The sequence below is a fragment of the Saccopteryx bilineata genome, chromosome 1 (genome assembly GCF_036850765.1).
Source record: "Saccopteryx bilineata isolate mSacBil1 chromosome 1, mSacBil1_pri_phased_curated, whole genome shotgun sequence".
Lineage (NCBI taxonomy): Eukaryota > Metazoa > Chordata > Mammalia > Chiroptera > Emballonuridae > Saccopteryx > Saccopteryx bilineata.
The window spans coordinates 361,377,514-361,665,871 of NC_089490.1; the positions used below are offsets into that span (position 1 = coordinate 361,377,514).

The following is a 288,358-nucleotide window of genomic DNA, read 5'->3' on the forward strand; positions in this document are numbered from 1 at the left end:
CTTGCCTTGCCTTCTTCCCAACTTGCTCCCTCTCCTAGCGAATCTAACAACATCAACATCTTGTTTTGAGTGGAAAAGAACCTTAGGATTCTCCTGCCTGTTCCTTCCTTCCCCTCCCAAGTAACTGTTCTTACTTGTTGGGCTGAGTTTGAAATTTGAATAACCACTGAAAGTGACAGACTTGCCACATCTGGAGGAAAAAAAACTGCTGTTTCTTTTGGTTTCTCCCAGAATTCCAAGTACATCCCAAAAGCTCAAAGCAAGGGCGTGGTTTTGACTCAAACTTTGCCCTGTTTGCCAACCTCAGGGAGTCTGGGTTGAGTTAGGGGGAATGTAACAGAACCTGACAATAGACAAGTCTAATGTGGTTTGGAGTTTTATTATGAAACGTCTGTGTAGTTCTGCTTTTCACCCAGTTGTGTCATAAGAAAACAACCAAAACATTCATTTCAGATTTTGCTAACCAATTTTTAGAATAACACAAATACAGATTTAGTATTTAAATATTCTGTTTTGTAGCTAACAAGTTACCGTAGGATGTTGAAAATGTATTATGTACAGATTCACAAGTCAGTTTTTCTTAACTCTTTCCTTGTTTTTCTTTAATTATAAGTATGATCATATGTATATTGTAGATCTATATAAAATATATACCTTAAAAACACAAACAAATTTTGGGACTGTTAAATATTTTTTGTATATAAGCAATTTATATTCATTAAAAAATAGATAATACAAAAAGTTAGAAAGAAGGAAAAATTATGTCTGGGACAATTTCTCATTTCATTCTACTAACTGATAACGTGCTAGGTACTGAGAAAAATACGTAAGTGACAAGGACATGGACTGTATGTACCCTTTCGGAGAAAGATACAGATAAAATACAGATAAAATACAGGTATTTGAAATATGCCATAAAAGGTTATGTTTGTCCAGCATCTTCAGTACTCCTGGATCTTCTTGTTACCTTTGACTCAGACATTAGAGGTCATCCCTGTTTACCCAAAGATCATACAATCTGTGGGTGCCTGGGCAGTGTTATGATTTAACTTGAGGTCCAGTTCTCTTTAGACTGACTACATGTAGCTGCAGTTCCTTCTTTAGAAAGTCAGGAAATGGAAATAAATCTTTCCACTTGTTACATGGACTGGGAAGTCATGGTCTAGGAGTGATAAAAGGTGCAGTGTTGGTAGTGCCCATTGAAGACAAAGAAACTGCATTAAAATCGAGGTAGGGAAGGAACATGATATGTAGCATATTAATGACTCATTTCATTTCCCAAGAAGGATGACCACCAAAGCAGAACATTTTTTTCTGAAGTTATTTGAATACAGTTTTGAAAAGAGGATTTTAATAAAATACAGCTTAGTCAACCATCTTACAATTTTTAAATAGGTATATTAAATCACATATTGATCATGTATATATATAGTTAGGAGTCAAAAATCAACTGGTTTTACTTGTGTCACATTATATGCTATTAATAGTAGACCTCCACTGGTTGCAGATAACTAGACTGCTAAGATTTAAAGAAAAAATATGCTGTGAACTATACAAAAGAAGCATGGTTGTGGACCCCGTTCTTATGAGCCTATGATCATTTAACATCTTATGAGCCTATGATCATTTAACATAGCAAGGAAATGGAAGAAACATATTTCAGTTCTTATGTACGATGGTTGAGGCAGTGTGACGCAAAGGAGAAACTGGCCGTTGTCCAATGCTGGCTCTCTTCCACTGATGAAGCCAAACCAGACAGTTTCTAATCCTCCCTTGGTGATGTTTTTTACACACTAATATATGTACATAAAACTCCTAACAAAGTAGACATTGCTTTAATAAAGTCTATTGCTTTCATTTATCCATCTGTCTACCATCCATTCATTCGGTGGATATTTATTATGTACCTACCACGAGGGAAAGTGCTTTGCTGGACACAATATTACCAAAAGCTTCCATTGACAAACAGTTGCGTGTCATTGATTTATGAGTTTATGTAGTAAAATAAAGCTGCTATGGGAAACTTGGGACATATTTACAAAATAAATGAGCTTAAATTTAAGTAGTAAATAGCATTCCATTTTCAAAACTGAAGGTTGTTTGTTTTTTAAAGAACACTCCTAAACTACCATGCAATTCTGAGTGATGAGTTTATATTACTGACAAACAAATGCAAAACACTTCCCAAAGACAAGGAGCATCAGCAGGGGTTATTTGACTTTCACTGTGGCTGTATTTTACGTAGGCTACAAAAAATGTCGTTTCCCAAACTGTATATCTGGCTCCTAAGCATCTCTTCAGAGTCCTGGCCATCCACATCCACTGCCAACTAGACAATTTCCCATTGGTGCTTCACAGTCACAACATGCTCAGTACATGTAAAGCTCACCTCCGTTATCTTCTATAAACCTGAGCTTCTTAAAGTCTTTCTTATAATTAATAGTATCACCATTTACCTACTTTCTCAATCTAGAAATTGGATATTCATCTAGAGCCTGTTTTCGCTGGCACCCCTCATAGTTAATAAGTCATCAAGTACTGCCAATTTTTATCTTCAGAATAGTCCTAGCATCTTTGCTTTTTCATCGTCACTGCCGGAGAGACGCTCGCCTTTATCTCTTCTGGACCATTGCAAAGACCCTCAAAATGATCTTCCTGTTTCTGTTGTCTCAGTACTCTAATCCATCCTCTCTACTGCCGTTAGAATTATCTTTTTTAATTTAAATATGCTTATGTCACTCTCTCTGTGAAAGTCTTTGAATGCATCCTCCTTATTAATTACAAGGTTGAGTGTCCAATCAGCTTAGCGTGGCATAAGAATCTTTTTTTCAGATCTACCTCTCCACAAGTATAATATTATGTGCTTCTGCCAAATGGGATTGCTTGCCTAAATATCCCATGCATACTCTTTATATCTATGATCATTGAATATGTTATTTCTTTGTCTAGAATTCACTTCTCTACTTGGTGAACCCTTAATAACTTTTAGGTCTTAGATCAAATATTACCTTCTCTAAAAGGTCACTTTTGAAGGCCTCTGGAAGAAACTGTACCTCTACATACCATGCTGGGCTGTTCTTTTTTGCTTTCTAGATTCCCCTTACTACCCTATCTTCTACCTGCCCTGGACCCTTGGAGGCTGGTCTCTTTTAATAACCTTAACCAGATTTTCCTACCCGCTGACTTTCTGGTGGATTTACACAAGGGGAGGCCCTGGAAGAAGTTCAGAGGGGAGAAGAGAGTAAGATTCTGGTAATATTTCCCTAGCTCCCTTCCTCCCAGGCCTTGGATTGGCAGGGGCTACATATACTTAAAGAGTTCCTATTGGATTGATCTCCTTTATAGCTAGACCTTTCTTTCTGAATTTTGGTTAATAGTTCCTTTCTCAATGTTGATGCTTAATTATTCCTAACTCTGCCTATACCTTTGTGAATAAATCACTCCTTTTGAGTATACTATCTGTTTCCTGTCCTGACTGGTACACTCCTATAATACCATTTAGATATCTCTTTAACTGTAGTTAACACATTTTATTCCAATGAGGGGTTTTTTTTGTTGTAGTTTGTTTTTTTGTTTTTTTGTCTACCTGTCCATTTCCCGCATTAAACTCCTTAGGGCAGGTCTGAATCCTGGGAAAGAATTCTTGTGGCTGAGTAGAAAAGAGTCTTTCTACAGTAGGCTTTGCAAAGACCAGGGTAGAACATGCAGAGGCCAGAGCAAGGAGGGATCTCTGGATTGTGCAGAGAACTCAAGGGACATGGGAGTAACCTTTCAGAACCAGGGAAGGAACTGTTTGCCTACTTTGATCAGTGGAGTCAATCTAATTGAAAAGAGAGTCTTCTCTTCAAAGGAAAACCAGAAAGCAGAACTGAAAAATCTGGCCCAACCATCTAATTAGCTGTGTTCATCTCAACCTAATTTGAACTCAAGTCTGAGATGCCTGGCCTGGTGTTTGAAATGCACTGATAGAGTCTTCCAAATTTCATCCAGTAAGGGGACTAAGAACTATGAAAACTATAAACTAAATGGTAGTGACTCTAAAAACTGTGTAAGATTTCTTAAATTACTATAACTGTTGAAGGTGAGAGTTGGAGGGTGCCAATAAATGCTACTTCTCATTCCTATTCAAGTTTTCATTTTTTTTAACAATTGAGAAATAAGAGATTAAGACAGATGGAGTAAAAAATAATAATGACAATAGAAACGATAGCTCAAATTTCTAGAGTACTAAACTTTTTAACAGGCAGTATTTTGAGTGCTTTATAGATGTTAACTCAATCTTCACAACAACTCTGAGTCTTAGTCCCATTTCGTAGGTGGAAGAATTGAAGCACAGAAAAGTTAAGGAATTTGCCCAAAGTCACATGGCTATTATTGTATGGCAAATCTGGACAATTAACCAATTTGTCTCGAGTCTATGCACCTAACCACTACACTCATTTATTACAGATAAATTGATGTTAGAGAAAGCGATTTGTATGTATAAACAAGAAGGATTCCTAATAACAAAACCAACTTTAAACTGTGACAACAATAAGAAAGGGGGGGAGAGGATGAAGATTAACAGTAGCAAAGGGCGATGGAGGGCAAAAGTACTCACAAAATAGTGCACTACAATGAACAGGGTAGAAACCCTTTTCATTACTTAATGGTAACCACCATTGAAAAAACCACCACAGAAGCACATGATTTAAAAAAGATAGCAACAGAGGAAAGATGGATGGAACACAACCAAATAAAAACAAAAGATAGAAAAATGAAAGAGAAGAATCAAACAAGGCACAAAACTAACAGAAAGCAATCTATAAAATGGCAATGAGGAACTCACAAGTGTCAATAATTACACTAAATGTAAATGGATTAAACTCACCAATAAAAAGGCACAGAGTAGCCGAATGGATCAAAAAAGAAAATCCAACTGTATGCTGCCTAAAGAAACTCATCTAAGTAACAAGGATAAAAACAAATTCAAAGTGAAAGGCTGTAAAACAATACTCCAAGCAAATAACATCCAAAAAAAAGCAGGTGTAGCAATACTCATATCGGATAATGCTGACCACAAGACAGGAAAAGTACTCAGAGACAAAAATGGCCATTTCATAATGGCTAAGGGGACACTGAATCAAGAAGACATAACAATTCTTAATATATATGCACCAAACCAAGGAGCACCAAAATATATAAGACAGCTACTTATTGACCTTAAAACAAAAACTGACAAAAATACAATCATACTTGGAGACCTCAATACACCGCTGATGGCTCTAGATCGGTCATCCAAACAGAGAATCAACAAAGACATAGTGGCCTTAAACAAAACACTAGAGCACCTGGATATGATAGACATCTACAGGACATTTCATCCCAAAGTGACTGAGTATACATTCTTCTCCAGTGTACATGGATCATTCTCAAGAATTGACATGTTGGGCCACAAAAACAACATCAGCAAATTCAGAAAAATTGAAGTTGTACCAAGCATATTTTCTGATCATAAAGCCTTGAAACTAGAATTCAACTGCAAAAAAGAGGAAAAAAATCCCACAAAAATATGGAAACTAAACAACATACTTTTAAAAAATGAATGGGTCAAAGAAGAAATAAGTGCAGAGATCAAAAGATATATACAGACTAATGAAAATGACAATACGACATATCAGAATCTATGGGATGCAGCAAAAGCAGTGATAAGAGGGAAGTTCATATCACTTCAGGCATATATGAACAAACAAGAGAGAGCCCAAGTGAACCACTTAACTTCCCACCTTAAGGAACTAGAAAAAGAAGAACAAAGACAACCCAAAACCAGCCGAAGAAAGGAGATAATAAAAATCAGAGCAGAAATAAATGAATTAGAGAACAGAAAAACTATAGAAAAAATTAATAGAACAAGGAGCTGGTTCTTTGAAAAGATCAACAAAATTGACAAACCCTTGGCAAGACTTACCAAGGAAAAAAGAGAAAGAACTCATATAAACAAAATCCAAAATGAAAGAGGGGAAATCACCACGGACACCGTAGGTATACAAAGAATTATTGTAGAATACTATGAAAAACTTTATGCCACTAAATTCAACAACCTAGAAGAAATGGATAAATTCCTAGAAAAATACAACCTTCCTAGACTGAGTCAAGAAGAAGCAGAAAGCCTAAACAGACCTATCAGTAGAGAAGAAATAGAAAAAACCATTAAAAACCTCCCCAAAAATAAAAGTCCAGGCCCTGACGGCTATACCAGCGAATTTTATCAAACATTCAAAGAAGACTTGGTTCCTATTCTACAGAAAGTCTTCCAAAAAATTGAAGAAGAAGCAATACTTCCAAACACATTTTATGAGGCAAACATAACCCTTATACCAAAACCAAGCAAGGATGGCACAAAAAAAGAAAACTACAGACCAATATCTCTAATGAATACAGATGCTAAATACTAAACAAAATACTAGCAAATCGAATACAACAACATATTAAAAAAATAATACATCATGATCAAGTGGGATTCATCCCAGAATCTCAAGGATGGTTCAACATACGTAAAACGGTTAACGTAATACACCATATCAACAAAACAAAGAACAAGAACCACATGATATTATCAATAGATGCAGAAAAGGCTTTTGATAAAATACAACACAATTTTATGTTTAAGATTCTCAACAAAATGGGTATAGAAGGAAAATATCTCAACATGATAAAGGCCATATATGATAAACCATCAGCTAACATCATACTAAATGGCACAAAACTGAAGGCTTTCCCCCTTAAATCAGGAACAAGACAGGGTTGTCCACTCTCTCCACTCTTATTTAATGTGGTACTAGAGGTTCTTGCCACAGCAATCAGACAAGACAAAGAAATAAAAGGCATCCATATAGGAAAAGAAGAAGTAAAGGTATCACTTTTTGCAGATGATATGATCCTATACATCGAAAACCCCAAAGAATCCACAAAAAGACTTCTAGAAAAAATAAGCCAATACAGTAAGGTCGCTGGATACAAAATTAACATACAGAAGTCAATAGCCTTTCTATATGCCAACAATGAAACATTTGAGAACGAACTCAAAAGAATAATCCCCTTCACGATTGCAACAAAAAAAATAAAATACCTAGGAATAAACATAACAAAGAATGTAAAGGACTTATACAATGAAAACTATAAACCATTGTTAAGGGAAATCGAAAAAGACATTATGAGATGGAAGAATATACCTTGTTCTTGGTTAGGTAGAATAAATATAATCAAGATGGCCATATTACCCAAAGCTATATACAAATTTAATGCAATTCCCATCAAAATTCCAATGACATTTTTTAAAGAAATAGAGCAAAAAATCATCAGATTTATATGGAACTATAAAAAGCCCCGAATAGCCAAAGCAATCCTAAAGAAAAGGAATGAAGCTGGGGGCATTACAATACCTGACTTCAAACTCTATTATAGGGCCACGACAATCAAAACAACATGGTATTGGCAGAAAAATAGACACTCAGACCAATGGAACAGAATAGAAAGCCCAGAAATAAAACCACATATATATAGTCAAATAATTTTTGATAAAGGGGCCAACAACACTCAATGGAGAAAAGAAAGCCTCTTCAACAAATGGTGCTGGGAAAAGTGGAAAGCCACATGCAAAAGAATGAAGCTGGACTACAGTTTGTCCCCCTGTACTAAAATTAACTCAAAATGGATCAAAGATCTAAACATAAGACCTGAAACAATAAAGTACATAGAAGAAGACATAGGTACCAAACTCATGGACCTGGGCTTTAAAGAGCATTTTATGAATTTGACTCCACAGGCAAGAGAAGTGAAAGCAAAAATTAATGAATGGGACTACATCAGACTAAGAAGTTTTTGTTCAGCAAGAGAAATTGATAACAAGATAAACAGACAGCCAACTAATTGGGAAATGATATTTTTAAACACCTGCTCAGATAAGGGCCTAATATCCAAAATATACAAAGAACTCATAAAACTCAATGACAAACAAACAAACAATCCAATAAAAAAATGGGAAGAGGATATGAACAGACACTTCTCCCAGGAAGAAATACAAATGGCCAACAGATATATGAAAAGATGCTCATCTTCTTTAGTTATTAGAGAAATGCAAATCAAAACTGCAATGAGATACCACTTCACACCTGTTAGACTAGCTATTATTAACAAGACAGGTAATAGCAAATGTTGGAGAGGTTGTGGAGAAAAAGGAACCCTCATCCACTGTTGGTGGGAATGTAAAGTAGTACAACCATTATGGAAGAAAGTATGGTGGTTCCTCAAAAAACTGAAAATAGAACTACCTTATGACCCAGCAATCCCTCTACTGGGTATATACCCCAAAAACTCAGAAACATTGACTTGTAAAGACACATGCAGCCCCATGTTCATTGCAGCATTGTTCACAGTGGCCAGGACATGGAAACAACCAAAAAGCCCATCAATAGATGACTGGATAAAGAAGATGTGGCACATATACACTATGGAATACTACTCAGCCATAAAAAATGATGACATCGGATCATTTATAGCAAAATGGTGGGATCTTGACAACATTATACGGAGTGAAATAAGTAAATCAGAAAAAACCAGGAACTGCATTTTTCCATACGTAGATGGGACATAAAAGTGAGACCAAGAGACATTGATAAGAGTGTGGTGGTTACGGGGGGAGGGGGGAGAGGGAGAGGAAGGGGGAGGGGGAGGGGCACAAAGAGAACTAGATAGAGGGTGACAGGACAATCTGACTTTGGGTGATGGGTATGCAACATAATTGAATTTTAAGATAACCTGGACATATTATCTTTGAATATATGTATCTTGATTTACTGATGTCACCCCATTAAAAATAAATACAATAAAAAAAATAAAAATAACAGATGCAGTACAAGTACATTAAAAAAAAAAAAAAAAAAAGAATGATTCCTAAAAGTGACCCCCTAGTCACAGACAGTGCTGAATTTATGCAGATTTCCTTATCTGACCTGCCTCTGGAAAACTTAGGGCATGGAGGAGGAGGGAGAGAGAGAGAATGAACAATGGCTTGCCTATGCATGTCCACTTTATTTTTTTCACATTCACCAGTCAGATTAAGTAAATTCTCCCCTCCTAGGAGGGAAAGAATTGAGAGCTGGAGGAAGTTTAGGGGTATTACAATAGTGAGGCTCCCTTCCCCTGGAAAGAAACATCAGAAATTGGCATGAGAGATTTCCTCCCAATGTCATGTCCTTATATCTACTGCTTTTTATTATTATTTTTAGGTGTCAATGCTACATTGTACCTTAATTATTTGCTTGTCTGTTTCTATCTCCCTCTTCCTTTCTCACCCATGCACATCTTAACAGCAGAAATCTTTTTCTATTAATCTCTGGATCTGCAGTGATTGGCAGATGGTACACACCGGATAACTGCTTATTACATGAAAGAATGAACCCATAGATATTTTTCTCTCATTTTCAGAAAATACAGAAAAAGTTAACACGCACTAGAATTAGTTGTTAACTCAGAAATAGATTAGCTGCTTCAGAACTTGGTTTGAGTTCATCCTCAACCTCTTTAATTCCCAGCTTTTATTTTAGTGTAAGGGTTTAGCAGATGAGCTGGACAAGCTGAAAGCTTCCTACTTGCTGCTGCTGCTATTCACGGCTTTTCTGAAACCGGAATCAGAAAAGGTGGTAAGGAACAACACAGCTGGTAGCTTGGCATGTATCTTGCTTATGCCTTGTCTAGCAGAAAGAGGTCATGGGCATTGGTGTCATTCAACTTGGTTTTGAAAAACCACTTTGCACTTTACTAGCAGTGTGACCTTGGGCAGATGATGCTTGTAACATAGTAGCTAGGTTATAGTGGTCCGCAAACCGCAACTCGAGAGCCACATGCTCAATCAGATTGAGGACGTTTTTAGCAAAGGCCAGTTTAGGAGTACCCTAATTAAGTTAATAATAATGTACCTACCTATATAGTTTAAGTTTAAAAAATTTGACTCTCAAAAGAAATTTCAATCGTTGTACTGTTGATATTTGGCTCTGTTGACTAATGAGTTTGCCGACCACTGTCTAGTAGTTTGAGGCAAGTCCCTTTTATGTAAATGTCATCTGCTTTTCAGAAAGATTCTCATTTAGCTGCTTTTATAGAATTACTCATGCTTCTTTTTCCATTTTGAAAATCTGTCTGCTTTATCTTCCAGACATCAGATTCTGCTTTCTGATAGCATGTGACTATCGAGAAATGTGATTATTACTCTTACTTCTTTAATTTATCCTGTTTTTCTGGTTTGTGATTGTATCTCAATTAATTATTTCCTTAGTTACTGATTAACTTGATGGAATCCAGCTTCATTGACATAATTGTGAACTTTGGCTACCACTAACATCTATTTGAACCACGGTAGCTTGTCAAATTACCCTGCTATTTTTATTGCATCTTCCAGAACCGGTGAAGCTTACTACCAATGGTCACTTCAAAGTGCGTCACTTATTTTAGCCTCTCAATGGAGTTATCCAAATGTAACACACGTTCCTTGACCAGTCATGCCTGTGTATTTTGTACCTGGTAACACATATTTCTGGGAGTGCTATATAGAATTATGCAAATCCTAAGCATGTAGAGAAATAGTCATTTATAAACCAAGACACAGAAATCAATAATTAAGAAAGACTTGAGCAAGACCCTGTTTTCCAAAACTGGACTCCCCACTGTATTAAAGGACAACTTCTTGTCAACTTGCTTCCGTTTACTCATCCTTCCATGATCCTCCTATTCCAGTAAGCCAGATTCATTCTTGTTTTCACAGATTGTTGATTCACAAATACAGAAACTATTCCCTGAGGGCTGCTAAATAATAAGTAACAGTGACACTTGCTCACATTTGTGTAGGATTTCACAGCGTATGAAGTCTTCTACATTCATTCTCTCACAGGATTTGAGTTCTAGAATGGAGGACCTTAAATGGGTCCATGTTCGAACTCCTAGACTAATCATTCTCTGTCTTGTATTTTTGACATCCTCAGTGAGTTACTGCCTCCAAGGCCACACTGCTCATTCATTCATTCATTCAACTAGCATTTATTGAATCTCCCTCTGTATTGAGCACTTGTGCTAAAAGTTCTGGAAAAAAAATTGAATAGAATATGATCTTTGAATTTAAACCAAGGAGAAAAATTTTAAATTAATCAGCAAAATACAATGTTAACATACTATAATATAGATTTATATAATGAGCTAAAAGAACATAGCAGAAAGAGAGGTTAATTCTAGCCCAAGCTTTAAGGTGGCTCAGGCTTCAGAGAAGAGGAAATTTAAAAAAATCAAAGCAAAACCCTTGAGCAAAGTAGGATTAATTTAAATTTAAGTAGTTTTTAAAAAATTTCATATAATACTTTTTGCTTGGATTTGAAGGACAATATTATAAAAGGAACAACTATGAAATCTGACAAGATAGAAGGTTACAAATTCAAAGAGGTTAGAAAGCATGTCCTCAAACTCTGGCCAGATAGTTCAGTTGGTTAGAGCATTGTCCTTATACACCGAGGTTGTGGGTTTGATCCTTGGTCAGGGCATATACAATAATCAACCAATAAATGCACAAATAAGTGGAAAAATAAATCAATTGTTTCTCTCTCTCCCTCTCTCCCTTCCTCTCTCCATAGAATCAATAAATAAAAATTTTAGGAAGAAAAAAAAAGAAATCATTGTTTTAGTACCCTAGAAGTTTAAACACTGGATTAATCATATCTTGATACATATAATTTCTAGGCAATAAGTACTGGGAGAAATTCGTGTCAAATAAGCAGAACTAAAGGGTTTGTTGTTGTTGTTGTTTTTTAGACTATATATTTTTAAAGATTTTATTTATTCATTTTAGAAAAGGGGAGAGAAAGAGAAAGAGAGAGAGAAGGAGGGAGGAGCAGGAAGCATCAACTCCCATATGTGCCTTGACTGGGCAAGCCCAGGGTTTTGAACCGGCGACCTCAGCGTTCCAGGTCGATGCTTTATCCATTGCACCACCACAGGTCAGGCAGAACTAAAGGGTTTTAAGAGCAATCACTTACTTATCTATATATTAATAATTATGACAAGGTGACTATATAGCATTAGAACATAGATGAGTATTTCTCATTTTATAAATAAGAATATTTAAAGGATTTTTTTTGTTTTTATTCAGTGAGAGGAAGGGAGGCAGAGAGACAGACTCCCACATGCACCCTGACAGGGCTCCAACTGGCAAACCCACTAGGGGGTGATGCTCTGCCCATCTCAGGCATTGCTCCATTGCTCAGCAACCAAGCTCTTCTTAGCACCTGAGATGGAGGTCATGGAGCCATCCTCAGTGCCCAGGGCAAACTTGCTCCAATCGAGCCATGGCTGCAGGAGAAGAACAGGGAGAAAGAGAGAAAAGCGAGAGGGGGAGCGCTGGAGAGGAAGATGGGCTCTTCTCCTGTGTGCCCTGACCAGGAATCAAACCTGGTACATCCACACACTGGGGCAGCGCTCACTGAGTCAATTGGCCAGGGCCCATTTTAAGTTTTATACCTGAAAAATATTGGGAAATATCTTTACTTCTCATGTACCTACTAGAAAAGACAACATGATTTTCTTTTTATTTGGTTACAATTGTGCTTGTGTGTATCTGTTTTTAGCATTTTAACATACGAAAAAGTTCTACTTGAGTTCTTTTTTAAAAGCATCTGTAACAGAAGAAAGAACAAACAGGATTTCCTCTCTAACTAGTATTGACTTAACTTTATAGGGTCCTAAGCCTGAACTACTTTATTTATTCATGAAACAGATACAGGCTATTGGTCCATTCAGATTTTCTTCCAACCTTCACAGTTCAGATTGTACAGCCAGTTTAACTCTAGTCCTCTCAGGTGACACAACTTACGAGGGTTATAGAAATGGCCACAGCAGTGCTGGGAGGTTGTGAAAGAAGCCCATGTGCTGGCCCAGGGCCCAGTAGACAAGAGTCTCTCAGCAAAAGACAGTTTCCACTGGTTACCCTTGGGAGTTACCCCTGGTTTAGCCTTTGTCTCAAACCATCTGGATGTCAAAAGTGCTAATAAGTAACTGACTCACTGGCAGAATAAATTCAGTCTGGTGATTCTGTGCTGGAAGGCTCGGTAATGATAGGGACACTGGCAATAAAACAAAGCCGTTTCTTAAGTTTTGAGGTCATCTAAGCTTGGTTGTGAGCTAGCATATTGATAACTGAGACTGGGTATTAGAAACTTGTCACAGTGGCTCTGCCTTTTTTTTTTTTTTTTTTTTTTTTTTTTGCAGATGAAAGAAGCCCTATCTATACCGTGTCCACCACCCTTTTCCTAGCTTCTCTTAAAAGTAGCAAGTGTGGATCCCTTCTGAGAGACTCAGCAATTATTTCACAGTTCTCACTGTGACAATCGTTGGGGAAGTTTAGTGAGACTTGAGTTCCCTGAGAGTCATCAGGATCAAGGGCTTTGAGTCCTCTCAATCACAGTATTATGCAAGTACATGATATTTGTCCCAACAAAGACTGAAAGTGTGTGAGTGTGTGGGGTTGGGGAAGCTGGTATATTTTTTCATTTTCCTGTGCTGGCACTTACTTTGACCTATTTCAGACATTGATGAAAAATGTGAATGTATGTCTTATTTTTTTTTTAATGTAGAAACAGACATTTAGGTAATGGAAAAGGTCATTTTTGCAAGATATCTAGTGAGCACAAATGCATTTATTCATTTCATTTTAAGATCATGTTTCATTTTATTATTAATGAGAAGCATCTGTCAAGATTTCAACTTCAAGACTTCATGAAATTATCTTAAATATAACAACATTGGTAATGAATTGGCATATAGTAACCCCTATTTTTCTCCTATTAGGTAAAATGCCTATTTCTATAAGCAGTTATTTCTTCCCAGCTTTACAATCATTTTTCTTTTGTGTTTTCCTTGGAAACCTCACACCTCAGGAAAAATATTCCAAGCACTTCCACTTTAAAGGGCAACTCTCATCTCTCAAATTTCATTTAAAACTCTAGTCAAGAAGTTATCCTAATGTCACCTCTCTTTCATATCTGATGGTTCTCTATGACCTGAAAAAATAAAATTAATAAGAGATAATGAGAGTTTTTTAGGGCCCCGGCACTGTTGTAAACACTAAACACTTCACATTTGTAACCCACTCAGTCCTCACAATAACCCAGTGAGTTAGGGTTAGTTCATCTGAATCAACTTAGCAGGCAATATTCTTGAATATACCCAACTTATTAATTCATTTTTAAAAAATATATAGAATATTTGCTAAATGCTGGATTTGTTCTAGGTACTCCAGATACAAAAATGTATACGGAGGAATACCCATCTTTTAGGAGTTCAGGGTCAAGCAATTAGGAGCCCTAAATCCAGCTGATTTGCTGGGCATTGTATCATTGATAGAGCATACTAATAAGGCATCAGGCACATAATATGTGGCAATCTATCTGGCAAATGCATTTCTTTTTATTCCAATTAGAAGAGAGTGTCAGAAGTAGTTCACACTCCTGTGGGACAGACAATGAATGTTCACTTAAGCTTTTGCCTCTGGGCCATATTAACTCTCCTCCTCTCTGTCATAATATGTGCTGAAGGAATCCAGACTGTCTGGATAGCTCATTAAATGGCATCTGGATACTGAGGCATCATAATGATTATTGAGGATGAGTGAGAAGGGGCTAGTATGCTAAAGGTCTTGATAAGATACCTTGATAAGACACCATGTTCCAGAGGGTTGGAGATAAATCCTGTAAAGGTTCAGGGATCTGACACTTCAGTGAACTTTTTAGGGGCCCAGTGATCAGAAGCATAACAAACTATCCCCTTCAAAGTAAATTATTGCATTTTGCATTTGCTGTTGCAAAGGAGGTGACATGGTGCTTGGCAAGCTTCTTTGGGTTTGGGATGCAACACATTCCAAACCTGAAAACCCTACTCCATAGACTGACACAGAAAGCTGCCAGTTTTAACTGGTGAGGTCCACCCTACAGTGCAAATGGCCCCAGCACTAGGGCCATACAATCCAGCAAATCTTATGGCGTTGGAGGTGTCAGTGGTGGGGAAAGATATAGTGTCTTCCGGCAAACCCACTGGGAGAATAACAATACAGGCCCCGGGATTCTGGAGCAAGACCATGCCATTTAAAGCCTAGAATCCTATGCCTTTGGAGAAATAGCTTTGGTGATCTACTGGGCCTGGTAGGGGTAACATGCTTCATGGAGTAAAGTGACCATGGTTGCAGAGCTGCCCGTTATGAGCTGGGTTCTGTCCGATGTATGAAGTCATGGGTTGGATAGGCTCAGCAACAGTCCCTGGTAATATGTAAGTGACACATCTCGGATTGAGCCCAAGCAGTACAGAGGACACAGTAAACTGCATGAGCAGACAGCCCAGGCTGCATTTCATTCACCATAGCATTGGTCCTCAGCTTTCTCCTACGGCCATAATGGAGTCCTGTATGACCAACTGAAGAAGGAAAAAAAAATCCCAAGCCTGATTTATGGATGGGTCTGTTTTGTATGTGGTACACGCTGAACAAATGGATCATGGCTGCATTATAGCCACATTTGAAGATAGCTTGAAAGACAGTAGAAAGGGAAAATCTTCCTCAAGGTAAAGCGGTGAACAGTATACCTCGTCATTTATTTTTTGTGGAATGAGAGGTGGCGTGGAAAGAAAAATTTGGAGAAGTGGAGAGAAAAAGGTAGAGGTATATAGATGAACACGAAGAATTTTGTATCTTATATTACAATCCAATATAAGGCATCCACCATGGTAGAGGTATAATATTACCATGTAGATATAATAATTAGACCAGTGGATATAGCCGGCCTTGTTTGTTGGCCACCCTGCAACTGTCAATGTTGGGCACATGGACAAAGTTGCCATGATGGCAGAGACAGGCTCTGGCATGAGTCCAATAGCATGAACTTTTTATTACCAAAGCTGATCTAGTTTCTGCTGCTTCTGAATAGTCAACCTAGCAGCAACAAAAACCAATGCTGATATATCATTATTTCTTGCTGAGACCAACTGGCTACTTGGTAGTAAGTCAACTACAAGAGCTAGTGGTTTGTCCTTGCAGAGATAGATACATATTCTGAGTGCAGTCTTGTCTTTCAAGATTGCAATGCCACAGCCAACACCAAAATATGGGGCCTTAAAGATGCCTGATCCATGGGTCTGGAATCCTGCACAAGAAACATCTGAATAGGTGACCTTCTTCACTGTGAAGCAGGTGCCAGACTAGACTCATCACCATGGAGATGCACTAACCATAACTGTATACTGCACCAGTTTGAAATATCCAACTTCACAGAACACTGGAATAGCCTTCTAAAGGTGCTGCTGAGAAGCAACACACTGAAAGGGTAGAGTGCCGTCCTTTTCAGAGAAAATCTCAGGGTTTCTCCTCCTCCTCCAGCTGTTATATAGGAACTTCCCACTCCAACTCATTATAGCCATAGGTAGGAGCTAGGGGAGGGAATTGTTGCAACTGTGGTGGATGCCTTGGGGATCCAGGCTGAATCAGAGACTTCTATATGGTGCCATGTCTTTAGCAGGAAGAACACAATGGACACCAAGGGGATGGAATCATTTCCAATAACCCACTGGGAAATTTTTGTGTTTCCTACCTGCAATTCTGGGCTCTGTAGAGCTGATGGCTTTGGTCCCCAGAAGAAATGTACTCTTGTCAGGGGCAGAGCAAGTGCCTCATTGAACTATAAGCTATGGATACTGCCAGGGCACTTTGGGCTCCTTGTGTTCAAGATCAACAAGAGAGAAGAGGAGTCATTATCTTGGCAGGTAATTAACCCTGAACATTAGGAACAGCTAGTACTACTTTTACACAAAGGGAGAGGAATAGGTATGTAACTCAGGTGATTTACTTGAAGGCCTCCTGGTACTCCCTTGGCCCACTGTTACTGTGAATGAACATGGGCAGCAACCCTGACTTTAAAAGGGTCTGATTGCCAAGGACTAAGACCCATCAGGAATGAAGTTTGAGGCACAACATGAAGGAAACTACCAAGACTTACCAAGGAGACAGCTGAAGGTGATGGGATTTAGAAGCAACAATAGAGGATGAGTACCCATGACCGTCTCACTAACCTCCTTCTTCTAAGTTTCCTTTCGGCTCCAGGAGCCATGGCAGATCTATTCCCTAACTTTGCATAAAGAAACAGATTTGTCCACAGCCTCAGGTGGCAGGGACTGTGGCAACCATAAAAATGGGCCACTCAAATCTGCATAATTGACTGTTGGATCCAACCCCTACCCTCTGGTTCCACTAGTTTTTACATGAAGCAAAGAGTTTCCTTGGGCTTCTCCTAGCATGGCAGGGGTACAAATGCCAGCCCATTCCTGTGAGACAGAGATGGCTGTAATATGTGACTTTATCTCAAGGACTCCCCATTGGCCTCGTTGAAACTCCCTTAGAACTGTGCCATAGTGTAAGGCACTTTCTACGGAATTCTCTTTCCTTTCCCCTCTCTTCCACTGATGCCAGACTTGCGTCAGTCTGAAGGCTCTCTGCTTTCTCTGGCTTTCTTCCCTTTATCTTTCACAGGCATTTCCCCAGTAAATCTAATGCATGTCTAATTCTATCTTGGCATATGCTTCTCAAAGGACACAAACTAACATATGGCCGCTGGGGAAGTGAGACCTTAACTACAAAGAAAATGGTAAGGTATGAAGAAGACAGGTTTAGAATCTACCTTCCTGTTTCAGATTCCCATCACTTGCTCAGACAATGTTTCCACTGTTGTCTGCCAATATCAATCCACAGTTTCTTTATTATTTTTGCTACCTTAAAAAGGGGGAAGTGCTAGCAAAAGAAAATGAAAGTAAAGGAATCACTTCCTCCATCTTTAACTGCTCTTTCACTTTTTTTTTTCTTTTTACAGTGTTTATTATTACTTAAGCTGTAGTCCACTGTACAGTCTGGCATTCTGCAAATTTATATCACTTGACATCTTAGCAAAACTTTACCTATTACAAGAAAACTACTCAAAAGTGTGTGCCTTAACCTGAAGCATAATCCTAGTCTATGTAAATGGGAGAGTAATGTTATTACTGCCCAGTCTATTGTTTGATAAGAGAACTGGACATTACGAATCTTGTATAATATTCTGATCTTATCGGTGCTATTAATGTTTGGGTACATCTTTTGAATTCCTGAACCATGTCTTACCTAACTAAAAAATAGAGGTAAAGCCCTGGCCGGCTGGCTCAGCCCTGGCCGGTTGGCTCAGCGGTAGAGCGTCGGCCTAGCGTGTGGAAGACCCGGGTTCGATTCCCGGCCAGGGCACACAGGAGAAGCGCCCGTTTGCTTCTCCACCCCTCCGCCGCGCTTTCCTCTCTGTCTCTCTCTTCCCCTCCCGCAGCCAAGGCTCCATTGGAGCAAACATGGCCCGGGAGCTGGGGATGGCTCTGTGGCTTCTGCCTCAGGCGCTAGAGTGGCTCTGGTCGCAACATAGCGACGCCCAGGATGGGCAGAGCATCGCTCCCTGGATGGCAGAGCGTCGCCCCTGGTGGGCGTGCCGGGTGGATCCCGGTCGGGCACATGCGGGAGTCTGTCTGACTGTCTCTCCCTGTTTCCAGCTTCAAAAAAATGGAAAAAATAATAATAAAAAAATAGAGGTAAAAGTATTTACTTTCTAGAGCTAAAAGAACACATTTTCCCAGATGGGTCTTTTATATCATAACTGTACTTCATGATGCATGTGTTGTAGGAAAAATAAGCCTAATATTTTGGGTCAGAAGAGCTGAATTCTACCTTTCAACCTGTCAGAAACCTGGGCAGGTTCTAATACCTTATTGAGTCTTGCTTAGCTCAGAGGCTATTGCAAGTCCATGTGCAACAGAGCATGTGAAAAGACTTTGTAAATTACAAAATGTCCTGTAAGTGTGAGCTTTTATGATAGTGATGGTAAATTTGGGAACTTCTTTAGCACAGTATTGGAAATATGACAGATGTGCTTAGTTTAAGAGAATCAGGAAGCTAATTTAATTCTACTAGGAATACCACAACAAAATACCACAGACTACGTAGATTAAACTACAGAGTTCTGGGAGCTGGAAGTCGAAGTTCAAGGTGCTGGCAGGGTTGGTTTCTCCTGAGGCCTCCCCCTGTGGCTTGCAGATAGCCATCTTCTTACCATATCCTCTCATAGCCTTTTCTCTGTGCAGGTACATCCCAGCTGTCTCTTCCTCTTATAAAACAGATCAGATTAGGACCCCACCCTTATGACCTCCTTTAACTGTGATTACCTTTTTAAAGGCCCTATCTCCAAATATAGTCACAGTGGGAGTTAGTACTTCGTCATATGAATTTTTTTTTTGTGGAGGGGGGGGGACACAATTCAGTCTCTAACACTAATCATTAAGTACGTTCAAGGTCATTCTAGGTCCTATTCAATATTGTCCTGGTCAGCCTCTGGATAATGTGGCTCCTGGACCTCCTGCATCAGGATCACTTGAGGTGCTGGGTAGAAATAGAAAGGCAGATCCCATAGTCCCATTGGGGTTCACTAAATCAGAATCTTAGGGGTGTGTGTGCAGCAATCTGCATTTTTACTATTGGGTAAAAGTTGTCTAGGTGATTTTTGTACACTGAAGTTTAATAATTGCTGATACAATGAAAAGCACATAGAAGCTTTGGAGTCACTCTACCTGGGTTTGAATCCTGACTCCACAAACTACTGGATGTATAATCTTTATCAAATTACTTAGTCTCCTTGTGCCCCAATTTTCCTATATGTAAAGTTCACTACTTTCATGTTGTTGTGAGGATTATACGTAGAGGATTAGAGAGCCTTACACACTGCAAGTTCTTCATAATTTAAAAATTGTTAGCATTCATTATGCTCTGATAAACAAGTGATTCCATGAATACTTTCTTCACTTTTATTATCTTTTTTTTCTGCCTTGCAATGTCCTCCGCTATCATCTTTACACTTTACACATACTTTAATATGAACTTTAACCCCCTACTTCAAGTCACCTTTCCCGATCCCCATAGCCATCTGGCTCTCTTATTATATTCCATTCCGCATTATAATTATTTGTGTATGTCACTGACCATCGACAACGGACCCATTCCCAAACACATACACATATGCAACATACACATGTGCAATAAACACCCAGCATGAAACACAAATTCCTAGCAGGTACCTAGAACAGAGCTTAAATAAATATTTGCCAAATTGAATCAAAGGGGATCTGTCTTTTCAAATTGAAGACCTGGATTAATTTTTTGCAAAATTTACTCTTTCAATGATCATGATACACTGCAAGACGTAGCTCACGATTTAGGGACTGGTAAGTATATAGGAAAATTGGGAACAGGATTTTGACAAATGTAAATGTCTGCAGAGAATGAGACAAACATTATTCTCAAATCTTATATCCCAGTAATCGAATAGAATTGGACCCTTTAGTTCTTAATATGACTATGTATCCAGAGGAACTGCTTGTGATGTAGCTCTGGAAAAGTAAAGAGCTTGAGAAGGAGGTTGATGAAGGATGAAGGAATTTTGATTGTTGGAGAAAGTTGGAGCCGACAGTTTATTTTGAAATTATTTTTAGTAAAGATTTAGTCAGGTTCATTCCTATGAAGGTTTGGAAATGTCTGGTCTATTTTATAGCACAATAAAACTTCATGGTTTCCTGGTTGGCTGGTATTTGTTTAGAGAGAGTGGGTTGCTGGTCCCAACAACATTTGAGAGGTTATAATGAGAGGAAATCTGATGTAAACCTTTTCACCTGTAAAAAGAAGGGGTCGCTAAGGAAGGAATAAAATCAGCCTTACCTGCCAGGTTTACTGTTTTAAAAAAAACATACATAGTTTTGATTTATTTAAAGTCTTGTCCATATTAGAGTGGATGTTAGTCATCCTTTTAAACATGATTACACAGCCCCAAAAGACAGTATTAAAACTTTGAATTTATATAAGGGTTCTTGTTATTTTTCACAGTTTGCACTTACATTTAATATAGTTACCAAAGTACCAAACCAGGCTAGAGAGTTGTCACTGGGAGCCGTCCAAGCATAATTCTAGTGAAGACTGATGGTAGGTTCCCTGCTGCACTGCAATGAATCCAGGCTATTTAGCAGAAAAAGGACATTAAATACACTTGATTTTGTCTGAAATCTGACCAGTTATTTTTAAAAATTCTCTAAATATACAAATCTATACCTTGCTTTTCATGAGAGCTAGTGGCTGGCTTGTTTACTATTTCCAGAGCTGGTGAAAATATTGTGATATTAAACAATGACTGTTGAACAAGACCATTTAAATGATCTTATCATCTGAGTTTTCTCCAAAACGATTTCTCACTGACTTCAAAGGGATACAAGAAAAGAAAATCAGACTAAGATTGCACTACTTATTGAAGCTGGATAATAACTCTTTAGTTAAAAAAAAAAAATCAGAGCTACATCAAATATTTGTTTATTATACAGAATCTGTAACCTGTCTTATTTTCCACTCCTTCATTTGTAGGACATCACTATGAATACAAAAAAAGTGCTAGTTTATAATTCCTATTTATAAAAATATATGAAAAATTGTTATTATTTTTATCTTTTTTTATACAGAAGAAAAATATGTGTGTGGTCTTTATATTGTATCAGTAAATTAAATTATGATTTTTTGTTAAAACTAAAAAGATAATGACGAGACTAAAGGTAAAGCTTTTTTTCCTGGCTAGACTTTCTAGAATGAATCTTTTCTTAAATGTCAACCTAAATATTAATTCATTTCTCAATCCACTGCAATCTGGTGTCTGCTTCCACCATGGCAAACTGTTCCACGCAAGGTTGACTATGCTGTGGGTACTTTCCTGTCCTTGTCTTTTTAGAATGTAGCATTTTATATTTGGTTGTTTTTTTTTTTTTTTTTTGTCCCTCGTCTTGAGACTTTCCTCATTTTGGTATGCGCCACTACTCTTGCCTGATTGTCCTTCTAACTTGGCCACTTTCTTTTTAGTCATCCTTTTTTTTTTTTTTGTATTTTTCTGAAGCTGGAAACAGGGAGAGACAGTCAGACAGACTCCCGCATGCGCCCGACCGGGATCCACCTGGCACGCCCACCAGGGGCGAGGCTCTGCCCACCAGGGGGCGATGCTCTGCCCCTCCGGGGCGTCGCTCTGCCATGACCAGAGCCACTCTAGCGCCTGGGGCAGAGGCCAAGGAGCCATCCCCAGCGCCCGGGCCATGTTTGCTCCAATGGAGCCTTGGCTGTGGGAGGGGAAGAAAGAGACAGAGAGGAAGGAGGGGGTGGGGGTGGAGAAGCAAATGGGCGCTTCTCCTGTGTGCCCTGGTCCCCCCGCACGCCAGGCCGACGCTCTACCGCTGAGCCAACCGGCCAGGGCCTCAGTCATCCTTTTGAATAATTCTTTGCTCCTTGTCCCTTCAGAGTTCAGATATTAATCCTCTTCTCTTCTCACACTATATACTTTCTAGGGAGATGTCTCATTTTTCTCTCAGGATTTCCCCTCAGGCTTCCAAACTTTATCTCCAGTCCAGACTGCTCTCTTGAATATCACACTCATAGAGCCAACTGCCAAGGAACATCTCAACTTGGATTCAACCTGTTTAAAATGAAACCGATACTCTTAACTTGCAACGACTTCTCTAGTACTTCTTATCCTGGTTAATGGCTACAAGATATTCTTGTCGTTTAAGCTAGACCTAGGGAACTCTCTTTGCATTCCCTTTTTCCCTCTATGGAATTGATCAGAAAGTTCTGTAGTTGTTATCTATTAATTAGATCCTACCTTTTCAGATTTAATGTCCTTGCATTACAGAATTTTGTTTCATCTGTCTTGCTATTATGGTTTCTTAAATGATTTTTCCTGGCTTTGTTTTCACATTCTTCCAAACTATTCCTCATGCAGTACCAGCATTAAGATTTTAAATGTACAATTAAAATTAGGTATGCCAAAAAAAAATTGATTGTGCCTGTTCCCTGATTAAAACCTTTAACGGTTACTTATCACTCACAGAATAAATTCCAGACTCCTCAGGACAGCTTATAGAGCTCTCTGTGATTTGACTTCCACCCATCTATCCAGCCTAATTTCTTCACACCGTTCTTCCCTCCATCCCAAGTCATGCCAACCTGGTTGCAGTTCCAGAAATGCCCGTGCTGTTTCATGTCTTTGTGTTTTTACAAATACTGTTCTCTGTCTGGACATGCTCTACCTTCTTGTCTCCTTGGGACACCCCTATTTATTTTTTAATACCGAGGCTAGCATCCTTCATCTGTGAACTTCTCCTTGTCTTACCACTCTACTTGGTCAGAGCTATATTTGAGCATTTCATACTGTGCTGCACTTGTTTACATATTTTCTCCTCTACCAAACTGAGGGCAGGGACTATATCTTATTCATATTTGTACTCTTAGTATCTAGGGCAATGGTTGGCACATGCTGAATGAATGAATAAATTTTTGCAAGCATAGATGTTTTCTTGTCTTCACTATGTTTAATACTATTATGAACAATATTGGTTGTTAAGGTCTAATGTTATAAAAAAATTATTGTTGAGTTTAGAGGAAGGTAGAGAGAGAGACACAGAGAGAGAGAGAGAGAGAGAGAGAGAGAGATGAGAGAGATAAGATTATCAGTTTGTTTCTGTACTTCTGTATGTGCCCTGACCAGAGATCAAAGCAGCAACCTCCACATATCAGCTCTAACCAATCACGATATCTGGCCAGCATAAGGTCTAATTTTTTTCCTTTTTTTAATTAAAAAAATTTTCTTATTGATTTTAGTGAGAGAGGAAGGGAGAGATACAGAGACAGGAACATCAAGCTGCTCCTGTATGTGCCCCGACTGGGGATCGAACTGTAAACCTCTGTATTTTGGGACAATGATCCAACCAACCAAGCTATCTAGCCAGGGCTGAATTTTTTTTTTCTGTTACTCCATATTACCACATATAAGCCCTAAGTCAACATCTTTTCAGCAGAATGAGATATAAAATACTTAGGCCCACACAATTATACTATATATAATGCAGTCATTCTTTTAAAAATTAATGTATTAAAATTTTTTGCATTTATAGTATGCATTTAAATCTCTGTAGCATTTACCTTGTAATAAAAAAGAGCTGCTAATTTTGCTATTTTATTGCATAGATAAGAAAACAAATACTTAGTTGAACAAAATATCATTGAAAGCAAGCCTTGAAACCAAGTTGAACAGATGATATAACCTGGGGATCTCTTTGGAAAAAATCTCAGAATTGATAGGATCCTGGGAAGTCCTGAAAGGATGGGGAGGGATAAGGAGGAAGCGAGGGTATAAGAAGAATAAGCTAAATTTACATTCACTGAGCATCTAGGCAGTGTTAGTCATTTTACATATTAATTTAATTTAATCCATAACAATGATCTTATGAGGTGGACACTGTTATCCCCATTTTGTAGATGAGGTCAGTAACATGAGACATTAAGTAACCCCCAAGATCATGCAGCTACAAAGGGTAACGAGATCTGGCTGACGCTAAAGTTTCCTTCCTTCACAGCACGCTGCCCTGCCTTTCAAATAAAGTTCCCAGAGCTGCCAATGCTGCTGTGTGCAGCTAAGTCACACACACAAAGACACATTATTTGCTCTGAATTTGCAATGATCGTGTGTAGATGGCTCACTTAGCAGTTAACAGTAATATACTTATATTTTTATTTATTTACAATCCCAATGCTTATTTTTAAAAATTTATTAACAAATACTCTCACATTTATTGATGATGCCAGATGATGAGTTGGATGAATATTTTTGAGTTGCTCATGCAAAACAATGTGAATACATTCTAACTAGGTTCAGTGGAGAAAGCATACAGTACTTCTATTTTGTGTGTGTGTGTGTGTGTGTGTGTGTGTGTGTATGTGTGTGTTCTCTGCTTCTGCTCCATTTGGAATCCAGAAATGAGTGCTGTCTGGGCTAAAAGGCAGTTTGCTCTTGCTGCCTCCTGTATATTGCTTGGCCTGGCAGTTTGTCGTTCTCCTGGGCAAAAATCCAGCTTGTGGTAGTGAGGTGGTTTTGTGGCAGGACTCCACAATTAACCACAAGTTCAGTGTCAACGGTAGGCTGCCACCGTCGTGGCTGTGATCCTTCAGATCTGCTGGGATAGCCAGAGCTGAAGAAACTACTGCTTGTCTAAGGAGGGAACAGGAAAACTTGGAAAGAGTTACATTGCTGTTTATTGTTCAAGGTTTAGGTTTTAGGTTTAATACAAAAAATCCAGGATTTTTCAGATTAGTAATTACAGATTTAATACTTTTACCTGTTATTTAAAGTAGAGTGGATTTGTGGCTTAGATACAACTGTTGCTCTAACAACTAGAAATATTATATTAAAAGAAAAAAATTTAAAGTAGTAGAATATACTCTTTCATAGCAAAAGAAATCCAGGTACCATCACTTGAATTAAAAAACATTCACCCACATATCTCTTTAACATTTATTTTATGAATAATGTTTTCTATAAATCTAAGAGAAAGTGTTCTTTTACTGATTTTGCGCAAATAGATGTTAAGAAAAATGTTTTTTAATAACAATATAGAATTTTTTGTTTGTTTGTTTTTTACAGAGACCGAGAGAGAGTCAGAGAGAGGGATAGATAGGGACAGACAGACAAGAATGAAGAGAGATGAGGAGCACCAATCATCAGTTTTTCGTTGCAACACCTTAGTTGTTCACTGATTGCTTTCTCATATGTGCCTTGACCGTGGGCCTTCAGCAGACCGAGTAACCCCTTCCTTGCTCAAGCCAGCAACCTTGGGTCCAAGCTGGTGAGCTTTGCTCAAGCCAGATGAGCCTGCGCTCAAGCTGGCAACCTCGGGGTCTCGAACCTGGGTCCTTCAGTATCCCAGTCCAACGCTTTATCCACTGCGCCACTGCCTGGTCAGGCAATATGGAATTTTTTGTATTAAATTATATATTAAGAGTTTCAATTAAAATTCATTGATTAAAGCAAAAAATCAAAGAGCATACAACTACAATTTTGATTTATTAATAATTTTTTTGAAAATACAAACATTTTAAACATTTTTGAGCATTAACTGAGTACTGTGCTAAGCATGACATGGAGATTGAGTTAAGACTGAATAAGGCAGAATTTTTGTGCCTGAAGTGTATATTGAAGAGGTAGCCAGGTAAATAAAGAAATCTGAAACAACATACACATTTATCTAACATGTAGTAACAATAAACTCTGGTTTCATATTAGGATCATACCACGTTGCTGGACTCTAGTAGTCTTTTTACTTTTCTAGCTTTCACTATGAACCATGCCTTTCATCACTGTATTCTTTTTTTATCTTTTTTTTTTTTATTTTTCTGAAGCTGGAAACGGGGAGAGATAGTCAGACAGACTCCCGCATGTGCCCGACCGGGATCCAACAGGCACGCCCACCAGGGGCGATGCTCTGCCCACCAGGGGGCGATGCTCTGCCCCTCCGGGGCGTCGCTCTGCTGCAACCAGAGCCACTCTAGCGCCTGGGGCAGAGGCCAAGGAGCCATCCCCAGTGCCTGGGCCATCTTTGCTCCAATGGAGCCTTGGCTGCTGGAGGGGAAGAGAGAGACAGAGAGGAAGGAGGGGAGGGGGGTGGAGAAGCAAATGGGCGCTTCTCCTATGTGCCCTGGCCGGGAATCGAACCCGGGTCCCCCGCACGCCAGGCCGATGCTCTACCGCTGAGCCAACCGGCCAGGGCCATCACTGTATTCTTGTCAGCTATCACTGTGCCCAGCACAGTGCCAGGCACTTAATAAACATTGAATGAATGAACACACTCATTAAGGGAGAGAGATTAAATGTTAGTGGAAGGGAGTGCTCCATAGGACCACTGAGGAAGTAAAAGAAGCGTGGGAGTTAAACATAGAGATGAAAGAGAGAAGGCGGGGAGAGAGACAGCAAGATAGCCATCCAGACAGACATGCGGAAAGAACTGGAATTGGTAGAGAAAGAGAAACAAATTGTGCAAACAAGCTGAGACAAGCACACAGTGGGCAGAACTACTTCTTTTGTAGTTCTGAAGCCCTGTTCCTCACCATTTTTGTTGTTTTTCTTGTTTAAATCAAATACTCTCTTGTGCTCTTCTGTAGACTGTGTGCATCAACCTATATCCTGCCTAAAGCTGCAGCTTGAGAAAGCCAATTCTAAAGAGTTTTACAGCTATTTAAAGTTCTAAGTAGCATCTAGCACAATCTAGCACAGTTCTCTGCAGATGGTGAGCACTCAAAAAAAAAAAACACTGATAAGATGAATTAAACAGTGAGGCAAAGTGACGTTCAGATTCTGAGATGAGTGCCAGCTGGAAGGGAACTCGGTATTGTTAATGCAGTTAGGCGACAGAGTTGCCACTGAAAATGGAAGGATCCTTTCGATCCCAGAGCAAAGCCCATGTGCTTTTATTTTCAAATGAGAGATTGACAATGTTAATTCTTTCATTCTTTCAAAACTTTTTCAGATTTACAGTTATCTTAAGGAAAGGTTCCAGTTTTAGGAATTTGGAGTCTCAACAATACAAAATTTACTGACTATTCCTAACCCTTTGATATTTAAAATTTGTTGGATTACTTTAACTCAGTATCCCTGAGAAATTAAGGTTGCTTTATTAATGAATTCTGAAAAATTACACTTTAGAAAGGGCACTCAGTTCTAAACATTTTCCAAAATCCAATTCAAGTACACTTTTTATGCCTTATTTCAGAAGTTGAAAAAAAAATTTTTTTTTCCTTTCTCTCTTTATTCTTGCCCAAGGGCACCAAAGAGGGGCTTCAGGCCAGGGGAAGAGGCATCAGAGACTTGCCCAGTTGTCCAGCTCTGGGCCTAGACACCTCTACTTCAATAATGAGAGCAGTCTGCTCTTATTTGCATATGTCTTTTGAAAAACGTTTAAAAACTATGGTTGAGAGCTGCAATGTAGAATGGGAACAGTCATAAAAAGCTCTTAAAGAACTGGTGAGCCTTATTCCCTGCTTTTCAACTCCTCTGAGCAAATCTTTAGAGACTGTTCAATAAACCATCCTGAGGAGTCAGTCACCTTATCATGGGACAATGATAATGACTGGGCAGTCTTATCCTTCATTCAACCTTCAGAACCATCCTTCCCTACTTGTATTTCATGGTAATAACTATAATAGGGTCACTAATGGTGTAGTTGCTCTGATCCATTTACAAATATTTAATTTGGGAAGGAATTTCTGGGAAATTTGCAGAATTTTTAGAAATGTTTTAGAAATGAATGTTTTTTATGTCTGGATTTTAGAGTTAGGAAATAATCCTATCTCCTTAAAAAGACAATGCTTGAAAGCACAAGTATAAGGATGGGGAGTTACACTTACCAGAAGACAGGTTAGGTGGGGAGGAGGATCTGAGACCTAATATGAGGCCCATTTGTTATTTTGTCTTCTTTGTGGGTGAAGGTTCAAGAAGAGAACAAGGGATGTTATGGAGAGGGCAATTTCTAACTTAGTAATGATGAGCACCAGAGGTCTCAAAGGAAGAAGTGAGTATTCTAACAGTTGGGTTGAGTCCAATAATGGAACTTCTTAATTGGTGCTTCTAAGGTTAGACACATGGGCAGGCAGTGGCATCTAGAATGTTTGTCAATGGGGTTCTAAGCCACTAGACTAGTGTTTAGGGGTAGAGCTTCTGGCCCTAAGAGTGGAAAGACCTCGGCAGGGTTTTAGTTCTTCCATAATTAATGAAGGCATTGCCAGTGTATTGGTGTGGGTACTTAAAATGGAGAACAAAATTTTCAGGTTACAAACTGGGAGAACATGGGAAAACTGGGTCATTGGAGTTTGAGGGTAAGGACCCCATTATTAGAATATAGGAATACACAGGGCATTGCAGTGCACCCGAATGCCTCAAGAACTAGGTGGAAAGCACTAGGATTCCCAGTCATGAATCATCTAAATGGGAGAATAATTCTAGTGGAGAAATCATGAGCCAAAATGAGAGGGAAGGCAAAGTCAGGTAAAAGGCTGGGGTAGAGAGTGCTGAGAAAAGTCAAAGGCAAGTTGTAACTTTAGATCTTTTCTCTGCAATAGAAAATGGACACACATTCTCAAACCTAAAGACAAGAGCTAAGTAATTCTATTGGTTGTTTAAATCTGGCAAAAGAATAATTAAATAATCTGAACTCTAAGAAATGCAGCCTACTAATAATCTTTGACAAAGATTGTAAACAGAGAAGGGAGTTGCTATAAACATAGCTAGCCCATTCTTTTTGTGCATATTTTTAGTTAAGTAAACCAATGGTCTTTGGTCACGTCCTTACATTTTATTTTAGAATCCTCTCAGGTGCTGGAATTGGTGTCCAGTGGGATGCTCTCCAACTATGGGTTATTAAAAGAGTTGGGCTTTAAAGCCTTATAAAGACCTGGGAAGACAGCAGAAAGAAGGCTCAGGGAGAACTGGGAAATATATATAAAGAGGGCTTTGTATTTTATTTTTCAGATAAGTCTTTTGATATAAATCTTTTTATTTGTCAACATTGAGAATTTGCTTTAGTTTGGTAGTGCAAATAATTCAAAGGTTGCTCCTGGTAATCTGAAACACGGATCTGAAGAATGCCTACATACAAGGGTTGGCAAAATTAGGTTTACAGTTTTAAGTATGTAAAACACTGAGTTTATTCTTGTATTATTATTTATTTATTATTGTATTTATTATTATCATTAACCTATTTTAGCTCACCCCTATATTTTGGATATAGAGAAACCATAGATTTTTATATTCAGTATTATTTTATATTAGTTTCAGGTATACAGCATAGTTGTTAGATAATTATATAATTTCTTTTTTTTAAGATTCTATTAATTGATTTTAGAGAGAGGATAGAGAGAAAGAGAAAGGGGAATAAAAATGGGAAGCATCAACCTGTAGTAGTTGCTTCTTGCATGTGCCTTGACCAGACAAGCTTGGAGTTTTGAACTGGCAACCTCAGCATTCCAGGTCAATGCTCTATCCACTGCGCCACCACAGGTCAGGCCAATTATATAATTTATAAAGTAATTCCCCTCAATAATTGAAGTACCTACCTGGCACCATAGTTATTATAATACTATTGACTATATTTCCTATGCTATACATCCCTATGACTTTTTTTTTTTTTAAGTGAGAGGAAGGGAGATAGAGAGACAGACTCCTGCATGTGCCCGACTGGGATCTACCTGGCAACCCCCATCTGGGGCTGATGCCCAAATCAACCGAGCTATCCTCAGCTCCGGGCTGATGCTCGAACCAATTGAGCCACTGGCTGTGAGAGGAAAAGAGAGAGAGAAGGGGGAGAGGGAAGGGAAAAGAAGCAGATGGTTTCTTCTTATGTGTGTCCTGACCAGGGATTGAACCTGGGATGTCCGCATGCCAGGCTGGACATTCTTATCCACTGAGTCAACTGGCCAGCACTACAATAACTATTTTGTAACTATCAAATTGTATACCCAGCTTCCAAACTGCCCTTCCCTCTGGCAACTGTCAGTTTGTTCTCTGCATCTCTGAGTCTGTTTCTGTTGTGTTTGTTCATTTATTTTGTTTAGATTTCATATGTAAGCAAAATTATATGGTAAAGTATTTGTCTTTCTCTAATAGACTTATTTTACTTAGCTTAATCCTTCCATGCTCGTCCATTTTACCATAAATTGTAAAGTTCCATTCTTTTTTTATGGACAAGTAACATTTCATTGTATATATACATCTATCACAACTGTTTTATCTACTGACCTATTGCTGGGCGCTTGGAGTGCTTCCACATCTCGGCTATTGTAAATAACGCTGCAATTAACATAGAAATGATGTCAAACTAAAAAGTTTTGCACAGAAAAGGAAACCATCAACAAAACAAAAAGGCAACCTACTGAATGGAAAAAGATATTCGCCAATGATACATCCTATAAGGGACTACTATCCAAAATGTATAAAGAACTCAGACAACTCAACTCCAAAAAACCCCCAAATAAACCAATTTAAAAATGGGTAGATGACTTAAATAGACATTTCTCCAAAAAGGATATACTGATGAACAACAGATAGATAAAAAGATGCTCAGTGTCACTCATTATCAGAGAAATGCAAATTGAAACCACAATGAGATATCACCTCACACCTGTAAGAATGACTATCATCAATAAATCAACAAATAACAAGTATCAGTGAGAATGAGGAGAAAAGGAAGCCCTTGTGCATTGTTGGTGGGAATGCAGATTGGTGCAGCTGATATGGAAAAGTTTGGTGTTTGCTAAAAAATAATTATAATCGGAACAGCCCTATGATCCAGCAATTCTACTTCTGGGTATATATCTCTGAAGAAACCAATTTGAAAGGATATATACACCCCTATGTTCAGAAACCATAGCTTTTTAAGACTGGAAGGGACTTGAAAAGTTATCAAAACTAAATTTGTTTCATTTACAACTGAGAAGAGTGAGGCCTGTAAGTTATGTGACTTGTTTAACGCCAAGACATGAATGGCTGGCTGCGCCAGGACTAGAACCTATGAAATGGATTTCCACTCCACTATTATTTCTACCACCATGCCTAGCCTACCTTAGATGACAATCCAAGTTTTCATTTGCTTTTCTTTTGAGAAAGAGAGAGAGAGAGAGAGAGAGAGAGTGTGTGTGTGTGTGTGTGTGTGTGTGTGTGTCAGGGAGACAGAGAGAGATAGGGAGAGAAGCATCAACTCGTAGTTGCTTTCACTTTAGTTGTGCATTGATTGCTTCTTGTAGGTGCCTTGACCTGGGATGGGACCTTGGGCTCAAGCTGAGCCAGCGCCCCCTTGCTTTATCCACTGTGCCACCATTGGCGAGGCAACAATCCAAGGTTTTAAAACAACTTTAATCTGAATTTGCTCTAATTTTCAAATCAATTTATTATTTCCTATGAGAATTTATAAAGAGCAAACTCAGTAAATGCTGATGCTACTTTTGTCATGCCCTTCTGTATAAGCTCATCATGTATCTATTAAGTTTCCTACTTTAATCTTTGACTGGTAGTGATGAGTTCTATGCATATTGTTTTAAAAATATATTTGCTGAATTCTGTTAAAATGAGATTAAAAAAATTTGAATTCTTATGGTGGAAAAAGGACCCCATGGATTTTTAGCTTTTAGGACAAGCACTTGAGTAATCAATTTGAAAACTCTGTTAAATATTTTTCCTTATTCAGGAGACAGAACAAAAAGGGAATTCTGGTCTTTTTTCAGTTTGGTCAAATTCTTGTGTTAACTTCTCAGTGATTTCTGCTATGTATGTGAACTATGACCATATACGAAAATGGTCTGTTTTAGGTCATGGCTGTGGGCAGAGATTAAATTGGTGAAAAATGGGCCTGTTCGTGGGATTTACCACACAGTAAGATTTCTCATCTCTCTGGAAAAATGTGGAATTAGCTCTCTGAGAAATGCAGCTCTGTCATGAGGTTGAAGGGAGAGTTTTGGTGGAGGGAAACACAGTTCAGTCTCCAAGGCAGTTATGATTGGTTAGATTCCAGAACAGTCACTTTGGTTCAGCAAAGTTCTTTCGGCTTTCATGTCAGAGTTTTCTACTGTTGCTAATTTCACAAGTAATTCACAGGTCACATCTTAGTTAGCTTCTTTCTTGGCATCGATCCAAACTGGGCAATGGTCTTGGAGCGGCCTCCTAACCTTCCTATGTCCCCTCTCTAGAACACGCTGTTACAGTGCAAAAGCCTTCGATGTGGAAATAACTCTGTGACAGCATGACTTTTCTATGCTTGCTGAGTGGGATACAGATGTGAACTAGTGGGTACGGATGGCAAGGGCACCAAGCGGAGGATGGGATCTGAGGTCCTCGCGTGTGAAGGTGGTTCTTGAGGAAGACAAACTCGATTATATATTCTTGGATGCTCCCAGAGAACACTCCACTTGCACGCTCCTCCCTAAGAGCCTCTGCAACGATCCTGGGCCCACGTTTCTGTTAAGGACAGACCTAGCCAGTGATTAGGGTTTCCTCGCCATACCGGGTCACAGCTCGGCTCCGGCAGTCCTTGGGCCCACCCTTAACCGGGTTGAGGTTAGGGGTGGACCGCAGCCTCTCCTGTCAACTCAGTTTCCCTACTAGGCACTCCCCTCAGGGACCACAAACGCCCCCTTTTTCTCAAGACTCCAGTGGTGACCTGAGTGAGGTAGGCTGGGTGTCTAAGACTTACACCCAAAGGGGTCCCAGGATGGTGGTCTTGTCCCCTTCCCTCCGAAAAGGACCCCACCCCTCTCGCCCAGCCCTGGCCGCGCCCCTGTTCCCGCATACTAAGTCGGCGGGGTCCCTGGTCCGCGTTCGTGGCGGGCGGCGGGGCCGGCAAGCGGCCGCGGGACAGGGCGCGGGCGCGCGCGAGCGGCGGGCGGGTGCGCGCGCGCCCGGCCGGGGCAGCCGCGGGGGAGGAGCGGCCGCCGGCTCGCCCGCCCGCCCGCCAGCGCGCAGATCGCGCGCCCAACGGACCAGGCTGGGGCCGTGAGGTAACTGTTGCAGCCCACGGGAGCTGGGAGGCGACTCCGAGTCTCCGGTCCCGAGGGGTGCCTGAGGGAAAAGGACAAGCCCCTTCCGCCCCTTGCCACAGCCAGCATGTCGCGGACCCCGCGGCTCCTCCGCCTGCGCGGCGGGGATCCCGGGCCGCGGCGGCGGGCGCAGCCCTGACGCGATACGGAGCCGGGGGCGCCCGGAGCCCGGGGACAGGGGGCGAGAGCGCAGCGGCCGCCGAGGTCCGATCCGGGCGTGCTGAGCCGCCCCGGTCCCGGCCATGAGGAAGGACGAGCGAGACGCCAAAGCCATGCGGTACCCGCAGCCCCCGGACGGGGCCGCCTCGCCCCCCGAGAGCCTGAGGAACGGCTACGTGAAGAGCTGCGTGAGCCCCTTGCGGCAGGACCCTCCGCGCGGCTTCTTGTTCCACCTCTGCCGCTTCTGCAACGTGGAGCTGCTGCTGCCGCCGCCGCCGCCGCCGGCCTCCCCCCAGCCGCCGCGGCGCGGCTCCCCTTTCTCCCGGGCGCGCCTGGCGCTGGGCGCCCTGGCCGCCTTTGTCCTCGCCCTGCTGCTCCGCTCGGGGCCCGGGCGCTGGGCTGCCGCGGCCGCCCGGGTGCGGACCGTGCTGAGCGTCTGCTCGCTCAGCCTCAGCCCGCTCTTCAGCATCGCCTGTGCCTTCTTCTTCCTCACCTGCTTCCTGACCCGGGCCAAGCGGGGCGCCAGCGCCAGCGCGGGCCGGGGCGGCGGCGGCGGCGCCTGGTGGCTGCTGGCGCTGCCCGCCTGCTGTTACCTGGGGGACTTCGTGGCGTGGCAGTGGTGGTCGTGGCCGGCGGGGGACGGAGACGCCGCGGCCCCGGCCCCGCACACGCCCCCGGCGGCGGCGGCGGCGGGCAGGTTGTTCGTGGTGCTGAGCTGTGCCGGCTCGCTGACGCTCGCGCACCGGCTGAGGCTCCAGCACAGCATCCTGGTGCTGCTCTTCTCCAGCTTCGTCTGGTGGGTCTCCTTCAGCGGCCTCGGGCCGCTGCCTGCCGCCCTCCGGCCCCTGCTGGCCTGCCTGGTCGGGGACGCGGGCTGCCTGCTGGCCCTGGGGTTGGATCACTTCTTTCAAATCAGGGTAGCTCCCCATCCTCTGCGGGCGTCCGGTGCCGCGGAAGAAAAAGTGCCTGTGATCAGACCCCGCAGGAGGTCCAGCTGCGTGTCGTTCGGGGAGACTTCGGCCAGTTACTTTGGCAGCTGCAAAATGTTCCGGAGACCTTCGTTGCCTTGCATTTCCAGAGAACAGGTAAGGGAGCCGAAAAGCGAGGTTCGCTTAGGAGTAAGGGCGGTTTTAATCGCTGCTGTTCCTGAGTTGAATTCGCGTGTTTAAAAGCATGATAACTTCCAGGGTGAAAAAAAGAAAAAAAGTTTTATTCTGGAAAGAATTCCTAAAGTACAGGAAGCTTCTTAGAAATAGAGAAGTGCTTTTTGTGAAATAGACTATATTGCACTATTTAAAGATGGTTTATGCAATAGATGAGTTTACAGAAGAATGGATTATTTGCAGCTTAATAGATGGACTACTCCCACTTGAGTACATTCTGATGTACATCTTTTTGGTGCCGTTTATCTGTTGCTGTTATAATGGTGATATCTAACCAGAGGTAGCATACAGCCATTAAAATGAGTGAATGGCAGTGTGGTTTTATGTTTTTGGTATTCGAGAGAAAGAATTTGAGATCTTATGAACATTGATGAGCTTTGGAACTGAGACTTATTAGTTTAGATGAAAAGACTGTCGGAAATAATTTTTAAGAGACCCCCCCAGCCCCCCGCCCACACAAATTTCAGCAGTATAGGCTAATATAATCTTTCAGAGACTAACTCAGGGTGGTGTGTATTTGTTGCATAATGAGGAGAATGTTGTAACAATTTAACCTTTAAACTTATGCCTGGAAAATGCCAAAAGCATTTTCAGTTTTTTTTCCCTGTAGGTTTACATGTTTTTGTTCTTTAAAAGGAATTGAAACCATCATCAGGCAGTCGTGCTTCTCAACAAGTGTAGCTACTATTCACTGAGCATTTACTCAGTGCAAAATAGTTTACATATATTTTCTTAAATCTTCACAATAATCCTGTATGGTGGGGAACATTACCTCAATTTAGAGATGAGTAATAAGAGCTTTTTAGAGATTACCCAACTAGTAAGTGGATAATTTACACACTTAGTAAGCAGTAGTGCTGGGATTTGAACTTAGATTTTTCAGTTTTCTTTGTCATGGTCTAAGCAGCTAGAAGGATCAGAGTAGAGGTTTTATGTGGGAGAGTAGGAGTTTATACCGCAATATGTTTTATACTGGGACACAGTATATTTGAAACAAAACTTTCTTATTAGTGCTACATCTGATGTTCTCCTCTCTTCAAAAAAAATTGACAAACCCGCTACATTGATTTTACAACATGTTTAACACTAACGCTGTAGTGTTCCTATGAGACCACACTTTGCTTCTTGAAAAGTGTTTTCAGAGGCCGTGTTTGTGGTCTGTAGTTAATTGGCCAAATTCTTGAAAAATTGTTCAAAAATGTTATGCCTTTTGTTTTCTCATTTTACTGCCAGTGATAATAGACAGCACCTAGAAAAGTGTGTGTCAGAAGAAAAAATTGTGAGATTAACTGTGGAGCAAAGTATTATAGTATCAGCTGTTTCCTTAGAATGGCATAGCATTTAATGGTTGACTATATGTGAATAAATTGCATTTTTTAACACTGGAAAAGTGTTTTAGTATAGTCTCATCACTAAACTATCACTGTAGATAGTTCTCCTGAACCTAATAGCATTATAGTTGAACATATTTTAATTGTAATCTATTGGTGTAGTCAATTGTAGGTGTTCTCTCATAAATTGAAAATTCTTGGTTTTCTTAATCCTAGTCTGGTACTTTTTCCATCACAGCAACCTTTTCAACAAGTGTAGTGTTGTTCTAGGTAGTTTCATTTATTATTTGTATTAGAAGCAAATATAATTAGTGTTTTTAAAAAAGGCATATTATCTTATTGCAGAAAACTCTTATTCACATTCCACTATGAATAGGAATATTTTGGGGGGTCTTAAAATATGTTAATAGTTTAAGGGTTCATACATTTCTACTTAATGTTCCGTGTCATAAAATAATACTATTTTGGCATTACTAAAAATACTACATATTTTAAATTTAACGGAGATTATAATAAGAATTTTTGTTATGATTATTACTGAAGTTTAAGAGTGGGTATCTGGTTTTGTTTGCATGTATATTATGTTTAGGAAATAAGGAGGAAACCAGTGCTTTTGTGGAAATAGAAGATCAAGAGACTTTCTAGTTTTCAAAGTGCTAAATTTTGTATTTGGCCAGTGTGAAGTCACTTCATGGTTTCAGAAAGTGAAGGGAGACATAAAGATACTGAGTAGACTCCAATATAGGAGGAGATGCCCTGGATTCGTAGGCAGAGGATTGAATGTAAGGTCCAGGCTTTACTGAACAATCTAGGAAAAATCAGTGAATCTTAGAGTCTCAGTATCCTATCAAGTCATGGATTCCAACTGATGAATTCTGTGATACCTTCCAACTCTGAATTTATTTCTTTTAGTTAAGTTATACTTTTTGTAAGGTATAAATAAAATATTACAAAGTAATAAATAGTTCTTTAAGTTTACTTTTAGTGCTGAATGTTGCTATTGCTAAGTATATTTTCCAAGGTGTAATGATTGGAAAAGATGAGCACATATTCTGTATTTTTTTTGAATAGAGAATTTTAAAAATTATATGTGGATTCATTTTTGGAGTGATAATGAAATTATACTTTTAATTTCTTAAGAATTTTATAAACATCTCTGAAAGCCAATTAAAACTCATATTAATCTAAATGTTTTTAATTGTGAGTAGATTTAAAATAATTTTTAACTTTTGGGATGTTATATTAGGTACCATGTTGAAAAATAATGGCATATGTTCATAAAACATTTGATTTTCATGATTAAATTTATAGTAGTTGATGTAAATGCTATACATATGCCAGTTCTTAACTAGTTTTTTGTTGTTGTTGATGTTGTTGTTGCCAAGCATTTAGAAATTTAAAGTGTAAATCTAGTTACTGCTGTGTTCTGCCTTGGTGAGTTAATGGAAAGAAGCACTTAGGATATTTGCCATGAGTCAGCTCTAATAGGAAGTTAAAAAAAAAATCAGTTGTCTGCATAGACACTTTGACCAGAATTTAACAAATTACATTTCTAAGCCATTTTATTTGTATATTCTATAATGAGGTTTTGAGCCAGATAATTTTGTTTGTGATAGACTATGTAAATACAAGGTTTTGAAAGTCGTAAGTTAGTGAGTGAGATATTTTTCTATATCTAAAATGCTAAGTGCTTTCTAAATGGTTAGGTAAATATTTTAAAATTCTGTGGCCTTAAAGCCCATAAATATTATGTAAAGTGTTAATTTTATTTGAAAAAAGTATACACATGTAGTTTGAAGGCGTTTAAAAATGAAATTAAAGTTTAAGCCCTTTAAGGAATTTGCAAGGCATTCCTCACCATGAATTAAACAATACTGTAGTATCTGTGAAATTTACTTTGTGGTGTCAGTGAGTAGTGTATTGTTCTAATTGCATATTAATATTTTGTGGTAAAATATCAGCCTGCGTAATAGTTTTATGCTCTATTTCGTACATATTGTATGTACTTCGCCTTCGGAGTTGCTGTTCAGAAACACAGATTTGATCAGATTACTTGCTCTGATTTAAAAACCTCTTGTGGTTTTTCATTTTCTGCAGGCTAAAGAGGACAATGACCTTGAACCTTGCTTGCAAAGTCCTGTATAACCTGCTCTTAGCTTTTTTGTTTGTTTTGTTTTTTAAAAAGCCATCTAGGACTTAGGAACACTCCCTCTCTACATCTATCCTTGGCTCAAGCTATATGAGGACTGGTTATTGTTATTGACTTGTAGATTTTTTTTCTTTTGCTTTTCCTATTTGTACTGTCTGAAATCTCCTTTAAGGAACTAATTAGATTAAGAAGTCATTAGATGGTACAGTGATACTGAAATTAATGTATAAACTGAGACCAAAACCCTGATACAGTAGATTTGGCCATATTTTAAAATAAAAGTTGACAGATCATGTGATGTGTGATAGAAGATTTTCATTATATCCCATGAAATAGTAACAGCTCCATAGTTTATGTTTTCCTACACTGAGTGAAAAGTAAATAGGGCCAACCATAAATCAAACTGTAAAGTTTATTTTCATTGTTTTTAGATTTTTTATCCTCCTTAGTGGGAGGCCTTTCTCTGATTCTATTTTTCTTTTCCCTTGCAGTTACCAAGTCAGCCTGTTTTCTTACCACATTCTCCTGCCTTCCTTGTACCCCAACCAAAACAGGAAGAATCTGTACTTGCTGAATATGTTTATTTCAACCTAAATATATTTGTATAGCTATAAAGAGATAGAGTCAGAGCTGATCTAATTGAAATCTGCTCATTTTATGGACAGGAAATAAATTCAACTCCAGAGAGATGAAAATATTGTCTCTACATTATGCCATGAGATATTTGGTATACAGGGACTAAAACCAAGTTAGATCCTGACTCCTAGTCCACCTGTACATTCCATAAAGAGCATAAGTAGCTGTGGACATGGTTTTCCAAGGCTGTAATTAATTTTGCCAATTATCTGATAAATGACATCCCCGATTAAAGGAGTTCCTGGGTAAAGATGGGAGAGAGGGGAAAGAGAGAGGTAGGAGGGATTCTTAAAATCACAATTTATAATGACCTTGAATATAAACTTGGTCCCTGATGTAGTTATTTCAGGGTGACTTGTCAGGATGCAGCTGGCGTCAAGCTCAAGTGCCTTCGGAGGCTAGTCACATAATATATTTATGTCATATGCTGAGGGGAGGGTAAGAAGAATGGAAGTCAACTGACTATTGCCTACTTTGCCTAAGAACTTTCAGTTTAAACAAAACAAACTGAACAACTGTCAGCTAAGCAAAACTTTAGGAGACCTGGGTTCTGTCTTTGAATAGTTCCTGACAGTTTATAATATTGGGTTGGTTTTTGCCTCATTATTTAAAAGCTGATCCATATTTATTTAAGTGATTTTAGAAGCCTGTTCTTAGAACTTGGGTCAAGAGGACTGTATTTTCCACTGTCTTTTTCTTTTAAAACCTAGTACTTTTTTTTCTGTATTGATCTACCTTAGCAAGTCTCTCATCTTTGTTGATTTTCCCTCCTGCTTCAGCTAGAGAACATTGTTGGCTACTTCTTCCTTACATTTCATACAACATTCATTCAGCATTTTAAAACTGTGTATAGTTAGCATTTAATTTTTAAATGATAAATTTCACACATAAAAAATTGTACATATTGTAGCCCTGGCCGGATAGCTCAGTTGGTAGAGCATTGTCCCGGAGCGCAGAGGTTGCTGGTTAGATCCTCAGTCAGACCACATGCAGGAACAAATCTGTGTTCCTGTCTCTTTCCCTTCCTTTCTCTCTCTAAAATCAATAAATAAAAAATTTAAATAATAGAAAGAAGATTGCACATATGTATATTTTTTATTGTTTATGGAAGAAAATAAAGGAAAAAAAAGAGTCAGGTACTTACCACTCGTTTCCTTTGAAGCTCCCTGTGTAACCTTTTTTACATCCCTTTCTCTCTGCCCCAGAGGCAGCACATCTATTCTTTTTCGTTATTGTTGTTATTCATTCCTGTACTTTTTATAGTTATAACCCCCACAAGAGTAGTCCTAAAAAATCTAAATAATGTTGTTAGTATTGCTTGCTTTTGAACCTTCAGAGAATCATGGTGTATGAATTCTTTTGTAACCTTTTCTTGATGTATTCTGAGATTTATGCATGTTAATATGGATAATTATAGTTCATTTTTTAATGCTGTATAGTTCTTCATTGCATGATCATAGTAAAAATTTATTTATCTATTCCATTGTTCATGGACCCTTGGTGGTTTGCTTAATGTAAAATGATGTTTTTAAAATTTGTGTAAATGTCTCCTAGTGCATGTGTGTGCATTCAAAAGTAGAATTACTGAGTTGTAAGGTATGTTCATATTTCAACTTTACAATGTGTGTCAGTCAGATTAATGGCACTCCAAAGATGTCCATGTTCTAATCCCAGGAATTTGTGAATGTTACCTAACTTAGTAAAGAAGACATTGCTTATGAGATTTTTAAGGACCTTGAGTTGGGGAAATTATCCAGGATTATCTGAAGCGGACCGAAAGTAATCATAGGGTCCTTAAAACGTGGAAGAGGGAGGCAGACGTCAGAGATGGAGATGTGACAATGGAAATAGGGTTGAAGTAATACAGAGTGAGACTCAATCCACCTTTGGCTTTGACAGTGGAAGTAGAAGGCCAGAAGGCCGGGAACCAAGTAAAGCAGGCAGCCTCTAGACACTGGAAAAGGCAAGGAAACTGATCCACTCCAGAGTCCCCAGAAAATAACAAAGCCCTTTGAGCACCCTGATTTTAACCCAGTGAGACCTATGTCAGACTTCTGACACACAGAACTTTAAGATAATAAATTTGGGTTGTTTTATGCCTCTGAGTTTGTGGTAATTTGTTACAGGAAAGTGTTAGTTTGCATTAACTCCTCTAACAGTTTGCATGGACTGCTGTAACAAAGTACAGTACTGCAAAGTGGGTGGTTTGAACAACAGAAATCCATTGTCTCAAATTTCTGGAGCCTAAACGTCCAATATCAAGGTATCCCTGAGGTGGTTTGTTTTGTTTTGAGGATTGTGAGGGAGAAGCAGTTCCATGCCTGTCTCCTAGCTTCTGTTGGTTTGTTGGCATTTTTTGTCTTGTAGATGTGTCACCCTTATCTCTCTCTTTGCCTTCATCTTCGCATGGCACTCTTAGTATATCTCTTCATAGACTTCCCTCTGTGTTGGTCTTAGTGTCCTAATTTTCCCTTTTGTAAGGACCCTGGTCATATTGGATTAGGGTCAACCTAATGACTTCATTTTAATTTAATTACCTCTGTAAAGACCCTATTTCCAAATAAAGTCACATTTCCAGGTATATATCTTTTTTTGGGGGGAGGGGACACAGTTCAACCCATATCTGTAGCAATACAAACTAAGACACTATGAAAAGTTAAGTTGTTTTTCAAAATCATTGTACCGTTTTTACTTTTGTTAGCAGGGAATAAGAATGCCCTATTTACTGACTTCAATTTTTGTTAGTTGGGTGGGTTTTTCTTTGTGATTTAATTTTAATTTTCTTAATTACTAATAAGTCTGAATATTTTTTATATTTATGGACTACATTTTTTATTCAGGGATCACCTGTTCATGTTTTGACCTTTAAAAAAATGGGTTGTTTTTTCTTAGCAATTCATGAGTTCTTTCTATATTCTGAACATGAATCTCTTATTGGTTGAATTGCAGATACCTTCTCCCAGTTTTTATGGTGTCTTGTGATAACTGAGATTCTTAATTTTAATGTCAAATTTACCAGTCTTTGCCTTTAGTGTTAAGATTCTTTGTGTCTTGTTTACAAAACTCTTCCATATTGGAGGTCATAAAATATACTCTTATTTATTTTATCTTTTTATTTCTTTCTATTTTTTCTTTTTTATTGAATTTATTGGGGTGACACTGGTAACATACAGGTTTTAGGTGCACAGTCCTACAACGTATCACCTGTACATTCTATTGTGTGCTCATGGCCACAAGTCAAGTCTCTGCCTATCACCACCTATCCCCCTATACTGTACTCCATCTCCCTTCCCCTACCCTCTGTAATCACAACACTGTTGTCCGTGTCCATGAGATTTTCTCTCTTTTTTCTTTTTGCTCAATCCCTCCAGCACACCCCCTGCCAACAACTATCAGCCTGCTCTCTATGAGTCTGCCACTATTTTGCTTGTTAGTTCATTTTGTTCAGTAGATTCCACATATGAGTGAAATCATATGGTACTTGCCTTTCTTTGATCGGCTTATTTCACGTAGCATAATGTTCTCCAGATCCATCCATGCTGTCACAAAGAGTGAGATTTCCTTCTTTTTTTGGTGGCCATGTAATATTCTTTTATATAAGTGTGCCACAGCTTTTTTATCCACTCATTTACCAATGGACACTTGGGCTCCTTCCAAATCTTGGCTATTGTGAATAATGCTGCAGTGAATGGAGGGAAAGAAAGAATACATATATCTTCTTTTGAATTAGTGTTTTGGATTTCTTTGGATAAATTTCTGGAAGTGGAATCACTGGGTCATAAGTCAGTTCCATTTTTAACTTTTTGAAGTAACTCCATACTGCTTTCCACCATGGCTTCACCAACCTACATTCCCACCAACAGTGCATAAGGATTCAGTTTTCTCCACATCCTCACCAACACTTGTTGTTTGTTGATTTATTGATGGCAGTCATTCTGACAGGTGTGAGGTGATATCGCATTGTGCTTTTAATTTATACTTCTCTGATTAGTGATGTTGAGCATCTTTTCATATGTCTATTGGTCATCTGTATGTCCTCTTTGGAGCAGTGTCTATAGAGGAGAGGTCCTTTGCCCATTTTTAATTAGATTTCTTTTTTAAGTGTTGAGTTGTCTGAGTTTTTTTTTATAAATTTTGGATATCAGTGCCTTATCAAATGTATCAGCAAATACATTCTCCCATTCAGTGAGGTCTTTGTTTTCATTTTGTTGATGGTTTTCTTTGCTGTACAAAACCTTTTTAGTTTGATGTAGACCCATATGTTTATTTTTTCTTTTGTTTCCCTTGCCCGAAGAGATATATCAGAAAAATATTGATATGAGAAATATCTGATTTTACTCCCTATGTTTTCTTCTATGATCATTATGGTTTCAAGCATGATATTTAAGTCCTTAAACCAATTTGAGTTTATTCTTGTGTATGGTACATGTAGGTGGTCTAGTTTTATTTTTTTGCATGTATTTGTCCAGTGTTCCCAACACCATTTATTTATTTATTTATTTATTTATTTATTTAGTGATAGAGCGAGCGTGTGCGAGAGAGAGACAGGAAGGGAGAAAGATGAGAAGCATGAACTTGTAGTTGTGGCTCTTTAGTTATTCATTGATTGTTTTTTCATAAATGCCTTCACTGGGGAGCTCCAGGCGAGCCAGTGACCCCTTGCTCAATCCAGTGTTTTTGAGATCAAGCTAGCGACCTTGGGCTTCAATCCAGTAACCTTTGGGCTCAAGCCAGCGACCATGGGGTCATGTCTATGATCTCACGCTCAAGCTGGTGACCCTGCACTCAAGGTGACGACCTCAGGGTCTTGAACCTGGGACCTCAGCATCCTAGGTTGATGCTCTATCCACCACACCACCCTCAGTCAGGCCCAACACCATTTTTTGAATAGACTGTCTTTATTTTGTTGTATATTTTTGCTTCTTTTGTCAAATATTAATTGACTGTAAAGGCTTTTGTTTATTTCTTGGCTCTCTATTCTGTCCCATTGATCTATATGTCTGTTTTTATGCTTTACATTGTCTTTTTAAAGTTAAAAAATTGTGCCTTTAAAATGATTTTTATCCACTTAGAATTGATTTATATGTATGATGTGATGTAGAGATATAATCTCATTTTTATTTACATGGATATCTAGTTATGTCAACATAATTTATTGACGAGTTTATTAACTACCAAAAAGATGCTTAAATGCTCTTTTAGAAATGTCAAGATCAGTGGTAAAATAATATAGGCAATAAATACAGGAGCAAAAAGGAGGGGTTATTATAAGATGTAATAATTACCAAGTGCTCACTATATACTAGTCTCAACATTCCTGTGAAGTAAGTATTAGGATTCTATTTTACTGCTGGGAACTAAGGCAGAGGGGTGAATTAACTAGCCCCAAATCATTTAGCTAGTACACAGTACATGCCCATAATATGCTAAGTGCCATTTCCAATATATAAAAGACTCTAAGAACCTAAGGACTCTCCTACTTGAAATAGGTAAACTATAGGTATAAACATTTTAGAATATCTTTTGAAAGGAATTATTGAGTAAGAAAAATCTCTGATAACCCAAAAGAAATGAAAGTGGTATAGGAGAGGAAAATTTTTTTCTTCTTCCCTTCTAGGTTACTTGGCTGGCCTAATAATTAAATGATATAAGACAAATTAAAAGGAGAAAAACAAATTTAATTTGTATATATGGGAGCCATATAAAAATGTGAGACTCGAAGAAGTGACCAAATCAGGAATCTTTTATACCTGTGAGACAAAGAAACAATAAGGAATAATTGACAAGACAAAGGGGTTTGGGCTTGGGTTGATGACTTGGTGAAGAAGTAACAAGGTTTGTTTATATAGCCTTCTTGACTCTAAATTCCCTATCTCTACTGATAAGGATTCCTGTAGCCCTCCTGGTGCGTGGAAAGGTACCTTTCATACAGGAGATTTAGCTTCTACTTTCAGCAGTGGACAAAAGATGGTCAGAGTTTCCTTCCATTGGCTGCTTCTCAAATACCTTTAATTCAAAATAATCAGTATGCCAAAGTGGCATATTTTGGGGAGGCATATTCTGTTCTCCTTCAGTAGGACTACTAAGAGGTAAGCAAGTAAAGTAAAACCAGCTTTCATTGAAGAGTTTCTGACAATGCTTAGAGATCTAGATCATTTACTTCTTTTAGGAATGGCTAGACTCAAGAGATAAAAATCTAAAGTCTGCCCAAAGTCAGGAATCTAATAGGAAACCTCTGCATAAAGCTGAGACCCTAAACTGCTCCTCCCCCAGTGTAAAGGTAAATGATGAATAAATATGACCATGGAGATGGGATGCCTGGCTTGACCTTGGCACAAGGGAGCAGGGGGAGGGATAAAATAAGTCTTCCCTGAATGTATAACCACAAGAGGGCCCTCATATAGTTTTCTTTTTTATTGTGGTAAAATATATACAACATAAAATTTACCATTTCAACCATTTATAAGTATACAGTTTAGTGATGTTAAGTATATTTATGTTGTACAACCATCACTGCCATCCATCTGTAGAAAAATTTTATCTTCCTAAATTGAAACTCCATACCCATTAGACAATAACTCTCTACTCTCCCTTCCCCCAGTCCCTGTTAACCATCATTCTACTTTCTTTTTGTAAGAATTTGATGGTAGCTATCTCATATAAGTGGAATTACAGAGGTTTTTTTTTGTGTTTTTTTTTATTATTATTTTTTACCAGTGACTTATTTTACTTAGCATACTCATTGTTGGAATTTTGACAGGGATTGCATTGAATCCATTGCTTTTAGTAGTATTGATAGCTTTAAAATAGTCTTACAATCCATTATCATGGGATGCCTTTTTATTTGTGTTTTCATTTTTTTCAGCAACATTTTGTATTTTTCAGTGTACAAGTCTTTTATCTCTTTTGTTTTTTATTCCTAAGTATTCTTTTTGATGCTATTATAAATGGACTTATTTTTTATTTTATGTTTGAATTCTTCATTGTTAGTGTATGGATATGTAACAGATTTATGTGTTGATTTTGTATTCTGAGCTTTCCTGAATTTGTTTATTCTAACATTTTTTGTGTGGAATTTTTAGGGCCCTCATTTAGTTAAAAAAGTTTTTTATTAAGACTTTTTAAAGAGCCCTTTGAAGAGCAGTTTAAAGCAAAATTGACAGGAAGGTACAGAGATTTCCTATATATACTTTACCCCCACACTGGCATTGCCTCATCCATTTCAATATCCTCTACCAGAGTGTTACATTTGTTACAGTTGATGAAACTACATTTATATATCATAATCACTTCAGATCCGTAGTTTACATTGTTTCACTATTGGTGTTATATATTGTATGGGTTTAGAGAAAAGTGTGATATGTATCCATTATTATAGAAAATACATACAAGGTATCTTTACTTCCCTAAGAATCCTCCTGTTCGGTGTTTTCATCCCTTCCCCCATACTCATACCTGGAAACCACTAATATTTTTTCTGTTGCCATAGTTTTGGCTTTTCCAGAGTGTCATATAATTGAAGTCATAGAGTAATCATTTAGTTTTGTTTAAATCTAAATTAATGCTACACATGTGATTGAGAAACCTTCAAAATGTAGAGTGGTCCCACTCTACTTTTAGAAGTTACTTGTTAGAAGTAAATTCAAATTTTCTAAGAATTCAAGTAATTTCCACTTGTAAAATTGAGCAGTGCATAGTCAAAATTGCACAAAACATGTAAGCAAACAAGGCACTATATGTAAGATCCTGCAGAAAAAGTATACAGAAAAAAGATAAACACATCCACAAAAGCTTTAGAGATTAGAACAATTATATACCAGATATAAAAAATATGTTAAGCCTGACCAGATGGTGGCACAATGGATAGAGCGTCAGTCTGGGATGCAGAGGACCTAGGTTTGAAACCCTGAGGTCGCCCACTTGAACACGGGCTCATCCAGCTTGAGGACGGCTCACCAGCTTGAGTGCAGGGTCACTGGCTTGAGCATGGGATCATAGACATGACCCCGTGGTCTCTGGCTTGAGCCCAAAGGTCACTGGCTTGAAGCCCAAGGTTGCTGGCTTGAGTCCAGGGTTGCTGGCTTGAGCAAGGGGTCACTCATTCTGCTGTAGCACCCCTCCCATCAAGGCATATATGAGAAAGCAATCAACTAAGGTGCCAAATGAAGAATTTATGCTTCTCATCTCTTTCCCTTTCTGCCTGTCTGTCCTTATCTCTGTCTCTCCCATATATATATATATATATATATATATATATATATATATATATATTTAAATATATATATTTAAATATACATATTTAAATGATAAAATAGAAGCTTGGAAAAATGATTGGAGAATAGATTAAAAGAACAATTATGCAGATTTGAAAAATAGAACTTTTAAAGATGAAAAATATAACCACAGATTAAAAACTGATGCACATATTAAATAGCCATTGAGAGAAAGAATTTGTGAACTAGAAGATACGTCCAAAGACATTGTTCTCAATGTTTTGCAGAGGGAAAAAGAGATGGAAATTCAGAAAGAGAGATAGACCCTAGCTAGATAGTTCAGTTGGTTAGAGCATTGTCCTGACATGCTGGAGGGCTTGTTTGATCTCTGGGTAGGGCACATACAATAATCGACCAATGATGGCATGAATAAGTGGAACGATAAATCATTATTTTCTTTCTCTGCCTCTATCGCTCTCCCTCTCTGTCTCAAAATCAATAAAATATTAAAAAAATTTAAAAATCAGAGAATAAGAAGATAGAACTTGAATTAAATATGGATTTTAATTGACGTTCCAAAGGAGATAATAAAATACAGAACAGGTAATATATGAGGAGATAGTGGCTGTAAAATAGAATTTTATAGAATTGATAAAAAAAATGGATCTCCAGAAAGCCCAATGAATTCCAAGCACAATAAATAAAAAAGAAGTTTACTCCTAGACTCATCATTGCAAAATTTAGAACACACTCACAAAGGTACTAAAAGAAGAGAGAGAAGAGAAATTACCTATCAAAAAATGAATGACCATTATATTGGAAGATGACTTATTAATAGCAACAGTGTTTCCCAGAAAACTGTAGAATATCATCCTTTGTGTGCTGAGGGAAAGTAAATGTCAAACTAGAAAGCAATGCCCTGCAAAACTATCTTTCTAGAAAGAGAAAAAATGAAAACTATTTCAGACTACCAAAAATTGAGTTTTTACTACCAAAAGTATATATATACTTAAGGCAGAAGGAAGAACTGAAATTAAGAAGGAACACTAATAAATACATCTGTAAATTAAGGAACCATGGTGTTATAAAACATTGCTAACAGTGCATGATTTATGAGGGGAGAACAAGCCAGAACTTAAACAGTAGAAAACAGGAGCATCCGTGTTAGAAGGAAAATGAAGTGGAGAGCAAGAGAGGTATGGATGTTTTCATGTGAAGAAAGAGGTAGGAAGTATGCAGATACTGTACGTCAAGTCTGGGTGACTGATAGGTTAATGGTGTCATTAGCCAACAGGGAATATGCGGAAAGGAGCAAGTTTCGGAGAAATGATGAAGAGCTTGGTTTTCTTGGTTCAGGCATGTTGTTTTCTTGTGTGTATACTTGCTATCTCTAAATGGAAGGTACATGCCCTGAGAACAAGTATCAAACATTTCTATTTTGTACTTTTCATAGAACATTTTGAAATTCACAATGTGTATCCATTATTGTATTTCCTCTTGGGTCATTTCTCATAATATATAGTTCCATGTTAACTTTGTGTGAAGAAAAGAATGGTAGTTGGGGATGAGTCTTCATTTTCTGTCTTTGATAGTCTTATTAACAGTAAGCTGTGTTACACAATGATGAAGCCAGACTGCTTGGGTTTAAATGTTACTTCTGCCACTTACAAGGTATGGAGCAAATTAACTTTAACTGCTCTGTACCTCAGTTTTCCCAGATGTAAACTAGGGGCAATAAGAGCTTCTCTCTCACTGATGGGAGATATTGTGAAGATTAAATGAGTTAATAAATTTCTTGTAAATTTCTTTGAACAGAGTCCGGCACTGCTCTCAAGCTCTCAATAGGTTATTGGTATTATTATTAATAGTTAAAATTTTCATCCTCAAATTACTTGGTACTGTATACCAAATCACTCTATAATCAATAGTAAGATTAAACAATCCCTTTTTGCCCTGGCCGGTTGGCTCAGCGGTAGAGCGTCGGCCTGGCGTGCGGGGGACCTGGGTTCGATTCCCGGCCAGGGCACATAGGAGAAGCGCCCATTTGCTTCTCCACCCCTCCGCCGCGCTTTCCTCTCTGTCTCTCTCTTCCCCTCCTGCATCCAAGGCTCCATTGGAGCAGGGATGGCCCGGGCGCTGGAGATGGCTCCTTGGCCTCTGCCCCAGGCGCTAGAGTGGCTCTGGTCGCAGCAGAGAGACGCCCCAGATGGGCAGAGCATCGCCCCCTGGTGGGCAGAGCATCACCCCTGGTGGGCGTGCCAGGTGGATCCCGGTCGGGCGCATGCGGGAGTCTGTCTGACTGTCTCTCCCCGTTTCCAGCTTCAGAAAAATACAAAAACAAACAAACAAAAAAAACCAATCTCTTTTTATTGTGACAGTATTTCTCTCGCAGCCTGTGTTAAGTAAAAAAGCCTTGCATATGGGATTATATATGACGCAAATCCAGCAATTCTCAGTATTAGAACAACAAAGAAAAGCTACAAGTGATGATTTTAAAAGCGTCCACAATTAACTGTCCCTTAAACTTTTTGTTCCATTTTATCACTTTTGGAGTGTATGCTGGATCTTCAAACAAATACTTGAACTTGAAACAGGTTAAGAGACCATAATTCTTGCTTCATAGTTCACAGTCTGCTAAGCATATTGACAGCTGTGCAGTCCCATCCCAGGGATGATAAGAGAGACAAGAGACAAGGGAACAGAAGGCAGAGAAACTGTATGTAAAAAAGTGACTCTTCCAGCCCTCTTTTTCACTCCCGTCAGCATTAGGCACCACACTTTACTGCTCCTTTAATTAAAGCTTTGTGCTACTTTTTATTTTTATTTTATTTTTTAGAGAGGGGGGGAGATGGAGGTATAGACAGGGACAGACACACAAGAAGGGAGAGAGATAAGAAGCATCAACTTGTAGTTGAAGCACCTTAGTTGTTCATTGATGGCTTTCTCATATGTACCTTGACCAGGGGCTGCAGCCAAGCCAGTGACCCCTTGCTCAAGCCAGAAACCTTGGCCTCAAGTCAGTGACCTTGGGCTTCAAGCCAGTGACCATGCGTCATGTCTATGATCCCACACTCAAGCCAGCAGCAACCTTGGGGTTTCCAACCTAGGCCTTCCACATCCTGGTCCGGTGCTCTATCCACTGGCTGTTTGATTTGTTATCTCTTTATTTAACTTTAAACCTTTCTAGTCTTAAAAAATAGCTAACCAGTAGGACAGGGGTCAGGAACCTATGGCTTGTGATCCAGATGTGGCTCTTTTGATGGCTGCAGCTGGTTCGCAGACAAATCTTTAATAAAAAATAATGTTAAAAATATAAAACATTCTGATGTATTACAATCCATTCATTTCCTACCGCTTATGTTCATCGTTGTGGTGGCTGGAGCCAATCACAGCTGTCCTCTGAGACAACACCAAATTTTTATTGGATAATGTGTAAGTACATGGGTCATTGTGAGGTCTGGAAGTAAACTTCCCTCCTTTTAATCAAGTAGTCAGCTAGCTAATTGCAGAAACCCTCTTGACGAAAAAGATGGCTAAAAGAAAAAAAGATGAGGAGTATCGTACTTTTCAGCAGGAATGGGCAGAGGAATTCGCCTCTGTGGAGAGAGCGGTTCTGCAGTGTATCTAATATGCAATGATAAAATTGCATCGATGAAACGGTCAAATATAAAGCGGCACTTCGACACACGCCATACTACATTTGCATCGAAATATCCAGCAGGGGACAGCAGGAAGAAAGCATGTCAAGAGCTACTGTGCAGAGTGCAAGCCAGTCAGCAGCAACTCCGTGTTTGGACCCAACAAGGTGACTGGAATTCGGCTAGCTTTGCTGGTGCTTTAGCAATTGTGAGAAACAGAAAGCCATTCACAGATGGGGAGTATGCCAAAACATTTATGCTTGATGTTGCCAGTGAACTTTTTGATGACTTTTTGGATAAAGACAAGATAATCAAATGAATAAAAGACATGCCTCTGTCGGCAAGAACTGCTCACGACTATACCATCATGATGGCAAATCAAATTGAGGCAACACAACTGAAGGACATAAATGCAGCACCATTCTTTTCTCTTGCTTTGGATGAGTCAACAGACGTAAGCCACTTGTCCCAGTTCAGCGTGATTGCAAGGTATGCTGTCAGTGACACACTATGTGAGGAAAGTCTTGCTGTTTTGCCTATGAAAGAGACAACAAGAGGGGAGGATTTATTCAAGTCTTTCACTGTGTTCGCTAAAGAAAAAAATCTACCGATGGATAAACTTATTTTGGTGTGTACTGATGGTGCTCCATGCATGGTGGGGAAAAACAGAGGATTTGTAGCAATTTTTCATGAACATGGAAAGAGACCCATCCTAAGTTTTCACTGCATCCTATATCAGGAGGAGCTTTGTGCTCAGATGTGTGGCGAGCAGCTTGGTGAGGTGATGCCACTGGTTATTCAGGTGGCCAACTTTATTGTTGCCCAAGCTTTAAATGATTACCAGTTTAAAACCATGCTGGATGAAGTTGGGAATAATTATCCTGGTCTGCTTCTGCACAGCAATGTGCATTGGTTGTCAAGAGGGAAGGTACTCAGCCATTTCGCAGCTTGTCTGAGTGAAATCCGGACTTTTCTTGAAATGAAAAACGTCGAGCATCCTGAGTTAGCTAACACTGAGTGGCTCCTGAAATTCTACTATTTCGTGGACATGACTGAACATCTGAACCAGCTCAATGTGAAAATGCAAGGCGTTGGAAATACAGTCTTATCCCTTCCACAAGCAGTGTTTGCATTTGAGAACAAGTTGGAACTCTTCATCGGGGACATTGAAACAGGTCGTTTACTACGCTTTGAAAAGCTGGGAGAGTTTAAAGATGCATGCACAGCAAGTGACCCTGCTCAACATCTTGATCTCCAGCAGCTAGCGGGCTTCACATCTAATCTCCTGCAGTCATTCAAAGCGTGCTTTGGAGAATTTTGTGAGCGCACTCGTCTTTTTAAGTTCATCACCCATCCACACGAGAGTGCAGTGGACAGCACCGACCTAAATTACTTCCCCGGTGTCTCCGTCAGAGATTTTGAGCTACAACAAGCTGCTGACCTGAAGGCCTCAGACATGTGGGTGAATAAGTTCAAGTCACTGAATGAAGATTTGGAAAGACTTGCACGACAGCAGGCAGAGCTGGCGAGCAAATACAAGTGGGGAGAAATGAAAAACCTTCAACCCGCAGACCAGCTGATTGTCAAAACTTGGAAAGCGCTTCCTGTCACATACCACACACTGCAGCGTGAGTATTGCTGTACTGACAATGTTTGGCTCTGTGTATGCATGTGAGCAGTCTTTCTCACATCTAAAGAACGTTAAGACCAACCTATGATCACGTTTAATGGATGGAAGTCTCAATGCCTGCATGAAGCTTAACCTCACCACGTATCAACCAGACTACAAAGCCATCAGCAAAACCATGCAGCACCAGAAGTCGCATTAATGGTAAGAAGTACTTTATTCATCATTGGTTAGCAACAGCATAACAACGTTATTAAAAAGAATTCAGAGACTTATTGTACTTTAAAAGTGTTGGTCTTACATAAAAAGCACACATTTACTTGTATTTAGTGTTAAACATATCGTATGGCTCTCACAGAATTACATTTTAAAATATGTGGCGTTCATGGCTCTCTCAGCCAAAAAGGTTCCCGACCCCTGCACTAGGAGAACATTTTTTTCCTCTTTTATGAATTGAGGTTTTATATGTAATTCCCAAAAATTTAGGGTCATCATATTAACCATACTGAGGTTGAAATCTCAAGTAGGCTTTTCTTTTGTTTGTTTTTGTTTTGTTTTTTGAGAGAGAGAGAGACAGACAGACAAAAAGGGAGAGACATGAGAATAACTCATAGTTGTGGCACTTTAATTGTTCATTGATTGCTTCTCATATGTGCCTTGATGGGGGGCTCCAGCCGAGCCAATGACCCCTTGCTCAAACGAGCCACCTTGGGTTTCAAGCCAGCGACCTTTGGGCTCAAGCCAGTGACCATGGAGTCATGGCTATGATCCCACGCTCAGGCCAGAAACCCCATGCTCAAGCTGTATGCGCCCGTGTTCAGGCCAGTAACCTCGTGGTTTTGAGCTTGGGACCTCAGTGTCCCAGGTTGACCAACACTCTGTCCACTGTGCCACAACCCAGTAAGGCTCAAGTAGGTTTTGGTTACCATTCTAAATGACATGAAGTTTCTTCAAGGTCATGGAATTTTCACTGTGAAGCAGGATCTAGGGCTGCATGTAGCCAGAGCGATTTTATCTGTGCAAAAGGTGGACGTGGTAAGCCCTTTTCTGAAATAAGTTCATACCCTATATTATTTTCTAGCTATATGATTTAAATGAACAAATATTTTAGTTTGATATAGGTAGGATAAATTCTGTACCCATGCTAAGCTTATACCTAACTTCTTCCACTAATGTTTACATTGCCTCATCGAATTCTCTTTTTGTTTTTTAAAATTCTTCCTATCTGACAGGGATATAAGTCTTCCATTTGAATCTATCGTCCTCTCATGCCTTTGTCTGATTCTGTTTTCTTAACACTTAAGTGCTAATGACAAGTATTTAATTCCATTTTTATTTAAAGAAGAGCCGATCGTGGGCATCTTCAGTATTTTATAACTTTCCTACTACAGAGTATATAACTTAGTTTCACTATAAAGAAAATAATGCCAATAATTAGTATACTCTTAAGTTGTTTAGGTCTGGAATTAATTTGAGATTATTGAAGTAGTCAGTTTTTGAGATTATTGAAGTGGTCAGTTTTTGAGATTATTGAAGTGGTCAGTTTTTAGGATTCAGAAGGAAGGTTTTCATTCTTGGATGTGATTTTACTTATTTTCTTTTATTGAATTTATAGGGGTGACACTAGTTAACTAACTCATACAGGTTTTAGGTGCACAATTCTATAATAAATCATTTATACACTGTATTGTGTGTTCACCACCTCAAGTCAAGTCGTAGGAATAATTTATTTTAAACTAAAACGTTACTTTCACTTGTTATAGAAAACCACTTAGACTTTTCATCAGTGATTAAAACTTAAAGCAGAACATAAAGACTGAATTACTTTTACTACTGTTTTAAATTGTAAAATACCATAACATCTACTTGGCTTAAAAGTAAGCCAATTTTATGAACTGAAAGTACCATTAAAAAAAAAAATTAAAAAAATAAAATTACCCAGAATACAAACTTATTGTTTGAAGTAAAGTTACTTATAATTGTTTCTTTTGATAATGATTTTGTTACATTTGACCAAAATATCTCCCAAATATTTCTGCATTACTTATAAATATGAAAATTGAAAAGCTAGACACTTGTACTAAAATTTAAGATAATGACCATTTAGGATGCTTTTTACTAAAGTGAAATTCTGATTTCTGAAGAATTTTAATTGTCAGTTACTGAAAATAATAAATTTTTGTATACATAGAAAAATGACTAACTTATGACTTCCTAAATGTTTATTTAAATAACAAATTTATAGTAAACTTATAAATTATGTTGAATCAATTTGAAATATTTGAATCTTGAAATATAGTGTGAAAGTTGTACCCTGAAGTACAGTATATAAAAGTTGAAAAATAGTTAAATGGTTGAAAGCCAGTGGAGAATGTAAAATGACATTGTTAAGTTCTATGTTCATCTAGTACTAAATATTGGACTTAGGAAGGTTTCCCTGAAAATTTGATTGGTTTGGCTGCCAGCCAAAGGCATTTGAAGCCCATTTGATGGATCATACCTGGGCTCAACTAAAAGCAGATGGAAGTTCCTGGGGGAACTTTCTCACTGACCAATAAATTTGAGATAGAATGATGGTTTATGGCTCTCTGAAAAATAATTCTGGGGTTGTCGGTATTTCTGTTTTATTTACCTGACAGATTTCTTCTTACTTTTTCTCTCAGATCGTATGGCTGACAACACAGTTCAGTTTATTTCTTAGCATCTTATTGATGAACATAATTTTAAGATTATAATTCTAAAGGCAAAGTGGATGGTAATGGAGCAGCTTTAGAAACCTACTCAGATTATCACCTAATTTCCTGTTTTTGAATAGTGCAAAATATGAACTTTTTAATTATACAGATTCAAAAAATTCCTGAAACAATAGGATATTTTCCTTTAAAGCTACACTCAAAATTTTTATTACTTTGGTAGTAACTGCCTCTTCATTTCATTTTATTGAAACTGAGTTTTGTTGTTTTTGGTAAAGCTATAAAAAATTTCTCCTGACCAGGCAGTGGCATAGTGGATAGAGTATTACCCTGAGATGCAGAGGACCCAGATTTGAAACCCCAAGGTTGCCAATTTGAGCACAGGGTTGCTAGCTTGAGTGTGGTATCATAGACATGACCCCACAGTTGCTGGCTTGACCCCAAAGGTTGCTGGTTTGAAGCACAAGTCGCTGGCTTGAGCAAGGGGTCACTGGCTCGGCTGGACCCCCCCAGTCAAGGCACATATGAGAAAACTATCAGTGAACAACTAAGGTGCTGCAACGAAGAATTGAGGCTTCTCATCTGTCTCCCTTTCTGTCTGCTCCTATATATCCCTCTCTCTGTCTCTGTCTCTCTCGCTAAAAAAATAAAATAAAATAAAATAAATAAAATAAATCATGCCCTGGCTGGATAGCTCTGTTGATTAGAGTGTTGTCACGATCTACAGTGCAGGTTTGATCCCCAGACAGGGCACATACAGGAACAGAGCAGTGTTTCTCTCTCAATCTCTCTCTCTCTCAAATAAATTTTTAAAAATTTCACTTATATATGTTTTTTACCATATGGAAAAACATGAATATTTTTAAGAAATAGAGGTTTGAATTTGAAATATTTTTAGGTATATCCAGTATTTTGTCAATTTTTTTTTGTTTATAGAATTTTCATGCTATTAGAGAGTTGCATGTTTTAAAGCTTAGGGAAAAAGGGACACACTGAATCCTAGCAACTGAATGCAAATAGACAGCTACGTCAGTGCCACACTTATGTCAGCAGTTTGCTCGGGAACTCTTTTGTTTTAGTAGTGTGTTTACAATGAGGTCTCTCAGTGGAGCAAGACTATACGACTGAATATGTACTCTGTATTGTCTGAGTACATTCTGTATATAAACTTTATGACATGTATACAGGCATATTATTTAGTTCTTTATTATTAATATTTAGTCTTATTGTATTTTCTTTCTCAGAAGAATTTTCTTTGTTCATGTTTTACAAATAGCAATAAATAGGCTTTGCATTTCTAATTATGGTGTCTTTGTATATAGGGCACTGGGTATGTTTCCAGATAAGTTATTAAAATTCATCTGTATGGTTGATGAGCCACTTGGCTTGTTTTTAAGAGAGAAGTTTAAGTTATTAGAGGTGGAATAATTTGGTTCTTTCTTGGTCAAGGCCTATAATTTTATTGTGCCTTAAATTCCTTAAAGGGTACTTTGATAATTGTTTTCTAAGAGTTTAAAATTTATCAGTGAATGTTAAAATTAAGTCCAGAGCACTCTGAATGCTATGGGATTTTGTGTGTGTTTTCTTCTGGGTCGAGGAGAGGCAGAAGTTATCTGAGTGGAAAAGTCAGTAGGCTCTTGTAGATTGCAGGTTTGGAGCTTGGAAAGACAGATTGAAGACAGAGATAAACTTTAGAAGTCACTCCGTATAATTCACTGAAGGCCTGCTCTACACCCCTGGAAATTTAGACCCTGGAGTTGATGCAGGCCACAAGCAAGACTGGCTGAGGACTTGATAGTGACTAGTCACTAAATTCTAGAGGGAAGATAATTTGCTTAGGAGGTCTTAGTTGAAGTTTGGGAATAGATGAGATGGGGAAAAAAGGAGTATAGACAGAATTAAACTAAGGACAAAGTGACTTTCGGAAGTACCCATATTGCTCATGTTTTTAAGAGAATGACAAGTACCTATACTTAGTGGTTAGCATGATAAAGAGGAGTCAATGAAGGAAGCAGAGTCAGAGCAGTAGGATGTGGGGGATTACCATCAAAACTAATTAAACTTAAGCTCTAGGGCAGTGGTCCCCAACCTTTTTTGGGCCACGGACCGGTTTAATGTCAGAAAATATTTTCATGGACCGGCCTTTAGGGTGGGACGGATAAATGTATCACGTGACCGAGACAAGTGTCAAGAGTGAGTCTTAGATGGATGTAACAGAGGGAATCGGTCATTTTTTAAAAATAAAACATCATTCAGACTTAAATATAAATAAAACAGAAATAATGTAAGTTATTTATTCTTTCTCTGCGGATCGGTACCAAATGGTCCACAGACCGGTACCGGTCCGCGGCCCAGGGGTTGGGGACCACTGCTCTAGGGTGCAAATTTCATCCAAGACTTTGGGAGGAAGATGTTTGCATGGCCTTGTTGTTTAAGATTTCTAAAAGGCAGGTTTTAAGATTTCTGTCTCTTTCCATTCTTCCATTCTTGGCCTAACCTTATGTCATGTAGCATTGGAGTGGCTGCAGGCATTTTTGGGATCCAGCTAAGGGAAAGTTGAATTAGGGTTACATTTAGTTTGGGTGCCATATATTTATGTGTATGCAAGGGTTTTTTGTTGTTGTTGTTGTTGTTATTTTGGAGTATATTTAAGGTTTTCTCAGGTGTTCTGGCATAGGAATGATGCCTAAGAATACTCTTGTTAACCGTGGTGCTGACTCAGTATTATGATACAAAGATGCCAGACCAAATGTCATAAGTTATATGAACATGTTCTATAGTGCCTGACACTAGAAGTATGTGGTTAGGGTGTAAGAGAAACACAATTTAAAATATACAGAGTCAGAACCTAGTCTGTTGTAAAGGAAAGAAATGAGTATAAGGCCCTGGCCGGTTGGCTCAGTGGTAGAGCATCGGCCTGGCATGCGGAAGTCCCAGGTTCGATTCCTGGCCAGGGCACACAGGAGAGGCACCCATCTGCTTCTCCACCCCTCCCCCTCTCCTTCCTCTCTGTCTCTCTCTTCCCCTCCCGCAGCCAAGGCTCCATTGGAGCAAAAGATGACCTGGGCGCTGGGGATAGCTCCTTGGCCTCTGCCCCAGGCGCTAGAGTGGCTCTGGTCGCGACAGAGGGACGCCCCGGATGGGCAGAGCATCGCCCCTTGGTGGGCGTGCTGGGTGGATCCCGGTCGGGCGCATGCGAGAGTCTGACTGCCTCCCCGTTTCCAGCTTCAGAAAAATACAAAAAAAAAAAAATAAATAAAGAAATGAATATAAGATTTATAAACTTTTACAATTCCAAAATTTTATATGACATGACCAGTTACAGTTTGTTTTGTTTTTTTTGTTTTTTTTTTTATAAATTTTTATTAATGGTAATGGGATGACATTAATAAATCAGGGTACATATATTCAAAGAAAACATGTCTAGGTTATTTTGTCATCAAATTATGTTGCAAACCCAGTTTGTTAACCTAAAAGAATATTTTACTAAAATATAAATAATAATTGAGTATTTAGAAAGTTTTAAAAATTCATCTCTTTATAGAAAATCTTATGTGAGATTATCGTATAAAGAAGTGATCACAAAAGATAATGCAATAAAAGTGTAGAAAAAGTATTCTAGAGATGTGTCATGGAGTTTATGGAGAGAATTGTGATTTCTTTTGTCTGGATTTTTATGGAGCTTGTAATGCAGTGATTTTCCCCTTTCATTCAAGATAAGTATTCACCTTTGCACCTAACTTTGTATTAATAAGTCTACTTTATTTTCCTTAAAGAAGGCTCCCTAAATTCCTTAAAGTTTGGACTCAACAAAACCTGGGAGGCATGGAATTATGGAAATCAAGAGGAGACAATTTAAAGATAGGAGGATGTTTTTTGTATTTAATGATGCAGTGATGCAGCTAAGGAAGCAATTTTGTGTGTGTTTGTGACAGAGAGAGAGACAGAGAGAGGGACAGATATGGACAGACAGATAGGAAGAGGGAGTGATGAGAAGCATCAATTCTTTGTTGTGGCACCCTAGTTGTTCATTGATTGCTCTCTCATATGTGCCTTGACCGGGGGGCTACAGCAGACTGAGTGACCCCTTGCTCAAGCCAGCAACCTTGGGCTCAAGCTGGTCAGCCTTGCTCAAACCAGATGACCCCGCGCTCGAGCTGGTGACCTCAGGGTTTCGAACCTGGGTCCTCTGCATCCCAGTTCGATGCTCCATCCACTGCGCTACCGTCTGGTCAGGCTAAGGAAGCAATTTGATTTGGTGATGGAGATCATTATTAATTATCTCCAGGAATGAATATGAATTTGGGAGTGAGAAGTAGAGATTGTATACTTTTTGAAGAAAGTGGAGCACTGGGGTCAAAGAGTGGTATTTTGAAGAGAAAGCAAGGATCAAGAAAGGTGTGTGTGTGTGTGTATTTCAAAAATAGATATATATCTGAATACCTTAAAGAGAGGAGAAAAGATACATATAAAAACTAAACATAATAGCAAGAGAGGTTAAAGCAGAGCAGAGATAGTAGCTAGAGTGGGAAGGTAAAAGGAAATGGATCAATATAGGAATGCCCTAAACAGTAGAATTCAGTGAAGGGGCAAAATTTGTCCTTACACATTTCAGTAGTTCTTTTTTTTTTTTTTTTTAATTTTTTATTTATTAATTCATTTTAGAGAGGAGAGAGAGTGAGACAGAGAGAAAGAGAGAGAGAGGAAGGGGGGAGGAGCTGGAAGCATCAACTCCCATATGTGCCTTGACCAGGCAAGCCCAGGGTTTTTTGAACTGGCGACCTCAGCATTTCCAGGTCGACGCTTTATCCACTGCGCCACCACAGGTCAGGCCATTTCAGTAGTTCTTTAGCCATCATTATTGACCCTGTATTAATACCTGAGTACAGTAATTGGTTTTCATAGGCCTGGCCCCAAACAATTCTTTCTAAATCTGCGACATAATGTATGCTTAGTTGGCTCAACAAGAATACATTTAGAGGCCCTGGCCGGTTGGCTCAGCGGTAGAGCATCGGCCTAGCGTGCGGAGGACCCGGGTTCGATTCCCGGCCAGGGCACACAGGAGAAGCGCCCATTTGCTTCTCCACCCCTCCGCCGCGCTTTCCTCTCTGTCTCTCTCTTCCCCTCCCGCAGCCGAGGCGCTAGAGTGGCTCTGGTCGCAACATGGCGACACCCAGGATGGGCAGAGCATCGCCCCCTGGTAGGCAGAGCGTCGCCCCTGGTGGGCGTGCCGGGTGGATCCCGGTCGGGCGCATGCGGGAGTCTGTCTGACTGTCTCTCCCTGTTTCCAGCTTCAGAAAAATGAAAAAAAAAAAAAAAAAAAAGAATACATTTAGATTTACATTTGAAGAATCAGAAAATCTGAATAGACCAATTACAACAAATGAAATTAAAGCAGTAGTTTAAAATCTCCCATCAAACAAAAGTGCTGTTCTGGATGGCTTCACAGGTGAATTTTACCAAACCTCCAAGAAAGAACTTCTCTAACTATTCCAAAATTATTCAAAAGGAAGAAAAACTTCCAAGCTTATATTATGAGGCCAGCAATATTCTAATTCCAAAACCAGGTAAAGACACTACAAAGAGGGAAAATTATAGGCCCCAATATCCCTGATGAACATAGATTCTAAAATCCTCGACAAAATATTAGCAAACTGGATCCAGCAATACATTAAAAAGATCATACATTATGGTCAAGTGTGATTTATTCTAGGGATACAAGTTTAGTACAATATTCACAAATCAGTAAGTGTGGTATACCAAATAAATAAGATGAAGGATGAAAAAAAAAATCACATAATTATATAATAGATGCAGAAAAAGCATTTAATAAAATTCAGCCCCCATTTATGATAAAAACTCTCAGCAAAGTGGGAATAGAGGGATCATCCTATGTCATATAGGCCATATATGACAAACCTACAGCCAACATCATACTCATTGGGCAAAAACTATAAGCATTTCCCTTAAGATCAGGAAAAAGACAGGGATTTCTGCTTTCACCACTCTTATTCAACATAGTACTGGATGTCTTAGCCACAGCAGTTGGAAAAGAAGAAGAAATAAAAGGCAAAATTGGAAAGGAGGAAGTAAAACTCTCATTATTTGAAGATGACATGGTATTGTATATAGAAAACCTTAAAGAGTCCACCAAGAAACTAGTAGATCTAATAAATGAACTCAGCAAAGTAGCAGGATACAAAATTAATATTCAGAAATCAGTGGCATTTTTATATATCAATAATGGATTATCAGAAAAATAAGAAAATAATTCCATTTATACTCTGGTTTCTCTTCAGATCGCATAAATCTTTTGCCTTTTAATTCCATTTACTATTGCAACAACAACAAAAATAAAGTACCTAGGAATAAATGTAACCAAAGAGGTAAAAGACCTATACTTAGAAAATTATAAGATACTGAAGAAATTGAGAAAGATAAAATAAGTGGAAGCATATTGGATAGGAAAAATTAACATCATTAAAATGTGCATCCTCCCAAAGCAATCTACAGATTCAACACAATTCCTATTAAAATTCCAATGGCATATCTCACAGATCTAGAACAAATATTCTAAAAATTTAAAAAATAGCTTTAGTAATCTTGAAAAAGAAGAACAGGGTTTGAGGTATCACATTACCTGATATCAAACTAGACTACAAGGCCAATGTCATCAAAACAGCATGGAATTGGCACAAGAACAGGCATAGAGATCAATGGAACAGAACAGAGATCACAGAAATAAACCCATGCCTTTATGGTCAATTAATATTTGACAAAGGAGGCAAGGACATAGAATGGTGTAAAGACAATCTCTACATTAAATGGTGTTGGGAAAATTTGGACAGGTACATGCAAAAAAATAAAATTAAACTATTGAATAGATCACCAACTGACACCTTACACAAAGAATAAACTCAAAATGGATTAAAGAGTTAAATGTAAGTCACAAAACCATCAAAATCCTAGAAGAAAATATATGCAGTGAAATCTCAGATATTTCTTATAGCAACATTTTTGCTGATATGTCTCTTTGGGTAAGGGAAACAAAGGAAAAAATAAACAAATGAGACTACATCAAATTAAAAAGCTTTTTGCACAGCAAAAGAAACCATCAACAGAATATAAAGGGAACCCACTGAATGAGAGAATGTATAATATTTGCCAATGATACAACTGGTAAGGGGTTAATTTTTAAAATATATAAAGAACTTATACAACTCGATGCCAATTAAAAAATGGCAAGGAATCTGAATAGACACTTCTCCAAAGACATACAGATGGCAGACATATGAAAAAATGCTTAATGTCACTAATTATCAGAGAGATACAAATTAAAATCACAATGAGATATCACCTCACACTTTTCAGAATGGCTATCATCAACAAATTAACGAACAACCAGTGTTGGGGAGGATGTGGAGAAAAGGGAACCCTTATGCACTGTTGCTGGGAATGCAGATTGGTGCAGCCACTTTGGAAGCAGTATGAATTTAAAATTTTAAAAAGAGAGCTGCCTTTTTGGAGAAGTTTCTATTCATTTCTTTGGCCCATTTTTTGATTGGATTGTTTATCTTCCTGGTGTTGAGTTTTACAAGTTCTTTATAAATTTTAGTTATTAACCCCTTATCAGATGTATTGTCGAATAAGTTCTTCCATTGTGCGATTTGTCTTTTTATTTTGTTCATATTGTCTTTAGCTGTGCAAATCTTTTTAGTTTGATATAGTCCCATTTGTTCATCCTGTCCTTTATTTCACTTGCCTGTGGAGATAAATCAGCAAATATATTGTTGCAAGAGATGTCGGAGAGCTTACTGTCTATGTTTTCTTCTAAGATAATTATGGTTTCACAACTTACATTTAAGTCTTTTATCTATTTTGAGTTTATTTTTGTGAATGGTATAAGTTGGTTGTCTAGTTTCATTTTTTTGCAGGTAGTTGTCCAATTTTCCCAACACCATTTGTTAATACAGACGGCCAATAGGCAGATGAAAAAATGTTCAACATCACTAATCATTAGAGAAATGCAAATTAAAACCACAATGAGATACCATCTCACATCAGTTAGAATGGCACTCATTAACAAAACAACACATAAGTACTGGTGAGGGTGTGGAGAAAAGGGAACCCTCCTTCACAGCTGGTGGGAATACAGACTGGTGCAGCCACTATGGAAAACAGTATGGAGATTCCTTAAAAAATTAAAAATAGAACTGCCTTTTGACCCAGCCATTTCACTTTTAGGAATATATCCTAAGAGTACCAAATCACTGATTCAAAAGAAGAAATGCACCCCCATATTTATGGCAGCACCCCCATATTTATGGCAGCATTGTTTACAATAGCCAAGATCTGGAAACAGCCCAAGCATCCATCAGTAGATGAGTAGATTAAAAAGCTGTGGTACATATACACAATGGAATACTATGCGGCCATGATGGACCTGGAAACTATCATGTTAAGTGAAATAAACCAGGCAGAGAAAGAAAAATATCATATGACCTCACTCATTTGAGGAATCTAATGAACAATGTGAACTGAGGAGTGGAATAGAGGCAGAGGGAAAGGGGATGAGAGGATGGGACCAGAGAAGGGAAAGAGATGGGCGAAATTATATATACATAACACAGCATTGTAGAGAGCAGGAAAAAGCAAATCCTGGAGGGAAGGGGAGAGAACGTTGGGGGGGAGGGGGAAAAGGAGGATGTTGAGGGGAACATGGGCATGGGGGGATGTATTTGGTGGGACACTTGAATCTATGTAAACACAATAAATTAAAATAAATTAAAAATTTTTTTAAAAGAAAAAAAAGGGAGCTGCCTTTTGACCCGGTGATCCCATTTCTGGGATATATTTGGAGAAACCTGAAACACTAATTCAAGAGAATATATGCACCACAATTCATTGCAGCATTATTTACAATAGCCAATATCTGGAAACAACCCAAGTACCCATCAGCAGATGAGTTGATAAAAGAGCTGTGAGGCTGTGGTACATTTACACAGTGGAATACTACTTGGGCATAAAAAAATGGAAATCTTACCTTTTTGCCATAGCTTGGATGGACCTGTAAAGTGTTATGCTGAATGAAGTAAGCCAGTCAGAGAAAGAAATACCATATACTCTCACATTTGGAATCTAATGAACAAGATAAACTGATGAAAAAAAACCCAGAAGCATGGATACATTAACAGACTGTCAGAAAGGAGGTTCTGGGAGGCCTAGATGAAAGAAGGTGAAGCAATTAAAAAAAACACGTATATAACACATAGACACAAACAACGGTATGGTGATAGAGGGAAGGGGGTTTGAGGGTAGGTAGGAATGGACCAAAAGAAGATAAATGGGGATGAGAAGAGACTCTGCTTGCGTGATGGTGCACCATGTAGTGTGCAGATGTTTTGTTGAGTTATACACTTGAAACCTGTATAGTTTTGTGAACCAATATCACCCCAATAAATTTGATAAAAAAGATTTACATTTGGATAGTTATGTATTTTTTGACATAAATGAAAGATAATTATCTACATTAGTTTAATATGTTAACTGTACTCTTCTAAATTCCTTTTTTACTGTGTGAAGTGGTTGCCTAAAACCAGTCTCAAGGTGTATATCAAGTTCTTTAGCTGGTAATATTATATAGATTGATTATTATAAGGTAGGAAATCAAGTTATCTTCTCTTAGTTTTACAGATGTTATGGAAAAGCATACAAAATTGAGTTTCACTTTGGATATTTATTATTACTTTTTCCATTCCTTCTACCAGTATTTATTAAATGTCCATTATATGCCAGGCATGGGTCTAGATGGTGAGGACAGAGCAGTAAACGACACGGACAGTCTCTGCCTCCACAGATCTGGTGGGAGATAAAAAGTGAGCAAATACACAAATAATGAAACATCACATAGAAATGTGTGTGTCATGGAGAAAAAACAATGGAGACTAAGATATTTAAATAGGATGGTAGAAAATCCAGGCAGGATATTTATATATCACTTTTTGTTAGGATATTTAGAGAATTATTTTATGCAAACCAAATGTACTTCAGATCAAATAATTTAAAATTTAATCAAAGAAACATATCACCATAGTTTTCTCATTAATTATAAATAGGTTTTATATAAGATTATATGTGTGTATGTCTGTGTATGTACAGGTATGTGTAGGTAAAGCCTTGGCACAGTGCTTGTGACAACTCTCTGTAAATGTTGACTTTTCTATTTACATGACTTTATTTTCTATTATTTATTATATAAGCATTACATATGCAAGTAAGTCATAAGAAAATCAACTCCTCTTTTAAGTGCTTTCTTTTTTGTATATATCTCCAAATTCCAGACTGAAACTTTTTTTTAATATAGAGATCGAAAAACTTTAATTGAGGTAAAATGTACATACTATACTGTAAAAGTATACTAGCCTTAAATATTCTGCTCAATGAATATTTTCATAGGAATATGCCTCTACAGCTACTTTTGTTTATTCTTGGAGCCATTGCTCCCTCCATATGTAACCACTATTCTACACTTGATCTTAGCCACAAAGCCGAGAAGCGATTGTAACCACTATTTTAACTTCTGTCTCCATCAGTCTTTTTGGGGGGTTTTTTGGCCTGTTTTTAAATTTCATGTAAGTTGAATTACATGGTGTGTTGTTGTTGTTATTATTATTATTATTATTTTTAGTGTGAGAGGAGAGATACAGAGACAGACTCCTGCATGCACCCCAACGGGGATCCACCCGGCAACCCCTGACTTGGACCTATGCTCAACACAATGGAGCTATTTTTCGTGCCTGAGGTTGATGCGCTGGGACCAACTGAGCTATATCCTCAGGGGGTCCAACAGTCAAACCAATCTAGCCCCTGGCTGCGGGAGGGGAAGAGGGGGAGAAGGGGAAAGGAAAGGGGAAAGAAGCAGATGGTCGCTCCTCATGTGTGCCCTAACCAGGGAGCACCACAGGACGCCCACATGCTGGGCTGATGCTCTATCCACTGTGCCAACTAGCCAGGGCCAGTGTGTTATCTTTTATATCTGATTTCATTTGCCAAAAATAATGCCTACAAGATTAATTTATGTTGTTATATGTGTCACTACTTTGTTCTTTTATAGGTCTGTAGTATTTCATGGTTTATAAGTGTACCAAAATTTATTCATTCTCTAGCTTATGGACATTTGAGTTATTTCCTTTGGGGGTTGGCAGTTATGAATAAAGCTGTTGTGAACATTCTTACACAGCTTTTAATGTATTAATTTTTATTGACCATATACCTAGGAGTGGGTTTACTGAATCATTGGGGTAGGTAAATGTTTAACTTCAGTAAAAAACTGCCAAGCAATTTTCCAAAGTTGTACCAATTTACAAGCATAATTTTGAGAGTTCAAGTTGTTCCATATTCTAATCGACACTTCATAGGAGTGTTTAGCCATTCTGTGAAGGGTGTATTGGTGTGGCATTGTTACTTTAGTTGGCCGTTCTTTGATGTTAATGATGCTTGTGTACTTTATATATGGTGATTGGCCATTTGGATATTTCCTTTTTTGAAATTCCTGTTTAGATGTTTTGCCTATTAAAAAGTTATGTTGAATTTTTAATTATTGATTTATTGTAGTTCTTTATGAACTCTAGATATAAAGTCTGTTCTGGTCTTATGTATTTGGAGTATCTTCTGTTGGTCTGTGGCTTATCTTTTTGCTCTCTTAATGATATCTTTTGGTGAACTAAAATTTTAATTTTAATGTAGTCCAACTTATTTTTTTTCTTTTAGTAGGTTAGTAGCTTTTAGTAGCTTGGTAGCTTTGGTTTTTAGTTATGTAGCCTTTTGAATATTAATTTTAAAAATCTTTGCCTACACAGAGATCATAAATATATTCCCTTATATTTTCTTTTTCTTTTTTTTTTTGTGTATTTTTCTGAAGTTGGAAACGGGGAGGCAGTCACACAGACTGCCGCATGCACCAACTGGGATCCACCTGGCATGACCACCAGGGGGCTATGCTCTGCCCATCTGGGGCGTTGCTTGCAACCAGAGCCATTCTAGCGCCTAAGGCAGAGGCCATCGAGCCATCCTCAGCGCCTGGGCCAACTTTGCTCCAATGGAGCCTTGGCTGCAGGAGGGGAAGAGAGAGACAGAGAGAAAGGAGAGGGGGAGAGGTGGAGAAGCAGATGGGCACTTCTCCTGTGTGCCCTGGCTGGGAATCGAACCTGGGACTTCTGCACGCCAGGCCGACGCTCTACCTCTGAGCCAACCGGCCAGGGCCAATTTTTTTTTTTTTTTTTTTTTTTTTTTTGTATTTTTCCGAAGCTGGAAAAGGGGAGAGACAGTCAGACAGACTCCCGCATGTGCCCGGCCGGGATCCACTCGGCACGCCCACAGGGGCGATGCTCTGCCCACCAGGGGGCGATGCTCTGTCCCTCCGGGGTGTCGCTCTGTTGCGACCAGAGCCACTCTAGCACCTGGGGAAGAGGCCAAGGAGCCATCCCCAGCGCCCGGGCCATCTTTGCTCCAATGGAGCCTCGCTGCAGGAGGGAAAGAGAGAGACAGAGAGGAAGGAGAGGGGGAGGGGTGGAGAAGCAGATGGGCGCCTCTCCTGTGTGCCCTGGCCGGGAATTGAACCTGGGACTTCTGCATGCCAGGCCGACGTTCTACCACTGAGCCAACCGGCTGGGGCCCAGGGCCTATTTTTGAAGCTTTATATTTTTACCTTTCACTTTTAAGTTTGTGATCTATCCTGAATTAATTTTTGTTCTTGGTGTGAAATTAACATCAAAGTTCATTGTCTTTTCTAACTGATCTCCAGAGTGCTAGCACTATTAATTGACGAGACTGTCTCTTGCCCACCTGCAGGTTTGCAGTGGTGTCATTTTCATAAACCAAGTGACTGTATATGTGTAAATCTATATTTGGACTTTGTCTCAGTGGTCTGTTTGTCCATCCTTTGACTATTATGACCACTGTCACAGTATTACTTTACAGTAAATCTAGATGTCTAGTAATATGAATTCTTCAACCTTGTTCTTAAAGATTGAACTTCGCTATTCTAGAATCTTTGCATTTCTATATAAATTTTAGGATAACTTTGTCACAACACAAAAAAGCTTACCAGGATTTTGATTGGGATTGCATTAGATCTACAGATTAATTTGGGAAAAATTTGTGTTATAACAATATTGAGTCCTCCAAACTGAACTGTGGTGTATTTCTCCATTTACTTACATCTTTAAATTTTTTTCTCATTATTGGTTTTTAGTTTTCAGTGTAGATATCTTACTCATCTTATAGAAGATGTATTCATTATTATTTGATTTTTTGTTATGTACTAAATAGTACATAACAAATTTTATTTTCTATTTATTATAAAGAAATAGAAAAGTCTTGAATTTGTATCAAATAACCATACTAAATAACTTATTTATTATAGTTGTTTGTTGATTCTTTTGCATTTTCTGTGTATATAATTGTTATCTGTGAATAAAGACAGTTTTACTTCATATTAATGTTTATATTCTCCTGCCCTTTTAATGCATTGTAATGGCTACAGCCTTCAAAATAAAATTGAATAGAAGTGGTCATAGTAGACAATCTTGTTTGTTTCCCAAATTCAGGGGAAAGTAGTCAATATTTTTCCATTAAGATTGATATTAGCATGACCTGTGGTGGCACAGTGGGCAAAGCGTCAACCTAAAATGCTTAGGTCCTTGGTTCAAAACCCTGGGCTTGCCTGGTCAAGGCACATAGGAGAAGCAACTACTATGAGTTGATGCTTCCCATTCCTCTCTCAGCCTTTCTCTCTCTCTATCCTCTCTCTAAAATCAATAAATAAAATCTTAAAAAAAAAAAAGATAAATATTAGCTGAAGGTGATGTGTATGTGTGTGTGTTTTGTAGTAGATACCTTCTATTATGTTAAGGAATTTCCTTTTTATTCTCAGACTGCTGAGAGGTTTTTAAAATGATGCATGAGTGTTAAAATCTATCAAATACTTTTTCTACATCTATTGAGATGATGCTAGGATTTCTCTTTTTTATTTTGTTAATGTGGTAAGTTACTTGGGTTTATTTCTGAATGTTATACCAACACTGTATGCTTGGAATAAAGCCCACTTGGTTATATATTACTATCCTTATTATATGTTGCAGGATTTACCTTGATAATAAATTATTATTTTTAGAATTTTCATCTATATTCATGTTAGGTGTTGGTCTGTAGTTTTCTTTTCTCATAATGTTTATGTCAGATGTTGGTTTTAGGATTATGCTGGCTTCAGATGATATAGTGTTTTCGTTTTTACTCTTTACTGAAAATATTGTGTGATTGGTTTCTGCTACTTTTAATCTGTATGATCATCTCTTTATCCCTGTCATTAAGCTTATAAAGTATTCATCAAAATAGGCTATGGTTGTCTTCTTTTCAGTTGAGAAAACTGAAGCTTAGACAAGTGAAGCAGAATTAGGCAGCTGATAGTTACTGAAAACCATTTCTGCCTTACTTCACAGCCCCTGCTGCATAATGGACACAGAAGAAAATGATCATCTGGTCTTATATAGGTCTTAAGAAATACTTGTTTTTTTTTGAAAACTTAGAAAATTTCTTTTAAAAGCTTTCCTTCTGCTAGTCTAAGAATCACACTCTGGATACTGCCTCTTAGCTGTTTGTGAGGGTTGTGGCTTAAAAGTAGCTAAGCTTTGTAGTTGGCTCTGTCAAATGAAAAATCCAACCATTGCAAAGTTGAACAAATCAGTTTTATTTTTCTGTGGGAACAAATGGTTAAGTGGAATTTACTGGAATGCCTCTTTTCCCAAATCCACCAAGTCCGGGCAAAAATTTTTGACTTTGTAGAAGTTGAGATATTTCATATCTTGACTTTTTCTAGCATATGATAGGTTAAGAGTCAGCTCAACCTATGCTGACAGGTCCAAAGATACAGGAAAAAGCTTCATATTAGGGAAAGATAAGGTGATTTCAAGACTTATGTAGTACTTTATTCTTTCCCAAATTCAATTATTCGCATCAGAAAGCCCTTCTTATAAAAAGAAAGTTAAACTTTTATTTCATGTGGAAGTGTTGTTTCTCTGTTAAGTGATACAAAATACAAGAAAATATATATCTTGTTGGTTTACTAAAGATTTCAGGTTTTCAAACAATTATTTGCTAATGACTTCTCATTCTATAGCTATTTGTATTTTATTTTTAGGATTGTATTAGGAATATCTGACTCGTTTATGAGTTTTGATCAAGTTATAATCTTGTTTAGTCACTAAAATTCATACTGTGCCAATAATATTATTTTATTTCCTTCATATTAAATATAAATAAGTTTGTCTCATTTCCAGTTAACTTAATTAGAAAGTCTGGCTCCCTTTTTTTAAAAAAAACCACAAAACATTATTTAGTAAAACCCATGAAAGAATATTAGGAAAAGTAACTTCTTTTTAGGAAAAAAATGTTCTATGTTAATAAAATATCAAGATTTTAAAGCGGAAACTTTTTCAACAGATCATTTAATCTTTTAAGAACTTGTGCTATGGCTAACTCAATGGATCGTTTTCTTGACAATTATCATATTTATTGCTTTATAAAATCTCCAATTAACTATTGATGCCTCCAACAATGGAGACACAGATTTAGTTTAAAGGAATAGATATTATTTTTAACTTTGAACACCTTAAAAATTGGCATTAAAGTATTGGCCTGCTGGCTTATTCTCTTCCTATTCTGTAGGTTTAATTGGTTAGTATGTGGACTCTAATATTTAGTAAGGTTAATTACTAGTATGAAAAGTAAGGATTTTATTATGGTTTTTATATAAAGGTAGACATGAATGGACTTGAAAGTTAATTATTTGTGCTGAATAACAATAAAGTTTAAGTTTTGAAGGTTCTTTATATTAGTGTAATTGGAGACATTTGTTATATAAGTTGTATTAAAATTCTGAGATAGAAAAAGAGGAAATTGACCTTTTTATAATGCTGTGAAAGAGGATAAATATAAAATTAAAGTAAATTGTCAAAAAGGTATTTAAAAAGGAATATTGTAATGTTGAATTACCTATGAGTATAATGCTTTAAAAACTGTTCTAGAAAAGGCTTGCCAGTTTTACCCATTTTTAGAATATTATTTCTTAAAATATTTGCTAAATAAAAACAATTACCAAAATTCCAGATGAAATGTTCCCTCCAAATGAAATTTTCCCTTTTTCCTCTCTTAAGTTCTCACTTCTGACGTTTACATGATACTGTTGTTGATAAGACCTACTAAGAGTGAATTTATACTCCTATTGTAGATATTCTAATGTCATTATTTCATTTTCAGTATTTTACCATGGTTGTTATTTTATGGGAACCTGGCACAGTGAAAGGACAAAAGGTTAGCTGGAAGTTAAAAGAGATGAAACTGGAACTAAAAGTGGTTAAATGTACACTAGTAGTTATCAGTTACTCCTTGCATATTATCCATATTAAATTTAAATTTTTACTGGCTATTCCTAGGATTTTTTTTTTTTGGAATCCCTGCTTAGTGTACTTTGGTCATTCAGTTAAAAGATCTGAGTGTCTATTATGTGCATAATATTTCTGTTAGCATGCAGTTCATTGATTGTGCTCAACTGATGGTATCCAATATTAATATTAATTTTATAAAACATAGCTTAATCTTCTCCATAAATGTTATTTTGTGTATTTTAATGACAAAAATACATGGATTTATTCTAGCTCTCTTCCATTTGCATGAATGAGTAGGTTTAACTACACTGCTCACAAAAATTAGGGGATATTTTATCGCTTCATATTCATTTTGAAATATCCCCTAATTTTTGTGAGCAGGCTATATTTCCTATTAGCCTTTTCTCATTTTATTGAATAAGATGACTAAAATAAGTAGGAGATATTGTCTATATTGTGATTATTTTTGGATTCCAATTAGACTGTTTCTTCACAACTGATAATAAAAAATAGTTTCAAAAGCTTAAAAAATTTTAACAAATTTAAAAATTATATTGTTTAATTTTTGTTTTTCTTTCTTTCAAGGTAATACATGCACACAAATAAAAATCAAATAGTATTAAAATATTTTATTTTTTTTAATTTTTTTTTTTTCATTTTTCTGAAGCTGGAAACAGGGAGAGACAGTCAGACAGACTCCCGCGTGCGCCCGACCGGGATCCACCCGGCACGCCCACCAGGGGCGACGCTCTGCCCACCAGTGGGCGATGCTCTGCCCATCCTGGGCATCACCATGTTGCGACCAGAGCCGCTCTAGCGCCTGGGGCAGAGGCCACAGAGCCATCCCCAGTGCCCGGGCCATCTTTGCTCCAATGGAGCCTTGGCTGCGGGAGGGGAAGAGAGAGACAGAGAGGAAAGCGCGGCGGAGGGGTGGAGAAGCAAATGGGCGCTTCTCCTATGTGCCCTGGCCGGGAATCAAACCCGGGTCCTCCGCACGCTAGGCCGACGCTCTACCGCTGAGCCAACCGGCCAGGGCCTAAAATATTTAAAATGAAAAATTGCAATCCCCTTTCTAATTCTTTCCCATTCTTTAGTCCTGCTCCCAGATAGAATCACTCCTAATTATTTTCACTGTTTCTTTTGGTATTTTTTTTTTTTTACATAATTTAAAATAATATGCTTCAGCCAATATTTTGGTTTAAGCAATTTTTGTATGGTAATTGAATTTAGGTCTCTTAGAATACTTCCCTCACACTGTTCTTCCATTCTTTTCTATATGTATGTCACAATTTTAAAATCTATTTTTGGTATGTGCATTCTTGGCTTATGGAAACACTGTTTACTGTTGAACTAAGTAATCCTCCTCATCCCTCTTTGTTTGAAAGCATCCAGTGTTGTTATTTAAAAGTCCAAAGCCATTCTTATTTTTCTTCAGAAGCTTTCAGAATTTTCTTTTCCCTGGTGTTCACAAATTTTGTGATGTCAGCCTCGGTATATATTTTTCCTTCAATCATGTGTTGATATTTGATGGGTCTTTTTATTTAGAAGATTCAGCTTTTAATTTTGGGAAATTTTCCTGTGGGTTTTGGTAATTTCCTCTTTTCCTTTTTTTCTCAGTTCTTTCTTTATAGACATTTTCCTGTTTGAATATTGTAACCCCTAAGTTGATACTGTATCTCTAGCTAGATTGCCTAATTTAAATAAATTTTTTTATCCTAAAGTTTATCTCTTCGGCTTTTTGTGTTATTTTTATACTTGTCCTTCATATCATCTTTCTGTCCTTCTACTGAATTGTAAAACTTTTGTTACTATAGTTTTAATTTCTCAGAGGGCTTTATTGTTCTGTTTCCACTTTAATGTTACATTTTTGTTTCATGGCTGTAATATCTACTCTTATCTCTGAGGTTATTAATAATGGTTTATTGACTTTTTTTCACTGTTTTTTTTCCTCCTGGTTTCTAATTTTATTTTATTTTTTTCTTAGTTCTCTCAAAAGCAGGCTTTAGATAGTCTGTCTTTGGTTAATTTGGGAGATGATTCTAGGACTCATAATGGGAGAATAGGAAAGTGAGACAGGAAGAGAGGAAAGCTAATAAAGGGTGTATTGATTGAGTAGTTTACCACTCCGGGCAGTTGGGGTTCAATACATTGCAGACCCTCTGAGAGACTACAGAACTGTGCTGTTCAGTACTAACCACTAGTCACATATAGTTATTCAAATTTAAGTTTAAATTAATTAAATTAAAAATTGCATTTTTAGTCATACTAGCCACATTTCAAGTGTTCAGTATCCACTTGTGGATTGTGGCTATAGCATTGGGCAGTACAAATATGGGACTTTTCCATACTGGTTTAGATTATACCTTAGAATTATCTGTTCCACTGAGGTGAGGGAAAGGTAAACTCTTCACACCGCTAACATCTTTGCCTCATTGATTAAATGTTGCTCCTGCAAGTTGTTACCTCGTCACTCTGGCCTGCCTCTTACAGGGGCTGGGTCAGTCTGCTATGTCACCTCTTTTCTGTGGGGTACCTGCTGACACCAAATGCAGAGTTTTTCTAGTTCATTTTCTCCAGACACCAAACTTCTGGTCTGTCTGAGGGAAATAGGTACTTAACTGAGAGTGATGGAGGTAGTGTCTTACCAGTGTAAATATGTAGATTTTCAACTAAACCCCTTAGATTTTAATGGGAAATCTTTCCTCAATATTCTATGGTACCTTCAGGTGCTAAGTCTGTGGAGGGTTCTATGGAATAAATGGACTTTTTATCCTATCTTCTATAGTAGGAGTCACTGTCTGGAGATTTCAGTCTTCTCTGATCTGCAAGTTACCACCACTTTGGAGCTTAAGAAAAGTTATAACATGTAGTATTTCAAATATGTGGAACACATAAAGAAGACTATATTTGCAATTCTTGTAATGCTGGGATAAACCCATATAGGCCCTGCCTGATATATTGTCTTTTTTTTTATTATTCCAAGACTCTTATTTGATTGAATTTCAGGAGACTTGCCAAACCTCATTGTTATCAAGGCTGTTGAGATTGTATATTTTTTAATCTTCTATTTTGCTGTTAGTTTGGTAATATTTTATTGAGAATTTTGTGCCTATTTGCATAAAAGATCTAGACATATAATATTCTTTTCTTATGACATCTATTCTCATCTGTTTTAGATGTTAAGGTAATACTAGACTTATGAAAAAAAGTCAGTGAGTGTTATTTCCTTTTCTAATATTTGAAATAGTTTGTAAAAAATTACGATTAGTTCCATAAATGCTTGGCTGAATTACCCACTTTGGGACTAGTTGCATTTATGTGTGTGTTATAATATTTTTTCTGTTATAATATTTTTCTTCCTAAAGTACACTTTAGAAAATAGTTCTTTCAGTTACCAGTTAGTGGTAAGCTATTTTAATATGTAAGAAAATTTATTTTTAAATTCTCATTTTTGAATAATAGTTTAGCTGGGTATTGAATTCTTGACTGACAATTTTTTCTCTTGAGTTTTTTTTTTTTCTTTAAACATCTCTTGAAAAATTTTCCAAATTTCTTCTTTTTAAAGTTTGCATGAAGACTGGGTGGCTTGATATTTATCCTTATTCTCATGTAAATATTAGGTCTATAGATCTAACAGATAGATACTAATTTTATAAATGGACATCCCAGTTTTTAATTAGATACCAGCAATATTTATAATAAAAAGTACTTGATAGTCCCATGTTTTTATTTTTAATGGCAAGGATTATTTTTTTCCAGAAGATTGAACCAGCATTTCTGACTCATGATTTTGTATTAATATCTATTGATTTAATTGATTTGGGATGAGGGTCCAGCCTGGATTACTTTTCTTGAGAGAGAGGGGGGACAGATAGGGACAGACAAAAAGGGAGAGAGATGAGAAGCATCAACTTATAGTTGTGGCACTTTATTTGTTCATTTCTTGCTTTCTTATATGTGTCTTGACCTGGGGGCTGTAGCTGAGCCAGTGACCCCTTATTTAAGCCAGTGACCTTGGGTACAAGCCAGTAACCTTGGGTTTCAAGTCAGTGACCTTTGGGCTCAAGCCAGTGATCATGGGGTCATGTCTATGATCCCACATTCAAGCTGGTGACCCCTTGCTCAAGCTGACGAGCCCTTGATCAAGCTGGATGAGCCCATGCTTAAGCTGGCAACCTCAGGGTTTTGAACCTGGGTCCCTCAGCCTCCCAGGCTGACACTCTATCCACTGCACCACTGCCTGGTCAGGATTATCTTTTATGTGCCCCTAGATAATTCTAATGTCTACACAGGGATTAAGAAATACTGAATCATAAATTATCTGAGTAATATTCTATTTTTTTCATATGCTACCAGTTTTTAATTTATTTTTTTTTGTAGTTTTTTGAAGTTAGAAGCAGGGAGGCAGTCAGACAGACTCCTGCACACATCTGACTGGGATCCACCCGGCATGCCCACCAGGGGGTGATGCTCTGACCATCTGAGTTGTTGCTCTGTTGTGGCCAGAGCCATTCTAGCGCCTGATGGAGGCCATGGAGCCGTCCTCAGTGCCTGGGCCACTTTGCTCCAATGAAGCCTTGGCTGCAGGAGGGCAAGAGAGAGACAGAGAGGAAGGAGAAGGGAAAGGGTAGAGAAGCAGATGGGCACTTCTCCTGTGTGCCCTGACTGGGAATCGAACCCGGGATTTCCACATGCTGGGCTGACGACGCTCTACTGCTGAGCCAACCAGCCAGTGCCTAGTTTAAAATTTTTTTTAATTGGATTTATTGGGGAGCAGCCTTCTTTTTTTTTTTCAAGGAATTGATAATCTAATTCTAAGACTTACATGGAAAGAGAAAGTCAAAGCAATAAAATTAAGAACACAATTGAAATTAAACTAGCTGATTTCAAAGTTTACTTAAACACAGTGTGATACCATAGACATTATGGATCAGTGGAATAGAATTGAATAGCCAGAAATAGGTCTGCACATATAAGGTCAGTCAGTTTTTGACAAAGGTGCCAAAGCAATTCAAAGGAAGAAGTTATAGTCTTCAATAAATGTACTGGAACAACTGGATAATCTATATGAAAAAAATAAACACTGACTCTTACCTCATACCATGTGCAAAAAACAGATTGTAGACCAGCATTTAAAAATAACATATAAAACATCTAGAAGAAAACACTGAACATAAAAAGCACAAAGCATAAAAGAAAAAATTGATAAACTGGATTATATCAAAATTAAAAACATTTGTTCTTTAAAGCTATCATTAAGAAAATCAAGAGATAGCCTGACCAGGTAGTGGCGCAGAGGATAGAGTGTTGGACTGGGACGTGGAGGACCCAAGTTCGAAACCCTGAGGTAGCCAGCGTGAGTGCAGGCTCACCAGCTTGAGCGCGAGGTTGCTGGCTTGAGCATGGGATCATAGACATGACCCCATGGCCACTAGCTTGAGCCCAAAGGTCACTGGCTTGAAGCCCAAGGTTGCTGGCTTGAGCCCAAGGTTGCTAGCTTGAGCAAGGGGTCACTTGCTCTGCTGTAGCCCCCTGGTCAGGGCATATATGAGAAAACAATCAATGAACAACTAAAGGAACTGCAATGAAGAATTGATGCTTCTCATCTCTCTCCATTTCTGCCTGTCTGTCCCTATTTGTGCCTCTCTCTGACTCTCTCTATCTTCGTCACAAAGAAAGAAAATGAAAAGATAATCCCAGCATAAGAAATATATTCGTAATACATATATCTGACAAATGACTTATATCGAGAACATTTAAAGAACTTTTACAACTGAATAAAAAGGACATCAAATGAGCCAATTAAAATTAAACAAATGATTTAAACACTGCTGGTAAGAATGTAAGATTGCATATTCCCTTGGAAAATATTTTTATAGTTTAGCATATGATCTTGGAATTCCCTCTTAGGTATTTACCAAAAAGAAATGATAACACACATCCTCAGAAAAATTTGTTCATGCCTGTTTATAGCACTTTAGTTTATAATTGCCCTATATGAGAAATAACAAAATGTTTATCATATATGAATATGTAAACAAATTGTGGTATAGCTATTCCTCTATGGAATACTTGCCACTAATAAAAGGGAATGAAGTTGAATACACATAGTACACATGGGTGAATCTCAAACATTAACATAAACATTATGCTAACTGGAAGAAGCCATGTACAAAAGAATAAATACTGTATTAATTTATATTAAATTCTAGAAAATGAAAATTATAATGTCAAAATGCAGATTAGTGATTGGGGCTAGTGGTAGGGCAAATTGCAGAAGAGCAAGAGGGAACTTTTGTTGGTGATTGAACTGTTTTATATTTTAATTGTGGTGGTGGTTACCCAGTTGTATATTTGTCAAAAATTATCAAATGACATATTTTAAATGACTATATGTAAATTTGTTTCAATAAATTTGATTTTAGAAAAAAGAACATTGGATTGGACAATCTCATGTTCTTGTCCAATTACTATAGTATGTAACTGTCTTTTTAATGTTTTTAATTATTATTTTAATCTTATGGACATACACTGATAGTTTAGTTTGTATTATAATAAAATACAATTCTAGAATCAAAATTACATTTCAAGGAAAATTGTAACTGCTTTTTTAACTCTGTGTGTGTGTATGTATAGTCTTTTCCATAGGACACTCCCCCCAGAAAACACAGGAATTGTACCTCTATATCAGGGGTCTCAAACTCGCGGGCCGCATGTGGCCCGCCGAACAATTTTGTGTGGCCCGCAGACTAATCCACGGGCTTACTTAATTTTATCCAAAATATTTTGAACCTCGTGGATTAGTCTGCGGGCCGCACAAAATTGTTCGGCGGGCCGCATGCGACCCGCAGGCTGCAAGTTTGAGACCCCTGCTCTATATAGTACAAAAATAAAGCAGGCAAAGACAGTTTCTGTTTTGTGACTTCAAATCCATGTTAGTGGTCAAACTACAGTGTTTATAGTTGAATGTAGAGTATTTACTATGGAAATAGTGTGTATATATATCTTGGCTCATATATAAACAAAATATTTTAACCTTGAATTGAATGTTGATATAGCATGAATGTTAATGTATCATTAAGTATGTTACAATTACATTTCATGTGTATTACAGGGAATATCTTTCATTACTTATATAGTAATAAGGTAAAAAAACTGTATACAATTTTTAAAAATGTAGATAATAGTATTCTCCAAATTTTAATGTGAGCTTATTAAAGACCCCTCTCTTAAAAAAAAGGTTAGACACTGTTTTGTAGATGTCAAATAAACTGCTGAACAAAATAGGATGAAGTGACCATGTTGTTAGACTATTGGAGTGATTATAAATAGATGAGGAACTGCTGAATCAGGCATTCTAGAACTTTGGCTGCTGCCCTGGAAATAGTTTGCTCAAACTTGCTAGTAATAACCAACCTCCCTCCTTTTCTCCCCTCCATGCCTCCTTCTTTTTTTCTGGCCTGAGAAAGTGAGAGAAAGACAGAGATAGAGAGGGAGAAACAGGCAGGAAGGGAGAGATGAGAAGCATCAACTCATATTGAAGCACTTTAGTTGTTCATTGGTTGCTTCTCCTATGTACCTTGTCTGGGGGGTTCCAGCTGACCTAATGATCCCTTGCTCAAGCCAGCAACCTTGGACTTCAGCCAGATACCATGGGGTCATGTCGATGATCCCACTGGAGTCCCAGCGCTTAAGCTAGATGAGCCTGTGCTCAAGCCAGCAACCTGGGGATTTCAAACCTGGGTTGTCAGCGTCCCAGGTCGACTCTCTATCCACTGCAGCACCACTGGTCAAGTCCCTGCCTTATTTTTGATGATGGCAGTGCAAGTTGAATTTGTATACTGAGCTAGGCTCACATAAATAAAATTTTTTTAATTGAGTTGAATGAAGAAAGAAAATTAAAACTACAGTTTTAATTAAACTATGTACACAATGCCTGGAATGAAAAGTTTAAATAAACTGACTTATTTTAATGTATTACATTTTATTAGCATTTATAGTTTAGTTAAAAAGGTAAACTGAGCCTGACCAGGTGGTGCACAGTGGATAAAGCATTGGACTGGGATGCAGAGGACACAGGTTCGAAACCCTGAGGTCGCTGGCTTGAGCGCGGGCTCATCTGGCTTGAGTGTGGACTCACCAACTTGAGTGCAGGGTTGCTGACTTGAGTGTGGGATCATAGACATGACCCCATGGTCTCTGGCTTGAGCCCAAAGGTCGCTGGCTTGAAGCCCAAGGTCACTGGCTTGAGCCCATGGTCACTGGCTTGAGCAAGGGGTCACTCGCTCTGCTGGAGCCCCCAGGTCAAGGCATATATAAGAAAGCAATCAGTGAACAACTAAGGGGCCCCAAGGAAGAATTGATGCTTCTCTCTTCCTTCCTGTCTGTCCCTATCTGTCTCTCTCTCTCTCTCTCTCTCTCTCTCTCTCTCTCACACACACACACACACACACACATACACACACAAAGGTAAACTGTAATTTGCAATTCACTTCTCATTTGTAAAATGGCAATAATAGTACCACAACTGGTGGTATAAGGATTAGATTAGCTAACTTATTTGCAGTGCTGACACATAGCAACTATTCAATAAATATTTGCATATTATCATTATAGCAATATTCAAAGTAAAATTCCACATCAGACTATGACTATTTTAAAATGTGTTCAATGCAATATAATGTATTTTAAGAAAAATACTGGTGATATGATACTTCTAAAAAAACAAAAATATATGTTTAAAATTTTATATATGTGACTGGATTTTTACAAATTATATTTATTGCCAATATATTAGGTTCATGTAGTAATCACTTAGAATGGGACAATAGTCATTCATTTCTATATTTTTTGGCCACTTCCTTAGGTTTTAAAATGGTTGTGGAGACATAAGTGCAGTTTTCATATGTATACATACGTTAGCATTTTGGTGCATGCCATATTTGAATATATCTCAAACATCTGACACAATGGAGTAACAAGATTGATTTTTTCCTATTGAATCACCTAGCAAATATTGAGTACCTACTATATACCAGATGCTGGGGATATTACAGTGAAAAAGACAGTCAGGATCCCTGCTGCCATGGAACTTAGTTGACGTTGCTGGGGAGAAGTGACTGGACAAGACAACACATAAGAGAACAAGATAAACTTCAGACAGTGTTTATTTATTCCTGGGAGGAAAATAAAACTGGAGGATGAGACAGAGTGTGCCTGGAAGGACTACTTTAAATTGCATGACTATAGAAGGCTTTTGTAAGAAGATGACATTTGATCTGAGACTTGACTGATGAGGAGACAGTCTCATGAAGATCTGGGATGGATTTTCCAGTCAGTGGGAACAGGAGTGCCATTGCACCTTAGGCCTGATGAGCTTGGCATATCTGAATACTTTAGAAGATGAGTAGTGTAAGAGTAAAAAGATGACTAAGAGTAATTAAGGAGATGGGGTATAGAGACAGGCAGGGACTATCTTTCACACATAGCCTTAGGAATCCTGTCTTGTGAACTTTCATGCTACTAGCAAAGAGAAGTATGGAAAATATGTGACATTTAGGAAATAAAATAACTAAGAAAGTTTTTATTGAGAATTTGGAAATATAATAAAAGAAATAATCATTAATTTTATAGGCTCTGGAGATGAACCACACCTGACTTGATTCTTATCATATTTTGAGTGAAATATTAAATTGTAAAAATGTGTTTTGAAAGCAAGAAAGAATATCACATCGTCCTTTCCCTCCTATTATATATCTTTTTATTATATAATCACATAAATATATACACATGTGTATAGACACTTATTAATATTAATAATTTCTGATTCATGTTTTGTGAATGCTATTGTAAGATATAAAACTCATTTTTATATAGACTGTGCTGGTTGCTAGTAATTTTCTAGTTTGGATTAATGAGCTTTGAGAAATTACATGAATTTTTTGGTTACTGGGTATATACTTTTTGCTTCACTTAGTTTTTTAAACACTTTTATATATTGATTTTAGAGAGGGGAAGGGAAAGAGAAAAAGAAACACTGATTTGTTGTTTTATTTATCAAGGCATTCATTGATTGATTACTGTATGTGCCCTGACTGCGGATTGAACCCACAACCGTGGTGTATCATGGTGATGCTCTATCCAACTGAAGTACCCAGCCAGGGCAGTTTAATAATTTACTTAAATATTATAGATATTATAATGAGATAGACTTATTTGTTTAGGTTCCTCATCATCAGTTTAACCTTTGTCATGTTGGTAGGTAATTTATCGTTTTCTGTTTCAAAGCCACAGGTCACAATTATGTTTATCCTTGTCAACCATCTGTAAATCTTGTGCCACTGATAATAAATAGATAATATATGGAAAAACTTTAGTTAAGTGCTTATTATGTACATGTGCACAATTGCAAGTTCCTCTTTTCAGATTGGATAATAGAATTAGAATATGAAAAAATATAGTTTTACATTAATATTATTCCCAGCAATGATAATTTTTAAAATTTCACTTGGTTGTGATGACTAGCTCACCTCTGGTATTTTAAAAATTGTCACAAATTATTAAAATTATAAGCAATTCATGCTTGTTGTTAGCAATTCAAGTAGTAGAATATTTGAATGAAAGAAAGCAAAAGTTCCTGACCACTGTAGTTTTATTCCCCAGAGATAAACAATTTTTCATAGGTTCTTGTGTTTCCTTCTAGAAATTTTCTGTTTATGCAGGCATATGTAAGGGCACATATGTGAATGTGTATGAATTTACATATATAGTATATCCTCTCCTTTCTCATTTTACATGATGGCTCTACAGTACTATTCTACAATATTCTTGTTACTTAATACATACATATTATATGTATGAGTTCAGTGTAATATAATGTATTTTAAGAAAAATACTGGTGATATGATGCTTCCAAAAAAATATATATGTGTGTGTGTGTGTGTGTGTGTATGTGTGTGTGTGTGTATATATATAAACATTTCAAAGATCCCCTCTTGTTCTTTATAACAGCTTCATAGTACATAATTTTAATAAAATGTAATTTATTGACCTGATTTTTATTGGTAAACATGTATTTTATTTCTAGTTTCCTTGTATTGTTTATTTGCATTTTATATACATTTATTGATAGGTATATGTCTTCCAGAGTTTTAAAACAATTGCAAATTATCTTTCAAAACAGTAGCAATAGTTTCTATACTCAACAACAGTATTCCAATATTTTTCCTTTCATATTTTAATACACAAAAAATAAAACAGTTGACGATAGGTAAATTTCAGGGTTGAAAAGAAAGTATTTTTGGTTATAGTAAAAATGCCAATTATTTTTATTATTTTATTTTAGGATCTTGTAACATCTATATAAATACTTACATAACAAAAGTTGAATTTTACAATTTATCCCAAAGATGGCAGCATAGTACTCATCATGTTTGTTAGAAAACTAATGCAGGGCATGAATGAGCTAAAGCAATTAAAATTCATAATATTTATTTTAATATTTATTTTTATCCAAGCTAAAGTTTATATAATTCAAATAATAATTTTTGGTCTTATATAGATTTTATCTGTCATTAAATAATTAATATAAATTTAAAATGAATTATTAAAATGGATTTAAATTTTTGCAGCCATCACAGTACAGATTGGATCAGGCAAGAATTGTCCACGAATGCTAAATCCTAGAGAATTGTTAATGAGGAATAAGATATTTGCACGATACTAAAGTGTTTCTTTGCAATGACAATAAAAAAAGTGATTCTACAGAGGAGAAATCAGATAACACTTTGATCAGATGATCAAAATTAATATCTGCTGTAGAGTAAATGGACATTGTATGTCGCCAGATGTGGTTCTTCAAGCAGTATTTGTATTTCAACAAGGAATGAATAACCTGAATCTAATTATAAGAAAACATCAAACAAACCCCAAATGAGGAACATATGTATTATTAAAAATAAGGGACTGTATTCTTTAAAAAGTCAGTGTTGCCTGACCTGTGGTGGCACAGTGGATAAAGTGCCAACCTGGAATGATGAGGTTGCTAGTTCAAAGCCCTGGGCTTCCCTGGTCAAGGCACATATCAGAAGCAACTACTACAAGTTGATGCTTCCTGCACTATCCACCCTCCATCTCTTCTCTCTAAAATCAATCAATCAATAAATAAAAAATGTCAGTTCATAAAAGACAAAGAGAGGCAGGCTTTATAAAGGTTTCAGATTAAAGGAGACATAGCTCAATTGTAGACTGGATCCTATAAAATCTATAGGACATTATTGGATCAATTAGCAAAACTGGAACAGGACAGTAGATTTGCACAAGTATTTAGCAACTGATTTTTCTCTTACGTGATTATGCAAGAGAATATTCCTATTCTTAGGAATTTAAAAATAAATGGCATGATATAAGCCACTTTAAAAAAGGTCAGGGGGAAATATATGTATGTATGTGTGTATATATATACATATATACACACACTCATACATATATATACACACACACAGAAAATGTGAACTCAAGTGTGTATAAATGATAAAGCAAATAGGACAAAATACTAACAATAATAGGACATGCAAGGGTTCTGTGCATTAATTTTGTTTTTACTACTCTTCTGGAAGTTTGAAATTATGTTCTAATAAAATGTTTAGAATAGATTAAAATTTTTTTTGTTTATGAAGATGACTTTTAAGAGCTGTTTATAAAAGCAAAAGTTTTTGATCAGTGGTATTTTATTACATATTAAGTAGGGAGAAATAATAATTCCAAAATCTACTTGTATCTCATGAAGTCAGAAATGCTACTCATTCTCTGTTGAGGAGTTTCTCATGCAGAATAATGCCTATTATAACTAGCAGGTGTTACATATTGAGTTATTAACTACATATATTTAGAATTTTGAGTTGGGAAAGATTCGTGTGGGCTAGATGTTAAGACTGTGAACAAAGTACAGAAATTAGTATGGTAATGGTGGTGAAGTGGGCTAGAGAAATTGGAACAAATAGCTAGAGGAGAATTCAGAATTGGAGAGAGTAAGTTTGGAAGTCATCCATGTAAATAGTTCTATAGTAGAACAGTGGTTTCCAATCATTTTCTTCCAAGGACACTTATCTCACTGATTTTAACATGCACTATTTTTTTTCCTTCAGATTTAAAACCTCTGAAATCTGGATGTGCTTTATATTCAGTGGCATGTAATAGTCATTGTCAATGTGGATTGAAGTCAGTTCTTTTATAAAAGATTGTCTTGGCTTCTGCCAGAACCTGGAGGCCCTAGCAACCTGAAACCACTTTAAATTACAATTTGAGGTTGAGAATTTGAACCACATTAGTTAATGTAGATTCAGATTGCAAATCTGTGTTAGTTCAGATGCTGGTGGTACAGTGTGAAGGTTGACCATACAAGTTTCTGTGCTGTTTCTTTTCATATCATAGGTTTCTTTTTTTCCCCCTCTTATACATTTTCTATCATAGCTTTATTTTGGGGTTTCCTCTAGACTTTCCATATTGGGACGTATATTTTTGTTGTTCTTAGTTATACAGAAAAATAATGATGATGAAATGCCTTTTATTCCTTCTGGCTAACTTTCACATCCTTGCTATTTGGGTATGTGTTCTGAATTACACAGGGGTGGGCAAAAATAGGTTTACATTTGTATTGTATTAATAATATAATAATAAATAATCATACAAGTATAAACTGTTTCACCTCCTCATACCTATAAACCTACTTTTACCCACCCCTATATTATTCCTACTCATGATACCATACTATCTTTAATCTTGCCTGACCCAGAGGTATCCTTCCAGAGGTAAAATAAAAATAAACTAAAAAACAAGATAGAAACAGACTCATAGATACAGGGAACAGACTGACAGTTGTAAGAGGGGAGTGGGGTTGGAGACTGGGTGAAAAAGGTGAAGAGATTAAGCAAAGAATAAAAACCTCATTGGCACAACAATGTATGGTGATTACAAGAGGAACAGGGGTGTGGGGGGAGGCAAAAAAGGGTAAAGGGGGAATAATTGTGATGGAAGGAGACTTGACAGTGCAATATACAGATGATGTACTACAGAATTGTATACCTGAAACCTATATAATTTTACCAACTGGTGTCACCCCAATAAATTTAATTAATAAATAAAAAATAACACTCTACATTAGTACTTCAAGCCCCCTTAAGCCATTTGTCTTGGTGAGAGGCTTCAGTGTAAAGTTGTAATCAGTTTTTGGTTTGGAGGTCATTTCAGGTGACATTAGGTATTCACCTATTTTAAGTTATTCCTGGTTTTGAATCATCTGCAGCTTAATCTTTGCAGGTTTCTTAACCTTTCTAACCTTAGTTTTCTCAGCTAAAGAATGGATATGATAACACAGCTCTGATAATGTTATTGTGGCTTCAATGAGAGAGTACATGTAAAAGTCTAGTGTGGCACCTGGCACAGATGTGGTGATGATTAGATGATTAATTGGTTGACTGTGATAGCTATTGTTTTTGGTTTCCTAGGATATCCCCTTCCACCTAATCCCTCCTCTCGCAGAAATATATTTTTCCCATTCAACCACCAAAGGGGTGTACACATCACTCATCCTGACCAATCTACGTTAATCCCCTAGATATAATGGTAGGTTTAAGTCTGAGTGGGTATGTGACCTAAGTGCATCAGTCTTTTTCTAGCCAGAGAGATTGATATATAGGCTTTGAAGGAAGAAAACCTCTCTTTACACTGTGGGTATGAAAGTGAGGTTTTGACTCTGAAGCTTTTGGCAGCCATCTTCCAATTTCATATGGAGAAGTTCTGCTTAAATAATAAAGCTAAGGAGAAATTATCTGGGATAAAGATGGAGATGGGATAGCTCATACTGAGCTGAGGGAGAGCCACTTCCATTTTTTGAGGCTCTCTTTTTTATAGCTCTTCTTCTAGAACTGTGCCAATTTCCTGCCCAGCTTTCTGAGCAAACAAATTCCTCCCTTCCTCCCTTTCGCCCTCCCCGTGTCCGTCCTCCCTCCCTCCCTCCCTCCTTCCCTCCTACCCACCTTAATGTGATTTGAATTGTTTTTCTACCACTTGGAGTGCAGAGTTCTGACAGATATCATCATGATATTATTTGCCCAAAGAATTTTTTTTTGCCCAAAGAACTGCTTTTAGTGCTTCAATCCTAAATAGTCAAAAAACTAGTGTGTAATAAAATAGGCTATTAAATGGATGATAAATGTCAGGGAAAATAAAATTTGTGATTTCTTGGGGGGGAGATACCCAAGTTTAAAACATTTGTCATGTGATTCTTTCTAGTAATGCTACAGAGAATATTAACAGTAAACTTCCATTTAGATGTGCAAAGACAAATTGCAGCATAATTTTAATTAGAAATTGTTAGCCACATTTAGAAGCTCTAATTAAAGAAAGGGGATAAAATTACATTTGGAGTTATTTGTGGATTGAATCTCTAGTCTCTGTGCTTCTTAAGAATTTCAGATAATGTGAGCAGGGCCTAAGTGGTCTGAAGTTTAAAGGGTGACCCAGAATGCAGGTTACAGGACTAGAAGGGTAATAAGTCTTTGTCAGCATTCACAGCTGGTAAAAACCTATTGTGTTCTCAGTTGGGAAAGTTAGTTTGGATAGGGGTGAAGAATCACAACATGGTCACATTTGCATGAAAGTTTGTAATTCTTTTTTGTATTTTTTTGAAGTGAGAAGCTGGGAGGTAAAGAGACAGACTCCCGCGTGTGCCTGACTGGGATCCACCCGGCATGACCACGAGGAGGCAATGCTCTGCCTTTATCTGGGTTGTTGCTCTGTTGCAACCAGAGCTGTTCTAACACCTGAGGTGGAGGCCATGGAGCCATCCTCAGTGCTGGTTCCAATTTTGCTTCAATGGGGCCTTGGCTGCGGGAAGGGAAGAGAGAGCTAGAGAGAAAGGAGAAGGGGAAGGGTGGAGAAGCAAATGGGTGTTTCTCCTATGTGTCCTGGCCGGGAATCGAACCTGAGACTTTCACATGCTGGGCCTATGCTCTATCACTGAAAGTTTGCAATTTGATTAGGATTTGAAAACATGTTAGGGAAGGAAAAATTTTCCTTTAAATTCCTTTTCCACACTGAATACTTAGTGTGGTAGAAAGGATTTTTGTAAGCTGAGAAGCCAAGAAAAAGTATAGCATTCTTCCGTGTTCATTTACTTATACCTAGAGAATGGAACATGAACTCCTACCATTTGTACTTGTTCTCCGCTTTTAAAAAGATATGCATTAGCCTGACCTGTGGTGGTGCAGTGGATAAAGCGTCGACCTGGAATGCTGAGGTCGCCGGTTCAAAACCCTGGGCTTGCATGGTCAAGGCACACATGGCAGTTGATGCTTCCAGCTCCTCCCTTTCTCTCTCTTTCTCTCTCTCTCTCTTTCTCTTTCTCTCTCTATCTCTCCCTCCTCTCTCTCTAATAAAAATGAATAAATAAAAAAGTCTAAAAAAATGTTCAAAAAAAAAGATATGCATTAGTATTTAAATTTTTCCAAATATTGGAAAAATAATTTATGTGGGTGTGCAAGAGACGTGTTTTTAAAGTAGATAATAACACTATGGCTTGGCTTAATTAATTTTTTTTTGCCAGTGCTTACATAGGAGAATTAAATAAAAGTCCTCTTACTAATGTCAGACTTAATGCCTTAATATAATGTGTTAAATAATGAACTTACATAGTATTATAGATTGTCTCGTGATTTCCTTAATGTCTTATAAAGTTGTACAAAAGAATGAGATTGAGATCCTATACTGATAGGCACATAGACTTATTTCATTTTGCATTTCTTTTTTTAAAATGTGAATACTATATAGTTATATGTAAGACACTATGATACATACAAATGATATAAAAAATAGTCTCAGAATTAAAATATTTATACAAATATCCGTTACTCAAAGCATTGCATATTAAATGGCTTGTGCTGAGTGTAAACTAAATGTTTTAAGGTCTGAATGTTATGGAAGTCCATTTGTGTCATCAGAGTCCATTTGGAGTGTGTGATGGTTAATTTTATGTATTCATTTGACTGGGCCATGAGGTATCTAGATATTTGGTCAAATATTTATTCTTTTTTTAAAATTTATAGATTTGAGAAAGAGAAAGAGAGAGAGAAAGAGAGATATGGGGAAACATGAATTTATTGTTCCACTTATTTATGCATTCATTGGTTTCTTGTCCCTGACTGGGGATTGAACCTGCATCCTTGGCATATTGGGGCAACACTCTAACCAACTGAGCTATCCACGGCTGGTCAAACATTATTCTTGGTGTTTCTATGAAAATGTTTTTTGGATAAGAGTAACTTTGAGCAAAGTACATGACACTCCTTCATGTGGGTGAGCCTTATTCAGTCTGTTGAATACCTGGATAGAACAAAATGATTAGTCTCCCCTGAGTAAGAGACAATTCTTTCCTGCCTGAGTGCCTTCACATTGGAACATCAGCTTTTTTCCTGTGGACCCAAACTAAAACGTCTGCTCTTCCTGGCCCTTGAGCTTGCTGGTGTTCTTGCTAGAACTAAACTGTTGATTCTCTAGGTTCCAGCTTGCTGAGTCTCCCTGCAGATCTTGGGACTTGTCATAGTTGTATGAGCCAATTCCTTGTAATAAGTCTCTTTATATCTGCATATTTTTTATTCATCCTGTTTCTCTGGAGAGCCTGGACTAATACAGGGTGACTCAGAAAGGTATCATGAAGGAGGTGGGATTTAAACAGAGACTGAACTATTGTATAAGCAGGATTTCACTAGGTAAAGATGGTAAAGAAAACTGAGCAGAAGAAATAGCATATATATGAGAGCAACCACAAGTAGGATGATTTGGCTGGAGTTTAGGGTGTTTTATACTGCTCTTCTGCTTTCAGTAGAGTTGTGAGAGAACACTTGTTTTACGACAACCTGGCTAGTACTGATAGGTGATGGTGGTGATATGATGGTAGTGGTGGTATGTATGTGGTCTTTTTTTTTTTTAAGTGGCTATTAGTAGGTTGGTTGGTTGATTATTGGTTAAAGAGGAAGCCTGCTTTCTCAGCATCCTAGTTCATCTAACCTGTCATCGTTTTTCATTACTTTGCCATGCTTTTGTCCAGGGGAGAGGATGGTTAGATTCAGAAAGAGAGACTGTATAAATGTGTCTGTGCATGTGTCTCTTTATTGTTATTTATATTGATCTTGGCAGGCTGCAAAGGGAACATGATGGCATTCTTCCTTTGACCTTTTTAAAAGCTTGTTTTCTATTTGTGGATATAAATTATAGAGGTAAAGGCTTTCAAATTCTTATTTATAATTGAACCCTTGAAATATGGCCAGTGTGGATGAGAAATGGAATTTACTATTTTATTTAATTTTAACTAATTTAAATTGTTACATATGGTTATTGGCTAGCCTATGGGACAATACAGTTCTAGACCTGAAGAAATTTTTATTTCTTTCTAGCTCTGTGGTCTTGAGAAGGTCTGACCAAGCAGTGTTTTCATTCACATATGGTAAAATATATATGTATTTAAAACAGAATTTTATATTGCCTGATCAAGCAGTGATGCAGTGGATAGTGTTGAACTGGCACATGGAGGACACAAGTTTGAAACCCCAAGGTACTGGCTTGAGTGTGAGCTCATCCGGCTTGAGTGCAGGGTCGCCAGCTTGAGCGTGGGATCATAGACATAACCCCATGGTTGCTAGCTTGAGCCCAAAGATCACCTGTCTTGAAGCCCAAAGTCACTGGCTTGAGCAAGGGGTCACTTGCTCTGCTGTAGCCCCTTGGAAAAGGTAATATGAGGAAGCAATCACTGAACAACTAAGGTGCTACAACAAAGAATTGATGCTTATCTCTCTCCCTTCCTGTCTGTCTGTCCCTATCTGTCCCTCTCTCTGACTCTCTCTGCGTTTCTGTCAAAAAATAAAATAAAATAAAACAATATTATTGGCCCTGGCCAGTTGACTCAGTGGATAGGGCAGGGGTTGGGAACCTATAGCTCGCAAGCCAGATGTGGCTCTTTTGATGGCTGCATCTGGCTCACAGACAAATCTTTAATAAAAATAATAATAACGTTAAAAATATAAAACATTCTCATGTATTATAATCCATTCATTTTCTACCACTCATGTTCATGGTTGCGGGTGGCTGGAGCCAATCACAGCTGTCCTCTGGGACAACACCAAATTTTTATTAGATAATGCATAATGTACACGGGTTGTTGTGAGGTCAGGAAGTAAACTTCCCTCCTTTTAATCAAGTAGTCAGCTAGCTAATTGCAGAAACCCTTTTGATGAAGAAGATGGCTAAAAGAAAAAAAGATGAGGAATGTCGTACTTTTCAGCAGGACTGGACAGAGGAATTCGCCTTTGTGGAGGGAGCAGGTTCTGCAGTGTGTCTAATATGCAATGATAAAATTGCATCGATGAAACGGTCAAATATAAAGCAGCACTTCGACACATGCCATACTACATTTGCATCGGAATATCCAGCAGGGGACAGCAGGAAGAAAGCATGTCAAGAGCTACTGTGCAGAGTACAAGCTAGTCAGCAGCAACTCCATGTTTGGACCCAACAAGATGACTAGAATTCTGCTAGCTTTGCTGGTGCTTTAGCAATTGTGAGAAACAGAAAGCCATTCACAGATGGGGAATATGCCAAAACGTTCATGCTTGATGTTGCCAATGAACTTTTTGATGACTTTTTGGATAAAGACAAGATAATCAAGTGAATAAAAGACATGCCTCTGTCAGCAAGAACTGTTCACGATAGTACCATCATGATGGCAAATCAAACCTAGGCAACACAAGTGAAGGACATAAATGCAGCACCATTCTTTTCTCTCGCTTTAGAGAGAAAGTCTTGCTTTGAAAGAGACAACAAGAGGGGAGGATTTATTCAAGTCTCACTGAGTTTGCTAAAGAAAAAAATCTACCGATGGATAAACTTATTTCGATGTGTACTGATGGTGCTCTGTGCACGGTGCGAAAAAACAGAGGATTTGTAGCGCTTCTTCGTGAACATGGAAAGAGACCCATCCTAAGTTTTCCCTGCATGCTACATCAGGAGGAGCTTTGTGCTCAGATGTGTGGCAAGCAGCTAGGTGAGGTGATGTTGTTGGTCATTCGGGTGGTCAACTTTATTGTTGCCTGAGCTTTAAATGATCGCCAGTTTAAAACCCTGCTGGATGAAGTTGGGAATAATTATCCTGGTCTGCTTCTGCGCAGCAATGTGCGTTGGTTGTCAAGAGGGAAGGTGCTCAACCGTTTTGCACTAGAAGTCTCATTAACAGTAAGAAGTACTTTATTCATCATTAGTTAGCAACAGCATAACAACGTTAGTAAAAAGAATTCAGAGACTTATTGTACTTTAAAAGTGTTGGTCTTACATAATAAAATGCCCACATTTACTTGTATTTAGTGTTAAACATATTTTATGGCTCTCACGGAATTACATTTTAACATATGTGGCGTTCATGGCTCTCTCAGCCAAAATGGTTCCTGACCCCTGGGATAGGGTGTTGGCCCAGCATACAGATGTCCCAGTTTCGATCCCTGATCAGGAAACACATGAGAAGCTATAATCTGCTTCTCTTTCCCTTCTCTTTTTCTCTATTCCTGTCTCACAGCCAGTGGTTTGATTGGTTCGAGTGTTGGCTTCAGGTGCTAAGGATAGCATGGTTGATTTGAGTATCGGCCCCCAACTGCGGTTGCTGGGTGTATTCGGGGTGCATGTGAGTCTCTCTCACTATCTCCTCTCCTCTCACTTAAAAAAATAAAATAAAATAAAAATTAAAAACATAGAATAGGCCCTGGCCAGTTGGCTCAATGGTAGAGTGTCAGCCTGGCACGTGGAAATCCTGGGCTTGATTCCCAGTAAAGGCACACAGGAGAAGCAACCATATGCTTCTCCACCCTGCCACCCCTCTCTCTGTCTCTCTCTTCTCCTCCTGCAGCCATGGCTTGGTTGGAGAAAGTTGGCTCCAGGTGCTGTGGATGGCTGCATGGCCTCATTTCAGGTGTAAAATATATAGCTTGGTTGTTGAGCAATGAAGCAATGGCCCCAGATGGGCAGAGCCTCACCCAATAGAGGGCTTGCTGGGGGGGATACCGGTAGGGGTCATGTGGGAGTCTGTCTGTCTGCCTCCCTGCCTCTCACTTAATAAAAAAAAAAGAAAGAATAGAATATTATTTTAAACTTATTTAAATGTTATTGGTAGTTACACAGAAAATGAGTTTTGATATTGCCAATTCTCTAGTAAAATCAGTTATTAATTGATTATTTATACTCTGCCTAATAGCAAATGTTATATATGAATATTAGGAAATGATATATTAATAATGTAAAATAGTGATAAAAGGAAAAGAACCATATAATGAAAGAAGTGAAAATAAGGGCAGGAGGGGGAGAAAAATCTAGGAAAGTTTAGATGGAGATTAGTTTGACAAATAACTATCTGTACCAACTGCCAAAGTGAAAAGAGAAATCCAGTAAAACACCTATTTAGTGTAATAAAAAGACATATGTCATTTTGTCAAGAGAAAAGCTTTCCCCAAGGTAAAATACTAGGAGAAATTTATTGCATTTTGTAAGGGATGTTAATTAACATAATTGTTTCATAGCAGTTTTATAAATGATGAAATCATTTTCATATTCAAATACTTGTTCACTCTACTTCAGCTATACTGGCTAGGACTCTCCTGTTTCTTCAGGCTATCAGGATTATTCCTGAGTTTAGGGCACTGCATATGCTGTTTCTTCTGTTTAGAATGCTTTTCTTCCATATTTTAACATAGCTTGCTCCCTCGCTGCATACCAATTTCTGTTCATGGGTGACCATTTAAGAGAGGTTTTTCCTGACCATCCTATATAAATAGCCCCTCTTCTGCTTGCCTATCATTCAACTTCCCCTAAACCCACTTAATTTTTCTTCATTCCCTTATCATTATATGTTTATTTTTCTCTGTCTCTAGAATGCAGGCTTAATCTTGTTTATCTCTGTATCCCAGTAGCCTAGAATAATGCCTGATGCATATGTGTGTTCAATAAATATTTATTAAATTAATGAAAGAATAAGTCTAGAGCTCAGGGGAAAGTTTAGTGTTGAAATGTGAGTTTAGAAGCCAGTAGCATATAAGATTTTTTTAAATCATAAAATTGGATGAAATTATCAAGAGACGATGTGTAGCCACATCAGAAAAAAGACCCAAATTTAATAAGTCTTGATCTGCTTTACTAATTATAAACTAGACTAGAAGAACCCAGTAAATTAGGAGGAATACCAGAAGAGATATCACTGAAACAAAGAGAGGAAATATTCTAAGGATGCAACTGTGTTGAATGATGCTTAAAAGTTGACCAAGTTGTGGTTTGTGAAGTAACTTTTGAATTTGGCAAGATGAAGGTTATTTTATGACCTCCAGGAGTTATTTCAGTGTAGTGACTGGGATAGAAAGCAGATTTTAAGGAAGAGTGAATGATAGGTCAAGAAATAGAAAAAGCAAAGTAGAAAATTCCTTTGAGAAGTTTTGCTGTAAAGGAGAACCAAAAATTGGGTGATTAATGAAAGAAGGCAATAGAGTCCAGGGAGTGTGTAAGCATTTTCCAGAATTTTCTGAATTTATGATCTATCCATCTTGGTTATCTTCTTTTATATTGAGTCCTTGTCATCAGTTAACTAGAGGATTGGGTGGCATGCCTTTTTGCAAGTCGCAAATTGGCTTCTTCCCTAAACCTTCTATCTACTAAGGTGCTTTTTCTTCTTCCATTTCATTAGAGTCCTTTGTAAATGCTCTGTTTCTTTAAATGATAACCCTTTGGTGAATTAAGCTTTTCAACTGTTTGCTTTTCTTGATGATTTTATTGTGTTGTATAACCATCATAGATAGTTTCAAGTGTCAATAATAATGATAGTAATTGTAAGAAGAGGCTAATGTATATTGACATTAACTGTGTACATGGGACCATTTGAAGAGATTTACATGTATTTATGGAGTTCATATTCAGAATAGCCCTGAGACAATTACTACTATTATTCTCAACAGAGGACCCAGGGATATGTGGTACAGAGAGTTCTAATTTTCTCAAGATTATACTGTTAGTAAGTGGCTGTCAGTGTGGTTGTTTTAGTTACTATTGTTACTCTGTTTCTACATGAACAAAGCAAATGTCTCATCTTGCAGTTATGTTAAGTAAATATGCCTTGCTGAATTGTTTTGGTTGTCAAGAATTCTCCACTTTATTATATGAATGTATGTTTTGAACTGGGTTGTTGGTTAATTCCATTATTTTTATAATAATCATGTTTTAGAGCTAAATGGGACATTTAATTAAATAATGACTGGAATAAAATTTAGGAATCAGACATGTTTCCTAAATTGCATTTATCTCCTAATATATTTTTAGGCTTACTCTCTTGGCTATGAACTTTAGTTTTAAATTTATTTGTGCTTATAAAAATAAGTACTGTTCTGTGAATAAGTTTACTAACCTTCAAGGCTTACCATTTCCAGAATGTCAGAGTAGCCATGATTAAGTGTACACTAAAATATACTCTTTTGAATTCATGGCATTCCATTTTGAGAGTGATAAAAAGTATGTCATAGGCCTTATTGAAAAGGAATGTCGGAACTGTCTCTACAAGTTTCGTTCATTTATCTAATATAGAAAGGTTTATCAACATGCTTACTATAAAGTTTATAATGTATGTTTTAATAAGGTTGGTTATTAGTAATATGCTTAAGTGGCAAATAAAAGTTTTTAGGAATTTAAGTTTTGGAGCTACTTTAGTTTATTTAAATATATTTTTATGCTTTTGTAAAAGGTACTAACACTTAAAACTTTGAAAATATTTTTGCCGCTACAATTGTAAAGAAATTGCAAGAACCTAGATTTAGTCAGTATTTTTCATGCTAAGTTATAGAGAATGCCAAAAGCAATGGGGAGAAGCTGAGAGGATGAGAAAAAAGGAGGAGGAATAATTTTCTGAGTGTCTATTGTATTCTAGGCAACTCAGTGACAGGGCTTCACAGAAAGAAGTCTTCCCAGGTAGGAGTCATCGTTTCCTTTTTACAGATGTGGAAACTGATGTGGCAGAGGTTGTCTTGATAGAAGATCACACAGAACCAAAATTCAAATCTATATCTATCTGATACTCAGGCTGAGTCTACACTTGCTTCATGGAGTTTTTCTTGGACTTTTTTAAGAAGAAAATTATTCTTTGTCATAGCAGAGTTTCTATATTTAAATTTTTATTCACTTAGCTATCATAAACATCAAGATATTATACTTCTTCTATATAAGGTTGCAGGTCTTTTCAAATATAAATATAAATATTCTGACTTGCATAACTGCCTCATATATCAAAATAGTATAAATAATTAAAAATAAGATAGAACTCTCAAATGTACATGCTCACTGATGTTTTTTCAAAGCTCAGACAGCTTTTACAGCAGTGTGCTAGCCCATGCTCACTGCCACGTTGAAGATACCCATGAACAACCCTGTCTTTATCCCCACCCAAGTCCATTTATCTTCTGTGGGGGGTCTCTGAATTAGAGAACCTTTTCTGTTACCTGATATAATTTTAGGAAACAGCAAGGTTAAATATTTCTTGGAGATGTTTTTCCTAGCATTTACCTTAGAGTGGCCAATAGTAAATGCATTATTGATCAGATTCATAGCTCAGTTGTTTTAGGAATTTTAAATAAAACAATAGTAATGTATTAATCTGATGGTTCTTTTTGAAATTAATTTGAATATACTGAATTTTATGTTTATTATTTTTTGTTGCATTTTATAACATTTCACATAGATCACATTGTGCTTATTTTCCCAGTGACCTCAGACCAGAAGTAATAAAATTGTCCTGGGTGGAATTTGGCTAGTTGTAGTTTCTCAAAAAAAAAAATTTTTTTTTTTTCCTGAAGCTGGAAATGGGGAGGCAGTCAGACAGACTCCCGCATGCGCCCGACCGGGATCCAACCGGCATGCCCACCAGGGGGTGATGCTCTGCCCATCCAGGGGGTGATGCTCTGCCCACCAGGGGGTGATGCTCTGCCCATCCGGGGCGTCGCTCTGTCGCGACCAGAGCCACTCTAGCGCCTGGGGCAGAGGCCAAGGAGCCATCCCCAGTGCCCGGGCCATTTTTTGCTCCAATGGAGCCTCGGCTGTGGGAGGGGAAGAGAGAGACAGAGAGACAGGAGAGGGGGAGGGGTGGAGAAGCAGATGGGCGCTTCTCCTATGTGCCCTGGCCGGAAATCGAACCCGGGACTCCTGCACGCCAGGCCGACGCTCTACCACTGAGCCAACCGGCTAGGGCCTCAAATTTTTATAATGAATGATTTTGCTTCAGTGAAAATGTCATATTTTCCACTGCTACCTTTGCTTACTTTATCCCATCTTGGTTTCAGAAATTAACTACTACATAATAAAATACCAAGATTTTATAATTTTTTATATTTTAATGTATAAGCAAAAAGTTTTGCTGAAACATTTGTAAGACCACACAATTATAAGATAAATGATTCATATTTAGAAGTTAATCTATTTCAGAAATATACCCCTTGTATAAAATATAATTCATCTCCATATTTAAGTACATAAATAAATTTTGAGTATAGAATCATAATCTTAAATTTTGTTTTGTACTTAATGGAGTATTCAGATGCTTTCTGATAAAAGCATAATGCATGACTAAAATGTTTGAATAGGTTTTTAAATAGTGGTATATAAATTAGAGTTCTTAGTTGTAAATAATAGAAGTCAACTTTGGCTGTATAAGAACTAAAAAGAATATTGAAAGACTATTGAAAAACTCACAGAATCACTGGGAAGGCCAGAAAGCTAGGCTCAATAAAAGGACAAGAATAAGAGAAGTTAGGCAGCAGACAAAATCACAGTACAACATCAGTCTATTGAATACATGCATAGCTGCCACCAACAATGAATACTTGATTATTGTAGCCCGTGAATGCCACTTCTGTCACCTCTGCCACTGTCACCTCAGAACCTTAATGTTGTTGCCACTAGTTTCCACCTGTACCGAGAAGGAATTCTCTGATGTTTCCCTCTGTTCCCTCTGTTGCACCACTATCCCCCAACTTAAAGCCTTTGGTGGGTGTTTCTGAGTAGTTAATCTAAGACCACATGCTAATGCTGTAACTGCAAGAATGGTTGAGGAGTGGAAAATGGCATTTCAGGTTGTGTAGGTGAAATTGAGCTATGCCAGTCAACAACATTCATCTGTTTGGGAATTCCTCAAATGTAGAAAATGAGTTCAGAGGTTGTGATATACTATCTAGTGAAGTAGATGTCACTCTAGAACTTTTAAAATTTCCTTTGATTTAGTTTTCACAGAATTAATCTACTTTTAATTATTTTTAAAAATCTGTTTAGACATAGTCTGTTACCTTATAATTATGACCCATTTGGCAGTCAAGTTTTCAGGTACCTACAGATAAGATAGGTTAGTGATCCAAAATGAAACCCATGTATTTGTGATTCAATCAGGAATCATTGTAGGCTTACAGGGGACCTCTGTGGAGTATGGAGACTAGAATAAATTCTTAATTTTTTCCAACTCCAACTTAGAGTTTTTGTGGGGTTTTTTTGTTTTGTTTTGTTTGTATTTTTCTGAAGTTGGAAATGGGGAGGCAGTCAGACAGACTCCCACATGCGCCTGACCGGGATCCACCCAGCATGTCCACCAGGGGGCGATGCTCTGCCCATCTGGGGCGTTGCTCTGTTGCAACCAGAGCCATTCTAGTGCCTGAGGCAGAGGCCACGAGCCGTCCCCAGCGCCCGGGCCAACTTTGCTCCAGTGGAGCCTGGGCTGCAGGAGGGGAAGAGAGAGACAGAGAGGAAGGAGAGGGGGAGGGGTGGAGAAGCAGATGGGCGCTTCTCCTGTGTGCCCTGGCTGGGAATCAAACCCGGGATTCCTGCACGCCAGGCTGACGCTCTACCACTGAGCCAATCGGCCAGGGCCAAGTTAGAGTTTAACTGCAAGTTTTTTGGGGGTTTTTTTTTGTTTGTTTTTTTGTATTTTTCTGAAGCTGGAAACCGGGAGAAACAGTCAGACAGACTCCCGCATGCGCCGACCGGGATCCACCCGGCACGCCCACCAGGGGCCACGCTCTGCCCACCAGGGGGCGATGCTCTGCCCCTCCTGGGCGTCGCTCTGCCGCATCCAGAGCCACTCTAGCGCCTGGGGCAGAGGCCAAGGAGCCATCCCCAGCACCCGGGCCATCTTTGCTCCAATGGAGCCTTGGCTGCGGGAGGCGAAGAGAGAGACAGAGAGGAAGGAGGTGGGGGTTGGAGAAGCAAATGGGCGCTTCTCCTATGTGCCCTGGCCGGGAATCAAACCCGGGTGCCCCGCACGCCAGGCTGACGCTCTACCGCTGAGCCAACCGTCCAGGGCCTTAACTGCAAGTTTTAATTAACGTTTTCTCTGGAATTCAAGGCAATGCAGTCTTGTTATTTGTTGTGTAACTGCTACAGCCAAAAAGCCAGACGTATTAAATGCCTGAATTTTACAGTAGAGGTGGTAAATTTAATTCATTTAATTTTTCTATAATATCTGCTGGCCATTTAGGCACTATTAAATCAAATTGACATTTTTTAACGTTCAATTTTTTACTTAGTTTATTTCTGTCATTAGGTCTAGATTGTTCAGCTTTTGGGAGAGGAGGTTATTTAAACCACACTGGCAGAGTAGATCATTAATATTAACTGAGTACTGTGCACTCAAGCACAAGCACTATAATGTGATTGACATTTATCTTCCTTAATTCTCACAGTTGTCCTTTGAAGCAGGTATCCTTATTAGCTCCGCTTTACAGATACAAGGCGAAGTTAAAACTTTAGGTAGCAGAGCATAGATTTGAACTCAGCTGTGAGAAAGATACTCTTTTGTAGGGTTTTAAACCTTTTTTCCACTTTGGGACTGGTGGAAACTTAGCTGCCTGAAATGGAAACACGAAACAAATGAAGTTTTATCTTACCATGCATAACAGTGCAAAACTGTACAAGCTGGCACTTAATTTCCAAACTCCAGATGTATGATGCATCGAATACTACATGAGTTTATTTGAACGCTTTTTGTCTATTGTGCATGATTTGTGGATGCTTTGCTCTGTGCAAAAGATAGTTTGCACAAGCCTACAAATTCCAAATATATCTAAGACAACCTCAATAGTATTTTCATTGATGATTAAAGGCTGATAAATGGCAATCACCCTAAATTTAAGCAGAGTTGACTAAAATCATTGGCTATATAATCTTCATACAACATCAGGGTGTTTACCTCTCTTGCAGACCAACACCAGTCCAGAGACTGGTGGTTGAAAAACACAGTTCTATTGCACTGCCTCTCCTACTGTTGCCTGTTCAACTCTGTTCTACAGATTAGGCAACTAAGTTACAAAGAGGCTAAGTACTTTTCTTTCAAAAAATTTTATTGACTATTTGGCCACATGTTAATTGTTGACATTTTTTCCCTTAATTACATTTATGTGTTAGAAAATTTTAGGGTAGAATACATGTACTGGATTTTTAAAATATGTTTATTTTATGAACAATGTGAACTGAGCAACAGAACAGGGGCAGAGGCAGGATCAAAGGGACTAGAGGGAAAGCAGTCAGAGGGAAAGTAGAAGAGAAGATGGCATCAGAGAAGGGAAAGAGATTAATGAAATTATATATACACAACACAGCATTATAGAGAACAGGACAGCAAATCTTGGAGGGAAGGGGAGAGGGCATTGGGGAAGGGGGCATGGGGGGGCCGAGGGGCAATAGGGGGTGGGGAGAGATATATTCTGTGGGACACTTGAATCTATGTAAACACAAATTAAAATCATAAATAAAAAAATGTTTAGGCAGTCATGAAAAAAAAATGTTTATTTTATTGATTTAGAGAAAGGAAGGGAGACAGAGGGAGAAACAGGAACATCAGTCTGTTCCTATACATACCCGACTAGGGATAGAACCGGCAACCTCCGTGCTTTGGGATGATGCTCTAACCAACCAAGCTCTCCAGCCAGGGCCATACACTGGATTTTAAAGGACCATTATAATTTTTCCTAAAGTTGTAGTTTTGGTCACCTATAAGCAATTTGGATGTTATTAACATTTATACTTCAGACAATCAGAATCAATGTTAGACTCAATGGTATGCCTAGTGCTTATTGCTGGGATTAGAATTTCTATTCTTTTGTTTAGCACCACTGCCCTTAGACTGGATTTTATTTATTTGTTTGTTTATTTATTTATTTATTTAGTGAAAGAGGGACAGAGAGACAGGAACGGAGAAGGGAGAGAGAGACGAGAAGCATCAATTCTTTATCGAGGCACCTTAGTTGTTCATTGATTGCTTTCTCATATGCTCCTTAACCAGGGGGGGGGGGGTGATCTGGCAGAGCAAGTGATCCCTTGCTCAAGCCAGAGACCTTGGACTCAAGCCAGTGAGTGACCTTTGGGCTCAAGCCAGCAACCATGAAGTCATGACTATGATCCCACGCTCAAGCCGGTGACCCCATCCTCAAGCTGGTGAGCCCACACTCAGGTCGGCAACCTCGGAATTTTGAACCTGGGTCTTCTGAATCCCAGGCCAATGCTCTATCCACTGTGCCACCACCTGGTCAGGCTATTGACTGGGTTTGAAAATCCCATATTACTTCTAGCTAACTGAATTTTTACATTTGTAGTCTTTTAAACTTCCAATAGTAAGTTGATATTAATTTTGAAATTAAATAATTACTTTACTGTGTCACATGACTCATAGGTTTTAGTTTATTGAATTTTAGGAACAGAATAATTAAGAATTGCATATTTTCTTAACACTTCTGTTGAAAAAAATTTTTAAGTCTACTATAAACATAGTTTAATGACCACAATATACTGATGACATTTAATTTTTCTTGGTAATAGAGGGCTTTTACAATTAATTTACTAAATACTGTAAATACATGGGATTTCCTAGTGCATTATTCTCAGCTTAGCCCAATAACATCCTTACTGATGGATAAGGTAATGTATATAGAGGTTGTATGAATTGTCCAAGGTCCCATGGTTCATACACAGCAGAGCTAAGTTTTTGGATTCCTGATGAAGTACCTTTGTTCATTATACTATGATTTGTATACATACAGAAGTCATGAGATGGTAGATTAGCTGCTTCTAATCTAGTAATATTGCTAGACTAGCTGTTTTTAGTAAATTCCTGTTACCAACTTATTGTCTGATAGATGGTCTCAATATCATAAAAGCAGAGTCAAGAAGGCCCAAGTATACAAACCATAGAATTTAAAAATACAGGGAAACCTTAGATTTTTTTAGTGCAGTGGTCCCCATACCTGGCTCCATCTCAGAATCAGATGAGTCACAGTTAAATACACTGTTTCTTTGTACTCACTCCCAGAGATTCTAATGCAGTGACTTAGTGTGAAGTCTAGGGATTTGTACTTTTTATTTATTTTTTAGCAAAAGAGAGAGACAGAGAGAGAGATGGGAAGGGAGAGAGATGATAAGTGTCAGCTCATAGTTGCAGCACTTTAGTTGTTCATTGATTGCTTCTCATACATGCCATGAGTGGGGGCTCCAGCTGAGCCAGTTACCCCTTGTTCAAGCCAGAGACCTTGGACTCAAGACAGCAACTTAAGCTGGACTTGTCAGTCACATTATCTCGGACAATGGACAGCAATGACATAGAGAATAGTTCATGGTTTAAAGACATAGGATTAAGTTCTGTAATGGATTGGTATATACTCAGGAATATTCACTCCAGAGGACTATTTAGTCAATGGTTTCAGGACATAGAAAGACAATACAGGCATGCACAAGTGTACGCACAGGTGTCTGTGATCCCATGTTCAAGCCAGATGAGCCTGTGCTCAAGTTGGTGACCTTAGAGTTTTGAACCTGGGTTCTCATTGTTCCAGGTTGATGCTCTATTTACTGCACCACCACCTGATCAGACAGGGATTTGTACTTTTTAAAGTTTTCTAAATGGGCCTGAACAGGCAGTGGCGCAGTGGATAGAGCGTCGGACTGGGATGCGGAGGACCCAGGTTCAAGACCCCGAGGTCGCCAGCTTGAGCGCGGGCTCATCTGGTTTGAGCAAAGCTCACCAGCTTGGACCCAAGTTCGCTGGCTTGAGCAAAGGGTTACTCGGTCTGCTGAAGGCCCACGGTCAAGGCACATATGAGAAAGCAATCAATGAACAACTAAGGTGTCACAATGAAAAACTAATGATTGATGCTTCTTATCTTCTCTCCGTTCCTGTCTGTCTGTCCCTATCTATCCCTCTCTTTGGCTCTCTCTCTGTCTCTGTAAAAAAAAAAAAAGTTTTCTAAATGGTTCTTATGAATCTTGGAAAGCTCTGATAGCCCACTTCTTTGTTTTATAGAGAGGAAGACTAAAAGCTAGAAAGGTGAAGATAGTGCTAATAAGTGGTAAAACTTGGGAATTCTTATTGACTCTTAGCTCCATGCTTTTTCTCTATGTTCACTACTTACCTATAACTTTCTAGATGTTATATTTTGCCTAAGACATCTAGAGACACTCAATAAGCATTACAATACTGAAGAAGAGGTAATAATGACAATAGTAATTTTTTGTTGATGCTTGTTTGTTATGAAGATTATGTTGTATTTCAGTGGTACTTACAACCGTGTAACTGTAGGCTCCTTTTTGTTATCAATCCACTTTTTTTTTTTTACCTCATTCACATTTTGTTGTTTGGCAGTAATTTGTGATAATGTATTTTCCACCCTCCTCAACACTGAGTTCAAACCTTTAAATCACTTTTACAAGAAATAATCCTTAAATTGAATGGATTTTATAACAGACTGTAGAAGGTGGAAAAAGTTAAACAATAAACAGTTAAATAATAGATTTTCTTGTGGTTGGGCAGTTTACAGTCTGGTAACTGTGTCTGGGAAACTGTACTGATTGGTAGTAATTGGTATTAATTTGTTGATAGGAACAAAATCATATCTCTGGCCAGAAAGAAAGAACACAATAGGTACAAGGAGGCTAATAATTGAAGTGGTTATCATTTATTGAACTCTTAAAATGTATCAAGTATTGTGTTAAGTGCTTTGCAGACATTACTTTATCCTTTACAATCATTTTTTTTGGAGATAACTGCCTTTTGGGGGATTTTTTTTTCAAGGTATGGCACACAGAGGAAGTATGCTTGATTTTTTTTTAATAAAAACTATGTACTTTATAGACACAGACATCAGTGTGGTGATTACCATAGGGAAAACGGGGTGAGAGGAGGTAGAAGAGGGTATAGAGAGGATAAGGGGTAACAGGAGGAGTCGACTAGGAGTGGTGAACACACAATACAAAATACAAAAGATGTATTCTAGAATTATACACCTGAAACCTATATACTGTATTTTTTGCTCGTTAAGACACACTTTTTCCCCTCCAAATGTGAAGGGGAAAATGCCTGTGTGTCTCATGGAGTGAAAAATATGATATTTTATTAAATATTTTAACATACCATTTGGTTCAGAATATTTTTTTTTCTTATTTTCCTCCTTAAAATCCTAGGTGGGTCTTATGGTCAGGTGCATCTTATGGAGCAAAAAACAAGGTAATTTTATTAACCAATGTCACTTCAATAAATTCAGTTATCTAGTTTATAGATTAAAAAACAAAGACTCAGAATACTTTAATAACTTGCATGTAGTTATGTATTTAGTAAGTGGCAGGTTTGGGACTTGAACTCAGTTCTGACTCGAAAGTTCATGTTGCTAATCACTGTTATTGTTGCACGTTTTATTCAGTAAACACTTATAGAGTTCCTTTGCTACACTTGGCATAGTACTAAACCTTAAAAAGTCAGAAGTAACTGGGTACTTTGCCCTCAAGATTAGTTTAGATACTAATCCAGTAGACACTAGTTAGTAAGAGTTCTCACTGAAATTCAAATCCTATTCAAGATGTATGGAAGTCTATTGGAGTGTTGTACTCAGGTCCAGAGATAATTTTTTTCCATTAAATTTACTGGGGTAACATTGGTTAATAAAATTATGTAGGTTTCAAGTGTACGTTTCTATGATACATCATCTGTATATTGCATTGTGTTCCTACTACCCAAAGTCAAATCTTCTATGACTATATTTGACCCCCTTTCCCCTTACTACACCTCTTATTCCCGTTCCCTTTGTCAACCAATGTTGTTTGTCTTAGATTTTGTTTTCCTTGTTTATTTGTGGCTTCCAGTTTTATATCCCACATATAAGTGAAATCATATGGTTCTTGACTTTTTCTGTCTAACTTATTTCACTTAGCATGATATTTCCAAGATCCATCCATGTTGTCACAAGTAGCAGTATTTCATCTTTTCCTATGGCTGAGCTTTATTGTGTTGTACATATGTGCCACATCTTCTTTAACCATCTGTCAAAGGACACTTCAGATGCTTCTATGTCTTGGCCACATTAATACTACTGCAATGAACATAGGGGTGGATATATCTTTGTGAATAAATGTTTTCAAATTTTGGGGTAGATGCCCAGAAGAGGGGTTACTGGGTCATATGGTAACTCTACTATTGATTTTTGAAGACCCTCCATACTGTTTTCCATAGTGGCTGAACCAGCTTACATTCCAGCAGTAGTAAATAAGGGTTCCTTTTCTTCCACAACCTCTCAAACACTTATTACTTGTCTTATTGAGAATAGCCATTCTAACAGGTGTGAGGTGGTATCTCGTTATAGTTTTGATTTACTTTTCCCTAAGAGCTAGTAAAGTTGAGTATTTGGTATGTCTTCTTGGGAGAGACTTGAAGATGATGATGATTCTGTAAGCATTTTAGCAGGTCGTATTTTTCTTAGACTTTGATAGCTAACTTTTATTTTTTCATTTATTTATTCAGTATACATTTATCTGAATGCCTTTCATGAAACATGTACTTTGTTAGTCACTCAGGATAAATTAGGCAGGAACCTTGCCATCAGAGTCGAGGAACTGAGATGAAAATATAGGCAAATACTGCAATTTTTATTTTTTGACAGAGACAGAGAAATGGGAAGATAGGGACAGACAGATAGGAAGGGAGAAAGATGAGAAGCATCAGTTCTTTATTGCAGCTCCTTAGTTTATTGATTGCTTTCTCATATGTGCCTTGACTGGGGGCTAACAGCAGAGCGAGTGACCCCTTGCTCAAGCCAGCAACCTTGGGTTTCAAGCCAGAGACCTTTGAGTTCAAGCCAGTGACCATGGGGTCATGTCTATAATCTCAGGCTCAAGCCAGAGACCCTGCACTCAAGCTGATGAGTTCATGCTCAAGCCGCATGAGCCCATGATCAAGCCAGGGACCTCTGCATCCCAGTTCGATGCTCTTATCTACTGTGCCATTGCCTGGTCAGGCAATACTTGCATTTTAATGTCAAAATAAATTTGAATGCTATCAATAATAAATATATTTTTAGGAAATTTCTTCTGTAATAACATTTGATGTTCTGATAATCTCTGGGTTCATAAATTGAATTACTTGGTGTATGAAGTTGACATATTATTACCAGACACCAAGTCTGATTTCCGTAGGCTGAAAATTATGACTTGAGAATCCAGTAGCTTTGATTTCCTTAGGTAAATGTTAAGCTAAACATTCATCACCATATGTTCAGCATTTTCTACCAAACAGAATTTTTTTTTAAATGCCTCTATGTTAAGTGACAGAGGTAAGGCAATTTAACTGAAAAAAGGATGGAAAACTTAAATATCATTTTTAGAGGACCTGAGGGGAGCAGGTACTCCATATCTGATCACAGCTACCATACTATTTTTGAACTTTTAAAAAAATACAATAATAAAAAGTTTATAAATATGGTAATGATATACAAAATTAATTTAAAATTTTCCTCATTCATTTTTGTTTTTCTTTTTTATTAAGTGAGAGGAGGAGAGGCAGAGAGACAGACTTCCACATGTGCTTTGACCAGGATCCACCTGGCTAGCCCCCTATGGGGTGATGCTCTGCCCATCTGGTGCTGTTGCTCCATTGCTTGGCAACTGAGCTATTTTTAGTGCCTGAGGCAGAGGCCACCAGCACTGGGGCCGACTCACTAAAGCCAATGGAGCCATGGCTGTGGGAGGTGAAGAGAGAGATAGAAGGGGGGGAAGCAGATGGTCACTTCTCCTGCATGCCCTGGAATTGAACCGAGGACATCCACATACTGTGCTGACACTCCACTAATGAACCAGCTGGCCAGGGTGTATTTTTCATTTTTTAAAAAATTATTTTATTTATCGATTTTACATAAGGGTGGCGTGAAGTATAGTTACTTCACTTTAGTTCATTGATTACTTGTTGCTTCTTGTATATGCTTTGACTAGGATTTTGAACCAGCAACTTAAAATTTTTGTCATAGGCCATCATTTTTGGTTAATTTTGTATCTCCTCAGAAAGACCTTATTGTGTGATCTTCTGATTTTCTTTCCAGACCTGGAGTCAAGTTTATAGCATGTTCCTGTTAGTGAAGTGAGGAGCCTTTTTTTCTCTTTTGGTCTTGTTCATAAACCATGCTTCAAGTTCTGCAATATTTATTAGGATATGCCTCATGCAATACTAATTATTCAAGTGTTTCTGTAAGGTCTTTTAAATATTAGCTATTATAAATTTAATCTCTTACTTGCTTAAATTATACTGAAATTTATATTGTAACTTAAGAGGAAAACATTTTATTTATTTGAGGTAGGAGGAAATAGCAATTACATTTTTAAAGGTTTACAATTCCAATTTCTTAAGTTATTTTTGGCGCTATCTCCTGAGAATATATATCTCTTGGTAAGAATGTAGAGTCTATGCCACAAATGGAGATAAAATTTTGCTCACCCGTAAGCTAGAGAAATTAGCTAAGTCCTGGGCCAAGATATATACTACTCACAAAAATTAGGGGATATTTAATAGCTTCATATTCATTTTTGAAATACCCCCCCAATTATTGTGAGCAGTATATATCCAGAAAGACGTAGGAGGTCTAGAGGAGAAGTAGGTAGGTAAAAACTTGAAAACTCGAGAGAACAACAGATGAAGTATAACAGTAAAATAGAGGCAATTTCATGTACTTAGAAAATGGCTCTTTGTGCTTGAATTCCTTTAGCACACTAATTAGACCACGGCATATGGAACTATTTTATAACTTTAAAGTGGTTCTGAAAATCTTAACGTTGAAACAACAACAACAAGGTGAGTGTTTTGCTCAATTTCAGAACATAAAACTCATAAGGGCTAATGGTTAGAAATTTTAAATGCTTATCAGTTGGTCAGTAGGATATAGTAGATTTAAGTAATTGGTACTTGTACAGGTTAATATTCTACCTATTCTAAACAATATGATTTTAGTATTTTCATATTTTGCTTACCCCATTTTTATACCATCCCTTTAAATATCTTGTCTCTAGTTTTGAACTTGTGACAGAAAAAGCCCAAACTTAAATGTATATTTTAAGTGCTATTTTATAAAATTTGAATTATCAGTATAACTTAAAAAAACCAAACTAGATGTAATTTATTTCCTTTTGAACTTATTAAGAGAAAGTAAGGGGAAATGAATGTTATTGGACTTGCCTGGCATGTTCAAGGGCCAACAAATAAACCAGTCTAGCTAGATTAGTGTTATCTACTAAACAATTACGCATAGGAGAGGAGTTGGAACATAAGTAAACACCATTCTTTTGAGGAATTTTGCTGTAAGAGAGAGCCGTGAATGAAACTGTGGCTGAGTAAACGTATGATCTTGAGAAGGTGTGTTTGTGAAATTTGGGGAAATTGCAGCATGTTTATAATCTCATGGAAGTGGCTTAGCAGAGAGAGAAAATGGTGAGGTAGGAGAGAAGTGCCAGTGACATACTCAAGAACACAGCAGGGGATTGGATCTAGTGCATTTTTGGAAATTTGACCTTTGACTAGAGCTCAGAAAGTTCATCTGTAGTGCCATAATGAAATTCAGGGAATATAGAATCAGGTATTGAAGTATAATTTGATGATTTGATAAATAAAAACAACATACTTTTCATTTATGGAAGGAGAGGTCTTATAAAATACATACATAATTATCCTTTTAGCATAGTAGAAGGGAATAAAATGGGAGATAAGTCAGCTTTTAAATCCTAGCTTTGCATTTGGACTAGGTGACAGAACTATTACAACATCCCTGTATTATTTAGGGGACCAAGAAGAAAAAACAAAACAGAATTCACCCCCAGGTTGTTTAAATAAAAAGTTTTTCATGAAAAGTCTACTTTGAGAGAATGAGCAGGGTGGAGGATGGATAAGATATGAGATGAGTAGACAACTAGATACTAGCATCTATGGGAAGCTGTTACCTTATCTGGAGCTGAAGGAACAGGGTGGAAATAGTGTTTTCTGAGTACACAATGCTGTTTTCAGACTCACAGCAGAAGCTGTGAAGGGAAGACCCTCTGGTAAGAGATGTAGTCATGGAGAGGCATAGCTACTGACAGAGGCAATGGTGTGTCGGCAGGGAGGCAGCAGAGAACTTGATTTCTCTCTCTTTCTAAAGTTCAATTCCCTTCTGTTGACTCCCAGCCTAAGGAGAAACCAGCCACATGAGCGCTCAGGTGAAGAAATTATGGGGTCAGCCTCCCTAGGGTTGAGTGAAAGTCAAAATATAGATCTGGGAGGTAAATGCAGAATAATTAATTACTAAGCCTCATATATAAAATGGTGTTGCTTGCAAAGTTCTGATTTTTACATAGCACGTTGCTAGCAAATAGTGACTAAGGTGGGGTTGCATAATAGTTAGAAATCTTTAAAGCTTTGGCAGTAGGCAGATCTGAATTTCATTTCTGTCTCTGCCTCTTATAGTTAGGTATTGGGCAGGTTACTTCACTTTTCTTAGTTGCTATTGTGTCATCTGTAAAACGGGGAAATAAGGTTTGCCACCGAGGTTCCTAAGTAAAGACTAAAGGAGAAAATATATAAGAAATGCCTGGGATATAGCATGCAGTCTAACTCATCACAACCATCATTATATTATTTGATGAATAAGAATAGTAAATGGTTACAGTTTTCCCTTCTTACCCACAGGGGATATGTTCTAAGACCCCCAATGGGTGCTGTGAATAGTACCGACCCCTATATATACTGTTTTCCCTATACATATATGCCAGATAAAGTTTAACTTATAAGTTAGGTGTATTGAGGGTAATAACTAATAATAAAATAGAACAATTACAAAAATACAATGTAATAAGTCAGGTGAATGTGACATTAAGTAAAATAAGGGTAACTTGAACACGAGCACTGTGATACTGGGACCACTGATGTGACAGCTGAGATGGCTACTCAGTGACTAATTGGTGGGTAGCGTGCGCAGTGTGGATAAGCAGGACAAAGAGATGATTCATGTACTCTGTGAGCCAGCTTGAGATTTCATCATGCTGCTTGGAATGGTGTGCAATTTAAAATTTTGAATCGTTTATTTCTGGAATTTTCTATTCAATATTTTCAGACCATAATCAACCGCAAGTAACTGAAACTATGGATAGCAAAACCATGGATAAAGGGGGACTACTGTAGCTTCTAAGTAATACTAGTCTCCTGATCTCTTCCTTCCCCCACCTCAACACCTTTTGCTGCTTTTCAGTTTTTGACTGGAGCCCTTCTTTGCTATACAGGGGTCAAGATTACTATTTTTTGCACTTTAGACTATTAGAAAGTACAGTTTTAGTTGAACTTTGTGGCTATCGATTTATTTTGTTTTTGGTTTATATTCAATAAACATGAGCCAAGAGTTAAATAGTTTTTTTCATTAGGCCTGAGTTGGAAGGCAAAGAAATAGAAAAGTTGGAAATACTGAAATTAAATGTTTCATTAGCATAGATTTGTACACAAAACTCAAATAAAATGTCATTAAGAAATATGAGAACAGAGAATGTTTAAACAGTTAGTTCACAGCTGTACCATAATAAATATTCTTTTAAATTTTGCATAAATATAATAGCTATTTAAGTTTGATTTGAAGACACATATATGTTTTTCTTTTTGGCTGCATTGGGAACAATGAAACGAAACCTCATTGACGTAATTGAAGCTGATAACATCGCTGGGTTGTACTGCTGATGTTTCACTGTGGTATTGGTGGTTTTGTAGAGCTCTGTAAAGCATGTTGGACTTATAAACATTCAAACAGAAACTTTTATCAGGATTCAACTTTTTAACCACAAAGAAAAGCTGAATTTATATAGAGGCTCAGTCTTGGGTTCATTTTATCAAATCAATGTAAAAAATTTAATAGTGTATACCTCATGTTACTTAAAGGAAATGCTTTTTAAAAAATTACTTTTGAACAGCTAACCAGTGTGGGAAGATATATAAAAGTTATATTTGATCTTAGAAGGAAACAAATAATGAAGCTCCTAAAACCAGCAAGTTAAAATTTTCTACTTTTGTTAAATGTCTTACAGTGTAACAGAACCATGTTTTGATAATGTAACAGGATCACTAATTTTTCCTGTGATTCAGAATTCAGCTGTATTTAAATTATTTACAGATTATATGTTAATATTGCAATTAAAGTTTAGAGTCTTAAAATTTTGCTGACTTTGGAAGCAATATTATACTTGGAAGCAATATTTTAAAAGAGCTCTCAGATACTATTGTATAAGGGAAATGAATGCTTCTACTAATGTTTTTTAAACTGAGCAAATAGGTTGTGTATGGCAGTTTGGTTCTATATCCAGATTCTTTTCTTTTCTCTTTCTCTTAATTAAATTATAATTTATGATGGAAGGCAGCAAGTGCTTTTAGCTGTTGCTTTCTGAATACTCAGATTCAACATGGACCTGGAATTTTAAAGAGATTTCTCACTGAAGATTATTTTCAGGGCCTGTCAGTAGAAAAGTTAATGGGGATTGTCATACTTAAAGCTTAAGAAAGAGAAGTTTTTTGCATTTTACTGAAGAAAATACTTCAATTATATTTGCTATTCATGTTTATATTTACTTTTTTTTGGTGACAGAGACAGAGACAGAGAGAGGGACAGATAGAGACAGACAGACAAGGGAGAGAGATGAGAAGAAACAATTCTTTGTTGCAACACTTTAGTTGTTTATTGATTGCTTTCTCATATGTGCATTGACTGGGGGGCTACAGCAGACCAAGTGACCCCTTGCTCAAGCCAGTGACCTTGGGTCTAGCTGTGAGCCTTGCTCAAACCAGAGAGTACGTGTTCAAATTGACGACCTTGGGGTTTTGAACCTGGTTCCTTTGCGTCCCAGTCTGACACTCTAACCACTGCACCACTGTCTGGTCAGGCTATATTTGCTTTTTTATATTTACATTTGCTCCATTTTTTTTTCTCAGCACACTAAAAGATGTATACCATAGGCTCTGGCCGGTTGGCTCAGCAGTAGAGTGTCAGCCTGGTGTGTGGAAGTCCCAGGTTCAATTCCTGGTCAGGGCACACAGGAGAAGCGCCCATCTGCTTCTCCACCCTTCCCCTTCTCCTTTCTCTCTATCTCTCTCTTCCCCTCCCACAGCCAAGGCTCCATTGGAGCAAAAATGGCCCAGGTGTTGAGGACGGCTCTATAACCTCTGCCTTAGGCACTAGAATGGTTCTGGCTGGAACAGAGCAATGCCCTAGATGGGCAGAGCATTGCCCCCTGGTGGGTATGCCAGGTAGATCCCAGTCGGGTGCATGCGGGAGTCTGACTGCCTTCCCGCTTCTAACTTTGGAATAATACAAATAAATAAATACATAAATAAACTTTTAAAAAGAAAAGATGTATACTACATGCCAAAAATTGAGTGCATTTACATTTCTGCTTTTTAATACTAATCATGCCCAGTGTTTGTGTTGTAACCACCAGCTTGTTTTTTGTGGATAAAGTGATTTATAGATCTGTGGTTAGGAGATGCTCATTGTTTAGCAAGGCTCTTCTTTGCTGTACAGGTAACTGATTCTCTCAGAACTGATCCCAACACATTTTTTTTCAGTCTTTATCATAGTTCACAGAATAGTCATTAAGTAGGAAAAACAGAACACAAACTTTTTTGAATTTTTTGTTGCTGTTGTTGATTTTGTTGTGTGCCTAAAGTCAAATCCTTTTCTGAAAAACATCTCTTGTTATAGGGGTTTTTTGATGATGAACACATAAAACGTTGACTAGCATTGTTCTTCATGTATACTGCACATACAGCAAGAGTGATTTGGACTCAGCATGTGTGTACGTTAATGCAGCAGTAAAGTAAAATATCTGCTGTGCACAATTGTGACAATACTTTTTTACATCATATGCCTCTATTCTGTGGAATTCCAAGGTTTCATTAGGTGAATACATTTTGGAATTTATTTGATCTGTTCTCTCTTGGCAATAGTTTATCTTTTTTATATGCTTTTGCTGTGACAAGTACAGATGTACCTCTATAGCTTATGTCTCATTTTAGGAACAAAATCCTTCAATTTCACACAAGAATGCACTATGTGCTTATTCTAGAGAAAATCTGTTCATCTACCAAAAAGGTTTTATGTTTTGTTTGAATATGTCGTGAAAATTTACATAGCTTCCCATCAGTATTTGATAAAGTATCAATGTAGATAACATTCAGAAGAGACTATATAGGGTGAATGAATTGCAAGTCTAATAAAAATTCCAGCTTTTAGATAGTCACTGTTGTATCTCCTCATCATATTTTTTGTTTTCATAGGTTTGTGTGGTAATAATGTCATCCACAGATCTGTATTCTGTTTGCACTAGAGTCTTGTTCTTGAGCTAGGCTTAGAATTTATTTATTTATTTATTCATTTATTTTTAAATGTTTATTTTCATTTTAGAGAGAGAGAATGAGAGAAAGAGAAAGAAACAGAGAAACATTGATCTGTACCTGTATTTGCCCTGACTGGGGACCGATTCAGCAATTTCTGTGCTTTGGGACAATGTTTTAACCAATCAACCTATCCAGTCAAGGCTTAGCATTTATTCTGAGTTACTTATGTTACTATATTAATAAATACTTAAAGCTTTAGGGCCCTGGCCGGTTGGCTCAGCGGTAGAGCGTCGGCCTGGCGTGCGGAGGACCCGGGTTCGATTCCCAGCCAGGGCACACAGGAGAAGCGCCCGTTTGCTTCTCCACCCCTCCGCCCGCGCTTTCCCTCTCTGTCTCTCTCTTCCCCTCCCGCAGCCAAGGCTCCATTGGAGCAAAGATGGCCCGGGCGCTGGGGATGGCTCTGTGGCCTCTGCCCCAGACGCTAGAGTGGCTCTGGTCACAACATGGCGACGCCCAGGATGGGCAGAGCATCGCCCCCTGGTGGGCAGAGCTTCGCCCCTGGTGGGCGTGCCGGGTGGATCCCGGTCGGGCGCATGCGGGAGTCTGTCTGTCTCTCCCTGTTTCCAGCTTCAGAAAAATGAAAAAAAAAAAAAGCTTTAGGAAGTTAGTTTTGAGCTATTGATTCTTTGATTGGAAGTATAATACAACACATTGAAAAGAATGTAAACAACAGATATAAACAATAATATTTGAATGACACAAAAATACCTTAGCTATGATTTGTACTCTTATAGAAGAATGCAGGCTTAAGGGCACCAGCTTTGTTGGGGTTTTTGTTTGTTTGTTTTTGAGGAGGAGAAAGGTGTGGGGTGGGAGGAGAAAGAAAATTATCAACTCGTTGTTCCACTTAGTTGTGCAACCATTGATTACTTCTCATAAGGGCCCTGACCTGAGCTTGAACTGGCTACCTTGGGATTGACTTGGCATAAGGCCACCAGCTTTTAAGACTATAACGGTTATTAAGATGATGATATTTATGTGAAAATTAGAATTTCACTATTCACAATTTTGAAGTATATGTAAACAAAATTAATTGCTTTTCCCCTCTCTAATTGTCCAGACCACTGAGGAATCAGTCATAATGTGATAAATAATGGCTAATACTTTATAGTTTTCTAGTTTACATTTTTATCTAGGTGCTTATATTATTGAGACATTAGGCTATATTTTCTTTAAGGATTTTGCTCCTTTAGGTATCTCTCACTCTGTCCTGTGTTGGTTTGCTTACAGTCCTGGATCATTCCAACTAAGTACAGCAAGCTCTGGAAACTATTGTGTTAATAACAAAAATGTATTATCCTACATCGTATTCCAACTATTGACCCATTTATTCTTGTCATTTGCAGCAAAATTTTTCAGAAGTTTTTTTCTAGTGACTATTTCTATTTTCATAAATTCTTAATATTTTTCTTTCTTTGTTTTTTGTTTTTTTCTTAATTCAGTGAGAGGAGGGAAGGCAGAGAGACAGACTCCCACACACACCCAGACCAGGGATCCACCCCAGCAAGCCCACTTGGGGATGATTCTCTGCCCATCTGGGGTATTGCTTTGTTGCTCAGCAACTGAGCTCTCCTTAGTGCCTGAGGCAGAGGCTATGGAGTCATCCTCAGTGCCTGGGGCCAACTTGCTCCAATCATGCCATGGCAGCAGGAGGGGAAGAAAGAAAGAGAGGGGAGGGGGAGTGAGAGGGGGAAGGGTAGAGAAGCAGATGGGCACTTCTCTTGAGTGCCCTGATTGGGAATTGAACCCAGGACATCCACACACCAGGCTGATGCTTCACCACTGAGCCAACTGACCAGGGCCAAATTCTTAATTTTTTATTAAAGCTGAATACTTAAAGTATACAAGTATACTTAAAGTATAGAGACTAAGGATAGCAAACACTATCTATACATCATTACCATTAACTTTGAACATTAACTAGTAACTTGGAAGTTCCCTGTATGCCACTCACAGACCCAGTTTCTTTCCCTTCTCCCTTAGAGATGTTCACCATCCTGCATTTTAGTTCCCCCTATATTTATATTCCTAAAAAAGTATACTTAAATGTATAGTTTTATGTTTCTTGGACTCATTTATATGATATATATCTGTACTTTGCATTCATTTTCACTTTGTATGCCATTTCATGAATATACCAAAATTTCTCCATTTTGTTTTTGGACATTTGGGTTGTATCTAGTTTTCTTGCTCCCCCAAACAGTGCAGCTGTGTGCATTCATGTTCTTGTCTCCTGCTGTCAAACTGTATATAGCAAAGAATCAAGCTTTGGGATTTTCCCTTTATCTGTTGTGGATTGATGCTTTTGTAAAATACACTAAAACTGGCTCAGCAATGTCAAATTGCTATAAAAGTTTCTAAACATTTACTGTTAATTTCTGTATTTATCTTACTGTGGACAACATTTTGAATAACACTATGCTAAGATATATTTAGTTTCAAAGTTCCTGGATCATATACCTTCTACTTATGCAGAAAATTTTGTTTCTTCAAAATTACTAATATCCTATTTGTTCAAATTATATAGGAGGCATCTACGAGCAATTTGGGGCTGTTGCTGTATCTGTTTTCAGTTTTGATATGCAGTGACTTTCAGACAAAGACATGCTGTTTTGTAAATGTACTTTTTTATTCTAGAGAAAGTGACTTCAAATAGGAATGAGCTGCTTAAAAGTTCTTTCATAGCCAGCCTAGCAAGTACACATGAGAGAAAACCATGGTAATGGAATGAAGAACCAAGGAGGAATGACTTTATTAACGGAGATAGTCTTCAATGCAAAATTCTATAGTAGAGAAGTCTAAAAAGTAAGCATAGAGAAAAAAAATTGTACAAAGCAAGGTTTTTCGAAACCTCTAAAAGCACAATTAAAATAGGGTGTATATTACCTCTGTTAGCAGCAGCTTTTGAGCAGGTAGCCTCTTGAACAGTCTCAGTGCATCAGGGAACATTCTCAAAATGTAGGCTAATGTTGCTCTTGTAAGAAACTGGGCTACTTTCTATCATTATCAACCTGCTAATGAGCCTTTTTTAGACATTTTTTCCGCTAATCATCCTTCCGCCTCTATGAAATTTTAATGCCATAGATCAGTGGTAGTCAACCTGGTCCCTACCGCCCACTAGTGGACGTTCCAGCTTTCATGGTGGGCAGTAGCAGAGCAACCAAACTATAAATAAAAAGATAGATTTAACTATAGTAAGTTGTTTTATAAATATTTATTCTGCCAAACTTAGCAAAAACCCTACATAAAGTATTTGGTAAGTAATTATTATTATATGCTTTAACTTGCTGTAACTCTGCTTTATAAATTTTATAAAGTAAAGTTACTTCCCTACTTTATAAATCACATTACTGTGGAACCAGTGGGTGGTTAGAAAATTTTACTACTAACAGAGATACAAAAGTGGGCGGTAGGTATAAAAAGGTTGACTACCGGCCCTGGCCGTTTGGCTCAGCGGTAGAGCGTCGGCCTGGCGTGCGGGGGACCCGGGTTCGATTCCTGGCCAGGGCACATAGGAGAAGCGCGCATTTGCTTCTCCACCCCCACCCCCCTCCTTCCCCTCTGTCTCTCTCTTCCCCTCCCGCAGCCAAGGCTCCACTGGAGCAAAGATGGCCCGGGTGCTGGGGATGGCTCCTTGGCCTCTGCCCCAGGCGCTGGAGTGGCTCTGGTCGCGGCAGAGCGACGCCCCCGAGGGGCAGAGCATCGCCCCCTGGTGGGCAGAGCGTCGCCCCTGGTGGGCGTGCCGGGTGGATCCCGGTCGGGCGCATGCGGGAGTCTGTCTGACTGTCTCTCCCCGTTTCCAGCTTTAGAAAAATACAAAAAAAAAAATAATAATAAAATAAAATAAATAAAATAAAAAGGTTGACTACCCCTGCCATAGATGATCTGTTTATGTACTATGGCTTTTGAAGGGCCACACCATTATAATATTTTTTTTTAAGATTCCCCCCCCCCTCCAAACAACCAATTTTCACCTTCTCAGGAGTGATAAAACTTATCTTAGTACATGATATGCCTGACCAGGCAATGGCACAGTAGATAAGAGTGTCGGACTGGGATGCGGAAGGACCCAGGTTCGAGACCCCGAGGTCACCAGCTTGAACGCAGGTTCATCTGGTTTGAGCAAAAAGCTCACCAGTTTGGACCCAAGGTCGCTGGTTACTCAGTCTGCTAAAGGCCCGCGGTCAAGGCACATATGAGAAAGCAATTAATTAACAACTAAGGTGTCAAAACAAAAAACTGATGATTGATGCTTCTCATCTCTCTTCATTCCTGTCTGTCCCTGTCTGTCCTTCTGACTCTCTCTCTGTCCCTGTAAAAAAAAAAAAAAGAATGCATGATATGATTACAAATATGACTTTGGGCATTAAAATGGAAATATTTGAAAATATATTTATTATATTTTAAGGGCAATGAAGACTCAATGTTAAGAAACTATCCTAATGAAAATATGCTTGAGTTAGCAAAAAATCCAGCTTCTACTGATAGTAATGAATTGGGGAAATGAGGTTATAGGCATTTGTCACTGTCTGATGGTACCCTTATAGGAGTATGGATTGGATGATAGTATAGTTAGGCAAGTTTGTAGATTCAGAATGTAAATTTATGAATTGATATTATCTCATAGATAATGTTTAGTTACTTCAACCATCATGTGGCCCTTTCCTTTTATGAAACTTAAGAAAATATCAAATATATAGATGTCACACTGATGGGCAGAATTTTTGCCAAGCTTAACGAGTTCATCTGCCCATACACACAGACTGAAAGAAATGTTTGTGGTGGCAAAAATAATTATTTTATTAAGATTGGTACCAACTTCCCAGGACAGTTGGCTCAGTGGTAGAGTGTCAGCCCAGCTGGTGGATTTCCCAGATTTGATTCAAAGTCAAGGCACACAGGAGAGGTGCCCATCTACTTCTCCACCCCTCCAGCTCTTGCTTCTCTCTCCCTCTTCCCCTCCTGCAGCCATGGCTCAATTGGAGCAAGTTGGCCCCAAGTGCTGAGGATCGCTCCATGGCCTCCACCTCAGGTGCTAAGAGCTCGGTTGCTGAGCAAGGAAGCAATGCCCCAGATGGGCAGAGCATCATCACCCACTAGTGGGCTGGGTTGAATCCCTGGTCTGGGTGCGTGTGGGAATCTTTCTCTCTGCCTCCCCTCCTCTTACTGAATTTAAAAAAAAAAAGATTGATACCAATCTGAAGAAGAGATGAGGTTGTGTTCCAAAAAACCCAGCTCCCCAATGGCTTATGGACAGGATTTGTAGAGCAAAAATCAAGAGTTATCATAAGTAAGGGATTTGGGGTGTGGGTCTTTTTCATTAGTGAGGAGTGAGGTAAGGGCAATAAATCAATTATTTCAGGTCCTGAGGTCAACTAGGGGTTCTTCAGTCTAGTTTCATGAGGATGTGGTCAGGGGTCATTCTACTTTAGGGCTCTGGAGCTAAAACACAACTTAGGCTATGTTATCTTTAGCTTAATAGAGACTATACATTGTGATCCTTAGTCATTGTATGGTCATTGTTTCTTGCTGCCTCAGAGGGTTGACGATTAGGGAGGGGAAGAGCTAAAGTTTACAGGGCATACTGTGAAGAAACTGAATAGAGTGCTGTGGTCACATATTAAGTCAAAATCATACATTAAATAGGATCCTTGGTTTCCATTCCCTTTATTTTGTGCATTACTCAATCTTGAGGGATTTCACTCATATGTGGAATCTAGTGAACAAAATGAACTAACAAGCAAAATAGAGAGACTCATACATAGAGAGCAGGCTGACAGCAGGGGCGAGGGTGGTGGTGGAGCTGGGTGAGGGAGGTGAAGGGATTGAGCAAAAAAGGAAAAAACAAACTCATGGACATGGACAACAGTGTAGTGATTGCAGAGTGGGTACAAGCAGAGGAGGGTGTAGGGGGTAAATGGTGATAGAGGAAGAATTGACTTGGGGGTGAGGTGAACACACAGTACAGTGTACAGAGATGTGTGGTAGAGTTGGGCATGAAAACCTGTGTAATTATGTTAACCAGTGTCACCCCAATAACTTCAATTTAAAAAAATGTGTGGTTCATCTTTTTCGTTTTTTTTTTCCAGTAGACTGTGATCTCCAGGAAGTGTTAAGTTTTCATTGTATTCCTGAGTCTAGAGATTTCCTAGGTTATTTTGGCAATAAAAGCACTGCCATTGTCACTTTGGATAGAAAAAGATAATCCAAATCTAGGAATAATTTCTTTTAGTAAGGCTTTTATTACTTCTGATGCCCTTTCTGATTTACATAGTAATGCTTTAACCCAGAGGTCGGCTAACTCATTAGTCAACAGAACCAAATATCAACAGTACAATTGAAATTTCTTTTGAGAACCAAATTTTTTAAACTTAAACTATATAGGTAGGTACTTTCCTTATCGAGGTAGCACCCGCACGTGGTATTTTGTGGAAGAGCCACACTCAAGGGGCCAAAGAGCTGCATGTGGCTCGCGAGCAGTTTACTGACCAGGGCTTTAACCCATCCTCTAGGTATGTACTAATACTAGCAGACATTTATAATTTTAATAGTTTAGGGCAGTGGTGGTCAACCTGGACCCTACTGCCCACTAGTGGGCGTTCCAGCTTTCATGGTGGGCAGTAGCGGAGCAACCAAAGTATAAATAAAAAGATAGATTTAACTATAGTTAAGTTGTTTTATAAAGATTTATTCTGCCAAACTTAGCAAAACTCCGACATAAAGTACTTGGTAAGTACTATTATATGCTTTAACTTGCTGTAGCTCTGCTTTATAAATTTTATAAAGTAAAATTACTTCCCTACTTTATAAATCACCATTACTGTGGAACTGGTGGGCGGTTAGAAAATTTTACTATTAACAGATACAAAAATAGGCGGTAGATATATTGAATAAAAAGGTTGACTACCCCTGGTTTAGGGCATCACAGTGAAGTCAGTTTGCCAATCTTATCCTAGGTCTAATCCTCAGCTTTAGAACTCTCTGATTTGTGGCTGATGTCCCGTTTTTGGATTATTTCTAGCACAGCTGTTGCATTTTTAAATTCCCTTTTGAATAGTGTTCTGCATGTCTGGCTCAGTAATATATTTTTGTATCCATTGGAGTTTGGCATCCTGTTCATAATGGGTGCTCTGGTAGATGTAGTTGACTGTTTCTTCCATTAGCTGTTTAGGAATCAGAATGATTCCCTGTTCATTGCTTATGTATCTTTCTGGTGAACAGTGAAGCCGCACCCCTAGCTCATTCTTGGTCTTCAAAGAATATGCAGGCTGGGCCAGTATTAAGTCAATACCAGGAGTAAGGGCTGCCGGGGTTTTTTTGGGGGGGTGGCCAGCTTAGAAGCCTGGTCTGCCATATTGTTCCCTTGGGCAATTAAGCCACCTTTCTTTTTTTTTTTAGTTTTATATTATTTATTTTTAAAAACAATTTCATTTATAGTTTACATTTAATACTATTTTGTATTCATTTCAGGTGTACAGCAGAATGCTTAGACAATTATATGCCTGACAAAGTGGTTCCCCAGTATTTCAAATACCCACCTACACGGAACATAGATATTAGAACATCATTGACTGTATTGCCTGTGTTGTACTTTACATCACCATGACTGTTTTGTAACTACCACCTTGTACTTCTTAATCCCTTCAACATTTTTACCCAGCTCCCCAACCCCCTTTCCTCTGGTCTGATCTGTCTATGAGTCTGTTTTTGTTTTATTTTGCTTTTTACATAACTAAAATTATATAGTATTTGTCTTTCTCTGTCTGATTAATTTCACTTAGTATAATACCCTGTAAGTCCATACATATTGTCACAGTGTAAGATTTCATTCTTTTTTATGGTAATGTTCCACTTTTTATATGTACCACCACTTTTTTATCCACTCGTCTATTGATGGGCACTTGGGTTGCCTCTATAACTTGGCTATTGTAAATAATGATGCAATGAACATAGAGGTGCATATATTCTTTTGAATTAGTGTTTTCGGTTTCTTCAGGTATATATACCCAGAAGTGGAATTACTGGGTCATAAGCCAGTTCCATTTTTAATATTTTGAGAAGCCGCCATACTGTTTTCTGTGGTGGCTACACCAATCTGCATTCCCACCAACAGTGTATGAAGGGTTCCCTTGTCTTCACATCCTCCCCAACACTTGTTTATTGATTTATTGATAATAGCCTTTCTAACATGTGTAAGATATCTCCTGTGGTAATCTCCATGGCCTCTAACTTAAATTTCTTTGATAATTAGGGAAGTTGAGTATCTTTTTTATTTGTTTATTGGCCATCTATATGTCCTTTTTGGAGAAATGTCTATTCAGGTCCTCTGCCCATATTTTAATTGGATAGTTTAGATTTTTTTGGTGTTGAGTTGTTTGAGTTCTTAACAATCTTTGGATATTATCCCCATATTGGCTGTATCACTGGCAAATATCTTTTTTTATTCAGTAGATTGTTTTGTGTTTTATTGATGGTTTCCTTTGCTGTGCAAAATCTTTATAGTTTGATCTAGTCCCATTTGTTCATTTTTTAATTTTGTTTCTCTTGCACAAGGAGATATGTAAGAAAAAACTATTGCTTACATAAATATCAGAGTTTACTGTCTGTTTTCTTTTAGTGGTTTTATGGTTTGGAGTCTCATGTTAAAATCTTAAATTCATCAAGTTTGTCCTTGTATGTGGTGTAAAAAGGTAGTCTAGTCTTACTATTTTTGCATGTTATCTGTCACATTTTCAGGACAACATTTATTTAATAGACTGTTTTTACTCCATTGTATGTTGTTGCCTTATTTATCATATATTAGTTGGCCATATAGGAATGGGTTTATTTCTGGGCTCTATTCTATTCTGTTCATTTATATGTCTGTTTTTATGCATAGCCTTGTAGTACAATTTGATATCAAGTAGCATACCTTCAACTTTATTCTACTTTCTCAAGATTGCTGTGGATATTCGGGGTCTTTTGTGATTCCATATAAATTTTTGCATTATTTGTTCTAGTTCTGTAAAATACGCCATTGGTATCATGATAGGAATTGCATTTACTCGATAGATTGCTTTGGGTAGTATCACCATTTTAATGATATTAATTATTCCTATTTGTGAATGTGGTATATGCTTTCACTTATTTGTGTCTTCTTCAATGTCTTACAACTTTCTGAGTACAAGACTTACCTTCTTGGTTAAATTTATTACACATTTTGATGCAACTGTAAATGGGTTTCTTTTGTTTGTTTCCCTTTCTGATAGTTCATTATTGACATATAAAAATGTGACCACTTTCTGAACATTAATTTTGTATGCTGCTACATTACTGAATTCATCTGTCAGTGCCAGTAGTTTCTGGTGAATCTTTAGGGTTCTTTATATACAGTATCATGTCATCTGCAAATACTAACAAACGTCTAGCTTTCCAATTGGGATGCCTTTTATTTCTTTTTGTCTTGATTGCTGTGTCTAGGACTTCCAGTACTCAGTAGAATAAGAGTGATGAATGGGGCTCTGGCTGGTTGGCTCAGCGGTAGAGCGTCTGCCCAGCTTGTGGAAGTTCCGGGTTCGATTCCCGGCCAAAGCACACAGGAGAAGTGCCCATCTCCTTCTCCACCCTTCCCCTTCTTCTTTCTCTCTCTCTCTCTTCTCCTCCCACAGCCAAGGCTCCACTGGAGCATAGTTGGTCCGGGCACTGAGGATGGCTCCATGGCCTCTGCCTCAGGCACTAGAATGGCTCTGGTTGCAACAGAGCAACGCCCCACTTGGGCAGAGCATTGCCCCCTAGTGAGCATGCGGGAGTCTGTCTCTTTGCCTCCCTGCTTCTTACTTCAGAAAAATACAAAAAAAAAAAAAAAAGGAGTGATGATTGAAAGTGGACACTCCTGTCTTGTTCCTGGTCTTAAAGGAAACTCTTTTAGTTTTTCCCTGTTGAATATATTGGCTGTATTATGTTGAGGTAAGTTCCCTCTATTCCCACTTAGCTGAGAGTTTTTATTATAAATGGATGCTGGATTTTGTCAAAGGCTATCTGTCTACTGATAGCCCAGACAATGAATAACAGCAGTCTCCTGAGGTCCCATTACTGCTTTGGAGATTTAGTATCTTTTAAGTATGTTTAATTTCTTTACTTCCTGATGGTAAGATTAAGAGCCCTTTTTTTTTTTCAAGTAGCCTCATAGATATGTACCACATGTAAATGTATATTTTGAGTCAGTGTAGATGTTGACTCTCTTACGTTTTCCCAGGTACAAGAAAGATACATGTAAGGGTCAGTAGTTCAGCCTTCTGCATTGAAGAACCTGTGGGTGAGGCCTCAGCTTCCAGTAGTTCTTGAATAGTTACCCCAGCACATCCTGCCTTTTGGTTTTCCACATCTTTAATGCCGCTTCCATTGGTGAACATCTTGAGATCGGGATATTTTTTAGTTGGGAGGTCAGTTATGTCTAGTCAGCTGGAATTATTTGATTACAGTCGTATTTTGGTTCCTCTGGTTCAAGGGGAAACAAGTTGGCTGGATTTAGGGTGGAGATAACATTGAGAATGGCATTAAGATTGTCTGAAAGGATGGCCTGGTATTCTCCAGCCATGCAGAAATCAGCGAGTATCCTCCCTTTTATCTACATTGGGGCAGCACACAATGTGGAGTAAGCATTGAGGTGGGCTGGCCCAGAGTGAACTCAGATTCCTGTACAAAGTTGCAGTGGCAGCTTTGGTCCTTAGACAAACTGACCATCCCTGAGACATTGTGTCCAGTAGCTTTGAGAAGTAGGCTGCTGGTCTCTCAACATTTCCCAGAGTTGAGTAGTACTCTCAGTCTCATTCCTTGTTGTTCATGTACAAACAAACTTTCTTAAGTCTGGGAGGCCCATGGCTGTGTCTATTAATGATATTAGTGGTTTGGATGGCATTTTGACATTCCCCATCCAAGTTAGAGGGTCTTGATCTTTCCCTTTTTGTGTCTCATATAATGGTTTTACTACTAAGTCAGAATTTGGAATCCAGATACAAAAATCAGCCATTCCTAAAAATCCTTCTAATTGTCTGTGGATGGTAGGCACTGCCACCCTAGCCAGAGCTTCTCTCCTTTCAGAGTGGAGTTCCTTTGCCCCTGACGTAATTCAAATCCCAATTATTTTAGAGTTTTGATGTCTGCGCTTTCTTCTGGGAGTCTTTGCATCCATGTTCAGCCAGGAAATTTAGGATTAGAGTAGTATTTTTGTTAGAGGCCACTTTGCTGATACTTGCAATGAAGATCTCATCAACACATTGGGAGTAGTGCTTCATTCTTCAGTTGAAATTTTCTTTTTTTTTTTTTTAATTTTTTTTTATTTTTTATTTATAGGTTTAAATTATTTTATTTATTTATTCATTTTAGAGGAGGGAGAGAGAGAGAGAGAGAGAGAGAGAGAGAGAGAGAGAGAGAGAAGGGGGGAGGAGCAGGAAGCATCAACTCCCGTATGCTCCTTGACCAGGCAAGCCCAGGGTTTCGAACCGGCGACCTCAGCATTTCCAGGTCGACGCTTTATCCACTGCGCCACCACAGGTCAGGCCTTCAGTTGAAATTTTCTTAGATCTCTGACCAAAGCCTCTCTAAAAAGTGGGGAAGTTTTTGAACTGGGGAAGTACAGTTTTCAAAGTATTTCAAATGTAAATAGCTCCTGAGATTTAGAGCTCAAGGGTATACAGAAAAATACATCTTTTATGTACGGTACAGTAAACCACCAAAACTTCTCAGACAAACTGGTCAGCAAGGTATAAGGGTTAGGCACCACCAGGTGGATGGCTTCCACGGTGTTACTAATGGCTGTATTCTCCTCCTAGCTTGTTCTTTCAGAGCCGTGATGGCAAACCTTTTCATAAAAACTGCCCACTTTTGCAGTGCTGGTCAACCCGGTCCCTCCTGCCCACTAGTGGGTGTTCCAGCTTTCATGGTGGGCAAGCAGAGCAACCAAACCATGCGCTATTGGCCCACCATGAAAACTGGAACGCCCACTAGTGGGCAGGAGGGACCAGGTTGACCAGCACTGAAAAAATAGGCAGTTTTTATAAAAAGGTTCGTCATCACGGTTTTAGAGGATCCTATTTCAGATGAAGGGACATTTGCTCCTACCCACAATTGTATTTGGATTGGGATGGCTGTTTTTGCCTTCACAGTCTTGCCCTTTGCCCATACTTCCTGACTTATTTCTTGCAGGATTTCTTTGGGGAGAATTTATTTCTTGGCTAAGGACAGCAATGTTGCCTGTAAAGCACAAACTTCTTCCAGAGATACCTCAATGTCAATCTGTCTGGGAGCAAAATTACTTTGGTATTTAGTTTAGTCAATAAGTCTCATTCTGAAAGTGGCATTAGGCATTTCAGCAATGCAAGAAGCACTGCTTAAGGTTTGTTTTTCCCATTTGGCAGTCTGATGCCTGCCATAGTGATGCTCCTGACATTCCAGTTACAAGTCTTGTTTCAGAGGAGAGTTTAGTCAACCTAGTATTTATTACAAAATATGTGACTTTAGTGTCCATCAAAAAGTCCATTTCGGGCCCTGGCCGGTTGGCTCAGCGGTAGAGCGTCGGCCTGGCGTGTGGGGGACCCGGGTTCGATTCCTGGCCAGGGCACATAGGAGAAGCGCCCATTTGCTTCTCCACCCCCCCTCCTTCCTCTCTGTCTCTCTCTTCCCCTCCCGCAGCCAAGGCTCCATTGGAGCAAAGATGGCCCGGGCGCTGGGGATGGCTCCTTGGCCTCTGCCCCAGGTGCTAGAGTGGCTCTGGTCGCAACAGAGCGACGCCCGGAGGGGCAGAGCATCGCCCCCTGGTGGGCAGAGCATCGCCCCCTGGTGGGCGTGCTGGGTGGATCCCAGTCGGGCGCATGCGGGAGTCTGTCTGTCTCTCCCCGTTTCCAGCTTCAGAAAAATACAAAAAAAAAAAAAAAAAGTCCATTTCGGCCCTGGCTGGTTGGCTCAGTGGTAGAGCATCGGCCTAGCGTGCAGGAGTCCCAGGTTCGATTCCTGGCCAGGGCACACAGGAGAAGTGCCCATCTGCTTCTCCATCCCTCCCCCTCTCCTTCCTCTCTGTCTCTCTCTTCCCCTCCCACAGCCAAGGCTCCATTGGAGCAAAGTTGGCCTGGGTGCTGAGGATGGCTCCATGGCCTCTGCCTCAGGCGCTAGAATGGCCCTGGTTGCAATAGAGCAACGCCCCAGATGGGCAGAGCATCGCCCCCTGGTGGGCATGTTGGGTGGATCCAGGTTGGGCGCATGCGGGAGTCTGTCTGACTGCCTCCCTGTTTCTAACTTCAGAAAAATACAAAAAATAAAATAATAATAAAAAAAGAAGTCCATTTCTTTCCTGCGGTTAGAGTGACAAGGGGTTCCATGTGGGTAGTGGTGAGGGAGCCAGTTGTGTTGATCAGAGCCCCTAGGCCCAATCACTCAGGGTTAATTGGGTCATCTGTAATGCTCCTTATTTCTTTATGCCTTGTTTTTTGTTTGAACTTGGACTTTCTTTCTTTTTCTTTCTTTTTTTTAATGACCTTCTTGCTTGAAGTAAGCACAGTGTTTAGGGCCACTTTGGGGGCAGGTCCCATGTATCCAGCAGCCTTTATCTTTTTGTTGTCTTCTTAGGCCCTCTGGTGGTTAGAGAGGCAGCCAGAAAGTCTGCCTGTTGCTTCATCTTTTCCCCCCAGGCCTGGTCTCTACTGTTGAACACCTTTAAAGCAATCTCCACCAACTGTGGCAGAGGCATTCCAAAGGACCTACAAACTTTTGAAGCTTTCTTTGGATATCAGGGGCACTCTGCCCTAAAACAATCATGTCCACAACCTTTAACTTTTGGGGGGTCCCTGGGTCCATATCAGTATTTCAGCAACAAGCCTCAAAGATACATTCTAGGAATTCAGATAGGTTGTCATCTGGATGCTGCTTTGTCTGCTGGAACTTCATAACACTTTTTTGTTTGGGTACTCCCCTCCTTAACCCAGCCAGAATGCAATTCCTGTAATGCTCAAGGTTGGACTGGTCCCCATCATTTATATTCCAGTGTGGTTCAGTAGCAGGGGCAGCAGTTGTGACTTCAGCTCACACAGGGTTTTGAGGTCTCTCATTGTATAGGTAACTGGTTTCTTCCCTTGCTTTTTCTAAGATAATCCAGTTTTTCGGCAGGAAGCAGGGTGTTCAATAGATGTTGACTCTCTGCCTAACTCAGGTTATGAATATCAAAAATGGAAGAAAAGAGACATTTCTACCTTTCTAGGATTGCCCTTACAGGCAGGCACATTGTTTTTCCAGTTAAAGGTCAAAAGTTGTGAAGGGAGCATGCATCCAGACCATTTCTGCTGCTTGTCTGTTAGCAGTGATTCCTGTCTGTAAGCAGGTGGCACCTGCCTTAATGAGAATTGTCCTGCCTGGAGTGGCCCCTTGACAAAATTGGGTACACTGTTGGGGGAGACCATTCCTGAGCCTGGTGGAGTTCTTTCTCCAGCTGGAGATAGTAGGGCAGGGTCTGTAGCTGACATTGCTGTTTGTAGGGCAGTGGAATGGTGTGATTGCTGAAACATTAAGCGGGAGTAATAAGTTACCTTCTTTTTTCTGGGATTCTCCTAAGACTTGTCCGGTTTCCCACCCTGATATATTATAACTTTACATTTTATTTGAATGGGCTTATTTTGATACAAAAGCATAAACACTAGTACATAGGGAACTCCATCTAATTTTTCCTGTCTTTTACAGAATAACTTCAGTTGGAAGGATGGTACTGTAGTTTAAAGACCCAGCCTCTGGCCAGTGTTCTACTGACTATAGGGCATATTATGGCCATGTTATGTTACAAAGGAAAAGCATTTTTTTTTCTTCATTGGTTGATAACCAAACATGGCCCTGTTTTGTAAGATGCATTCCAGGGGGCTTCACTGGGGGAAGGAGTTAGACATACAGTTCCCCATGATAATATAGCATATAGAACTTTTTCACAATATCAGTAACAAAGTCATTTTAAAGAGAAAACCAACTTCGAATTTTGCACTAGTTTAATGTTTTAAATTCACTTACTTGGTTAGATTTCTTTGAGTCAATCTTACTCAATTTAACCACACATAATTTCTTCTCAGGTTTTCACAAACCTTCTAAAACTTTCCTAATCCCTCTTAGTTTGTCTCTTCTTCCTCATTCAGGAACTACTTTCTTCCAGTTCCTTACAAAATATATTTCCACACCTTATCCTTTCTCTGACACAGAAGGCAGTCTATCAGCAATTTGTTGTTTTCAAGGTATGTACTAGTTCCTAACATGCAGAAGACTTCAAAGACCTGCTGCTTTTTGGTAAATGTTTTTTTTTTTATCCCTGAGAAAGTGACTGCAAGTAGGAATGAAATTAGGGATTTTAGGTAATCTTAGTATGAGTGTTTTTAGGAAGCTATCATCTTAAACTGCATTAATTAATGTCTCTAGAATCTAGAATGTATGCTGGTTAAATCATAACCTGAAATAATTTTATCAGAATAACATGGCCATGTAAAATACTGAGTAAATTTAATGAGTCTCCTAATGCAAAGCCATTTTGTGGGTACTGGGCCATGAATTTTGTAAGTGGTTATAGTATGTCTGGATTTCTTTGAGAAAGAATAGGTTTCTCTTCCCTTGCAAGAGATGACTTTCTGCAGGAGTGTTGACAAGGAGATGGTAACAGTGACAACAGATAAATTTTTTGAGAGGTTAAGGTTGGCTATATTATATAAAGTAGAGCTCAGCAAGCTACAGCTCACTGACCAAATCCTTCAAACAGCCTGCTTTTGTATGACCCTAAAAGTAAGAATGTTTTTTTACATTTCAAAGGGTTGTAAACCAAAACAAAGAATATGCCACAGAGACTTTATGTGGTTTGCAAAGCCTTAAACATTTACTATCTGTCCTTCACAGAAAAAAAGTCTTGCCAAGTCCTTATAAAATACTGGGCTAATGATAGAGTAAATAAGAGTAAATAACACTCTAAGGTCTTTTGTAACTCAGGAGACTTAAGACAAAGGATAGGAAACAACACAAATAATTCAGTATATGGAAATTATGTGATTATATCACACATTAACTAGGCTTAAAGTCAAGACTAAGGGTTCAAAGCTATGTAGAAAATTGCAATTATAGTAAATTAATTATGGAAAAGAAGACCTATTTGTTAACTAAATAAAAATAAGAGATATTTAAGGTTAATGATAGGTAACAGTTATAGCTTGCTAAATTAAAGTGTTTTATCTCCCTGAGTATAGAGACTATTAGATGGGGAAGCAACCAGAAAGCCTGCTAACAAAAGTTGGGCAGGAGCCTGATGGGTGGGCAGGAGCACTATGTGCAGTTGATAGTGCTCACCTGGGATGCTGAAGTCCCAGGTTCGAAACCCTGAAGTCACTGGCTTAAGTGCAGGGTTGCTAGCTCTAACGCAGGGTTGCCGGCTTGAGCCCAAAGGTCACTGGCTTGAGCAAGGGGTCTTTGGCTTGGCTGGAGCCTCCCCCACCCTTGGGTCAAGGGAAGTATGAGAAATGAGAAGCAGTCCATGAACAACTAAGGTGCCGCAACTGTAAGTTGATGCTTCTCATCTCTCTCCCTTCCTGTCTGTCCTTTCCCCCTACCCAGAAGAAGAAGAAAAAAAAAAGATGGGCAGGAGGAACAAGTCTGGGACTAAGAATTTACCACTGTATAAAGAGACAAACAGGAAACCCACTAATTATGTGCATGTCAGAAGGGTTGTGTATTGCTTTTTATGCTCCATTTCTTTATACTTAATCTAACCACAGATTAAGTTTTTTAAAAACTGCTTTTGACATAAGTGCCTTATTAGTAAGGAAATACCACCCCCATTGATACTGGTTTAAAATAAGTGATGATCATTTGGAGAGGCTTTGGGGGAGAAACTCTCTGATGATTTATAATTTTTCATGTATGTTTAATGACAAGGTGATTTTTATTTATATATATTTTATGGCAATAGCTATTTCAAAGGTTAATATTGCTTATTTTTGTGACTGACTTTTCTCAATCACAGATTGCATGATTAATAGAATACTCTGACTAGAGATAATTCTCACCTTTTTATTCTCACCTTCCCAGTTCTTCTCTCACACGTTAAGCTATTTGAAGTATTTGTAATTGAGATGCTCCATTTTGTCTTATGTATATTTGTTTGCTTATTTCTAGTTTGTAACTAAATGAACTTTTTTTTTTTCAGATGATTCTTTGGGATTGGGACCTAAAGCAATGGTATAAACCTCATTATCAGGTAAATATGTGATTTCACTAATAATATCTGTAATGAAACTTTTCACATTTAAAGTTACATTCACAAGATTGCTATGATACAAGATTTTCTTCACCTGAACTAAAATAACCAGAACTTTCATTTAGGTAGATTATAACATTTTAATTGTAAGGGAGAAAAGAAATGGTAAGAAACCAACCATATACAGTTATTCTGAAATGTTGCTAATATAACCTGAACTCAGAATAAACTAACAATTCTATATTAAGGATGAGATTTATTTTTCCTGATTGTGGGTAACTGATCCTCACAGGACAAAACTAGATTAAAGGCCATACATGAGAAAGAGTAAGACAATTGGAAAAATATTTTATCAGAGAAGCAAAATCTTTGTGCTTTTTGGTAAACTTTTTATTGAATTATATATACAGAAAAGTGCAGTTTGATAAATTTTCGCAAACTAAATATCTCATGTGACCAGTACCCATATCAAGAAATAACAAAAACATTATAGAAAATTCACTTATGCACATTATATATAGTTATTACTTATATCTCCAAAGATAAACTCTATCCTGACTTCAAGCAGTTGTTTATTTGTGAACTTGATATATAAATGGACTCATTTAATATGTATTTTGTAAAGATTTTTTTGATCACTTCAGTAATATATGTTTATATCAGAAGAACGGAAAATAAAGTATAGGAGAAAAAAGATAAATTACACATAAACATCAAACAATAACTATGTTAACTTTCGATGCATGTATTTATAAATCTTTTCCCATTGTATTTAAATGTGTGTTTGTATACTCTGTTCTACAAAAATTCTATTAGGTTTAGTATGCTTTTTTCAAACCCTGATGGTCTACACACTAATAAACATTAATAAATGTTAAATCTGTCATTTGTGTTTATAGAAATGTTTAACCCCTGTTTATTTAGTTACTAGTTAGTTGTCCCAAAATCAATTTTTAAAAAATGAATATCCCATTGAATGGTTGATTTTTATTATTATTATTATTATTATTTTGTATTTTTCTGAAGCTAGAAACGGGGAGAGACAGTCAGACAGACTCCCGCATGCGCCCGACCGGGATCCACCCGGCATGCCCACCAGGGAGCGATGCTCTGCCCCTATGGGGCGTCGCTCTGTCGTGACCAGAGCCACTCTAGTGCCTGGGGCAGAGGCCAAGGAGCCATCCCCAGCGCCCGGGCCATCTTTGCTCCAATGGAGCCTCAGCCGCGGGAGGGGAAGAGAGAGACAGAGAGGAAGGAGAGGGGGAGAAGCAGATGGGCACTTCCCCTGTGTGCCCTGGCTGGGAATCGAACCCGGGACCTCTGCACACCAGGCCGATGCTCTACCACTGAGCCAACCGGCCAGGGCCTGATTTTTATTTTTAAAGTGTGAGTGGAATAGCCACAACAGCCCATAGAAATAAAATATTCTCTGGTTTTTGGTGAGGAAATAATATAACTATTGCAGTCAGATGAAATGGAGAAGAGCAAATCTAATCTAAAATGGGCTGGTTTATTGAACTACCATATTCCCCCATGTATAAGACACACCTTAATTTTGGGGCCTGAAATTTGGAAAAAAATGTATTACATAAAGTTATTGAACTCAGATTTTATTCATCATAAAATTCATACAACTCCTCATCACTGTCAAAACTCTCATCCATTAGCTCGTCCTCACCTGGGTCTGATGATGAATCACTGTCTTCAACAATGAGTGCAAAAATAAGTGTAAAAAAGTGGGAAATGCAAGTAAAAAAACCTACAACCACTGTATAAGATGCACCCAGTTTTTAGACCCCAAATTTTGGGAGGGGAATGTGCATCTCATACATGGGGAAATACGGTATAAGCGGGCTTTCTCACCAGTCATATGTCATAGTCAACATCTTCAGTTTTAAGAATATCTAAATTATTGGTAAAATCTAAAGATAAATAAGGAATGATGGTTCCAAGGGTGGGCTTGTAAACAGACAAACTGGTTTTGCAATATTGGGCACCTCTGTCCCATTTTTTCTTTTTTTCTACTTCCCCATCCTTCTCTTCCTAATAATCTTTTAGTAAGTCTGAAGTATAACATTCATATATAAAAGTGTACAGGTCATAAGTGTACAACTTTATGAATTTTCTTCAAGTACATATATACATGTGTCCATCTTCCAGATGAAGAATTCAGCACCCCGAAAGCTCCCTTATGCTTCTTCTCCTAGTCATCCACTTCTCCCAATCATCATTGCATTCCTAATTTATCATCACAACTTAAGTTTCTTGTCTTCCAATTTTATTTTATATAAATGGAATCAATCATATGTATTTTCTGTTTTGATTCTTTCAGAATTATCTGTGAGATTCATATTATTACATACATCATATTATGACTGTATACAACATGGTCCCTTGCTTCACTCTCTTTTACTTCTCTGACCTCATCTTCTAGTACGTGCTCTTTCATTACTCTGCTCCAGCTGCACTGCCCTCTTGCTATTTCTCAAATAAGCAGGCAGGCTTCTGCCTCTAGGTCTTCACATGATACCATGGTCACTGGCTTGAACAAGGGGACCCTGGCTCCCCTGGAGGCCCCCCACCTACCCATTCAAGACATATATGAGAAGCAATGAATGAACAACTAAAAAGTGATGAAACTAGGAGTTGATGCTTCTCATCTCTCTCCCTTCCTGTCTCTCTCACAAAAAAAAGTGTAAAAAAAAAGATCTATATGTCTATATAGATATATATACAGTGGTGCCTTGAGATACGAGCAGACCAACATACAAATTTTTTAAGATGAGTTGTGACTTGGTCCATATTTTTGTTCAAGATCCGAGCAAAATTCTGAGATATGAGTCATGATTTGGGAAGCTGCCGCTAGTTGGCACGTTGGTGCATGGGTCCAGTATCGGCAGCACAACACCAGCATCTCATTCTTTCTCATGTGTTACCCGCAGAATCAAGTCGAATCTCATGAGCTTTACTTGTTCTTGCATCATTTTTGCATTTTTTACTAACTTTTTTTTGTGTGCTATCATGGGGCTCAAGAAAGTGAGTGTAAAGGACAGTGGTGAGAAGAGAATGATGTCAATAGAAGTAAAGCAAGAAATAATAGAAAAACATAAGCATGGTGTACAAGTGATTGAACTGGCAAGGCTGTACAACTGCAATACATCTACAATTTGTACCATCCTTAAACAAAAGGATGCCATCAGAAGTGCAAATCCAGCGAAACGAACTACAATTCTGTCCCAATTAAGGACAAATATCCATGAAGAAATGGAGAAGCTTCTGCTGGTGTGGGTGAAAGAAAAAGAACCAGCAGGAGATACAGTGACGGAGACTGTAATATGCGAAAAGGCACGTATTGTTTACTGCGACTTGAAGAAGAAAGAACCATCAACCTCAAAAGAGGCAGCCGAAGACATGTTTAAGGCAAGTCATGGCTGGTTTGAAAATTTCAAGAAGAGATCTGGCATCCACTTGGTGGTGAGGTATGGTGAGGCTGCGAGTGCTGACGTTATTAAGGCAGCTGAGGAGTACATCACATGTTTTGCTGCACTTATCGCAAAGGAAGGCTACATCCCCTAACAAGTGTTCGACTGTGACAAAACAGGATTGTTTTGGAAAAAATGCTCCAGAGGACTTTCATCACCGTAGAGGAGAAGAAGTTGCCAGGTCATAAACCCATGAAGGACCATCTGACCCTTGCATTGTGTGCAAAAGCTAGCGGTGACTGTAAAGTAAAGCCACTGCTAGTGTATCATTCCAAAAATCCTCAAGCCTTTAAGACTCACAAGATTCTTAAAGAAAAGCTGCAGGTTATATGGCGCGCCAATGCTAGGGCAGGAGTTACATGGCAGTTTTTTATTGAATGGGTAAATCTCGTCTTTGGTTGTGCAGTGAAGAAATATGTTCAAGAAAATAAACTCCCGATGAAAACATTACTAATTTTTGATAATGCTACAGCCTACCCACATGGTCTTGAAGATGACATTCTCGATGAGTTCAAATTCGTGAAAGTCCTCTACCTCCCACCCAATGACTTCAATCTTGCAACCGATGGATCAGCAGGTCATTTCCAACTTTAAAGTTTTACACAAAGCACTCGTTCTGCCACTGCTTTGAGGTGACTGAGAATACAATTCTAACCCTTTGAGAGTTTTGGAAAGATCACTACAACGTCGTGAAATGTTTACCCATTATTGTCTAGGCATGGCAAGAGGTTACAAGAAGAACCTTGAACTCAGCATGGAAAGAGTTATGGCCTGATGTTGTTGCAGACAGGGACTTTGAAGGATTTGAACCAGAGACCGAAACCGAGGTAGAAGCGTTGGAGGAGATTGTGTCTCTCGGAAAGTCGATGGTTCTGGAGGTAGATGAGGGTGACGTAAATGAGCTCGTGGAGGAACATGAGGAGGAACTCAACTGAGGAGTTAAGGGAGCTACAGATGATGCAACATACGGAGCTTCTGCAAGAGATTAGTAGTGAGGAGGAGGTAGAGTCGGAGGAAGTGATTTCTACAAGTGAAATTAAAGACATGCTGGCAATGTGGGAGAAGCTTTCAAGTTTCATTGAAAAGAAACACCCAGAAAAAGTTTCAACTGGTTGTGCTTTAGCACTTTTTAGTGACACTTGTTTGTCACATTTCTGTAACATTTTAAAAGGCAGGCAAAAGCAAACCTCTTTGGATAGATTTTTATTCAAAAGTCCTGCAAGTGAAAGTGCTGAAAGTGCAGCCAAAATGGCAAAAACAGGTGATGATTAAATAAAAAAATACATAATGTTAAGCTTAGGTTAAGTTTAAAGTTAAGAAAGTGCACTTTTGGCCCTGGCCGGTTGGCTCAGCGGTAGAGCATCGGCCTGGCGTGCAGGGGACCCGGGTTTGATTCCCTGCCAGAGCACATAGGAGAAGTGCCCATTTGCTTCTCCATCCCTCCCCCCTTCCTCTCTGTCTCTCTCTTCCCCTCCTGCAGCCAAGGCTCCATTGGAGCAAAGATGGCCCGGGCGCTGGGGATGGCTCCTTGGCCTCTGCCCCAAGCGCTGGAGTGGCTCTGGTCGCAGCAGAGCGATGCCCCAGAGGGGCAGAGCATCGCCCCCTGGTGGGCAGAGCATCACCCCTGGTAGGCGTGCTGGGTGGATCCCGGTCGGGCGCATTTCTCTCCCCGTTTCCAGCTTCAGAAAAATACAAAAAAAAAAAAAGAAAGTGCACTTTTTTACAAGTATGTTTTTGTGGTTTCATTTTAAGTAAAGAAAGTGCAGTTTTAGTTTTGTTTCAAGTAAAGAAAATGCAGTTTTAGTTTACATTTAGTGTTAAGAAAGTGCAGTTTTAGTTTACTTGTCTACAGTGCCTGCATCCCTCTTACCCTCCCTCCTCCTCTGCCATTCACCTCTGTTAGCCGCATTCGTCTGTCTCCAATGTAAGAATACAGTACTAAATAACAGATTTTTCTTTTATTTAATATATTTTGTTATGCATTGGTAAAGTATATATGTGTGTTTCTTAATTAAAACATGGTTTTTTCATAATTTAGGATGGTTTGGGGGTGTTTCACAGGGCTGGGACAGATTAAATCTATTTCAGTTATTCTAAATGGGAGAAATATGTTTGATATACGAGTTGACTGACTTACGAGCTTGGTTACAGAACGAACTAAACTTGTATCTCAAGGTACCACTGTAATAGCTTTACTGTTAAAACAAGCTCTTAAGACTATACTTTTCATTTCTATAGTTTGTAAAACAAACTCTTAAAAATGTATATAAAATGTTTGAAATTGTAAGAAATTATTAAACAAAACACATGAGTAAATCTATAACTCATTAAAGAGTAATTACAACTCAAACAAAAACAATGAAAATGCATGGCCTTATTCATTATAATAAATGCAAAATAGAACACTTGTGAAATACATAGCAGTTTTATTCAGAAAAGACAAAATTAGACACAGCTCAGGTGTCATCAACAGGAGAATCAATAAGTACCAGTGGTGCTCTGGCTGGACAGCTCAGATGGTTAGAGCATCGTCCCGAAGTGCAAAGGTTGCCGGATTGGTTCCCCAGTCAGGGTACATACAAGAACAGATCGATTTCCCTGTCTGTCTCTCACTCCCTCCTTTCCTCTCTCACTAAAATCAATAATAATCATAAAAAAATACCAGTGGTACATTTATGCAATGCAGTACAGCTCTGTAATAAAAGGGAGAAGAAAACCTGCTGGAATATGAAACAAGAGGGCTAAATCTCAAAAACAGTATGCTCAGTGAAAGAATCCTGATCCCAAAGAATACGTACGGTATGATTTCACTGACATGAAGTTCTGGAACTGGCTCAAGTAAACTGAGAGTTAAAACACTGAAAACAGCTCTGGCAGGGTAGCTCCGTTGGTTAGAGTGTGCTCTCAATATACCAAGGTTGTGGGTGTGATCTCCAGTCACCATGGAAGAGACAACCAATGAATGCATAAGTAAGTGGAACAACAAATTGATGTTTCTCTCTCTCTCCTCTTCCTTTCGCTCTAAAATTAATCAATAAATTAAAAAGTTAAAAAAAAGTCACTGAAAACAGTAGTTGTCTCTGGGAGAAGGACAGGTATTGGGGCAGGATTTAAAGAAAGGAGGCATGAAGCAGCTTTTTGGAATAATGGTGATGTCTTGTATCTTGATAGAGGTTTGTGTCTCACAGATTTACCTATTTCACTGTATTTAAATTTTACCTAAAAAAGACTAGTCAAAAAATATTGTTTTGATTTTTTAAAATATGTTTTAATTTTTTCTTAGAAAATTTTTTACTAAAAAGACTGAAGTACTATTTTACTTATTAAATAAGCAAAAAATATTAAGTAAATTAAAAAAATTTTTTTTTATTAAGTTAGAGGTGGAGAGGCAGAGAGACAGACTCCTGCATGTTCCCCAACTAGGATCCACCCGGCAAACCCCTACTGGGGTGATGCTGTGCCCATCTGGGGCGCTGCTCTGTTTATCAGCAACGTAGCTACTTTAGTGCCTAAGGTGAGGCCAGGGAGCCATTCTCAGTGCCTGGGACCAACTTTGCTTGAACCATTTGAATTATGGCTGCGGGAATGAGGGGCAGGGTGGAGAGAGAGAGAGAGAGAGAGAGAGAGAGAGAGAGAGAGAGAAGGGGAGGAGTGGAGATACAGATGGTCATTTCTCCTGTGTGCCCTGACTGAGAATTGAACCCAAGACTTCCACACACCAGGCTAACGCTCTACTGCTGAGCCTACTGGCCAGGGCTAAAAATATTTTTAAAAGCTCTGGATTGGTAACTCAGTTGGTTAGAGTGTCATCTCGATATACCAAAGTTGTGTGTTTGATCCCAGTCAAGGCACGTACAAAAGTCAACCAATAAATGCATAAATAACTGGACAAAGTCGATGTGTCTTTCTCTTTCTTCTCTTTCATCTCTTTCTCTCTAAAATCTATCAATAAATATAAAATATTTTTTTAAAATATAAGAAAAATTAAAAGAATAATGTACAATAGTGGTCATGCTCCTATAAAACTGTTAGTCTACTTGTGAATATATAATTGATATAATTTTTTTTGGAAGGCAATTTGGCAATTTGAATTAAAGGCCATAAACTTGGCTTACCTTAACTAATAGTTATACATTTTATTACCTGTGTTTTTGCTGTCATATCCTAGAAATAGTTGCCAAATTCAATGTCATGAAAATTTTGTCCTATGTTTTCTTCTAGGAGTTATATTGTTTTAGGTCTTATATTTAGTTCTTTCATCCATATTGAGTTAATTTTTGTGAGTGGTGTAAAATATTAGTTCAATATTATTTTTCTGTGGTTATCCAGTTTTCCCACCATGATTTATTGAAGAGATGATCCTTTTCCTATTAGATATTCTTGGCTCCCTTGTTAAATATTAGTTGACCATATATACGTGGGGGTTTAATTCTGGACCTTGAATTCTGATGATGTTGAATAAAATGTTCTATAGATATTTGTTAGGTCCATTTGGTCTAATGTTTGGTTCAACTCCATCATTTCCTTGTTGATTTTCTGTCTTGATGATCTATCCATTGTTCAAGGTAGGGTACTGAAGTCCCCTACTACTATTGTTGTGCTTTTCTCCATTCATATCTGTTAGTGCTCCAATGTTGAGAGCGTATCTTTTTATGCTCGTTCTATCTTCTTGATGTCATGAATTGACCCCTTTATCATATAATGACTTCCTCATTACTTGTTACTATTTTTGGCTTAAAGTCTATTTTATCTGGTGTAAGTATAGCTAACTCCACTTTCTTTTGGTTTCCACTGCATATAATCTCTTCTTCCATCCCTTCACTTTGATTCTGTGTGTCCTTAAGGCTCAACTGAGTCTCTTGTAGGCAGCATAGAGCTGGGTCTTGTCTTTTAAAATTTATTCAACAACTCTGTTTCTTGATTGGTGAATTCAATCCCTTTATATTTATACTAACTTTTGATATTAAAGACTTATTATTGCCATCTTATTTATTGCTTTCTGGCTGTTTTGTACTTCCATAGTTTCTTTTCCTCTCTGTTTCTGGTTACCTTTGTACACTGGGTATTCTGTGTGTGGGTATGCACTGTTTCTGTTCCACACAATGCCCCGTTCCCTCTTGGCTCTGCTCTAGGTTTTTCCTTTATAGTTTCCATAGGGCTTACACACACATCTTAGCAATAAACTAGGCCACTTTAGGCTGATAGCGACTTATATTTGGTCACCTATAATGGTTCCAGCCTTTTACTCCTCTTTAAAATCTTTTTAATGTTCATTTTTAATGATTTTAGAAAGAGGAAGGGAGAGAGCAAGAGAGAGACAGGAGTATCCGTTCCTGTCTGTGCCCTGACGGATCCACCCAGCAATCCCCATCTGTGGCTGATGTACTGCCCATCTGGGGCCACTGCTCTGTTGCTCTGCAGCCGAGCTATTTTTTTTAGCTCCTGAGGTGAGGCCATGGAGCCATCTTCTGCACCTGAGGCCAACTGGCTTGAATCATTTGCACCATGATTTGTGAGGGGCGGGGAGAAGGGGTAGGGGTGAGGAAGCAGATGGTTGCTTCTCCCGTGTGCCTTGACCAGGAATCAAACCTGGGACTTCTACACGCTGGGCTGACACTACCGCTGAGCCAACTGTCCAGGGCCAATAAATAAAAAGTCTTGGAAAATATTATTTAATAGAATTAAATTACTTATTTTTAGATAGACCTTGATTTAAAATAGGGTAAGTTTATCTTAAATGTTGAATTTTCTGTGTAACAAATATATATTTCTTTTTTTTTCTTTTCTAGAATTCTGGAGGTGGAAATGGAGTTGATCTTTCAGTGCTAAATGAGGCTCGCAACATGGTGTCAGATCTTCTGATTGATCCAAACCTTCCCCCACAAGTCATTTCTTCCCTGCGGAGTATCAGCAGCTTGATGGGTGCTTTCTCAGGTTCCTGCAGGCCAAAGATTAATCCTCTCACACCATTTCCTGGATTGTACCCCTGCTCTGAATTAGAGGACCTGGCTGAGAAAGGAGATCGAAAACTTCACAAGGTCAAAATACAGTAATCAGCCAGCCTTATTTATCACTTTTTTCCAAATTAAAACTGTTCTTTAAAATCTTAGATAAACTAGAATTTCTTTTTCAGGGATCAGGTTTGTTTGTTTTGTGTGTGTGATTGTTGTTGTTTTTCAGTGTGTTAAGTTTCTTGGGCAACTTTAGAGGTAGTTATAATCTGAAATAAGTATTCAGTTTTTATTCTAAATAACTTTGCTGTAATTAGCAGTTACAACTGCATCAGTAACTGTTTATTTTTGTTGTTTGTAAGTAGTAGAGCAACAAGTAAATTTAATTCCAGGTTTGTGCAACAAACTAGTAGCCAAATGATGTCAGTAATCTATTTTATTTATAATCCAGAAATTGTTCTGTTGAGCCAGGAAGAACTGATAATTATAATGTTCATTTTATGCATTACATGGCATTATGTATTTGAAATTGATTTTTACATTTTTAAGACTTATTTTGCCTGCCTCTTTACCCACTAGAGATTACTATAGCCCAATAGGCATTGATTTTTCCATCATTAGAAATGGGATTAAATTTAAATATCAATGCTTCAAAATAGGATTTTTCCTTTAGAAAATAATACTGTTCTGAATAGGCATTCATTATGCTTTTTTCCAGAATGCTCTTGATTGTTTTATTTGACTATCAATATCTTTACCAGTTGCTAAAATCAAAAAGTAAAAATAGAAATGTTTTGGAGATTATGCTAGTTTAACTATTTTCTTCTATAGGTAAAGAAAATAACCAAGAGAAGATAAAGTTTAAATCACTTTGTTTACTCATAATAGTGTATATAGAGCTTAGAAAAAGTTTTTTTATAGTTTTTGAAAGGATTTTGATCATAAGTTAATTTCATTTTGTTCTTATTATTAGGGTATAGAAATGTTGAAAAACTAAGCAAGCCTGATTAGGGCAAAAATTTGATAATTGTTGATCATAGATGTGGATCATAGGTAGTTATGTGATGCTTTTATTTTTAAAAATTATATACAATATCACCTGCCTTAATCAAATCCTAATTAACACTGGTACTTAGAAGTTTAATCATGGGATAGCAACAAATTCATCAATAAAACAGCTAATATGTTCATTTTTTAGTTAATTTTCACTTCATCTATTGCTCTTTTTATTTTCCATTGACTAGATGTTTATTATAGTAAGTAATGCTTAAAAATCTTAATCATAAAAACCATATTGATAGTATTATTGGTACTCTGTTTACTGTGTAGAAAGGTGTACTGGTACATTTTAGAAGCATTTGAATAATAATATTAAAGAGGGTGCCTACATACCTCATTTCTTGAACACTCTAGTTAATTAGGCTTATTTTGGGTACTAGTACTGGTAAAAGTAAGTCATATAAGAACCAGGAAGTAACCCTCATTTTTTTTCTTAGTGTTCTTTAAACTTCTTATTTGAATTTGAATTTTACATCTAATTTGTCTCTGCTTTTAGAAAAGAGTGTAAGAAACCTAATATTACTTCAGAAAGGAACAACAGCATTTATGAAAAAATAATTAGTAAGGAAAAGGAAATGGGAATAGTTTAATGTAAATCTTTATATACTGTGATAAGAAACAAGAAAGGTTATATGGACCTAAAATTCTAACTAACCACGAACCTTTACTAAATCATCAACATCCTTGGGAAAACTTAAACATGAGATAATTATCTCTTTGAGATGGTTTCAGTGTCTGCTGGTACGGGAAATTCATAAGCAGAAACTGTTTTCTGTGCATCTCAGTAAGACACCTGTTCTCAGTGATAAAAAGTAAAATATTTTCAAAAATAAGGGTGAAATTTTATTAATGCTAAAGGTGTTTTGGATTTTAACCATTAATTCAAAAAGCAGCTTAGAATCCTACAGTTTTTCCAGATTATCCTCTGTGGACATTAATTAGCACTGTGCTGAAGATAAAAATGTTTTAGAGTATAGAGTTGATTGATAGTCCCTGATAGTAATCTTGTCCTCTGAAATTGTTTTTTAGGGTAAATCTTTCATATCTACTTTTAAAATGATCAATTGTTTTTTTCTCGTGATAGTAGGAGTAAAATGTACAAAAGAAAAAATTAAGTTGTAGGGAGTTCAGAAATCAGTTTTTAGTAGGAGAAGGCTAAATAGAACAACAGCATAGAATGTGAAATTTGGAGTAAAATGGACATACTTCCAGAATAAAATGTTCTTTCTCCTGTCCATGTTAAGTACAATATATACTTCGTATTGATTTTTATGCACCATCTTTAATAATACATGTACAGCATATTGTAGGGTAACAGTTTTAACTGCTGTTAAATTATTTAACAGGGCCTAAACAGTAGGAATAGTTTACCAACTCCACAGCTGAGGAGGAGCTCAGGAACTTCAAGTCTGCCACCTATTGAACCTTCTTCACGGTGGGAACGCATTAATGGCAAAAGGCCTCACCAAGAATTTGGCATTTCAAGGTAAAAATCCCCAGAGCCTGTTAAAGAAACCTGTGTCTGATACATTCACTTTGTTTCTGTGAATGAAGTCTGAAACAGTTCTAAAAACAGAAAAGAACAATTGAAATATTTTAGGTACAGGGCAGCATGAATAGTAATATGACATAATAAAGAAAGTGATTCTTAAAAAAGAAGCTAACATGTCTTATTCCAAAATTTAGTAAGCTGGGTACAAAGCATGCTGGGGCCTTACAGTAAGCTAGAATCAATTTAAGACAAGGTACATCCTGGAAAAGTGATTAAAGTTGGTAGAGGTAGCCACTACAGGAGCGGTTGCCGGGTCCAATGCAAAATACTCAAGGTAGGTCAACAGTTACTGACTTGTGAAAGGAGGAACACATTCTTAGGGTTCATCTCAGATGTTAAATATCTTTGAAAGGCAACAATAACTATAACGAAATGAAGTTGGGAAAATGCAGGAGCCTGAATCCAAATGTAAATACATCCATTTACCATGATAACAAAAGATTCAAGGCTTTGTCTTAAAATCCTGGAAAGATAGTGATCTCTTGTGTAAGTTACAAGCTTCAAGTCAATATTACTTGTTGACTATATTGAATATTACTTGAAACTATAGTAATAAAATTGGAATTAATGTAAATTTTCTGTTAAGCTATTGTTATTACTGAGCATGTGCTTTCCTTTTAGCTTGAGCTGTGTAGTTACACACTTACAACAGCAGGTGGCAGAATTGGATCAGAGCTATTTGTTAAAATTTATGTTAATATATTTATTTATATGTGAAATATGATCAGATAATTTTCCAGATTCTTTTATGACTTATTAACTTGAATCTTTATAATACATTCAAGTAGATTGAATCCTTGTTTATTAAAAAAAATAGTGTGAAATAATATATAGAACAGACATGCATTTAAGTATGAAAAAGAGTACAAGAAAATAAGGTTTGGTCCAAACTGCCTACACTTGTTAGTAAATGGAAGCAAGACATGGAAAAGTGAATGATGTTAGAAACTGAAAATATTACAGATATTTCTTAACCAGAGTAAATATCATCTTGAGAATATTGGACTTAAGGAAGAATGATGAAATGATTTTGTTTTTTTAATCCTTTCTATCACACTGATGTAATCGCTATATATTTGCATTGAAGAATGATTGATATTAAAGTAGAAACATAATCCAAAGAAAACTAATTTTTAACTCTGAGAAGTGTTCATATAAAGATATATGTAGGCAGATTTGATATAGTTACCTTGGATAAAGTAATTGGTGGTATTGTGTAACATCTACTTAAAGGAGGTAAGGCTAGAATTTTTCTAGTGTGCAGAAGTTAGAGCTTATCAGTAACAAATTTCTAAGTGTACATTGAACATCGGATAAGAGTACATGAAGCATTTATAACCACTACATTTTCTGAAATCCAAGTCTCCAGATCATTGCTATGCAAGAAAAAATTTTGTGATGATGGGAATATTTTTTATCTGTACTGTTCAATATTATAGTTTATAGCTCAGCTATTGATCACTTGGAATGTGTCTAGTATGACTAAGCAACTGAATTTAAATTTGAACTTTAATTAAAATATAAAGAACCATATGTGACTATATGGACATGTAAATCAACCATATTAGATAGCATAGCTATAAAAGTTTAACATATAGTGATGTGGTTTTTTTTTTTTTAACAAAAAACTAATAGACTTGTGACTCTGGAATCATGAGCCAGCCATGCTGACTTTAGTAGAGAACTCTAGAATTGAGATGACATATCCTAAATTTTTGAGTCTTGATTTGAATGCGGCTTTGGATTTTGAGCATAGTTTCTTTGTGATTTTTAATGACCCTGACTATACTTTGACCATTGCTTCAGTATTAGACCTCTCATTCTCTGAAACTAAATTTCTCCTCTTTCCAGCAGCTTTATTGTTACTATTGTTCTGGCCTAATTTCCTGGCACAATGCTGTCCTCTAGTGGTTGCTTACAAAGTTGATTTATTACTTAGAAAATTTGGTGTTACCTTGGCATCCCGTTTTTTTATTCTACAGGTATCAATTGTCAAGTCTATCTCTGAATTTCTTCTTTTCTCTATTGCTTTTTCTCCTTTACCACTTTGCCTACAGTATTTCATGCCTGGGCTATTGAATTATCCTCCTAATTGGCCTTCCCATTTCTAATATAATTCACTACCCGATCCATCTTCTAACCTTGCACAAGAAATCTTCCTTGAAACTGATTATAGGTTTCCATTCATTAAATTTTTGAACCCTTGCCTGACCAGGCAGTGAATAGAGCATTGGCCTGGGATACTGAGGACCCAGGTTCTGAAATTCTGAGGTCTCTGGCTTGAGCGGAGGTTCATCCGGCTTGAGTGCAGGCTCACCAGCTTGCGCGTGAGATCATAGATGTGACCTTGTGGTCACTGGCTTGAAGCCCAAGGTCACTGGCTTGAGCCCAAGGTCGCTGGCTTGAGCAAGGGGTCACTCGGTCTGCTGTAGCCCCACGGTCAAGGCACATATGAGAAATCAGTCAATGAACAACTAAGGAACCGCAACAAAGAATTGATGTTTCTCATCTCTTTTCCTTCCTGTCTGCCTGTCTGTGTGTCCCTGTCTGTCCCTCTATCACCCTCGCTAAAAATAATAATAATAATAAAAAAAAATCTTTGGACCCTTTTCTAATCTCTGTAGAACTGTACCCAAATTCCTAGCTTGGGGTTCAAATCTTGTTATTCCCTCATGACAAAGCTGGACCTTTACTTGGAAAAGTTAAGTTAAAAGTACCTTGGACTGAAAGCAATAAACATTCTTGAAAAGAATGAGAATAGAAAAATGATTTGGAAAGCTCTCTAGGTAAAAAACAACATGCATACTTTTGTTAGACTTTTCCTTATGGTTTTCTGATAATTTTTAGTTTAACATCATGTTAAAATTAAATTGCATTATAATTTCCAGCCTACCTTATTTGTGTAAAGAATAATCTAGGATTTATCACTGTTCATTTCTGAAAGGACTTGAGAGGTTAATTAAAGGAGCCATTACTTTACAACACAAAAATACCTCTCCAACATCATTTTTCTATCTGAAACTCCAGTCAAGCTTAACTTGCCCCTTCTGTGCCCCTTTTGTTCCCTCTACTCTCATTTCTGTGTATTTTTTTAAAAATGGGCTTGGATGTCCTTTCTGAAGAATAACACCCTGACATCCTTTTCCTTTGGTCTCCAACAAGGAAAAGCAATGTTTCATTTATGAATCTCCTTAATACCTTTCCTTGCCTCTTTAATGGCACTTTTCATGTTCTACCTTGTGTGTATTACTACTTTTCTGAGGTGTGCTTAGTTACAGTAAAGAATTTGAGATTGCACTAAAATGGGTCTTTGAAGATAAACAGCTGTTAATAAGTGTCCTGCAAGAGTATGCAGCCCATATTGGATTATGACCATTGATACTACCTTCTACTTAAGTTTCAGACCTTGGATGAGGTTTCTCTGGTGAGGAAGTTCCAGGAAAGGATGGATAATGCTTTTCTGGGTTAGCTGACAATTAAATTACCCATCCCTGAGTTCTAGTGTTAGTACTATGGTTTAAACTGTTATATCTAAACTGGCCATTAGAACCCAGACCTTCCCTGTGGACAAATAGAGCACATATTCAGAGCTCAAAACTCATTCATCTTGAACACTTTCTCTGGGGGAAAAAATAGGCTGATTGTGTCCTAAAATTATGTGGGCTATCATCTGTAGTTATTTTTATGCTAATGAGACTTACTCTTAACATATTTAGATTCATCATCATGTCCGTAACTGCTCTGTAATTATATCAGATCCCTTGCTGCCTGGCATGAGTATGTCCCTTTAATACTGTACTTGGGAATAAGGTTTTCAGTTCTGTGATGCTAATTTATTAGAGATTTATACCAATGCCCAGACCCTGTTTGAACTATAGAGATCAAGAAGGCTCATGGTGTTACCCACTGTTTCTTATATAAGAGTAGTTCTGTAAATCTAGTCATCCTACAGCCAAGTTTATACAACTGCTTCCAAAAAGAAGAAAAGTGGTGATACAAACCTTGCCAAGGTAATTTGCATTGATTTTCTAGAAATCAATTCATCATATGGCTTAACTCTGTGACCATAACTTTTGGTATCTCTTGTAATGTTTGTGCACTTGGATTTGAAGACTGATTCCCAAGTTTGATATTATCACCCTCCTACTCACTGTTAATAATCATTGAGACTCATAGCCTCTCTTGTCCTCTACTTTCTTCAGTATTGTTTTGTGTAATCCCATTGTGGGTATATAATATAATTATCTGGTTCTAGGCCAGGAATTAATGAGATGATTCTGGAACTGAGCTGAAAACCTAAAATATGACCTATCCCTTTCAATTCTAAACAGCTAACTAAATGTATGATATGTGTTGCTCACAAAAAAATAGGGGATATTTTATTGCTTCATATTCATTTTGAAATTTTTGTGAGCAGTATACTTCAATTATTAGAAGACCCTGGCTCAAGGTAGAAGACTGTGGAGCAGAATGACCCATAGCTCATCTCTGAAAAGGAGAAATCCCTATCTTTGTTTTGGGTATCAACCAGGGAGTATAGTAAAGATATTTCTATTTGAATATTGCTCTGGATGGTAACATTACTCTTCTTTTCAAGTCTCCTGCTCTGCACGTGGGCAAGGAATACTTAAATACAAAGAATCACTGAGCATTTGCAGGGAAAGGAGTTTATTGGGGGATATTATTTGCATGTTGTATGTTTTTGCAAAACTGTCAACAAATTATTATTACTATTGGCTTGAGAAAAAAATATTATAGACTCTTAAGTCCTGAATTCTAAATCTCTAGTTTTACATGTGGAGAAACACACATAGAAATATAATTGTTTTGTGGAAAGAGCATATGTTTTAGAGTCAAAGAAATTGGAAGTTGTATTTTCATTGTAAGAATTTAAGGACATTATTTAGCCTCTTAAAGCCTTAGTTTCTTTATCTATAAAAGAAGAGAGTAACACAGGTAAAGTATGCAAAGTACATAAAACAATGGATAATACGTGATCAGTACTCAAAATAGCACCATTATTATTATAATTTTTGTGAATATTAAGAAAGAATTTTTGCCTGACCCATGGGGGCACAGTGGATAAATAGACTGTCGACCTAGAACACTGAGGTCCTGGGTTCAGAACCCTGAGGTTGCTGGCTCGAGCACAGGCTCACCAGCCTGAGTGTGGGGTTGCCAACTTGAACATGGAACCATCAACATGATCCCATGGTGGCTGGCTTAAGCCCAAATGTTGCTGGCTTGAAGCCCAAGGTTCCTGGCTTGGCTGGAGCGCACCCCTCCCTGCCAGTTAAGGCATGTATGAGAAGCAATCAATGTACAACTAAAATAAATGACACAACTATGAGTTGATACTTTTCATAGTCTTTCTTCTTTCCTGTCTCTTTCTCTCAAAACAAATTTTTTTTTTCAGTGAATTGATTTCCAACTAGTTTTACATGCCTTCTCTTTGTAATACATATTTTTTTCTCCTATCAAGATATAGGACAAATTAGATTTCTAGAAAAAGGCCCAAAGAGAGTCTTTTTTTTTTTTTTTTTTTTTTTTTTACAGAGACAGAGAGAGCTAGAGAGAGGGATAGACAAGGACAGACAGACAGGAACAGAGAGATGAGAAGCATCAATCATTAGTTTTTCATTGCGCATTGCGACACCTTAGTTGTTCATTGATTGCTTTCTCATATGTGCCTTGACCGCGGGCCTTCAGCAGACCGAGTAACCCCTTGCTTGAGCCAGCGACCCTGGATCCAAGCTGGTGAGCTTTGCTCAAACCAGATGGGCCCACGCTCAAGCTGGTGACCTCGGGGTCTCGAACCTGGGTCCTTGGCATCCCAGTCCGATGCTCTATCCACTGCACCACCACCTGGTCAGGCCCAAAGAGAGTCTTGAAGCAGAAAGTAGCAAAAGAAAGAGTCCACTCAAAATTGAGGAGCAGAAAAGATATATTCTCTAGAAAAGTGAGAATAGGAACCTAAAAAGAGAGCATTTGTTTATTCCAAAAACATCTGTTGAACACCTTTTATCAGGCATTGTGCTATATCCACTGTGAATGCAGAGATATGTTATAGCCCCTAAAGGACCTCAAAAATAAGTGAGGGAAAAGAATCTGCAAATAGTAAAATTATAATATGCTATGGGTAAATGTTGCAATAGAGACATGAGCCCGGTTTGTGGTGGCACAGTGGGTCACATGTCGACCTGGAGTGCTGAGGTTGAGGGTTCGAAACCTTGGGCTTGCCTGGTCAAGGAACATATGGGAGTTGATGATTCCTGCTCCTCCCCCTTCTCTCTCTCCTCTCTAAAATGAATGAATGAATAAAGAAATAAATAAAAACATAGCTAATTAAAAAAAAAAAAGCCTGACCTGTGGTGGCACACTGGATAGATCACTGACCTGAAATGCTGAGATTGCTGGTTCAAAACACTTGGTCAAGGCACATATGACAAGAAACCAATAAACAGCTAGAGTGGAGCAATTACTTCTCATCCCTACGCCCTCCTCTCTGTAAAAGCAATAAAGAAAATCTTAAAAAAAAAAAAAAAAAGACATGAACAGAAACCTTTTGGTCACAGAAAAGTCATCTTTCTTGAGTAATGAGGTGTGGAAGTGCAGAAAACATGAAGGGATTGGGGAAGAGCTTGAAAACCTAGTCTACACTAAAAAAAATTGAGTGAAAAATAGAAAATCTAGGTTTGTCCTTGAGCCTCTGGCAAATACTGTACCCACATTGGGAGGTGACTAATGGAAGAAAACAGGTTAGTGAATATCTAAGAAAAGAAGGTAGCATTTATGTATTTATGTTGTACTTATATATGTGGCCCTGGGCCAGAAGCTTCAAATATATAATCTTAACTTCATTTCATGTATTACATTGGTATGAATGCCTACCTATATTTAATATCTTCATAAGAGCCCTAAAACCTGTTTCACTTATAAGAAATGACTGACTTAATAGATAATTAATATCTGTAAAGAGAGGACACAGAAAACTGAAAAATGACATATTTTAGGCTAGTGCTTCTCCGTGAAGTCCTTGGACAGAGCAATATCATCAGGTCCTCTAAGAACTCATTAGAAATGTAGATTATCTGGCCCTCACCCTGGTTTACAGAAGCAGAAATCCTGGGGTTGGGACTAGCAGTCTGTGTTGTACAAAGCCCTCCAGGTAACACTGATGGCCTGCTTTATGCAAGCAGTGTAGCCTGTGGACCTCAACCTGTTTTTGTAAGTAAAATTATATTGAAACATAATCATACATATTTGTTTATTACTGTTTATAGCTGCTTTTATGCTACAATGGCAAAATTGAGTAGTTGCAACAGTGACGTAACAGCCTACAAAGCCAGATGCTCCTTTACGGAAAAAGTTTGCAGGCTCCTGCTTTAGGCCTTAGGCACTCAATAGATGTCTAAACTCTGAATGTATAAGCAGATTGTTACCTAATTGAATGGAAGATCATGAAGAAAAATGAGAAAATTTCCCATAGTTTTAAAATTCTTAACCTGTTATCTTTCCCTTTTAGTCAAGGATGCTATCTAAATGGGCCTTTAAGTTCAAGCCTACTGACAGTCCCGAAGCAAAGGTCATCTTCTGTGTCACTAACCCACCATACAGGTCTAAGAAGAGCTGGTAAGAAATCATTTTTTATGGTTTAAATGGGGGAGGCATCTCAAAGTATATGGCAGTGCAAAGTTTTCTCATTACACATTAATAGCTCATTTTAAATACTACTTTTTGTGTTGTTAAGTTAACATGACTAAGCAATTTAGGTTGGTTATTAGTTCACAATGCTCATTCATTCATTAAACACTTTTGAACATCTACATACCAGGAACTTTGTTAGGTACCAAAGATTCAGGGTAAAAAATATAGAACTATTTAACCTGAATTTTTGCAGATCCAGACTCAAATATCCAGACCAAGGGAAAATTCCCAGAAAAGTATAGACAGTAGCCTGGAAATTATGAAAAAGAAAAAAATCTTGGCCTGACCTGTGGTGTAGCAGTGGATAAAGCGCCGACCTGGAAATGCTGAGGTCGCCGGTTCAAAACCCTGGACTTGCCTGGTCAAGGCACATATGGGAGTTGATGCTTCCAGTTCCTCCCTCCTGTCTCTCTCTCCTCTCTCTCTCTCCCTCTCTCTCTCTCTCCCTTTCTCTCTCCTCTCTAAAATGAATAAAAAAATTTTTTTTAAATCTTAAAAAAAAGAAAAAAGAAAAAAATCTTAATTTGAGCATAGAAAAATCCCAATTATAGCCTAAGTCATTCTAATTGGAGTTTTCTGTTTATTTACTTATTTGAGGTATTAGTGACCCATAGTATTATATTAGTTTAAGGTATATAACACAGTATTTTGTGTATATTGCAAAATGATCACAGTAAGTCTAACATTCATTACCATATATAGTTACAATTTTTTTTCTTGTGATGAAAACTCTTAGGATCTACTCTCTTAGCAACTTTCAGATATGCAATATGATTTTATTAACTGTAGTCACCATGCTGCACATTATACCCCCATGACTCTGTAACTGGAAGTTTGTACCTTTTTACCCCCTTCACCCATTTTGCTTTAAAACTTTTTGGATGAAATATATTTTATACACAACATGGTAGTGAAAGAACAACACTGACAGTCTGCTTTTAAACTATATATACTATGTGTGGTTTGGGGCAGTAACAATCACAAAATTCTTTTATACACAATGTTTGACATACAATAAAAAATTGAAATGTGAAGAGTCGGGAAAATGTTACTTATAAGCAAGAAAAACAGGCTCTCGGAGAAGAGCTACATATACTGCTGTTGGATTTAACAAAGTCTTTAAAATAACAATGATGTTTTAAAAGAAATAGAAGGAAAGATGGACAATGTGGATAGATAATTTTAACAGAACTGGAACACACAGAAAAGAAATAATGGACATTTAGAAATGCAACTAATTAAACTAAAGGCCTACAGGATGGTTTAAGAACAGATTGGATACAACACAAAATAAGCATAGTAAATGTGAAGACAGAGAAATAGGAAATATTTAAACTGAAACACAGAGAGAGAAAATATATATATAAATAAGACATGGTTTCTGGTTTTGCATATAAGGAGTCTGGAAGGCACTACGTTGTCCTAATGAGTAAAAACATGAACAGTGAAAAAATCAACAACTGTGCTATGATCTGTAGGAGAGGTGATGGTGAGGACACAGTGCAGACTGCTGCTCCCAAGATGAAAGACACAAGCCGTGGCCGGATAGCCTGGATGGTTAGAGCATCGTCCCAAAGCGCAGGTGCTACTGGTTTGATCCCAGTCAGGGTACATATAAGAACAGCCTGATGTTCCTGTTTCTCTCTCTCTCACTGAAATCAATTTAAAAAAAAAGATGGAAGACACAAGGCAAATACAGGGGATGATGAGGACCAGTCCTGGGGTAAGATAAACCGAGCTGTAACTGACAAATTGCTGGAGGGAGTAAAGACAACTCAAAATGAAAATTTCTAGGGGGATAGAGTCATAGGGAGGCAGACCCCCACAATCTTGTGAGATCCCCTTCAGGAGCTTTACCAGCTTCATACAGTAAATATCAGAGAAAATGCTGCTGTCTGGGAAAGGGGCAAGGAGCCATTTTGAAATATATATATTAGAGCACTGTGCTTTTAACAAGGCTTGTCCTTAGTAGAAGCTTGTTAACCAGAGCCTAGCCTGCTGGGCTGTTATCAGAGCCTAATTGACCTAGGGGAAGGTAAATACCAAACTACAGTCAGTTCTAGCCATCCTCTCCTACCAAAGGGGGAGGCAACAAATAAAATAAAGCTAAGAAACACTTGTAGCCTGACCAGGTGGTGGTGCAGTGGATAGAGCATCGGACTGGGATGCAGAGGACCCAGGTTCAAGACCCCGAGGTCGCCAGCTTGAGCACGGGCTCATCTGGCTTGAGCAAAGCTCACCAGCTTGGACCCAAGGTCGCTGGCTTGAGCAAGGGGTTACTTGGTCTGCTGAAGGCCCGCGGTCAAGCACATATGAGAAAGCAATCAATGAACAACTAAGGAGTCCCAACCAAAAAACTGATGATTGATGCTTCTTATCTCTCTCCGTTCCTGTCTGTCTGTCCCTATCTATCCCTCTTTCTGACTCTCTGTTCCTGTAAAAAAAATAAAAATTAAAAATAAAAAGAACACTTGTGAAGTTCATAGTCTAGCAGCGCAGGCTCACTAAAAGCCAGAACAAATGATAGGACTATAGAACAGTTACTCTCCCTCCACACCTCACCACCATACTGCTAAAGGCCTATCTGAAGCAGTTCCTTTTACCCAGTACATCATGTTTAGCTATTGAGAAAAAAATCATAAGGCATACCAAAAAGCAAAAAACAAATATTTGAGGTATGGAACAAATAATCAAAACCAGATATAGCAGGGGGTTTGTAATTATCATACTGGAAATTTAAAATAACTATGATTAATATTCTGAGGGCTTTAATGGATAAAGTACACAACATGCAAGAACAGACTGGCAATGTAAGACGAGAGATAGAAATTTTAAAAATAAATGAATGGTGGAGATTGAGAAACCGTAACAGAAATGAAGAATACCTTACTTAGATGGACTTGTGAGCAGGTGAGACACAGCTGATGGAAGACTCTCTGAGCTGGAAGAGATGGCAATAGAAACCTTACAACTGAAAAATAAAGAAAATTTAAGACTGAAAAACAAAAACAAAAAAACCTGAATGGATTATTCAAAGACTGTGAGGCAACTATGAAAAGAAGGAATACCAGTAAAAGAAAGGAACAAAAGAAATACTTGAAAAATAATGATTAAGAATTTTCTCAAAGTAACATCAGACATCAAATCACAGATTCAGGAAACTCAAATAACATCAAACTGGATAAATGCCTCCCACAAAAAACAATACTTAGGAATGCCATTTTCAAGTTACAGAAAATCAAAGATACAGAAAAAAATCCTTAAAGAAGCTGGGGGATGGAGGGAGAGGATCTTACCTCTAGAGGAAAAAAGGTGGAAATTACTCAAACTTCCCCTCAGAAACCATGCAAGAAAGAACAGAGTGGAGTGAAATATTTAAAATATTGAGGGAGAAACAGGCACCAACCTAGAATTATGTCTTCTAGAAAATTATCCTATAAAGGTGAAGGAGAAAAAGTCTTCTTTAGACAAACAAAAACTGAGGGAATTTGTTGCCAATAGGCCTGATTTGTGAGAAATGTTTTAAAGAGAAGGAAAGTAATATAGGGCAGAAACTCAGATCTACAGAGAAAGAAAGAGCATTGATGAAAATGAGAAGGTAAAATAAAAACTTCGTTTTTCTTATTTTTATCTGACCTAACATAACAAAAGCCTGCCCTTACATACTTTGCTTAGAATGTTGAGAGTAACGATGTATTTGAATTTGTGCATATATATATATCTATATATCTATCTATATATAGATATATATATCTGTATCCTTATATATAAATGAAATAAATGACCCAATGATAAAAGGATGGGGAATTAGGCCTGACCTGTGGTGGCGCAGTGGATAAAGCGTCGACCTGGAAATGCTGAGGTCGCCAGTTCAAAACCCTGGGCTTGCCTGGTCAAGGCACATATGGGAGTTGATGCTTCCAGCTCCTCCCTCCTGTCTCTCTCTCTCCTCTCTCTCTCTCTCTCTCCTCTCTAAAATGAATAAATTAAAAAAAAAGGATGGGGAATTAGCATTATTTTGTTGTTATAAGGTACTCCCACTGCCTATGAAGTACTATAGTGTTATTTGAAACTGGATTTGAGTTAGTTGTAAATGTATATTGCAAACTCCAGGATAACCATAAAAACAGTAGAAACATCAGTTTAACTGATATTCTAAGTAGGGAAAGTAGAATTATATACTACTATAAAATGCTCAGTTAAAACTACAAAAGTCAGAAGAGGAGTGAAAGACAAAAATAGGAACAAAGAACAAGGGTAAGAAATAAAAAACAGTAACAGATATGGGGAGGCATTAATCCAGCTCTGTCTATAATTACTTTGAACATCAATGGTCTAGCGGCACCAAGTAAAAGGCAGATTGTTCAAGTGAACCAAAAACCATGACCTAATTATATGTTGTTTACAAGAAACCCACTTTATATATAAAGACACAAAGATTAAAAGGAAATGGATAGAGAAAAATATATCATGCTAACACTAATCAAAAGAAAGTTGCAGTACTTATGTATATTAATCTCAGACAGAGCAGACCTCAAAAAGAAAGTTACCGGGGATAAAGAAGATTATATGCTAAAGGCATGAATTGTCCAAAAAGACATAATCCTTAACATTATGAGCCTAAATAATGGAACAAAGTGTAGAATTATGGGACACAGTTAAAGGTGCTAATGTAGAAGTTCTAGAAGGAAAGGAAAGAGACAATAGAGCAGACCAAGTGTCCAGACTAAGAAAGGAATTAACAAATTCAGGAAGCTCAGTGGACCAAGAAGACAGAGGAAATCATAGCTAGGTATTTCAGTCAAATCCCTGAATTATAAAATAATGAGAAAAATTTCAAAAGCAACCAGAAAAAAAGGTGGTTATTCAAGGAACAACAGTAAAACCTACTGATTTTTTACAGCAGCAGGTAGGGAAATCAAAGATAGTGGGATGTATATTTAAAGTATTAAAAGAACAAAACTTGCCAATGTGAAATTCTTTATCCAGTGAAAATATTTTAAAAATTAGGGTTAAATAACATTTTTTCATACAAACAAAAGCTGACAGAAGTTATTGCCAATATGCCTGTACAACTATAATTCAGCAAAGAAAGTTTCTCAGGTAGGAGGGAAACGGTCCAGATTAAAGCATGGAACAGCAGGAATGAAGGAAAAGCACTGGTAAGCCTAAGAGAATATTGATGATTAAAACAACAATAACAACTTCCTTGTCGCATGCATAATAAAGGAAGTCAAATATCTGGTAACAATGGAGTAAAGGGTGGGAAAGGCTTAAATAAATTTAAATTTGTAATGTACTGGCAATGATTAAAAAGTAATAAAAAGTTCTAATTTAAAAGAAATTAGTACTTAGCAGATGCAATTGCAATATCCAGGGTGACATTTAAAAGAATAAAAGAAAAAGGTATAAGTAAAATGCTAATATAGGAGGTTAATGGCATAATTCAACAAACAAAAGCTTGACTGAGCCGAAGAATCCAAGAAAAGAGAAAACAAGAAACAAAAACAGAGGAATGAAAAAGGAAATAGCAAATGATGGATTAAACACACTGTATTACATTAAATATTAATATATACCTTGGTGGTGGGTGGGGAGGCATTCAGCGACCTGACTAGGGTTCTAGCCAGGGCAGTTAGTAAAAAAAGAATGAGAGGAAGAAGTAAACCTGTATTTGCAGATGACATAATCATGTATTTATGAAATCCTAAGAAATTCATTAAATCCTATTACAACCAGTAAACAAGTTCATCAGGACATAAGATCTGTACATAAAAATAAATTGCATTTCTATATACTTGCAATAAACAATGCAAAACTGAAATTAAGAAAATAACTTCAACCTGACCAGGCGGTGGTGCAGTGGATAGAGCATTGGACTGGAATGTGGAGGACCCAGGTTCGAGACCCTGAGGTTCATCAGCTTGAGAGCAGACTCATCCAGCATGAACACAGGTCACTGTCTTGAGTGCAGGATCATAGATATGACCCCATGGTTGCTAGTTTGAGCCCAAAAGTCACTGGCTACTCAGTCTACTGATTTAAATTTTAATCACATCTAAAAAATCACAGCGACATCTAGACTGCTATTTAGCCAAAACAGCTGGGCACCACAGCCTAGCCAAGTTGACACAAAAAAATTAACCATCGCACACAGTCTCTTACGTGTTTACCACTGTGCCTGAAAATACCACAGGTCCTTAATAACTGTGATTTGCTTTTCTCTGATTATCACTTTACTTGGATCTTTATGTCCAAATAAAGTTTTAAGTCTGCCTCTCTCTTTTCCAGATATACCCATATTGCCTTAGTTCAAGGCACTCAGCAAATGTTTTTTTAAGTTAATGGAATTAGATCATTTCTGAACACTGTTTTTTCCTTATTTAGCATGTAGCACTTGCTTATATTCTCCACTTGATCTTAGGTTTGTTGAATTACAGAGATGGTAACTTTTTGTCCATTGTGAAACCCAGTACATTTCCCAGCTGTAATAGGCTCTCAAATATTTGTTGAATAAATCAATAAGCTGGAAAGATCTGCATACTTTAAAAGGGCATACTGTTGAGTTAAAATATAATTTTTTTTTTTTTTTTTGTATTTTTCCGAAGCTGGAAACGGGGAGACAGTCAGACAGACTCCCGCATGCGCCGACCGGGATCCACCCGGCACGCCCACCAGGGGTGACGTTCTGCCCACCAGGGGGCGATGCTCTGCCCCTACCGGGGCTTCGCTCTGCTGCGACCAGAGCCATCCCCAGCGCCCGGGCCATCTTTGCTCCAATGGAGCCTCGGCTGCGGGAGGGGAAGAGAGAGACAAAGAGGAAGGAGAGGGGGAGGGGTGGAGAAGCAGATGGGTGCTTCTCCTGTGTGCCCTGGCCGGGAATCGAACCCGAAAATATAATTTTTTTAATTTGCTCAACTTGCTTAATGCTATTAAGAAATTGGATTCTTCAAATAAAAATGAATTTGTATTGAAAAGTATTCAATAAAATTTGGTAAAATACTCAGGTTGGTGGGGTCACAAAATGTGAAAGATAAAGAATTAGGAAAATTTGTGCCACACAGTATGTACATTTTTGTTATACTTTTAGTATTCACCTATAATGTGCTATCCTGCTACATGGTGTTTATTTCATCCCACAGTCATTGATAATGACCACTAAGCTCTATATTCTGCTTAAATTACTAGAATGTCTTAAAGATAGCTTCATCTAGAAATCTACTTTATCATTTAAAACTAAATGATACATACATAATGTATTTATCTCTCTCTTTTCTCTCTTTTAACTTTTTAAGGTGTTTTACCCAGCTTGAGTCCTGTGAATTCTCCTGGCCATGGACAAGTGTCTGCTGGCTCTCTGTCTAATCAGTCACCTATAGAATTTCCTGATACTGCTGATTTTCTTACTAAGCCAAGTGTTATCTTACACAGATCTCTGAGCAATGTACCCACTTCAACTGATTTTTATCAGCAACCTAGAAATTCTGATAGCAATTTATGTAACAGGTATGTTTCTAAAATGTTTATTTTTGTTTTAATATACAGGTTAAAGTAATGCTGATATTCTACTTCTATATAATAACTAGATGAGGAATTAAGACTGAATCCTCTTCATTATTTATCTAATAGTATTTATTCTAAATAAATGACTTCTCATTTCAGTGCCATCATTCATTTTCCAATTAAACGACCTCCATCTGAAGGGAGATATAGTGGAATTCCATTCATCGTATCAGTAAATGTATGAGAATTATTTTAGTATACATTATTTTGGCACCTATTTATAATACCCAGTTCATATGGTGTTCATTCTTATTTCTGCTTAGGTACCTAGTGCTTACCTCATACATCACTGTTGACTTTCCAAATGTTCCTTCCTTCGGGATCACACAGATGCTTTCTAGGATAAAGCCTAAAAAATTTAGAGAGATTGGAATATTTAGGATATGTTGCATTTGGGACATCAGTTAAAAATTAAGAAGATTTTCTAATTGTATTTAACTTTTAAATTTTGCCTCACTTATTACATATACATGCTTATGTATATATGTATATATTTATGTTTTATCCTATAAGCTGTGGACATCAAATACTGAAATATGTTTCAACACCTGAATCCGAGTCTGGTACAGACAGCCACAGTGGAAAATCAGGTGAGATGCAAGAGTCGTATGTGTTTAAGAGCAATTTTTTTTTCATTATTTTTTAGGATGAATGAGTTTAACTTCAGTTTATCCATCTTTAAAATGAAGATTATATTGTTTTTTAATTACTTCAGGGTGGAGTTATTATGAACAAGTTTACATAATAGATGGTGAAAGTATTTTGAAGTGTAAAAATGTGGTATACAAATGAATATAGTCTTAGGTTATGGCTTTGGCACATGAATACTGAAATAAGGTATATTAATGTTGAAATTTATACTGTACAATCTAAGGCCAAAAGGTTTGCATAATGTTTTATGGCCACAGAGAGGAGTTGTTTTAAAATTTAATTATATCAATCTGAAACATTTTACATGATCAAACAAGAAATATTGTTGGTGATAAAAAATTATAGTAGTTTTAGAACTTTAAACAGTTGATGACCAAGCTTCTAGTAATAGACAAATTAACTTGCACCAACATTCCCCTGAAGGTAGATAGGAAAGCTGTACAAATTATTAACAACAACAATTAAACAATCTGCTCAAAACCATTGAAGAACTAACAGGCTCCTCTGGAGGAGGACAGACATCCATGAAAGTGAGTCTGAAGTTTGGGGCTTCCAAAGTGTGTTTGCCAGAGGAGCTAGTGACTGACCAAATGAGCGGTCCTTCTGGTAGCTTCATGGGACTAGGGAGACAGAGATTGGAGAGTTGAAGGCTTGCCATGTATGGATAACTTGGTAATTCTGCAGCACTGCATCCTAGGAATATGAAGGTGAGCCTTAAATAGATAGGCCTTTCAGGGATTACAGGCTTCTAGAAATTCCTTTACATACCACAAAATTCACCCTTTTAACGTGCAATTTAATAATTTTTAGTTTTTACATTTTAAAAGGTTGTTTAAAAATTTTTAAAAAGGCCCTGGCCGGTTAGCTTGGTTGGTTGGAGCATTGTACTGAAGCACAGAGGTTGCTGGTTCGATCCCTGGTCAGGGCACATTAAGGAACAAATCAATGTTCCAGTCTCTCTCTCTCCCTCTCTTCCCCTTCCTCCCTCTTTATTTATTTTTTATTTATTTATTTATTTTTATTTTATTTTTTTACAGAGACAGAGAGTGAGTCAGAGAGAGGGATAGACAGGGACAGACAGACAGGAACGAAGAGAGATGAGAAGCATCAATCATTAGTTTTTCATTGCGCATTGCAACACCTTAGTTGTTCATTGATTGCTTTCTCATATGTGCCTTGACCGTGGGCCTTCAGCAGACCGAGTAACCCCTTGCTGGAGCCAGCAACCTTGGGTTCAAGCTGGTGGGCTTTTTGCTCAAACCAGATGAGCCCGCGCTCAAGCTGGTGACCTCGGGGTCTCGAACCTGGGTCCTCTGCATCACAGTCCAACGCTCTATCTACTGCGCCACCGCCTGGTCAGGCCCTTCCTCCCTCTTTAAAAATCAATAAATATTTTTTTAATGAAAAACAATTCTTTTAAAAATATCTTCTAAAAAATAGAAGAAAACTTCCCAGCTCATTCTATAAGACCGATATTACCCTAATACCATAACCAAAGGCATCACAAGACAACTACAGACCAATGTCTACTATGTGTATAGACACAAAAAGCCTTAACAAAATACTAACACTCTGAGTCTGGAAAAATATGAAACAGTTACACTGTGATGAAGATGTAAGAAATGCAAGGGTAGTTTAACATTTGAAAATCAATCAATGTAATATATGATATTAATGGAATAAGGAGAATAAAACACATGATAATCTCAATAGATGCATAAAAAGCAAGACAAGCCCTGGCCTCTTAGCTCAGTGGATAGAGCATTGACCCGGCGTGCGGACATTCTGGGTTTGATTCTGGTCAGGGCACACATGAGAAGGGACCATCTGCTTCTCTGCCCCTTCCTCTCCACCTTTCTGTCTCTTCCCCTCTTGCAGCCAGTGGCTGGACTTGTTTGAGTATTGACCCCAGGCACTGAGGATAGCTCAGTTGGTCTGAGTGTCGGCCTCAGGCACTGAGGATACCTCGGTTGATTTGAGCATCAGTCCCAGATGGGGGTTGCCAGTTAGATTCCTGTTGGGGCATATGCAAGAGTCTGTCTCACTATCTCCCTTCCTCTCACTTGAAAAAAAAAGACAAAAATCAAACCACAATATTTCATGAGTAAAACACCCAAAATAGTATGTAATAACAGTGTTCTTCAACCTAATAAAGGGCATCTTCAAAAAACACATAGCTAATATCTTTTTTAATGAAGAAAGACTGTCTCTATTCACAGATAATATGATCTTTTATGTAGAAAATCCCAAACACACACACTACTAGAACAAATTAACAAGTTCAGCAAGTCACAAGACCAATATACAAAATCAGTTCTATTTCTGTATACTAGCAATGAACCATCATAAATTGAAATTAAGCCCTGGCCAGTTGGCTCAGTGGTAGAGCGTCGGCCTGGCATGCAGGAGTCCCAGCTTCGATTCCCGGCCAGGGCACACAGGAGAAGTGCCCATCTGCTTCTCCACCCCTCCCCCTCTCCTTCCTCTCTGTCTCTCTCTTCCCCTCCCACAGCCAAGGCTGCATTGGAGCAAAGATGGCCCGGGCGCTGACAGTGGCTCCGTGGCCTCTGCCTCAGGCACTAGAATGGCTCTGGTTGCAACAGAGCAATGCCCCAGATGGGTAGAGAATTGCCCCCTGTCGGGTGCATGCGGGAGTCTGATTGCCTCCCCGTTTCCAGCTTCAGAAAAATACAAAAAAAAATTGAAATTAAGAAAACATTTAGACACCTGACTGGTGGTGGCACAGTGGATAGAGCATTGATCTGGGATGCTGAGGACCCAGGTTTGAAACCCTGAGGTCACCAGCTTAAACGTGGGCTCATCCGGCTTGAGAATGGGTTCACTGGCTTAGGTGTGGATCATAGACATGATCTCATGGTTGCTGGCTTTAAGTCCAAGGTCATTGGCTTGAGCCCAAGGTTGCTGGCTCAGTTGGAGCCCCCTGGTCAAGACACGCATGGGAAGCAATCAGTGAACAACTGAAGTGATGCAACTATGAGTTGATGCTTTTCATCTCCTTCCCTGTCTGTATCTCTCTTGCTTAAAAAAAATACACTCACAGTAATATCAAAAAGAATAAAGTAGTTAGAATAAATTTAACAAAAGTGGGAGATTTAGAAACAGAACACTATAAAACACTGTTGAGAAAAGTTAAAGAACATCTAAATAAATCAAGAAGTATTTCATAGTACTAGATTAAACAACTTGATATTGTCAGCAGGGCTGTTCTTCCAAACTGATCTATACATTTAATGCAGTCCTTATCAAGGACTTTAGGGGGGTGGTGTAGAAATTAAATTGGTCTTAAAATTTACTAAAATTGTTGGATTACACTTACAATGTGTGGATTTTATGGTATATAATTATACTCAATAAAGCAATGGCCAAATCACTTTGGAAAAAGAATAAATTTGGAGGACTGACATTACCTGATTTCAAAACTAAGCCACATAACTAAGACAGTGTGATATTGGCACATAGATGAGCCCGTAGATGAGTGGAACAGAGAAATATGAGTCCAAAGTAAATTATTATATTTATGGTAAATTGATTTTTTGACATAGAAAGTAATACAATTCAAAAGAGAAAGGATCTCCCCCCCCCCAACAAATGGGGTCAGGGCAATTGGATAACCACTTGCCAAAAAAAAACACAACAACAAACAAAAAACCTTGAACCTTCACATCACAATATACACAAAAAGTAACTAAAAATACATCATAGACCTAAATGCTAGAGTTAAAACCATGTGACTTGTAAAAGAAATACAGGACAGAGTCTTTGTAACCTTGGGTTGAGCAAAGCATTCCTAGATACAATATCAAAAAGCACAGTCCATGAAAGGAAAAAAATGACAAACTGGGTTTTAGTAAATGCAATATATTTTGTACTTCAAAAGGCATCAGTAGGAAAATGAGATGACAAACCATAATCTGGGAGAAAATATTTGCAAATTATACATTCGATAAACATCTTATATCCATGGTACATAAAGAACTCTTAGAACTGAATATTAAGAAGTCAAACAAACATTGGGCAAAAGATTTTAGATAATTTGGTGAAGGATATAAACAAATGAATATGAAACACATGAAAAGATCATTAGTCATTAGGTAAAGGCAAATTAATACTACTATGAGATACTACTGCTGCTCTCAAACTAGAATAACTGTAATTAAAAAGACAATGTGAAGTGTTGGCAAAGATGCAGAGAAATTGGAACCCCTGTGTATTGCTGATAGTAATGTAAAATAGTATTTCCACTTTCATTTTAAGTTTCTTAAAATGTTACACATAAATTTACCTTATCACCTAGCAATACTATGGCTAAGAATTTACCCAAGAGAAAACACGAGTCCTCAAAGGCAGAATTATGGCCTGACCAGGTGGTAGTACGGTGGATAGAGCTTTGGGCTGGGACATAGAGAACCAGGTTCAAAACCCCGAGGTCGCTGGCTTGAGTGCAGACTCACCAACTTGAGTACAGGGTCACTAGCTTGAGCGGGGGATCATAGACATGACCCCATAGTCTTTGGCTTGTGCCTAAAGGTCTCCAGTGGAAGCCCAAGGTCACTAGCTTGAGCAAAGGGTCACTTGTTCTGCGTAGCCCCCTGGTCAAGGCACATATGAGAAAGCAATCAATGAACAACTAAGGTGCTGCGGTGAAGAAGTCTCATCTTTCTCCCTTTTTGTCTGTCCCTATCTGTCCCTTTCTCTTACTCTGTCTCTGTCAAAAAAAAAAAAAAAGGCAAGATTATGATTGCTTATAATGTCATAATACCTAATAGTGGAAAACTGGAAATTATTCAAATGTCCATCACCTTGTGAATGGATAAATATCATGAGGAATATCCATACAATAGAATTTTATTTAGCAATTAAAGGAACAAGCTTTGGATACATGCAACTACATGAATAAACTTCAAAACATGATTCTAAGTGAAAGTAGCCAGTTTCAAAAAATTATATATTATGAGTCCATTTATATAAAATTCTAGAAAAGGCACATTTAGAGACAGTAATCAATGGTTCTAACAATGATTGCCTAGGGTGAAATAGTGATTGAATGTAAATAGGCATGAAGGTACTTTTTGGAGGTGATCAGAATATATTAAAACTGTATTCTCATAATGGTCTCACAGCTCTAAATTTACTAAAATTGTTGGATTACACTTACAATGTGTGGATTTTATGGTATATAATTATACTCAATAAAGCATTTAAAATAATTTTTTAATTCTCAGAATTCTTTGAATTGAGTGTTCTCAGCTGGGAGCTTCTCACTCAAGGGCTGTCATGTGATTGCAGTCAGATATTGGCAAGAATGACAGTCATCTGAAGGATTGATTGAATTGAATTGTGACTATTACTCATGTGTCTGTTGGCTATTGACCAGTCACTCCATCTAACTCTGACCTTTCTATGGGCTTCTTCCAGTATATTGGCTGATTCTAAGAGAGAATGAAGTGGAGGCTGCCAATTCAGTTAATGGCTCCATCTAGAACAAAGTACCACCTCTGCCATACTTCTGTTAATCAGAGCATCATGCAGCCTGTCCAGATTTCAGGGAGTTGGAAAATAAATTCCCTCTCTTGGAGGTGGAAAGAATACATTTTGAAAGAGTGCATGTAGGACAAAATAGTGTTGTAGACATCTTAGGAAAAGAAATTGCTACTTTTATTACAACTGTTTTTATTATATACATATATATATGTAAGATATACTATATTTTTCACTCCATAAGATGTACTCCCCCCCCCAAAAAAAAGTGGAGGGGAAAATGCAGGGCATCTTATAGAGCAAAAAATAACAGTATTTTATTAAGTATTTTTTTTTTCTTTTTTTTTTTTTTTATTTTATTTTATTTTATAATTTTATTTTTTTAATGGGGTGACATCAATAAATCAGGATACATATATTCAAAGATAACAAGTCCAGGTTATCTTGTCGTTCAATTATGTTGCATACCCACCACCCAAAGTCAGATTGTCCTCTGTCACCTTCTATCTTGTTTCCTTTGTGCCCCTCCCACCCCCTATCCCTCTCCCATTCCCCCCTCCCCCCCGTAACCACCACACTCTTATCAATGTCTCTTAGTTTCACTATTATGTCCCACCTACGTATGGAATAATACAGTTCCTGTTTTTTTCTGATTTACTTATTTCGCTTCGTATCATGTTATCAAGATCCCACCATTTTGCTGTAAATGTTCCGATGTCATCATTTCTTATGGCTGAGTAGTATTCCATAGTGTATATGTGCCACATCTTCTTTATCCAGTCATCTATTGATGGGCTTTTTGGTTGTTTCCATGTCCTGGCCACTGTGAACAATGCTGCAATAAACATGGGGCTGCATGTGTCTTTACGTATCAGTGTTTCTGAGTTTTGGGGATATATACCCAGTAGAGGGATTGCTGGGTCATAAGGTAGTTCTATTTTCAGTTTTTTGAGGAACCACCATACTTTCTTCCATAATGGTTGTACTACTTTACATTCCCACCAACAGTGGATGAGGGTTCCTTTTTCTCCACAGCCTCTCCAACATTTGCTATTACCTGACTTGCTAATAACAGCTAATCGAACAGGTGTGAGGTGGTATCTCATTGCCGTTTTGATTTGCATTTCTCTAATAGCTAAAGAAGATGAGCATCTTTTCATATATCTGTTGGCCATTTGTATTTCTTCCTGGGAGAAGTGTCTATTCATATCCTCTTCCCATTTTTTTATGGGATTGTTTGTTTGTTTGTTGTTGAGTTTTATGAGTTCTTTGTATATTTTGGATATTAGGCCCTTATCTGAGCTGTTGTTTGAAAATATCATTTCCCATTTAGTTGGCTTTCTGTTTATTTTGTTATCAGTTTCTCTTGCTGAGCAAAAACTTCTTAGTCTGATGTAGTTCCATTCATTAATTTTTGCCTTCACTTCTCTTGCCTGTGGAGTCAAATTCATAAAATGCTCTTTAAAACCCAGGTCCATGAGTTGAGTACCTATGTCTTCTTCTATGTACTTAATTGTTTCAGGTCTTATGTTTAGATCTTTGATCCATTTTGAGTTAATTTTTGTACAGGGGGAGAGACTGTAGTCCAATTTCATTCTTTTGCATGTGGCTTTCCAGTTTTCCCAGCACCATTTATTGAAGAGGCTTTCTTTTCTCCATTGTGTGTTGTTGGCCCCTTTATCAAAAATTATTTGACTATATATATGTGGTTTTATTTCTGGACTTTCTATTCTGTTCCATTGGTCTGAGTGTCTATTTTTCTGCCAATACCATGCTGTTTTGATTGTCGTGGCCCTATAATAGAGTTTGAAGTCAGGTATTGTTATGCCCCCAGCTTCATTCTTTTTCTTTAGGATTGCTTTGGCTATTCGGGGTTTTTTATAGTTCCATATAAATCTGATGATTTTTTGCTCTATTTCTTTAAAAAATGTCATTGGAATTTTGATGGGAATTGCATTAAATTTGTATATTGCTTTGGGTAATATAGCCATCTTGATTATATTTATTCTTCCTAGCCAAGAACAAGGTATATTCTTCCATCTCATTATATCTTTTTCGATTTCCCTTAACAATGGTTTATAGTTTTCATTATATAAGTCCTTTACATTCTTTGTTATGTTTATTCCTAAGTATTTTATTTTTTTTGTTGCAATCGTGAAGGGGATTATTCTTTTGAGTTCCTTCTCAGTTGTTTCATTGTTGGCATATAGAAAGGCTATTGACTTCTGTATGTTAATTTTGTATCCTGCGACCTTACTGTATTGGCTTATTGTTTCTAGTAGTCTTTTTGTGGATTCTTTGGGGTTTTCGATGTATAGGATCATATCATCTGCAAAAAGTGATACCTTTACTTCTTCTTTTCCGATATGGATGCCTTTTATTTCTTTGTCTTGTCTGATTGCTCTGGCTAGAACCTCTAGTACCACATTAAATAAGAGTGGAGAGAGTGGACAACCCTGTCTTGTTCCTGTTTTAAGGGGGAAAGCCTTCAGTTTAGTGCCATTTAATATGATGTTAGCTGATGGTTTATCATATATGGCCTTTATCATGTTGAGATATTTTCCTTCTATACCCATTTTGTTGAGAGTCTTAAACATAAAATTGTGTTGTATTTTATCGAAAGCCTTTTCTGCGTCTATTGATAAGATCATGTGGTTTTTGTTCTTTGTTTTGTTGATATGGTGTATTACATTAACCGTTTTACGTATGTTGAACCATCCTTGAGATTCTGGGATGAATCCTACTTGATCATGATGTATTATTTTTTTAATATGTTGTTGTATTCGATTTGCTAGTATTTTGTTTAGTATTTTAGCATCTGTATTCATTAGAGATATTGGTCTGTAGTTTTCTTTTTTTGTGCCATCCTTGCCTGGTTTTGGTATGAGGGTTATGTTGGCCTCATAAAATGTGTTTGGAAGTATTGCTTCTTCTTCAATTTTTTGGAAGACTTTGAGTAGAATAGGAACCAAGTCTTCTTTGAATGTTTGATAAAATTCGCTGGTATAGCCGTCAGGGCCTGGACTTTTATTTTTGGGGAGGTTTTTAATGGTTTTTTCTATTTCTTCTCTACTGATAGGTCTGTTTAGGCTTTCTGCTTCTTCTTGACTCAGTCTAGGAAGGTTGTATTTTTCTAGGAATTTATCCATTTCTTCTAGGTTGTTGAATTTAGTGGCATAAAGTTTTTCATAGTATTCTACAATAATTCTTTGTATATCTACGGTGTCCGTGGTGATTTCTCCTCTTTCATTTTGGATTTTGTTTATATGAGTTCTTTCTCTTTTTTCCTTGGTAAGTCTTGCCAAGGGTTTGTCAATTTTGTTGATCTTTTCAAAGAACCAGCTCCTTGTTCTATTAATTTTTTCTATAGTTTTTCTGTTCTCTAATTCATTTATTTCTGCTCTGATTTTTATTATCTCCTTTCTTCGGCTGGTTTTGGGTTGTCTTTGTTCTTCTTTTTCTAGTTCCTTAAGGTGGGAAGTTAAGTGGTTCACTTGGGCTCTCTCTTGTTTGTTCATATATGCCTGAAGCGATATGAACTTCCCTCTTATCACTGCTTTTGCTGCATCCCATAGATTCTGATATGTCGTATTGTCATTTTCATTAGTCTGTATATATCTTTTGATCTCTGCACTTATTTCTTCTTTGACCCATTCATTTTTTAAAAGTATGTTGTTTAGTTTCCACATTTTTGTGGGATTTTTTTCCTCTTTTTTGCAGTTGAATTCTAGTTTCAAGGCTTTATGATCAGAAAATATGCTTGGTACAACTTCAATTTTTCTGAATTTGCTGATATTGTTTTTGTGGCCCAACATATGGTCAATTCTTGAGAATGATCCATGTACACTGGAGAAAAATGTATACTCAGTCACTTTGGGATGAAATGTCCTGTAGATGTCTATCATATCCAGGTGCTCTAGTGTTTTGTTTAAGGCCACTATGTCTTTGTTGATTCTCTGTTTGGATGACCGATCTAGAGCCGTCAGCGGTGTATTGAGGTCTCCAAGTATGATTGTATTTTTGTCAGTTTTTGTTTTAAGATCAATAAGTAGCTGTCTTATATATTTTGGTGCTCCTTGGTTTGGTGCATATATATTAAGAATTGTTATGTCTTCTTGATTCAGTGTCCCCTTAGCCATTATGAAATGGCCATTTTTGTCTCTAAGTACTTTTCCTGTCTTGTAGTCAGCATTATCCGATATGAGTATTGCTACACCTGCTTTTTTTTGGATGTTATTTGCTTGGAGTATTGTTTTCCAGCCTTTCACTTTGAAAATGTTTTTATCCTTGTTACTTAGATGAGTTTCCTGTAGGCAGCATACAGTTGGATTTTCTTTTTTAATCCATTCTGCTACTCTGTGCCTTTTTATTGGTGAGTTTAATCCATTTACATTTAGTGTAATTATTGATACTTGTGAGTTCCCTATTGCCATTTTATATCTTGCTTTCTGTTAGTTTTGTGTCTTGTTTGATCCTTCTCTTTCGTTTTTCTATCTTTTGTTTTTATTTGGTTGTATTCCATACATCTTTCCTCTGTTGCTATCTTTTTTATCTCATGTGCTTCTGTGGTGGTTTTTTCAATGGTGGTTACCTTTGAGTAATGAAAAGGGTCCCTACCCTGTTCATTGTAGCGAACTATTTTGTGAGTACTTTTGCACTCCATCGTCCTTTGCTACTGTTAATCTCCGTCTTCTCCCCCTCTTTCTTTTTGTTGTTGTCACAGTTTAAATTTGGTTTTATTGTGTTCTTCTTGGAGCTTTTACTTGTGGCTCTGTTTTTTTTTGTTCTTTGTATCTGATTGGAGAACCCCCTTTAGTAATTCCTGGAGTGGGGGTTTTCTGATGATAAATTCCCTCATCTTTTCTGTATCTGTGAATGTTTTTATTTCTCCTTCGTATTTGAAGGATAGCTTTGATGGGTATAGTATTCGTGGCTGAAAGTTCCTCTCTTTCAGGACTTTAAATATTGGGGTCCACTCTCTTCTAGCTTGTAGAGTTTCTGCTGAGAAATCTGATGATAATCTAATGGGCCTTCCTTTATATGTTGTATTCTTCTTTTCCCTGGCTGCCTTGAGAATTTTTTCTTTGCTGTTGGTTTGTGTCAATTTCATTATGATATGCCTTGGAGTAGGTTTGTTGGGGTTAAGAAAACTTGGAGTTCTGTTTGCTTCTTGAACTTGAGGCTTTAGTTCTTTCCACAGGCTTGGGAAGTTCTCATCAATTATTTGTTTAAGTATGTTCTCCATTCCATTTTCTCTCTCTTCTCCCTCTGATATACCTATTATTCTTATGTTATTCTTTTTGATGGAGTCAGATAATTCTTGTAGGGCTATCTCATTTTTTTTAATTTTTGAGTCTCTTTCTTCTTCTCTCTGTTGTGCCTCAAGTTGCTTGTCTTCTATTTCACTAATCCTCTCTTCTATCTGACCTGTTCTATTAGCTAAGCTTGTTACTTCGTTTTTCAGCTCGTGAATTGAGTTTTTCATCTCTGTTTGATTTGTTTTTATAGTTTCAATTTCCTTGGACATATATTCTTTGTGTTCATGGAGTTGTTTTCTGAGCTCCCTATATTGCCTTTCTGTGTTTTCTTGTATATCTCGGAGGATTTTTAGGATTTCTATCTTGAATTCTCTGTCATTTAGCTCCAAGGTTTCCAATATATTAAATTTTTTCTCCATAGATTTTTCCTCATCTAGCTGTGTTACCTCTCTTTCTTTTGTATCCATGATATTCGATTTTCTCTTCCTTAATGGCATCTGAGGGTGGTTTTGTTGATAGTATTAATGAGATTTAATAAAGAATAAAAAGTTAAAAAAAATAAAAAAATAACAAATCGAAAAGAGTTGTTTTTTTTAAACAAAATTAATAATGAAATAAAGAAAAATAAAATAAAATAAAAATTTTTTAAAAAAGGAAATTATTCCCCCCCTTTTTTTTTCCTCTCCTCTCCTCTCCCCTCTTTCTTGAGAAAATCTTGTGGTGGACTGTGAGTTATAACAAACAATGCCTGTGATGGAGGGCCTGAATTGGGGAAAAGTAATAAAGGGGCAAAAAAGAGAGAAAGAAAAAAAAAAAAAGAAAAAAGAAAAAAAAAAGAGCGTATGGACCCACAAAAAGCAAATAAGGAAAAAATTTGGGTCAAGAATAAAATGATTTGCTTTTAGGTGTTGGTTTTCTAAGAGTTATGATGAGAGGAATAAGAGGAAAATGGAAAAATGGGGGGACAAATTAAAAACTTACTATTGTATTTAGTGGAACAAGAACTAGATAATATGGAGAGCCAGGGATGGGAGCACTGCTAGTGAGTTAAAAAGGTGAAGTAAAAACCCCCCAAAATGCCACAAACATAGGTTTGAGTCCCAGATAAGATAATTTGTTTGTTATTGAGGTTTGAATGAGAGGAGATGTAAAGGAGAAAGGAAGAAACTAATATAGAGGGAGAAAAGAAAGAGAGAGAGAGAAAAAAAGAGGGAACCACTAAAAGAAGAAAAAAGAAAGGAGAGAGAGAGAGAGAGTTAAGGGTTTTGGAGTGCAACCCTTATAGAGAGAAAGGAAGAGAAGAGAAAAGATAATGGGAGATGTAACACTTATGGGTAGTGTAGAGGAGAGAGTAAGACCGGTAGAGAGTTAATCGGCCAAATTGGAGGAGGAAAAAAAAGTCTCAAGAATGAAGATAAGAGAAACAAACGAACAAATATAATAAAATGGGATAGGTTATAAAGTCTGCAGATTATTCTTGATTTTGAGAGGTTATCTTCTTGCTTTTTCTTTTCTCTCCCTCTTCCTGGTCGGTGACTCTGTACCCCGGGTTCTGCCCCTTTGGCACGCTCAGGTAGAGGTTTGCAGTTGATAAGTCTCTATGGCAATGTCATGTATTGTGCTTTATTCTCGTTGGGAGTCGAGGCTCATTAGCATTTATAGGCTCCGACAGTGAGAGAGTCCGTGTTCCTGAGCCTTTCTCCTAGTCTTTCCTTCCTCAATTAGTAGCCTGATAGTCCAGGTATGGGGTTGCTGCTGCCTCTGCCTGGATAGTAAGAGGCTCAAATTGCTGGCAACTCCCCACTCTATTTCCACTCAGCACAGGGCTCTGGGTAAGGCTCAGTCAGTCAGAGCTGCTAGCATAATCAGGCGGGCTTTCCGCCCACTCGAAGACCTCTGGCTCTGCCACTCTATCCGGTAACACAAGCGGGCGCCTACTTCCGGGGCGCTTGGAGGAAACTCTCACTCACTGTCTGCAACCAGGATATCCGGCCAGCAGTCTCACGCTCTGAGTGAAACCCCCAACCGCAGGGAAAAGTTGCAGCGTTGGAATTGAGTCTCGCTCCGTTCCCGTGTGCGGCTTTTGCAAGGCGCTGGGGCGGCCCGAGATTCCGCTTTGGCCCACACAAAGGCCCCTGACTCTGCCCCTCTGTGCGGTAACACGGGCGCGCACTGCCGAGGCACTCGGAGGAATCGCTCACTCCTTATCTGCGCGCGCAAACCAGGATATGAGGCCGGCCGCGTTTCGCTCTGAGTGAAACAGCCTCTAGCACGGAAAATCTCCACCGTTGGGATTAGTTCTCACTCCCTCCCGTGCGTGGCTTTCCCAGGGCGCTGGGGCTGCCCAGAGACTCTGCCCTCAGCCCACAGAAAGGCCTCTGACCCTGCCTCTCCGTGGGGCAACACGGGTACCCACTTCCGCGGCTTAGGAAGAAATCTCTCTTCCACTAACTGCGACCCGACCAGGAGACCGGGTAAAATGGCCGCTCCGGTTGTCTTTCTTTGTTTGGGTTTGGCGCGAGTGTTAGCTTGTATTGCCCGGGTTGCCACAGGATCAGATTTTCCTCGGCTTGGATCTCTGAGCCACAGCCTGGTTCGGCCGTTTTTGCTGCGGCGGCCTGGATCTATTCACCCCCTTTGCCCGCCTCAGTTTCTATATTCACAGTTACCAGAAAAAGCCGCCCTGTTTAGGTTAGTGAGGAAGGTGGAGCATTTCTTACTCCCTATTTCCTTCGGGGTTTGGTTATATATTTAGCCAATTTTTCACTCAATCATACCTTTGGGTGTATTGCGAAGAATCTGGAAGCTCCAAGTATAGGTTTTTCTGTTTCTGGTTGAAGATCTTGTTGAGTTTTGGGGGAGATTTATCGGTATCGCTTCCTACTCCGCCATTACTCTGACGTCATCTTATTAAGTATTTTAACACACTATTTGATTCAGAATATTTTTTTTCTTATTTTCCTCCTTAAAACCCTAGGTGTGTCTTATGGTCAGGTGCATCTTATGGAGCGAAAATATGGTAGTTAATAGGAGTTTGGATCACTAAAAAGTAATAGTGTAATGTATATCAAATGTCAACAATTTTTAAATTGATGGCTATTTTAGAATATGATTATAGTTACTGCCTTAACTTACTAAGAATAGTTGAATATTCTATATTTCATTTCTTAAAATAAATGTCTTTCATTTGGAAAAAATACGTTCCAAAAAATACTTCGTGATCATCATCAGTTTATGACTTTTTTGTACATTCAGTGTATTAAGGTTCAGATTTGACTAACATTTATTGATATTGCTGATTTGACTAATGTTAAGTATAACATCTAGTAAGATACATATTATTATCCATATTTTTTTATTTATTTTTTATTTTTCTGAAGCTGGAAACGGGGAGAGACAGACAGACTCCCGCATGCGCCCGACCGGGATCCACCCGGCACGCCCACCAGGGGCGACGCTCTGCCCACCAGGGGGCGATGCTCTGCCCCTCCGGGGTGTCGCTTTGCTGCGACCAGAGCCACTCTAGCGCCTGGGGCAGAGGCCAAGGAGCCATCCCCAGCGCCTGGGCCATCTTTGCTCCAATGGAGCCTTGGCTGCGGGAGGGGAAGAGAGAGACAGAGAGGAAGGAGGGGGTGGGGGGTGGAGAAGCAAATGGGCGCTTCTCCTATGTGCCCTGGCCGGGAATCGAACCTGGGTTCCCCGCACGCCAGGCCGACGCTCTACTGCTGAGCCAACCGGCCAGGGCCTATTATCCATATTTTATAGGGGGAAAAACTTGCCATTGTTAAATACAAAAGTCAAGATCTGAACCTAGTTTTGAAACTCAACTCCATTGAGTACACACTTAACAGACCTGGTCAATCAACACACAGATTAATAAATATTACCAACACCTCAGAATTCCCCTTAAGTCCCTTTCTAAATTTATTCCCCAAAGATAACATTCATCCCATCTTTCATTATTCACCTGTGTCAGTTTTGATATGTTTTTGAACTTTTCATAAAGAGTATCACACAGTATATATACCATGTGTTTGGCTCACCATATTTTTAAGAATCATACATATTGTTGCATGTGATTTTAGTTCTTTCTCTTTGCTCTGTAATGTTCAATTGTATGAGTAACTAGTTTATTTATTCTACTGTTGATAAGTTTTGTGAATGTTTCCTGTTCAGGGTATTACAAGTAGAACGAATAGGGATGTTTCTTGACATGTGAATGAATACTATTTAGCTAACAATGCTATTAACTTTTCCATGTGATTTGGGTAAAAGAATATTATTAATCACATTGATAGAGACACCATTTACATTCATGATACTGTTTTAATTTTTGTATATTTTTACTAAGATGTTATACATTCTTTTACAACTTGCTTCAGATGCACATTTTCTAATATTTCAATTACATTCAATACATGTTTTAGTTTTTAGCTGTGCCGTAATCTTGTTTTCATGTTCAAAACTCAAATAATTTCAGGTGTTGGAAATTGTTTACATTAAATTAGTAAAAAAAGTTCCCATAGATCTAGACTTTTCTGTTCTTTTATAAAGAATATCCAAGCCTGCCCAGGTGGTGGCGCAGTGGATAGATAGTTGGACTGGGACACAGAAGACACAGGTTTGAAACCCCAAAGTCGCCGGTTTGAGTGTGGGCTCATCTCATCTGACTTGAAGCACACGGTCACTGGCTTGAGCAAGGGGTTACTTGCTCTGCTGCAGCACCCCCCCCCCCCCATCAAGGCACATATGAGAAAGCAATCAATGAAAAACTAAGGAGACTAAGGAGATGCAATGAAGAATTGATGCTTCTCATCTCCCTTCCTATCTGTCTGTCCCTACCTGTTCCTCTCTTTGTCTCTTTCTGTCTCTGTCACACACAAAAAAGAATATCCATTCATCTCTTTCACCCATGAGTAGATATATCAAGTCTAATTCATGTCTGTATTGCCCGAGAACAAGGTATGTAAGCCAAATAGTCCAGCCAGAGAGAATTAATGGTGTAGTTAATTTTTGGTGTCATTAATTTAGATAAAAAGCCAGTATGGTTCACTTTATCTGAATATTTTTGCAAATAATTTTTATTATTAGGACTGTTCATATAGGGCAAGTTTTATTCTTATTTGTTTATTAATATTTTTTGAAAGGTATTGAAGACAATACCATTTTCTCAAAAGAATCACTCAACCTTACAGAAGCTCAACAAGAAGTGGAAACAGAGAACAAAGACTGCAGAAAATTTTTGGAAGGTGATAAGCACCTAACAGAAGAGGCATGGAATGAACAGCAACCAAATGTAAAAGATAAACGTATAAATATTATTATGTCAGGGGGAAATGTATAAGCTAGTACTTAGTTTAGTTTCATTATTTTTGCCCAGAACAAGGTTTTTAATATGATATTTTATAATTTTTATTGAAAAGTCACTATACTTACATTGAAGAAAACATTGGGTAAATAATAATAATGATTACTTCTACACTCATTATCCTAGAACAACAAAGTGCATTCATTTTACAGTGAATACATTTTAATTTTACAGTAGATGTATTACTTTCCATGCTGATTATTTTCTTCATAATATCTCTTAAGGTTTGAGGAACATGTGAATAGTTATTAAAAACTGAAAATAATCTACATAAAATAGCAAATATTTTTATTAAGTTTAAAATTTAAGCTTTTTAGGGGAAAACCCATTTATTTCTCTTGGAAGTTAATAATAAATGCCAGTATAAGGATATGAATTTCTATTATTTTTCTTACTTGTAACTTCTGAAATGAACATAGATTTTAGCTTTATAAAGTGTTTTAGAAATATTTTTATTTATAAAAGTAATATAAAGATTAAGAAATCTTCTGATGCCTAGAAAGTATGTTTTATAAAATGATAGCATTCTACAAAGAGAGTAAATAGAAAGTACACATTACATTTGAGAAAAACTGTTGTAGAAAATAGTATTGACCATTTTCTAATGTTCAATCTAAGTGTTTTTATTTAGATTTATAAATACTGTTAAATCCAAAAGAAAACCTTATGTTAGTTTGAATTTTTTTCCCCCTGTACGTACAGATTGAACAGGAAGCCTCACTGGATCTGATTTTAATAGAAGATTATGACTCATTAATAGAAAAGATGAACAACTGGAATTTTCAAATTTTTGAACTTGTAGAAAAGATGGGAGAGAAATCAGGAAGGATCCTTAGTCAGGTTTGTTTTAAATCTCTACTACATTTTATCATAAATAATTTGTTTTGATCTTTATAAAAAGCAAAACCTAAAAATGTATAATACTGGTTTAGGCAGAAATTCAACATTTTTTATTGAATTGTTTTTAAATAGAAAGTATTTTATTTGGGATAATGGGATTTAATTTTACTAAAGTAATCAAGTTTTACTTTTTATTGAATCTTGAGTTTGAAAAGGAAAGAAGATAATCTAGTTCTAACCACTGAAACTTATGCTTCTTTTTTTCACCAGCCCTCCCTATCCTATACTCAAAACCAAATAATTCATTTCTTGCTACAACCATGGAGAAATACTTCCCTTTTACTACCCAGACTCAAGGTTGTCCCTGATGGGTTCACACAATAGCATCAGATTAACATTCCCAAAATATCACTCTCATTAACTCCAAAGTATCTTGTTTATGAAATATAAGAACATAAGGATAATTATGTGGAAGGTATGTAAGTTCATCTCATCGAAGTCTTCAGGGACAAAAACATGTTAAATATATTGTTCTGACTTCTTTTAACATCTGGGACTAGAGTAGAATATAATTCATGTCCTATAAATTATGAATAAAAAGCTAAAGGGAAGAATGGAAAAATTTTTAATCGAGATCATGATATGATCATCTATCTTTGATTTTCATGGGCTTTAGGGTGATGTCTTCCTTTTTCATGTTTCGGAAAGAATTAATGTTGAGAAGTTTTTAATTATTAACTTAAAGACATAAATGTGGTTGATATTCCTAAATATAAGTTATAAAAAGATATATTCAACTACAAGTAGAAATTCTGATTTTTAAAGTGAATTTTATTTTAATTGACATTTAGGTTATGTATATCTTATTTCAAGACACTGGTTTATTGGAAATATTTAAAATTCCCACTCTACAATTCATGAACTATTTTCGTGCATTAGAAAATGGCTATCGAGACATTCCTTGTAAGTATTAACAGATCTTAATATTTAAGTTCAAATAATACTGGTTTTGAACCCCTTTATTATTTTTTTCTTTGTTTCTAAACACTTTTAAATTACATGTTTGGAAAAGTCTTAAATAGAAACTTAAAAAGAAAATATGTATCCTACTACCTAACGTTAACTGACTACTGTTAACGTTTTTATATGTATTCTTCAAGACTTTCTTCTTACCTGTATTTATTTTTATGAAGTAAATCAAATCTATACCTATCTATAATCTGCTTTTGCTTATTATATGATATATATCTATGTTAATATTTATCTGAGTGCCTAATCTTTTAAATGTTTAGTAATACTAAGTCAAGAGTTTTAAAAAATTCTAGACTTTAAAATGTTTAAAATTTATTCATAGATTTTGTTTATAATAATATTCTGATTTAGAGAATAATTTTTAATGGCTATTTGATTTTATGGTAAAATATCATTTTAATTTCATATTAGGAAAAGATAGTTTTCTTAAAGTGTCAAAACATTCTATAGTTTTTTTTCATCTGACATATTTTGGGGAAATAAACTATACAAATAAATGTTATTAAATTAGCATAACTCAATAATGATGGTACTTAATAATTTAATGTGAGTTATATGTACTATAATTTCCACTTATAAAGTATGCATTTAATAAAGTGACTAAATTTTACCTGACTAGTGGTGGCTCAGTGGATAGAGTGTTGACCAGGTTCAAAACCCTGAGGTCACTGGGTTGAGAACAGGCTCATCCAGCTTGAGCACAGGTTTGCCAGGTTGAGCACGGTCTCATCTGCATGATCCCAAGATTCCTGGTCTGAGCCCAAAGATCTCTGGCTTGAAGCCTAAGGTTTCTGGCTTGGCTTGAGTCCCCTACCCTCTCCCTACCCTTGCTGTCAAGGCACATATGAGAAACAATCAATGAACAACTCAAGTGATGCAGCTATGAGTTGATGCTTCTCATCTCTCTCCCTTCCTGTCTCTGTTCCTTCTTTCAAGAAAAAAGAAATTGGCCCTGGCCGGTTGGCTCAGTGGTAGAGCGTCGGCCTGGCGTGCAGAACTCCCGGGTTCGATTCCTGGCCAGGGCACACAGGAGAAGCGCCCATCTGCTTCTCCATCCCTCCCCCTCTCCTTCCTCTCTGTCTCTCTCTTCCCCTCCCGCAGCCAAGGCTCCATTGGAGCAAAGATGGCCCGGGCACTGGGGATGGCTCCTTGGCCTCTGCCCCAAGCGCTAGAGTGGCTCTGGTAGCGACAGAGCATGCCCCGGAGGGGCAGAGCATCGCCCCTGGTGGGCGTGCCGGGTGGATCCCTGTCCTGCGCATGCGGGAGTCTGTCTGTCTCTCCCCATTTCCAGCTTCAGAAAAATACAAAAAAAAAAAAAAAAGAAATTACTAAATTTTATACTATAAATGGAATAAAGTACTACTTTAAGATAGACTTCAAGGGAAGGGTAATGAAGAGAAAGAGGTGATAAAAAGTATTCATTGTCAGCTCCAATTAGGATATATATTGGTTAAGAATTTCTGGATCTGACTTTTCTAAACTTTAGTTTCCAAGTTTGTAAATGGATATAAGGTGATTATATGTATGTTGATTAAGCTCCTAGTGGATTGACTCACATTCTGTAGCCTTAACATTTAGCATTGTATCATCTGCCAATTTTACATGGTAGGTACTCATTAAATATTAAAGTGTTGAATTTTTATTGAATGTCAGCTATGACTATAATCATTAGGTTAATGAAGGTTATCTCATTTCATCTTTGTGGGAAAGGTATATTATCTATCATTCACAGATGAGAAGTAAAAACTGAGAAGGATCTTTCCCAAGATCATAAAATTATAAATAGCAAAGCTGTCTGGGTTTTACTTGTAGGTCTTTCACACAGTGGTATTTCTGTAAACCAGTGTTTTATTGATCACGTACATGTACTATGTGTCAGATACTGTTCTGAAAGTATTCATATACCATTGAACATTTAATCCTTATAGATCTGAGAAATAAGTATTGTCTTTTTTTGTGGAGGTTAAGGGATGTTCAAGCATCCAGAATTTGAACTATTCTAAGTGCCCGTGTGCAAAAAATTTGTGTGCAAACATGGGTCTCTGTAATACAAACTATTTATAAAATATTTTTAAGGCTACACCTTAAATATATTCTCCAATGCCTCTCAATTAACCCTGGTTACTCTCTGCCTTTTCTTTGACCCCTTTAAGTTGTTTTAAATTTTTTGTTAATTTTAGAGAGAGAGAAAGGGGGAAGAGATGAAGAAGGAGGCGGAGAGAGATAATGAGAGAGAGATACACACACACACACACACTGATCTGCTCCTGACTGGGATCAAACTGGCAACCTCTGTATCTGGACGACACTCTAACCAACTGAGTTATCTGGCCAGGGTGACCCCTTTAAGTTTTTAAAAGAACTTTTTAACACATCAAGAGGCTTTTAAAAATAAGAGGAAACAAAAATATATTTGTGGGAAATTATTCTAAGTCATATATTTTATATATGAGGTTAACTGAAAATTATTGTATGTTTAAAAACATCTTATTGTAAATATAACAACAATTAATTTTATAAAACATTTTGGTGACTTTAGATCACAATCGTATACACGCCACAGATGTCCTACATGCTGTTTGGTATCTGACAACACGGCCAATTCCTGGCTTACAGCAGATCCACAGTGATCATGAAACAGAAAATGAAACAGGTAACTTCCTTCTACAAAGCTTCCTTTTAATTAATAGGAACAATAAATTAAGTTGCCTTATTTAATCAGAGAGAGAGAGCGCAGGTGAGCTGAAGGGGAAAAGGAGGAGGAAAGGGGAGAAGGGAGAGAGGTGGTGGTGGGGAGGAGAAAGTGAGAGAGTTGGATTTATTGTTCTACTTATTTATGTATTTATTGGTTGATTTTTTTATGTGCCCTGACCAGGGATCAAACCTTGGTGTATCAGGACAATGCTCTAACCAGCTGAGCTACCTGTCCAGAGCAAGCTATCTCATTTCATTACCTCTCTTCTTTTATAATTTTCATTAAGTAACCTTTGGTACATACAAAGGACTATTATTATGCATAATAATAACATGCAAATATGCAAATTAGGAAACCTACTACCCATCTTAAGACCTAAGTTAAGATCCAGTATCCCTACCCCCATTGCAATGACCACTATTCTGAATATTATGACAATCATTTCTTTTCTTTCTTCTTTTAATTCTTGGTTTTTTGTTTTAGGTGGATCATATAAAGTTTAATTATATAATACCACCACTGAAAGGAGACATTTTTCAAGTGTCACATAAGTATTTAAACGAATTAAAAAATGTTTACATTTTGTTCCTGAAGAAAGTTCTGTTTCTCCTCATAAATATATTTATAATTATTTATGCAAATTATAACATTCATGGTTCTCTTATTCTGACTTATAAAATAGGGAAGAAATACTTCAATATAGAGACAGAAGACACACACATACACACACACAGACAGACACATGCACGGACAGAATTTCTTGGTTACAAATGCCTAAGAAATATTACCGTCCTCATCAGTGTAAATGCCATAGACTCAGGCACCGCTTTACGTTCTTTGGTACTGGAGTCTAGAGTACTCCCAGTTTTTGTTTGATGGAATTGTCTAGATTCATTTTTGTCTGACATTTATTTTTTACTCTTCCTTGTGCTCTTTCTTCCTCCTGGTAGTTCTGTGCTTCCATCAGATCATTTTCTTTAGCTCTTTTGTTTGTTGATTTATTTATTTTGTCTTAGAAGAATATTTTCATAATTCAGTACGTTTGCAGATACTGTCCGTCATCTCCTGACTTGTGTAGTTTCTGTTGACAAATTGACCATAAGTCTTATTTCTCTTTAAAACTGAGGTGTTCCTGGCCTGACCTGTGGTGGCGCAGTAGATAAAGTGTCGACCTGCAACGCTGAGGTTGCCAGTTCGAAACTTTGGGCTTACCTGGTCAAGGCACATATGGGAGTTGATGCTTCCTGCTCCTCTTCTCTTTCTCTCTCTCTCTCTTCTCTAAAATGAATAAAGTCTTAAAAATTTTTTTTAAATAAAGTCTATTAAAACTGAGGTATTCCTTTTCTCTTTGCTATTGGTGTTTAATAATTTGACTATAGTGTACTCAGGTGGGTTTTTTTGTATTCATCCTGCCTGGTTGTCAGTGAACTTATTGAATATGTTGATTAATGTTTCTTATCAGTGTTTATCATGCTCTTTTAAAAGTCCAGCCTCTGCCCATTGCTCAATTCCAATTTTTAGGGATTTGTTATAGCAATATCCCACACTTCTAGTACCAAAATCTGTGTTTGCTTCCTATTGCTGCCCTAGCAAATTACCACAGACTTATTTAGTGCCTTAAAGCAATACAAATTTACATTTTACCTTACAGTTCTGAAAGTAAGGAGTCCAACTGGGCTAAAATATAAGTGTCAGCAGGATTGTTTTCCTCCTAGAGTTGGTCTCTAATGGAGAATTTGTTTTCATGCCGCCTCTACCTTCTAGAAGCTACCTACATCCCACAGTTCATGGCCCCTCTTCAAAGACAGCAGCTTAGTTTTTTCAAGACTTTCTCTGACACTTTCATCCTTCAAAGGGATTAGCAAAAAGTGGACCAGCTACAACCTTAGCTTTCTGTCCAGAGTATGCCTTCCTGACAGTTAATCTACTGTTAGTATCTTTTGCAGTCTGGACAGGTTGAAAATTTCCCAAGTTATCAAGTCCTGGTTCTTTGTGGCTGAAGAGTTCTCCCTCAACCTCTCTTTCCTCTCATATTTTATTACAAACAGTAAGAAACCAGCCTATATTTTTAACACTTTGCTTGGATATGTCCTCAGCTAAATACCTGAGTTCATCGTTTATAAGTTTTGTGTTCCATATTAACTGCAGCGCAAAATTCAGATAAGCTTTCTGCAACAGTACAGCAATGATCTCCTTTCCCCTGGTTTCCAACATGTTCCTCATTTCATTCTGAGCCCTCATGGCACTGTTTCTAACAGCAGTTTTCTACCACCAGCCTGCTCACAATGATTTAAGTATTTTTTTTTTATTTAAGTATTTCTTAATGCATTGAGGATATGTCTTCTGTCATGCTCCTCACTTCTTTCAGAGTTCTTACTGGCAGTGTTTTAAGTGCTGATATATAGGGTTACAGAATCAAGTGTCTGTAAAAGACAAGGCTTTGGGAGACCAGGTAGCTGTTAAATCAAAAATTATTGTGACAACAAAGACTACTAAGACTAAGGGACCTGCTGCCTTATTCTGATTGCATCAGGTAATAGAAATGATTGTGACACCCAAAGCAACAAAAACAAAAATCAATTAAGTGGACTACATCAAACTAAAAAGCTTCTACACATCAAAGGAAACAAAAATAAAGGCAACATACAGAATGGGGAAAACTACTTGCAAATTACATATTGGATAAGGGATTAGTGCCCAAAATACATTAAAAAACTCAGACAACTTAATAACAGACAAACAAAAAAAAATCTGATCAAAAAGTGAGCAGAGGAACTAAATAGCCATTTTTTTTTAAAGAAGATATCTCAATGGCCATCAGGTACACAAGATACTGGACACCACTAATCACAGGGATATGCAAATCAAAACTACAGTATATCACCTAACACTTATTAGGATAGTTAATATATATTTTTAATTGAATTTATTGGGGTGACACTGGTTAACACAATTATAAAGTTTTTAGGTGCCCAATTCTAAAACACATCTCTAATCTGTATGTATTTTGTGTTCACTGCCCCCCCAAGTCAAATCTCTGCCCATCACCATGTATCACCCCTGTATTATTTTAAGTCCATTTTTATAAAAAGTCTATTTCTTAGTAAGTAAATAAATAAAATAAATAATCATATTACCTATGGGGATTCCCCTCCTTAGCCTCATTGTGAAGAGGTTATATGTATAATGCTGGTTTTCTTTTGCTTGTTCCTCAGAGTCTGATGATAGAATTAACCCTAGCCGAATTGCTTACATTTCTTCAAGAAGCTGCTCAATCCCAGATGAAAGCTATGGTTGCCTGTCCTCAAACATTCCTGCATTGGAATTGATGGCTTTATATGTGGCAGCTGCCATGCATGATTATGATCACCCAGGGCGGACAAATGCATTTCTAGTGGCTACGAATGCCCCTCAGGTAGGAAATACTTTTTTAGAAAGTTAAAGAGTGATTTTGAGATTTTACAACCATGCTGTATATTCTTTTGTAAATAATTCTTCAGTTGAATCATATGGCCAACCCATCGACATTGCATTGGCTATTAACACATGATGTGTGCCAAAGGATTAGAGGGAAAAAAAATCTCCTTCAAGCCTGATCAGGAGGTGGCGCAGTGGATAGAACATCAGACTGGGACGCAGAGAACCCAGGTTCAAAACACTGAGGTTGCTGACTTGAGCGTGGGCTCACCACCTTGAGCGTAGGGTCACTGGCTTGAGCATGGGATCATAGACATGACCCCATGGCTGCTGGCTTGAAGTCCAAGGTCAATGGCTTGAGCCCAAGCTCTTTGGCTTGAGCAAGGGGTCACTCGCTCTGCTGTAGCCCCCTGTCCCCATCAAGGCACTTATGAGAAAGCAGTCAATGAACAACTAAAGTGCTGCAACTAGAACAATTGATGCTTCTCATCTCTCTCATTTCCTGTCTGTCTGTTCCTATCTGGTCCTCTCTCTGTCTCTCTCTCACAAAAAAAAAACCAAAAAACAACTCCTTCAATTAGAAAACAAAGTGTTGCCTGACCTGTGGTGGTGCAGTGGATAACACGTTGACCTGGAAATGCTGAGGTCGCTGGTTTGAAACCCTGGGCTTGCCTGGTCAAGGCACATATGGGAGTTGATGCTTCCAGCTCCTCCCCCCTTCTCTCTCTCTCTCCCTCTCTCTCTCCTCTCTAAAAATGAATAAAGAAAAAAAGGAAAAAAAATTTAAAAAGAAAAAGAAAACAAAGTGTTCATGAAAAACTGACTCTTTTTATGAAATTCTGTAATTCTTTTAATATTCTTACCTTTGATCAAATTCATAACACTGACTACATATGAGACTTACTCTTCCTTCTAAGGTTCTTAGTATGGCTCAAAGCTGTAACGATGGACTATTACTTTTATTGTTGTCTTCCTTTTCCTCTAAGACATGCTTTAATACCCAGGTTATAAATCTATTAACTCTGAATATGTTAGTATGTGTAAAAATTCTTCTAGTACCAGCTTATTTCTGTACCCAGTACAGCTGGTAAGGTACAAGATTCCTGTACAATCACAATTTGCATGAGACATAGGAATTCCTAACAAATGGATACTGTAATAGTTTGAAGCATTAGGATTTGGCACCAAGTACTTGATTTTAAGTAGAATTTAGTGTGGGTGTTTGTTTAGGCTGGTGATTTCTTTATATTCTTTGTATTTCTAACTGGAGAGTAGCCAATGACTGCTGAATTAATCTTTTTCACTTTACCATTCTAGATTTACACCTCAATTCTGAATCTTTCATCTTCTGTAGCCATTCTTTGTGTTCCTTTTCTCACCTCTATGTGTTCCTTTCGCACATTCGCACTTGAAAATATAGGGGATGGATTCTTGAACCAGAACAAGAGTAGGATTGGGGAGAAGGCGGGGGCAAATGTTAAAAGTGCTGTGTGATTCATTTTCTCCAATGAGACTTTATTAATAGCTCAAGATTTCTACAAGTAACTTTTTAATAAATTTCAACCTAGATATTAATATTTGTTCTCTTAAGAATTGCTTTGGGAGAAATTACTCATGAAGGAGAATGTATTTCCTCATTCGCAGTACCCTTCTCCTGGAATCCATGTCCGTTCTCTCTAGCCTAATACTTCATAAACTTCGCAAGTCCTTGGAGTCACAGACCTAAGTACTGGTGGCACAATGGAAAAAACACTGGTCTTGGAGAGCCAAGAGTCCTGCGTATGATCTCTGGTTACCCACTTATTTGTTCTGTGGCCTTAGGCAAATCACCCATATTGTTCTGAACCTCAAAAATGTATCTGATATGATGAAGGATAAAAGGAGTTGACATATGGAAAGTTTTCTAGTGTTTTATGTATTTGGGAATCTCCTGAACTAGATCATCACAAAGATAGAAACTACTCACTCTTCTTTTCCACTCTCTGCTTTTATTCTGTCTTTTATTAGCTTTGAGTATAAGTGAGTTGGACTTGTTTATTACTTTTCTTTTAAGGATATTAAAAGTGAGTGAAGTCTAGTGTTATTTCTCTCCTGTGCAGAAAATTTAATAACACTTTTAAATTCTTTTTTTATTTATATAAAAATGTAATTTATAAAGGTATGTACTCAAAATTGTTGCTTAACCAGAACACAGCATGAAATCTGGACATCATGTCAAAATGTTATCTCTAACTTCTCATTGTTAAGAACTATCAATAGATGAAGTTATATAGTACTCCTTTACACGCAAAAGGCATTCAGTAAATATTTGTTGAATGTTGAAGGATGCCTGATTTCTTTGCTCTGCAGGACCGCTAGCTTGTCTGAAATGTACTCAGTTCCTTCTAAAGTAATGAAATTCCTAACATCTTCAGCTAGTGCCTGTGAGATAAGGGTTCTTTTGTGAAAGCCTTGAGGCTCAGTGTGTTTATTAGGTAATAAAGTAGGTTCTCTCATCATGGGAAGGTCAGTGGGTATAACCAGGGCATAATTAGTAAAAGATAGTATTGCTCTTGTGTTATAAAAAATGACGGTAATGTATAATACCACCAACTGGATCAAGTATTTCTCTTCATTCTCATGGTAAAGAAAGTATGCCGGGAAGGCACAGGATTATTGTGAATCCTTGCTATGAAAGAAACTAAAACATTTAGTCACGTTTAAACTGGAGAGATGTCAGTATTAAAATTCTGAAATTCCTGAGCTATTTCTAAATAAAAAGTTGGCTCAAAGATGTAGAATATTGTTTAATGAGATTTAGGGTAAAAGGGAATAAAATTTCAAGTTGGGATTTGCAAATCTGAGACAGTCATAAATATATTTTGTCCCTCAAAATATGGATCAAGATGGTGACTAACGACATGCATTTGTACCCACCCTACTCATGATTAAAATGACAGTAAGGGAAGAAGCTTGTGTAAATAGGGAGGAATAATTGGGAGGGTATTATCACTAGGAGGTTAAAGAACTTGATGTTATTTCTAGAAAATGAAAAACAGATGGCTGAATATTAAGACAAAAGTATGCTAAAAGGGACTACAGAATAAGTGTAAGCCTAGAGGGATTCCAGATGCCTTTGTCCCTGCCTGCACATGCGCATACATGCTTGATTGTGAGTGCATGCAGCCCCATGCATACAGGCACACCCCCTACCACGTATACTACAGACCTGTAAGCAAAGCTACTGCAAACCTGCATTAAGCTCCAGGCAGAAAACTCCTATTTTAGATATTAAAGAAAACTGCCAGAAGAGAATTTACTAGTGTGGGTATTAGTATTCCAGAGTAAATCCTTTTCATTCTGGAAATTAAACAGCTGGCATCCAGTGTGGTAATTCTACAGCAGAACCTGCTAGGTGACTTACTGCATCTTCATTCACAGAGTTCCTACTCATCCTTCCAGTTAGAGAAGAATCTCAGGAATGGCACATACACAAGAGCAAAGTCACACTTGCATCTAGAATTCATTCTTTTTATATCAACTGATATCCAACAATCTCCAGACATATGACATTAATCAGTAGCTTGGAAAGAAAAGGTTAAAATGAACAGAATTAACTAAATACATGGAAAAAGTGATAACCTAGGGAATAGAAAAGCACTGAATGTGTTTTTTTAAGTTCTCAGAATTTGAAAAAACAATGCATCCATAAAAATAGGAAACTACAAAAAGAAACGTCACAGGCATTATTATTGAACAAAATAGGCCCCCCAAAATTCTGCCCCCACGGAGCTTACATTCTATTAAAGCAAGAGAGAACAACAAATTATGTGTGTAAGAGACAGAGGAGATGATTATGATGTAAGTGCAAGGAAAAGTAAAACAGGAAGGGTTAGGGAGTGCTGATGTGGATTTCTGTATCCAGCTAAACTACAGTGGCGCTTTAAGAGCAGATTAAGGAGGCTCTCAGATATACAAAGATTTTTTAAAACCATGTCACATCCATGCTGAACAAGTTACCTAAAATTGTGTTTTAGCAAAACAAAGGTGATAACTAAGCCAAAGGGCCTTAGGAAATACAGGATTACCAGACATTTGAGAACAAACCCAGGGACTACAGGGTAAAGGAATCCCAAGATGACAGTTGTTCATCAAAACTATTTACTTGTTTTCTGTAACACTTGATTTGTTTATTACCACCACTGGACTTAAGTCAGGAATATTATTGCTTTTTAATGAAACTCTTTCTTTTTTTTTTTTTTTTAAATTTTTTATTTATTTTTTACAGAGACAGAGAGTGAGTCAGAGAGAGGGATAGACAGGGACAGACAGACAGGAACAGAGAGAGATGAGAAGCATCGATCATTAGTTTTTCATTGCGCGTTGCAACACCTTAGTTGTTCATTGATTGCTTTCTCATATGTGCCTTGACCACAGGCCTTCAGCAGACCGAGTAACCCCTTGCTGGAGCCAGCGAGCTTGGGCTCAAGCTGGTGGGCTTTTCCTCAAACCAGATGAGCCCGCACTCCAGCTGGAGACCTCGGGGTCTCGAACCCGGGTCCTCTGCATCCCAGTCCAACGCTCTATCCACTGCGCCACTGCCTGGCCAGGCTGAAACTCTTTCTTAATCCAAGTCTTTTCACTTTTCAGAAGTGCCATCTTTAATTTTATGACTCTGCCCTAGAGATTTTTAATTGTTTTCTTCTTTTTCTTGTGTTTCAAAAGTGGACATAGGTTTTTCAGACTCTTTCTTTCTTTGATAAGTCTCTCATCCATATGATTAGTTTTCTCTTTTTACTCATATTTATTGAAAGATTTTATTTATTTATTTACTTATTTATTTATTAATGAGAGAGAGAGAGAGAGAGACAGACAGATAGGAAAGGAGAGAGATGAGAAACATCAACTCGTAGTTGTGACAATTTAGTTGTTATTGATTACTTTCTCATGCGTGCCTTGACCAGAGGGCTCTAGCCAAGCCATTGACCCCTTGCTCAAGCCAGCAACCTTGAGCTCAAGCCAGAAACATGGGGTCATGTATATGATCCCATGCTCAAGCCGAGTAAGCCTGCGCTCAAGCCAGTGACCTCAGTGTTTTGAACCTGGGTCCTCTGCATCTCAGGCCAATGCTTGTGCCACTGCCTGGTCAGGCTGAAAAGTATTTATTATTATACCTTTTTTTTGAGAGGCAGGAAGGCAGAGAGACAGACTCCTGCATGTGCCCCAATCAGGATCTACCTGGCAAGCCCCCTACCAGGCGATTCTCTGCCCATCTGGGGCCATTGCTCCATTGCTTGGCAACTGAGCTATTTTAGAGCCTGAGGCAAGGCCATGTAGACATCCTCAGCTCCCGGGGCCAACTTGCTTGAATCAATCAAGCCATGGCTGTGAGAGGAGAAGAGAAAGGGAGAAAGAAGGGGGGGAGGTGCGGAGAAGCAGATGGACGCTTCTCTTGTGTGCCCCAACTGGGAATCAAACCTAGGACTTCCACACACCATGCTGACACTCTACCACTGAGCATACTGACTAGACCTGAAATTTATTCTTTCTCTTTGGAATTTATGAGGTTTAAAAGTTTTAATAAAGTTAACTTGAAATACCTTTTGTATTGAGGTATAATTGGAATACAACATTGTATCATTTTAAGGTATTCAGTTTGTTGATTTTATACATATATATAATTTTTATTATAATATGATTACTACCATAGCAATAGCTAACTCCTCCCATCATGTTGGATAATTTTTTGGTGTGGTGAGAACATGTTAGACCTGGTCTCTTAGCAACTTTCAAATACATAACACAGTCTTGTTAACTATAAACTAATACTGTGCATTAGATCTCCAGAATTATCTAAATATATCTATCTGTCTATCTATCTCTCTGTACCCTTTAACCAACATCTCCCCAATACCCCCACCTCCTGGCCCCTGGTAACCAACTATTCTACTTTCTGTTTCTATAAGTTCAGCTTATTTAGATTCCACATATAGGGGATATCATACAGTATTTGTTTTTCATGTCTGACTTACCTTACTTGAGATAATACTCTCAAGGTCCATCTATTGTCATCACAAAGGCAGGATTAATTTCTTATGGCAGGATAATTTTTTATTGTCTGATACATACACATCTCCTTTATCCATTCATTTGTTGATGAGAATTTAGATTATTTTCATCCTTTATATGATAATTTAACTCATATTACTTGTGGGGAAGGGTGTCAAGAGGTGCAAATATAAGGTGACAGAAAAGGATTTGACTTTGGGTATAAAACATAACAGTTCAAATGACATAGAAATGTTCACCTGAAACCTGTGTACTCTTACTGATTAATATCACCCTGTTAAATTTAATTTTCTAAGTAAAATTTTTTAAAAATCATATTACTGCTTACATAAAATAAAAAAAATTGAATGTTGTCTCTATGCTTAAATCTATACTATAGCTACTTTTTCACAAATTATATATAAAATTAATTAAGCTCTCAGAATATGTATTTTAACTGAGATCACATTCTATTTTTATCTGTCCTTTTCCTCTATGAAAAGGGATGTTATTTTTTTGTTTGTTTTTAAATCTTTTTTTTTGTTGTTTATTCATTTGGAGAGAGAGAGTGAGAGAGAGAGAAAGAAGAGGGAGGGAGGAACAGGAAGCATCAATTCCCACATGTGCCTTGCCAGGCAAGCCTGGGGTTTTGAACCGGCAACCTCAGCTTTCCAAGTCAATGCTTTATCCACTGCACCACCACAGGCCAGGTGGGATGTTGTTATTTTTATACCCAGCATTTAGCACTACTGTGGAAGTTCTTTTAATAATTACTCTCTTTATGTTCAAAGCACAGATATGCCTATAGTACTTAGATAAATACATTATATCTGTATTAAAATTTCTTGGAAGAATGATTAGGAAAAATTAAGAAGTCTTGTTGAAGGGGGAGCAATAATAAAAAAAAAAGGTTGACTGTTACTATACAAATCCTGTATTAAAATCTGACAAAGATAGCCTGACCAGGTGGTGGCGCAATGGATATTGTCGGATAACACCGGCTCACCAGCTTGAGCATGGGGTTGCTGGCTCCAGTGTGGGATCATAGACATTGACCCCATGATCGCTGGATTGAAGCCCAAGGTCACTGGCTTGAGCCAAAGGTTGCTGCCTTGAGCCAGAGGTCACTCACTCTGCTTTAGCCTCCCTCCCTGGTCAAGGCACATATGAGAAAGCAATCAACAAACAACTAAAGAGACTAAGGAGCCACAGTGAAGAATTGATGCTTATCTCTCTCCCTTCCTGCCTGTCTGTCCCTGTCTGTCCCTCTCTCTCTTTCTCTCTCTCTCTGTTTCTGTCACACACAAAAAACAAATCTGACAAAGATAATACAAAGAAGAAAAATCACAAAGATAGTCTCACTTAAACATAGATGTAAAAACCTTAAACAAAATTTTATCAAACCTAATCAAATAATATTTAGAAAGGGTAATCATGAAAAGTTGAATTTATCCCAGGAATGCAAGATCCGTTTAAAAGAAAAAGTAATCGATAAAATTCTTACCTTAACAGAATAAAGTTCTAAATTATTTTATCTCAATGACTGTAGGAAAAAACATTTCTTAAAACTCAACATTAATTCCTAATAAAAACTCTTAGCAAAGTAGGTATAAACAAGAACTTTCTTAATCTGATGAAGGACATCATAAAGAAAAAAGCCATCAGCAAAACATCATATGCTTAGTAGTGAATTGCTGAACACCTTCTCTTTGGTATGAATAACAAGACAAGTATGTCTGCTATTCAAGGTATTAGAGATTCTAGTCAGTATAGTAAGGCAAGAAAAAGAACTAAAAGTAACAAACACTGAAAAAGAAGAAATACAACTAGTCTCAGATAATGATCGTGCAGGTTGAAAAATTTTTAATATTCAAATAAATTATTAAAATGAGAAATTTTAACAAGATTGCTAGATATAAGATTCAGTATATAAAAATAATTATACTTTTAAATACCAGCTGCTAATTAGAAAGTTAAATTCTTTTTAAAAAGATAGTAAGCATTTATTATTAATAGCATCCAAAAATATGAAGTATCTAGTAATAATGTAACAAAAAATGTGCAAGATTTTGTGGGGATATTATAAAACTTTACCTACATACATTAAAAAATAAATGTCTTATTCAGCATAGTACTGGAAGTCCTAGCAGAATAATCAGACAAGAGAAAGAAATAAAAGGAATCCATATTGGGAATTAAGAAGTAAAAGGATCACTTTTTGCAGATGACATGATTCTGTATATAGAAAACCCCAAAGACTCCACCAAAAAAGTATTAGAAACAGTAAACTAATAAAGTTGCAGGATATAAAATCCATATAAAAAAGTTTATTGCTTTCCAATATGCCAAAAACAAAACTTCAGAAAATGAATTAAAAATAAAAATTCTTTTACAATTGCAACAGAAAAATAAAATACCTAGGAATAAATTTAACAAAGGATGTGAAAGATCTATATACTGAAAACTACGAAGCATTATTAAAAGTAATTGAAAAAGACAATCAAATGGAAAAATATTCCATGTTCATGGATTGGAAGAATCAACATAATTAAAATGGCCACATCACCTAAAGCAATGTACAAATTAAATGCAATCCCCATTAAAATCCCAGTGTCATTTTTTAAAGAAATAGATAAAAAATAAATAGATAGATAGATAGATAGATAGATAGCCCATGGTCACAGATTGCATCTTAAATTGATCTACTTATAAATGCAGTGCAAACAAAAATCTAAATCCCAGAAGACAAGGCTTTCTTAAACAGAGAAGAAAAACATTTATCATAAAAGAAACTACTGATGAATGGCCCACGACATTAGATTTAAGAACTTCCATAAACACATATTGAGAATGTTAAAAAGACTCGCCACAGAGTGGGGGGGGGGGGAGTATATGCAATACACCTAACCAACAAGGCTCAAAACCAGAATATATAGAGAATTCCTAAAAATCCATAGGAAAAATACAACTCAATTTAAAAAGGGACAAAAGACTTGAACAGGTACTAACAATAGGAAATGCAAACAACCAATAACCAGTTTAGCTTTGTTAGTAATCAGGGAAATGCTCGTTAAAACCAACATGAGATAGCATTATGCACCCAAATTTTGCATAAATTTAAAAGCCTGATAATATCAAGTGTTGATGTGGAGCAAAGGCACTCTCATACATGACTTAAGACAGTTTGAGGTTATCTGGTCAAGTTGAAGATCTACATACTCCACAATTCCCTTAATCTACTACGATGTAAATATCTTATGCAAATGCATGTACCAGGATACACATACAAGATTATTCATAGCAGCATAATGTGATAAATTATATGTTCTGAATAGATATAAATTGAAATCAACTCAAATCAACATATATAGCTTGATGGATAGTATTGTGCCAGATAATCACACAATGGAGTAAGACACAGCAATGACAAGGTATAATGCAGGGGTCCCCAAAGTACGGCCCCCTGAGGCCATTTATCCGGCTCCCACTGCACTTCCGAAAGGGGCACCTCTTTCATTGGTGGTCAGTGCGAGGAGCACATTTACCATGTCATTAGCCAAAAGCAGGCCCATAGTTCCCATTGAAATACTGGTCAGTTTGTTGATTTAAATTTAGTTGTTCTTTATTTTAAATATTGTATTTGTTCCCATTTTATTTTTTTACTTTAATATAAGATATATGCAGTGTGCATAGGGATTTGTTCATAGTTTTTTTTTATAGTCCGGCCATCCAACGGTCTGAGGGACAGTGAACTGGCCCCCTGTGTAAAAAGTTTGTGGACCCCTGGTATAATGGGTGAGGGGAGTTAAAAGGTACCTGAAGAAAGTCCTGGGGATATAATGTGCAGCCAGCATTAATAGTTATTAATACTGTGTTGCATATTTGAAAGTTATAAAAGTTTATCTTAAAAGTTCTCATCACAAGAAAAATATTCTTGTATGTACGGTGATGGATGTTAACTAGACTTTTTCTGGTAATCATCTCATAGTATACACAAACATTGAATGTTGCACATCTGAAACTAATATAAACTAATATAAATACAATAACACATCAATAAATAAAATGGAAAAAAAAAGACCAATATTTTACAAAAAAGCAATTCCCAGAGTTGGTTCCTTGTATAGAATGTCTAATAATAGGCAAAACTAAACTACTGAATATATTATTTAGGAGTACATACCTATGTGGGGAAGGAGGTTGTGACCAGGAAGGTATACAAAGCTTCTAAGTAATCAGTAACGTTGTATTTTTGATGGTCCCATTGATTACAAGGGCATCTGCTCTGCATTTGTTAAACAGTACTCCTCAAGTTTTATTATTTCTTTGCATTTTAAATTCCACAATAAAATGTTTTGTTAAAATGTTTTTTTTAATTACTATGCTTAATTATTTTTAAAATTGCTTCATTTTTAGACATGGGTCTGACTCAGCCTACATTGTACTCCTGCTTTTCAATCCCCACCACCCTTGATTTCATGCTAGCGAAAGAGAAACGTGTCCCTAAGCCTGCTCTATATCCCTAAGGACTTTATTAACATAAGCTTTATCTGAGACTCACTGATTTATTTAAAGAAGTGGATCTCAAGTATCAACTTTTCATCTCTTGAGGCAGCACTGACTAGCTCTGCATGCTGGAAAGGTGCACCTTACCGTGCACTTTGCTCTACTCATTTATATAAGAGCATCACAGCCTTTCACAGTATTAAAATACCTGGCATATAGTAGTCACTTGTTGTTCGTATTCTTCCAACATGATCCTGTTTATTATTAAAACTTTACTATCATTGAGATGCCTACCTCATCTCTCTTATTCCTTTTTTAGGCAGTTTTATACAACGACAGATCTGTTCTGGAAAATCATCATGCTGCATCAGCTTGGAATCTGTATCTTTCTAGCCCAGAATACAACTTCCTTCATAACCTTGATCACGTGGAATTCAAGCGCTTTCGTTTTTTAGTCATTGAAGCAATCCTCGCCACAGATCTTAAAAAGCATTTTGACTTCCTTGCCGAATTCAATGCCAAGGTTTGTTGCACAAATTAATGCCTGGAAGATAATATATGTGCCCAATATTTAAAAAAATATTTTTATTATAACTGTTAGGTCACCAAAGGAGGGACATACAAGCCTAATGAGTTTAAGAAATTTATTTATACATCTGTGAACAGATGGGCTGAGTCTAAAATGGCGCCATCCCGAAGGGTCTGGAGATTTCAGCTTTTATAGAGTTAGCAAGCAAGGCTAGCTAGGTTAGTTTTGTTGTATCGGAATAGCGAGAAACAGATGTTTTGCCACACTATTAAGTAGCCAAATTAAGGAGTCTTTATTTTAAAGCCAGAAACCAGACAGAGACCTAAGTCATTCAAATCATGTGGCCTGAACACAGTTAGAACTTAACTTTTAAAGACAGAATTACACATTGATTGGGGAATGGGGAGGAGGGGAAGCATAGCAGTGAAACAAGCTCTCTTACAATGTCTATAGGATTAATTCAGGGAGAAACATTCTGGGAACATCTGCAACCCCGCAGAACTAGCCCAAGGCCACAGCCTGGGAAACCAGCCTCAAGGCCAGGGGTAGGGAGTCTTTTAGGAAAAAAACTGAAATGACTTTCAGTTCTGCTGAAAGTCTCTTTGTTTCAGAGAAAGTAAATTCTGCTTCATTTTAGTTTTGGCAGGGAATTTTGGGGCAGGGTGAGGGGATTTGCTTAAGTAGGAGGTTAGGTGAAGGGAGGTAGGATATCAGTTGAGTTTACTCAGGTGGAGTTATAGGAACTTCCCTAGCACCAGATCACTTAAAATTTAACCTGGCTAGTTGAGGTTTTTTGGTAAGGGGCCCTGGACCCGAACCTAACATTTCAGCCTTTTGTTGTTTAAGGAAAAGGGATGAAAGTCTCTTCTTCTCTAGCTACTTTTCTCCTGGATAGGGTCATTGAAGCATTTAGGGGAAGGGAATGAATGGAGTCAGCTGCTTGCTGATATCAGTCTTGAAACAGGTCTTTTGAGGTTCAGGCTAGGGCCTGGTATGGAGTGGTAGCTTCAAGTAGCTTAATCTTTCCAGTGGATTGGTTTGTAAACACCCTGAGGTGGTCCTGGAGAAAAGAAGGAAGGTGGCGTACAAGATATGGTCCGAAAATTAGAACAAGGATGAGAAGGGTTATAGGACCTATGAGGGAGAGTAGCCAAGCATACCAATGAACCAAGCATCCCTGATGTTGGCTTGACGTTCTCTTACCTTAGTGACTTTCAGTTAGCTTATGAGCTGTGTCTAGAACTAGGCCTGATTGATTAACATAGAAACAGCATTCCTCTTCTAGGATGAAGCAAAGTCCCCCCTTTTTTTTTCATTTTTAAAATATAGCATTTATTGCTTAGATGGTTTGATAAGTCCCCTTTTTTTTTGGCTGTGAGATCTAATCCTCACCGGTCTTGTAAGGGTAATGGCTGCGAGGGAGTTTATTTTGGTCTTGTAAATTGATTAAGCATTTTGCAATATCACCTAGGCTCCCTTGTAGATTTTGACAGGGTTTTGAAGTAGTATTGTAGAGCTGTTGCTAGTCCCCCTGTACCCATCACAAACCCCAGAGTTATGCTGAGTTAATAAGAAAGGGATGAGCTGCACTGCCCTTCTGTGCCAGAGTTTCTGGATCACTGACTAGGTAGGGACCACTGATTGCTGGGAAATATATCAACATCGGGAGTAAGGTTCGCTAGAGGACCTGTTGCTGCCCAGTTAGTAAGAAGGCGAAGGTAAGCATCCTCACCACAGAAGGACATTCCTTGGTGCATTAAGCAGGGAAATGAAAAGAGGTGAGAAAAAGCATAGAGAGGTGTGCTCTTTTCAGGTTCTGCTGCCCAGACTGATAATGTAGATGCCATTGCAGCCACAGTAAGGGGAAGGAGATGGATAGTTGAATGTTGGTTGCAGTTATGAGGGGACTTTGGAGTAGGAGGTGACCCAGGGGAAGAGGGGCAGGAGGGATAAGAGCAATTAAAAGAAGAGGCTTGTAATGTGGGAAAGGAGGAAAACCCTACTGGTTAGAGAAAGCAGCTGTTTGCTTCAGTAGAGACCTAGTAGTATACTAGTTGAGACCAGTGTGTGGTCGGGAGCTGTAGAGCAACATGGATGTTGCAAGCTGTCTTTGGCAGATAGCCAACAGAAGTATTCCTTGACATTCTGGTGAAGCACAGGGGGGCTTGAGTTAGTAAGGCAGTGTGTAGAGCACCGAGGCCTTTTATTGGGGTGGGGGAGAGTCAGGGGTGAGTGTTTTTAAACTGTTGGTATAAGTCTGGAAAAGTAAGGAGTGTGGGTTAGCCTGGGAGTTTGGATAGTTATTAAAAAGAGCTTGCCATTTCTAAAATAAAAATAAAAAATAGTGCCCTTTTGTTTTGTATCAAATAGGGTTGTTTCAGTGGTATCCCAATCAAGTGAGAGGTACTGGGACAGTAGTATAGGCAGAGGACAATAGGGAGAGGCAGAGCCAACAATCCAGGGCTAAAGTAGGATTTCTTTTGTTTAGGAGAGAGTGAGTGAATTTAAGAGTTTGTTCTAAATGTAAAGTAGTTAGAAAGGACTTTGAAGTGGTGTCAGAATTTATACTTTAAGACTAAGGAGGAGACAGGGGTAGGGTGGTTACTCCTGATCGGGGCTTACAAATGGAAAAGTGACTAGTCTGTTGAGATCTAGGAGTTGGGAAATTGTTTCCCAGGGATATTCTAAATCCCCTTTTATGTAGGAGTTCCATAGGAATGGAAGGATATGAACCCTTAATGGGAGAGGTGCAGTAGAAAGAAGAGAGGGTTTGTTGAGGCAATGGGTGAGGAGTTTCGAATAGCTTAGGGGTCAGATAGAGTCTAGAAGGGACAGTCACAAGAGTTTTACTCATCTGATGGTTCTGGAGTACAGGAAAGGTGAATTTTCATAAGTCTGATGAGGTCAATTCAGAACTTGTGAGAAAGTTCCTTTGTGCGACCCAGGCTCCTCTGGGATGAGTTTTAGCCTAGAAAGGTGGATCCAATGGGCAGATCCTTAGTTTTATGGCTGTGTGGTAGTGAGTAGTGCCTGGTATGGGCCCTGCCATTTCAGTTGCATGGGATGTGAAGATTATGCAGGGTTTTTTGTTGGGTTTTTTTTTTTTTTGATAAGAGAGAGGGAGAGACAGACAGGAAGAGAGAGAGATGATAAGCATCAGTTCTTTGCTGAAGCACTTTAGTTGTTCATTGATTGCATTCTCATATGTGCCTTGACGGGGGGCTACAGCATACCGAGTGACCCCTTTCTCAAGCCAGCGACCTTGGGCTTAAGCCAGCAACCTTGGTCTTCAAGCCAGCAACCTTGCAGTTTTGAACCTGGGTCCTCCGTGTCCCAGTTTGATGCTCTATCCACTGCACCACTGCCTGGTCAGGTGGATTGTGTGTCTTTTAATAGGACCCACTCACCTGGTAGTAGGAGAGTGGGGGGGGGTGTAATTTCCCAGTGTGTGGTTGTGGCAAGACCTGTCCTGCATGCTCCCTTAGAAGTTGTCTGACAAGATGTAGAGTGGGGTGATACTCCCCCAAAGGGGTTTCTGTGGTTGGGAAGTTTCCTAGTAGGAAAGGCTGTCCATGCATGAGTCTGAAAGGACTGAGGGGTGTGGGGGCCTTTGGGCTTCCCTGAATCCTCATTAGAGCTATTGGGAGGAGAGAGGTCCAGGGTTCTCAAGTTTCTATACTTACTTTTGTTAAATATGTCTTGATAATACAGTGGACCTTTTCAACCTTTCCTGAAGCTTGAGGTCTATAGGGCATATATGTAGATTTCATTGTATGTTGAGGGTGAATGCTGTCTGTTGTGTTATTTGAGATATGAATCCCAGTCCGTTATTGGACTGTAATAAGGTTATAATTGGGTAATTATGTGTGAAGTGAGGGCCAGGGTGACTTTGTATGACTTTACTGATGTAGCTGGAAAAGCCTCTACCCATCCTGAGAGGGTACCTACTAAAGATAGAAGATACGTGGTTTTCTTTACTAAAGGTATGTGGGTGAAATCTGTGTGCCAGTCTTGCCTTGGTACCTGGCCTCCAGCATGATTGTGGGGGAAGGGTGAGGACCTGATGCTCCCCTGTGGAGAGACCAAGCAGCAAATGGAGCATACTTGGTCATATGTTGGAGGGTAGTGACTAGATTAGGGTGGAAGATGAGAGGCCTCAAAAATTGTAGGAGGTTTCTTTTCAATATGTAAAAAGCATTATGAATAGACTGTAGAATGAAGAGAACTTGATCCTAAGATAGTATGTATTTGCCTTAATTTTTTTTGTGTGTGTGTGACAGAGAGAGAGACAAATAGGGACAGACAGGAAGGAGAGTGGTGAGAAGCATCAGTTTTTCATTGCATCACCTTAGTTGTTCATTGATTGCTTTCTCATATGTGCTTTGACTGGGGGGCTACAGCAGACCAAGTGACCCCTTGTTCAAGCCAGCAACCTTGAGCTCAAGTTGGTGACCTCGGGGTTTCAAACCTGAGTCTTCCACATCCCAGTCCGATGCTCTATCTACTACCCCAACACCTGGTCAGGCTGCCTTAGAGTTAGAACCAGGGGCCTTCCTTCTTAGCTCCCTGAGCATATAAAGATTGCTGCTCTGTAAAGCTATAATAAGGGCTATCGTTGGTTTTGTGGTGGCATCCTTTGAGCCACTGGACTGGATTCTTGGTCCACTATGTTATTGCCTTGACTGATAGAATCATCCTGTCTGGTGGCCTCTACAGTGGATTATAGCTGCTGACTTTGGGAAGTGGGCAGCTTGTAGTAGTTTAAATATTAGTGGGGCATTAGTTATTGGAGAACATTTAGTGGTTAGAAATCCCCTCTCCTCCCATATTAAGGCATGTGAGTGTATGATATAAAAGGTGTACTTGGAGTCAATGTATACCCAGCTACCCATTTTTCTAGGTGTGTGTAGTAGTTGCTATCGGCAAACTAAGTATGGTCTGCGTTAGGCAGGGGTTGGTCTGTGGTGTGGGGAAGAGAGGCGCTCTAAAATCAGAAATGTTGGACCATGAATGGGTGGTGTCTTGGTCATGCAGAGGCAGGAGAGTGGAAGGATTAAGTTTGGTGCATTTGGTCAAGGTGACACATGGAGAGGCTATAAAGGTGGCATGAAAGGCTTGAATTTGGCCGAGAGGGAGAGTTTGTGTAGCTTTGTGAGATAGTAAGTCAGAAAGATTATGGGAGGGAAAAAAGCTGTTGTTGGTTGTCCAAAACTGAGTTCTTTGATCTCTTGTGTGAGGAAGGTGGCTGCTGCTAGGGCCCTTAGGCAGGTTGGCCATCTCTTAACAGTAGTCTCAAATAGGTTAAAACTTGCAGGTCTGGCCCTAGATTTTGTCCTAAAAGGCCAATGGCTATTCCCTCTCTTTCATCAGTCTATAGTTTGAAGAGCTTGGTGATTGGGGAGAGTAAGAGCAGGAGCTGAGACAAGGGCTTGTTGGAGTTTTTAAAGGATAGGGAGATATTTAAGATGGGATCTAGAACTCTGATAAGGGGCCCTTAGTCACCTGATAGAATGGTTTACTAGGAGGCCAAAACTTGGAATTCAGAATTGAAAGTAACCCTACAAGTCCAGGGAAAGATAGACGTTCTTGTTTTGAGGTTTGTGTGGACAAGGGGAAAATGAGTTTTTTCTGGGCAGTCATCATGGCTTGGTGTTGAGGAGTGATAGTGAGTCATGAGTGGCTTGGGGAGTTGAAATTTGGGCCTTTTTAGGGGAGACTCAGTAGCCCTTTTCTGCTGGGGAGTTGAGAAGAGCAGTGGTATGTTGTTGTGATGATTGATAAGAGGGGCTGCAGAGAAGATCATCTAAATATTGGAGAAGAACGCTAGGGTTTAAATTTAAAGTAGATCGGCCAGAAGCTAGGGTTGGCGGAAGAAGTGGGTGCTGTCTCGGAAGCCTTGGGGAAGGACCATCCAAGTACGTTGGCGAGACTGTAGTGAGACAGGATCACTCCAGGTAAAAGCAAATAGGCTTTGAGAGTCTGGGTGTAGGGGGATGGTGAAGAAAGCATCCTGAAGATCAAGAACTATGAGGTGGGAGATATTAGGGGGAATGAGGGATAAGATAGTACAGGGATTAGGAACAACTGGATGGATGGGGAGAACTGCCTGATGAATAATTCTTAGGTCCTGGACTAAGTGATAGGAACCATCTGGTTTTTTGACTGGTAAAATGGAAGTATTATATGGTGAACTGGTAGGCTTCAGGAGGTATTGTAAGAGGTGAGTAATGATGGGCCGTAAGCCCTTACGGCTCTGTAGGGAGGAGGGGGTATTGTGCCTGACAGGGGTATGAAGTATGGTCTTTTCATTGTACTTGTATGGAGGTGTGGTGGCGGGCTACCGAGGGAGTTGGTATGTCCCAAACTAGTGGATTAACCTGGGAAGGAGGCACTGGGAACTCTTCAGATTCAGGGGTAAGTGAGGAGGGGACGGAGAGAGGAATCTGATTTGAAGAGCTGAGGTGTTAGCGTAAGGGAGGCTCTGAATTTAGACAAAATATTTCGTCCTAGAAAGGGGGTTGGGCAGCTGGGAATAAAGAGCAAGGAGTGTAAAAAGGGGTGTTTAGAAGAGAACAATTGAGAGGGGAAGTGGTAAGAGGTTTTGAGAGCGGATCGTCAGCTCCCACAGTAGAGACCTGGGAAGGACCAGTAGATCCTGAAAATTCTGACATGGCAGAGTAAGTCGCCCCTGTATCAATGAGAAAAGAGACAGGCTTAGCTGCTACTGTTAGTTACCCTGGCTTCTCCTGGAGTTCTCCACATGGGGGACACATGGCCCAGGCACCCTCAGTCTTCCGTGGTCAGTCCAAGGAGGCTGGACAAGCCAAGGTCTGATGGATCTTGTCCAAAGGGAAAGGATGGGTCCCTACCTTGAGAGATCTGGTTGCAGTCAACTTTCCAGTGGCCCTTTTTGCCACATTGGGATTGCGACAGGGGCCCGGGGGAGGTCAGGGGTTAGGGCAGGCACTCACCCAGTGTTCCTTCTTGATACATTTAAAGCCGGTTGGTACATTAAAACCAGTTGGCAGTTTATTCTCTCCCCCCGCCCCCCGGCCCCGAGTATATTTCTATTGGAGCCTTGGGTGGCTGTGGAAAGCATTTGGTATTTAGCCTGATCTCTTTTCTGTTTTTGTATTTTGGCTTCTTCATCTCTGTTATTAAAGACCTTAAAGACTATATTTAAGAGGTTCTTTTGTGGCATCTGAGTACTTTTCTCTAATTTTTATAGTTCTTGTCTAATATCTGGGGCCGATTCGGAAATAAAATGCATGTTTAAAAAGAACGGTCCCTTGGTAGACATGGGGTCAAGGATGGAATCTTTTGAAAGAGCCTCCATTAGGTGAGAAAGGAAAAGGGCAGTATTTTCATCAGATTTCTGGCTAATCTCAAAGCTTTTCATGGTAGGGCGAGGGGATTGCTTAATGAGGAAGTTGTTCCAGTGGGAGGTTGGGTGAGGGGAGGTGGAGTATCAGTGGGGTTTACTCAGGGGGCCAGTTACAGAAACTGCCCTGGCACCAGATCACTTAAAGTTCAACCTGGCTGGTTAAGGTTCTTTGGTAATGGGCCCTGGACCCGAACCTAACAACAACATATCCTAAAATACTATTGCTTGCCGTGTTTCCTCTCTGATATAGACTTGTATTGTAAATTTTATAGTCACAAATCAATTATGTCAAAAGCTTTTAAGGGCAGATTCGAGATAGTTGTGAACAGTGCCAAGGAAGGCATTTTATGAAATTAAAGTTGTGCTTCTAAGAAGCCAGCTATGCCTACTTTGCCACACCTACTACATCTTCTTTATGTTGGTGTTTGGCTGGTGTGGGAAAGAAGTCCTCTCCACTCTTCCACTTGAGAATCTGCACTTATTGAACAACTATTTGGGGGGATTTTCCCCTATGTGCAGTCACTGTACTAACAAAGAATAAGGAAAGAACAAGTAGGAGTCCCCATCCTCATGTGACACTGGCAGTGATCAGAGTGTGTTCTATATGCCTCTGACATTTGGGATGAAGAAAATGTTGAAAATCACTGCTTTTGATTCCTGAGGGAAGGCCACCCCCTTTCACTGGCAGGAATCTATTGTTTTGTAGATGAGTTTGTAACACAAAGGAAGGTGTACTTTCCTGGTAGAGGAAATAGTAACAAAGATATACTATATAGATTTAACCCCATGAAAGGAGACCTTATGTTTCTGGTGTGATATTAATAAAATGTTTATAAAATCCACAGAGAAATAACTGTGCCTTTAAAATTACTTCATAATTGTGTATATATTAAATAAAGGTATTAAATAAAAATAAAAGTTAAGTGCATAAGTCAGAGTAATAGAAATTTTTACAGATGAAAGATTATCTAATCTAGTCCTTTTAAATCTGAGACCCTCTGAGACTTCTATCGTGCTGTCCTCAGGACAGTGCTCCCTAGTGCTCTGGCCCACCCACACAGTTCCCACCAGAAGAGCTCTCCTTTTAAGTGTTTTCTGTAGTGGTGGTGGTATGCATAAGTTTTCTTTTGACAAAAGGGTTTGGTGCCAAAAACTATCACAGTAAAAGGTTCAAAATCCACAGGATCCGACCCATTCACTTCATTTTTTACAAAAGAAAATTTGAGTTTTTAAAAAAGCATAGTAATTTACCTAATAATTACCATTTATTTAAATAACAATGTTATCATTTTCTTAGTAGTTACTATGAACTAGGGATTTTTTATTTGTTAATAATTTTCATGGCAATATGGCTAGATTGGTATTACTTTTTCTATCCTCTCAGTGGTAGTCAACCTGGTCCCTACCGCCCACTACTGGGCATTCCAGCTTTCATGGTGGGCGGTAGCGGAGCAACCATAGTATAAATAAAAAGATAGATTTTAACTATAGTAAGTTGTTTTATAAAGATTTATTCTGCCAAACTTAGCGAAAATCCAACATAAAGTACTTGGTAAGTAATTATTTCTATATGCTTTAACTTGCTGTAACTCTGCTTTATAAATTTGATAAAGTTCCTTCCCTACTTTATAAATCACCATTACTGTGGAACTGGTGGGCGGTTAGAAAATTTTACTACTAACAGAGATACAAAAGTGGGCGGTAGGTATAAAAAGGTTGACTACCCCTGCTCTAGATGAAGCAAGTTAGGCTGAAGGAGATGAAGCAGTTTTTCCAGAGTTATACAATGAATTAGTAAATCATTCTGAGACAGGATTTAAAACCACAGAGATCAGCTTCTAAGACTGTGTTCTTTCACCTGTATCCCATTTGCCTTTCATAGCTAGAACCAACTTCTCCTTAGATTTTACAGTATTTTTTTGAGGTAGGTTACAATTATTATGATTTATTGATGTTTTGCATATATATACATATACTTATGTATTATATTTCATGTTAATAACATGTAATATATATGTATATACACACAGGCACAAATTATAATTCTCTCTGGTAATAACAAATATTGAAACCAATGGTTTATTATGTTTTTATAGTAAATGCTTCCATTGAAACAAAATTATAACATTTCCAATTTAAGAAACTTAACCATAGAGGTCCACATTATGGCACAAACCAATTAAAAGAAGCAGGAATGAAATTCATTCCTGTGTCATTTGGATGGGAGAGTTCAAAATAATTTTGTAGAAATAACAAAACTCCCATGCTGCCAGAACCTAAAATATTTTGTTTTCCCAAAACAGGCCAATGATGTAAATAGTAATGGTATAGAATGGAGTAATGAAAACGATCGCCTCTTAGTATGCCAGGTGTGCATCAAACTGGCGGATATAAATGGCCCAGCAAAAGTTCGAAACTTGCATTTGAAATGGACAGAAGGCATTGTCAATGAATTCTATGAGCAGGTAAGCTGAAACATGAGAGTGGTGGGGGTTTTTAAGAGCTGTCATCTGAAGGTACACTAATCTTTGGGACTTGGATAGTTAACTTAAATGCTGGAAATCTGAGTTGCTTTGACCAAAAATGGTTAGAAACAGTTTCATTTACTCTGGTCTTAGTATATTCTCTGCTCTTTTTCCCTTCGCTGCTAAAATTTACAACAAAAAATAGCGTATGGCCTATCTAGAGCAAGTCGAATGTGTTCTTGTGTCTAGAGGTAAGGAGAGCCTATAACCTATGATAATTTATTGTAAATGAAGTTGTTTATAACTGGATCAGGTTATACTTAGGTTATATTTAAAGACTATCAACACATTTTCAACTCTGCTATAAAGACTGCTTTAGAAACATCAACTGGGTTAGTCCTGGCAGAAGGTAAGAAATTAGTGGGCTAGATAGACATGAAAGCAAAGTAAATACTGAATGTTTCCAAGGATTCAAAGATATAAACATGTTCTTTTCCGATGTGTTTTAAAATCTTGTGTTAAAAAATAATCCTACCATTTAGCAGGATCTTTACCGTTTTTTGAGGTCTTTTTTTTTTTTTTTTTTTTGGTGACAGAGACAGAGAGAGGGACAGATAGGGACAGACAGACAGAAAGGGAGAGAGATGAGAAGTATCAGTTCTTTGTTGCAGCTCCTTAGTAGTTCATTGATTGCTTTCTCATATGTGCCTTGACCGGGGGGCTACAGCAAACCAAGTGACCCCTTGCTCAAGCCAGCAACCTTGGGCTCAAGCTGGTGAGCCTTGCTCACACCAGATGAGCCCATGCTCAAGCTGGCAAGCTCAGGGTCTTGAACCTGGGTCCTCGGCATCCCGGTCCGACACTCTATCCACTGTGCCACCACTTGGTCAGGCAATATAATTATTTTTAATAAAGAATTCTTTTTTTTTTTTTTTTAAGCAAGAGAGAGAGAAGAGGAGGGAGGGACAGACAGGGACAGAGATGATAAGCATCAACTCATAGTTGTATTATCTTAGTTGTTCATTGATTGCTTTCTCATATATATATACCTTGAACAGGGAGCTCCAGCTGAGCCAGTGACCTTAGGCTCAAGCAAACAACCTTGGGCTTCAAGCCAGCGACCATGGGGTTATATCTGTGATCCCATGTTCAAGCTGGTAACCCCGTGCTCAAGCTGGCAACCTTGGGGTTTTGAAACTGGATCCTCAGTATCCCAGCCCAGTACTCTATCCACTGTACCACTACGTGGTCAGGTTAGAATTAATTCTTATTGAGCAAACTTGGAAGCCATGTTTGAGGTTGAATCCTGACTCCTCCTTTTCAGCAATGTGATGTTGGGTAGGTTACTTATCCTTTCTGTGCCTCAGTTTTCCCATTGATGAAACAGAGTTATGTTGATGGTACCCACCACATAATTTAATATTCACAGCAACCTTAATATCTAAAGTCTTAGAAAAGTTCCTGACACCTAAGTGCTCCATGAATGTTAGCTGTAAGTCCTAATCTATCACTAAAAATCATATAATATTTCAGACAGTATCAATTAATCTTTCTAGGTTTAATTATTCATATATCAAAGGAGAAAAGTGACATCCTACCATAGGGTTGACATGAAGGTTTTTTGATTTGTTTGTTTGTTTGTTTTTTATTGATTTCAGCCAGAGGAGGGGGAAAGAGAGAAAGAGAGGAACATCAATCTGTTCCTGTATGTGCCCTGACCAGGAATTGAACCAGCAACCTTTGCTCTTTGGACTGATGCTCTAACCAACTGAGCTATCTGGCAAGGGAATCACAAAGTTTTACTATATTAATAATCTATATGAAAATTCCAGTTAACCATCATCAAAACTATTAAATTTCTTCTCAATTTGACTATGCTATTAAACATCCTTCAGATATGGTGGTAAAATTCTAACCTTGCCCACCTTTTTATTATTGTAATGATGCTACTTTATATTCCTATATCCAAGTGCCATGGGCTTAGAAAAGCCATACTCCCCCCTTCCCCCGGCCAAAGCACTAAGCCTGTGAAATTATAGAATCCTGTGGACAAACCAAATTGATTTTTAAAAACATTAATAGTTTTCTTACTCATAGAAGATAAAATCATAGATTTTAAATCCTGGGACAGTTAGTCACCAGGGTAGTTTCTGCTGGTTTCCTCAGGGTCGTGTGGCTCATCTTGCCTGTAGAATTTGTGTATTGTGGACAGTATTCATTACCCACCAGTTCAGACACTAAGAACCAAAATATTAATAGTGCCATTTGGAGAATGTTCAGTACTGTGCTAAACACTTCATATAATATTGCTTCTCATCCTCATAGCAACCCTGTAGATTCTTAAAATTTTACACATAAATTGAGCAAGTGCTTACCCAATACCCTATAGGTAGTAGGTGGCCAAAGCATGTGTTAAAGCCACATCTGTCTGATCTCAGATTGTGCTCTCCAGAACCCTCGAGACCACAGTAAGAGGGTATCTCAGGGCAAGCAGCTGGGGCTCTGGGCCCAGAATCCTCCCCTCAACCACAGTAGCTCTACTTATGTTGTACATATTAGGTTTTTTAAGTTTAGATTCATGAAAGGGTTCTGCTGTTACAAAAGGGGGAGCATTAAAAAGCATTTGCAAAATGTACTCTGTTCATTTGAGGTACCACTACAATAGCAAAAATGTTTCATATATATCCCACATAGGTGGGATATAAAACTGAGACCCATGAACATAGATAAAAGTGAAATGATTGCCTGGGGGAGGGGGGAGGGGGAGGGCAGGAAAGAGAAACGACTATACAGTGACAGAAAATGATTTGACTTTGGATGATGGGCACAGTTCAAATGCTAGAGATGTTTACCTGAAACATATGTACTCTGATTGATCAATGTCACCCCACTAAATTTAATTTTAAAAAGTTTCCAGCCTGACCGCGGTGGTGCAGGAGATAGAGCTTCAGACTGGGATGTAGAGGACCCAGGTTTGAAACCCCAAGGTCGCCAGTTTGAGCACGGGGTCTCTGGCTTAAGCTTGGGATCATAAACATGACCTCATGGTTGCTGGCTTGAGCAAGGGGTCACTGGCTCAGCTGTAGCCCCATGGTCAAGGCACATATGAGAAAGCAATCAATGAACAACTAAGGTGCTGCAACCTGCAACCAAGAATTGATGCTTCTCATCTTTCTCCTTCCTGTCTGTCTGTCCCTATCTGTCCCTCTCTGTATCTCATTCTGTTTCTCACTAAATATATATACACTGCTCACAAAAATTAGGGGATATTTTATAGCTTCCTACTCATTTTGAAATATCACCTAATTTTTGTGAGATATATATATGTTTCCACTATACAATCTCCCTTTTAGGGTAAAGAGAATCTGTGTTTGACATTATGGAATTCTGCGGGTTGTTAGTAAATTTGCTAATACTTAACTTTCTGTATATTTTTTGTTAACTGAGTATCAGCCATACCAGTTGAGTGTGAGAATAAAGTCTTGTTTAGTATCTCTCAAATATTAGAGAAATGCTTACAGATGAACTGATAAACAATTAAATTCATTGATGCTTTTTGGTAAAAATGATTTTGATGTAGACACAGTTAAAAATGTACTTTTCTTTTTAAAATGATCAGGGAGATGAAGAAGCAAACCTTGGTTTGCCCATCAGTCCCTTCATGGATCGCTCTTCTCCTCAACTAGCAAAGCTCCAGGAGTCTTTCATCACCCACATAGTGGGTCCCCTCTGTAACTCTTATGATGCTGCTGGCTTGCTCCCGGGTCAGTGGATAGAAGCAGAAGAGGATGATGACACTGAAAGTTGTTATGATGAGGATGCTGAAGAATTAGATACAGACGATGAAGAAATAGAAGACAATCTAAATCTTAGTAAGAACATAGGGATACCATTTCTTTAATGTTATTAACTGAAAATTAAAGTGTCCACTTAATCTGGATTAGATCTTTGGGGTTTTTTTAGTCTTTTAAAAAATTAATTAATTTTAACTTATTGTGTTTACATAGATTCAAGTGTCCCATCGAGTACATCCCCCCCACCCCTGTGTTCCCCTCAACCTCTCCCTTGCCCCCCTCCCCACCACACCCTTTCTCCTTCCCTCCAGGATTTGCTTTCCTGCTCTCTATAACTCTATGTTATGTATATATGATACAGATTCAGTAGTCTTATCTTAAATAACAGATACTAAATATTCAGATTGAGTCATCTCGTTTTGAGTAGCGACTGTGGGCCGGGTACCCATTGCTAATGCTCTCACACAACAAGCTTGCTTAGTTAAAGCAGCATCTCTTGAGGTGTCCTCCAGCCAGTGCTCCTCAGCAGGCTGTACCTGTGCATCCACGAGAGCACCGTCACCATGCCTGAACATATGTGAGGTGGGCGGGTCCTACCGGCTAGTCCTCCTCCTTCACCTCAGCTGACCCCTCCTCACCTGTTCATCTGCCCTTCACACAGACTTCAGAAATGGGTCAAAACAGTTGGAAAAACTTACTATAAGAAGAGAACCAAGTTGTGTGGCATTATGGATTTTATTTTTGTTCTTTTTTGTTTGTTTGTTTTTAGGTGAGAGGAGGAGAGATAGGCAGACTCCCACATGGGCCCTGACCAGGATCCATCCAGCAAGCCCATCTTGGGCAGTGCTCGAATCAACTGAGCTATTTTTAGTACCTGAGGCCTTGTGCTCAAACAGAGCTATCCTCAGTGCCCTGGGCCGTGCTCAAACCAATTGAGCCACTGTCTGTGGGAGGGGAAGAGGGAGAGAAGGGGGAGAGGCGGGGTGGGGAGAGAAGCAGATGGTTGCTTCTCCTGTGTGCCCTGAGCAGGAATCAAACCTGGGACATCCATAAGCCAGGTCAATGCTCCACTGAACCACTGCCCAGGGCCAGCATTATGACTTTTAATTATGAAACTGTAGGGACACAGTTTTCTATATAGGGCAATGAGTAGAAGTGGAATATTCAAAAGAAATATTTGTCACCTTTGTAACTGTAAATAAAATCAGTTAAATTCTACTTTAAAGAGCAACTATCTACTTACTTTGTTTTCTAAGCATGCTATTCATCAGAACAGATAACTACAAAGAACTCTAGTCTCTCAACCCCCACAAAGTTGTGCCAAGGATAGCATAGTTAACAATAATCTTATGCCGTTACCGTCTGAGTATCATCTTGGGAAAGTTGACTGGCTTCTAACAATTTACACTCACCAAAACTTTGATGTCTTTAATATATAAAAAGAAAAATATGCTAAAAAGGTTGGCATTTGAAATTTCAGTACCATCTCCCCTACCCCGTCTTGACTAATCTCCTTCTTGGCTTTATTTTTATCCATAATACCGAGTGCCATTTAACATACTTATTGCTTAACTAGGTTCCATAGTGCAGTGATTTTTAAAAAATTATTTATTATATATATTTTTGAGAGGTAGGGAGAGAAAGACATTGAGCTACTTCTATATGTGCCATGACTGGGGAATTGAACCAGCAACCTCTGCACTCCAGGACGACACTCCAACCACTGAGATATCTGGCCAGGGCTTAATTTTTATTAATTTCTAGAGAGAGGCAGAGAGAGGAAGGGAGAGAAAGGGGAATGGGGAGAAAAGCATTCATTTGTTGTTCCACTCAGTCGTGCGTTTATTGGTTGCTTCCTGTGTGTGCCCTGACCAGGGATCGAACCTGAAAACGTTGTTTTGGGTCAATGCTCTTAACCAATTGAGCTAACCCACCAAGGCCAGTGCAGCAATTATTTTTATCTTATTATTCATTACTATAACCCCAGTGCTTAGATAAGTGCCTGGAATATGACAGGCACTCAGATATTTATTGAATGAATGACGACTCATATTGCTATGATTAGAATATATATATTTTTAATTTCACAGAACCACAGAGAAGGAAAGGCAGACGGCGAATATTTTGTCAGCTAATGCATCACCTCACTGAAAACCACAAGATATGGAAGGAAATCATAGAGGAAGAAGAGAAATGTAAGGCTGATGGGACTACGCTGCAGGTGGAGAATTCGTCCTTACCTCAAGCAGATGAGATTCAGGTCATTGAAGAAGCAGATGAAGAGGAAGAGAGGCAGTGTGAATAAAACAAAAGACATACTGAAGAAGCCCCGAGGGCTGTGCCCAGCGTCAGGAGTCAGCGCCTGGTGTTCACCGTGCCGACTCTGGACTGATCCTGGGCCCACAGGCCAGGCCGGCTCACTGTGAGAGGATCCCTGCTGTGCGGCAGTTTCCGCTCCTGCGCACTTGCACCACGGAACTAGAAAATTAGTTAGAGCTTGGTGTCACTTGATTCATGTCACAAAGCCTTTACTTACAGCCTTCGCTGGTGTGTGAATTGTCAGGATACTGCTTTGCTGGGTAGAAAGCACTGATTTTTCACAAGGGGTAGATAGAACTAAAAGCTCAAGCAACTTACTTCAGTTTCCAAAGTGGCCAGAACTTTTTGCTTTCATGAAGACAGGATTCATACTGTATTTGCAAATGTGTCCTTTTATGTCTTTGAATTTTGGGGGGAAAAGTCTGTGCCTACGTAAAGAGAAATTCAGTGTTTCCTTTCCGAGGGATCTGTCAATGCAATACATTGTCAAGTGCTTCTCCCAGCTAGATTCATCCGGGAAGAGAGCCTTTGTTATATTTAACAAAATCCAGGCGCATCAATTTCTGATGCTTTTTACTGTTGTGCATTATTAACTATGTGTGTTTTATTTCTACTCCGAGTATTCAGATTTGCAATGGACATCAGGAGTCTGAATTCTAGCCTTTTTGACTTTATATTCCATAATTGAATTATAAAGCTGTTTAGGTTTACCAGTGAAGGAATGTTATTATTTAGTCAAAACTGTTCTTATTTTTACTCTTGCTCAGGATTAGTATTTTTAAACATTCAATTAATATAATCACAGCACAGATTTTCAAAAGAAAAAAACAAACTTTTTCCTACTATTGATATTAACCTTTTATGAAAAGGAGCCTTATTTTCTCTTTTCTTAGTTAAATAAGAACTAATTAAAGCCAAGGAAAAGAAGATGTCTCTTTAGCCTTAATGTAAAAATCAAATGAGACTAATCCTATCAAAGATAAAGAACAAAAGAAATAATGTGAGCTCTAAAGGACACATACATTGAATAAATAATTGGAATATGTACTTATCTTTAGACCTATCTTAGGTGTCACGTGTTTCGTTACTGTAAAACTGATGGTCACCTTTCTATTTATTTCCTTTTGCCTCGAGACTACACAACAGAAAAGACCAATGACTAAAAACTTTCAGAGCCCCATGCAAGTCTAATTTCTGAGAATAAGTAAATGGCAGAAATACTTATTAATTTTTATATAACAAATCTAAATATTTTAGTAAATAATTTCATGCAAAAGGATATTAAGATAATTGCAAAGAAAATGGAACATATTTACAATGTTTCTAAGCTTGTTAGTTTCTGTTAGGGTACAGATATGTACCCTAGTTTTAAAATTTTTTTGAAGATATAAAGAAGAGGCAAAATGATAGCACGATGGTAGACTAATATTTCTTTTTATTCATGGAGACCATATTATATTTTGGACCTGTTCAGATTTTGTAGACACTGATATCATTAATTTTCCAAGGTAATTCCTCTAAAAAATTGTCAGCAGGCTATTTCTTACATACCTAGAATAGAACAGTTGGCTTATTCTCAATTAAGAATCTATGGAACTGTTAGATGTTTTGATCCTGTAGCTTATCGTAATCTTTAATGAATCACTAAGCTTTATTTATTAGACATGGTGAGTGCTGCATTCCTTGCTGCCACTTTTGCTACCATCACCACATCATCTGTAAACTGATCCTACATTACTGAGTAATACAATTTTAACTAATTTATTGAGTTTGCACTTATAATGTATATATCTTGTGCCTCTTTTTCCCAAGAGTGCATTTTGCATCCTGCATATTTCTGCTATTACAAAGTACGTATATGTGTATAAATTCACACATGTGCATGTATGCATAATGAGAATCAAATGTCCTTTCTATTATTTTATTAAAATTTCGTTTTGGGTTCTTTAGGGTATATTTGTACTTTCTTTTAAAAACATGTTTTTTTCTATTAAAATACTATTACTGGGAAGCCATTTTTTAAAAATTTAACTTTTTAAATTATTTAACCTTTGCTAAATAATTGACATTAAAATAGCCCAAAGAAACACTAAAAAAAGTATCCTTGCTGAAACTTATATGCAAAGTATAAGTAATGAATGTAAGAGTTTATTGAGTATATATTGTATAAAATCTTGAGAAACTGCCATAAGCCATACTATAGATCCTATTTTGGTTACTGCTCAATCAAGATTAATTTTTATTATAATAATTTTCATCATGAATTTGCTGTTAAGTCACCACTCTTAGATATATATGTGCTTATTGACATTCTTTCTCCATAAAAACCTGTTTTTAACAGTTCCTGCTATTCTCACTTATTTTGCTGGTACTGTTGGCTTTTTCTACTTATTTTTACTAGAATCCTAGAAATTCTGACACTGCTTAAGTAGCCAGAAATTTCCCCCCTCTCTCTAGATCGAATCATCTAATAGAAACTTTACAGATGAGATGAATGTCTATTATAGTTGCTAGGCTAATCTGAGCAGCTCTAGAGGATGTGTGGGAATGGCAATTAGCATGTGGGACAGGGATAAACAGTTTCCTCAAAGCAAGTGACTTTTATGCTGAGAAATGAAGAAAGATGAGTTAGAATGGAGATAATAGCTTGTGGAAAGAGAATTGTTAGGTTCGGGTCCAGGGCCCCCTAACAAAAGTCTCAACTAGGCAGGTTAAACTTTAGGTCACTCAGCACCAGGACAGTTCCCATAGCTTTCCACCTGAGCAATCCTGATTGATATCTTAGCTCTGCCCGACCCTGGGACATCCTGAGTTATGCACCCCCCTCTTCACTTATCTGAACATTCTGTGTTAGCCACCCCTATTGTTTAATTGCCACAGGTAGCAGAAGTTTTCACCCTGCAGCTAGAAATACCACCAAACTCAGTCCTATATAGGATGAGACTTTTAATTCTCTCACTGCTGAAGCCACTAGGGTCTCAGCCCATCTGTTCACAGAGGCATAAATAAATTTCTTGCCTGACCTGTGGTGGCACAGTGGATAAAGCGTCGACCTGGAAATGCTGAGGTTGCCGGTTCAAAACCCTGGGCTTGCCTGGTCAAGGCACATATGGGAGTTGATGCTTCTAGCTCCTCCCCCCTTCTCTCTCTCTGTCTCCCTCTCCTCTGTCTCTCTCTCTCTCCCTCTCTCTTTCTTCTCTAAAGAAAAATGAATAAATAAAAATTAAAAATAAATAAATAAATAAATAAATAAATTTCTTATAAAACCTATCAGGCTGGTTCAAAACCCTGGGATTACCTGGTCAAGGCACATATGGGAGTTGATGCTTCCTGCTCCTCCCCTCTTCTCTCTTTCTCTCTCTCTCTCTCTCTCTCTCTCTCTCCCCTCCTTCTCTCCTCTCTAAAATGAATAAAGTCTTAAAAACAAAACAAAACAAAAAACCTATCAGGCTGCCTGACCTGTGGTGGCGCAGTGGATAAAGCATTGACCTGGAAATTCTGAGGTCGCCGGTTTGAAACCCTGGGCTTGCCTGGTCAAGGCACATATGGGAGTTGATGCTTCCAGCTTCTCCCCCCTGTCTCTCTTTTCTCTCTCTCCTCTCTCTCTTTCTCTCCTCTCTAAAATGAATAAATAAATAATTTTTAAAAAAGGGCTTCATTGCATTCTTACTAAAAAAAAAAACCTATCAGGCTTTGTGTGCCCCTCCTTTGGTGACCTAACAAGAATAACAGCATGTGTGTGCAGGCCAGAGGAGAGAACATCCTCACACTGGAGGAGCCAAAAGAGATTTGGAGTAGGAACATAGAATACAAGAGAGGGGTGGGGGGGTAGAGAGAGGGTGTTTAATGAGGGGCCTTACAAAAGCATGGCATATCGTTTAACCTTCTAAAGGAAATGGGGAACTACTGAATTTTAATCTGGAAGTCACATATTAGATTCACATTTTATTAGGATTATTCAAATAACATACTATGTTGAAATGGAAGGGAAAGATTAGATATGAGGAGAGTTCAGTGATCTAGACTAGAATAGACTGTAGGACTACAGGGAAGTAAATGCTGATGTTGCTAGTCTGTTAACCACCCTTGTCCTGAAACAAATACTTTAGGAAGAAAAATGACCCCAGAGGGGAGATATGAGATGCATGATGGAAAATAAAAAGCAGAGAAATAACTTGTTTAGGTAAAATTAAGAATCATCATTTATATGAACTAGAAGTATTATATTGTGGGGCTTAAAGAAGACAAAAGAAAAATTCTGATTATCAAAAGCACATAAATCAGAAAAGAGTAAGAGATTAAGATGCTAACTTTGGCCTGACCTGTGGTGGCACAGTGGCTGGAGCATTGACCTGGAACGCTCAGGTCGCTGGTCCAGAACCCTGGGTTTGCCTGGTCAAGGCACATATGGGAGTTGATGCTTCCTGTTCCTCACCCCCCCCCCCCGCCCTGTCTCTCCTCTCTAAAATGAATAAATCTTTAAAAAAAAAGATGCTAACTTTTACTTTGTTAAATTATGTATATATGCTAAAATGCATAGAGGAGCTATTAAAATTATAAAAATAAAATATATGCACCTGACCAGGTTGTGACACAGTGAACAGTGTCAGCCTGGGATGCTGAGGACCCAGGTTTGAAACCCTGAAGTCTCCAGCTTGAGTGTGGGCTCATAGATATGACCCCATAGTCACTGGCTCAGCTGGAGCCCCTCTCCCCATCAATGCATATATGAGAGCAATCAGTGAACAACTAAGGTGCCACAACTATGAGTTGATGCTTCTCATCTCTCTCCCTGTCTGTCCCTCTTTCTCACACACACACAAAAAGAAAGAAAAATTAAACATCCAGATCCAGAAAACAAATTTATAAAAATTGACCATGTACTTGTCTATAGAGCAAGTATAAATACATTTCAAAAAATATTTATCATATAAACTATGTTCTCTGACCACAGGCAATTAGATTAGAAATAAAGAATATAATAACCTTGAAAACAATGCATACTTTATAGCTTTAAGAAATTGCTCCTAGCCCTGGCCAGATATCTTGGCTGGTTAGAACATCATCCAAAAGCACAGAGGTAGCTGGTTCAATCCCTGCTCAGGGCACATACAGGAACAGCTTGATGTTCCTGTCTCTGTCTCCTTTCCTCTCTTGCTGAAATCTATAAACATTTGAAAGAAAAAAAAAATGCTTCTAATTAACACCAGGATCCAAAAGTCATAATAAGAATTTACACATAAGTAGAAGTGATAATTAAACATCTGTATTACCATTCAAAATGTATGAGTTGCAATGAAACTGGCACTTGAAACTTATGGCATTAAATGTTTATTTTAGGAAAATGGCTAACAAATTAATAAGCTAAGTCTCCAACTTCAGAGAAACACCAGAATGTAGATAACATCATGAAGGATAAAATCATGATCATCTCAATCCACACAGAAAAAGCATTTAACAAAATCCAACATCCATTTATGATTAAAATTCTCAACAAAGTGGTTATAAAGGGAACATGTATCCCATAATAAAGGCAAAATGACAAGCTTACAACTAACATGTACTCATCAGGAAAAATGAAAACTTTCTAAGATCAGGAACAAGACACAGATGCCCACTCTCACCACTTTCATCAACATAGTATTGGGAGTCCTAATGAGAGCAACTAGAAAAGAAATACATGGGAACCAAATCAGAAAGGAACTAAAATTATCATTATCTGTAGATGGCATATATATAGAAAACCCAAAAGACCCCACCAAAAACAGAATAAATGAATGCAGTGAAGTTGATGGATATAAAAATCAGTATTCACAAATCTATTATTTTTCTTTACACTAATAATTAACCAGCAGAAAGACAATGAGAAAACAATCCCATTTTAATTTGTATCAAAGAGAATAAAATACCTAGAAATAAATTTAACCAAGTAGACGAATGTTCTGTATACTATAAAGACATTTATAAAAGAAATTAAAGATACAAATAAAGCAAAGATATCTCATACTCATGGATTGGAAAAATTTATACTGTTAAAATCTATATTACTTAAAGCAACCTACAGATTCAATGCAATCCTTATCAAAATTCCATTGGCATCTTTCACAAAAAATAGAAGCAATCCTAAATTCTTTATGGAACCACATAATACCCCACATAACCAAAGCAATCTTTGAGAATGAAGAACAAAGCTGGAAGCATCATGTTCCCCGACTTCAACCTATATTACAAGTTATAGTAATCAAAACAGTATAATATTAGCATAAAACCAGAGACACAGATCAATGGAACAGAATAGAAAACCCAGAAATAACCCAATGCATAGTCAATTAATTTACAATAAAAGAACCAAAAATATTCAATGGAAAGACAGTCTTTAAAAATGGTACTGTGGGCCTGACCTGTGGTGGCACAGTGGATAAAGCGTCAACCTGGAAATGCTGAGGTCGCCGGTTCGAAAGCCTGGGCTTACCCAGTCAAGGCACATATGGGAGTTGATGTTTCCAGCTCCTCCCCCCTTCTCTCTCTCTCTCTCTCTCTTCTCTCTAAAAATGAATAAATAAAATTTAAAAAAATAAAATAATAAAAATAAAAAATAAAAATAAAAATGGTACTGTGAAGCCTGACCAGGTGGTGATGCCCTGGATAAAGCATTGGCCCGGGACCCAGGTTCAAAACCCCGAGGTCACCAGGTTGAGTGCGGGTTCATCTGGCTTGAGCATGAGCTCACCAGCTTGAGCTATGAGCACAGAATCATAGGCATGACCCCGTGGTCACTGGCTCGAGCCCAAAGGTTGCTGGCTTGAGCAAGGGGTCAATAGCTTGGCTGGAGTCCTCTGGTCAAGGCACATATGAGAAAGCAATCAATGAACAACTAAGGTGCCACAATGAAGAATTGATGCTTCTCATCTCTCTCCCTTCCTGTCTGTCTGTCCCTATTTGTTCTTCTCTCTGACTCTCTCTGTCTGCCACATTAAAAAAAATCTATTTTAAAAATGGGCAGAGAATCTGAAGACGTTTTTCCAAGGAAGACATACAGGTAGCCAACAGCTACACTAAATGGTGCTCAACATCACTAACCAGAAAAACGCAAATAAAAATCACAATGAAATATCACTTCATACCTGGTTAGAATGGTTATTATCAAATAACCTAGCCTGTGGTGGTACGATAGATAAACCATCTTGGAATGCTGAGGTCACAGGTTCAAAACTCTGGGCTTGCCCAGTCAAGGCACATATGAGAAGCAACTACTAGTAAGAGCAACTACTCCTCCCCCCCTTCTCCTTCTCTCTCCTCTCTTTTAAAAAATTTGTTTTTAAATCAATCAATAAAAAATCTTTTTTAAAAAAGACAAGAAATAACAAGTAACAAGTGTTAATAAGAAAGTGGAGAAAAGGGAACTCTTGCTTACCCTTGCTCAGAATGTGAATTAGTGCAGCCACTATGGAGAATAGTAAGAAGTTTACTCAAAAAATAAAACCACCATGATACAGCAATTCCACTTCTGAGTAATTATCTCAAGAAAATGAAATCACCAACTTGGAAAGATACATGCACCCCTATGTTCACTGCAGTATTATTTACAACAGCCAACACATGGAAGGAACCTAAGTGCCCGCTGAAGGATGAATGGATAAAGAATATGTAGTATGGGTCCTGGCCGGTTGGCTCAGCGGTAGAGCGTCGGCCTAGCGTGCGGAGAACCCGGGTTCGATTCCCGGCCAGGGCACACAGGAGAAGCGCCCATTTGCTTCACCCCTCCTCCGCGCCTTCCTCTCTGTCTCTCTCTTCCCCTCCCGCAGCCAAGGCTCCATTGGAGCAAAGATGGCCCGGGCGCTGGGGATGGCTCTGTGGCCTCTGCCTCAGGCGCTAGAGTGGCTCTGGTCGCAACATGGCGACGCCCAGGATGGGCAGAGCATCGCCCCCTGGTGGGCAGAGCGTCGCCCCATGGTGGGTGTGCCAGGTGGATCCCGTTCGGGCGCATGTGGGAGTCTGACTGTCTCTCCCTGTTTCCAGCTTCAGAAAAATGCAAAAAAAAAAAATTAATTAATTAATTAAAAAAAAAAAGAATATGTAGTATGTACATCCAATGGAATATTATTCAGCCATAAAAAAATAAATCTTGCCATTTGCAACAACATGAATATACCCTGAGGTCCTTATGTAAGTGAAATAAAAAAGATGAAGACAGGCCTGGTGCAGTGGATAAAGTGTTGACTTGGAAAACTGAGGTCGGCGGTTTGAAACCCCGGGCTTGCCTGGTCAAGGCACCTATGGGAGTTGATGCTAACTGCTCCTCCTCCCTTCTTTCTCTGTCTCTCTCTCTCTGTCTCTCTCTCTCTCTCTCCTCCCTCTCTAAAATGAATAAATTTTAAAAAATCTAAAAAGATAATAAAAGAAAACTGTATGATATTACTTATACATGGAATCTTAAAAAAATACCAACTCATAGAAAATAGATTGGTGGTTGCCAGAGGCAGTGGGTAGAGGGATGCATAAATGAATGAAGGTGGTCAAAAGACACAAGCCAGTTATAAAGGAAGTTCTAAGGCTGTAATGTATAGCATGGTAACAATAGTTAGTGATACTGTATTATATATTTGAAAGTTGCTAAGAGTAAATCTTAAAAGTTCTCATCACAAGAAAATAATTTGGTCCTGGCCAGATAGCTCAGTTGGTTACAGTGTCATCCAGATGTGCAGAGATTGCTCGTTCCATCCCTAGTCAGGGCACATACTGGAACAGATCCATGCACCTGACTCTTTCTAAAATTAATAAATAAGTGTTTTGTTTTGTTTTTTAAATGTGTAGTTACTGTGGTTACTTAGTCTTACTGTGATCATTTGACATTGTATACAAATAGTGTCTATACACCGGAAACTAATATAATGTCAGTTATATCTCAATTTTAAAAAAATGAAAAAGACCTAGCAAGAGGTAGGGAGACAGCATGGTAGACACAAATGTGTTGCTATGGCTGCCAGTCAAATGTCTAGATTCCACCCATTAGTAACAGAAGGCACTCAACACTGTATAGATTAATTCTAGAAATGGGTGGGACTAAGCTTGCCCATGAAGATTTCCCGGGCCTACAGCTGAACTGGACAAGAGAAAGGCAGACAGTGTGTCTTTAACCCTGTAGACGAGAACACTGAAACAAGTTTAGGAATGAATGGGAGCTAGATAATAGGTTTGCTTGCCTATTTTCCCATTCTGGGAAAAGTTCTCAGTCTTTGTGGCTTAGACTGCCATGTTGGAACCACATGACTCCACACCTCTGGCCACTGCTGACTGATCTAAGAATACAACTAACTCAAGTGGGTAACAAATCCATAGACTGAGGTTAGTCTATCACATTCCTCCTCAAGAATTTAAACTAGTAAACTAAGAAGCCATGATTAAGAACTACTAACCAGTCCTGGCCAGGTAGCTCAGTTGGTTGGAGTGTCAACCTCATCCATATGTCAGTGTTGTAGGTTTGATCCTATAAATAAGTTAAACAACAAATCGATATTTCTCTAAAAATTTTTAAAAATCAACCAATGGGTCTGTAGATGGGTGGAGCAGTAGATAGATCCCTCACCAAATCAATAAATAAAAAAACAAACAAAAATATTGCACCCTGGCCAGATATCTTGGTGGTTTATAGAGTAATCCCAATATGCAAAGGTTGTGGGTTCAATCCCCGGTCAGGGCACATACAGGAACAGACTGATATTTTTCTCTCCCTGTCACTCCTCCTCACTCTAAAATCAGTAAATAAAATTTGAAAAAACTGCAAACCACATTATCATATAATAGAGGTATTGGACTTAAACAGTCATTGCAATGAGCTGAATTTTTTGTTCTCTCAAAATTCATGTTGAAACCTAATCCTCAATGTGTTTGTGTTTGGAGGTGGTCTTTGGGGAGGTAATTAGGTCATGGGGGTGGAACCTTCAGAAATGAGGTTAGTACCCTTGAAAAAGGGACCCAAGCCCTAGCTGGGTAGATTAGTTGGTTAGTGTCCTCCTGATAAGGCAAGGTTGTGGGTTCAGTCCCTGGTTAGGGTATATACAAGAATCAATGAATTCATAAATAAGTAGAATAACAAATCCATGCTTCTTTCTCTGTCAAAAAGAAAAAGGGACCCAAGAGAGCTCCCTCACCTCTTTCCACCATGTGAGGATACAACTAAGTGTTGGCAGTATGCACCCTGGAAGAGGGCATCCAACAGAACCTGACCATGCTGGCATCCTAATCTCAAGGTTTCAACCCTCCAGAGCTGTAAGAAATACATTTCTGTTGTTCATACTAAACAAATAAGTAAAACAGAATATAGAAAAGTTACGAAACAACAGAATAAAGAGAAATTAATGCAACAGAAAATACAATAAAGAAGCTTGACAAACCCAAAGCAAAACTAAGACTCTCGTGCAGTTGTCTAAGTAAAAAAGTTCAAATATTAATTTGTAAAAAGTATATCGGCAACTTTATGCCAACATACTTAAAAATTTACAAAAGAAAAAACTCCTAGAAAACATAACGTCAAAATACACCCTGTTAGAAATCCCAAAAAAGCCAATAATCAATAAAAAAATTGCATCAGTAGTTAAAAATCAACCCACAAAGAAAAGAAACTCAACAGGTCAAGATGATTTTATGAGCAAAGTCTACAGTTTGCTATTTAATCAGTAAACACTCAAAGAACTGAATGTTCTATTTTTATGCAAAGTATTCCAGATTATATACAAAGGTGGCACACTATCTGATACATTCTACAGGCTACTATTACTTTGATATCAAACCTAAGAATATAAGGAAGGAAAAAATTACAAGGCCAATCTCATTATGCAGATGCAAAATTCCTTAATAATATATTTGCAAGTTGGGTTTAATCTTAGGAATCCAAGGGGGAATTACCATTAGAAATTGATTAATATAATTAAATATATCAACCAATTAAAGGAGAACAAAGGAGGATCATTCCAATAGACACAAAAAATGATAATCAGGCAAGAAAAATAGAAGACATTCAAATTGGAGAGGAAGAAGTATAACTGCTACTCTTTGCAGATGACATGAACCCTAGAGATTCCATCAAAAACTGCTAGAATAAAAGAATTCATTAATGTAGTAAGATACAAAATTAATATTCAGAAATCAGTTGCATTTTTATACACAAATAACAAACTATCAGAAAGATAAATTAAGAAGCAATACCATTTTATTTATTTATTTATTTATTTATTTATTTATTTATTTTTACAGAGACAGAAAGAGAGTCAGAGAGAAGGATAGACAGGGACAGACAGACAGGAACTGAGAGAGATGAGAAGCATCAATCATCAGTTTTTTGTTGTGACCTTAGTTGTTCATTGATTGCTTTCTCATATATGCCTTGACCGCAGGCCTTCAGCAGACTGAGTAACCCTTTGCTCGAGCCAGCGACCTTGGGTCCAACCTGGTGAGCTTTTGCTCAAACCAGGTGAACCCGTGCTCAAGCTGGCGACCTTGGGGTATCGAACCTGGGTCCTCTGCATCCCAGTCCGACGCTCTATCCACTGTGCCACCGCCTAGTCAGGCAGAAACAATACCATTTTAAATTGCATTAAAAAAAAAGAGCCTGACCCGGCGGTGGTGCAGTGGATAGAGCGTTGGACTGGGAGGCAGAGGACCCAGGTTCAAAACCCCGAGGTCGTCAGCTTGAGCGCGGGCTCATCTGGTTTAAGCAAGGCTCACCAGCTTGAGCCCAAGGTCACTGGCTAGAGCAAGGGGTCACTTAGTCTGCTGTAGCCCCCTGGTCTAGGTGCATATGAGAAAGCAATCAATGAGCAACTAAGGTGCCACAAGGAAGAATTGACGCTTCTCATCTCTCTCCCTTCTGATCTGTCTGTCCCTCTCTCTGTCTCTCTCTGTCTCTGTCACAAAGAAAGAAAGAAAAGAAAACTAGGAATAAATTTAACCAAGTAGCTATAAAAGTCCTGTAGTCAGAAGATAAGACATTGAAGAAGATATAAATAAAGTATATGCTATGTCATGGATAGGAAGAATTAACATTGTTTAATGTTCATACTGCAATGGATCAAGTGTCGACTTGGAACACTGAGGTCACCAGCTCAAAACCCTGGGCTTGCCCGGTCAAGGCACATATGGGAGTTGATGCTTGCTTCCTGCTCCTCCTCCCTTTTTCTCTCTTTCTCTCTCTCTCTGTCTCTCCTCTCTAAAAAATAAATAAATAAAAAATAAAAATAATTTTAAAAAATGTTCATACTACCTAAAGCAATCTATAGGTCCAATGAAATTCCTATTAAAACACCAGTGGCACCTGACCAGGTGGTGGTGCAGTAGATAGAGCATCAGCCTGGGATGCTGAGGACCCAGGTTTGAAACCCTGAGGTTGCCAGCTTGAGCACAGGCTCACCAGCTTGAGCTTGGTCACTGACTCAAGCAAGGAGTCACTGGCTCAGCTATAAGCCCCCATCAAGGTACATATGAGAAAGCAACCAATGAACAACTAAGATGCCACAACTATGAGTTCATGCTTCTCATTTCTCTCCTTTCCTGTCTGTCCCTGTCTATCCCTCTCTCACTTAAAACAAAAACAAACAAAAAAACAAATCCAGTGGCATTATGCACAGAACTAGACCAAATGGTCCTATAATTTATATTGAACTACAAAAGACTGAATAGCCACAGCAATCCTAAGAAAAAATAACAGTTGGAGGAATCACATTATCTGATATTAAACTACACTGCAAGTCTTTAGTAATAAAAACAGTATGGTGCTGACATAAAAAAAAACCCACATAGATCAATGCAACAGAGTAAAGAGCTCAGAAATAAGCCCACTCCTATATGGTCAATTACTCTATGACAAGGAGGCAAGAATATACAATGGGGTAAAGACAGTCAATAAATGATGTTTGGGAAAGTGGATAGATACATGCAAAAAAGAGAAAAAGAAAAAAAGAAACTAGACAACTTTCTTATACCATAATAGTAGAATAAACTCAAATTGAGTCAAAGACTTAAATTAGACCTCAAAAGTAGGGTCCTATTCAGGTATCTCATTTGGTTAAATAAGAACGTTCTCACAATATGCCATGGTTGGGAGTTTTATCGCCAGTCAGGACACATACAAGAGACAACCAATGAGTATATAAATAAGTGGAACAAAAATCAGTGTTTCTTCCTCTCTCTCCCTCTTCTCTTAAAAAAATAAAATAAAATAAAAATAAGATTCAATACCATAAAACCCCTAGAAGAAAACATAGGCAGTAAACTCTGCCATTTATCTTAGCAATATTTTTCTGATATCTCTCCTTGAGCAAGGGAAACAAAAAAAATAAACAAATGGGAATACATGAAACTAAAAGTTTTATACAGCAAAGAAAACCAACAAAACAAAAAGACATCCTTCTGAAAGGAGGGACATATTTGCCACTGATACATCAGATAAGGAGTTAATATCCAACATTTATAAAGAACTCATACATCTTAACACTAAAAAAAACAAACAATCCAATTTAAAAATGGGCAGAGAACCTGAATAGACATTTTTTCAGAGAAGACATACAGATAGTCAATGGACATATAAAAAGATGCTCAATGTCACTAATCAGAAAAATGCAAATTAAAACCACATTGAGATAATCACTTCACACCTGTCAGAATGGCTATCATCAATAAAACAACAAACAAGTGTTGGTGAGGATATGGAGAAGAGAGAACCCTCCTGCACTATTGGTAGGATTGAAAATTAGTGGCCCTGGCCAGTGTCTCAGTGGATAGAGCATTGGCCAAGCATATGGATGTCCAGGGTTTGATTCCCAGTCAGGGCACACAGAAAAGGCGACCATCCACTTCTCCACCCCCTTCTCTCACTTTTCCCCTCCTGAAGCCAGTGGCTTCCTTGGTTAGAGCAGATCACATGGCCCCAGATATTGAGGATGGCCTCAGGTGCTAAAAATAGCTCAGTACTCGAACATCAGCCCCACATGGGGGTTGCCAGGTGGATACCGGTTAGGGTGTATGCAGGAGTCTGCCTCACTATCTCCCCTCCTCTCACCTAAAAAAAAAAAAAGAAGAAAAAAATAAATAAAAGAAAATTAGTGTAGTCATTATAGAAAACAGTATGGAAAAAAAAACCCCCAAAACAGTATGGAGGTTCCTGAAAAAATTAAAAGTAGAACCTCTTAATGACCCATCAATTCCACTTTTGTGTATTTATCCATGAAATCCAAAATATTAATTTGACAAGATATATGCACCCCTAATGTGCACTGCAGCATTATTTACTATAGACAATTTATGGAAGCACCTAAGTGCCCATCAATGGACAACTGGATAAAGATGTGGTACGTATGTGTACAACAGAATATTCGTGGCCATAAAAAAGATGAAATCTTACCATTTGTAACCACATGGACTGACCTAGTCCTAGAAAGCATTATATGCTAAATGAAATAAATCAGACAGCCTGACCTGTAGTGGTATAGTGGCTAAAGTGTCGGCTTGGAATGCTGAGGTCACTAGTTCGAAAACCTGGGCTTGCCAGTCAAGGCACACATGAGAAGCAACTACTACGAATTGATTCTTCCCACTCTTTTTTTTTTTTTTTTAATTTTATTTATTCATTTTTGGAGAGGAGAGAGAGAGGGAGAGAGAGAAACAGAGAGAGAGAAGGGGGGAGGAGCTGGAAGCACCAACTCCCATATGTGCCTTGACCAGGCAAGCCCAGGGTTTTGAACCGGCGACCTCAGCATTTCCAGGTTGATGCTTTATCCACTGCGCCACCACAGGTCAGGCTCTTCCCACTCTTAAGCACCCCTCACCTGTTCTGTCTCCCTCTCTCTAAAAAAAAATTTTTTTAAATAAAATCATTTCTTTTAAAAGGAAAGAAATAAGTCAGGAAGAGAAAAACAAATACTGTATTATTCCACTTGTATGTAAAACAAAAAAATCAATGAACAAACCGAACACACTGATGGCTGCCAGATGGGAGGGAAGCTGGGGGGCTAGATGAAAAAGGTGAAGAAAGTAATAGTACAAATTGGCAGTTACAAAACAGTCATGGGGAGCACGTGACCTGTAGTGGTGTGTGGGTCAAATAAGTTTGTAAATATGATGCATATTTGCTCACTTATGGTTTGCATTGGGTGTGCAGGACAGGCTGTAAGCAGGCAAAGTCATTATAGCCAAAGGCTTAGTTTTAAGAGTAAGCCTTTCCCATCCTTTCAATACTAAAATCTTCTCAACACTAAGCTTTTCCCCACACCCTTGACTGTTGCATGATGTGAGGAATCCCATTTATGCCTCAGATAAGTGGCTTTGTATCAGAGACTTCCTTATTTGTATATTGGCTTAAAGGTTTGGCTTTCTACACTATAAAATGGGGCAGACTGGGGGCTTGCTCTCGCTCAGTTCCTGAAATTAGCATTAGAGAGGAAAAGCAGCCAAGATGGTGGAGTGCTGAAGAAGAAGAATTTGTGCAGACAGAAGGAGATGGAGAACAGAGGTGAATAAGGCTGGTGAGGTAGAAACCTTTGATTCTAGGAAACTTGGATGACTCAGTGGCTTTGGGAGCCCTGAATGGAAAGCGAAGTGTATTCCCACTGTGTGTATTTCTTGCCTGCCAGGTGCAAGCTAGGATTAAAGGTAATGGCCCACCAGTTCTTGGCTCTGTTGTTTCATTACCGTTGGTCCGAATCAAATGTGAACCTACACTGGCCAGGCGTCTGTGATGGTGGCTGTGGCTGCTGGCTATACATGGTGCAGTGGATAAAGCATAGATCTGAGGTCACTGGCTCAAAACCCCCGCTCACCTGGCCAAGGCACATATGAGAGTTGATGCTTCTTGCTCCTTTCCCCTCCTCCCCTGTCTAAAAGGAATAAATAAAATAAAATAGTCATGGGGATATAAAGTTCAGCATCTAGAATATAGTGAGTAATACTGTAATAACTGTGTATGGGGACAGATGGGTGCTAGGTTTATGAAGAGGGTCACTTTGTAAACTATATAAATGTCTAACCACTATGCTGTATACCTGACAGTAATATAAAATAATATTAAATGTGAAGTATAATTTTAAAAACTTTTTAAAATTGTCTAAAGTCATCCTTTCATCATTTAAAAGATAAAGAGGAAGCCCTGGCTGGTTGGCTCAGTGGTAGAGCATCGGCCTGGCATGTAGGAGTCCTGGGTTCGATTCCTGGCCAGGGTACACAGGAGAAGCACCCATCTGCTTCTCCACCCCTCCCCCTTTTCTTCCTCTCTGTCTCTCTCTTGCCCTCCCGCAGCTGAGGCTCCATTGGAGCAAAGTTGGCCCGGGCACTGAGGATGGCTCTGTGGTCTCTGCCTCAGGCACTAGAGTGGCTCTGGTTGCAACAGAGCAACGCCCCAGATGGACAGATCATCGCCCCCTGGTGGGCATGCCGGGTGGATCCCGGTCGGGTGCATGCGGAAGTCTGTCTGACTGCCTCCCGGTTTCCAACTTCAGAAAAACACAAAAAAAGAAAAGATAAAGAGGAATGAAAAAAGGGAGGGAAAAGGGGCGGGAGGGCAGGAGGAAGGAAAAACAAGACAAACCCGGATTTAGAAGGAAACTTAAGTTTTGGGGGTGTGAACAAAAAGAAACTACAGTAAATGTTATATTTAATGATTAAATGTTAGAGTCATTCCTTTAAACAGACAAGAATTTTCACACTCATTACTTTTATCAACACTTTACTGTAAGTTCCAACCATAGTAAAAAATAAAACCCAAAATAATCAAAAAGAAAGAAATAAAACTGTTATTTATAGATGATATGATTGTCTAAAAGAAAAATCTCAAAGAATTTTGAGAAAAAGCATTAAAAATTTTAGAATTAATAATTTAGCAGTGTCACATACTATCAGCATACAAACTCCTACTGCATTTCTTTTTTTTTTTTTTTTTTTTTTCTGAAGCTGGAAACGGGGAGACAGTCAGACAGACTCCCGCATGCGCCCAACCGGGATCCACCTGGCACGCCCGCCAGAGGCGATGCTCTGCCCACCAGGGGGCGATGCTCTGCCCCTCCGGGGCATCGCTCTGCCGCGACCAGAGCCACTCTAGCGCCTGGGGCAGAGGCCAAGGAGCCATCCCCAGTGCCCGGGCCATCTTTGCTCCAGTGGAGCCTTGGCTGTGGGAGGGGAAGAGAGAGACAGAGAGAAAGGAGGGGGGGGAGGGGTGGAGAAGCAGATGGGCGCTTCTCCTGTGTGCCCTGGCCGGGAATCGAACCCGGGTCCCCCGCACGCCAGGCCAACGCTCTACCGCTGAGCCAACCAGCCAGGGCCTAGAACTCACATTTTTAAAAGAAAATAGATTTCTAAAAGAAATTTCAATTTTCTTTTTTTTTTTTTCCTTTTGTATTTTTCTGAAGCTGGAAACCCGGAGGCAGTCAGACAGACTCCCGCACGTGACCGACCGGGATCCACCCAGCACACCCACCAGGGGGCGATGCTCTGTTGCGACCAGAGCCGGTCTAGTGCCTGAGGCAGAGGCCATGGGGCCATCCCCAGCGCCTGGGCCATCTCTGCTCCAATGGAGCCTTGGCTGCGGGAGGGGAAGAGAGAGACAGAGAGGAAGGAGAGGGGGAGGGGTGGAGAAGCAGATGGGCGCTTCTCCTGTGTGCCCTGGCCGGGAATCAAACCCGGGACTTCTGCACGCCAGGCCGACGCTCTACCACTGAGCCAACCGGCCAGGGCCAAGAAATTTCAACTTTAAAATGTTAAGTTTTAGTTTAAAATTAAACCTAAGGGTTCTGGAACCAATTGCAATGTGGGTGTATAGTCTCCTCACACCAGCAACAAGCTATTCACTGACACCAGCTAGGCGCCCTACTTTTCAACTCAGTTCTAACATGATTTACTGAAGATAGCATCAGATCCCACAGGTTAGATATTCAGTCCTACAAGTATGCTCTGTGCTTCAAATGCCAACCACTGACCCACCGGCTACAGAATGGAGGTTCCCATGACCCTCTTCTTGAACTTCAGATGCCAATTGCAAATCCTGGTTGTTCCCTGTACTTCTGAGCGACTAACTATAAATCAGAGCTTTGCATACCCCCCTCCTAGAGTTCAATTAATTTGGTAGAAGGGCTCGAAAAAACCCATTTACTCATTAGGTGACCATTTTCTTTGCACAGAATATTAAAGGATACGAACCAACAGCCAGCTGAAGAGACATAGGGCAACGTCGGTCGTGAACTAAGGAGCCTCTGTCTTCATGGAGTTCGGGGCCTCTCCCTGTGGCACGTAGAAGTGTTCTACTTCGCTCACCTAGAAACTCTCCAAACCCCTTCCCTCCGGAGTGTTTATGGAAGCTTCATTACACAGGCATTCTGATAAACTCATTGGCTATTGGTGATGGATTCAACTGCCAATCCATTTCCCCTCCCCAGAAAATGGGGTTAGAATGAAAGTTCCAGCCCTCAATTCTTGGTTGGTTCCCTTGGCAACCCCATACTTAGGTGCTTTCCAAAAGTCATCTCATTAACATAAACCCAGCTGTGGTGAAAAGTGATTTGTTTTGAATAACAAGACACCCATTTCACCTTTGACTCTGAAGCGTTTTCAAGAATTGAGAACTACAGTCCAAATATTATAACAAAAGATGCTCCTATTAGTCCTATAATTCAGGAAATTCCCAAGGGTTTGGGTGTTGGAAGCCAGGAACTGTGGATGAAGACCAAATATATATTTATTATAAATCACAATATTACAAACCTTTTATTAATCATCACTACATACAATATTTGGAAAGGAGTCACTATTCTTCATTGAGTACAGAAGTTCATCTGCTTTAGAAGATGAGTTCTAACAAGAAGCAGTTCATGGTAGGTAGTCATGTCCTAGGGAGGTATTTTTCTCTTAACAGAGATCAATGTTTACCTTAATGAGCCTGTCTGTTGTCTTTTGCATCTACAATAACGAATGTGATTACATGCCTTTGAAATGTAAGGGTAATTTTTTTTTCCCTGCCCCTTCAGTTAGGCATCCCACCAGAGTAGGAACTATTAAAAATGGAATATTTTTACATTACAAAAATAAGTACAATAGGTAAATTTTTAGCATTTTTGTAAAATATACATAAGAGTACACAAAATATACACAGCAAAATAAAATACTATAAAATAAATACCATTATATAGCTGTTGGGCAAAGCAATGTGTAACATGTATGTTAAGTTTGCTTGTTTCTATTTTGCCTAATTGTTGCATTGGCTTGGGCAGTATCATGTGTGTGCAGTCTGTAGAAGGCTGCTGGTGCTTGCTCTCAGGGCAGCAGATTGCAAATTGTAGGTCGCCTTCCTGCTTGGGAGGGGCCATTGTTTGCTGGAGAAGGGTTTATTTCCCCCAGCCTGTTTTGCTTGGGAGAGGGCAGAGGAGTGCAGAGAAAGAGAGGAGAGAGAGAGAGAAAGAGAAAGAGAACCTTGCTGAAGCTTGTAGGGGCCTAGGAGGCGGGGAGAGTCCGGAGAATGAGTCGGGGCTTTGAGAGCCCTGAATGAGAGCAAAGCGGTCTTCCCTGCCTGTTTGCTACTCTGCCTTTATAAGACTTTAATTAAACAAAATAGCCCTGGCCGGTTTGCTCAGCGGTAGAGCATCGGCCTGGCGTGCGGGGGACCCGGATTCGATTCCCGGCCAGAGCACATAGAAGAAGTGCCCATTTGCCCCCCCCCCCTCCTTCCTCTCTGTCTCTCTCTTCCCCTCCCACAGCCAAGGCTCCATTGGAGCAAAGATGGCCCGGGCGCTGGGGATGGCTCCTTGGCCTCTGCCCCAGGCACTAGAGTGGCTCTGGTCGCGGCAGAGCGTCGCCCCCTGGTGGGCAGAGCATCGCCCCTGGTGGGCGTGCCGGGTGGATCCCGGTCGGGGGCATGCGGGAGTCTGTCTGACTGTCTCTCCCTGTTTCCAGCTTCAGAAAAATACAAAATAAATAAATAAATAAAATGGCCCACCATTTTCTGGCTCCGCTGTTCCTTTACTGTCTGCTTGAGTCCAGTGTGAACCTGCAAGGCCACGACAGCGACAGCCCCTGGCCTTACACAGCAAACACTAAACGCTTTCTCCACAGAAGCCTTCACATGCCTCTTCTCAAACACAATCCCTCTTTTCCCTGATAAAGACAACCACGCTCCTGACTTCTATTTGTCTGAAATGTCTTTCACCTCCTGAACTGAAGGTTATCGAGGCTGCATTTAATATTCTACATTAACTATTTTCTTTCAGTGTTTGAAGATATCATGCTGTCTTCTGGCTTGCCATCCTCTCTACTGTGAAGTTGGCTATTGGTTTTGTTGTTGCTTTGAAGTGATTTTTCTTCCTATTTACTTAGTACGGCTTTCTGAATCCCTGACTTGATGTCTTGCATCAATTTTGGAAAATTCTCAGTGACTAAATTTTCAAATATTACTTTTGTCCAAATCTTTCTCTTCTGCTCTGGGTTTTCAAGTCATGAATGTTAAATATTAACATTATATTGCTCTGGCTGGTTAGCGCAGTGGGTAAGAGCATCGTCCCTAAATTGCCAAGGTTGTGGGTTTGATCACCAGTTGGGGCACATAAATGAAGTGACCAGCGAGTGCAGAGTTAAGTGGGGCAATGAAGGAATGCTTCCCTCTCCTCTCCCTCTCTTTCACTCCTCCTTCCTGTCCCTCAAAAAAAAAAAATCAATAAAAGAGATCAATTTTTCATAAACTTAAAAAATTAACATTGCCTGACCTGTGGTGGCGCAGTGGATAAAGCGTCGACCTGGAAATGCTGAAGTCACTGGTTCAAAACCCTGGGCTTGCCTGGTCAAGGCACACATGGGAGTTGATGCTTCCAGCTCCTCCTCCCCTTCTCTCTCTCTGTCTCTTCTCTCTCTCTGTCTCTGTTTCTCCCTCTCCTCTCTAAAATGACTAAATAAATAAAAAAAAATTTTGGAAAAAAAATTAACATTAAAATTAATTTTTAGAGTGAGAAACATTGATTTGTTGTTCTACTTATTTATGCATTTTTATTTGATTCTTGAATGTGTCCTGACCAGGATTGTGTTGGAATCCATGGGAGTCTGAAAGACCAGAGTAACAGACTTTATTGAAAGGAAGAAAGGAACCCTGCCAGGCACTTCTCCTGGCGAGAAGAACGCTGGTTACAGACTAGGGGTGAGTTATACAGTGTTTGGGAGAGCCTGAGGGGATACTGAGGCAAAAGTCCTAGTATGTCCGGAATGCTTCTCCTTGGGGGGCTTCGAGCATGTGGGTGTTGAATCAAAAGTCCTGGTATGTCCGGAGCCCCTCCTTGGGGCGGCTTGTCAGCTTTTTGGAATTCCTCTGTCTCAGGGGCGATAGGCCAGTAAGGGTGAGGTCTGACAAATAAGCGGAACATCAAGAGGGCAGTTTGGAATACACACATCTATCAGATTGAACCTGCAACCTTGGCATTTCCAGGTGACACTCTAACCAACTGATCAACCCAGGTAGGGCCCATCCACTGAGCTCTTAAATTTATTGTTCACTTTTAGAATTTCCATTTGCTTTTCTTTTATGATTTTCAATTTTCTGATGAATTTCTCAATCTTCTACATGTTAGTTTCCCTAGAAGCAGAGTCTGACCTTGGAATTCTTGTGTAACTGATACTGAAGAAATGCTCTTAGATGTGTGGATGAAAAAAGAAGAATGAGGCCACAAACTAAACCTGACAAGCTCAGGTGAACCCTGCACCATGGCTTGTAAACTCAGAGCCCTAAAGTAACCACACAGGATGGTCTAAAATGAAAACTTTCTAACTAGAAGCAGTTCATGGTGGGTAGTCAAGTCCTAGGGGAGGTATTTTTCTCTAACAGAGGTCAATGTTTACCTTAATGAGCCTTTCTGTTGTCTTTGGCATCTACAATAACGAATGTGATAACATGCCTTTGAAATGTAAGGGTAATTTTCTTTCCCTGCCCCTTCAGTTAGGCATGCCACCAGAGTAGGAACTATTAATTCTCTTATTCCTGCCAATGTAAAAGAAATTTCAGTATATACATTTTTATTTTTTTATTCAATCCCAGAGATTTCCCTGCTTTGCTTTCTCCTGCCTCCCTAATCTATCACCAATCAATTTCTTTTTTTTTTTTTTAACAAAGACAGAGAGAGAGTCAGAGAGAGGGATAGACACGGACAGACAGACAGGAATGGAGAGAGATGAGAAGAATCAATATCAGTTTTTCGTGGCGACACTTTAGTTGTTCATTGATTGCTTTCTCACATGTGCCTTGACTGTGGGCCTTCAGCAGACCGAGTAACCCCTTGCTCGAGCCAGCGACCTTGGGTTCAAGCTGGTGAGCTTTTGCTGAAACCAGATGAGCCCACACTCAAGCTGGTGACCTTGGGGTCTCAATTCTGGGTCCTTCTGCATCCCAGTTGGACACTCTATCCACTGCACCACAACCTGGTCAGGCACCAATCAATTTCATGTAACCCCTATGTCTTTCCCTTTGATTCTAATGTATAAAATAGGTGGTAAACCACCATTTTCAGGAGCACTTTCTCAAGCCATTTAGACTTAGCTTTCTAGCAATTGTTGACAGTTTAGCTCAAATAAACTCATAAAAAATTCTTACAGGTTTGGCAGTTTCTAACATTGACAGACGACTTGCAAGGAAGCAGGATGAAGCATGGGAAGAAGTTCAAGGTGTTTATGTGGCTAAAGTCCTTACCCTGATCTCATGGGATGGAGCTCTGGAGCACAACTGTCCTCCTCGATGCAAGGGATGTGGATGTGTGTGACTTAAATATTCCTGGATCTACTGCCTTCTAGGGGGGGGGGACTGAGGGGGAGGTTCTTGCTAACCTCCTAGGGAGCTGGAGAGCAGATAATTCTCAATGTATATAAGCAGTTAACACTTGGGGGTAGAGTTGGAGTGAGCAAATCCACCTGCTCTATATGATTGTGGTAGAACACTATCAACATTTATGCATGTTTATGATCAAGTTTGCAGTTGATCATTATCTGGATCTGCGGAAGGTCTCTTTCTGTTGTCTATTGTTTCTTTTGGTTTCAATCAGCATCTCACCTCCTTGTATGCTACTTATTACTGAATGCCAATATTGTATATAAAAAAAAATTCAAGAAATATTTGAGGCCTATGCCTCAGGTGTTAGCACAGTGGATAGAGTGTTGGACTGGGATTCAGAGAACCCAGGTTTGAAACCCCAAGATCGCTGGCTTGAGCACAGGCTCATTCGGCTTGAGTGCAGGGTTGCTGGCTTGCGCATTTGATTATAGACATGACCCCATGGTCCCTGTCTTGAGTCCAAGATCACTGGCTTGAACAAGGGGTCGTTGCTCTGCTGTAGCCCCCAGTCAAGACACATATGAGAAGGCAATCAATGAACAACTAACATGCTGCAACGAAAAACTGATATTCTTATCTCTCTCCCTTCCTGTCTGCCTGTCCCTATCTGTCTCTCTCCCTGTCTGTTACACACACGCACACACACACACACACACACACAGAAATATTTGAGGCCTAGGATTGCTGGGGCATTCCTATTTGTAATCCAGTCAGGGACTGAGACGATTCAGAGGTGGGCTTCAATTTCACTGAAGTCAATATTTTACTCTTACTCTGAGAGTATATAGTTTTTCAGAGTCCCTTGGTAGACCATATGCTCCAATTTTTTAGCACTTAGCTCTGTGAATCTATCAAAAACTGTGCTTAATTTTTTCAGGCTTTCAGTTGTCTTTTCCAAGAATTGTTTCACAATCCTGTAAGAAAGTAAGTGTGACATCTCAAACTCACTTCTCCAGGTTTCCTTCTTTGTTTAGACCAGGGGTAGTCAACCTTTTTATACCTACTGCCCACTTTTGTATCTCTGTTAGTAGTAAAATTTTCTAACCATCCACTGGTTTCACAGTAATTGTGATTTATAAAGTAGGGAAGTAACTTTACTTTATAAAATTTATAAAGCAGAGTTACAGCAAGTTAAAGCACATAATAATAATTACTTACCAAGTACTTTATGTCGGATTTTTGCTCAGTTTGGCAGAATAAATCTTTATAAAACAACTTACTATAGTTAAATCTATCTTTTTATTTATACTTTGGTTGCTCTGCTACCGCCCACCATGAAAGCTGAAACGCCCCCTAGTGGGTGGTAGGGACCAGGTTGACTACCACTGGTTTAGATCTTGGCCCTGTTCTTCATTACCTAATTGTTATGAGCTTATCCTCCCAAATTCAGACCATGCTTAGCTTTTGAGATCAGACCAGATTAGGCGCTTTCAGGGTCGTATAGCATTAGACTATCCCCTCAAATTCATATGTTGAATCTTAACCCTCAATACAGTCAGAATGTGACTATATGGAAAGAAAGGGCCCTTAAAGAGGTAATTAAGTTAAAATGAGGCCACTGTGAGGGCCCTAATCAAATCTGACTGGTGACCTTATAAGAAGAGACAATTTGTTTATATGTGTTACATAATTTTTTTACATTTCTGTGCATGAATGAGATTGACAAAAATTTTTCTTTTTTTATATAGATAAGCATTTAATATCAATATTATTCCATCATTAAAAAAATCATTTGGGCCAATGCCATTTCCTATCCTCTAGATGTGTTTGTATAAGATTGTCATTAGAATTTACTGGTGAGATCCTAGTTGGTTTGTTCAGTGGATGGAGCATCGGTGTGGTGTATAAAACGTCCTGGGTTCGATTTCCAGTTAGGGCACACAAGAGAAGCAACCATCTGCTTCTCTCTCCTCCCTCTTCCCTTCTCTTCCTTTTCCCCTCTTGCAACCAGTAAATGAACTGGTTTGAGTGTTGGACCCGGGCACTGAGTATAGCTCGGTTGGTGGGAGCGTTAGCTGCAGGTGCTAAAAACAGCTCATCAGCCCCAGATAAGGGTTGCTGGGTGGATCCTGGTCAGGGTACATGCAGGAGTCTGTCTATCTCCCCTTCTCTCACTTCAAAAAAAAAGAAATAATTTATTGGTGAATTAATTTAGTCTGAGAATGTTCTTTATAGACCTTTTTAAAATTATAAATGCAATTTCTTTATTAGTTATAGAACTGTTTAGATTTTCTATTACTGTATGTGTCAGTTTTGGAGAAGAGCTTCTCCTAAAATAGCATTTTATACAAGTGGCACATCAAAATCATTTGGGATCTTTAAAAGTACCCTTGACTAGGTTCTATCCTCAGAGGTTCCAATTTAATCTGAGTATTTGAACTCTGTAAACAAATTAAAAAAATTTTTTTTAAATATATCTGATTTTTTTTGTCATTTCAATTTTTTCATTTACATATATATTTACTATATGTTTTTATTCTATATTACATATAAGTGAATACGAATACTGGTATATAGTCAAATATTTCTTTTTGTGAGGGAGAGATACACACAGAAAGATAAACAGATAGGAAGAGAGAGAGATGAGAAGCATCAACTTGTAGTTGTGGCCCTTTAACTGTTATTCATTGATTGCTTTCTCATATGTGCATTGACGGGGGGGGGGGGGGGGGGGGGGGGAGCGCTCCAGCTGAGCCAGTAACCTCTGGCTCAAGCCAGTGACCTTGGGCTCAAGCCAGCAACCACCTATGCTCAAGCTGGCGACGTTGGACTTTTGAACCTGGATCCTAAATGTCCCAGGTTGATGATCTATCCAATGAACTGTAGGGACCCTCCTTACCCTGAAGATTGCATGAGAGGTTGCACAAGGAACTTAGAGCTGACCCAGCCCCCAAATCCTGTTTATCTAGATTTGTAACAGTTTTAACAGTTTTAAAACTTTTCCACTGCCTGCCCTATGTTACTATGCCATGTGACTTCTCCCCCTGCCAATAGCTAATAGCCAAGTCTGCTTTTGGAAACTGCTTGCTTGCTCAGCCTATATAAGACCTAGTTTGTAAGTGTTTGGGGGCGGCTCTCATCTGCGACTTTTTAAGAGTATAGTGTCCCTGAGACACCCGAGAGTCCACCCCTGCGCAGGTTAAAAGCTTGGCCAATAAATTTTCCATCTAAATTCCTGAAAGTCTCCGACATCTGTTTTGTACCCTGGTGGATGCTACATGCACCACCACCAGTCAGGCTATCATCAAAATTTTAATGAATAAAAGACAAACACAGTAAGATGTCTCACTTTGTTATAAAATACCACACCCCAGATTCTGAAAGGCACGGTACCTCATTTCATCGAGTTCACATAGAGACACCCAGTCCAGATGAATTTTGAAGAGTTTTATTAGAGGAGGAAAATTTAAATATGCTAGCCGCATATGGCTGACAAGGGCATCTGCAGTCCCAAATCGTGCAGTGCCAAAAATAGTTCAGGGGCTACTTACATACCCTTGATCACACATGGGCAGGGAAGAGCATGATATCATGGTGTAGCAACATTTGTTTAGGGGATACACAGAAACATTAAGACTCTCAAGGTAACACAATCAAAGACATTTACAAATCTTTCAGGGTTCCTCTTCCCTCACTAGCCTAGAACTATTTTGCCCTCAAGATTCCAGGAAGGGGGAGGAACTACAATCAAAGCAAGGTGGTATGTAAATGCTGCTGCCTCCTATTGAAAGAGAAGTTTCTAGGTTAACCTTTATTTTAGATTTAAAACTGAATAACCCATTGTTCTTGCAAGCAAGAAACTTCTACATTCTTCCTCCTCCTCTCCCTAAAGGAGGGACAGAATAGGAAAGTCTGATAGAAAAGCCTGACCTTTCCTCCCAGGATATTAATATCAATTTTCAGCTTTTGGTACCTGTTGGGCAGATAAAATGTATTATGCTCACTTTGTTAGAGTGGCGCTGCCCACGTGGAGGCCGTTGCCCAGGTGATATTAATGTGTGTCTCTGTGGGCAGGCAGAATCCCTGTAGCCTGGGGCTTGGTTTTGGGATTAAGCCTTTCCCACCCGTCTTGATGTGGGGTGATACAATCCAATCATGCCCCAGAGAAGTGACTTTGTATTGGAGACTTCCCTATTTTGTATATTGGATTAAAGGTTTTGAATCTACACTATAAAATGGGGGCAGAGCTAGAGCTTGCCCTCTTGGTTCCTGGGATGATTAGCATGAGAGAGCAGAGGGAGCAGAGCAGAGAGCAGAAAGAGGCCATGTGGCCAGGAGAGGCAGCCAAGATGGCAGAGTATTGAGTGAGAGGCCAGTTTCTGCAGTTTGACGCTGGAAAAGGAAGGAGATGGGGAACTGAGGAGAATAAGGCTGGTGAGCTAGAAACCTTTGTGTAAAGCCAGCAGCCTGGCCCATGCAGGTTCGCATTGGATTCGGACAGTCGGCAAAGAAACAACGGAGCCACAAACTGGTGGGCCATAGTCTTTAATTCTAGCTTGCACCCAGCGGGCAAGTAAAAATACACACTGGGCTCCAAAACCCAGTCACATTCAGTGCTCACAAAGCCACTGACTTATCCGAGTTTCCTAGAATCAAAGGTTTCTAGCTCACCAGATTTATTCACCTCTGTTCCCCATCTCCTTCCTTATCCCAAATACAAACTCTACACAAACTGGCATCTCACTCAGCACTCCACCATCTTGGCTGCTTCTCCTGGCCTCCTCCACGTGGCCTTTCTCTGCTCTCCTCTGCTCTCTCTTCTAATGATAATCTCAGGAACCAAAAGTGTAAACTCCTGTCCGGCCCCCATTTTATAGTGTAGATTCATAACCTTTAATCCAATATACCAAATAGGGAAGTCTCTACTACAAAGTCACTTCTCTGAGGCATGATTGGATTGTACCGCCCCACAGCAAAAAGGATGGGAAAGGCTTAATCCCAAAACCAAGCCTCAGGCTACAACGATTCTCAACACACATTAATATCACCTGGGCGACGGCATCTTTAACAAAGTGAGCATAATACATTTTATCCGCCCAACACTTTGATTCTAGGAAACTCGGATAAGTCAGTGGCTTTGTGAGCACTGAATGTGAGTGGGTTTTGGAGCCCAGTGTGTGTTTTTACTTGCCTGCCGGGTGCAAGCTAGAATTAAAGACTATGGCCCACCAGTTTGTGGCTCCGTTGTTTCTTTACCGACTGTCCGAATCCGATGCGAACCTGCATGGGCCGGGCTGCTGTGATGGTGGCCCTGGCTGTGGCTTCTGGCTTTACAGTACCTTACAACAACTTTAACCCTATCCCATTTACCCTTTTCTCTCAATCTCTTAGAAATCATCATTATAATTAGTTTCACATTAATCTAGCTAGTGCTTTTTATTCAAATATAAGTGCATTCTTATTCACACAAACACATACACACACACATTCTTATTCTCCATGTCACAAAAAGGGAACATATTTTATATAGTTATTTGTATTCATTATCTAATATTAAGAAATCACCCCAGAATATACTGGTAGTAATCATTTCTTGTGTTTTTTGTGAGTCAGTGTAAAGCCAGTAGCCATGGCCACCATCACAGCCACCTGACCCATGCAAGTTCACGTTTGATTCGGATAGATGGTAATGAAACAATGGAGCCAAGAACTGGTGGACCATTAGCTTTAATCCTAGCTTGCACCCAACAGGCAAGAAATACAAACAGTGGGAAAACACTTCCCTTTCCATTCAGGGCTACCAAAGCCACTGACTTATCTGAGTTTCCTAGAATCAAAGTTTCTAGCTCACCAGCCCCATTCACTTCTGTAGAGCCAGTAGCCAGGGCTGCCATCATAGCAGCCTGGCCCATGCAGGTTCGCATTGGATTCAGACAGTCGGTAAAGAAACAACGGAGCCAAAAACTGGTGGGCCATCATATTTAATCCTAGCTTGCACCTGGCGGGCAAGTAAAAACACACACTGGGCTCCAAAACCCACTCACATTCAGTGCTCACAAAGCTACTGACTTATCCGAGTTTCCTAGAATCAAAGGTTTCTAGCTCACCAGATTTATTCTCCTCTGTTCCCCATCTCCTTCCTTCTCCCTGCACAAACTGGCTTCTCACTCAATACTCTGCCATCTTGACTGCTTCTCCTGGCCTCCTCCACATGGCCTTTCTCTGCTCTGCTCTCTCTGCTCTGCTCTCTAATGCTAATCTCAGGAACCAACAGTGCAAGCTCCTGTTCTACCCCATTTTATAGTGTAGATTCATAACCTTTAATCCAATATACAAAATAGGGAAGTCTCTGATACAAAGTCACTTCTCTGAGGCATGATGGGATTGCACCAACCCACATCAAAAAGGGTGGGAAAGGCTTAATTCTAAAACCAAGCCCCAGGCTACAAGGATCCTGCCTGCCCACAGCCCAGAGACAAACATTAATATCACCTGGGCAATGGCCTCCATGTGGGCAGCGCCATCTTTAACAAAGTGAGCATAATACATTTTATCTGCCCAACAGCTTCTGTTCTCCATTTCCTTCTCTCTGTACAAACTCTGCTCAAACTGGCTTCTTATTCAGCACTCTGCCATCTTGGCTGCTTCTCCTGGCCTCCTCCATGTGGCCTTTCTCTGCTCTCTCCTCTAATGCTAATCTCAGGAACTGGGAGATAGCAAGCTCCCAGTCTGCCCCATTTTATAGTGTAGAAATCAAAACCTTTAATCCAATATACAAACAAGGAAGTCTCTGATACAAAGTCACATAGGGTGGGAAAGGCTTAGTTTTTAAGACTAAGCCTTAGAGTATAACAACCCTCCCTGCTTACAGCCTGTCCCCCACGCCCAATGTAAACTATAAGAGAGCAAACCTATATATCATATTTACAAACTTATTTGACCAACAGTCAGGAATTTAGAAATATCTAGGCTGAGCAGTTCTTGGCTCAGGATCTCTCATGGAATCACAATCATATGCAAGCTGGGTCTGCAGCTGTAGTAAGGTGCCAGAGAACTGTAAAACTTAGTATTGGCAATGCCATTTTAAAGAGGAAAATTCAGGCTTTCTGCCCTGTTTTTTCTTTAGAAAACGGAGGGAGAAGGATATGAAAGTCTCCTGACTTACAAGTATAACTGGATCATTTAGTTTTAGTTCTCTGAAAGGATTAAGGTTATCTAAAGAACTTCCTTTCCCTTTCAATAAGAGACAAAATTTACATACCACCCTAGACTGATTTTAACACTTCCTCTCTTCCTTGAATCCTGAGATTAACATGTACCTCTAGGCAAAGGAAGAGAGGTAGATACTAAAAGGTTTATAAATGTATGTTGATATGTAAAATGACATCGCCATTGTGTTATCTTGAAAGTTTTAACATTTTTAAATCCCCTAGATAAATGTTATAAGCTTGTTAATGATTGTGTCATGCTGTCATGTCCCCGCCCCCAGTCTGTATGTGATCAAAGGGTATATAACCAACCTCTGAGATACATTTGGGGCTGCATGATTTGGATCTGCTATGATCCACGTCAGTCATATGCTGCTGGTATATTAATAAATCTCCCCTTTTAATAAAACACTTCAAAATTCATCTGGATTTGGTGCCTCTATGTAAACCCGTGGAAGTGAGGTATGGTACTTTACAACATTTGGGGGCTCCTCCGGGATCCAGTGTTCCACGTCACCGGGTAAGGACACCCGAATCGGCTGGTCTCTCTGGAAGACTGACCAACCCTGCTGGAATCTTGAGGAGAGGCACCACCTGAGATGTTTTCAGGATTCCCCATTTTCCTGTAGGGTTCAGACAGTTCTTCAGTAGACACCTGTTGGGCAGATAAAATATATTATGCTCACTTTGTTAAAGATGGCGCTGCCCATGTGGAGGCCATCACCCAGGTGATATTAATGTGTGTCTCTGTGGGCTGTGGGCAAGCAGGATCCTTGTAGCCTGGGGCTTGGTTTTAGGACTAAGCCTTTCCCACCTTTTTTGATGTGGGGTGGTACAATCCTATCATGCCTCAGATAAGTGACTTTGTATTAGGGACTTTCCTATTTTGTATATTGGATTAAAGGTTTTGATTTCTACACTATAAAGTGGGGGCAGAACGGAAGCTTGCTCTTTTGGTTCCTGGGATTATTAGCATTAGAGGAGACAGCAGAGAGGAGAGCAGAAAGACCACATGGAGAAGCAGCCAAGATGGCAGAGTGTTGAGTGAGAAGCCAGTTTGTGCAGAGTTTGTGCAGGGAGAAGAAAGGAGATGGGGAACAGAGGTGAATAAGTCTGGTGAGCTAGAAACCTTTGATTCTAGGAAACTCAGATAAGTCAGTAGCTTTGTGAGCACTGAATGTGAGTGGGTTTTGGAGCCCAGTGTGTGTTTTACTTGCCCGCTGGGTGCAAGCTAGGATTAAAGATGGTGGCCCACCAGTTTTTGGCTCCGTTGTTTCTTTACTGACTGTCTGAATCCAATGCGAACCTGCATGGGCCAGGCTGCTGTGATAGCAGCCCTGGCTACTGGCTTTACAACACCCCCAGGTTTCCAAATTTGATGATTTGGACAATTCGGCAGAGAAATCAAGGAGGTAGGTAAAGCAACTCTTTTGCTTTACTGAATTTTATCTTTTCGTCTGTTCTGATTTCTTGCTTTGCTTTTGTGACTCCAGAGATATGTAGGGAAGGCAAATCTTTTGCTTTGCTGTTTGTGACTCTGGAGGTGTGTAGGTAAAGCAACTCTTTTTCTTTACTGCATTCTAGCTTTCCTCTGAATTCTTGCTTTCCTGTTTGGGACTAGTCATTTCGGGTGACTGCATGAGGATTGGACACAATTGTACTCATGCAGTAGGCTCTCCAAGACCAAGACTGTCAGTGGGGAGTTTTTCGGTCTCGCTTCAGACTTTGCTGGGAGACGTCTGATTGTACTCTGGAAGGAAAGACATCAGTGGGGACCAGGTCCCACCTCAGACTTCCAGAGGCATCTAGTTGTGCTCTCAAAAAAAGACATTAGTGGGGACTTTGTTCGTGCTCTAGGAAGGCATAGTAGGGACTAAATTAACCAAGATTAATCAGTTTCACATTGCACTGCATCAGTGGGAACTGAGTTAACCAGGTTGATTTATCTCATCTTGGACTTCCAGAGACTTCTTTGTGTTTGTCAGGTGTTTGTTAGATCTCGTTCTTTGCTTTTAATGTTTCTGTCTAACCCCCCTGAATGATTGGTATGTGAGTGGGAATCTCTGGTGCCTGAGCCTAAGCCCTCCTCTGGGACGTGGCTGAGCAGGTACCTGATAGGCCCCTAGGGGGAACCTCTTCCTTTGTATATTGAGCTCTGTGAAGTGATCTGTTTTGTCTCTTTTTCAGGAAAATCTCTGGTATAATTTTAATTGGAATAAGTAAAGCATGCTCATTTAAATTTCTTAATTTGTGTATGTGAAGTCTTTGTTTAATGTTTCATGTCTTATTTTTCTTGCTTTTATTGGTGTGCTAATTCCTGCCTTCTTTCGGATAGTTTCAATTTTGTAAATCAGCGCCCCAGACATTAAATATGGGAAAAGAAGGCTGGTAAGGTAGAAACATTTGATTCTAGGAAATTCGGATGAGTCAGTGGTTTTAGGAGCTGTTGGTCAAATAAGTTTGTAAATATGATATATATGTTTGCTCACTTATAGTTTGTATTGGGTGTGGGGAACAGGCTGTAAGTAGGCCAGGGCGTTATAGCCTAAGGCTTAGTTTTAAGACTAAGCTTTTCCCCACAGCCTTGACTGATTGCATGATGTAGGTGGTGAACTCTCATGAGTAATCCAATTATGCCTCAGATAAGTGACTTTGTATCAGAGACTTCATTATTTGTATATTGGATTAAAGGTTTTTGGTTTCTACACTATAAAGTGGGGCAGACCAGGGGCTTGCTTTCTCGGTTCCTGCTATCACCATTGCAGGGCCTCCCTGATCCCTTGTGCTTCATGGGAAAACTTGGTTTTCTGATTCTCCCTTGTCTTCTCTTGTGGCTTTCCTGTCTTAGTGAGACACCAATAAAAGAATGGCCCACCATCCTCCAACTCCACATTTCTTTACCGTATGCCCGAATCCAATGGGAACCTGCATGTGAATGGCCATGATGGCAGCTCCTGGCCTTACAGGAGCCCTGAATGGAAAGGGAAGAGTTTCTCCAGCCTCTGGGGGTGGAGGGCCAGCAAGTAAGTGGTTTGGGTGAGAGAGGAGTGGAAGGCAAGGCCGGGATGTGCTGTGTGTGGAGTGGCAGGGGAAGGGCGCTGGAGTAAAGATGAGGCGACTGGAGGAAGTATAGAATAGAAACTAATTTCAGATATTCAGATATCCACCTACTGACCAGAAGAGGTTTTGGTCATTTGGAAAATAGAGTAGGAATAGTATTAAAAATGAGAACTTTGCTTTAGAAAAATCTTAAAATAAAACAGGGCCAAGTAAAAAAATTTAGAAATTAACAAACCACGGGTGTGGACCTTGCTGGTAATCAGTTTCTTGAAATAAATTGCAACTCCAGAATGAGTAATAGGATCATGAGTAACAGGATTATAGGGAATGGGATTATCAGGGACAGGCCCTCTGGCTGTCTCTCTCCTACCCCTCCCTAGGATATAGGGGTCACGTGGGCCCTCCATGGTTGGGGGTGGTGGCTTGTTGCCCTCCACTGGTGTGTAAGAAATTATAGAAGGGAAAATAAGTATAAAGTGAACAAGACTAGCACTGGGGGAAGGGTTCCGACTCTCTCCCGCAGGGCCGAGGCGGGTGTTGGGTCCTCTCCAAGTTTCCATTACCCTTCTCCAGTTCCTTCGTGTGGCATGGTTGTTGTTTGACATGGGAGGCATGGGATTCAGAGAGGCAGACCACTGCTTTAGCCATAATAGTAGAAATTGTAAAAAAAATTTTCAGGGAATTGTAGGGAAATTAAAAACCTCACATGGGCTAAAAGCAGCCCACTGTTGGGAAGGTATATTTGTAAAATTTGTATTTGTTTAATTTGCTGCTTTTGTTGTGGGAAAGAACACTGGGCAGCTGCTCAGAGGAAGGCAGTTAGTTGCAGGAAGCAGATTGGATTAAGTTCATGTTTAGGAAAAACCATTGCTTTGCTAATGGCTTGACTGCAGGAAAACAGCAGAAAAGAAAAAAAAACATAAAAGCGGCAGGCTCTGCTCGCAGCTCCCAGAGCCTGCTCCAGGATTCCCAGGCACCCCGACCCTTATATTGACTTTATAGTGTAAAGCACTGTAGGTAATAAAAAAGGGGGGGTTAATGTCTCTTTGTCAGCTGGGTAGTTACGAAATAGTGAGTGCATTTTGACCATTCCTTATTTTTCTCAGTGAATCAATAGTTCATTGGGGGTAGTAGTTTACAATCCTCTTATTGCAAACTGTACTAAAATTGTATTAATAATAAGGCATATAGAATTGTATAGCCTGCCAAATCCAAAGACTTCCGTTTTGTACCATGGATCCCTTGTTATGTAAAAGGTATTTTCCATGTTAGAATTGTATGTGTCACTTTCAAATGCCTTTTGTTAATTCTCCTTTTTATTTGCTGTTTCATAGCCCTGTGATGTTGAAATCTTAGTTTGGGTATTAGAGAATATATAATAATTATTGTCTTTTTATATAATGTTTAGTTTATTATCTTTTTATTTATTTATTTATTTATTTTAGAGACAGAGGGATAGACAATGACAGACAGACAGGAATGGAGACGAGAAGCATCAATCATCAGTTTTTCGTTGCGACACCTTAGTTGTTCATTGATTGCTTTCTCATATGTGCCTTGACCGCGGGCCTTCAGTCGACAGAGCAACTCCTTGCTGAAGCCAGCGACGCTGGATCCAAGCTGGTGAGCTTTTTGCTCAAGCCAGATGAGCCCGTGCTCAAGCTGGCAATGTTGAGGTCTCGAACCTGGGTCCTCAGCCTCCCAATTCGATGCTCTATCCATTGCGCCACCGCCTGATCAGGCTATTATCATTTTTTTTTTTTTTGTATTTTTCCGAAGCTGGAAACGGGGAGAGACAGACAGACTCCCGCATGCGCCCGACCGGGATCCACCCGGCATGCCCACCAGGGGGCAACGCTCTGCCCACCAGGGGGCAATGCTCTGCCCCTCTGGGGCGTCGCTCTGTCACGACCAGAGCCACTCTAGCGCCTGGGGCAGAGGCCAAGGAGCCATCCCCAGTGCCCGGGGCCATCTTTGCTCCAATGGAGGCTTGCTGCGGGAGGGGAAGAGAGAGACAGAGAGGAAGGAGAAGGGGAGGGGTGGAGAAGCAGATGGGCGCTTCTCCTGTGTGCCCTGGCTGGGAATCGAACCCGGGACACCTTGCACACCAGGCCGACGCTCTACCACTGAGCCAACTGGCCAGGGCTATTATCATTTTTGAAGCAGTGTTGTTCAATGTTAGGTTACCAAACCTAGAGTAAAAATATTATTATTGATTGGTTATAAAATATTGGTCATTTCAGTTAGTAATTATAACTAAATCTTTAGAATTTGAGACACAAATGTAATAGGAAATAGTTTAAATCCTTTTCCCCCAAGTGACCTATAGAATTAGAAAGCTCAAAATTCTCATTATGGGGTATTGGGCAGATAAAATATATTATGCTCACTTTGTTAAAGATGGCGCTGCCCACATGGAGGCCGTCACCCAGGTGATATTAATGTGTGTTGGGGGTGGACTGTGGGCAGGCAGGATTCTTGTAGCCTGGAGCTTGGTTTTGGGATTAAGCCTTTTTCACCCTTTTTGATGTGGGGTGGTGCAATCCCATTATGCCCCAGATAAGTGACTGTATTAGAGACTTCCCTATTTTGTATATTGGATTAAAGGTTTTGATTTCTACACTATAAAATGGGGCAGAACAGAAGCTTGCGCTCTTAGTTCCTGAGATTAGCATTAAGAGGAGAGAGCAGAGAAAGGCCACGTGGAGGAGGCCAGGAGAAGCAGCCAAGATGGTGGAGTGTTGAGTAAGAAGCCAGTTTGTGCAGGGAGAAGGAAGGAGATGGGGAACAGAGGTGAGTAAGTCTGGTGAGCTAGAAACCTTTGATTCTAGGAAACTCGGATAAGTCAGTAGCTTTGTGAGCACTGAATGTGAGTGGGTTTTGGAGCCCAGTGTGTGTTTTTACTTGCCCGCCAGGTGCAAGCTAGGATTAAAGATGATGGCCCACCAGTTTTTGGCTCCGTTGTTTCTTTACCGACTGTCTGAATCCAATGCGAACCTGCATGGGCCAGGCTGCTGTGATGGTGGCCGTGCCTACTGGTTTTACATTGGGGAAGCCTCAAGCCCTAGCAGGACTGTTAGAATCTGTAAAACAATTGAGACCACCTCAAGAAAATGTTTCTAATTCTCTAACTTAAGTAAGATTCTAGCTCCCAAGCAAGTAAGGAAAATTTAGACATTTTCCCTCAGTTTCTAGTTAGTCAGGATCAGAAAAGATACAGAGGCAGTCAACTTAGGCTTTACATAGCAATCAGCTCTAAAAATTAGAAAAAAATGTATAGTAAATTTTTTAAAAGGTAGCATCATCAGCTGCTAAAAATAAATGAGTAAAACTAAGCATTTCAGAGGGGACTTTACTCCTCCCTCAATCACATAACTCTGCCTGGCTCCTAAGATGGCTGGTTAGTCAAATGGGTAAGATCCCCAAAAGAAGGGACAACCTAAGACAGGCACAGTTGAAGGGGGGCTATAAAGAAAAAGCTTAAAATCTAGCAAAGGTGAGGCTCAACCCTCACCCCACCAATGCAGGAGCCTGCTCCCCTGAGATGGTGTCTTTCATCCACTGACCAGGACACAAAAAGAAGGGACTCACTAAAACTTAAGAAAAACCGAACAGCTGAAGATGCTACCTAAAACCACTGGGGCTTCTAGAAAATTTTAGTAACTTTACTAAAACCCTTATTGCTAAAGGTTTATTTGCAACCAATTAGAAAAAGATTTTGCCAGCAGGAAAGGAATAATGAAAAAGGCCACTGTTGGGCAGATAAAATGTATTATGCTCACTTTGTTAAAGATAACACGAGGAGGCCGTGGCCCAGGTGATATTAATGTGTGTTGGGGTGGGCTAAAGGCAGGCAGAATCCTTGTAGCCTGGGGCTTGGTTTTGGGATTAAGCCTTTCCTACCCTTTTTGATGTGGGGTGGTACAATCCAATCATGCCTCAGAAAGTGACTTTGTATTAGAGACTTCCCTATTTTGTATATTGGATTAAGGGTTTGGATTTCTACACTATAAAATGGGGACGGAGCGGGAGCTTGCGCTCTTGGTTCCTGAGATTATCATTAGAAGAGAGAGCAGAGGAGAGCAGAGAAAGGCCACGTGGAGGAGGCCAGGAGAAGCAGCCAAGATGGTGGAGTGCTGAGTGAGATGCCAGTTTGTGTAGAGTTTGTATTTGGGATAAGGAAGGAGATGGGGAACAGAGGTGAATAAGTCTGGTGAGCTAGAAACCTTTGATTCTAGGAAACTCGGATAAGCCAGTGGCTTTGTGAGAACTGAATGTGACTGGGTTTTGGAACCCAGTGTGTATTTTTACTTGCCCGCTGGGTGCAAGCTAGAATTAAAGACTATGGCCCACCAGTTGTGGCTCCGTTGTTTCTTTACCGACTGTCCGAATCCAATGCGAACCTGCATGGGCCAGGCGGCTGCTGTGATGGCAGCCCTGGCTGCTGGCTTTACAGCCACACTTAGAATCTATTACAGAAGTCATAATATCTGAGTGTTTAATTTATGTCCAAGTAAATACTAAGCAAAGTAAGGAAATTGTGGGGGGGAAAAAAGAAAGGGAAAAAGGAGCTTTCCCAAGTAAACACTTAAAAATAGACTTTAATAAAATAATTGACAGATGCATAGAAGCTTTTCCTACTGGAAGTGGGGCCACAGTGACAGTTGTTAGAAAGTTGCTGTGTGGAATTCTTTCCAGATTTAGCTTGCCCATTCTAATGTTAGGCCTGCATTTGTGTCCAAAATCTCACAGCTGGTAGGAAGGAAACCCAATATTAGGAACTAATTTGAAGTTATACTGTGCCCACAGGCCCCAAAGGTTCAGGGCAAATAGAACACATAAATCAAATCATAAAGGAAGCTTTAACCAAATTCATTTTTGAAACCGCTGAGAAGTGGCCCTCCTTAGGGCAAAGTGTACCCCTATAGAGAAGAATTTACGCCTTTTCAAATCATGTTTGGAAAACCCCCTCCTTACTACCACAACTCAGAGAAGAGATAAAAGCTGAGTTAAGTAACCACTCCTTTCTTAAGTACTTGCAGGGTTTCCAGATTACTCAGCAGGCTGTTCAAAAGATTATTGGAGAGGCAGGCGCTTCCAGGACTGCCAGGAGATCCAGTACATCCTTTTCAGCCTGGGGATTCAGTCCGAGTAAAGAAGTACATCACCCAAGGACTGACTCCCACATGGACGGGTTCACACATCGTGATCCTGACCACTCCCACTGCTGCCAAGGTAGAAGGCATACCCACCTGGGTCCACCATAGTCGTTTGAAGCCTGCAGTCCCAACAGAGACACCTTTGAGGACAGTGGAGACTGACCCCACCAACCTTTGTAAGTTAACCTTGAGAAGGACGGCATGCCCTGCTCCAACCACAAACCGGAAGCTGGTTGGTCTACTCGTGGCTAATGCATGAAGAAACTCACTGAGGACCTCTTTTAATTAGACTTTGAGGAAGAAGGGAAACTGGGGTAAAAGGAAAGCCAGCTTGGCTGTCACTGAAGGTTAAGTTTTTTTTAAGAATTCTGACTAAAAAGAAATTGTATAATTTTAGTAACTAAAGGTATAACGTATGAAAACACTTTTGAAAGAGAAAGAAAATTTATAAAATTAAGAATTTATATAAATTACAGAAAATTTGTGCAGGTTGTAAGAAATAAATCAATAGCATTTGTTTCTTCAGTAGACTGTATTACTATTAATAAAAACATCAAGTCTACCTGATAAATATGTTGCATGTTATAGGATGATATTCCTACTCAACAGCCTCATGTACCTTGTTAAAAATGAGTCAAAGATTTGACTCAGGATATAAAACCAGTGGGGAATGCGGTAAGGTGCCAGAGAACTGTAAAACTTAGTATTGGCAAGGCTGTTTTAAAGAAGAAAAGCCAAGCTTTCTCTCCTGTCCTTTTTTTTTTTTTGAAAATGGAGGGAAAAAGATACAGAAATACAAGGACATTTATCCTGACTTACAAGGACACCTGGGTCATTTAGTTTTAGTTCTCTGAAAGGATTAAGGTTATCTGAAGAACTTCCTTTCCCTTTCAATAAGAGACAAAATTTACATACCACCCTACACTGATTTTGGCTCTCCCTCCTGGAATCCTGGGATTAACGTGTACCTCTAGGCAAAGAAGGAAAGATAGACACTAAAAGGTTTATGAATGTATTTTAATATGTAAAATGACATCACCATTGTGTTACATTGAAAGTTTTAACGTTTTTTATAAATCCCCTATACAAATGTTATAAGCTTGTTAACGATTGTGTCATGCCCCGCCCCCCAGCCTGTATGTGGTCAAAGGGTATATAACCAGCCTCTGAGATACATTTGGTGCTCCACAATGTGGGTCTGTTATGCCCCGTGTCAGTCATATGTGGCCGGCATATTAAAAAATCTCCTTTTAATAAAACCCTTCAAAATTCATCTGGACTTGGTGTCTCTATGTAAAACCATGGAAATGAGGTACAGTACTTTACAACATTTGGGGGCATGGTACTTTACAACACAGTCATCTGAAGGTTTGAGGTAAATCTACTTCCAGATGGCTCATTACATGGTTGACAAGTTGATCCTAGCAATTTGTGGAAGGTCTCAGTTTCCATGTGGAACTCTCCACAGGACTGCTTGAGTGTCATCATGGTATGGTGACTGACTTCCCCCCAGAATGACCACTCAAAAGGAAGAAGGTGAAAGGGTGCAATGCCCTTAGACAAACCTTAGAAGTCACATGGCATCACTTCCATCACATTCTGTTGGTCACATAGACCAGCCATGACTCACAAAGTTGTGTATATCAGGTGAAGATCATTGGGGGTATTTTAGGAAGCTATCACATTTCATATGTTGGTTTTCCTTTTTGTTTTAATATGATTTATCCTGGAGAATCTCTACATATCATTACATAGCTGTATAATATTCTGTTGCAGTGTTGGGAAAATGAGTTTGTTAAATTTGTATTTTTTTGTTTGCTCACTTTTATTGTTAAAAAATGGTGCTGGGTAGCCACATGTGTGTGCTTGCCCTTAGAGCAGGGCAGTTGATTGCAAAATGCAGATTGCATTCCTGCTTGGGAGGGGCTATTGTTTTGCTAATGTTTGCTGTAAGAGGGTTCTTTATGGTCCTAGGAAGTTTTGCAGAGAGAGAGAGAGAGAGAGAGAGAGAATGCAGAGTGCTGAAGAAGAAGCCATGTTTTGATGTTTTGCAGAGAGAGAGAGAAGGTGTGCAAATGAGGAACCAGAGCTGAGGGCTTTGCGAGCTCTGCTAAGACTGGTGGGACCTTTGATTCTAGGAGAAACCAGAGAAGATTCTCCTGGTTGTGGAACTGGAGAATATGTTAGGGCTTTGGGAGCTCTAAATGAGAAGGAAGTGGTCTTCCCTGTGTTTGCTTGTCCACTGGTGCAAGACTTTAATAAATGGAATGGCTCCACTGTTTCTTTACCGTCTACCTGAATGCAATGAGAACCTGCATGTGAATGGCCACGATGGTGGCAGCCTCTGGCTGTACATGCGGTTTATACCAGCTTATTCTACCATTCTTCTATTAAGATATGTGTTGTTACAGTAGCTTTCTTTATTTTGTTTTGCTATTATAATAAGTGCATCAGTGCATAGCCTGGCACTTATGTCCTTTCATTATGTGTTCAAGTTTATCTGCAGGAGACAGTCCTAAGAATTACAATTTTTAGTCAAAAGATGAATACATCTATTTTTGATAGAGATTGCCTAAATTCTTTCCACAGGAAATGTGTGACTTTGACCTTTCACCAGCCATGTATGAATGTACATGCTTTAACACAGCCTTGACAGTACTGTGCTGTCAAATTCCAAACTCTTTGCTGATATGGTCGATAAGATATGTTATCCCAATAAAGTTTACATTTGCATTTCTTTTATTATGAATAAAGATATCTTTTTAGATGTTCACAATGTGATAGTGAATTATTCATGTCGATTACCAATGTTTTCTGATGCAGTGTGAAACTTTTTCTTCTGTATTCTTATGCTATTAGGAGATCAGCCCTTTGTGATAAGATTTGCATATTTCTTCCCAGCTTGTTTCCACCTATGGTGTTGTTTGCCTTGCAGAAGGTTTATGATGTTTTTTGTTGTGTGTTCTGTTTCCATAGTATATCCTGCAATAGTCTACAGCTATGTAAAAAATAAGGATCTTTTCTATATAGTGATATGAAGAGATATATCCAGGATAAATCATGTTAAACAAAACAAAAACAGGAAAACCAACATACAGAATGTGAAGCTAGCTTCCAAAAATATCAGTTTTATTTTATGGCTTCTGGAGTTTCAGATATGTTTAGAAAGGCTTCCTCATTCCAAAATTAAAAAGAATTCACTCATGTTTTCTAGCACTTATATGGCTTTGTTCACATACACTTCTGAGCAATCTGTTGTATAGTAAGGCATATGCTGTGAGAGATGGATTCAAATTTTTAACTGTTTTCAAAATAACTACAGGTAGTTCCAACACCAATATCATTTATTTAAAAGTCCATTTTTGGCCCTGGCCTGTTGGCTCAGTGGATCGAGCGTTGGTCCAGTGTGCAGACGTCCCAGGTTTGATCCCTGGTCAGGATACACGTGAGAAGTGATCATCTGCTTCTCTCCCGTTCTCTCTCCCCCTTCTCTCTCTCTTCTCTCATAGCCAGTGGCTGGATTAGTTTGAGCGTTGGCCCCAGGCACTAAGGATGGCTCAGTTGGTCCAAGCGAGCGTGGGCCTCAGGCGCTGAGGATTGCTCCATTGATTTGAGCATCAGCCCCAGACAGGGGTTGCTGGGTGGATCCCAGTTGGGGCATATGTGGGAGTCTATCTCTCCTCCTCTAACTTAAAAAGTAAAAGTCCATTTTTGTTCCACTGACTAAACATTCTTCTATATTTTTATTTATTTTCTATTCTATTCTATTCTATTCTATTCTATTCTATTCTATTCTATTCTATTTCTGTGTATTCATGCCATTATCACACTATTTTAATTTTTAAGCTTTAAAATGCATATACTGCTCACAAAAATTAGGGGATATTTCAAAATAAATATGAAGCTATAAAATATCCTCTAGGCCTGAGCTGTGGTGGCGCAGTGGGAGAAAGCGTCGACCTGGAACACTGAGGTCGCCGGTTCAAAACCTTGGGCTTGCCTGGTCAAGACACATATGGGAGTTGATGTTTCCTGCTCCTCCCCCTTCTCTCTCTCTCTGTCTTGCTCTCTCACTCCTCTCTCTCTAAAAACAAAAATCAATAAATAAAATATTTTTTAAAATATCCTCTAATTTTTGTGAGCAGAATATATTTCAATAACTGATGTGGATGTGGCTAACCCCTACATTGCTATTCCTTTTATGGCTATTCATTTACCTCTTCATGTAAATTTTATAGACAGCTAGTCTAGCTCAATGAAAAACATACCCTCATCATATTAAATGTATACATTAGGACCTGTGGGATGCAAAGAACAATCTTTGGGGGAACATCTGAAAAGTTCCCTTGTTCTCACAGAAACAGTCCAAGCTCACCCTCTTTATTAGGAGGTAGTCAAAACACATCAAATTCCTGGAGCCAGCCTTTAAAGCTGGTGCCACCTGGAATGCAAAATTGAGAAAAACAAAGAAACAGAATCTTTGATTCCACCTGGGACATGGCTACGTATCCTAAAGCTGCTATGCTACTTCTATGTTTCTCCTTTATTATTTAAATAAATTTGCACAGGATTTTTTCCCCCTTGCAACTAGAAACATCTTAATATAGCAGAAGAAAACTCCTGATTTATCACAGAGAAACTTGAAAATTTGGAACAGATTAGGTCAAACTAAGGTTAAATTCATAGTTTTAACAGAAGTCCCTGTTATGTGTATTTTACTCAGAGGCTGCAACAAACTCTTCATGAGCCAAGTTACAAGAGCATGAACACTTAATCTACAACTTTAGCAGAAATAATATTCACAAAAAAGAAGCCTATTACTGGAATATACATATCAGTTTGATCAAAAGAGTCACTTGTTTTCCTGGCATAATTATTACTAGAAGTCCCTCACTTTTGGACTTGAATAGTTTTATCTTTAGAAAGATAACAGTAATAGAAGAAATACCTGAAGACCTCTAAAAGTCAAAAGAATTCAATCTTTAAGCCCTGTGCCTGGTTTTGGAAAACAATGGTACTAGGGAAAACGACTGTGCCTACAAAGAATCATTACATGTTGTTTTCATTTTAATGTTATTGTAATATCCTATCTATTGAACTGCTGCTTTGGAGAAGGATACTAAAGGGTTATTTGTAGGAAGAGTAATGCAATTCTTTTTCTTTTCTTTTTTTTTTTTTTTAGGCGGGTGGCTAGACAAGGACAGAAAGGGAGAGAGATGAGAAGCATCATCAACTCATAGCTGCAACATCTTAGTTGTTCATTGACTGCTTTCTCAAATGTGCCTTGACTAGAAGCTCCAGTAGAGCCAGTGACCTCTTGCTCAAGCCAGAGACCCTGGGCTCACATAAGAGACCTTGGGCTTCAAGCCAGTGACCCTGGAGTCATGTCTATGACCCCACACTCAAGCTGGATGAGCCCGTGCTCAAGCCAGCAACTTCGAAACCAGAGTCCTCAGTGTCCTAGGCTGGCGCTCTATCCACTGCACCACTGCCTGGTCAGGCAAGACTAATGCAATTCTTACAAAGAAATAGTAGGGAGCAAGATTTGAAAACACTGGTAGGTTCTACATTAAATACATAGATATTTCTTCTATCATTTGCCACCATGTCTAAAATATCACTGTAGTCCAAACTCATTTGGGTTCTAATTTCTTTAGTTCTTGATTAAATTGGACTAATATTGCACAAACTATTAATGACAATACCTGGTCAGAAGGGAGTTGGCATTGGCATTTGGAAGCAAAGCCCCAAGGTAGGAGCAAGACTGAGTCAAGAAGAGATGAGGGGTACTTGGTGCTCAGCAGAAGCTGAGAAGTCGGGCTCTGCTTAAGGCATCTATGGCAAATCTTAGTATCTTAAGAAATACCTGTCATCTGTACTTTTGTTTTCCAAAGCAGATGATTCTACCTTAAAAGTCATAGCTGATGCCTATTATTGCCTGGTTTTGTTTTCAAAGACACGTGTGTTAATTTGGCTTTATGATGCTGTGATTTTGTCCAAACACACACACTGATAAAATGACGTTCAGGGGTAAGGCGAACATATAACCTTGTTCCATGCAACATCCATGTATTTTCAGCGTCTTTCCACACAGATGAGGTAGGGCTGCGGTTGCAATGTCATTCCTAACCTGGGCTTCAGATCTGGAACCAGTTCATGGGGAAAATGCAAGTGAAACCGCTGAAGCAATGCTGTAAAAAACAGGAACATTTCCATCCGAGCCAGCTGTTCTCCAAGACAATGTCTTCTTCCTAAACAAAAACAAATCAGACATTATCATTTTTTAAAGTCCACATATTTATCAAAATTTATGCCTAATATGTGGATGCTATTCAGGAAATCTGGAAAAAAGTCAGAAGAGGTTATTCTTATTGAAGAATTTTCCTAAACTCCAAAGAATAGAACTTAGCTTTTCATCTCCCAGAATCCATTTCTTTACCTTCTTTGGTCAAATCATAGACTTTTATAAACTTATTAATCTATCCTCCAATTTCTGTGCACATTGCAAGAGAGCCTAAAATATGCCATGAAAGATCTAACTCAGTGTGACATTTTGTTCTAGATTCAAAAGAAGGTAATTTCATTTCAAAGGCTAAATGTGTACCCTTCCCCAATGAAAGGATGCTTCCAGTCCCTCTTCCTTGGGTCTGGTAACCTGGGTACTTTTTCACTGAGGAGCAGTACTTTTGGGGATAAGGTATAATAAACTGACAGCCAAGAGAGCTAGGTTCTATTTTCACTTCAAAGTATGAGTCATTCCCCTCCCTGGATCTCAGTTTCTCAAGCTACTCGTTACTGACCTTCTAGCTCTTGAAAGTTTTGATTATAAGCCAAAAATCAACATGCAAAAAAAGTTTCAGAAGAAGCCAGAGCTCTCAACAGTTTCTAAAGACTAAATGAAAACTTGCTTATATAGAGTAGAAACAAGTGTTAATGATCTCTAATCAAACTGTTCTCTCCTGTAAGATTCAATGCTGTTTTCAGAGTTGGAACATACAGAATGCTTCAGACTAAAATGTTTTACTGATGAACCATCATTATACTTTGTCCTAAAGTTATGCCCCTGTGAAAGTTATCTTACCTAAGGAAAATGGAACAAAAGCTTCCTTCTTGGAAAAATATCCACTGCTGTCCAGAAATCGCTCGGGATAGAATATTTCTGGGTCTCTCCAGTACTTTTCATCAAAGTGTACAGAATAAAGATTTGTAATTACTGTTGTGCCTTTAGGAATGGTATAACCACATACAATTGCATCTTCAGAAGTTGCATGGAAAATCCCTAATGGCACTATGTTACAGAATCTTAAAACTTCATGCAAAACTGCCTCAGTATAAGGCATTTTGCATTTGTCATCCCAAGAAGGCTTCCCAGTGGGTCCCATAATTAAATCGATCTCTTTCTGAACTTGTCCTGTTAGAGAAAAAGTGTTTTTAGTTATTATATCTAATATTATATGTAATACAATTTGCCTTTGCAACAAAACAGGGAATAACATAATAATAAGTCCATTATAATAATGGATATACTCACATTCAGATTTTTCATAATTTGAGAGTTCTATTTAAATACATATACCATATATCTTGTACTACCAGTAACAATGCTCTAACACTGTTGTGAAAAATGCATTAAAAGTAATAAAAACCAAACAAACCTAGAATTGGAATAACATCTCACCTTCAGCAAGGAAAATAGTAAAGAATAAAACTTGAATGAAAACAACCAGGGTCAGTTCCCAGCTCTGCCACTTCCAGTAATGAGGTTGGGGACATCAGCCACTCTACTTTATTCTTCATTTATAGAAGAGACATAATAAAACTTATCTCTGAGATTTTTATATGAGTTGAGATAATATGTTTGAAAACTCTGTATAGCTACTAATATTTTCTCAGTTAACTCAGGAGTTCCTAAGTAAAATGCTTTGTACACGGCTAAAAATCCTAAAACATGTGTGAATCCTAAATTTAAGTTCAGACCTTGAGATCAAGAGAATCCTCACCTTGAATGTTAGGATAAAGGGCCATGAAAAGAATTGCCCACCGTAGCACATTGGTTGTAGTTTCGGTTCCAGCAATGATGAGTTCACCCACGGAGAAAATCAGGTTTTCTTTGGAGAAAGTAGACGATGGGTCATTTTTACCTTGATCCATCTCATCTAAATAAGCATCAACAAAATGTTGAGGTAACTGCGGCTTTCTGTTGACGGAAGCTTTTTCAATAAGCCTGGAGAGAAAATCATAGACCACAGCAGCATTTCTAAACAGCTGTTGATGTTTTCCAAAAGGTAAGAGGCCAATCCACGGAAAGGCGTTGTATAGGAAGGCGGTGGCACTGGCAGCTAGTTCCACATTTTCACTAAATAACTCAATCATGTGCTGAAAATCAGTGTCTTCATAAGTGAATCGTTCTCCAAAAATTATCAGATTGGTTATGTTTGAAACAGCATTTGTTATTAATTGCTTAAAGTCAAAAGGTCTACCTTTGTATGTTTCAATAGCATCAATAAAAAATTTGGTTTCTTCTAAAATTTTAGATTCAAAAGACTTTTGGCCATATCCGAAACAGCGAAAGCTGTTTACAGCTAATCTTCTATGGTCAACCCATCCTCGGCCATATTTGGAATTGAGTAAGCCTGAAAAAACAAAAAAGGTAAAAAATTTTATCATTCCTACATCCCTGTATCTAACAGCTAAAAAGTCTATGGAGAAAAAAAAAAAAGATGAATAGTCATTCTTCTCCAAATTATCTTTCTATAAAACTAAAGCTAGACCCAGTAGATAAGCCCTATTTTCTGCTACTCATTAGCCACAGAGTATTATAAACATATAAAACTTGTCTACTTATCATCTGGGGACAGGCAAAAAGGACCCATAATTTTCCCATCACAAGAACTGGACAGTCTTATGTAATTCAACCTGGATGAACTATACCCAGATGACTTTATTATCCATCTTTCACTATAATTTACAAAAGACAAGTGACTGCATGGTCTATGGACAAAATTTTATTTTGGACTAAACAAACACCTGAAAATCATATTTCTAGATAGAGATATTTTCTGCTTTAAGAGACTAGATTTTAGAATACAAATTTCTTTCTGTTAAATGTATATGTTACCTAAGATAACTCTGGAAGAGATCAGGGTGGCCTGAATGAAGTGTCAAGGTAGTGAAAATATCTATACTTAAGCCAAAAAGAAAGTACTATGGTTGAATGTTTGTGTCCCCACAAAATTCATATGTTGAAGCCTAACCCTCAATATGATATTAGAAGGTGGGACCCTTGGGATGTAATTAGGTCACCAGGGTAGAGCACTACTGAATGCAATAGGTGCCCTTATAAGAAGGGACAAGAAAAGAGATGATAGCTTTGGCCAAATGAGGAGGCGGAGAGAAAGCAGCTGTCTACACGTCAGGAAGCAGGTTCTTTCCGGACACCAGATCTGGTGGTGCCTTGCTTTTGACTTTCCAGCCTGCAGCTCTGTGAGAATAAATCTCTGTTGTTTAAGCCACTCAGTCTACGGTATTTTTGTCATAGCAGCCCAAACTAAGACAGAAGTATATATGAAAATCAAATTCCCAATGTTGATACTTCTTGCCTTAAAATTTCTGAGTCTCCATACTATACTCTGCCATTCTGATATGGCTTCTGTGAAATATTTTTCCTTTAAATTAACTATAAAGAGAAAAAACATCTTTAGTACTTATATTTATGAAACATGTATTTTACTCAAAATTTCATTCATAACTGGTACACAGGCATACCTATGGGGAAAAATGTCATGTTCTCTTAACTACATGAGGTGTTAATGTAATCTATATTCCAATAATGGTTGTGCAACAACTTTTATTTATTTTGGTTTTTGTGTGACAGAGACAGTGAGAGAGACAGAGACAGGGACAGATAGGGACAGACAGACAGGAAGGGAGAGAGATGAGAAGCATCAATTCTTTGTTGCAGCTCCTTAGTCTCCTTAGTTGTTCACTGATAGTTTTCTCATATGTGACTTGACCAGGGGCTCTAGCAGAGCGAGTTACCCCTTGCTCAAACCTGCGACATTGGACTCAAGCTGTGACCTTTGGCTTCAAGCCAGGGACCTTTGGGCTCAAGCCAGGGACCTTTGGGCTCAAGCCAGCAACCATGGGGTCATATCTATGATCCCATGCTCAAGTCAGCGACCCCATGCTCAAGCCAGTGAGCTCGTGTTCAAGCTGGCAACCTTGGAGTTTCGAACCTGGTTCCTCTGTGTCCCAGTCTGACGCTTTATCCACTGTGCCATTGCCTGGTCAGGCTGCAACAATTTTTAAATATGGAGCTTCTGATAAAGTTAAAGATAAGTGGGTCTTTTTTTTTTTTTTTTTTTTACAGAGGCAGAGATAGATAGGGACAGACAGACAGGAACGGAGAGAGATGAGAAGCATCAATCATCAGTTTCTCGTTGCGCGTTGCGACTTCTTAGTTGTTCATTGATTGCCTTCTCACATGTGCCTTGACCGTGGGCCTTCAGCAGACCGAGTAACCCCCTGCTGGAGCCAGCGACCTTGGGTCCAAGCTGGTGAGCTCTTTGCTCAAGCCAGATGAGCCCGCGCTCAAGCTGGCGACCTCGGGGTCTCGAACCTGGGTCCTTCCGCATCCCAGTCCGACGCTCTATCCACTGCGCCACCACCTGGTCAGGCAAGTGGGTCTTTAGTACTGTGCAACAATCTTATATTCCTATATTTTATTCTCTTTCCATACTCCCACATGACTATTCATTTAACAGATACTCATTCAACGTGTCTTTATGAAGCACCTACTATGTTTCAGGTAGTATTCAAAGTGTCACAGATATATCAATGAACAAAAAAGACAAAAGATCCCGTCCTGGCCGGTCGGCCTGGTGTGCGGGGGACCCGGGTTCGATTCCCGGCCAGGGCACATAGGAGAAGCGCCCATTTGCTTCTCCACCCCCCCACCCCCTCCTTCCTCTCTGTCTCTCTCTTCCCCTCCCGCAGCCAAGGCTCCATTGGAGCAAACATGGCCCAGGCGCTGGGGATGGCTCCTTGGCCTCTGCCCCAGGCGCTAGAGTGGCTCTGGTCGCGGCAGAGCGACGCCCCGGAGGGGCAGAGCATCGCCCCCTGGTGGGCAGAGCATCGCCCCTGGTGGGCGTGCCGGGTGGATCCCGGTCTGGCGCATGCGGGAGTCTGTCTGACTGTCTCTCCCCGTTTCCAGCTTCAGAAAAAATACAAAAAAAAAAAAAAAAAAAAGACAAAAGATCCCTACTCCCATTGATCTTACACACAGTTAAGAAAGGCAAATGAACAAATAAACTATATAGCAAGGAAGCAGATACAGTATGGTCAGGGAAAGCCACACTGAGAAGGTGTCATTAAAAAGACAAGGAGATGACAGAGTAAGTCAAGCAGATACCTGGGGAAATATCACTGCTGGCAGAGGGAAGAGCTTATGTAATGTAAAAGCACTGAGAGGAGAGCAAGCCCTAGGGAAAGGGATACATACATATAGGATACGTGTACACGAAGGTACAGAGGTGCCCTGTTATTACCCTACACTAACTAGCCAAGTTGTGTGCTTGAACAACTCCTTCCCAAACAGTGGGCTAATAGTGGCTCTGATTTCTCAGAGTTCAATGCATATGTATCTTAAAATAACAGATAAAGTTTTCTATTTTTATTTTATTATTTTTGAAAACCCTAAGTTGAAGGCTTATTTTATCTTTATTATAAAAATAGTCCAAGCTATAAATGTATAGCTTTGAAAAATATATAATATCTATTTTGCCCCAAATTATTCCTCTGATCACACTTTCATTTTTATAATTTCTTTAAAGATCTTCTATTATAAGTGTGGTATAATTTTCTCTTTTGTATAATTATAATGATTTAGAAAATTATTTCAGAGGTTAAAATTTGATTTTTATTTATATTATTGTTTACAAGTAACATTATATACTGGCCTAAGAATTTGGCCTTAAAAAACTAGTGTTTTCTTTGCATTAGTTGATTTGCTTTGTGATGTGATGTATGGTTAATTTTAATTTTTTTCTTTTCAGTCAATGTCTTTTTTAGCCTAAGCAAGGCATTAATAAGTTTTTCATTAAAATTAAGTGTGAGTACTGGCCAGTTATCTCAGTTGGTTAGAGCATCGTCCTAAAACACCAAGGTTGCAAGTTTGATCATGGGTCAGAGTAGAACAGGAAGTGACCAGTAAGTGCACAATTGGGTGGAACAACAAATAAATGCTTCCCTCTCTTTCCCTCCCTTTAAAATCAATCCATTAAAAAAAATTAAAATTAAGTGTGAAGCTCTCATTAAACTGGAGAATATTGGACACATTATAAAAACTTTTACACTATTGTTGCTTTCTCCTCGATAGTTGTTAACTTTTAGCTTTTCTACCTTGTTGAATATGGAATCATCTAACACTGATCAACATTAAACCATATAAATACCACAATTCTTCCTTTACATGTCATATTGATTAGTAGTTGACAAAATGAGGTGTCCAAGAACTTTCCTTTGTTTTTTATAACTGCATTTAATTTATATTGCAAGTCTTTTGCTACTGGGTGGCACAGACTTGAGTTTATACAAATTCAGTTTTCTTGGCCTCCCCAGGATTGCATTAGAATTTTGGGAGTCATAAGTTCATAGACTCATAGTGTCAAGTTACAGGATGTAGTAGGAGAAAGCATCTGGTTGTCAGTGAATATCTATATACTGTCATCCACTGAGATGTCCTGGTTCCTTTCTAGCCTTCAGTCATTGGTCACTGTGAGACCAGTACTGTACCTTCCCACCCTACCCTGTTGCTGCCATCATTAAAGCCTCTTTAAGACTCTGAAAAGAAGAAAGGAAGAAAGAAAGAGAAAGGAAGGAAGAGAAGGAAGGAAGAGAAGGAAGGAAGGAAGGAAGGAAGGAAGGAAGGAAGGAAGGAAGGGAAGGAAGGAAGAGAAGGAAGGAAGGAAGGAAGGAAGGGAAGGAAGAGAAGGAAGGAAGGAAAGAAGGAAGGAAGGAAGGAAGGAAGGAAGGAAGGAAGGAAGGAAGGAAGGAAGGAAGGAAGGGAAGGAAGAGAAGGAAGGAAGGAAGGAAGGAAGGGAAGGAAGGAAGAGAAGGAAGAGAAGGAAGGAAGAAAGGGAGGGAGGGAGGAAGGGAGGGAGGGAAGGAAGGGAAGGAAGAGAAGGAAGGAAGGAAGGAAAGAAGGAAGGAAGGAAGGAAGGAAGAGAAGGAAGGAAGAAAGGAAGAGAAGGAAGAGAAGGAAGAGAAGGAAAAAAGGAAGGAAGGAAAGAAGGAAGGAAGGGAAGGAAGAGAAGGAAGGAAGGAAGGAAGAGAAGGAAGAGAAGGAAAAAAGGAAGGAAGGAAGGAAGGAAGGAAGGAAGGAAGGAAGGAAGGAAGGAAGGAAGGAAGGAAAGCTGGTTTTTCAGGTTTTATAATATTATAAGCAAAGTGATGATAAAAATGTTACCAAGTACCCAAGACTGGCTTTCAAAGGCATTTTTGATTCATGTGTGCATGCATGCGTGTGTATTCCAAACTTGTTTCACAAAACCTGTATTTATTAGTATTAATTCTTTCAAACATTATTTACAATATAAGAACTGGACTACAACAGAATTAACATATAACTAAAATAGAGAGGATGGGAAAAGTAGATTTATAGTTGCTTGTATAAAAAATAAAACATTAATAAATACTAATACAAGAATAAACTGTTTCACATACTCACAACTGTACACCTACTTTTTTACCCACCCCTGTATGACTGTAATGGAGCCTAAAAGTACTCAACACTAGGGTTTGTAGCCTAAACTGATTAGCTAGTTAATACTTTCCTGTTAGTCAGTACAACAGAATCCTAACTCTATGTGCTAAATTTACATAAAATAGGAAATGTGATTTAAAACAGTTTAATAAATCACTAAGTAGGTAAAAATAACATACCTCCCATTTTTGTCATCTTCATGAATAAAGGAAGGCATGGTCTGTCTGCAAAAATCTCACTTTGATGAACAAGGCATTCCTTTACTACATCATAGCCATTTAGAACCACAGTTGATATACCTCCAAGATCTAAACTGAAGATCTTTCAGAAGAAAAACAACATTTAAAAGGCAAAATGTATGAAGAAATATAACCATAGAAATTAACATGTACTAAGCCAGCTCTCCCAGATTTGTTACTTCCCTGAAAATGTAAGTAATTATTCAACTGACAATACCAGTATTTAGGTATTTAGAGTGCCTTCTCTCTACAAGGCCTATCAAACACTATGATTTCATTATGTATTCAATGCCTGAAGACATGATTTTTAAAATGATATAATGGAAGGAGTACCAGACTCTGAATGCCTGGGTTCTAGTTTAAGCTTTGCAATTAAACAGATATAGGACCCTCTGCAGAACCCTTCACCTTTTGGGGCATCAGGGCTGCCACAGAAAATACTGTACTTGATTTAGGTCAGGGGTAGTTAACTTTTTTATACCTACCGCCCACTTTTGTATCTCTGTTAGTAGTAAAATTTTCTAACTGCCCATCAGTTCCATAGTACTGGTGATTTACAAAGTAGGGAAGTAACTTTACTTTATAAAATTTATAAAGCAGAGTTACAGCAAGTTAAAGCATATAATAATAATTACTTACCAAGTACTTTATGTTAAATTTTCGCTAAGTTTGGCGAAATAAATCTTTATAAAACAACTTACTATAGTTAGGCCCTGGCCAGTTGGCTCAGTGGTAGAGTGTTGGCCTGGCGTGCAGGAGTCCCAGTTCAATTTCCGGCCAGGGCACACAGGAGAGGGGCCCATCTGCTTCTCCACTCCTCCCCCTCTCCCCCTCTCCTTCCTCTCTGTCTCTCTCTTCCCCTCCCACAGCCAAGGCTCCATTGGAGCAAAGTTGGCCCGGGCACTGAGGATGGCTCTATGGCCTCTGCCTCAGGTGCTGGAGTGGCTCTGGTTGCAACAGAGCATCGCCCCTTGGTGGGCATGTCGGGTGGATCCCGGTCGGGTGCATGCGGGAGTCTGTCTGACTGTCTCCCCATTTCCAACTTCAGAAAAAAAATACACCCCCCCCCCAAAAAAAAAACACCAATTACTAGAGTTAAATCTATCTTTTTATTTATACTTTGGTTGCTCCGCTACCACCCACCATGAAAGCTGGAACGCCCACTAGTGGGTGGTAGGGACCAGGTTGACTACCACTGATAGATGTTCTTTTAAGATGCATTCCAACTGAAAACATTCAATGATATCTAGGAATTTCCTTTTATATCCAAGATGAATGGGAAAGCAGTACCATCTCCATATCATTTATTATTCCAGATTTAGGTAGGGAAGGAGATTGTCAAATGCATCAGAGATTAACTTTGAGGTATAAACATATTACAGCTAGGCCCATTTGTATACAGGGCCCTGAACTCCAAGAAGTTAGCAAAGAAGGCCCTAAGGCAGTGGTTCTCAACCTTTCTAATGCCATGACCCCGCAATACAGTTCCTCATGTTGCGGTGACCCCAAACCAAAAAATAATTTTGGTGGCTACTTCATAACTGTAATTTTGCTAGTTATGATTTGGAATGTAAATACCTGATACTCATTATGTATTTTTTGATGGCTTTAGGCGACCCCACTGGGGTCGCAACGCACAGGTTGAGAACCGCTGCCCTAAGGGAATATGACCTTGGAAGAAAGTTTTATTATGAGTATTTTATAAATGAAGGATAAAGTAGGGTGGCTGTCGTCCCCAACCTCATTACTAGCAGTGGCAGAGCTGGGACCTGACCCTGGTTGTTTTCATTCAAGTTTTATTCTTTACTATTTTCCTTGCTTATCTTTGCATTCCACAGAGAAGGTAGCACTGTACTCCCACTGGACTAGTCCCTTATGGGCCTGGCTATGAGGTGCGACATTGTAATTGAACCTGTGGTAAGGCACATGAGAAGCTCCAGCAAGGCACAGCATGGAATTCTGTCTCCCCTTCCCCTTAGCTGAGGGATCTCCGTCTGTGCCTATGTGATGACTACTGTTAAAAGGAGACAACAGGCTCAGAATGGAATCATTTGTGTTAAGCCCCATGTCAGCAAAACAGGACTTAGTATCTAAGTTAACTGAAGTTTCAGCCTCCCCTAGGAGGTAACCTTTAACCAGTGAACCTGCAATTACCTGTTCAGCACTAGATAGCTAATGTACTGGGGAAACGTCTTTGTTCCCCTTAGACGGGTGATTTTGCCTGAAACAATGCATTCCTTGCTAATAATTTCCTTTTCTCACCTCTTCTCTGCCTTATCCCCATCCTCTCAGGCATTGGCTGAGAGCTTTTTAGAGCCAAAATACTAATTCAAACCTCTCCTCTGCAAACAGGTAGAGCAGATTTAGCTATGGTTCACACTACTTTGGAAAAACAACAAAAATCAGGGGGCTTGACAGAATAGAAGTTCAGCAGCAACAGTGACGAAAACCTCCAAGTGGTAACAGAATTAACCAGCTGAACAATGGAGTCTTTAGCACAGGGACAGGCCCTGCCAAATGAGCAGCAGGCACATCCGTAACTTGGAGAAGGAGAATGAACCTCCTGCCACAAGCAGCGATATTAGTCAAAAGTGGGAGTGTACGAGTTTCAGCTGAGCAAAGGTGGGACTTTTTCAGTTCCCAAGGCGGTAATGAAAGGTCTGAAAAGGAGTATTTTACCCAAAAGTGTAATTTTAGCTGCTGTAGAGGAAAAACTCCTCCTCCTAGGTGTCTCCTCTACTCCCAATATTCTACTTCTACTACACTTCCAAGACGGGTTGTGTGGGTTTTTCACACATCAAGCAATTCCGGGACAACTGCTGGGTGCCCTACAATTTAACTGAATTCTGACACTATCGACCTGGAGACAGTGTCAGATTTCACATGTTATATATAGTTCAGTCCCACAAGAGTTCTCCTCCGCTTCAGATGCCTATCGTAAGTCCAGGTTGTCTACCTGTGTTTCTCACCAAAAAGCTATACATCAGAGGTTTGCATGACCTCCTCCTCAGGTTCAATTGATTTGCTAGAGTGGTTCACAGAAATCAAGAAAGTATTTTACTTACTAGATTATTGCTTTATTATAAAAGGATATAGCTCAGGAATGGCCACGTGGAGATACATGGGGCAAGTTATGGGGCAACAGGTGGGAAGCTTCCATGCACTCTCCAGGCATACAACCCTCTACTCACTCCATGTCTTCACCGACATGGAAGCTCTGAAAACCCTGTAACTCAGGGATTTTTATGGAGGCTTTATTACCTAGGAGTAATCAATTAAATCATTGGCCACTGATGACTGATTCAACTTCCAGCCCCTATCTCCTCCTCAGAAATTAGGGGAAGGGATAAGATTTAGAAGTTCCAACCCTCTTAATATTCTCCTAAAAACAAGCTCCTTCTTTGAGTTTTCCAAAAATTACCTCATAAACATAAACTTAGGTGTGGTTGAAAGGAACTTGTTATGAATAACAAAAGAGGCTTTATCACTCTTAATACTTGGGAAATTTCAAGGGTTTTAGGAGCAATGTGCCAAAAATGGACAAAGACCAAAATGTACATTTCTTATTATAAATTACAATATCACAGCAAAGATAATAACAGGGTGGCATAGCCCTGGCCAGTTGGCTCAGTGCTAGAGCATGGGCCTGGCATGTGGATGTCCTGGGTTGGATTCCTGACCAGGACACACAGGAGAAGCGCCCATCTGCTTCTCTACCCCTTCCACTCTAGCTTCTCTCTCTCTCTTCTCCTCTCCTCCTGCAGCCATGGCTCGATTGGCCCCAGGCACTGAGGATGGCTCCATGGCCTCCAACTCAGGAGCTAAAAAATGGCTCTGGTTGCAATGGAGCAAGGGCCCCAGATGAGCAGATCATTGCCCCTAGTGGGCTTGCTGGGTGGATTCCATTCAGGACGCATGTGGGAGTCTGTCTCTACCTCCCCTCCTCTCACTAAAATAAAAATAAATTAATTAAAAAAAATAAAAAGGTGGTGTTAATGAATAGGCAATGGGCCCTCATGGAGGCAAAAAATGGACTGATGATTTCCAAAGGATGGTAAAAGACCCTGGGATTGAAAACTGTGTTAATATGAAGGCAGAACAAACAGGGGAGTCATTTCATAATAAAGCTGTCCGTCTGTGGACACTAAGGATTACAAAAGCCAAGGAGAAGCCATGCTTGAGAAAATTGTTATACAATCCATATTTACTAAAAAAATTGAGATGTCCCTCTATTTGAGGGTAAATCTGAGTAAAGTATTACTAGAACTAGTATCTATTCTACACTAAGCTGTTCTCAAGGACTTTGGTAAACGTTTGTGTATAAAATTGGGAAAACTTACCCTTAAGCTGTTTTGATCTATGAAATGATGCAAGATTAAGTTTATATGTTCTCTTCTTTAGTCAGTAACTTTTAGTAGTACTGTATTATGAGCTAGTTCTGATGCTGGCAGACATAGAAAATAGGAACACATGAAATACTTAACTTACCTTCTAGAAGTAAGTCTATAATCTTTAAATCTCTTACCCTCCCTCAAACCAGCTCTACTCACAATTTTTCACTATCTCAGTTAATGACCACTCCATTTATCCCTCAAGCTACTCAGGCCCAAACTACCCATGTGTGGGGCAGCTGTGTTAGGCTTGCTCGCGGGATTACCAGCTGCAAGCACTCTGCCTGACTGTTGTGTGAGCACATGGCTGAGCCACATGTGTACGGTCCATAGCAGTGGTAGTCAACCTGGTCCCTACCGCCCACTAGTGGGCATTCCAGCTTTCGTGGTGGGTGGTAGCAGAGCAATCAAAGTATAAATAAAAAGATAGATTTCACTATAGTAAGTTGTTTTATAAAGATTCATTCTGCCAAACTTAGCAAAAATCTGACATAAAGTACTTGGTAAGTAATTATTATTATATGCTTTAACTTGCTGTAACTCTACTTTATAAATTTTATAAAGTAAAGTTACTTCCCTACTTTATAAATCACCATTACTGTGGAACCGGTGAGTGGTTAGAAAATTTTACTACTAACAGAGATACAAGAGTGGGCGGTAGGTATAAAAAGGTTGACTACCCCTGGTCTATAGGCTATGGGTGTTTGCGCTCAGAGGAACTGTGGATGGCGGACTGCCTGCCTGCCACTGTGAGGGGCCATTTTTGCTGTTTGTTTGCCTGAGAAGGTTTTCCCCTGCCTGTGTGCTTGTCTGCTGTTGTGAGACTTTGTTGAATGGCCCAACGCTTTCTGGCTCTGCAGTTTCTCTACCGTCTGCCCAATCCACTGTGAACCTGCAGAGCCTCGGCCACCGGCATTACACCATGAGCTGCCCATGTTGACTCCATTTTTTCTTTGCCAAACCCACATCACTGCTCAGTAGTCATGTTGTTTCGACTTTCAGAATATAAACAGAATATGACAATTTCTTACCACTTCTATCACTGATACTCTAATTCAAGCCACCTTCATTTCTCTCCTATGCTATCAAAATAGCTTCTTAATTTGTCTCTTTATAGGTGATTCTCAACAAGGCATACTCCAGCTTCAATGACCTTTGTACTTGTTATCTTCACCTGGAATGTTCTTCCCCTAGATATTCCTATAGTTTGCTTATTTATATCATTTAAGTCAGGGGTCCCCAAACTGCGGCCCCCTGAGTCCATTTATCCGGCCCCTGCAGCACTTCCGGAAGGGGCACCTCTTTCATTGGTGGTCAGTGAGAGGAGCATAGTTCCCATTGAAATACTGGTCAGTTTGTTGATTTAAATTTACTTGTTCTTTATTTTAAATATTGTATTTGTTCCCTTTTTTTTACTTTAAAATAAGATATGTGCAGTGTGCATAGGGATTTGTTCATAGTTTTTTTTATAGTCCAGCCCTCCAATGGTCTGAGGGACAGATAACTGGCCCCCTGTGTAAAAAGTTTGGGGACCCCTGATTTAAGTCTTGACTCAGATGCCTTCTTTGCAGTGAGGCCTGCTTTGACTGGCCCATTTAAAATTTCACACCTTAGCATTCTCCATCTCCCTTATCCAATGTAGTTTATAGGCAGTCCCTGGGTTATGAAAGAGATAGGTTCGAAAGGTTTGTTCTTAAGTTAACTTTGTATAAATGCAACTTAGAGAGATGTTTGTCTTAACATAGAATTTATTTTTACCTTTCTGTGCATATAAACAAACATTTTCAAACCTACAGAACTTATCTCATTCATAACCCGGGGACTTCTTGTATTTCATACTCTGAACTAGAACATATTATATAACTCACTTATGTTTATATTGTCCATCTTACTACGTTCCTCCTATCCCACCTGGCAAGAATGTAAGCTACACATGGGTAGGAAGTTTTCAATCTCTGTTTTGTTCACTGCTTTATCTTCACACCTAGGACAATATATAGCACTTCATGAAAACTGACAAATATAGGTTGAATTAGTGAATAGTGGTGGAGGCATACAATTAAGCAGATTATTACAACACCGTGGATTAAGTGTAAATACAGGGGAATGTGAAAAGTGCTGTTGAGGAAAACTGATAATTGCCACATACTTTTTAACACTTGCTTGAGCTGTTTTCTCATTTGGAATGCTTCTTTGACTACTGTACTATCCAAACCATACCAAGTCTTTAGGGACCATCCTCAATGAAGCTTTTCTTGGTTCATTCCGTCTCTCCTTTGAGCCACCACAACACGTGCTTAGAAGCTCCCATGGCACTTATTTAATACTACCTTAAACCAGAAACATTCATTTTCTTGTTTTCTGTTTGTCTGCAAAATTAAACTCCTTAGAATCAATGATTTTAAGTCTTTCATTTTTGAATCTTCCATAGAATCTTATTTTTGTTTTTTTTTTTTTTGGTATTTTTTCTGAAGCGAGAAGCGGGGAGTCAGAGACACAGACTCCTGCATGTGCTGAACTGGGATCATCCACTTGGCAAGCCCACTAGGGGGCGATGCTCTGCCCATCTGGGGCGTTGCTCCTTAGCAACTGGAACCATTCTAGTGCCTGAGGCAGAGGCCATGCGCCTGGGCCAACTTTGCTCCAATGGAGCCCTGGCTATGGGAGGGGAAGAGAGATAGAGAAAGGAGAGAGGGAGGGGTGGAGAAGCAGATGGGCACTTCTCCTGTGTATCCTGGCTGGGAATCAAACCTGGGACATCCACACGCCAGGCTGACGCTCTACTGCTGAGCCAACCAGCCAGGGCACATAGAATCTTGTTCAGTGCTTTGAATAAAGGTCTCAATAAATGGTTACTACACAAATAAATTAATAAGTTGTCAACTCCACTTGCCTTAATTATTTTATTGTCCTATATGTATGCCCTGCAAATGATCTCTAAAAACCACTTGTTTACCACTTTCCTAACTAGAGAATGCTTCTCAAAATCTGGATTAAGATTAAAGTCACTGCAGAATCTTATACATTCAGAGTGAATCTCCAAGGAAATGGCAATTCTTGATGTGGTACATATCTATTTAAGATTGCCTTTAAAATGAAGGACTGGCTGTCTTCCTTTCAAGAATTACAAAGGAGAATTGAATTCACAGACTTCATAATAGTAGATGTCCCTTGAAGTGATTGTCATTTCTCATAAGCAATTTTCAAGTCCAGGTTTTTCTCAGTGAGCACACATCTCCAAATTATAAAGTAAGATAGTGTAAAAATAAGATTCCATTTACAAAAATGCCCTATAAACAACTTTCTACAATTTTCCAGAACTATAGGAGATAATAGTCTATTCCTACTTTCAAAAAGGTATAGTATACCTGTATAGTGTATTGACAACTAACATTAACTTTGAGACTTTGTTAGAATTGAGAACACCTTTAAGATAATGGGAAACCTTTGGCGGTATTTTACAACTAGATAAAGGTCAAATGCTGCTGTAGTTTAAAGAATTAACAGGTGGTAGTCAGGTAAACACTCTTCAGTGCATACATCTTTTTCATTTTTGTTCCTTTTTTTTCTACTGCTCTTGGCTATTAAAAGAGTTTGATTTTACCACCTCCAGTAAAGAGCCCTCTTTGTAAAGTACCATGGTGGCCTCAAATAGCTGCACCAACAATAAAAATGTTTACTCATGCTAAATTCTTTAATATAAATACATTGAACCAAATGTACCTATCCTAAGATAAAATTTCCAGCATGTTTCTAATTTAATTTGTAATCTATTATGATAGGAGACTTAGATTACCACCTTCCAGAAAAGAATGTTCACTGTAAATACAACATTCCTTTCAGTTCAACTCTTTTTTTTTTTTTTTCCTGAAGCTAGAAACGGGGAGAGACAGTCAGACAGACTCCCGCATGCGCCCAACCGGGATCCACCCGGCACGCCCACCAGGGGGCGATGCTCTGCCCACCAGGGGGCAATGCTCTGCCCCTCCAGGGCATCGCTCTGCTGCGACCAGAGCCACTCTAGCGCCTGGGGCAGAGGCCAAGGAGCCATCCCCAGCGCCCGGGCCATCTTTTGCTCCAATGGAGCCTTGGCTGCGGGAGGGGAAGAGAGAGACAGAGAGGAAGGAGGGGGTGGGGGGGGTGGAGAAGCAAATGGGCGCTTCTCCTGTGTGCCCTGGCCGGGAATCGATCCCAGGTCCCCCACACGCCAGGCCGACGCTCTACCGCTGAGCCAACCGGCCAGGGCCTCAACTCTTTATATATAGAAAAACATATTCCTGTTCTGCAAGACACCATTTCACAAAATCAGTTTAAAAATGTTTGAATTTGTAGGCTTAATTGTTCTGTAATCAATAACCAAGACCATCTGAGAAGCACTTACCCGTTGTCAGTTATTATTATTATGCACTCACTATGCGCAGGAGAAAAATTAAGAATCAAAGTAAATGTCAAATTTTATCTAACAAAAGAGGACTCAACCTCTAGTCTCATGCTCTCACATATCATTTCTCTAGAATATTAGGATGCTTTGTACCAACACAGCAGAGATCAAATATATTAAATGAAAACACACTCAAATCTTGAGAGAACTTAAGGGTGAAAAATAAAACTTAAGTATTGTTTGCTTTTCCTAAGGCCAGCTTCCCTTTGGCGATATAAACCATCAGTGCGCTGCAGAAACCTAGAATAATTCTTGTCAAACCTGGTTTAAATAAGGATTTAAATCCCAAAGTTGCCAACAGCCCTGCTGTACTGATCCTTCAAAATACTCATCACAGTTTGTGATGGCCAATTACACTGATTTTCTTTCTCTCACTAGACTGTAACTCCCTGATGTTGGGCATGTTTGCCTCCTTCTCCTCTTCATCCCTGGCACCGGGCAAGAGTCTGGTTTGTTGTGCACATAAATGAACAAACTCAAAGCAGGTGAGCTCGGTCAGTGCCAGTGCTCTGGAACTTCTGCCTCCTCCTCCTGGGGTCAGGGACCCTCCCAAACAGAAGATTGCGTGCTGGCCCTTTCCCCTGCCAGTGAGCAGCTCTGTGGCTGTCTGCAAACTCATGGCTATTTCTGGGTGCAGTTTCCTTCTCTGTAAAAAGGGGGGACCAGGAGACCTCCCCCTGGGGCCTTATGAGTTTAAAGGAGTCCATTTATTGGAGGGAGGCTAGCCCACCGCAGTCACCATCTGTCTCAGGATGTGCTATGAGGCTGCTCCCCGCCTGTCAGCACGACTTTGTAGGATTCCGCAGCGATTTTCATTCAGTCATTCATTCATTCATTCTTTCATAATTTACCAGAGCCCATCTCTCGGCCAGGGCCTTTCCAGATACTTGTTAATTCTCACAGCAAACACCTAGACCAGCCGTACTCAAATGCAAACATCTAATAAGAACCTTCCATTAACCATTAACTTCAGTCCTAGAATTCAGATCCTACTGCCCCCGGAGGCCGTGGGTTGGAACCTGGGCTCAAACTTGTCCCAACCAGGGCAGTACCCGTAGGCCCAGCGCAACGGCGGGCGCGCCAGGAGCCCACAGCGCAGGCGCGGGAGCCAACCTGGGCAGCTCAGGGGGCCGGAAGATCCCGCGGGGCGTCGGGCGGCTGGGGGTCCCGCCTGGGCGGGGCTTTCGGACGGGGGCGCGGCTTCCAGGACTTTCCCCGACGCCGGAAGTGGGTTTCCCCCTAAGCCTCGAACACCGAGAGAAGTTCCGACACGTCCCGGCCAGGGCGGCAACCAGCCCACCCGGGAGGAGGGCCCGACCCTCCCTGCCCGCGGTCCGTCGGGCTGTACCTCGCCGTACACCTGGCTCTGCTTTCTCATGTAGACATGGGCGAGCTCGGCAGAGGCGGCCAGGGAGTAGATGTTGCCGATAAATGGCAGCCCCGACGGGCCCGGCGGGAAGTTCTTTGGCCGCCTCTGTTTCAACAGTTGGCGGACCCCCAGCGCGAAGAGCAGCAGGAAGAGCGCGCTGCCGAGCGCCGCCGCAAACGCCCCTGCTACGCGAAGTTCCCACATGGCCGGGGCTGGGTCCTGCGAACCCCCTCCGCCGTGGGACCGGGCTTGCTCCTGCTCCGCCGCACCCCATTGGCCCGATACTCTGAGGTTCCGCCCCAGTTTCAGGGCCATTGGCTGGCTGAGTGTAGACCCCGGGTCAGTTACTTCTGTCTCCCTAGGCTCAGAGTACGCTGTGCTAAGTGCGGTCCTTTGGCTGGTCGAGCTCCAACCCGAGGGAGCATCGAGCCTGGGGCCCTTTTGCAGGGTATTGACATTAGGCATTGAGTAGCACAGCCTCTCTCAACTGGGCCAGGCAGATCCTGCCTCCCTTGAGGCCAGCCCTCCCTGAGGGTGTCTTTTTAGGAACCATGTCTACGTATTTCAAACTAGAAAAGCTGGAGAGTTTATCAACATTGCAGTCTTTAGCCGAACCTGATAATCTTCAGAATATCCATTAGAGAATTGTTCTATCAATATAAAAATCTTACTAATCTTTTCCTTTCCTAATGTCTCAAGGTATTTTTTTGTGTTCAATCCCTTGAAAATATGTCATTACACAATACTCTGCTAATCTGAATTAATTACATATCTTTTCACTCCTTCCTGGTATTCCCAAATTGGTTACTTCCTGCAATCAGAGGGGACTCTAGTCTGCAGTTGCCCAGGGATCACACTTAATATTCAAGCTTTCTGTCTCCACTAACTAAAATTAAGCAACGGATTGCCTATTTGCTATTTCTGTATCTATTTCTGTTTTCTTCTGGGCAGTTCCTTGCAACACAGGACCTACTGGGCATGGGACTCTTCTAACACCTACCCCTAATTGTGATTCAGCAATAGCAAGAGTGTTGCGGTTCTCATTAGCTTAAGGCTTATTCATACAACACATTTATTGAATGTCTACCATGTAGTGGTAACCTAAGCAATGGAGATGTATAGGTGAAAAGAACAACAAGTCCCTACTCTCCTAGAATTTACATTTTTTCTGAGAGGAGGAATACATACATAAATACTTTTAAATAAGCAAATGAAAAAAATGTGTTATAGGGAATGCCTGAGCATGGTGAGATAATTTAGCAGGTTAAATGTCAAAAAATGTCTCTTATGGAAGCTGACATTTGAGCTTAGATAAATAAGGAAGTGTGTTTCCTACTGTTGCTGTAATAAATTACCACGAATAATGGCTTAAAATGGGTCGGGAACCTATAGCTTGTGAGCCAGATGTGGCTCTTTTGATGGCTGCATCTGGTTCTCAGACAAATCTTTAATAAAAATAATAATAACGTTAAAAATATAAAACATTCTCATGTATTACAATCCATTCATTTCCTACCGCTCATGTTCATGGTTGCGGGTGGCTGGAGCCAATCACAGCTGTCCTCCGGGACAATACCAAATTTTTATTGGATGATGCGTAACGTACACAGGTCATTGTATGGCTCTCACGGAATTACATTTTAAAATATGTGGCGTTCATGGCTCTCTCAGCCAAAAAGTTTCCTGACGCCTGGCTTAAAACAACACAAATGTATTACCTCATGGTTTATGAGCTCAGAAGCCCAGCGTGAGTCTTCCTGGGCTAAAAGCTAGGTGTTGGTATGGCTGCACTCCTAGAGGCTTAAGGGGAGCACCAGTTTTCCTGCCTTTTCCAGTGTCTAGAGGCTGCCCACATTCGTTGACTTGGGTCTCCTCCATTCTTTCATTTTCAAAGTCAGTAGTGTAAGGCAGAATCTTCTCACACTGGCTCTCTCCAATTCTTTCTTCTGCCTCCCTCTTCCACTTACAAAGATCCTTGTGATTACATTTGACTCACCTGGATTACAGTCTCCAACTCAAAGTCAGCTGTTTAGCATCCTTAATCCATCTGTAACTTTGTTTTCGCTTGTCTTGGAACCTAACATGTTCACAGGTCTTCGGTATTAGGATGTGAAGCTTATGTGGGGTGAAGGAGGGCATTACTCTCCCTACTACAGGAGGGAAGCCTGAGGAAAATCTAGAGGGAAATATTCCAATGAGGGAATACCAAGAGCAAAGACCCCCATATATCAGCAAGCCCTTTCCCTGTGAGTTTTGCCAGTCTTTCACTTCGTATATCTCTGATGCAAATACACTGAAATGAAAACAGCTACTTAGTTGACATTAGCATTTTGCTGCCTGTTTTGCACCCACTAGATGTGTATATTCCCCAAATCTGAAGGTCTGGTTCACAGTATCAATAAGTATGGCATATCAACCCATGGAAATGGTGTGTTTCACAGGATTTTCAGCCATGGAATATTGCCCATTGCCTACTACAGATGCCTGGTGTTTTATCCTTAGAGAATCCTTAAATTAAGTCTTATTAATCAAGAATCTTCTAGTGAAATAGGAAAATAATTGTGAGAGAGTATTGCTAAACTTAGCCCTCAGTGACTTACCAAAGACCAGTGGAGATGACCAGGGATGGATATTAGGATTATGGATGGAGCACAATGACACTGAGGCACCAGGAGCAGAGGAGTATTGCCGATGGGAAGCCTGAGGTCAGCTCTGTTTGCTTCCCCAGTATCACCGGGCTTGTGGTATCTGGTCTGGCCACAGCTATTACACGGTATTGGTATATTCTGTTCAAGAGTGGCCCACTTCCATCACTTATTTAAAAAAAATTAATTTCCCTTCCAAAAATATTCTATCATTCATTTAAATTAAGGAACATTCCCTCTTTGGCATTCTCCCCCCGGTTGTAGTGCTGAGGAGAGCTGGAATCCTGGCAACAGCTAACTGCTTTGATGAGAGGCCTCCTCCCTCCAAAGGGGATGATGGGAGTCTGGTCCTCAGAAATCACTCAAGTTTCTCAGAACATGGATCCTTCCCTGTCCTGAGCACTTAGAGATCATTTGTCATGGTCTGTCAGTGCTCATCAAAGGGAAATAGTTGACTGCATTTGCTCCTCACGTGATAAGGAACAAAACGTTTGTCTATGGAGTTTATAACAACAGGATGCTTGGTGATCAGGAAGTGAAGGATTTCACTGTTTTGTGGCAGGGACCCTGTCTTCAGTACATAGGGTAGAATGGGTGCCTGGAGAAATGTGAAAATCCTGTACATGCCTCTGACATTTCTGCATGCAGATAGTAATGGTTTCAACAGAGGACAGGGGTGCTGAGCTGGATCAAAAGCCACTTCTTGACCTTTGGGAATTCTCCTTGCAGGGTTTATTCTGAGGGTCAGTGTCAGATGAGAGTGTCACAGGGCTCCCTGCCAGTACATGGATGTCTGTGACCTGAAACCCTGGCTTGATCTCTGGGTGCTGGCCAGACAGTCCTTCCCCAGCTCACAGTGATGCATTGAGCACAAATGTGCCTCCTTTGCACATTCCATTATGGGCATTCACAGCTGTGTTTCATTGAAATGAGAGGAGGTCGCCCAGCCAAGCCATATTGGAGTCTGAGGCAAAAGAAAAATAAATCAATAATAGTGATCTTGGCTTATCAAAAATGCAGTATCTTGTTCATCGTAGATTTTTTTTACATTAATATTGATGTTAAAGTGTTACATTACAGTATTATCTTCATTATTGAGCTTTTTGGTGTCCCCTTAATTTTTGCTTCAGAGGCAAATGCCTCACCTGCCTCACCCATCCCTGGGAAGTAGGATACCAAAGTGATGATTTTAATGACAAAGTGGTATGTAGAAACCTGGATTTCACATTTTGATTTCCCTGGCTCTCCTAATAGGTAGGGCTGGCAGAGCAGTAGGGTCTCTGGGTAGAATTTGAGCAGCTTTTAAAAGTCTTCTTTTGACCACTAAAAAAATCGCCACCTGCCCTGGCCGGATAGCTTGGCTGGTTAAAGCGTCATCTTGACACACAAAGATTGTGGGTTTGATTGCTGGTCAGGACACATATAGGAACAGACCAATGTTTCTGTATTTTACTCTCTCTTCCTTCCTCTCTCTCTCTCAAATCAATCAATAAAATAAATGTTTAAAGTGGTAAATAAAAAAAAGAGTCCTCACCTTACCTGCAGTTAAATCTTTATCAATTAATTAATATGAGTTAAATATTCTCCAAAATAGGCTGAGTTGAAAAATGCAGACCCTGATGGTGGAGCGTACAGTGGTAGGAAATTTCTAAAACTGCACTTATATGTGAATGAGTTTATTTCAGCATTTTCTTGGAGGCAGGACAGAATGGGAGACATGATGCTTGATTTCTTTGGAGGCAGTAGTGCAGTGAAGATGATGGTGGTGGGTGTGGGGTTTCAAGAAAGGGAAGCAGAAAGAAAAAGGATGGTTTCAATAAGAAACTTCTTTCCTTTCACAGTTTTCGGAAGTCTGGATGGCCTTAGAGAGATTATACTTCCCCCAGGAGTCATTCCTGAAATCGCCTGGGGGAGCCCAGCTGACCATGCACGGCAGACACTGCCCCTTCTCCAGCTCTCTGCTGGACCACCCTCTAATCATGGCATCTTCTATTCTTTTCTTGTACTTAAGATAGATTATATGTCTAAAGTGGATTGACACTTTATAACCATTTTGTTGAAGACCCTCTTTGTTGAGATTCAGAGGAGGTATAATGCTCTATCCAAAGTCACACAAAACAGGACCAGTGGAGACAGAAATTTGGGCTGTGGGTTTGTTGCATGGTCTGTTGGTCATTCATCACAAAATTATTGAGCTCCTACTAAACTAGGTGCTGGAGTGTAATGATGAGCAAAACCAGTCATGGTCCCCACTTTTCTGGGATTTACAGTCTACAGGGTGATGCAAACATCAAATAATCACAAATGGATATATTCATAAGCCCATACTCTGACTGGAGGGCCACAGTGATGTTTCAGGTCCACGGGAATTAGTGTCAGTTCAATGGTTCCTGAAAGATCTGATTATTTTCTTTTACTCAATGTACAGTTATCCTGTTAAAAGGCCATGGGTCCTGCCTGACCAGGTGGTGGCACAGTGGATAGAATGTCAGACTGGGATGCAGAAGACCCAGGTTCGAGACCCCCAAGGTTGCCAGCTTGAGCACGGGCTCATCTGGTTTGAGCAAAAAGCCCACCAGCTTGAACCCAAGGTCCCTGGCTCCAGCAAGGGGTTACTCGGTCTGCTGAAGGCCCGCGGTCAAGGCACATATGAGAAAGCAATCAATGAACAACTAAGGTGTTGCAACACGCAATGAAAAACTAATGATTGATGCTTCTCATCTTTCTCCATTCCTGTCTGTCTGTCCCTGTCTATCCCTCTCTCTGACTCATTCTCTGTCTCTGTAAAAAAAAAAAAAAAAAAAAAAAAAGGCCATAGGTCCTTTTGGGAAGTCTGGGAGAAACATGAATAATATACATTTTTGGTAGCATATCAGAGTCTTTCATCAAAGGGACCTCTTCTTCTTTTAAAGGGTTCTGAGTTTCTAAACTGGCTTAAGTGTGGGAACTGATTGAGGGTCCATGACTGTTTATGATTCAGGTTAGATTTTTGCTTACTTGACCTAAAACTTTTCTGCTTATATAGCTCAGTAAAAATTTAGTAGGCTTCCTGTCTATTTCACTTCTAGGAACCTCATGATTAACTAGGCAATACCACAGGTAGTTCTGTGTGGGTCTGACTTTTCTGATTGCTGCTTTGACATTGCTGTCCATTACAGTAACCATGTTCATCTATCTTGCTCTTGGCAGTAAGTACCACCACTTGTCCCTTGTCACTCTGTGATCCAGTTACTTCCATTGAATTTAGGATTTCCAATTGAGTGGCTGCAGTTCCCACCATATCATCTGGCCTACAGCAAAGAGTGATTACAGAGCTTTTCAGGAATGCTAGGGCTCCCTCACAGTGTTGGTGAAAGGTATGTCATCTGGACTTTCCCAGTGTAAGTGAGTGGGTCTTAAATGACAAATTCACTCTAACATTCTAATCTCCTTAAGCCTCTGAATCCCTTCCTCTACATTAAACCAAGAAAGGTGGAGCATTTCCAGTTTGCTCATGATGGGCCATCTTTTGGTCCTGTTTCAGCCAACTAAACAAACTATTAGAGCCTTTCCTAACTACCTAAACTGCAACACTGAGTGCAGAATCTCTCCTTAGTGAGCCTATATTCATACATTTGGCCTGATCCAACTTTATTCCTTCTTTCCACCATTAGTCCACATCTTTAATATTTTTTCCCAGGCAAATTCCTCAAATTCTGCTTATGAAGATTAGAAAACTCAAATAGGTCTTTTGGAATGTAGCATACTGCCTCAGGAGCCACACTTTATACCTATCTTTAGGGACCTGCTGAGACTTGAGTCTAGTTTTAGGTCTAAAAGAAAAGAGGGGTGGTGGGGTTAGGTCCTGAGGAGAACGAGCATTTGTCTTTCATGGCAACTGCCTCAGGGGAGGCCATTCTGGGTTTTTGCCCCTATGTAGCTCTTCAGCTGGCTGTTCATCTTTTATCCTATCCTTCAATAAAGGATAGGATGGTAAATGTGTTTCCCTGAGTTCTTTGAGCCATTCTGGCCAATTAATCAAAATTGGGGGGGGGGTTATGGGGAAATGATTTGTAGCCAAGTCAGACTGGGAATCTACTACCAGTTGTGATTGGCATCTGAAGTGGGCTGGGAGCAGTCCTGTAGAACAGAGCCCTTAACCTGTGGAACCTGACACTGTCTCCACGTAAATAGTATCAGAATTGAGTTAAGTTGGAGGACACCCAGCCCATGTCACAGGGAATTGTTTGGATGAGGAAACCCCATAGATCAGGCATCAGAAATGTTATAGGTGTGGTAGTAGTGTGAGAGAATAGGAAACACAAAAGAAAAGAACTGGGTTTTTTTTTTTCCTAGTACAATGCCAGATCACTAAGCAGAACTTCCATTTGGGTATCTTACCAGTGAGATTAGTTGGCTCCCCCAGGACAAATGCCATCATTTTCTCTAATTATATCCTAATATCCAGCAGGTTAGCAACCATTTTATTTTCTTTCTACTTTCTTTCTCAATAGGCCCTTTGATAGAGAACTTTTGGCTCTTTCTTTTGAAACCATAATCTCTGTACAGTTTGGAACACTCTACTTAATTAGAGATCTTCAAATTCTGCCAACATAGAGGAAGGGCCAGACTTAAAAATATATTGTTTTGCTCACCCATGGATTGGTCCAAAAGCAGTATTTTAACCTAAGCACTGAAATACAAATTTACAGTAACTATTAACCAAGGGAAATGAAAACTTTGAAAAAATGCATTTCAGCTACTTGATATATTACTCAATTTCAGAACTTCATAATAAGCTCATGGTTATGAGTCTATTGATTGCTTAGAACTTATACATAAATTTAAAATCAAAGTTAAACCACTAATTTTGTCTCTGTAAAGTTGTCTGTGCATGTGTGTTTTGTGGTAGTGGTATTCAATTTCCAAAGAGAAAATAATTAAAAAATATATATGTAGTTAATCCTCTCAGATTATTTTAGAATATATTAAAAAATAGAATATCTACTTTATAAATAACTTTTGAAAAGTGGCCATCACTGCCTAAATAAAAATTATGAAAATAGTCAAATACTAAAATGCAGGCAAGATAGTTATGAAGGTACAGTGGTACCTTGAGATTTGAGCAGACCAACATATGAATTTTTTTTTTTTTAGATGCGAGCTGCGACTTGGACCATATTTTGTTTGAGATCCGAGCGAAATTCCAAGATACGAGTTGTGATTCAGGAAGCTGCCACTAGTAGGCACATTGGCGCACCAGTCCAGTATTGGCAGCACAACACCAGCATCTCATTTTTTCTCACATGTTACCCGCAGAATCAAGTTGAATCTTGTGTGCTGTACTTGTTCTTGCATCATTTTTGCATTTTTTTACTAACTTTCTTTGTGTGCTATCATGGGGCCGAAGAAAGTGAGTGTAAAGGACAGTGGTGAGAAGAAGAAGAAAATGATGTCAATAGAAGTAAAGCAAGAAATAATAGAAAAACACGGTGTACGAGTGATTATACTGGCAAGGCTGTACGACCGCAATATATCTACAATTTGTACCATCCTTAAATGAAAGGATGCCATCAAAAGTGCAAATCCAGCAAAAGGGACTAAAATTCTGTACCAATTAAGGACAAATATCCATGAAGAAATGGAGAAGCTTCTGCTGGTGTGGATGAAAGAGAAAGAGCTGGCAGGAGATACAGTGACGGAGACTGTAATATGCAAAAAGGCATGTATTATTTACAGTGACTTGAAGTAGAGAGAACCATCAACCTCAAAAGAGGCAGCAGAAGATACATTTAAGGCAAGTCACAGCTGGTTTGAAAATTTCAAGAAGAGATCTGGCATTCACTCAGTGGTGAGGCACGGTGAAACTGCGAGTGCTGACATTAAGGCAGCTGAGGATTACATCACACGTTTTGCTGCGCTTATCACAAAGGAAGGCTACATCCCCCAACAAGTGTTCAACTGTGATGAAACAGAATTGTTTTGAAAAAAAAAAAAAAAGCCCTGGAAGGACTTTCATCACCGCAGAGGAGAAGAAGCTGCCAGGCCATAAACCCATGAAGGACCGTCTGACCCTTGCATTGTGTGCAAATGCTAGTGTTGACTGTAAAGTAAAGCCACTGCTAGTGTATCATTCCAAAAATCCTCGAGCCTTTAAGTCTCACAAGATTCTTAAAGAAAAGCTGCAGGTTATATGGCGCGCCAATGCTAGGGCAGGAGTTACATGGCAGTTTTTTATTGAATGGGTAAATCTCGTCTTTGGTTGTGCAGTGAAGAAATATGTTCAAGAAAATAAACTCCCGATGAAAACATTACTAATTTTTGATAATGCTACAGCCCACCCACATGGTCTTGAAGATGACATTCTCGATGAGTTCAAATTCGTGAAAGTCCTCTACCTAATGACTTCAATCTTGCAACCTATGGATCAGCAGGTCATTTCCAACTTTAAAAAGTTTTACACAAAGCACTTGTTCTGCCACTGCTTTGAGGTGACTGAGAATACAATTCTAACCCTTTGAGAGTTTTGGAAAGATCACTACAGCGTCGTGAAATGTTTATGCATTATTGTCTAGGCATTGCAAGAGGTTACAAGAAGAACCTTGAACTTGGCATGGAAAAAGTTATGGCCTGATGTTGTTGCAGACAGGAACTTTGAAGAATTCGAACCAGAGACCGAAACCGAGGTAGAAGCGTTGGAGGAGATTGTGTCTCTCAGAAAGTCGATGGTTCTGGAGGTAGATGAGGGTGACGTAAATGAGCTCGTGGAGGAACATGAGGAGGAACTCAACTGAGGAGTTAAGGGAGCTACAGATGATGCAACATACGGAGCTTCTGCAAGAGATTAGTAGTGAGGAGGAGGTAGAGTCGGAGGAAGTGATTTCTACAAGTGAAATTAAAGACATGCTGGCAATGTGGGAGAAGCTTTCAAGTTTCATTGAAAAGAAACACTCAGTAAAGGTTTCAACTGGTTGTGCTTCAGCACTTTTTAATGACCCTTGTTTGTCACATTTCTGTAACATTTTAAAAGGCAGGCAAAAGCAAACCTCTTTGGATAGATTTTTATTCAAAAGTCCTGCAAGTGAAAGTGTCAAAAGTGCAACCAAAAAGGCAAAAACAGGTGATGATTAAATGAAAAATATGTAATGTTAAGCTTAGGTTAAGTTTAAATTTAAGAAAGTGCATTTTTTTTACAAATAAGTTTTTGTGGTTTCATTTTAAGTAAAGAAAGTGCAGTTTTAGTATTGTTTAAAGTAAAGAAAATGCAGTTTTAGTTTACGTTTAGTGTTAAGAAAGTGCAGTTTTAGTTTACGTGTCTACAGTGCCTGCATCCCTCCCACCCTCCCTCCTCCTCCGCCATTCATCTCTGTTAGCTGCACTCATCTGTCTCCAATGTAAGAATACAGCACTAAATAACAGGTTTTTCTTTTATTTCATATATTTTGTTATGCACTAGTAAAGTATACATGTGTGTTTCTTAATTAAAAACATGTCTTTTTTCATAATTTAGGATGGTTTGGGGATGTTTCACAGGGCTGGGACAGATTAAATCTATTTCAGTTATTCTAAATGGAAGAAATTTGTTTGATATACGAGTTGACTGACTTACAAGCTCGGTTACAGAATGAATTAAACTTGTATCTCAAGGTACCACTGTAATAGCTTTACTGTTAAAACAAGCTCTTAAGACTATACTTTTCATTTCTATAGTTTGTAAAACAAGCTCTTAAAAATGTATATAAAAATGTTTGAAATTGTAAGAAATTATTAAACAAAACACATGAGTAAATCTATAACTCATTAAAGAGTAATTACAACTCTTAAACAAAAACAATGAAAATGCATGGCCTTATTCATTATAATAAATGCAAAATAGAACACTTGTGAAAATCATAGCAGTTTTATTCAGAAAAGACAAAATTAGACACAGCTCAGGTGTCATCAACAGGAGAATCAATAAGTACCAGTGGTGCTCTGGCTGGACAGCTCAGATGGTTAGAGCATCGTCCCGAAGTGCAAAGGTTGGCGGATTGGTTCCCCAGTCAGGGTACATACAAGAACAGATCGATTTCCCTGTCTGTCTCTCACTCCCTCCTTTCCTCTCTCACTAAAATCAATAATAATCATAAAAAAATACCAGTGGTACATTTATGCAATGCAGTACAGCTCAGTAATAAAAGGGAGAAGAAAACCTGCTGGAATATGAAACAAGAGGGCTAAATCTCAAAAACAGTATGCTCAGTGAAAGAATCCTGATCCCAAAGAATACATACGGTATGATTTCACTGACATGAAGTTCTGGAACTGGCTCAAGTAAACTGAGAGTTAAAACACTGAAAACAGTTCTGGCAGGGTAGCTCCGTTGGTTAGAGTGTGCTCTCAATATACCAAGGTTGTGGGTGTGATCTCCAGTCACCATGGAAGAGACAACCAATGAATGCATACGTAAGTGGAACAACAAATTGATGTTTCTCTCTCTCTCCTCTTCCTTTCGCTCTAAAATTAATCAATAAATTAAAAAGTTAAAAAAAGTCACTGAAAACAGTGGTTGTCTCTGGGGGAAGGACAGGTAATGGGACAGCATTTAAAGAAAGGAGGCATGAAGCAGCTTTTTGGAATAATGGTGATGTCTTGTATCTTGATAGAGGTTTGCCAAAACACATACACTTCAGAATTACCTATTTCACTGTATTTAAATTTTACCTAAAAAAGACTACTCAAAAAATAGTTTTTATTTTTTTAAATATGTTTTAATTTTTTCTTAGAAAATTTTTTACTAAAAAGACTGAAGTACTATTTTACCTATTAAATAAGCAAAAAATATTAAGTAAATTAAAAAAATTTTTTTTTATTAAGTTAGAGGTGCGGAGGCAGAGAGACAGACTCCTGCATGTTCCTCAACTAGGATCCACCCGGGAAACCTCTTACTGGGGCGATGCTCTGCCCATCTGGGGCGCTGCTTCGTTTATCAGCAACGTCTATCAGCAACCGAGCTATTTTAGTGCCTAAGGCGAAGCCATGCAGCCATCCTCTCTGTCTGGGGCCAACTTTGCTTGAACCATTTGAATTTTGGCTGTGGGAATGGGGGGGGGTGGGGAGAGAGAGAGAGAGAGAGAGAGAGAGAGAGAGAGAGAGAGAGAGAGAGAAGGGAAGGAGTGGAGATGCAGATGATCATTTTTCCTGTGTGCCCTGACTGAGAATTGAACCCAAGACTTCCACACACCAGGTTGACGCTTTACTGCTGAGCCAATCGGTCAGGGCTAAAAATATGTTTAAAAGCTCTGGATTGGTAGCTCCATTGGTTAGAGTGTCATCTCGATATACCAAAGTTGTGGGTTTGATCTTGGTCAAGGCATGTACAAAAGTCAACCAATAAATGCATAAATAACTGGAACAACAAGTTGATGTATCTTTCTTTCTCTCCCCCTTCCTTTCTTTCTCTTTAAAATCAATCAATAAATATAAAATAAAAATATATATTTTTAAATAAAATATTTTTAAAAATATAAGCAAAATTAAAAGAATAATGTACAATAGTGGTCATGCTCCTATAAAACTGTTAGTCTACTTGTGGATGTATAATTGATATAATTTTTTTGGAAGGCAATTTGAATTAAAGGCCATAAACTTGGCTTACCTTAACTAATAGTTATACATTTTATTACCTGTGTTTTTGCTGTCATATCCAAGAAATAGTTGCCAAATTCAATGTCATGAAAATTTTTTCCTAAGTTTTCTTCTAGGAGTTATATTGTTTTAGGTCTTATATTTAGTTCTTCCATCCATATTGAGTTAATTTTTGTGAGTGGTGTAAAATATTGGTTCAATATTATTTTTTCTGTGGTTATCCAGTTTTCCCACCATGATTTATTAAAGAGATGATCCTTTTCCTATTAGATTAACTCCCTTGTTAAATATTAGTTGACCATATATACGTGGGGGTTTAATTCTGGACTTTGAATTCTGATGATGTTGAATAAAATGTTCTATAGATATTTGTTAGGTTCATTTGGTCTAATGTTTGGTTCAACTCCATCATTTCCTTGTTGATTTTATGTCTTGATGATCTATCCATTGTTCAAGGTAGGGTACTGAAGTCCCCTACTACTATTGTTGTGTATTTCTCCATTTATATCTGTTAGCACTCCAATGTTGAGAGCGTATCTTTTTATGCTCGTTCTATCTTCTTGATGTCATGAATTGACTCCTTTATCATATAATGACTTCCTCATTACTTGTTACTATTTTTGGCTTAAAGTCTATTTTATCTGGTCTAAGTATAGCTAACTCCACTTTCTTTTGGTTTCCACTGCATATAATACCTTCTCCCATCCCTTCACTTTGATTCTGTGTGTCCTTAAGGCTCAACTGAGTCTCTTGTAGGCAGCATAGAGCTGGGTCTTGTCTTTTTAAATTTATTCAACAACTCTGTGTTTCTTGACTGGTGAATTCAATCCCTTTATATTTATACTAATTTTTGATATTAAAGACTTACTATTGCCATCTTATTTATTGCTTTCTGGTTGTTTTGTACTTCCATAGTTTCTTTTCCTCTCTGTTTCTGGTTACCTTTGTAAACTGGATATTTTGTGTGTGGGAAGGCACTGTTTCTGTTCCACAAATCCCCCGATCCCTCTTGGCTCTGCTCTAGGTTTTTCCTTTATAGTTTCCATAGGGCTTACACACACATCTTAGCAATAAACTAGGCCACTTTAGGCTGATAGCGACTTATATTTGGTCCCCTATAATGGTTCCAGCCTTTTACTCCTCTTTAAAAATTTTTTAATGTTCATTTTTAATGATTTTAGAAAGAGGAAGGGAGAGAGCAAGAGAGAGACAGGAGCATTTGTTCCTGTCTGTGCCCTGACCAGGGATTGAATCAGCAACCTCTGCGCTTTAGGACGATGCTGTAACCAACTGAGCTATATGGCCAGGGCCCTTTTGAATTATTGATGTTACAATTTACCTCTTTCTATGTTGTCTGTTTATTAACAATTTATAGTACTATATAGCTATTTTTATGACTCTTTCCCTTTAAACTTTATACTACAGTTGAGTAGTTAAAACAGTTTCCTTAGTCTGACTGTATATATTTCACTCTTACCAGTGTGTTCTGTACTTTCATATGTTTTTATGTCATTGATTGTTGTCTTTTCTTTTCAGTTTTGAGAACTGCTTTCAGCATTTCTTGCAAAGCAAGTCTCTAGTAGTGGCGCACTCCCTCAGCTAATGTTTGTCTGGGAAAGTCTTCGTTTCTCCTTCAAATCTGATAGATAACTTTGCCATATAAAGTATTCTTTCATGGCAATTTTATCTTTCAATACTTAGAATATGTCATTGCATGTCTTTTTTAGCCTGCAGACTTGTTGAGAAATCTGCAGATAGCCTAATGGGGGTTCCTTTGTAGGTTATATTCTTATTTTCTCTGCGTGCCTTCAAACGTCTTTAAAAAAAAACCCCAAAACTATTGGACACTAGTGATGTCATTTCTACAGCTGGCCAAAATGAGTTAGCATCATAACAAATAAGAACTTAAGGGGAACAAGATGCAGAGGGAGACCACATTGCAGCAGGGTGTCCTCATTATTGAAGCTGGCTTCTTAAGATCTTTCTCAAGGTCTGTATTCAGCAATCTCTCTACAGCACTTTGTTTTCTGTGTTTCAGCAAAAGTGTTCCCACTTCACCTCATTTTCTCTTTAATTGGATGGAGTCTTCCTCTCTCTTTGCAGTCATTTATGTGAAATTCTCCAAGGATTTCAACAATTCTGATTTTGACTGTTTCATTATAATATGTCTTGGAGAAAGTCTTTTTTACATTGAGATAATAGAGTTTATTAGCCTTATGGACTTGTATGTCCAAGTCTTTATCCAGGTTTTCGAAGTTCTCAATTATTATTTCTTTCTTTTTAATGTTTATTTTATTGATATTAGAGAGAGAAAGGGAGAGAGCAGAAGAGAGACAGGAATATCTGTTCCTATATGTGCTCTGACCAGAGATCAAACTGGCAACCTCTGTACTTTGGGGTGATGCTCTACCAACTGAGCTATCTAGCCAGGGCTCAGCTATTATTTCTTTAAATAAACTCTCTGTCCCTTCTCCTACACCTCTCCCTCTGGAACCCTGATTATTCTGATATTGGTCTTTTTAATAGATTTCCATAGGTCATGTAGGCTTCCTGTGCTCTCTTTAGATCTCTGTTCTTTCATCTCTTCTATCTGTGCTATTTCAAAATTCCTATCCCCCAAATCATTTATTCTTTCTACCATCCGGTCTGCCCTACAGATGGTCTCTATGCATTCATCATCTCATTTATTGACTCTTTCCTTTCCAGAATTAAAAAAATTATTTTAAATGAGAGGAAGGGAGATAGTGAGACAGACTCCTGCATGCACCCCAACCGGTATCCACCTGGCAACTTTGTCTTGAGCCAATGCTCAAGTACTGAGCTATTATTAGTGCCTGAGGCCAATCAATCAAGCTATCCTCAGCACCCGGGCCAATGCTCAAACAACTGAGCCACTGGCTGTGAGAGGGTGAACGGGAGAGAAGAGGGAGAGAGAGAGAATCAGATGGTTACTTCTCCTGTGTGCCCTGACTGGGAATTGAACCTGGGATGTCCATATGCCAGGTTGACACTCTATCCACTGAGCTGGCTGGCCAGGGCCTCTGTTGTTGTTGTTTTTTAAAAATATAATTTCAATCTCTTTAAGAAATAACTTATTTTGTTCCTATATTTTATTCCTGATTTCACTGAATTGCTTTTCTGAGTTTTTTTATAACTCACTGAATTTCTTTACGAGTGCTCTGTTGAACTCTTTATCAGTTAGATCAGAAAATTCCTATGCCTTTGAGCCTGCTTGCTGAAGACTTATCATTTTCTTTTTGTGATGCCATATTTCCTTGATTTTTTAATATTCCTTATAGTTATGTGCTAGTCCTTTCACATTTGAAGAAGCAGACACATTCTTAACTTTGTTCTCATTTTTCTTTTGCAGATGGAGTGTTATGTTCTATGGTATTGTTATTATCTGTCTTTTTCCTGTTTTGTGAGGGCAAACCTACCCTACTTTTCCTCCTCTCTTTTGTGAGCAAAATTTAAAGCTTTTTAAATGTTTTTTTGTTTGTTTGTTTGTTTCCTACAATCCACCAGGCAAGCTATTGGAAATTTCTCTTGTTTCTCAGAAGGTGGTGCTATAGCTCAAGTTTGTGCTAGCTTCCTTGTCTCCCAAACACTGCTTTTTGACCGTGCTCTCTCTCACCAGAGCTTGCTCAGGCAGAGCAAGGGAGCATGCACAGGGAGCCTACAGCAGAGTGGGAGAAGTGTGGGTTTAGCACTCAGTGTGTTGAGGGTGCCTGGGGACCTGGTAGGAGGATCCCAGGTGGTGATACTCCCAGAGGCTTTGGGTGGACCCCTTACTCAGCACAGTCCCTTTAACACTGTTTGAAATTCTTACCTGCCTTTTCCACAATAGCCTCCTTTTTCCTAGTTGTAGTGTTCTCATCTTAGTACTTCAGATGCTGGCGAAGAGAAATGGGTTTCTTCCATCACATACCATCTATTGAGGCAGCCCTAAAGTCACCCACCACTTTTCTTTTC

At 38.8% G+C, this 288,358-nt stretch overlaps 2 protein-coding genes and 1 long non-coding RNA gene across 4 annotated transcripts; 1 reads left to right on the forward strand and 2 right to left on the reverse strand.

Moving 5' to 3' along the window:
• The first annotated feature begins 33,654 nt into the window (after positions 1 to 33,654).
• Positions 33,655 to 211,689, forward strand: PDE3B (phosphodiesterase 3B). Its single transcript, XM_066251014.1, has 16 exons — positions 33,655 to 34,791; positions 130,587 to 130,637; positions 139,909 to 140,157; positions 142,476 to 142,615; positions 150,207 to 150,313; positions 157,684 to 157,894; positions 158,465 to 158,541; positions 174,507 to 174,655; positions 175,430 to 175,567; positions 176,419 to 176,530; positions 179,139 to 179,252; positions 182,510 to 182,709; positions 193,564 to 193,767; positions 203,461 to 203,622; positions 207,242 to 207,494; positions 209,507 to 211,689. The coding sequence occupies exons 1-16, from the start codon at positions 33,790 to 33,792 to the stop codon at positions 209,719 to 209,721; spliced, it is 3,384 nt and encodes a 1,127-aa protein (XP_066107111.1). The 5' UTR covers positions 33,655 to 33,789; the 3' UTR covers positions 209,722 to 211,689.
• Positions 210,024 to 214,176, reverse strand: LOC136318543 (uncharacterized). The gene is made up of 2 exons (XR_010728085.1): positions 213,003 to 214,176; positions 210,024 to 212,758 (listed from the first exon to the last, which is right to left on the reverse strand). It is a non-coding gene; the product is annotated as an uncharacterized lncRNA (long non-coding RNA).
• Positions 214,177 to 248,963: 34,787 nt separating this feature from the next.
• On the reverse strand, positions 248,964 to 272,376 carry CYP2R1 (cytochrome P450 family 2 subfamily R member 1). Of its 2 annotated transcripts, XM_066251016.1 has the most exons (6): positions 272,115 to 272,376; positions 261,875 to 262,016; positions 255,934 to 256,566; positions 255,015 to 255,344; positions 253,982 to 254,184; positions 248,964 to 252,374 (listed from the first exon to the last, which is right to left on the reverse strand). In XM_066251016.1, exons 1-5 carry the CDS (start codon positions 272,337 to 272,339, stop codon positions 254,009 to 254,011), a joined length of 1,506 nt encoding a protein of 501 aa, XP_066107113.1. In that variant the 5' UTR covers positions 272,340 to 272,376; the 3' UTR covers positions 248,964 to 252,374; positions 253,982 to 254,008. The 2 variants fall into 2 exon arrangements, with proteins under 2 accessions (XP_066107113.1, XP_066107112.1); XM_066251015.1 differs by having other exon boundaries at positions 248,964 to 254,184.
• Positions 272,377 to 288,358: the final 15,982 nt, after the last annotated feature.

Bases quoted from the DNA above. Each gene is read 5' to 3' on its own strand.
- CYP2R1 (XM_066251016.1), bottom strand. From the start codon at position 272,339: ATGTGGGAACTTCGCGTAGCAGGGGCGTTTGCGGCGGCGCTCGGCAGC. The intron at 255,345-255,933 runs GTGAGGATTCTC...TTTCTCTAACAG, and splicing joins CCTTTATCCTAACATTCAAG to GACAAGTTCAGAAAGAGATC. The intron at 254,185-255,014 runs GTAAGATAACTT...GTTTTTGTTTAG, and splicing joins TTTTGTTCCATTTTCCTTAG to GAAGAAGACATTGTCTTGGA.
- PDE3B (XM_066251014.1), top strand. From the start codon at position 33,790: ATGAGGAAGGACGAGCGAGACGCCAAAGCCATGCGGTACCCGCAGCCC. The intron at 130,638-139,908 runs GTAAATATGTGA...TTTCTTTTCTAG, and splicing joins GGTATAAACCTCATTATCAG to AATTCTGGAGGTGGAAATGG. The intron at 158,542-174,506 runs GTGAGATGCAAG...ATTTTTTGAAAG, and splicing joins CAGCCACAGTGGAAAATCAG to GTATTGAAGACAATACCATT.